Below are 288,358 nucleotides of genomic sequence, written 5' to 3' on the forward strand. Positions count from 1 at the left end.
GCAGGGACCTGGGGTCAGTGGCAGTGGGCACACGGTTCAGTGGACAGAGGCACAGGACAACAGGGAAGCTGGGAGGACTGCTGTGGGACTGCTGTGGGACTGCTGTGGGACAGGGGGAGGACGGACCTAGGGAACTGACTCTCCAGGAGGCACTTACCAACATCCTGGGAGCATATCACCATTCCCAGGAGACGATAGGCCAGATACTGGACAAGTTGCAGAAGACCCAGCGGCTGCAGGAGGGACAGTACCTGAGGATCAGGGAGGACTTGAAGTCCATAAACACCACTCTGGTCACCATTGAAGGGGTGTTGGCTGACATAGCCAACACCATGAGGGAGGCAGTGGCAGACCATCAGGCCCCTGACACTAGCCAAACCAAGCAACAGCCTTCCACCTCCGCCAGCGCTAGTGGACAGGAGGCCCCGCCGCACAAATATCAGGCCACCAGTACCCCACCCCATGCAGAAGGAGAACCACCCCGCAAATGGTCCCTGCGATCCAGGCAGAAGACAGGAACATTGCCAAGACCCCCACCAGGCAATAGGACCCTCTTGATTGTCACCCTTCTGTCCCATTCTGTTACCCTGTCCACCTTGAACTGCCATGGCTCCACTTCCTATGCCCCCTTGGACAATGCACCTGTGATGCCATGAAACTGGAATCTACCACGGACCTTCCTCCACCATCACCTCAGCCCCTTGCATATACCCCTATACTTATTAGCACCTAAATACGCACCCTTGAATCAAATACCAATCTGGAGTCAGTCTGATAATTCACAAATGTATTAGTCTAACATTAGCAAAGCATTGCAAGGTATATGTTCATTTACTCATACCAATGTATGACAGTTGTTGGGCAGCAGTACACATAGCAGAAGCCAGAATGGGGTACACAGATCTGAAAAAAGGAAATCCAAAGGGAACAGTCTGTGTCCATAGACAGAGGTTAAAAGGCTGCCATGTACAATGTCCTAAAGTAAACTGAAATGTCAAGAGAGTTACAGTGTCTTACCTGTGTGTCACTGGAAGTAGTGCAAGATAATGGTTGTTCTGTTGTTGTTTGAGGCTGGCCTGGCTTATAGTGGGTACCTGATGGTACTTACAACTTGTGCCAGGTCCAGTTATCCCTTACTAGTATTTTAGTAGTGTTCTAGCAACTTAGGCTGATAGAGGTAGCTATAGCAGAGCAGCTTAGGCTGAACTAGGAGACACACTAAGCTCCTACTATACCACTTATATCATGTAGTACTATATCATAAGAATCACAATACTCAGAGTTACAAACAATAAATGTACTTTATTTTAATTACAATGTGCCAAAAGTATCTCAGAGGATATGTTCCCTTAGGAGGTAAGTAAAATACACAAAATATACACACAAACCAAAATCAGGTAAGTAAACAGTTAGAAAAGTAGTGCAAAGAGGATGCAATAGGCCTGGCGGCAACACAACCATATACTGAGAAATTGGAATGCAAACCACTTAGGGACCCCAGACCTTGTGTAGTGTGTAGAGGGTCGCTGGGAGTGTAAGAAAACAGTAAGGGTGTCCAAGATACCCCACCCCAAGACCCTAAAAAGTAGAAGTAAAGCTACTCTACTTCCCCAGAAACACACTAAAGTCGTGATAGGAGATTCTGCAAAGACCACAACTGGCTGCAAAGCACTGGAGACGGATTTCTGGACCTGAGGACCTGCAAAGGAGGGCCCAAGTCCAAGAGTCACGAAAGTGTCCAGGGGGGGCAGGAGCCCACTAAACCCCGGATGAAGGTGCAAAATGGCTCCCTCTGAGTGGAAGAAGCTGAAGATTCTGTAACAACGGAAGATGTCAGGACCTTCTCTTTTGCACAGAAGATGTCCCACGGCATGCTGGAGGATGCAGAGTTGTTTCCACACAGAAATACAGCAAACAAGCCTTGCTAGCTGCAAAGGTCACGGTTGAAGTAAATAGGTGCTGCCCGGGCCCAGGAAGGACCAGGAGGTCGCCCCTTAAAGGAGGAGACAGAGAGGGCATGCAGCAACACAGAGAGCCCATGCAGAAGCAGGCAGCACCCACAGACGTACTTGAACACGAGTTCACGAAAATTGAGCACAGCAGTCATTTCAACACTACAAAGAAGGGTCCCACAAAGCCAGCGGTCAACCCAGTGAGTTGAGCAATGCAAGACAGAGTGCTGGGGACCTGGACTGTGCTGTGCACAAAGGATTCCTTGGAAAAGTGCACAGAAGCCCTAGCAGCTGCAGTTCACGCAGTACACAGGATTACTGTCTGGCGTGAGGAGGCAAGGACATACCTCCACCAAATTTGGACAGATGGACCACTGGACTGTCAGGGTAACTTGGATCCAGCTCCTATGTTCCAGGGACCATGCTCGTCAGGATAAGAGGGGACCCAGAGGACCAGTGAAGCAGAAGGTTGTTGCCTGCGTTAGCAGGGGGAAGATTCAGTAGACCCACGGGAGATTTCTTCTTGGCTTACAGTGCAGGGTGAAGGCAGACAGCCCCCAGAGCATGCACCACCAGGAAACAGTAGAGAAAGCCAGCAGGATGAGGTGCTACAATGTTGCTGGTGGTCTTCTTACTACTTTGTTGCGGTTTTGCAGGCGTCCTGGAGCAGTCAGCGGTCGATCCTTGGCAGAAGTCAAAGAGGGAGATGCAGAGGAACTCTGGTGAGCTCTTGCATTCGTTATCTGAAGAATTCCCCAGAGGAGAGACCCTAAATAGCCAGAAAAGGAGGTTTGGCTACCAAGAAAGGAGGATTGGCTACCAAGAAAGGTAAGAGCCTATCAGAGGGGGTCTCTGATGTCACCTTCTGGCACTGGCCACTCAGAGCAATCCAGTGTGCCCCGAACACCTCTGTTTCCAAGATGGCAGAGGTCTGGGACACACAGGAGGACCTCTGGGCACCTCCCCTGGGAGGTACTGGTCAGGGTAGTGGTCACTCCCCTTTCCTTTGTCCAGTTTCCAGCCAGAGCAGGGCTAGGGGATCCCTGAACCGGTGTAGACTGGCTTATGCAGAGATGGGCACCATCTGTGCCCATCAAAGCATTTCCAGAGCCTGGGGGAGGCTACTCCTCCCCAGCCCTTCACACCTATTTCCAAAGAGAGAGGGTGTAACACCCTCTCTCAGAGGAAATCCTTTGTTCTGCCTTCATGGGCCAGGGCTGCCTGGACCCCAGGAGGGCAGAATCCTGCCTGAGAGGTTGGCAGCAGCTGCAGTGGAAACCCCGGAAAGGCAGTTTGGCAGTACCCGGGTTCTGTGCTAGAGAACCAGGGGATCATGGAATTGTCCCGCCAATACCAGAATGGTATTGGGGTGACAATTCCATGATCTTAGACATGTTACGTGGCTATGTTCAGATTTACCATTGTGACGCTATACATAGGTAGTGACCTATGTATAGTGCACACGTGTAATGGTGTCCCCGCACTCACAAAGTCTGGGGAATTTGCCCTGAACGATGTGGGGGCACCTTGGCTAGTGCTAGGGTGCCCACACACTAAGTAACTTGGCACCCAACCTTCACCAGGTGAAGGTTAGACATATAGGTGACTTATAAGTTACTTATGTGCAGTGAAAAATGGCTGTAAAATAACGTGGACGTAATTTTGCTCAGGCTGCTGTGGCAGGCCTGTGTAAGAATTGTCTGAGCTCCCTATGGGTGGCAAAAGAAATGCTGCAACCCATAGGGATCTCCTGGAACCCCAATACCCGGGGTACCTAAGTACCATATACAAGGGAATTATATGGGTGTACCAGTGTGCCAATGAGAATTGGTAAATTTAGTCACTAGCCTGCAGTGACAAATTTAGAAAGCAGAGAGAGCATAAACACTGAGGTTCTGGTTAGCAGAGCCTCAGTGATACAGTTAGGCACCACACAGGGAACACATACAGGGCACATACTATGAGCACTGGGGTCCTGCCTAGCATACATACATACAGTGAAAATGGGGGTAACATGCCAGGCAAGATGGTACTTTCCTACACTGCCACCCCACCTACCAGCACTGCCCTCCCAGCAGCCCCTCAGCGTGTTTCCTGCACCTGCTCACCCAGGAGGGTGGGCATCTCCTTCGCCCCAGGCACCTCAGGCCCTGCCAAGTCAGCCCTGCTGCCCTCAGTGAGGAGACTATTGAACTCCTGAGATCCCTCACTGTTGGGCAGTCAACCATTCTGAATGCCATCCAAGGCAACAAACAAATGCATACCTGGAGGGCATTCATTCTAGCGTGGCAGCCCAACAGAGAGCCTTTCCGGCTTTGGCCTCAGCGCTGATGGCAGCCAATGTCCCTGTGTCCAGCCTCCCCGCTCCAACTTCCACTACCCAGACCCAATCCCCACTACCTCAGCCTATCCCAAGCACACCTTCAGACCAGCATGCACACATATCAACACACAAAAGTGGCTCAGGAAAACATAAGCACCACACATCATCCCACAGGCACTCACACAAGCACCATACCCATGCACACATACCAACATCCACTGCCTCCACTGTGTCCCCCTCCTCCTCGTCCTCCACCTCCCTCCCAGTATCGTCTCCACTCACACCTGCATGCACTACATCATCAGCCACTGCCTCCATCACCAGCACGCCTATCATAACACACCGCTCACAAGCAATCACCACCCCACAACCATTCACACATCCCCTGTGTCCTCTCCTAGTGTATCTTTGAGCGCTCCTCCTAAAGTACACAAATGCAGGCACACACCCACACAACAGCCACCCACCTCACAACAGCCAGTGTGTCAAAAAACGTTTCCTAGCTAACATTAACCTCTTCCCTACACCTCTACCCTAGGGCCGGGATGTCTAGATCCCTGCCACCTCAGCCACCTCAGCCACCAAATCTGTGTCCGCTGTAGTCCCTGCAAGTCTGGGAGGATCGAAGGGGGCACCCGTCAGAGCTGCCAGTGTGCCACCTACAGGACCACCCGATTCCGCCACCTGCCAAGGTCAAAAAGGGGCCGGTATGCAGCAGGAGAAAATCGCACCACCCACCCAGCAAGCCCTCAGCAAAACGCAAAGAGGAAAGTGCTAATGTCCCAGCAGCGACTACCAAGGTAGGGAAGGGACACAAGAGCATAGCCAAATCACCTCAGGGCACGAAACCTCCTGGTGAGGGGCTGGTGACCACCATTTCCCCAGACATGCAGCGGCATGTACCACGGTCACCACCGCCGCAACGACCGCCACCTGCACCGCCGCTCCCACAGCGTCAGTTATCAGCATCCCCCCCAGTGATCAGCCATCCGAGGCTGCCTGAGATGGTCTAGTGTCTCCCTCCACCACTACAGACACCTGCACCACTGGCAGCAGCAGCAGCATCTCTGCCACAGCCACCGCCACCTGAACCGCCATCTGCACCGCCACGTGCCCAGCCGGTGCCACTACATCGGACGGCTGCAGCATCCCCAGTGGGCAGCCGTCCGAGGCTGCAGGTCATGTCCTGGACCCTGGACACACCATATAAGGCACCAGCACTGGCACTACCAGCAGTTTGCAGCCTCAGTCGCCGCAGGATGGAGTGTGGCTCTGCCTCCTTGGAGTATCAAGCTAACTGTTCCCTGCACATCTCGTGGCTCAGACACCTAGGTGAGAGAATGTGAACTGCGACACCCCTGGTGCAGCATCACTGGGCACAATGCCCCCTCCAGAACCAGTGGAGAGATGCATCCACTCCCCCAATCCTTGGCAGGATGAAGCAGACTGGGCACAATGCCCCGTCCAGAACCAGTGGAGACATGCATCCACTTCCCTAATCTTTGGCAGGATGAAGCAGACTAGGCACAAGGCCCCCTCCAGAACCAGTGGAGAGATGCATCCACTCCCCCAATCCTTGGCAGGATGAAGCATACTGGGCCCAATGCCCCCTGCAGAACGTATGGAGAGATGCATCCACTCCCCAATCCTTGGCAGGATGAAGCAGACTGGGCACAATGCCCCCTCCAGAACCAGTGGAGAGATGCATCCACTCACCCTATCCTTGCCAGAATGAAGCACACTGGGCACAAAGCCCCCTCCAGAACCAGTGGAGAAAGGCATCGACTTGAGAGACTGTGGCTTTGCACTCCCCAGGACCAAGCAGTGGGCAAACCACCCACTTGAGAGACTTGAGAGACTGTGGCTTTGCACTCCCCAGGACCAAGCAATGGGCAAGCCACCCATGTGAGAGACTGTGGCTTTGAACTCCCCAGGACATCACTGTGGCATGTTGCCCCCTCCAGGAGTGGTGGCGTAGTACCATCTTCCGGCTGAGGGGCCCCATCTCACCTTCCCCCTGAGGTGCCTGTGTTTTTTCGACCTGATGCCCCTACTGTGTTCTCTCTGTTTTGAGGCAGGTGTCATGTGTGGGCGTCGCCCATGATTTTTGGGACCACTGGTCGACGGACATTTACAATGGACAGTGTACGACCTTCTTTACATAATGTAAATATTTGTATATACTGATTATTTTAAATTCGATTGCTATATCTGACTGTTCCAGTATATCACTGGTTAAACTCATTTTCTTTTGTCCTTGGGTTCTTCCAGGGGGCGACAGGGTGTATCTGTAATGTTGTTGGATGTGTTAGTGTGTATGGTGTTGTGCGTGAGGGTGGGGGTGTTGCATGCATCGCATGTGTGTCACTCTCTTTTACCTCCCCTGTGTGCAAAGTGCAGTACTCACCGTCGTCATCGCCTCCGCCTTCTTTCTACTTCCTGGTTTATGAGAAGATACACCAACATGGAGAGGATCTGCAATTCGGGCTCCATGGTGTCCTGGTTCTTCGTGGAGTGTCGGAAGGTGAGCGGTTCCCCTTCGGTGTACTGTTTCTGCCATGCTTTTGATGTCGTTGGTACCACCCCAGAAAAACTGGTGGATTGGCCTCTCATGATAGGGTGGGCAGTAGATTGTCTTCCACCTGTATGTTGGCGTTGACCGCCGCGGTGTTTGTTGCTAACGTCGTGGCGGTCAGAGTGTTAAGACGGCTGGCTATGTTGGCGGTTTCTGCCGTGTTCGTAATCCCTTTTTTTTTCCGCCAGCCTTTTGGCGGTGTTACTGCCGCTTTAACACCGACCACCAGGGTTGTAATGTGGGCCAGAGTGTCTTTGTGGGTCTGTCAGTGGGTCTATGACATGTTTTAGTCTGTGTGTGAGTGTCTGATTGGGTCTATGAGTGAGGGTGTGAGTTTCTTTCTGAATCTTTGAGTGGGTCTGTGAGTAGGTATATGAGTGTCTCTCTAAGTCTGTGAGTATTTGTTTTAAACGCACAGTGTAATCCGCAGATTGGTCACAGATTCACATGGGGGGCTACACTGATCCCAGCGGTGGATCCAGAGATTCTTGCACATGAAAAAAAAAACATTTGGGGGCATTTTTTAACCCAACAAAGACCCCTCACAAACTTGTGTTACACCCTTGGGTTGTGAAAAATGCCTTGTTTGCCATGGTAGACCGCTACTTTTTGCCTGTGAGATGATGTGGTTTCAAACTGTAAGTGCCCTCGGCCCCTGCTAAACAGGTTTCCAGGGTCAGATTTATTTCTCAAAACTGTACTGTGTTTGGAACTTCAGCCATCCTTGTAAATCCCTAGTAAATAGTACTCCTGGCACCTAAGGCATGGGTACTGAAGAGTACTAAATGTTGCAAACTCGACATGGCACTTACCAAGAGTGTCCTGTCCACCAACACTGCATACAGAATAGGTAAGCCACTCCTCTGGCAGGCATTACAGCCTTAAGGCAGGGTGCACTATAATGCATGTGAGCGCATATGTGTGCATGAGCAAATATGCCCCTACTGTGTCGTTGCAAAACCTTAAGACATAGTAAGTGTACAGGAAAGCCATAGCAAATACATGTGCTGGACACTGGTCATGATGAGTTACCTCATGGCCTCCCTGAATACAGGGTTGTTTGGTATCAAACAACTCCGAAAAATAAAACCACACTGATGCCTGTTTTGTATTTATTATAAACTGTTCCCAGAGGGCACGTGAGAGGTGCCCCTGAAAATGCTGACAGCCCTAGCATGGTTGCTGCCTGGTCTTAGCCAGCCTGTCACCACCAGACAGAGGTATGGACTCCGGGGGTGAGAGCCTCTGCTTTCAGGAGCCTAAACACAAAGCATTTTCCTGGGTTGAGGTGTTACATCTCCTCCCCCAGGAAGGCATCCTTCAGCAGAGGTCAGCTTCAGAGGCCTTACCAGCTTTGAAATCTGACCCCACCTCTGCTGCTAGGAGCAGAAGGCTCCCTAATGTTTTTTTTTTCCCCACTTTGGGTGGGAAAACCTGTGGAAATACTTAGCCAAAGTAAAGGAGTGCCCCCCCCTCAGCCTGTACCACTCCCGTGGCAGGGGAGGTGACCACTCCATTGCATTTTCCTCCATCTTGGATGGCAGGAAAATAGCCAATCAGGGTTAGGGATGTGACTTCTTCCCACAGTAAGTGGTCACATAGTAGGTGTAGCCACCCTAAGGTAGGTGGCCCATTGGCCACTACCAGGTACTCCCCCTAACACTCACCAAATGCAGTATTTATAAGGTATCCCTAGACCTACAGATCAGATTTGACAGACATAAGAAGATCAGGAACAGATGTCCTGCTGCAAGAAGAAAAAGTCACCAGACCCTGCCTTCTGCTCCTAGGACTAGACAATCATCAATGATGGAATCCTGAATGACTCTAAAAGCCCCAAGACCATGTCCAACCTTCTGAAAATCACCAAGAACCTCAATCAGAGTGAAGGTATCACTCTCCTGCAACCTGCAAGCAAGGAACTAGTGAAGTCCAGTTCACTGACCGACTGCTGACCAGCGAAACAGACCCTACAGCCAAATAAAAATCCACACAACAGACCCAAATGACAAAACCTACCAGTTCGTCACGTTTGGTGCCACTGCATGTTTGAGGGCCTGAGATGTCCCATTGACTGGGTTACTGGAACCCGACATCAGACACTCAGAATAAAGTCCACTCCAGACCCTCCAAGAACCAGAAGTAAGCACCAGTAGAGGAACTTCAGGACACTCAAGGACTACCCCACAGAGTGGCACTGCTGACCTGCAAACTGCCCTCCAAATGACTTGCACCTGGCTCCAAGGAATCCCTGACGCACAACTTTTGGCTGACCCATCAGCACTGCACCTGGCATCCCCGGCCTCCCTGGCCTCCACAACACCAAACAAGATGTGCTCTAGTCGTCCCTAACCCCTTACAACTTCTACATTCCAAGGGGGCCCACAAGACGTGCATTTAAGGTCACCTGGGCAGTGTGTTTCCAAGTGGTCCTCTTCTCCATTGTTTACTAGTGCCAAAACCTTCAGCCGCTGCTCCCCCTTGAACCAGGAACTGCCCAAACTCCTCCAGATGGCCCACAGGACATCTCAACAACCTCATCCTAAAAACAGAAGGTGACACTTGCGAGAGCATTGCCCAATTTTATATGCAATTTTAAAGATTTTCCAGTTCATTCTTATGATGTGTAATTACGCACAAAACGCTCATATTTTTGAACCTTTTAAAAATCATAACAAAATAAGTACTTACTGTATATTGATGAGCTTGATCCTAAAATGTTTATAAAAATCCAAAGTATTTTTATAAATTGGTCTTGAGTTATTCTTCTGAGTGTGTGTTTACATTTATTGATACTGTGAGTCCAATAAATGCTTAGCCCATCTCCAAGATAAGCATAACTGCTCTCCCACACTACCACAAAAACAGAGCATTAGATGGTCTGCTTTTTATCAATGGATACCAAAGTGGGTTTGCTTGGACTCTGCACAGTGTATATAATTTTTATATACTACATAGAGAGCCAGCCTCCTACAATTGCAGCCACTGCTTTCCAGTCAGGTTGTGGCCAGCCAATTTGCGAGTGGTGTTTGCATTTGCTGGTGGCGAGAGAATTTGTGGCTCCATTATGGGAGATCCACTATTGATCCGCATCCCTAGATATCCAAATTTTTCTTTCTTTAATATTTAAAAAAATACTGAAAGGATTCACACCAAAACACAAAAAGAGATCTTTCTGGATTAAGACTTAGCTTTTTGAGAAAGTTGGTGCATTTCAGTTATGCAGTTTGGGCTGTAGTTGTCTCCGAAATCCCTATGGAAAATTGCTTGGGTAAAACACGTTTTTGGCCTATGTGTTTCTCAGCCCCTGCTTCATGGATCACCCTGAAACTTTCAGGAAAGTAGCTGAATGAATTAGTGTATGAGCTTTAACAATTTCATGAAGATTCGTCAAACTGCGCCAAAGTTATTTTCACAACAAAAAATGCTTTGTCTATGGGACTTAGGCCCTAACTATAACTACCTACTCTCATAAATATATCAGAAAAATGTAATACTGAATTTGAAGACTTCAGCCCATCTTTATGAACTTTATAGCGCAGGGAAATGCAGCAAATGACCTTGCTGTACTGCCCTGCGTCACAGGAAAGGGGCAGGAATGCACTATATGAATCTAATACATTGAATTCCTGTCCTTCCTCCCTGTGCTATCACCCTTTTGGCTGCCTTGTGAGAACGCAGACAACCTTGCACCAGGATTCTTTATCATTCTATGTGTGCTGCAGAATGCAGCATGCATAGCAAGAGGAAAAAATAAGGAGAACAAATATATTTCTCCTCATTTGGCCTCTCCTTGGGAGGTGTATCTTTTTGTCACATTTCCAGGTTTACAAGTTCTTGCAAATCTGAGTATGCATCAAAATCCATGGATGTTGAATGAGAACATAGATGCAAAACACATGGAAATACCTCCCTGGCACAGAGTAATGTAACACAGTGATTTGCGCTGCATTACATAACTCGAGATTTATGAAGCCGTTCAGGGCTGCTCAAAGTGGCTTCATAAATCTCACTTGAAGTTTGCGTTACTCTTGCATCACAAACCAGGCCATAAATAGGGCCCTTATTCCCCTGTCATTAATGTAAAAAATCATATAAAAGGGGCAAGGTGGGGATACCTTGCCCTCCTAGGCCCCATTGGTGGTCTCCCTGGAACCAAAATAAAAAAATCTAAGATAAAATCCTTGCCCGCGACTGCATTGTTTAATTATGCAGAATGGTGGCAGCTCCCAACGCTGAGCTGTATTCAGCAGAGGGGCCCTAGCCTCTCAGCCACCCTCTCCAAGACTTTAAATGACCCTGGAAACCCCCATTCCCAAAGGATGTCACTTTTTCATAAAAGGAGGGGCTTTGTGGCAGAGCCTTTAATGTCCAAAGGACCCCATAAAACCAGTATCATTATGATCTTTATTGCATTAGTTTGCCCTCAGGTGGGTATATTTAGTACTTGGTGTCTGTGGTACATATGTATCTTAAGTTGACTGCTTGTTTGACTTTCTTACGTATGTACTGTGTAAACACTGGAAAATATATAATCTAGCATTGTTTCCCAAAAATTTATATATACAAAACAAATCCTGTATTCAACACATTGAATCAATGACATATGAAGTAGTTTCTATGTCACCTCCTACATAAAATGGATTTTGCACATTCCTGTCATTACATTGTAATTCAAACATTCTAAAGACAAATTTACATAGCTGCAACCCACTGTGATCATGGTCACATAGAAGTGATCTCAGCTACCTTTATGTAACACAGGTCCAACTAAATAAAATCCCACTGTATGAGAGAATTAATGATGGTCTCACTGTGAGTGCTTCCTCACAAAATATGCAAAACCTGTGATAAAATTCTAAGGTATTGATTATGTGATGTAGAGTGATATCTACTACTTATTTGCTCTCCGTATGTTAACAGAGGCCTCCTAGTTGACATTGATCCCAAGTTCAATGAATTTGCACCACTTTGGAAAGAATGATGTTTGCTACATTTACTTTTACAAACAAGATAATCCTCATTCCATCCTATTGGAATTGGAAGGGAGCTCCAATGTCTCAATCCTCCATAAACGATGCTGAATCTCCTAGCCATAATCTCTTTGATTGGACCATTATAATTATGTTGCCAATTGCGGTGCTTCTGCAGGCTACTATATATGGACCCTAATAGACAGAATGGAAGACTTCTCATTCCAGAGGTCTCTCTGAAAACCGGAACAGTGTCTTTCATGGATAACTTTCAGAGCAATGCTCAACCTTTTTTTTTAGTTTTGAAACATTTCTGAAAATTCTTTCAGATGACTGACAATCTCCTGCATCCTTTTCAACTTCAAAAAGCTCTGCAAAGCATGTAACTACACATTCCTCAATGCAAAGTAAAATGATATTCATGATAATAAACACACCTTAAATTCATGAATGGCAATTTGATGGTGTGCACTTTAGTGTATATGTGAAAGCTAATTTGTGCTTCCTATGAACTGGTGGTGTTACACCAAAACATGCATGGGAAATATTATGTTGTGAAAATGGGCACTGCTGCATTCCATTGTCCTCTATTAAGTGCTAAATAAAACTTAATATTAATAAGTCAATCAAAGAATGTCTCTAGCCTCAAATAACCTACAGGTGGCTAGATGACACTAAAATGATGTGTAGATATTACTCAAACCAGCATGCTTTGAAGTCCCTATGGATAGTGTTGCTTATTATGCCTAAGAGTGCCCCGAATCTAATTCCCTAAGAAGTAGACTATGCTAGAGAAAGTTTTGCCACCAGATTTCTTTCTAAAATTTCTTGGTGTGAGTTCCTAAAGGAAGAAAAAACAACAATGCTTCTTCAAATGTCTAGGACTCATTAAGAGACCTTTAGATGGTTTGTACTGTTTTAAACTGAATAATGGCTACCACCAGAAGCAGCGAAGCTTCTTTAAAATGAGTGAAATGTGTTTAGACTTGAGGAGGTAATAAACAACTTCTTAATATTTCATAATGAACTACTTCCCTTGAGAACTTTACTGTTCTGGTAAAAGAGATGTCGGGCTACTAAAGCCATGCCATCTTCCTTAAAGCATGAATGCTGGTCTGATGGATTATTGTCAGGAACTGTCGGGGTGCTGGCTAGGACTGATGGCACGGAAGGCAAGTAGATAGAATACTGGGAACAGAGCTGTCCAAGATCACACAGAGTCAGAAGAGAGAGGGTATCCAAAGGGGTAGCTCTCCGAGGGAATAAGAGAGTTAAGACTAAAGAACAGGCAGCGTGGCACCAAGACTAACTAACACCCCAGGACGAATGTGCAAGACATATATATATATACATATATATAACACCATAAACAATAAAGGGACTGTGTGCTAATGCACTCGTGAGCTCCATACGGTAAGACTGAAGCTTAGTAAGTTCCTCACCCACATTTGCTGATACAGATTCTGGCTGCTAATACTTACATATTGGACATACATGCGAAGGCATGGTCTGTAGATCTGACCCCCTATGGTGATGTTATAAAAGTCACTGAAAGACAATACTCACAGTGGACAAGAAACAACACCTAGGTTGTCAGCTGAGCCTGTGGATACTAGTGATCAAAGAGGAACATGCAAGGCGGTAACAGCAAGTGTGTAGAACTAAACACAAGCATGATATACACAGAGCTAGCAAGAAGGAGTGCTTAACAGGAAAGAAGGGGAAACAAATCACACACTTGGCAGAAAGCAAGTAACAACTGGAAACTAGAAGAAAGACAGAAGGAAAACAGTGAACGAGGAACCGGAACAAAGAAATGGAAAGAAGGGCAATGACTGGGAAAGGAAAGTACAGGAGAGGCTTCAAGGGAGCACAAGGAGTACTGGTGCAGGAATCAAGGAAACAAGGAGACCAGGAATCAATGCAGGCAGAAAGAGAACAAGGAGCAAGGAATAGCTGTGGCTCAGGAGTCAAGTAGAACTGCAGAAAGTGCTAATTCCAGAACAAGCATTTTCTAAGGATCAAAATACAAGGTAGAACTGCGGGGATTGCTAGTTCAGGGACAACGATGTGATACAGCTCAGGAACAAGGATAGCTACGGCTTAGGAACTATGGCCCAGGAACTGAGGAAATAAGAATAACAAAAGCTCTGGAAACAAGCGAGGAGTGACTAGGGCCCATCAGGCATAAAGCTTTATTTGATTCCATTGAATCATAAAAGCACAGAAAGTTTTTTAACATAAAAGCAGCAATCATGATACACAATACAAATATTTAATTCATAAAAAGCTAAAAAAATGACCCAATTATAAATTAATATTCTACTAAATCAAAATCATGTGTCAAACTCAGGGTGGTGGATTACCTAAAAGAGAGGTGACCCCTTATAAGGTTATTAACGGCCAGATAAAATTCCTTGGAGCCAAGCGAAAGCAAAAGGCTAAGGCCCTCTTCAAAAAAGTGACAGGCCTAGCCTGTCTTCATAATGAGAGCAAACAGGTTGACCTTAAATAGCGATACAAAGGGTAGAACAATATAAAATGGGTAGTTGATTGTGTTGAAACATTATCGCAAGGGCAAGGGGGGAATTTATCTAACCATCCACCCTGAGTTAGAAAAGCCACTAAAAAGTGAACTGTGCCCAGACGAGATCTCGACAGATAACATCTATACTTGGGAATTAAAACAAATTAGAGAAAAAACTGACCTTTTAAAACAGAAGGAGCAAGATTTAAATCATTCATAAGGGAAAAACCTGTGAGCTTTTGTTGCCAGGTAGCCAAAGATCTTTCCGCATAAGCCCCTTTTAGCAGAAATTTAGCAGAAGGGGGGATGTAGGTTGGATTGTCAAAAAACTTAATGTAACCCAAGGAGGCAAAGGTGCAGTTAACGTTTCCTATCCAAGGGATTTTTCCATAGCGATCCAATGACAGACAGTTGAGGATAGTGTGCCTAGAGAGTTCTAATTCTGGAGTAGACCATATGTTAGACCATAAGAGTAAAGGATCAATACCTATGGCATCTGAGTGACAAAAGGAGGCAGAGGCCCCGTGCGAAACCATTGACAATCTCCTGCGGAAGGTGGTAAGGTGGTCTCAACAATCTGTAATTTTGAACATTCGTTGTAACCCCAAACTCCACTCCCATCAGTAGCTACTGGCAAACATTTTGCTTTGTACATTACTACCAATTGTTTAACAGGTTTCTGCCCAAGTCTGGCTGCAAAGCTAAAAAGCATATTTATAATTCTATTAAGATGTTTCACCCTTGTTATAGCCAAGGCCCCCAATTCATCTGATTGCTAAAAAGAATCCCCAAATATTAAAAAATAGGAACTCTGGCCAACTGCTTACCTTGCAGGTAGAAAGTCTTGGTCTTAGTTGCTTTCGGGCCACAGATTTTAATATATATTTTTTTTCTATTCACCTTTAGGTCCAATGAAGAAATAAATTCCATAAAAGTATCTAGTACCTTCTGTAGGCTATTTGCAGCTCTTGCAAGAAGGACTGTGACATCATTGTAAAGCAGCGGTGCAATAAAATTGCTACCAACGTTTGGGTAATCTCAGTTCTTCTGTAACAAAAAACCTCTAGGCATTTATGTAGACAAGTAACAGAAACTGAGCCGAAATGCACCCCTGACGAACCCCCTCAGTAGTAACAATAGGGTGAGTAGTATGACCTCCCAGGGCATATCTTATTCTCACAGTGGTTTTCCAAAGGAGCCTCTGGAGTAGTGTTACAAGTGGCTGTTCCACCCGCATATCCACCATCATGCTCCATAATTTTTCACGATTGACAGTGTCAAAAGCACTCAACAAGTCCATGAAGGCCAGAAGTATTGAGCTCTTCATGGACTTGGTATATTTACCAATAATTCAAGCTAAATCAAGACATTGTTCAACTGGTCCATGGCCCTGTCTGAATCCATATTGGGGTTTTCAATATTATTGTTGCTTGCCCACGCCTACAATTGGGCAAGCAGCACTCTGCCCAAGACCTTAGCAGTGGAGTCAATCAGGGAAATTGGTCTTTAAAATACCAGATCGTTCTATCCACTTTTTTAAAAATTGGAACCACAATGAATTCCTTCCAAGTGACTGGAAGTGGGTCAAGAATGGCTGCTGTGAAAACATTTGTGAGTATTGGAGCCCAAAGGTCAGGATTGTTTTTGAAGACATCCAAAGAAATGTCATCCGGTCCTGGGGCTTTCTGATAAGTGCCCTAGTTGATGGCTGTCTCTACCTCCTTTATGGTAATAGATTTACTAAACAGGATGGCATGATGGAGATCGCTGTTTGCAAAACAAATCCTTTCCTCATCTACATTCCTTTTATCTAGGGGGTTAAAATAAGGGTAAATGAGCAGCCACTCGTTCCAGAAATCAAACAATCTATTTTAGCATTGGGGCCTTTGGTAAACAAGGTGCAGGTAACAACCTCCCAAAATTTCTTTGAGTCCCTAAGATGACTGGCTGCCTCTAAATCGAACCAGTTTCCATCTCTCTATTATTTCTTTCTAGTTTCAAGGATAGCCTTGTAGTTCTTCCAGGCAGCTCTACCAAGATCATTATCTCTCGGGGTAGCATGGAAGACAGCCTTCAGATGTTCATGGGCTCATGTGCAAGCATTATCAAACCACCAATGGGGCTTTGTAAAACAAGGAAGCCATTTAAAACCAACTCAGTAGATATAGTTTGACACAAAACTTAAAGCCCCTAATCAAAACATGAAACGTAGATGCAGTTGACAAACAGCTGTTAGTTAAACATAAATTAGCCCTAACAATTTTGGCCTCAAAGGCTGTTGCATCACTTTGCTCCCATTTAGTCTAGGTCCATAAGTGGCACTATACAAAATAGGGACTGGGTGCATTGCCTGAACAGAGCTCCACTTGTAAATAACTATACAATTTACTAGTGGGTCATGGTCACTAGCACAATGTGGAAAAACCTGAAAGTCCTTGACCCAGTGGTTTTAATTATTAGAGATCACATAAAGTTGACTGTATTAAGTGTGTTTCCCCCAAAAAGGAGAAAATAGGAAGGTTTATTCTACCACAGACAGAAAAATTAAATAATTAATAATGACAATGTTATTTAAAGCTTCCCCATATTGAGAATGTTTAAAATGTGTCATTGACTGACCCCTCTCATTTTCTAAGGCACAGACCCTAGAGTTACTAAGTTGCTAAATTCGCAAAGTGTCCACTTAAAGTCTCCAGCCCACAGGGTACACAGAGGGTGGGAAGAAGATTTTGTCTCCCCAGTTGCCTCGGTCAACATATCTGCAACACTAGAATTCCACTGATCAAAAAAATTGTGTTAAAAATTAACCACCATAAAGTTCACCAACTCCAGTTCCCGTTATTAAAAGCAGCTGAAACTAAGTTGAAAAATTCAGAAGCTTCTCCTTTACAAGACGGCAATTATGTGATATTAGGCAGGTCAACCCCCACTTTAGCCATGCTGGATGTGGTGGGTAAGGTGGGTGACTGATATGAAAATCAGTCACTTACCAAGTCTCCGGCAGGCAGATCAACTCATAAACTCCAACAAAGTCCTGCCAATCTTCACTGCCTAATTTGGACTGAATCCCTGCAACATTCCAAGACAATAAAATAATAGGGAAATCCACAGCAGTATAGGCCATATGACTTCCTTCCCTTGTCCTGGGATGTCAAGGCTTTCCATTGATACAGAGGAAGGGAGAACTCCCACTATGGAGTGACCAAGATCTACCAGTGAACTTATAATGGGGTCAACAGGGTCTAAAGTATGTGGGAGTCAATCATTCTCTTCTGGATTACTCAAGGGAGAAAAATGATTATTTAAATGCAATTGGGGAAACTTACAATGGGGGGCGGAAATTAATTTAACTCATGGCTAGCCATTGAGCCCCTTTGTGGGGACAGCCAAGGTGCATAAAAATAACCTAAGGGTAAAATCCTTCTGCGGTGATAAGAATCCATTGGGAATTTTAAGGAACATAATAACTGCCTCACCAGCCCAGAAAATCAAAAATTTACAACCACACAATCCATTGCAGGAAAGGCTTGGTGAAACCCAATGCACGCCATCTGCCTGACTATCAATATTTCAGAAGATAGATCTAATAGCCTCCCCACTTTGATGCTGAACCAAAGTATCACTTACCGTTTCAAATCCTCATCCCTGTTAATTTCCCCACCTACCAAGACCTGGACTTGGTCCAGAGCAATAACATATGGAGATGACCCAGGGGTGGGAGATGGAGATATAAGTGTGGTTTATGCGAGGAAATGATCAAAAGCAAGAGAGCCATTGCTTCAGAATAATTAAGTGCCCTTGCCTGCACGCCAACCTGGTTTAAATTTAAGGACTCAGAATAGGACAAAGGGCACACCTCCATTGTCTTATTCAACCATTTCTGTCCAACAGTGAGGTTAAGATGTGAATTCCCCAAAGATGACGGTGAGAAGCCAACTGGATATTGGTTTTCACAGGACTATCCTCCTGGCCTTGAGCACTTATATCTACAATATTCCACTGGCTTTGTTCCAACTTGGTAAGCAGCTCCTTCTTCAAATCAACCATTAGTGAGACAATCCTATTAAAAAGATCATCACAACAAGATATAACAAGAGCACAAATATAGTCAGTATCAGCTGTTTGTGCGCCATGACTTGCAATCAATTTGAGTGGTACTGTTAGAACATTCTGAGCAGCCGGCTGACTATGAGGATTCTTTTTAGCTGACTGCTGTTTGTTTCAACAAAGGCATTTGGATGGTGGGAAGTCATGGTAGTAACAGCATGCAAGTCCCCAGCATGAGTCAGACCATCCCCCAGCATTTCCACCACCAAGGCTTTTAGGTCAGGAGTTACACAGCAGACCCAGCCTGCTCGCCTACAACATCTAAATTCAAACCAGAAATTAACTGAGCCTGGGCCTCGTTATTACTCAGCAGATTAATCATCAAGCCTATTGAGTCACCAATAGAATCCACTGACGGGGAGTTACAGCTTTTGGATCAGTCACTGGCAGGGAGGATCTCCTCAGAGCCTTAATCCGCTCTTTGACCTGCCCAATTTCGGAGTCGAGGACACCATTACTGTTGTTAAATAATTGGTTATGGGAGGTATAGGCCTTCTAACATATATATCTGAATCCTCCATATCAGCAGCCCCTGGGCCTTTCAATTTCCTTTTACACCATGATTTATACAAATGTAAATGTGATTAAAAGTCTCCTCTGTATTATGTTATTACATGCTTGAGACCAAATGAACGAGGGGTTGCCCAGCCCAACCTTGTCCGGCCCTGGATGAGTACAGACTGGCCTGGTCTTGGCCTGGGAACAGCCCGGGGCACTGCAGTTTTGCGTATCACACTTAATAGTGCTCACACCTTCTCAGGTTCACAGAGTCAACTGGGCCACCTCCTGGGACCCAATGCTTTCTGGGTGATGATGTCCACAGCCTCCAAGGTATACTGATTGCAGCCCATGCTGCTGGGACTCACATCCTGCTTCACAGCACTTCCATCCTCCTCAGGTGCGCAGAGTCAATTGGGCCGCGTCCTGGGACCCAATGCTTTCTGGGCAATGATGTCCACAGCCCCCAAGGAACCATGACAGCAGCCTGCACTGCAGGGATGGGTATCACGCTTAATACCTCTCAGACCTCCTCAGATGCATAAAGTCAATTGGGCTGCCTCTTATGACCCAATGCTTTCTGGAGGATGATGTCCAGAGCCCCCAAGGTACACTGACAGCAGCCCGCACTGGAACAAGGAATAACTATGGCTCAGGAACTTCAGGAAAACAAGGGTTGGTCTCACCAGAAAACTGCTACAATGATCAATATTGGCCTGAAGGGATCTGAGGCTTAAAAGGGCTCACAGTAATCACATGCATCAGCTGTGAGCAGGCTAGCAGCAGCCAGCCACAGGTGTGTTGAATTCCTCCACTCATCCTTGGCCTGCAGGGGTGGAGTTAAAGCAATGAGCAGGGGATTATAGATTTTGAAGTTCCAAGCATGAGCAGACCGGCTTGCGCAAAAACCCGGCATGGATAGGAAATGGATGGCAGATTGCAAAGAGGTTCCAAATGGCTGGAAGTCAAGATATGCATGTAGGCAAAGGTCTGGATGCTTTTAACAGCATTGGAAAGTCCCAAAATTCAGCCCCTTGGTAGTCGGCTTGAGAGCACAGGGAGCGAATCATGAAAATTAAACCTCACTACATTGTGTCGGCCTGTCTCTGGAACACTTGTATAAGGATTACTTTCCTTCCAAGCAAATGTATAGAAATATTTATGGATTGCAGACTCTGTGATGCATGTATTTGACCTAGATGGCACATCTGGTTACACTTGCAGGGGGCATCCAGAAATTCTTTTTTAATATGGACCCACAACTGGTTCAGGTAATTATTTTTGCATATCACTAGAATGATGGCATTTAGATTAAAATGCCACTAGTTCAATACTATAAGTTCAGAAATGGTTTCACTTTTTTAGGGGATGAGTGACAAAAGTCATTTTTTACATTTTTGATTCATACTCTTTGTTGTTAATAATTCCTTTTTTCATCCCCATTGCTTTATGAAGCATATTTGCTTGCAAGCTCTTCCTAACTATAAGGTTATTTTGTGGTATTTTCTAGTGTTGAAGTTTTGCATCTTCTATTTTTCGACCGTTAGATCATACACCGATTTTATAAATGGACATTTCCAAATTGATACGATCAAGTTAACTGCTCCATAATGGGAAGTGAATGTCAAATCTTAAAAGACATCATACAAAGCCATTTTAGTTAGTATAATTTCCTACTGAAAGTTTACACAGCAGAGGTGTGAAACAGTGAAAAAACTAATATGCAAAACTAACTGAATTAGTATGCATGGGATAAAAAAAATGTGCATTAAAAACAAAGTCCATTTGCATAGATCGTGCTTTCTATAGACTGCAATTGTTTAAACCCCCAAAGGTTTAAGGGTGTGATATGTCTATGTAGCCCTACAGTAGCCCGGCTTTCAAAATCCAATGACATGCAGTCATTCAGTTCACAGCATTGCCTCATGATGCAGGCCTGTCTGCCATTAATAGAATTGGTGAAAGAACTGTGTGGGGAGACCATTACATGTTTAGTGATCCTGGTTCTGATACTGTGTGATGCCAATGCTGTAATAAGAAAATACAATAGATACCACGTTATTTGTCTTTTTAGCACATGCTGTAACTCATACCCTCAACGATCAGCATTCTTAAGTGATATAAAGTCCCTGCAGTCGGTCTCCATCCTAGCTAAGCCCGACTCTATCTTATCTCCTGGACATCACCATGTTCCCTGTTTCTGCAGAATCATTGTGATGTCTGTATGATAACACCATTGTTACCAGACCTTTTCTTTCCTAAGAAACATGACGTCATTCAGTTCTTTGATCAGTGACAGATACAAACTCTATTGCTAGGTCAAGTGTTGATTCCTCCTTAAGTCAAGGATGCATAACAAATGATACAGATATTTGATCAAAAGAGTTTAGTCTTAATTGAGGTATTTTTCCTTAATATGTCCATAACATCAACATCATAAGTGTATACTTTTATGTCCATAATCTTGCTTGCACATTTCAATCCCTTTATAAAGATTTAGGATATAAGGACTGTCATTTGCCCATTAGAGAGAGAGGTCCTTCGCCCAAATCATCACCCGAGATTCTGACAGAGATTCATCTAGCACAGCGCACTTCACACTTTGCAGAAGCCTTCAGTTGATGTAGCCCAGTTAATGAAGAAGACCGCTTGACTATCACCACAGTGGGTGTTTACCCTTCGCGGGGAACACTGTCTTCACGCCTCCAACGATAACAACAGTCTTGGCTGTCAACCAGGAATGCAGTGCCTTTCATGCTGTCAGGGTATTGTGTGTAGGAATAGGTGATAGGGGGTTAGGAGCTACACAATTTGTTAATGATGTTTTAGCAATGCTCGACATTTTGTATTCTTGTTTCTTTTAATGTGTCTCTGTTTTTATAATAATCTATGTGGTTGTTTTAGCTGTACTGAGAACAGATTCTTTCTGTAGTAATAAACACTTATAGCATTAAACCATTTCATTCTTCTTAGGATGTTGTGTGTTGTAATATGAATCACAAAATTAGGTTGCTGCTGTTTCCACACTGCCCCTGATCCCTTTGTGGGATTGTTAGTAACCTAAAAGCAATCCTTCTATGTCAATCACACATTGAATAGTGTCTTGCGCAGCTACAATGATTTGTCCTTTACACTCAGCGCAGGTGTGTTGAACTGAGGTCACTAGTATCACCCATGGGTGTGAAGGATCCACCTTGTACAGTTATGCCAAAGTCGTAACTTACGCAACAGTTGGTGCCCAAAGTGGGCTGTGTATCTTAAGGCTACACCTTGAGCAGTTCTTCCATTCCACACACATTTCAAAACATTATTACATCATTATGGATACTTTCATAGTAATCATGGTCACCTCCTATTGGGACTAAGGGAACACTTATTTCAGTAGGTTTGTCAAGTTTGACTCATGAAAGGTAATTCCCCGTCCTGTGGGTTTTCTAGTTCTTTGATTCCTATCACAAATTAATCCATTCAACATGGTAAATCCTATTGTGATAGGTACCAGTTGCAGGGAAGCAGTTACTCAACACCTCGAGAGGCGAAGTGTCCCTGACGAAGCAGGGGACAGTTACTTTTGTAATAGCTGCACAAGCATGTTATGACTTTGAGACTTTTACACCTTGGTGCATTATGACCTCATCGATGCTGCCTCAAGCAGTTTCAGGATTACACAGTGGTAGGTCTAACTGAACAATATAGGGCATACAAGAATTGGACGTTCCTCCAACCTATAAAGAGCACCATGGTTTGGTGTTCATTTGCCACATATGCACAGACATGCTTGTTTGGGGCTCTCAGCAATGAAGGAGGTATGTGGCCAGTATTGGGTGGCTATATTCCTTCTCCTCACCCTGATACTCTGTCTCATGCAGTAGGTAGTAGGGACTTTAAACTACACAGTCACCTTCTATAGGAGACCGGTACAATTTGTGCAATGCTACAGTAGCAGGGCCTGGGACCCCGCACAAATACAACCCATTAATCTGCAGACTATCAACGCTAACATTAGCAAAGCGCCCACAAAGCATGATGAAATGACTTTCTGGATTGCTCACAAGATGAACCAGTTAGAAGCAGTGTATCCATACACTACCCCCCCCTCCAAATCCCCCATGACAAACACAGAATACTTACTATGTGCTTATCTCTTGTTTTGGTGCCTCCCATAGAGGAGTGTAACTCCTGGGGAAGCATCTTTGCATGCATCTATACTAGTACGCATGATACCCCTTCATTAACCTTCTGACTGATGTACTTCAAGAAGTAAAAAAAATGAGCATGGACCTGCACCAACTATGGATTTAGGAATAAAATTAATGGGACACTTTTCTACAGATTCCTCTTTCATTCTAAACAACATAAAGGGAGAAGCTTCCATTCTGGCTGTGTCAGAGACTGGAAGTAGTTCCAATTCAGGATCACAAACCGGAACCATCAAAATATTTGCAGAAATTTCCACCGCTGTAAGAAGAGATGCCTTAGGTACTTGACCTGTTAAGTCACACTTAAAACCTAAAAATGAAAAAGAGGGTTGCATTAAGGAGAAATCCATAATGGAAGGGAAGAAAAAACATAAACAGAAAGAAAGAATCGCCTGCCACTCAGGAATCTACCAGGGATGGTTATAACTTAAGAGACCACAAAAAATGTAAAAAGCCTAATCAGTATCAGCTGTCTCATAGTTAGTCTTTACATTATTCCCAGGATTCTAAAACTAAAAGGGCAGAAAGGGTGAGCCAATCCAAGTACTGAAGAAAGGAGGACTACAGTTGAAAAGGTGGAGTGGGATGCAAGACTAACATCAGCATAAAGAATGAAGAGAAAGGATTGGATTCTAAAACCCTGATGAAAAAGAAGAAAGTTGCAGGACTGTCTAAAAAACATGCCAGCACATCTATGGGTCCTAATGAAAAGCAGGACTTGGGCAAGAGCGCTTCTAGACTACACCACAGACATCACAATAGTGCATCAGACGCTTCTGAAATTTCTGAATGTGAATCAAAGTGATGATTTTATACAAATCAAGACTCCAGATCAATATTTAAACCCTCCTAGTAGGGTTCATAATTTAAAAAGACAAAATGAAATGGACAGACCATGTTCAATTAATGCAGTCTTCTGGAATCAATTATCGGATGATTATGTACCCCGGTGGGGGGGGCGGGGGGGGAGGAGTCATAAACTTCTCCCATAGTTCTTGAAGACATCTGGGACATTTATGCTGGTGAATTGGCTGTAAAACAGGCCCCAGCTCTATGTAAAAATGAACCTATGCAGTGAACCACAACTTCCAGCGCAGTACCCATTAAAACCAAAAGCAAAACATGACATTAAAGTACTATTAGAGCAATGGCAGTACACAAGCATAATACAACCTTGCCTTTCAACCATGAACATGCCATTTTTTCCCATCTCTAAACCAGACAGATCTTATAGAATAAGTTTAGACTATAGAAACATGAACTCACATCCTCTTGTGTACACAGTACACAATGCACATTGCACAGGTCTAATGGCGAACCTTGTGTGGAAAAAATACAAAACAACCCTGTATATTTCCAATGGATTTGTCAGTCAAAACATAGTGCCTGAAATCAGTCTCTAACCACGTTCAGTTTTGATTTAGTACAAATCGCATTCCAACAATTGCCATTGGGCTATAAGAATAATCGTGGCTTGTTCTCGGGGTAAATAATAGAGATCTTACAACTGGATCCTGAAGTATTGTCATATATTGATTTCTTTTTGCTTGATGTTGACTTTGATCTACACCTTTGTAGGATAGACAGAGTTGTGACTATGTTAACATCCCATATTATAGTGACTTTCTTTGTATATGAGTTATTCAGAGAGGGCAAAGGTTTAGCGCAAGACTTCCTCCTGAAGTGCTCTACTTTGCAACCTCCTGATGCACTGAAAAAGTTACAATCCCTGCTGGGGTATCTAAAATTTGGACATACCTATTTGCCTCACTAGAGAGAGAGAGCGAAGCCTTTGTATGACTTTATTTATCCCATGATTTCTTCTAAACAGTGGCTAAGGTCCCATACTGATATCTTATATGCTCAACAAGCAGACATACTTGAGATAAAATATTTACAAACTAGGGAAAATAAAACTAACCTAATAGTAGAGTCATATCCAGTCACTATGGTTACACCTACATGACCAACAATGAAGGACAAACTGTCCCCATTGCTTACAAAGCACACTTGTATTTGCTTCAATTGAGAGAATACTAACATCTGTACAGACAGATATTTTAAAAAAGCACCCTTTGGCACAGGGAAAACTAACCATTTTGTTTTTCTTAGACCAACACTAGAAGCAGCCACTAAAGGCTGTTTGGGCTGCCATCACTCTACCTGTTGAGTCTTACCAGGGCATCTTATACAGAGCTGGATCTGCCCAGCTTCCGGTAGTAACCAAACATAGGTACTCTGCAGCCTGTGCAGGAGTATTAGGTATAATGAAAAATGGTGACCTCATTCCACAGTGCACCCAAACAAAACCTTTGGTTGATAGCACTGCTAGGTATAATGAACAACAGTGAGTTTGTTCCATAATGCACCCAAACAAATCTTTTTGGTGATAGAACTGGACAGCATGTAGAATTAAATGCCCTGCTACTTCATTTACAAAAGGCTGACTCATCAGTCCCCACACTCATTGTGTCGGACTGAGATTTCTGTGTGCAAGGGTACAATATTTATTTACCACATGGTTATTGAATTGATTCAAGGACTCAAAAGCCTGTAAAAAATAAACTGCTTTGGGGAAAGGTGGCTGTCTTAAAAAAAGAGTTTCCATTGGTCCCTGTGAGCCACACTGTGGGCCATCAGGATAGTGATAGACATGCTAAAAGGAACTGTGCAGCTAACCAAGCAGCAAAAGCTGCAATCTAGACAACAAATGTAGCAGTTCATCCCAATCTGAAACAAAGATCCACATAGAAATATTAACAGCCATAAATGCAACAAAGCAAGCTGAAAAACATCCAGGAGTATTTCCTTCTAGCTACTCTTGCACCCTTAATTCAGAAAACATCCCAGTAGTTACCATACCAGGAGCAGAATACAGAATATTAGCCAATAATTGGTCCAGAATATAATTAACCAGGGAAGCACATGAGGGACTGGCTTCTGCACACACAGGAATCAATGCAACCAAATCAGTGCTACAGCAGCCTTACTGGTGGCCTAATGTATACAAACAGACTGGGGATTATGTTAAAAAGTATGACGTTTGTCAGCAGATGAAGTCCCCCACAGTCAAAAGACATTCACCAGCTTTCCTCAGGATCTCAAACACCTCTATCTGCATCATCTAACTGGACCATGTTGGTCTTCTTATTTCAGCTAACCAATATAAATATACATTGGTAGCTGTTGCTTGATGTTCTTGATTCCTATGGGTTTGGCCACAGAGAAATGAAAATGCTTCAGCAGTCATTAAAGAATTGCAGTGCCTTCTGTCAATGGGAGCTGTACATTCATTTCACTCAGATAACAATCTTTTGTTTGCCTTTAAGACATAAAGGGATTCAATGTAGAGTAGATTAGAGTATTTTTTTGTACAGTTAATTTAAATCTTAACAAACAAGCCGAACAATATTAAATGATCAGAGCAGTAATTTAAACCACCAAAAAACATCGTAAAAACAAAGAGTACAATATAAAAAGCCCGAAACAGAACAGCATCTTTTTTTTAAACAAGACAAGTATATTGTAGAAAATTTATTTGGCACCCGAAAAGGAGAGCAATGCGCAGAGGGGAATAATGGGTTATCCCGTGAGTGATTCAGATATATATATATATATATATATATTATATTATATATATTTATACAAAATGCTTCAACTAGGCATATCCCAATAGCGTCTATTATATATATATTTTTTGTTTGTTTGTTTGTTTCCTTTAAAACAAAGAAAGGTTACTAAGGTTACAGGATCATTATATAGTTAGGTTCTGAATGTACTCACACAAAACCATAGAAATTCTGCAGTTATATTTATGGTAATCTCAAGTAGCTATAATTTGCCCCTAAGGTAACTTTAAACTGCCTCAAATAGCAACACCCTACGTGCGGAAGCAATAATTTAATCTCTTTCCCTGAAGAGAAAAAAGACTAAGGCGGTCATTTCGAACATGGCGATTCGGCCCGCCATGCCGGCAGTGGCGGGCCGAACCGCCATATAAAGAACAGGGTGACGCCGCCAGCGGCAGCCATCACAAACCGCCATGCTGCGCTACCCTGCGGATAATGTTTCAAATGCCGCCAGCGTTTTCCTGGTGGGATATCCCGCCAGGAAAAGGCTGGCGGAGGGGGTGCCCCGGGGCACGTCTTTTTCTGCATCACCATATTTGGCTTGAATGTTATAGAGATGATTGAACACTGCACACTAAGGAATCATATGTGGCCTAGTGGTGAAGGTCCCACAGAAGGTTAAGGGTTTCAGTCTAGGTGTGAAAGTTGTCATTTCTCAGCTTTAAATTCTCTTCAACTTCAAACATTTGAGGTAAATACAGAAAGGTGATCATACTCTTTTTACTGGCCAAATATTTTTGTTGTCTCTTTGTCAGAAGAGTTTTCATTGTAAGTGGTGCAGCGCTGGGTGCTTATAGCAGGTTGGCTGCAAGGTCTGGGTGCAGGCCAGGCCCTGCAGCCAAACCCTGCAGCACACCGGGTAAGGCTGTGTGTAGCGCCGGTATAGATGGCTATAGTGGCTTGGCCACCAGGCCTGGTCGCAGGTCAGGTCCTGCAGCCAACCACAGGTGCACACAGCTGGAGGTCTTATGCAGAGGTAGTTGGATTAATTTATAGTAATCAAAATGACTTTATGTTTAAAAAAAACTGAGAAATTCGCTGAAAATACCAAAGGTTACAGGGATGTTATAGTTAGGAAATAGAATTAAAGAAACCATAGAAATTCACTTTAAAAACCTTAAACATAGAAAAAGGTTACAGGAACGTTATAGTTAGGTTCTCAGTTTACTTGCACAAAACCATAATCAGCAGTCATAGTTAGAGTTATTTTAAATTACTATAACTTGCGCCCTAAGGTAAATATAACTCTCACCCTCACCATCCACTACTTATTACCCCAGATATTACAGCACTCATGACAACTGTCCAATGTTATGCTATGGGAGAGATAGGCCATGTAGTAGTGAAAAATGAAAGCAAGAGTTGTTCACTAACGGGACATGTACAACTGATAAGTACATGGAAAACCTTTTAAATGCAATGCACCCTGCCCTTTGGACTGTTTGGGGTCTACATGAAGGGTGACTTTTATGTACTACAAAGGAAGGTTCGGCAAATAGGTTCATTTTGCCAGGTTGAAATGGGGTTTGTTAAAAACTGCACACACAGGCTACACAATGGCAGGCCTGAGACAAGTTTAAAGGACTATCTAAGTGGGTGGCACAATCAGTGCTACAGCCCCACTAGTAGCATTTAATTTGCAGGCCCTGGGTACAGATAGTAACACTTTACTGAGGGGTTATAAGTAAATTAAATATGCCAATTGAGTGTACACCAATTGTAACATGTTTACAAGAGAGAACACCGGCACTTAAGTACTGGGTAGCAGTGGGAAAGTGCACAGAGTCCCAAAACCTAAGAAAAATGGGTTCTAAAAACAGAATAGGTAAAGGCAAAAGGTTTTGGGGTGCCCTGCATAGAGGGCCATTTCCAACATGACCCCCTCTGGCTTAAAGCCAGGGTAGGCAGATTAATACCTTGATGGGCTTCCCTGCTCAAGCAATAGAGTGTTGACAATGTCCCTCCACTGCAGAGGCACCTGTCAGTTCTTTGACACTCTGAATCATTTGGGTTCCTCTAACTATACCTTCCTGAACCACTATTTTGACCAATGGGGAACCCTTCTCCTTGCTTGTGGATGCCAACTGTAAAGCTCCTAAACTTAACTTGCTCACAGATGCATCCCATTAGGCAGACGGTACCATCAAACAACAACAAAGTGATGTGGCTCATTTCACCCCTTGGATAAAACATCTGTCCCCAACCCAAGGAGAACTGTGCCTCTCAGGACAGCAACAAACAGAGGTCCCTGAAAGCTTGCAATGTAAAAAGCTGGGTCCCAGGCCATCCATAGTTCTCTAAGCTCTGGTGTTTATCAGAGTGTTAGCCACCCTTCGTCTGCTCTGCTTCCCACCATTTGAGGGGTTGTAGCCTGAACCTGGCCTCTCAGCCCAGGGACTGTACCCCGAGGCTAATCAGGAGTCAGACATAATGCTTTCCTCCCCCTGCTACTCCTACTCAGCCTTTGTACTCACTATTCAGGAGTGGTACCCCCAGAAACCTGAACTCTTGTGGCAGCCTGGGTGACCACCCCTCCTAACTCTTCAAATACCGGTGGCTACTCATTTCACACAGTGCAGTCAATGGGCATCTTGGGACTAACTATGACCCTTCTCTGGGTCACTACACCACTTCTTTCCAGGCATGTCATAGCCATGGGGTGGATAAAGCCCTACCACTGGGCCTCAGTTGCCCTACACTTCTGTCAGGTATACTGATCAGGGGAAAACAGACCATCAACTACCATGGTCTTGCTGGCATTGTGTCCCTCAGAGTAGTGACAGTGATCCCATTCAGTATTACCTGGTGGAATTGATGACTTCACCCTCAAGCTTCACAAGTCTACCTCTGACTTGATCTCCCAACTAAGAGAAACCGGGGCACACCCTATCACCTGGCCCCATGGACTATTTCTCCCTAAGGCCACATTGGCCACTCCTGTAGAATTTCTACAAGTGAGTGGTTTCTTAAGAAGGACAGAGCCCCCTTGCTTGTGTCCTAACAGGGAACACTCAAAGCAGCGGGCCTGTAAATGCGGTGCCCTGGACCACAGTCCACCTGAGCCCCCCTCCTGTTTTCTGAAAGGGGCATGGGCATTATTTTCCTCCACTATCCACAGGATCCTGTCAGCACCTCCCTTGACCTTCCCCTCACTCTGCTGAGGGAAGGCTTAATCATCCTTCTTGAGGTCACTCCCAGGTACCTTCATGCGGACGCTGGTGCTGGGCCAATGGTCCACTTTCTTAGCAAGCCCGCTGTGGCTAGTGAGCTTACGATCTACTAGATGTTGTACAGCTTTGTAAAACTATTTCTGAACATGAGTTGCCTCACAAATAAATTGTACAGTCCTTGGTAATCCTTCACATTACTGCCCTTCACCCAATCATACTGTGCCTTGCAAAAGTACTCCATATAATCCACCTCGGACTGCTGAAGCAAAATCTGTCTTTCCCTAAATTTCTGCCTATACTTCTCTGTGGTAAGTTCATACTTCCTAATAGGAGTATCCTTCATGGTAGGGCGGGGGACCTAATCCTCTCTCTCTTTCCTAGAGCCAGCCTGGTATCCATCCCGTCACCTGGGTACTGGCCTCCAGAGACTGCCCCCCCTTAGTTGTCTTCTGGGATTCTGTGAAACCTCAACGGCTTGAGCCGCTTATTTATGTTGTTTCCTACAATAATGTTAGGCACCAGATCCTTTAAAATGTGGACCCTCTTATCTCTAATGGACACTGAAGGTGTGCTGCCACTATTGTTTTTAGACTGTACTTGTCTAGCCCAGATGTCCAGCTTTCTAAAACTTAGCTCATGGGCCACTCTCCTTTACTTTGTGTTCAATGTCTTTTCCTCCAGAACCCTGGCAGCTTCCTCTGCTTCCCTCTTGGCAGCAGCCTCCTCATTGGCCTGCCACTCCTCTAGGGCCAATTTCCTGTCCTAAGGGTCTCTCTTGGCACCAGCCTTCTCCTTTGCTGCTTCTAATTTTAACTTGGCCAGCTGCAGCTAGAATTCTCTCTCTGCCCTTCTGTCCACCAGCGCCTCTGTGGACAGACAATTGTAAGGCACAACATTCCCTGGTGTAACAAGGAACTCCTCACCCCAGGCTGCTGCACCTCACAACCTGTGCCCAGGTACTTCTCTTGCTCCCCCATAGCTTCCTCCTCATCTTCTGTTGTGTCTAATACCTGGTGGGTCCCCTCAAAGTCTTAGAGCCTTTTGAAGCTCCTGCTTCTTGGAGCTCCTTTTGGCTGGAAGCCCCCTCTATTTGCAGAATCCTCTGAGCTCAGTTGCAGATGTAACAGTCCACATTGTTGCACTTAAGCACCATACTTGCAGGCAGAGCTACTTGCATAAACAGGTAGAATGGAGGTGAATTTGGAAAAACCTAAATCAAGGAGAATATAAAAAGAGGTAAACATGGTATCAAATTATTTATAATGGGATTTTTGTGTTACAAGAGTCACTGTATGGCACTGCACATACACAAGTATTGGATCCCACTACTGAATATTAATGTTAGAAATTTGGTTGTTGGTGAAGGGGAGTTGTGAACGTATTCAAGCAACATCCAAAATCCTTGTCAGGGTGAACCGCAAAAAGTAACTAAATTACCTGTGCTGAACCCTCTGGCAGCTTGGCACAAAGCCAGTCAGGCGTAATGTAGAGGCAATGTGTAAACTATTTGTGCAACACTCAGTAACAAAACAAAAACAGAAGGCAAGAAAAATCCAATATCAATTTAGAAAAATTGAGTAAAATCTAATAAATTATTTGACATAAAAACAACAAAAATCCAATCAGTCAAACTTGCGATATGGAGTTTTAAAGCTTTCACACCTAAAAGAACAAAACGCCACCCATGGTTATCTGTTCATGCAAGACCAGGTAAAAGTCATAAGTTCAGGCTGACCATGATAGAGCACAGATTGGATACAGAGATCAGGTTTGTCCCACTGAAAAAGCTGCTTTCTGCAGGAAGAGCATCACGGATGGTCGTCGTTGTAGCCCAAAGAGCATGTCGGGCACTGTGGATGACCATTCATGGAAATTCACATTGTCCGTCATTGTGGACTGTTGATCCTGTGGCACGAAGTGCAGATCTTGCGTTGGCGTTCCCCACCAGTGGTCGCTGTATCATGAAGAGTCAGGTTCACCAGAGCTTTGTGTGGGCGGCGCAACTGTAAGATCTTGTCATGAACGGGCCTGTTCATGGTCACTGAGAGCCTGGAACTTCAGGACTTCTCCTTTTCTTCGAGGATGAGCACAGCGGATGACACACCAAGGGACCTGGACTTCTGAGGCACCTCTTCAGGATCAGGAACTCACTCCAGCGGAGGCCAGCAGTGCTCAGACAGGTTCCGTTGCAGGTCTGGATAGGTCAGATGCAGCAGGTCAGCTGGGCAGTTTACAGAGCTGCCTGTGGAGCTTGTTGTGTCTCAGTAGTTCAGAACAGGAGATCAGTCAGCTGACCCTAGGAGTCACTTCAGCCTGGGATGAAGGGTGCAAGTCCAGTCTTCCTTCTCAACAAGCAGGGTAGGTCTCAAGCAACAGGTCACTAAATCATTCATCCTGCTTAGTATTCACATGTCCAGGAGTATACTGAAGAGTGGGTTTGTGGTCTCATTTTCATACCTGGTACCCACTTTAAAGTGGGAGAAACTTTTCCCCCTACAGTGATATCTCGAATTTCCTGCCTGCCTTAGTCCCAGTCTGTCTGGGGGCGGAATAAACAAGTGTGAAGTAATTTGTGAATATGCTGGGCTAGTGTATTTGAAGTGCAAGTGTGGTAGACCACAGATTCATCCCCAAAAAGCTTTTTAAAACATGTACAAGCCCTTCCATGCATTCTGTGTGTGTGCAGTTTTAAGCTGCCTTGTTGACCTGACAAAATAAATATTTTGCATGGTCGAAGCCTTACTCATTAAGACATACATCACCCCTATGGTAGGCTCCTAAAAGCCCAAAGGGAATAGTGCATCGTATTTCAAACATTTGGATGTGTACTTCTACATTTTACATGACCTGGCATTGAAAAGCTCTCAAATTTGCCAGGCCCACATTTCCTATAGGATAATGTTGTTTTCCCTTATTACATTTAATAAGTGATAGCCTTTGGTTGAGAGTAGGTAGGAAGGCATGTATGGTTCTGAGGATTTGTAATTAGAACCTATCTTTAATTGTAAGCTTGGATTTTGAGTCACAATTCTGAAAATGCCACTTTTAGAAAGTTTACATTTTCTTGCCTAACCATTTGGTGCCTGCAGCTGTTTCCTTGGTCACATGACTAGGTGTAGGTGGCAGCTGGCCTCTTTGTATTCCTCCAAAGGCAGTATCACAAAAGAGTGTCTGATGTTTGCAGGATAGGCCACCCTGACTTAATGGGGGTAGAAGCTGTTACCCACCTCACCTAGGGCCAGATGTAGCAAATTTAAAATTTGCGAGGTGCAAAGTGCGAGTCCATGCGACTCGCACTTTGCACCTCGCAAATTGGTATGCAGTACGGTGTCTCAGACACCGACTGCAACTCGCTATGGGGTCGCAATGACCCACCTCATGAATATTCATGAGGTGGGTCGCAAATTGCGGCCCCATAGCGAGTATAGGCACTCGCAAACATGGAGGCCTGCTGTAGTCAGCAGACCTCCGTGTTCGTGACTGCTTTAAATAAAGCAGTTTTTTTTTTTTAAGTGTAGCCCGTTTTCCTTAAAGGAAAACGAGCTGCACTTAAAAAAAAAAAACGAAACCTTTAGTTTCGGTATTTTTTCAGGGCAGGGAGTGGTCCGTTGGACCACTCCCTGCCCTGAAAAAATATTTTTGGGTCCATTCACAAAGTGGAAGGGGTCCCATGGGGACCCCTTCCAATTTGCGAGTGGGTTACCATCCACTTGAAGTGGATGGTAACTGCGAGTCCATTTGCGACCGCGTACGCGGTCGCAAATGGAATTGCATCCCACTGCGAGTCGCAAATAGGAAGGGAACACCCCTTCCTATTTGCGAGTCGGAAAAGCATTTTGCGAGTCGGAGCCGACTCGCAAAATGCATTTCTGAATAGCAAAGTGGCTTTTGCGCCTCGCAAACGGCGATTTTCGCCATTTGCGAGGCGCAAACACTTTGCTACATCTGGTGTCTTGTATAATTTAGAATGGAACCTTTCTGGTTCACAGAGTACTCTGTATCAGTGTGACGTAATCAATAGAATAAAATGTATGAAAGCTTGGTTTAGAATTTTGCCTTTCACAGGTACATATAAATAAAGATGTGTAATTTACAGCTCTGTATTCGCCGTAGTTACTCAGCGGGTTCCAAGCAGGGGAGGACACTTAAACTGGCAATGAGATAGGGAATAAGTGACCTGAAGAAGAAGGTGCTCTCCTGGAGAGTTTGCCTTGGTCCAAGCAAACTGCTTGTGCATGCCATGTGCGCCTTAGTTGATGTGCAGAGTCGATGGTTGGGTATGTGGAGTGAAAACACAACTCCAGCCGATGTGAAGCATGTGAATGAAAAGAGAGCTTCACAGAAAAGTCGATGCATCTTTAGTCACAAAACTACAACCAAGATCCTACAAAGAGATACCCCGCTGCCACACAAAATAAAGTTATGTAATATACCAGACTGAAGGCAGATTCAACCAGGTTTGGTGCTACCAGTTTACATTTCAAGTTTAATATATAGGCTTTTCCCTGGAACAGTATGTGGCAATGTGACAATGTGTGTTTTTCAAAACAAACAGGCATTTGCAAGGCCAGTCATTGTGATTTTTTGTTAGAGGACGTGTTTGGTAATAGTTGGGTGACTTTGTGTTTGTTGCCACTAGCTGTGCTAGGAATATCATGGTAAACAACAATATGAAAGCTGGGAGTATAGTCATTTTCCTGAACAGACTGCATTAGCAGAGCTAAGCTGCACTTTCAGAGAAGAGTGTTATGGAAAGCTTGCATTATAAGTGATAACAACAGAAACACAACAAAATATTTTGTGATATAATTCTGATCCTGACACATTTCTGGTGCATTTTGACATGTGGGTAGCACCCCCAGCAAAATGCTGACCCTGAAATGTCAGTGACATTTCATGGCATACAGAGAGAATCTATGCCACTATTGGTAATAGTCAGAAGACGCATACTAAATCAAATTGGAATCCTATGAAGCCCATCAAGGATGGCACCAAGGCTGGTCCGTTGATGGGCCAGGGCTGAGGCATGAATGGAATTGATCCTGATTTCCAGGCAGAGTGGGCAGGAAAAGCACTACTCTCAACATTAGTGAGTTCCACACTGGTTTACAATGTTGTCGGCTTTCTTAAACCATTCAGCACTGTCAAAAAGCAAAATATTGGCGATAGATAGACTGCATGGACAGGGATATTTGAAGATTTCAAAGATGCATTTGAAGAAGTTGATAACAGGAAAATGATCAAATATCTCAAAACTCTTGCTGGCAATGGTGTGAAAGAAGTCATTTAAAAATGCCTGGAATTGATGAAGAAGTCACACACCATCAGATTAACACTGCGTTGAATCTCAAGTTTAATCTAGAACCAAATGTTGATTATGAACAATTTGTTTTCAGTCAAGAACATCAAAGTATTGGTGAAACAATCAATGAATTTCTGAAAAGACTTGACACACCCATCATACACTGTAAGTTCAATGAATTTAATGATCAAGAAGCCATGAGTCTTAGATCGATCGATTGATTCTTTTCTGATTGATTCAGATGACGAATGCTGAGAGAAACTCTTAGTTACAAAAGAGTGTTGATGATTGCCGTAGCTGAGGAATGGGCTGAGAGAGATGCTGCCGACATGAAGGCTGGAGGTGCCCAGAGCAAGTCATTCATGAGAGCAAAAAGTTATTTGAAAGAGAAGACTGAAGGATACAATGTGAAGTCTACATGCAAAAAAGAAATTGTGCTTCAGGTGTAGATTTGCATTTCCACACTAAGGAACATGTCCCACCATTGTTCAGATATGCAAAGATTGTGGGAAAGAGAACCATTTTGTTATGATGTGCAGAGCAAAGGAAAATGTAAGTGCACTATAGCATGAACAGATACCAACGGAAGCACTCAGGTCCCTATAATAATATTAGTAAACCAAATTCAAAGTCCATAATTCGTCTTTAGAATGTTCATCATCTTCTTTATTATTTCTTTTCAACAGCTAAAGCCAAGCCAACACGTGTTTCATCTGGGTAAATATCTCCCCACAGACTTCATCAGGGCTTCTCTCGACTGTTAACAACAATTTATATCCAATTAGTTTTGTATTCAAAATCTCATTTTCAAGCTCCAATTCCTAGTAAATTCACACAAATTTTTCTTTTAAAAACACCCAGTGACATACAATTGTCTATTATGTGGTGGAAATCTTATTAAATTCATTGATAGTCTATTATAGTAACTAATCCCCTGTATTAATTAGTGTTTGGTCATATTTAAATATTGGTGATATTTATATAGACAACCTCACGTGCACCAACGAGTGCCGCACCCCATATCAGAAACACCAATGAGTGTCCATCCAATTAAAATTTGAATAAATAAAAGTATTAGTTTTACCCGGTATAGTGTACTCCGTTTATATCTATATATCTCAACCTAAATCCAGTGTATCTGTAAACATAAATAATTCGAAAAATGTTTAAAATTCAAACACTTTCTCCTATATTATTGCTAGAGCATGCTGCACAGTGTATATTATCTGTGTCTGCTGTTATACTTACGCTACGTTGCTTGAGTCTAATTCTAAATATTGTTATTAATTGTATCTCTTTCTTCTCTCTGTAAAGAGAAAGAGACACTATTTTAAATAACCATAATTACGTGCCACCGCGGTGCCCTGGGTCAGATTGGCCTAATACAATTAGGCCGATCTGCCCCCGGGGGGGCAGAAATTCCCACTAGACACCAGGGATTTTTTTTATTTGTGTTTTCTGATAAAGGGAGCGGCCCCTTGGACAAGGGTCGCTCCCTAGGGGGGCAAATAATTTATAGGTCATTTCTGACCCCCTGGGGGCAGAAATGCCCACTAGACACCAGGGATTTATTTTTTCTTTTATGTGTATGGAGCGACCCCTTAGACAAGGGCTGCTCCCTTGGGGGCCAAATTGTGCTTAGGCCATCTCTGCCCCCCCACATGGGCACATCGGCCTGATATAATTAGACCGATCTGCTCCCGGGGGGGGGGCAGAAATGCCCACTAGACACCAGGGATTTTTTTCTTTGTGTTTTCTAATAAAGGGAGCGGCCCCTTGGGCAAGGGTTGCTCCCTAGAGGGCCATATTATTTTTAGCCCTTTTCTGGACCCCCCTGAGGGTAGAAATGCCCACTAGACACATGGAATTTTTTTTCTTTTATGTGCAGGGAGCAACCCCTTAGCAAGGGTCGCTTCGTGGGGGGCCAAATTGTGCTTAGGCCATTTCTGCCCCCAGGGGGGGCAGAAAAGCCCACGAGACACCAGGGATTTTTTTTCTTTGTGTTTTCTAATAAAGGGAGCGCCCCCTTAGGCAAGGGTTGCTCCCTAGAGGGGCATATTATTTTTAGGCCCTTTCTGCCCCCCCTGGGGGCAGATTGGCCTAATAAAATTAGGCCGATCTACCTCCAGTAGGGATATATTTATATTTGTATTTACTTTATGTTTTTATGTATGGGGAGCGACCCCTTAGGCAAGGGTCGCTCCCCTGGGGGGGCAAATTGTATTTAGGCCATTTCTGCCCCCCTTGGGGGCAGATTGGCCTATTTTTGTTAGGCCAATTCTCCCCCCTAAGGGGGGCAGAAACCGCTCGACACGAGCGATTGGTGTGTGTGTATGTGTGTGTTTTGTTTGGGGGGGGCAGCCCCTTGGGCAAGGGTCGCTCCCCATGGGGTCACATTACTGTTGGCCATATCTGCCCCTGTTGGGGGCAGATTGGCCTATTTTTGGATGCCCATCTGCCCCCAAGGGGGGGCAGAAAGCTCACCAGAGACCGGGGAAGATTTTGTTTTCAAAATGAGATGGTGGGGTTATGGCCATACCCCCACCCCAAATAAATGGGGCCAAACTTGTTCTGCCCACCAGTGGGCAGATGGGGCAATTACCCAGATCCACACCCCAGGGGCCAGAAAGTCTACTAGATGCCATGAAATAAAAAATAAAAAAATAGTGGAGTGGTGACTACCAACCGGTATGGGCCTGGTTATGCCCTCACCCAAACTGAAGGGGCTAACAGTCATTCATCTCTCCCCTGCACACTAAAACATCTTATCCCATGGCAAGCAAGAGAACATTTGATTTTTTTTGGTTTTAATTTTACATTTGAGCCATGAGAGCTTGGTAACTCTGAAAATCGTCCCACTTGGAATGGTGAGGGCTGCACTTTTTTATACTTTGGGAGTCTGCCATGTAGAAAAATCCACAAGACCTAGACACATCTGAAAACTAAACATCTAGTTGATTCCAGGGTGGTGTGCTTCACATGCATCCTGTGCCGTTTCCTTACCCACAATGCAAACCTGCAACTTTGCTGGAAAGCACACATTTTTCCCACATTTTTGTGATGGAACCTTCCGGAATCTGCAGGAATCCACAAAATTCCTACTACCCAGCATTGTCTCATCTATACCGATAAAATTTCTGCTGCACTTGTCAGCCTAAAAATGTTTTCTTTCAAACTGCCCTTTTGGACCCACTTTGGTTCCCTCTCAATTTCAACGTGTTTTTGGCTCTTTCCTGTCACAAATACTTGGCCCACCTACACAAGTGAGGTACCATTTTTACCAGGAGACTAAGGGGAACATTGGGTGGTAGGACATTTGTCCCGGTACGGTGATCCCACACAGAAATGTGGGAAAAATTGATTTTGTAGCTATATTTGAGGTTTGCTGAGGATTTTGGGTAAGAAAACATTGGGGGATCCACGCAGGTCACACCTCCCTTGAATCCCTCTGGTGTCTACTTTTCAGAAATGTCTGGTTTTGGTAGGTTTCCCTAGATGGTTGCTGAGCCCAGGACCAAAAACGCAGGTTCCCCCCGCAAAAACAGGTAGTTTTCCATTTGATAATTTTGATGTGTCCAGATAGCGTTTTGGGGTATTTCCCGTCGAGGGCAATTGGCCTACCCACACAAGTGTGGTACCACTTTTATTGGGAGACTTGGGGGAACACTGGGTGGAAGGAAATTTGTGGCTCCTCTCAGATTCCAGAACTTTCTGTCACCGAAATATGAGGAAAAAGTGTTTTCTTAGCCACAGTTTGAGGTTTGCAAAGGATTCTGGGTAACAGAACCTGGTGAGAGCCCCACAAGTCACCCCGTCTTGGATTCCCCTAGGTCTCTGGTTTTAAAAAATGCACAGGATTGGTAGGTTTCCCTAGGTGCCGGCTGAGCTAGAGGCCAAAATCCACAGGTAGGCACTTTGCAAAAAACACCTCTGTTTTCTTTGTGAAAATTTGATGTGCCCACTTTGTGTTTTGGGGCACTTCCTGTCTCGGGCACAAGGCCTACCCACACAAGTGAGGTACCATTTTTATCGGGAGACTTGTGGGAACATAGAATAGCAAAACAAGTGTTATTGCCCCTTGTCTTTCCCTACATTTTGTCCTTCCAAATATAAGACAGTGTGTAAAAAAGACGTCTATTTGAGAAATGCCCTGTAATTCACATGCTAGTATGGGCACCCCAGAATTCAGAGATGTGCAAATAACCACTGCTCCTCAACACCTAATCTTGTGCCCATTTTGAAAATACAAATGTTTTCTTGATACCTATTTTTCACTCTTTATATTTCAGCAAATGAATTGCTGTATACCCGGTATAGAATGAAAACCCACTGCAAGGTGCAGCTCATTTATTTGCTCTGGGTACCTAGGGTTCTTGATGAACCTACAAGCCCTATATATCCCCCCAACCAGAAGAGTCTAGCAGATGAAACGGTATATGGCTTTCAAAAATCTGACATTGCAGGAAAAAGTTACAGAGTAAAACGTAGAGTAAAATGGCTGTATTTTTCACCTCAATTTCAATATTTTTTTATTTCAGTTGTTATTTTCTGTAGAAAACCCTTGAAGGATCAACGCAAATTACCCATTGCTGAATTCAGAATTTTGTCTACTTTTCAGAAATGTTTAGGTTTCTGGGATCCAGGATTGGTTTCATACCCATTTCCATCACTGACTGGAAGGGGGCTGACAGCACAAACATTTTAAAAAATGGGCTATGTCCCAGTAAAGTGGCAAAATGTGTTGAAAAATTGTGTTTTCTGATTCAAGTCTGCCTGTTCCTGAAAGCTGGGAAGCTGGTGATTTTAGCACTGCAAACCCTTTGTTGATGCCAATTTCAGAGGGAAAAAACACAAGCCTTCTCCTGCAGCCCTTTTTTCCAATTTGTTTTAAATAAATGAAATTGTTACTGTATTTTGGCTAATTTATTGGTCTGCTTCAGGGGAACCCACAAAGTCTGGGTACCTCTAGAATCCCTCGGATGTTGGAAAAAAAGGACACAAATTTGGCGAGGGTAGCTTATGTGGACAAAAGGTTATGAGGGCCTAAGCACACCCTGCCCCAAATAGCCCAAAAAAAGTCCTGGCACCTGAGGGGGAAAAGGCCTGGCAGCGAAGGGGTTAAGCATGCTATTATTGAGCGTACCATGGTACAATGCCATGGGTTTCTCCCACAGTAGTAGTGCTTAAAAAAGACCATAAAGGAGCTGTGTGCATATGCGCTGACATGCGCAAGGTGAACAATATGATTGAACAAGAGCGTTATCCAGGGTCACACTTTGCTGACGTGATAATGCAATTAAAAGGTGTCAAACTCTTCTCTTCTCTTGATTTGAATAAAGGTTTTCATCAGTTAGAAGTAGAAGAAAGCTGCAGATACATTACAACCATTGTTACACATGTTGGTTTGTTTAGATACAAGAGAATTAGTTTTGGTGTGTCATTAGCTACAGAACTTTCAGACTTCATAAGACTCATCATACAACCTGTTGTGAATGCATTGAACTATAGCGATAACATACTGGTTTTCTGAGCTACACAGGTGGAGCAAATGCTGGCCCCAACAAGAAGTTTCAATGGTATGTTATTTTCTTGGAATGGCCAGCTACGGATCACCAAACATAAATGTTTTTGTCACTGTCCCATTACAAGCAAGAGTTAACAAATTAAAATGTTTTCTTCACATGGTCACAAGAATGTGAAAAGAGTTTCACAAGAATCAAACATGCCATCACAACACACAGAAATGGTGTATTTCAGTCCTAAGCTCCACACCGAGATTGTGACAGATGCTAGCTCATTTTGGTTCGGCGCTATACTTACACAGCATAGTGGACCCCCAAATGCAAGGCGACATATTGTGGCCTGTGCTAGAACAAGTTTGTCTCAAACAGAACAAGTTTACTCCCAGCCTTGAAAGGAAAGTTTGGCTGTAGTATGAGTGTGCGAGAATTTCCATGTATTCCTGTACAGAATACCTTTTACACTGGTGACTGATCATCAAGCTTTGCTGATCATTTTCAGCAGTCCAAACGTGAAGATGCTTCCTCAATTTGAACTATGTGGACTACGATTGCAAGAGTGTGATTATACAACTGTGCATCGACCAGGAAAGGATACAAGTCCTGCTTAGTACTTTTCAAGAGTACCCATTCAGGATCATGGCACTCCTTCCAAAATGACTGAGACCTATGCCAATTTAATTGTCATGTACACCAGTTGCTATATCATTTGATCAGATTGTGACTGCTATGAGTCAGGATAGTGACATGTTAAAGTTAAATGACACCACTACACATCAGTTGTGGAATAAACATGATTGACCTCTCAGTGATGATGGCGAATATCAAAAGTACAAGAATGTTAAGGATGAATTGTCAATAACTCAGGAAGGAATTATTCTGCAAGGATGGATGATCCAGATTCCAGAGAGTCTAACACAGAAAGTGATAGAAGTGGCTCACGAAGGACATCATGGTATGCTGCTAACAAAAGAACATTTAGAGTCCAAGTTTGGTTTACATACCCAGTTGAAAGAGTTAAAAAGGAACTCAAGTCCAGTAACATATGTAATTGCCTGTTAAACAAAGTCATTCAACATCAGCTAAACATGTCAGAACTCCCCACTCCCCAAACATGCCTGAGAGAAAGTAGCCATCGACTTCTTTGGTCCACTTGACAATAGGCATCATTTAATGGTGATAACAGATAAAAATTCAAATTTTCCATTGTTTGACGATCTCTTGTCTATGACCCATGAGTGTATAATCGAAGAATGTGATGGCATATTTCAACATGGGGCTTACTAGCCATTGTGAAGATGGACAATGGCCACTCTTTAATAGCAAAGAGTTTAAAGAATTTATGGCGCATATGAATGTAAAAGATCAAAAGATCACACCTTTGTGGCCACAGGCCAATAGACTTGTTGAGCATTTTATGGGTACGCTAAAGAAAGCAGTGTGGTGTGTAACTCTTGAGAAGCTCAATTTAATAGCAGTACTGAACTCTACTCAACAAGCTTATCGTTGGACACCCCACTCATCCACAGGTGAGAGTGCTGTGACTTTGATGTTTGGGAGAACAATGATAATCAAGATACCCAAATAGACCACAGAAAGAGATACTAATGAAAACTTGATTTGAACGAGGTGCTTGGTTCAAAAACAGAAAATGAAAATGTGAACAGACAACAGGCACCATGCAAAAGATTTCTCATTCCTGAAGGGAGGTTTTGGTGATCGTTCGGCAGCTGCGGAAAAGAAAATCGGCTTTCTTTATGTTGCTGAACCTCTGCAAGTAGTGTCTACCAAAGGACCACTTCTACTGATTGGATTTTTGTTGTTTTGATGTCAAACAATGTATTACATTTTACTTTATTTTTCTAGATTGGTGTGTGATTTTGTTTTGTGTTGTAATTTCACTTTATCACTGATTGAGTATTGCATAAATACTTTACACATTGCCACTAGGTTAAGCCAGACTGCTTTTGTTCCAAGCTACAAAAGGGTTAAGCACAGGTTAATATAGTGACTTTTTTGTGGTTGACCCTCACAAGGATTGTGGCTGTTGCTTGAGTAGGGTTTCACCACCTCTCCCAACGACCAGCCCATTTTCCCACAACTTACCTTCCCCTTCCCTTGTTTTCCTTCACCTGGAGCACAGCCTCTTTATGATACTTTCATCTGACTTCCTTGTATCCTTCCACTGCTCACTTTTGGGGAACTAAATTTTTTCATTTTAATGCAGCACTCCATGAGAGCACATGCGTTTTCTGGTGTTTTCTAGTGCTATCTCTCATATGCTGATTCCTTCCTCAAACAACACCTCTCTACTGTGTTGCTCCTTGACTCTCCTACCTTGTCTGTTAAAGCCAGCAACATGATTATTTTTCTGTTGGGTGCCTGAAGAGCAGACATTAAGGTTTGTTTTTGTTTAAGCTGCTGCTTTCCCCTTATTATGTGAAAGAACAAGCTTCAGCATACAAAGTATTTTATGGAGCTATAGGAAGGGCCATCTACTGCACTCACTCAGCTTGTGACTGAGACAGAAGGTTTACTTAGCATGACATTTCTCCTAGAGGCCCATACATCTACACCTTGGGAGAATATAGAGGACCAAATCGTTTTATCCTGTGGTCCATTAGGTCTTAGCAAGCATTTCCCTTTAGATTCTGACACTTGTTATTTTAAAATTCTGTCCAGAGTTTCCTGAGTGAAAAGTATGTGAAAAATATAACATTTGCCATTTATAAAGATTGAAAATATAATAAGCAATGTATAGTTTTGAGACACCAGTGGGTATGTGTTGCTTTTCCTCCGTAATTTTGGAATATTTTTTTCTTTTAATTTTTTAAAACAAAACCTTACAGACAAACATTGGCAAAACCAATAGCGCCTATTGTAAAGGTGAGACCTTGTTGGAGTGTAGTTTTATAATCAAAATTAACATGAAAAGTTTGGGAATTAATGCATAATGATGCCACATAGAGATTATGTTAATGTGCTTTTACTAAACGTGTGTTTGAAATGTGCCCACAGGGAGTGGCCACCAACGTATACAATGATAATTGAAACTGACTAATAATGAAATATTAATGTACTAACGTATGATTTTGTATTAGTATTAAGAGTTATATGCAAAGGTTTTGCTAATTAATCACTAAGCCTTAGTTAGCATGAGTCGGGGCCTAGCTGTCCGGTTTCATATTAAATGTGTTTTTTCTAACGTGCAATGTTCTGACTTGTTGAAGGACATGTAGTCGTACGTTTCCAGAAGCTAGAAGATGTGTGTAATCATAGTAAATTATTTCTCATGAGACCAGACTTGCTCAAGGAGACATTCTTGCCGGATGCAACAGTGTAAACTTGCAGCAGGTACAAGGTCGCCTGAACGGGTAAAGACAATGGAACTACTGACTGAGCCTGAGAGAATAAAAATTTGTACCTGACATTCAACCCGTTGGAGACGTCAATTACAGAAGCCAATAAACTACTTGAGAACTGTTAAGAGGTGACAATCTTAATGAGGCGATAAGTAACACATTGGATGGAGATAATGGTGCACCAAAACTTTCCCAATTGGAGATTAGGGGACTGTACAACAAGTTTAATATAATCTTTTGACAACAGGAGAAATCAGCCAATATATGCCATTCTTTTGCCATAGCCATTACGTGCCTTTGCTATTGCCTAGACACTTTGTCACTCTGTCTTAAAGACTTTGCGGTTTATCTCTTCGAACCATCCGTATTCTGCCTTGCCCGATTCATACTATTCCTCCTTAAGAGGGAAGTGTCCCGTATTTCCCATCTTGCTGACCTTTGCTGTGTTTCCTGGCTGATGGCAAACCAACTGATGTCCTGAGGACGAAGACTGACTCTGTATGCTGACCCATTACAGAGGGTAACTATATGATGATGAAAATTGTAATTGTTCATTTGCTTTTTCTTTCTAGGTACCAACTGCTTCCTTTTGATAGAGACCATAGTTAGATGTTTTATAAATTGGTGTTGCTAAATTGTTTTGCATGAAGCCCAACATGCCAATGCTAATTCGAGGATAGTTAAGGAATTCACTAAACGGACGCAAATAGACAACTGACTGAATCTATGCTTTGTTGAATAATGCGCTAATGATACTCTGCTGAGATTAACCCATGTTGACGTCGTGCTTTGTTCTAATGTTTATGATTTTTGCATTGATGAAGTCTTATTCGTGATGCCATATTATTACTGTGTTGATGTGTTTCCTGGTACTGAGGCTAACAAACGTACTCGTAGAGGTGTAATCAATAGGGAATAAAAATCACAAATCATACTAAATCCGTGGGGTTATTCACGACTGAAATGTCTTGGTGTGATTTGATTTTTACTTATGCCATTATCCAAATTTAATCGATTTGTTATGGTGAATATTGATGATGTTATTGATCTATTGATTGCTATGTTGATTAATTGTCTCATCTGAGGTGTCTTCAATCAGGGTCAAAAGATTCATTGGCCTAAAACGAGTCCCAGACTAATTAAATTATCTAAGACGGGATACGTTATCAGTTCTGGTAGGAGAGGACGGTTTAGGCCCTTTGGGGCCCTAGGATGAGGGACCATTGTTTTAGAATTGCTTTTGAAATAATGCAAATTGGAAAGATGTTGTGCCCCTAAGTCCCAAATGACTTTCCCGAAATCTCGGAGCTTGCAGAAGTGAGTTGGGTATGTTCTTGGCGTTCTAGTATGAATGAAGTAGAATTTGCGCTTGCTCAGCTTATGCATATCGCAGGTGAATTGTGAGGTTTGTGAGAATTTAGGCCAGGTAATGTTTTAGTAGGAGTGGGCGTACTCTGCAGTATGAGAGTAGGGAAGTCAGCGAACTTCACATGAGTGTGGCGCTTGGTGCTCAAAATTGTCCACGTGGTTGTTGGTGATGTACGGACCCGGAGTGGTCTAAGACTCCGGAGTATATTGATAAGTGTATGAGACACTTGGTTTATGTTGTAATTTGCGCGGTTTAATAGGTCAATTGGGCGTGGTTGACGAGTCAAGTTTGAGTCAAAGTGTGTGAGTGGAACCTTCGATGGAGATTTGGTAAGTTCTAAAGTGCACTAGGACTAACCATTGATAAGTCGAGAGTAGAATTTGCGGGTCGAATTCTGCTTGCGAATGCAGGAACTGAGAGGTAGAGAGTGGCGGCCGAGGCTTCAAGTGAAATCTCTGTAAAGTTCTGAAGCGATTGTGTTACCTTTCCTAGTAAACCGGCAAATTTGGGTTTTGTTGTTAATGTGCTCTCAATATATTGCATTAGTTTTTGTGTGGATAGAGAGTGAGGAAGACAAGCCGCAAGACTTTGTCAGCTGCAGTGTGTGAGTGTGACATCATTGAAGCCGCTCTGGGATAGGTTAGTTGCCAAGAGGGGCCGCGCACGGATTGGCAGCCGTCCGTGAGAGGCAATTGGTTGAGAAGGTAGGCGGAGCGTGTTCTGGGAATTAAAGTCACTTCCTGATTCAATTATAAACCTAAATAACAGATGCAAAAATTAAGTTTTTCAAGGCTTTAAAGAGTGCTTTGAGGGGAGATACCGATATTACAGCGAGTGTGGGGGAGCCTACACCGCCAGAGGATACTCCGGATTATGCCGTAATGGAAGAGAAGGAAGTCGCGCCATGTCTTTGGCTAAAGCATTGGTGCAAATTAACAGAGAAAGATGGGTGTTTGGCGTTTCCAGAGAATGGAACCTTTAACATAGGGGTCCTAGAAAATTTGCGAAAAGCGCTAAATGAGCAGAAACCGCCTCCAAGACCAGCCCAGTTTGAGGCGTTAGCGATTTGGGAATTAATGGCCATACGACAGAGGCAACAGAAATTCGAGAGGAGAATGAGAAAAGCAGAAAAGACTCTAGCAGAAGCCAGATGGGATAGTGAGACCAGGATGTGGAGAAGGGAAATAATAGACGGAGTTAGGATGTTTCCGGCAATAACTCGAGAAGCTGAAACACAGAGAAGAAAGGCCACTTGTAAAACAGACAAGGGCTCTAGCAAGCTGAAGGAGACTCAGAAGTCTTGGACAGATGCAGATGATTCGGATGATGATTAATTTTTCAATCAGTTCTTACATGATCGACTGCCACCATATGCCATGAATGACAATAGACCGAGTACTAGGGCAGATCCTGTAAATCCGACACAAAATCAGGGAGCCACAAGCGCAGCACAGGCAAATAATGTTATCACATCAGCTCCGATACAGAATGGTGCTAGTGTATCCACTGCATCAGACACACAGATACAGTGGCAGCCACCACCAGTTCAGAGGCTCTACCCTAATGTCCCAGTATTAGAGACGACTATGAGTTTGATGGTACTGCCTGATCCAGTATGCACGAGATCAAAGTTAATGCAGATTGAGCCAACTCCACAATTGCTGCCCCAGCCACAACAACAGGTGGTCCCGAATTAAACTTCGGTTGCAGGATCGCAGTCAGTTACAGCACCTATGATGAATCAAGCTATGGGAGTTAAGGCTCCACCGGGATTGGGAAACGGACAGGCACCAGCCGCTATATCATTGCCAATTACCGTTGGTCTGCCAGTACTCCTATATGCGCAGGCAAAACCTAGTGTGTGTGATCAAGGAGTAATGACTCAAGAGGCGATAAGAGGAGGGTTCGCGGGAAGTTCCCAAGGGACCACACCGGGAGAACAGACAGTCGAGAGGTCTAGGTCCTTGTTGGACTTCAGTCCGATTGGGGTTCCTTTAGAGACCATGAGACAAGCAAGTTTAGGTCTACTGACACCACAGGTATTGGGTGCAAATACGTCACAGACACCAATGATGCAGGCTGGAAATATCTTGTTGCAAGGCTTAATGGCGCAACAGTTGACTGAGTGGTTAGACAAGCTTAACACTCCGCAGACTACTCCTGCGACAGCAGAGTGGTCAGAGAGAGAGGAATAACTAAATTTTGTGAGGTTGGGTGTGGAAGCAGTGGAGCTAGTTGAAGGGACTATTGGAGTGAACAGATTAGAATCATACACTGAGGCAGAACTGAGATACCTGTACCCGAAAATAACCAAAGAAGTGAGTAAGGTGCACCAGAGGTTAGCAAACGTGGCAGATAAATACGGCATTGACTTAGACAATACTAAGCATCTGAAGAGGAGTTATAGATTAGACTTCGAACCTAAAGATTTTGATCACATGAGATCCACTGGAATGAAGGCACACCTCAAGGAGATACTACAGAGTACGCAGGTTTTGGGAGCTTTAGAGAAGTGGGAAGGCAGGTGGGCAAAGAAGAGAGATAAGAGGAAAAGTGACTGCCTGGAACCGCAGCAGACGAAGGCTGCGCCAGACACGGGGACAATAAAGATGTTACCAATGAGAGAAACAGCTGGAGGGGTCCTAGTCCATGTACCGTGGTCTAGAGATGACATTTTGTCATTGACAAATGATTATCCCAGGTTGAGGGAGAAGCCAATAGAGTGGTATCAGCAAACAGATAGGTTTGTGAAGCTTGCAAAGTGACTCTGGGAAGACTTGAATACATTGTTTGAGATTATAGTTCCAGCTGATTTGTGGCTAGAGTGCAATAGGACTGTGGATTGGCCGACGACGGAACCGGCGAGGGACAGGGCTACAGGAGCCCCGTCTCCCGAGATGATGAAATACTACTATAAAGTGATTGAGTTTTTGAAGCAGAAGGTGTCACCACAGAATATTGATTGGCAGAAAATTTATCAAACGGCACAAGAAGGCAAAGAGTCGATGCATGCTTACTATCAGAGGTTGTTAAAGGCACTCAAACACTATAGTGGCACGGAGGTCATAGAACCAAAGGACATGAACCACCTTGTGTTCAGGTTCGTTGAAGGATTGAGACCAGAGATTAGCCAGATGATTAAGAATCATTTGATCTGTTGGCAAGCGAAACCAATTGATGAAGTGTTGCAGTATGCGAAATACTGTAGTGTTGAGATTGAATTGAAGCAGAGAAAGCTGAAGGAGACGGTGATGGTGATGCAAATTAAGGCAGCTCAGGCAGGGATGCAGGGAAATGGAGTACAGCAGATGGTACAGCAGTAGCCTACGGGGAACGGAATGTTCCAGCCGCAAACAAGAGGCAGAGGTCGGGGAGGTTTTGTGAACCGTGGTCCAGGTTTGAATACTGTTGTGGTTCAAAATGACGTGCAAGGTACGAAAAAGAAGTCGCCATGCCATGCGTGTGGGGGCGTGGGACACTGGAAGCGGGAATGCCCAATGATGGTGCAGGATGGTGTTGTTCAACAAAGCAATGATGTCTGTACATTTCAAAATGTGAGGGGTCCAAGAATGAGGGGTCCAAATCCGAACTTCCAGAATAGTATGGTTCAGCTGCAGGGTCTCCAGCCTATGCTACAAATGCAAATGCCACATGTTCAGCCAGCGCAGTTGCAGCAAATACAACAGCAGATTCCCACGGTACCTAGACAGCAAATGCAGTTGCCTTTAGCTCTGATGGAACAGCAACAGGTGATGCTTCCTCAACAGGTCACAGGCCAAACAATGAGTCAAAATAATACAGTACAACAGTTCCCATTGCGTGGTGAGAATGGAATAAACAATGAATGGTCAGATGATTGTTCAGATAGTGAGCAATGCAGGCTTGCAGTGTCCCTAGAAGTAGATCAGAGAGGACCTTATGTTCAGGGAAAGGTGATGGGTCACAAGGTTTCATTCCTGGTTGACACAGGAGCTACACGCTCCACAGTTAGAAGTGCAGAGGTTCCAAAATTGCAGCTTTTGGGGCGTACCATAAAGGTGGTAAGAGCAGCAAATCAGCTCTTGACTAATCCGAATACAGATCCGGTTCAGGTTGAGATTGGTACCTTTCAGGGATTGCACAGGTTTGTAGTCTGTGATTCAAGTCCCGTATCCCTACTGGGAAGAGACTTGCTGTGTAAGACAAGGTGTTCAATCACCTGTTCCAATGAAGGGATTGAGGTGCAGACAAACAGTGATGATGAAGAAGGCGATGGTCAGATCTCAGAGCCAGAGATGGAGACCACAGATGAGGAGTACCCTTTAATTAGCTTTGTCCCGATGTTCACAGTGACCGATTTGCCAACAGAATTACAGGGAACGGTGACAGAGAAGGAAGTGGGATTGATCAAAGGAGCAGAACCAGTCAAAGTAGACGTGAAGCCAAATGCCGTGTTTCCTCAGGTACCACAGTACCACATGGCACAAGATGTCCTCATACAAGTGACGCAGATAATTGCAGACTTTGTGAAGCAAGGGGTCTTAAAAGAAGTGATGAACAGCCCATGTAATTCACCAATAATGGGACTAAGAAAGCCTTGTGGGAAAGTTCGAATTGTCCAAGACCTGAGGAAAATTTACGAGATAGTGGTAAAATGTTGCCTAATAGTGCCAAATCCAGCTGTGATCATGTTTCAGGTCCCATGTGATGCAGAGTGGTTCACAGTTGTGGACTTGTCTCAAGCGTTCTTTTCTGTGCCTCTTCATGAGGACAGCCAATTTCTCTTCAGTTTCAAATTCTTGGACAAGGTTTACAGTTGGTGTCGAATTCCTCAAGAGTTTTCAGAATCACCTTCCATCTTCAATCAGATATTGAAGAAGGATTTGGAGTCATTGGAACTGCCTTTTAATTCGACTCTAGTACAGTACATTGATGACTTGTTGATTGCATCCAAAATGAAAGATGACTGCAGGTATGATACTATTGCTTTACTGAGTCATTTGGGAAAGAACGGACATAAAGTGTCCCCAAAGAAGCTACAGTACTGTCAGAAAGAGGTGAAGTACTTAGGCCACCTGATTGAGAAGCGGTCAAGGCGAATTTCCAAAGAAAGAGTGACAGCCATATTACAGATGAGTCCCGCGACATCCAAAAGAGACGTGAGGATGTTTTTGGGAATGGTGGGCTACTGTCGCCAGTGGATTCCCAACTTCTCAATGATCTCTAAGCCCTTGGTGAGGTTGACTGTCAAGGAGGTTAAGGATGGCCCGGATACCCTAACTATGTCCGAGAAAGAAATGAGGGCATTCATTGAACTGAGAGAGTGCATGTGCAGGTCTCCAGCTTTAGGTAAGCCTGACTACACAAAGCCTTTTTTTACTGTTTTGTCCTGAACGTGATGCTTGTTCTCTGTCTTTCCTGACACAGGTCCATGGAGGTGCAAACTGCCCTGTAGCATATTTTTAAGCTACTTTAGACCCAGTCGCAGCAGCCTTACCGGGTTGTCTGCGTGCAGTTGCAGCAGTTGGTCAAAGCCTCACTCAGTGTGAAGGCATAGTGATGGGACATCCCTTAACAGTAATGGTCCCACACTCGGTCGAGATACTGCTTACCCGAACAAAGACCCAGCACATGACAAATGCTAGGTTCACCAAGTATGAGACAATTATACTGGGGTCTCCAAATGTGTCGCTCAAACGATGTACTGTATTGAACCCTGCAACTTTGCTTCCCAACGAGAATACAAATGTTGATGATGCTGAGGAAATAGAACATGATTGTCTTGAGGTAACAGAACTGTGCACCAAACCAAGACCTGACATTAAAGATACCCAGTTGGAAGAAAATGATTACATTATCTTTTTTGATGGTTCATGCCTGAGGAACTCAGTGGGAGTACTAAGAGCCGGATACGCTGTGTGTCCAATCACCGGTATCTTGGAAGCATCTTGGCTCGAGAGAGTGTATTCTGCTCAAGTGGCTGAATTGGTTGCTCTTACTAGGGCATGCCATGCCGCCGACAAACTAAAAGTGACTATCTATACTGATAGCCGATACGGATTTGGAATTGTAAATGATTTTGGCCAGCTATGGTCACAGAGGAGTTTAATGACCTCTTCCGGTTCCCTAGTGAAAAATAGTGATAAAATTGAGGAGTTGTTGCACGCGATTCAGTTACCACTTGAAATTGCAGTGGTGAAATGCAGCGCTCATGTTAAATCACAAGACTTTGTGTCAATGGGAAACGGATACGCAGAGCAAGTCGCAAGGTTTTGTGCATTGAACTGTATATTGTTCAAAGATCAGTGGGAATTGCTACCGGAAACTGAAAATGAAACATTTACAGGTTATGCATTGAGGGTGGTTGACACCATGGAAGAGTTAAAATTGTTGCTGGGACGTGCCAGCAGAGAAGAGAAACGTTCTTGGCTTAAAATGCAATGTGTACAAAGACCTGATGATTTGTGGGTTTCAGATGAGGGGAAAATGGTCCTGCCAAACAGTCTCTTATCACAGTTTGCAAGGTTTTACCATGGTCAAGCACATATTGGGAGAGATGCCATGATCAGGTTGTTCAAAGTCGATTGGTTCAATCCAAAATTCAGACAAGCTGCAGAAGTAATCTGTCACAGGTGCATCGTCTGTCAACAGATGAATGCGGGAAAAGGGACCGTGGTGAATTTGAGCCACATTGGGAGAGCTGGAGGTCCATTAAGCAGGATGCAGATGGATTTTATTGAGATGCCTGTGTGTGGAGGTCTGAGGTACGTGTTGGTGATTGTGTGTATCTTTAGTCACTGGATTGAAGCTTACCCTACACATAGGAATGACAATCTCACAGTAGCGAAGTTGCTGCTTAGGAAGTTGATACCACTTTTTGGGTTTACGATCTCTTTAGAATCAGACAGAGGAAGTCACTTCAACAATGAGGTGGTTAAACTCTTGTGTGCCGCACTGAACTTTGAACAGAAGTTGCATTGTAGCTACCGTCCCGAAGCCTCAGGACTAGTGGAACAGATAAATGGTACCTTGAAGTCGAGAATGGCAAAAATTTGTGCAGCTACCAATTTGAAATGGTCAGATGCATTGCCCTTAGTGCTAATGTCAATGAGAAACACACCCAGCAAGAAAACAGGACTGTCTCCTCATGAAATTCTCATGGGCCGAGCTATGAGATTGCCCGCGGTGCCTGCAAAGGCTCTTGTGAATATCACGGATGATATGGTGTTGGACTACTGCAAGGGTCTGGCTGATGTAGTCCGTTCTTTCTCTCGCCAGGTGGAAGCCACCACCCTACCACCAATAACTGATCCAGGTCACAATCTGAAAGCCGGTGACTGGGATGTTGTCAAGAAACACGTGAGGAAGTCGTGTTTGGAGCCACGTTGGAAGGGGCCGTATCAAGTGATACTGACAACTACTACTGCTGTGAAATGTGCTGGAATTCCAAACTGGATCCATGCCAGTCACACAAAGGAGGTGACGTGTCCAACTGAGGAAGAACTTGAGTTGTCGAAAATAACAGCTACAGGAAGGGAAGTCTCAGGGCCGGAGAGTAATCAAAGGGGAACTGAGACTAAAAGAGAGCCCTTTGAGGACGGCCTGGTCACTCAAACAGCAAACAAGATCCAGAAGGGTGATGGTGAGCCTGTCTCAAATGAGGCACCAGGGGAACCGACACAAAGAGAGGTTCTCCCAGAAACAGACGGTTACAGGTTTGACGTTGAACCCCTGACAGACCCGAAGGCGAAGGAGGTGAAACAGAGGGAAGTCAAGGTGTTCAGACTCCTCCTGAGCCACTTGCAGATCCATCAAGAGAAAACACCATAGCACAAGACGAGGGCATTGAACAGCACCCTGAAAAGCCAAACATCAAAACGATACTGAAAGGAGATAAGTGGCCAGAATTGCAAACTGAAAAAGGGAAAGTAGTCATCACCGGAACAATAGAGGAAGAGGTCGATACCACAAGGAAGGAAGATTTGAGCGAAGGAGAATTTCAGGGTGACCGCAAACTGAAAAGAAAGAGAATTGCAAACAGAAGATACGCGGGTCCTGAATGGGCTTATGCAATGACAGCCGAGTGGCAACAAGAGTTCTTGGCTTTCTGTTTTGATCGTGAAATCCCAGGTCAATATTATGGTACCTGAAGTCGGCTACTAATAAAAGAGACTGTGTTAAGCTGAAATGGAATAAAGGGAATAGTGAAAACCTGAGAAAAGAGACTGATAAATTACCGGATGTGACACTGTTAACCTGAATTGACTTGGAAACCTGATTGTGAGAAGCTGCTAACCTGATTCGACTAAGACCCTGGAGTGAATGGGAGAGCTGTAAATACTTGCTGAAAAAAGACTTTGCTTAGCTTCGCAGAAAATAATTTTCTAACCATCCTCGTATTAGTTGATTATGTTTGTAGTACTTTACTCTCTGATTCTTTACAGATCATTCCTAGGTCAGGAGATGATGTTGAGGGAAATAAGCGTTGTAAATATTTGGGTGTTCCTTTGGCTGTTGCGTGTGTGATATTCATTATAGCTATATTTGTGGAAATGCGACTGGTAGATGAAAGTGAAGCTAACAATGCTACAGTTTCTGAAACTACTACATTAACTCCGTGGGACAGGTTTGAGCAGGATGCGAAGTATTGGCATGGCAAGAGTAATGCTAAAGGGGAGCTGTCTACTAATGTTTTCTATTGCATGCTGAGTGAGTATGTTGACACTATGGATGCAAAGGCTTGTTATATGTGTACACAAATTCCTCTTTCAGTCCAGGAGGGGGTTACCTATCACAGCTTGCCATTAGCGTACAGGATTAGTTGTAGTCTGCTAATAACGCGTTTCTATAATCAAGAAGAAGTGCAATATTTGTATTCAAATTATGATTTCGTGTTCTCGTATGTGCCTATCATAGAAGATTTGAATAGTGTAGCTAAATATTATGCCATAAAGCTGGTTAAGGGTTTCTTCGAACCTAGAATCACAATTAGTACATCATATGCGCAGCACAATAATTTGACATGCTTACTTACACCTGTGGAAAAGAGCTTTTTAGATCACACTGAAGATAGAAGGAGAGTTTTAAAGGGGAAAAAGAAAAGGGCTTGCAACAACTGTCATTCCTTGGTAATAGCAATAATGGGGTTAGGGAACAAGGGAAGCTAGCTTTAGATGCGAAACATGTAGGTAGGCTTTGCATTACGCGACCAAAGTCATATTATGACACTGCATTTGTGGGAACGAGTGATTGTAAGCATGTGTTTTTGTTTCAGAATAAATGGACTTTTATGCTAAATAGAATGGATCAAGCGATCCCAGGGGTCTATTATATTTGTGGACTTATTGCTTATTACCATCTTCCAAAGGGATGGTATGGGACATGTTATTTGGGATTAGTTTTTCCAAAGATCTATCAACTAGACGATTTAAAGAAATTTCCAAAAGTTACAGAACTACTTCGTGCTAGACAAAAGAGAGAAACTTCTGCTGGTGTAGTAGGAGACATATTTGGAGCAATAATTCCTTCAGTGGGAATTATTTTGAACTCCGTAAAGATTCAAAAGTTGTCTACTATTGTGGATAACATGCTGACAAACTTCACAGGGGCTATACTCCTGATGGATACTGAACTTGATGCGGAGAGAGCTATGACTCTTCAAAACAGGCTTGCTTTAGACATTCTTTTAGCAAAACATGGCACAGTCTGTAAGATGCTTAATGAGCCGCACCGTTGTGCTTATATTCCGGATAATAGTAATGAGATTAGAAGTGGGCTTACTAACCTAACAAGAGATAGTGCATATTTAAAGGAACTGAAAGAACCAGGAGTCTGGACAAAAGGTTGGAGAGGGATTTGCGCATGTGGGAAGCTGGTTTAGTGGTCTTTGGCGTGGGTTTTTAGGAACATTAGTACAGGGAATAGTAATTGTCTTGGCTTGCTTATTCGGACTATGGTTATTAAGTAAATGAAGTAAAAGGGTTAAAACAAAATGGGCAAAACATAAGGAAAGGAGGGAAGACAAGAAAAGGGAGAAAATGTTCAGAGCAAAATATGAAAAGGCAAAACGAAAAGAAGAAATTGAAATGAGGGAAATGAACAAATGAAAGAAAAGTAAAGAGTGGATTTGTGTGATGACAAGTGTCATCAGAGAAGGGATTGTTGGAGTGTAGTTTTATAATCAAAATTAACATGAAAAGTTTGCGAATTAATGCATAATGATGCCGCATAGAGATTATATTAATGTGCTTTTACTAGGCCTTAGTTAGCATGAGTCGGGACCTAGCTGTCCGGTTTCATATTAAATGTGTTTTTTCTAACCTGCAATGTGTTGACTTGCTGAAGGACATGTAGTCGTACTTTTCCAGAAGCTAGAAGATGTGTGTAATCGTAGTAAATTCTTTCTCATGAGACTCGACTTGCTCAAGGAGACATTCTTGCCGAATGCAACAGTGTAAACTTGCAACAGGTACAAGGTCGCCTGAACGGCTAAAGACAATGGAACTACTGACTGAGCCTGAGAGAATAAAAATGTGGAACTGACATCCTACCCGTTGGAGACGTCAATTACAGAAGCCAATAAACTATGTGAGAACTGTTATGAGGTGACAGTCTTAATGAGACGACAAGTAATCTATTGGATGGAGATAATGGTGCAGCCAATATATGCCATTCTTTTGCCATAGCCATTACGTGCCTTTGCTATTGCCTATACACTTTGTAACTCTGTCTTAAAGACTTTGCGGTTTATCTCTTCGAACCATCCTTATTCTGCCTTGCCCGATTCATGCTATTCCTCCTTAAAAGGGAAGTGTCCCTTATTGCCCGTCTTGCTGAACTTTGCTGTGTTTCCTGGCTGATGGCAAACCAACTGATGTCCTGAGGACGAAGACTGACTCTGTATGCTGACCCATTACGGAGGGTAACTATATGATGATGAAAATTGTAATTGTCTATTTGCCTTTTCTTTCTAGGTACCAACTGCTTCCTTTTGATAGAGACTATAGGGCCAGATGTAGGAAAGGAATTGCAACTCGCAAACGGCAAAAACTGCAGTTTGCGAGTTGCAAATCACATTTTCCTATGCAGAAATGCATTCTGCGAGTCGGACCGACTCGCAAAATGCATTTCAGAATCGCAAATAGGAAGGGGTGTTCCCTTCCTATTTGCGATTCCTAGTGGTATGCAACACCATTTGCGACCGCATATGCGGTCGCAAATGGTGTTGCAGTTACCATCCACTTCAAGTGGATGGTAACCCACTCGCAAATTGGAAGGGGTCCCCATGGGACCCCTTCCAGTTTGTGACTGGACCCAGAAACATTTTTTCAGGGCAGGGAGTGGTCCAACGGACCACTCCCTGCCCTGAAAAAATACCGAAACTAAAGGTTTCGCTTTTTTTTTTAAGTGCAGCTCGTTTTCCTTTAAGGAAAACGGGCTACACTTAAAAAAAAAAAAACTGCTTTATTTAAAGCAGTCACGAACACGGAGGTCTGCTGACTACAGCAGGCCTCCATGTTTGCGAGTGCCCATAGTCGGTATGGGGCCGCAATTTGCGACCCACCTCATGAATATTCATGAGGTGGGTCATTGCGACCCCATACCGACTTGCAGACGGTGTCTTAGACACCGTTCTGCATAACATTTTGCGACTTGCAAACAGCGAGTCGCAATGACTCGCTATTTGCAAGTCGCAAAATGTTATTTTGCTACATCTGGCCCATAGTTGTATGTTTTCTAAATTGGTGTTGCTAAATTGTTTTGCATGAAGCCCAACATGCCAGTGCTAATTCGAGGATAGTTAAGGAATTCACTAAACGGACGCAAATAGACAACTGACTGAATCTATGCTTTGTTGAATAATGCGGTAATGATACTCTGCTAAGATTAACCCATGTTGACGTCGTGCTTTGTTCTAATGTTTATGATTTTTGCATTGATGAAGTCTTATCCGAGTTGCCATATTATTACTGTGTTGATGTGTTTCCTGGTACTGAGACTAATAAACGTACTCGTAGAGGTATAATCAATAGGGAATAAATATCACAATTCATACTAAATCCGTGTGGTCATTCACGACTGAAAGGTCTTGGTGTGATTTGATTCTTATTTATGCCATTATCCAAATTGAATTTGTTGTGGTGAATATTGATGACGTTATTGATCTATTGATTGCTATGTTGATTAATTGTCTCGTCCTGAGGTGCCTTCAATCAGGGTCAAAAGATTCATTGGCCTAAAATGAGTCCCAGACTAATTAAATTATCTAAGACAGGACGCGTTATCAACCTTTTGGATTTGCTAATGGGCATGATACTGATGCACTCCTTTTCTATGTTTGATAGAAAGTTTTAGTCAGTCCCTGAATCATTGTAGATGTTCCCATTGATAAATAAGACTTATACTAGCCACTGTAGTATGAATACAGTGAAAACTTGTAAACCGAGGGCTATTTTCTGTGAACCTTGTGCATTTTAAAGGCTACAACTTTAGGATACAATTGCACAGAAAGCGAGCCAAGATAGAGCATGAAGTCATGTTTTGAATGTTCAGATTTGATGGACAACTTGCAATACTAAAGGAGCCGCGTGGGCAAACTTTGCGTCAGTGTGAGGGTTCGCCAAGGCGGGCATGCTTTTTGCCACACTGCCAGCAGCCCCACGTTTTCAACCAGCGTAAAGGCAGCCCTGCTAATTGGATTTGCCAGTGAAGCCCCAAACCTGGCGATGTTATAGGTGAACAACCACGTGACAAATCGACCCATGTCCGCTAACACTCACAAACGTGATATTCACAATATAAAAAACATCGCAAATATATTTATCCCTGATTTCATTCAGAGAGTCCATCTGGCAGCCTGCTATGCGATTTACGTTTGTTAGATCGCAGCCTTAATTAAATCCGTCGTTTTACCCCTGGTGGAAGTCGGAAATTAGTTTGGTTGCTGGTACCTTTGACACTTTTCTACACCCTAGAGCGGCCACATGGCCACTTAATTTAAGGAAAATCTTCCCACTGCCTAACGAGCTCTTCCGCTCTCCAACCAGTGGTTACTTTTTCCCACAGTGCCGTGCCAAGGTGCCGGAATAGGAAGACCGCATAATAATGCAGAAATAGTGCGAAATAACAGCAGATGTTCAATGGGGGATTAGATTGCTCGACTGCCAAGTGGTAAGAGCACGCACTGTACACAGATGAGGAAAAGAGACAAGCGCAAACACGAGATGCTAACTATGATTTTAGCAAAGACAATGACATTGAGTAAAAACACGCATGGAAAAAGTTCCCATAAAGCATCAAACACAAATGTTGATTATAATTTACCTTTTAATAGTGCCAGGCAACAGCAGTGAAACAGTTTTTATGACCACGAAGCCTCAGCATTTCCCAAGTACCATTATTTAATCAAGTGTCAGCCTCTTAAAGCAGAGGAAATAGTACATTTAATCAGAACTCCGCGCTGATTAAAATAATGTATTGAAGTACACGTAGGCCAATAGAAACTCTGCCAGAAATACTCCGCAAAGACCCTAAAGATGTCACTAAATAAAATTTTACATCGGGAGGCAAAGATCAACCATAACACGCTAAACATCTTTGCTCCACTGAAAATCTTTCATGTGGTGTAACCAGATGTCTGCGCATACATACTCTATTGGGTATTTAATCTTCGAAGCACTATCAAATGTCATACATTTGTACTGTTATTGCTAGCAGTAAGATTCTTCAGATGCTGTTGGTTTATAGGGGTATGACTGGTTGAAACCCCCTGTTTGCAGTGTTATAAAACAGCAAGAGGCAGTCCTGGCCACCGCCATGTCCTAAAGCTGGATCTAGGTTTATGAGCGGTTTCCTCAGGACAGCATTATTTGCCCAATATTTCTACTTTTTATATTAATATTAGCTAATAAGAGCCAGCGCAGAGTTTGTTATCATTATTTTAGAGACAATTGTTTCATTTATTAGCAGCCTGGAAAATGAAACCGTGTCACTTAGGCCCATATTTATACTTTTTTAGTGCTGCATTTGCGTCATTTTTTGATGCAAAAGCGGCGCTAACTTACAAAATACAGGGCCATATTTATACATTTTGACGCAAAACTGCGCCGATGTAGTTTTGCGTAAAAAATATTACTGCCGGCTAACGCCATTTCTTGGCACCGTGCGGGCATCAAATTTATACTTTGTGTGTGTACTCACAGGTGTGAGTAATTTTTTTTTACTCAAACCAATGCGCCACATCGTAAAGGAAAATTATGTTAACACAGCGAAAATGACTGTGAGCTGGTTTATGACGTCGCAAACCGGATATGCGCCATTTTTTGACGCATTGCGCCAAAAACCGGCGCAAACACTGCAAAATGTGCTAAGGAGAGCCTAAATGGGCCCAGATGCTTGCACAGACCCCAGGATGATGACAATAGACCAGGAACCAGCCAGGAGGACCCACAGAAGACCCAGGACAAGTAGAAGAAGAAAAGAAAGTGTCGCTTCAATACAGAGGAGCAGGAAATTCTGGTTAAAGAGGTGGTGGAACACCAGCACCAACTGTTTGTGACCTCACAGTTGCCAATCAGTAGGAGAGAGGCAATATGGTAACAAATTGTTGACAAAATCAACAGTGTGGCAGAAGTACGGAGAACAGTCATCGAGTGCAAGAAACGCTGGCATGACTGCAAGCGCAGGACCTAGGAAAAGATGGCCAGGAACAGGAAGGCAGCACTGCAGACTGGAGGTGGGAGTCCAGCACCGCAGGAGGCCCTGGACCACATGGAAGAGATGTCGCAGCCGTCATCCCTGAGGAGATCGTCACAGGGATTCAAGGACAGGACAGCGCAGACTACCAGGAGGCAACACACATGCAGGGTAAGTCGCATGGGGAATTAAAATGCACAAATGTTAACTGTAAGCAGGGAGGGTGGACATACCTACTACACAATGCATGTAAGTCATGATATTCAGGGAGTGGAATGGGTAAAGGGGCACAGCACGGGGGCATGGCCCGTTCAGAGGAAACCTGGGCACACTAGTACACAACACCAACAACTTTTGCTTGGGGGTGTGCTGCCATGCAAAGGATATTGCAAAGATAAAGCCAGGCCAGGAGGGCAGGGTACAATGTAAAACTGGCAGCCCGTCACACGTCAGCCAGTATTCTCCCTACATTAACTAGGGCCCAATTAACAACCTCTGGCCATATCTGTAAGTGGAATGTAACATTGACAACAGTTGCCACTACCACCTCTGCTGTGTGTGCCGGGTCAAGTAGCTAATGACAGTAACGTCCCCCTGGATCAAACACACCCAAATTAGAGGGTTCAGGATGACAACATTATCAATCCCCTGAAATCAATACAAATGTTCCAATCCTGTCAAATGTGATTGTCCAAAGTTGCTACAAACATCAGCCATTGTCATAAACATTAAGAGGTACACAGCACTAATGCCATACCCATGCTGCATATGTCAGGGTCCACCCTGTGCCTGGTTCACAATAGCTCCAATGACACCATGCAACATCCCAAATGTCATACTGCTCAGACAACAGCATTGAGGGGGAGGACACATGTAACTGGTTACAGAAATACACCTGCACAGTCAGAGGAGGAAATGGAACACTGCTAGGACTATCAGTGCAATCCAATGTACCACACATTCCCCAACATCAGCAGTACACATTACCAATGCTGATATCCATATTGTGCCATAAAAATGCTATACATAGTATATGCTAGATCTCAACAACAAGGGGCAGTTCCAGATTTTTAAGTGTGGTGCTAGTGCCATCAGAGCACCCACAGCCAGTGAAAGGCCTCACCATGAGAATGGAAGTAGACGGAGGGTTGAGTAGGACAAGAAGGTGGCAATTCACAATTTGGCCTGAACCAACACCTAGAGGATGTGATGCTGACAAGTCCACAAACTGACCACAATACATGTGACATAGAAGTGGGGCATAGGCCTGGGAGAATGCTTATATTATAGACATGAACAATGAACAGGACCCACGATCACAATGTGAAAATAATCGGAAGGCAGGCATGTCACATTACAAATCTCACAACACCGACACACTAATTGTACCATATCTCATTGCAGAGGACGATGGCTCTCCTGCGGATATGCCTGTCCAGGACTACCCTGATGACATGGATGACGAGCTGACAAACATCAGCCAGCAGACCCTCCAAGATGTCCATGGAACCCTCCATATCCCACCTTCAGTCTCAAGGAGGAGCACAGAACTAACAGCCATCACAGAGGACCCACCCACCACCCCAATTGTACGACCTGCCAGCTCCAACACCGCTGAGGACTCTGAAGACCCTGGCACCAGCTTTGAGCGAACTGTAGTTGGAGTACAGCGGGAGCTGGCCAAAGAGGTGCGGGTGGGGATGCAAACTATGGCAGCCAGCCTAGAGGGGGTGCGTTCATGCATGATGTCAACTGACGAAGAGGCAGCAGCTATGCAAGGGTGAACAACAATCCTGTAGGAACTAGAAAAAAGGTTGAAGGAAATCAGCACATCTGTAATAGAGTTGAACCAACACCTACAACAACAATCCTGTCAAGGCATGCACAAATGCAATATTGAACCCCTCAGGGCCAACCTGGCTGCCTACCACCGTGATGTGGCTGCTATCTCAAGTTCCAGCAGCTCCTCCTTGCTGCAGTACTGCCCTTAAGAGCCCCACAGTTGGCAGCTACCAGGACGTCTGACTTCACGTCTTCAAACACTGAGGTTTGTGTGTTGCCCTTCACAACCATCACCACCAAGGGCAGAGGAGACAAGACACACATCAGAAGATGAAGACGTGGAACAGATCACCTTCACTTGTAAGAGTGCCCGGTAGCACTAGTCCCTGCCACATGGCCACCTATTACCAAGGTCCTGTGCTTGGTAACATGCCAGTCTTGCAACAACTGGACTCAACCACTGTTCTTCATCCCACTGTTTATCATGTCACCCTGCCCTGTGATTGTCTCTCACTACCTCATTGGCAAATCCTGTCACTCTGCACTGTCTGACACTTCACCCCAGCATGTCCAATGACATGTCCTTTTGCACTTGTGTGGGATCACAATGGAAGATGTCACCCTAATGGACTCACAATCATGGACAATGTACATATAGCACTACAGCACTTTTGAATAAATCACACTTACACAACAACTTTGTCTCTGTGGAATGTGACACATCAACCGTGATGGCCATCAGTGATGTTTACCTCAGGTCAATGATTATTGATTGTCAATACTCCTGACCTGAACAAATCTTGGCTGATAACTATGCACAGTGGTCTGGATTGTACCATCATCTGCCCTCCCTGAGGGTTATTTCCTAGGAATATATCAACTATATACCATAATGCAGTGTTGGACAGAATAACACTTCCTCAAGAGATGTCTAAGCCTTCAATTTTTACTGAAAGTCAAAACTTACGTATGTGACATTTGCCCCAATTGTTAGCTAATACACACCAAACAGCATGACTGGATGTGTATGAGTTTCCATTCAAATAAGTCACCGGGCTGAACATCTTAACAAATGACAGGTTGTGAGTTATGTATACCATACTACATGGAGCATACTACCACTCACCTTATAAGGATTCGCTTGGACATCAGGTTGCAGGCAGACTTAACACAGTGTCCCCAATACCAAATCTGTTAGAAAAGTATGTGACATTGAAAACATACATCACAAAATAACCACACTTTGGGATCCAGAGTAACCGTGAGTGGTGGGTGCAATGGATGGCCGAATCTTAGCTAAGTAGCTTTGGTGTTGCTGCCAATGTAATAGCTCAGTTGGGATATGGTTGCAGCATGGGACACAAAAGCTAATACAAAAGAGACACTGATCACTCATGGCAAGGCCCTGATCTACAAGCATTTGACAGATATTGTAAAGAGTTACCTAGATATTTATTAAACAGTAAAAACAGAAGCTAAAACCAGGGGAAACACCTTACCTAACCTAAACTACTCTAACTACACATTACCCACAACTAACCCTAACTAACCTAAGATAAACTTAGTTATCACATTTAACGAAACAATCTAAACTTCAACCCTCCACCACCCTTATAAGACGGGACACATGGAGGACAACATATACTAACCTAAACACATACTATCTTATACTGAACAAATATATATATATATATATATATTTTTTTTTTATAATTTTTTTTTTTTTTTTTTATAAAACACCAAGACCTCAATATCGTCCCCTACCCACCCACACACATAATAAAAAACAGTTTTAAAAAGTATGATACCCCACCTCCCACCCACTACTACTAACTAAACTAACAGCCTATACTAACCTAACACTAAGCCCCATAAACCCACTAAATTAAATAACCAGGAAAGAGGAGGGGGGAGGGAATCATGGCTGAGTATAAGCCTACAAGTTGGCCCTCCGCAGGGTCTTTTTGATGGCACGCACCCTCCGATTCACTTGTGCCACCTCCTGCTGCAGTCTGGTCATTTCACGTAACACACGGTCCAAGTTCCGTTGCATCTGGTTAAAAGCTGCAGGGATTATGACTGCAGCAGGGGTGGTTTGTGTGCCAGTGGAGGAAGTATGGGCCCTTTTCGGTGCCATGTCTGTAGGCTGAGGTGCAGGTAGTGCTGTGACAGGTCCTAGAGCTGTCGATGTTGATGGTCCAGCAAAGGTCCCTGCTACTGTTGGTGCCACCTGGGTGGTAGTGGTGGTGCTGGTGGTGGTGGCTGTGGTGGACACGGAAGGGCCCCCTTGGGCAAATGCCCTCCACACTCCGGAGGCTCTTTCATGGTGATAACGCCTTGCCATGTTGTGGAACCCAAACTCCACATCCAGAATGTAACGCATTACCCTGCGCTGAAACTCTTGAATCTGGATGGGAGTCATATTGGCAGCTGTTAAGACAATTAGAAAACCAGACATTAGGTACTTCATTGTGTGAAATGGCTCAAGAAGTAAATCAGACAATACATCTAATGTACATGAAACAGCCCATATCATCATACGGATCACTGACTGTCCCTGAGGCAGTACATGCCAAGCCAGCCTACACATGTCCTATCATCAAACAGCACATCAATACCTTAAAAGATGGGTAACAACTGGAATTACTTTGGCATCATTGTTCAGCCACTTGTCAGGTAAAAATCATGCTGCAAATCCTCCACCACTGACAGGCCAACAAATTACTATGTTCTTGATGACAATCTAGGGCCACAAGATCTGCGAGTTGTAAATGGAATTGCCAGTATAGAATGCAGGTGCTAATCATGAGTGGGTGACCTAGGTTTGGACAAGTGATTGACAGATTTACATGTCTGTGTACTAAACATGGATCATCAGTCCTAGGTACACTATTCACAACCCTACGCCTGTGCCTGAGGGAGGGTGGACAAGCAACTAATAATTTCTAACAACAAGGACACCCAGGAACCTTTGGAAAGATGTACATGGGTTTGGCCAGCACACCACAGTTAAGGAGCAAGTCCAAATAGGATACACCCAACCCTTGGACAATCCCATCAACACTTATCTTTGGAAATGCAGACCATTGTCAACATCATTTCCTACCAGTAACCCATTACTTACAACAAACAGATAGTTGCAAGCACACCTCTGGCCATGAGCTGCATGCACACCTAGGCCATTGTACTCAAGTGCCTCATACTTGTAGAACAACATGTGGAGCTACGTGATGCTAGGAAGTTAAACATACAGTCAAACATGTTCATTAGTGAATAGGGAAGCTGAAGTCTGTGGGTAAGACTTTGGCATCCCTATTCTGAGAGAATCAGGGTCTGACTGGCTGACTTTGGGCCAGATGTAGGTAGGTATAAAATTGCGACTTGCAATTTGCGAGTCATAGCGACTCGCAAATTGCAACTCGCAATATGAAATGCAGAAAGGTGTCTCAGACACCTTCTGCGAATCGCTATGGGGTCGCAAAGACCCACCTCATGAATATTAATGAGGTGGGTCGCAGTTTGCGAGTCCAGGCACTCACAGGGATGGTGGCCTGCTGGAGACAGCAGACCACCATGTCCGTGACTGCTTTTTGAATAAAGCAGTTTTTTTATTTTCTTTTTGCAGCCCGTTTTCCTTTAAGGAAAACGAGCTGCAAAACAAAAAACTTCCGAAACCATTTAGTTTCGTTTTTTTCAGAGCAGGCAGTGGTCCATAGGACCACTGCCTGCTCTGAAAAAATATTTTTTGGGGCATTCACAAAGGGGAAAGGGTCCCATGGGGACCCCTTCCCTTTTGCGAATGTGTTACCATCCACTTCAAGTGGATGGTAACTGCGAGTTGGTTTGCGACCGCATTCGCGGTCCCAAACCAACTCAGCATGGCAATGCGGTCGCAAATAGGAAGGGAACACCCCTTCCTATTTGCGAGTCACAGCCTCAAATTGCGAGTCGGTACCGACTCGCAATTTGCGGTTGTGCACCGCGTTTGGCCTTTTGCGCCTCGCAAACTGCGTTTTTCGCCGTTTCCGAGGCGCAAAAGGATTCCTACATCTGGCCCTGTATCACTCATATGGTCCATTGCTATATTTTCTGATTTCAAGTTTTATCCACATAACTCATCCCTATTCACATTGCTGTGCCTACAGGACTGACCTACAATCCCAAATTATGATACTACTATAAGGATTGGCCAACTCAAAGATGGGGAAAAAATGATACTCCACTCAAGGAACAAAACAGATCATTGACCAGCGCATCACACCTTGCTATGTGTCCAACACACAGGAGTCAATCACACATCATAAGCAAACACAACACAGAACAGAAATATCAATACTTACTGGAGATGTCTGGGTCCGCAAATCGAGCCACCTCTCCAATAGTGTACGGTGCAGGCCCACCTGTAAGGCATGGAAGGGAGAAATGTGCTTAATGTGTGTGCACTGTACAACACTTCCAAATACAAATACTATGTGTAATATTAACTCAGAAAGTCAAGACTCTCAGACATTAAGATACTGCATCCTACATACCACTGCAAACATGTACAGACCCAGGCACTCCAGTGAGCGAGACACATATATCTGCACACATGCAGTGGCCCCAACTATCATATGGTGGCAAACATGCTCCTTCATTAGTTAGCAGACAAATTCATGGAGTGTATTCCTCTCATCATGTGCATCCATGAGAGACATGCAAATCCACTTTCCGTGAGGACTGCAATACCAGTCGCCCAGACATTGTGACTAAGACCAATTTTAGACACACAGGTACAACGTACAGAGGGCCAGGGACAGTTGTTACCCCTCAATTTGTATCATTTTCTGTATTTGATGTGCCACACCTATGGTAAGTTGCACCACCCATAGAGATATGAACCCGTGTGCATACCTTTTGCCATTCATTCCTAATGTAAGTGTGGCACTACAAACTCAAAATATCAGTCTAAGATATTACCTGAGGTAAGCTATGACTTGTTACGTATGTGTCAGAATCCAGTTCAGACATGTACCCGAAAACAATAGAGGGACACATTGGGCCTGATTCTGACCCTGGCGGCCGGTGACCGCCAGGGTCACCGGCCACGGGAGCACTGCCGACAGACCGGCGGTGCTCCGAAGGGCATTCTGACCGCGGGGGTTCAGCCGCGGTCAGAAAGGGTAAACCGGCGGTCACCCGCCGGTTTACCGCTGCCCTTCTGAATCCTCCATGGCGGCGGAGCGCGCTCCGCCGCCATGGGGATTCAGACACCCCCTACCGCCATCCTGTTCATGGCGGGAAACCCGCCATGAACAGGATGGCGGTAGGGGGTGCTGCGGGGCCCCTGGGGGCCCCTGCAGTGCCCATGCCAGTGGCATGGGCACTGCAGGGGCCCCCGTAAGAGGGCCCCGCAAAGTATTTCAGTGTCTGCTATGCAGACACTGAAATACGCGACGGGTGCCACTGCACCCGTCGCACCTTCCCACTACGCCGGCTCAATTCTGAGCCGGCGTCCTCGTGGGAAGGTTGATTTGCCCTGGGCTGGCGGGCGGCCTTTTGGCGGCCGCCTGCCAGCCCAGGGCAAATCACAGAATCACCGCAGCGGTCTTTCGACCGCGGTGCGGTGTTCTGACGGGGTTACTTTGGCGGGCGGCCTCCGCCGCCCGCCAAAGTAAGAATGACCCCCATTATTTCTTGAAAAAATCTGGATTTCAAGCATATGTTTCCTGATACACTCACAGACCACACATGAAACCTATGTTAAAGCCACATTGGCATCATCAATTGACGTGAAGGCAGCACTAATTTACAGACTCAGTTGTGTTTTGAAAGTTAGTCTAGCTGTTGCATCAACAAATGACGGTAATGTATAGGAAATATTGTATACCTTACAGGCAACTGTGGCCCATATTTATACAAATTTTGCACCGCATTTGTGCTGCTTTTTGACACAAAGGCGGCACAAACGTACAAAATACAATTTTATTTTGTACGTTTGCGCTGCTCTTGCTTCAAAACAGGTCGCAATTGCGGTGCTAACAAAGTAGAAATATGGCCCTGTATGTTTAACTAGCAGTCCACATGTTCAAACACATTGCCGGCAGCATATGAACAAATCAGCTGCTGTCACTACAGAGCATTTAAACGTGCACATTACTCTGATTTGTACTCACCAACAGGGCCACCAATCACAATCCCCAGGTGGTCCAGCAGGTCTTGCTCCCTGGCAACAAGGTCAGCCCAGCGGTGCTTCAGCTGGTGGTCATTGCATGGTGTGTTGTAGATTCTCTGGAGATGGTACAACACCTTTGCCCACTGGAGCCTCCTTGCCTCTGTGTGATAGCCTTGGATCATACGACCACCTACCTCTATCATTAAGGGTAGGAAGTGGCACACCAGCCAAATAAACCCACCCAGCTCCTCCTCTCCCATCCTGCCAAGACGAGGCCTACCCAACATTCTTGCACACAAAAAAAACAGGGAATAAAGGGGTAGAGAGGAGAATAGAGGGAAAGTAGGACAGGGAAAGGCAAAATAACTAAGAACACAGCCCAACTATACCCAAACTACCACTATCCACAACAGACTCCCAACACAACAAAGACAAATGTTGACAGCACAAATGACCAAAAAAACACTAAGGCAGGATACCACAGACAATTATGAAACACAAAAAGACAATTTAAAGACCACACTGGAAACAAAATCACAAAATGTACAGAGAGACAAGTCTAAACACAGCCACACAGTCAGTAAATATCACAGACTGCAAAGTGAAAGTGAAAGTACACCCACTGTACCAATTCTGTAAACAGGATATCCTATTACATCACTTCCTGCCTCATTATGCGGTGTGTTTTTATTGTTATGCGTCAAAATATTATGACGCTTAGAGTCTGTGTGTCATTTTTTTTTACGCACATAATGAGAAATAACCTGCATCCATATTGTGAAATATGTTTCATACTTAACCAATTTCCGGGGGTACAGTGTGGGACTTACCGCTCAGGGCCAATGGATGTTTCATGGCAATGTGCGTCAAAATATCTGTCTTTTACTGGGTTTGGGTCATTTCTCATTTATAATGGTACATGACAGTTGTGGCAATACAGAGGTAGGCTGATTGCACCCACATTGGGGATTATGGTGTATGGGCACATGTGACAGATCATACTACTGTGGACCATGGCCCTCTACTTGTTGTACCGGATTTGCACTCTTCACTGACGCAATAGATGGCCAAACATGTGGGATAAATTTAGGTATTACCCAGTTTGGGCATGTTTTGCATCAAGAGAGGCTGGCAAGGTGACCCATCTCAATACAGTAACTCAATTCCTATGGGTCAATGTGTGTGATTTGGCTACTACTATTGTTGTTGTCCCACTGTGTGACCATCACAAGATGCATTTTTGCAAATCTGCTTGTATGCATGTGGAGTCAATGTGTCCAACCCTCAGATGCAAGTCAGTGTGGAAATGAGCAAGACGTGTTATTCATACACATAGCAACAACTGCTGTGTACACTTCCTAGGTTTTTTGGAACATAAGCACCACCAATGACAAAGCATGCACAGGATAGATAGCAGACGTTTGTTCATGGCAATGTTCCAAAACTTACCCATCACATATTCTGGAATGTCGGATACTACTTCCTAGGCACTTGTTTGTTTACCCACCATGAGTCAGGCATGGGATACTATTTGGGTACCATGTTTGTGACACAGAGTCCCAAATATAATACACAATTGTAATGTTACGCCACAATTGGAGTCATATAACTGAGCCATGTCTCTCCTGTGGCAGTGGAGAACCAGCAGACCGAGCAGCATGTGTTCACATATTTCCAGTGGTAAAATGCACAAAGGTGTCTGGTCCATGTGTGTGGGCCAATGTTTAGCCTGTATCATTATTGGGGTCTATGTTGTCACAGTTGCATGCAGGTCTAGTCGTGAGTCTGTGGAGCCATTTCCTGTATCTACAAAGTATCCCCCGCAGATCAATAGAAGGAAAGACAAAGAGGAATTGAGAACACACATGGGAATGGTCCAGCTCTGTCACTGCAGACTTGTTATGAGACTGTCAACCGGGCAACCTTGGTGTGCTGACAAAGTTAATGTCTCAGGATTCTTATACAGGCAGGTGTCCTCACAACATTTGTATACAGGTTGGCCTCTAAAATTCCCACTGCATCTGGGAACATCAGTGCCTCTGTGCTGATTAATCTCACAGCTATTCACCACACAAGCCCTATCAAGAGGTTGGGAGCAATGTGAATCAGCGTGTGGACTGTCAGGGTCCTAACATGTGTAGCCATTTCATGCACATTATCTGATGTTGTTTGTTGTGCTGGAGGCACCATACCCAATCCCTGCATACAGCCATGGTATATTTGTCACTCATGCATACATGAAACCCAGACAAGGGATAGGCCATGATTCGGCTATTTGGAGACAAGTTCCCCCAATGGTACGATAAATAAACTGATTATGCTATACAATGTATTTGAGTACGCATTGTAGACCCACCTGACACAATACCCCAGGAGGAATGTGAGGGATGGGAAAGCAACTATGATACAAATGTAGGCACAATGAACCTTTAGGGTAATGCAAAGACAGGAGCCAGTCAGGCTAACAGGATGCAGGGTCAATCAGGATCCGAACATTTAACAAGGTAAATACACAGTGGTCAGACTGAGACTGATAAAAGGTGGAGCAACACTGTGGAAACTGAAAACTGTGTTTCTCCTGTGTGTTGGAATGTAACACATTAACCCAAGGGCTGTGTTACACAGCAGATTTGTACGGCAATTCATAACAGTGTTATTGATAAAATGCCAGCTTCTAAGCTGTTCCAGGCAGATGCAAGGGCAGTGCATGTTCAAATGGCTGGTCTCCATGGAGGTGCTCACAGGTGTGTGCAGCATCAGTCTCTCACAAGTCCTGTAGGTGAGATTCAAGTTCAAAGGACCAACAGTACCTTTCACATGGGAAGCAATGTACAGGTGATTACAGGTCCTACAGACTACAAGGCAGTGCATTATTTAGCCTGACGTCCATGCAGACAGAAGTACAATGACTATGGCATACCATACTAAAGTGGGAAGCACACTGGATTAACATTGTGAGTCTGGGTGTGTGTGTAGAGGAGGGATTATCTGGGGACACATTTTCCCATTCCAGGGACCTCCGAAGAAGGGTGGGCTGAGACAGGGAACATGGGTGTGACTGGACTTAGGACATGGGCTGCCATGTGCAGGGGATGTCATGTGAGCAATGCTAGTCATACCTGGGGCACTTGTGCTATCAATTTGCTGCTTATATGGAAATCTTGTCACACACAGTCCTTGCAAAGACAGGTGATGTAAGACTTACTGCTGTCAAGGGTCTGGTCATACATTTCTGTTACCAATGCAATAGCACATCCACTGCCTCAGGTATGAGGCATTTTGTACCCTTATTGACTGATGGTGTCTTAGTTGTGTGCCATATGCTGCGATGAACCATGTTGCCAACATGTATGTGTTAAATAGGTGTGGTCCTCAGCTATTGCCCTTCAAATGTGAAATGTACAGGATATATGTCATTTACAGTGTGTGTGAATGTGGCTGTACATTCATACGCATCAAAATAGATTTGGAATTTTCTGTGTCCTAATCTGTATTTCAGCAATGCTCCATGAGGCTACACTCTGATTCTGATAGTTAGAGATTATGTTATGCAAAAATGATTATCCAGACCATTATATAGTGTAAAGTATAGGTGTTTATTGACACATGGTAAGACAGTGGTGATGGATGAGTAGAGTTAAAAGAAATTTTGGACAATATGTTGTCTCCGACGCAATCCTGCAGCTGTGTTTGGATGGTCCCCCTCATGTTGATGGACAGCATCCTCCTCTTTCTCCTCTTCAGGCATTTGTGGGTCGGGTTCATATAAGGGAATGTTCCTTTTTACACATATGTTGTGCAGGATGGCAGAGGTCAACATTATTTTGCACACAATTTTCAGGTGAGTATAGGAGGCTGCCTCTGGTGATGTCGAGGCACCTGAATCTTGACTTCAGGATGCCAAAGGTCCTCTCGACTTTGCTGCAGTGCTTGGGTTTGCAAATGGGGTCATGATCCATGGCTGGATCCCATACCCCTGATCAGCTGAAAGAGAAAATGAGTGAGAACATTTTGATGTACCTTGCACCATAAATATCACTTTGCATGGCAGTTGTTCTCTTGTGTTGTCTGTGACTCATTGGTGTTTGTGTTATTGTGTGGAATCCTAGGCTTCTAGGATGTAGCATCAGCATTGGGTTGTTTCCTTATCTGAACGGGTGTTTGGCTGTTGACCGGATGTCAGCAGTATTTTTGTAGAGTTGCAGTACAGTGTGTACTCCCTTGAATTGTGTCATGTGAAATAGGTGTCCCTGTTTCTTAACTGGGGGTGACATGATACTTCCATACACAGAATCAATTCCACAGTGGTGGTAACACGGTTACATCTATATACCCTGGACATCCCATCCAATTTCACATATGCCATAGAATTATTTAACCATCAGTGAGACCCTTAGATTTGGCAAGGTGACAATATGCAACACATCTCCGTACGTTGTGAGCACTAACTTCTAATTTCACATGTGTGACAAGTTCACTGCAGACTTATTTCTCTGCCCTGGCCAATTTAACTCAGGTTGTAACATGACCTATACTACTGAACATGTTCTAGTTCAGATGGCTAACTTGGTTGTGAGGTTGTCATTTAGAGTTTCAGAAGGTCCATATGCCTGTACATCTGTTGTGTGTGTGTTAATTTGTTGTATCAAGATGTGTTGTGCGCACAGTCCACTTGCTTATTGGCAGTGGGCAACGTGAGAGCAGGAGTGATGTGAGATATTGGTGCAGCCTCCATGATTGCATGTGACCTTCATTGGAGTCATCATCATGCTATGTGTGTCATGGTGTTTGACCTGAACCAAAAAACATTACACACCCCTTACACAGCACGTATTGGTTTGAAGGGTGTTGGATTGAGTGTTATTGATGTGACATTGAAAGATTAATCTTCCAAATTGTACTGCCAGTTGGGGCCATGCCTTTGTCATTGTGTTGTTTTAAATTGTCCCCTTGTGGCTTGGGAGTGGCATCTGTTGTTATTTGGAACTGTCATTTGTCCCGAGGTGTGTATACCACTGGGTGAGGATATCAAACATGCCTAGCGGTGTCACAACCTCAGTGTGTTCCTGTCCACGTGTCAATGTCGTGGTGTATGTGTTGTGTGTCCTAGAAGGTTGCTGTGCAGTGTATATATAACTGGGTTTCTGTACTTACCAACAAGTAGGCCATTTCCATATCGTCTATCCTGGAAGTGTTGATTGATGGTGCAGTAACCGAAGATGAATGAATCATGTACACTCCCAGGATATTTTGCTACGATGTTGGTGATCAAACCCCGACAATGGCCTTTACATTGCTGGAGTGTGTGTGCTTCCTGTTGCTGTATAGATGTTCGGATGCAGCAGGTGGTACAATGCGGACATGTGTGCAGTCAATGGCACCAAGGATGTGTGGGAAGCTATTAATTTGGTAAAGCCCCTGTTTTGTCTCCTGCTGCTTCGCCTGTGTGTTGGGGAAGCTGATGTGGTGGGGTATGAGGGAGATGATAGCATCCAGTACCTTGGGTAGGAAGGCGGAGAATGATGGCTGTGAGATCCCAGCAACCAGGGCACCAGTGGTTTGAAAGGAGCCACTTGCCAACATGTGGAGTACAGCTAGCAGCTTGGTTTCTGGTGGAATGGTGTGGGGTGTCTGCAAGCTGGGTGCCAACTGTGGCTCAATGTTGCACAGCAGCTGCTGAATGGCTTGCCAGTTAAGCCTGTACCTCTGAATGATGTCTTGTTGGCGGAGACCCAGAAGGGTTGTCCTGGTGCGGAATATCCTCTCCTGCCTTCTGCATTGCCTTTGGGGTCCCTGCTGGTGTTGTGGAAGCTGCTATTGTTGGTCCTGTGCTCTGCGTCTGCGTGCATGCTGGATGAAAAGCACCTCCATGTCTTCCTTTTGGAGCTCTGCTGTTGCTTCTGTGTGTTTCAGTGAAGTACAGGTGTGCTTGGCCCACTTTTTCACGCCTGCCCTGACTCAGGTGTTATTTTTTTACGCAAATCGGGCGTCATTTTCCGACTCCGCCTCCCGGCCATGCATCATTTTTGCGCCGTAGCATAAATAAGGCGCACAGGAGTTTAAGTCATTTTTTGGCTGGGAACGCCTACCTTGCATGCCATTAATGCAAGGCGGTTTCCCGCATCCAGAAAATGATGCACACGGTGGAATTTTGGCGTTGGCGAGCTCGGGCGTCAAAGTTTAAATATGGTGCACGGTTTGCACCGATTGTGCATCAAAATTTTTGACGCACATTCAGCGCAGACAGAGTATAAATATGCCCCACAATTGTATTTTGTAAGTTTGCGCTGCTTTTGCATCCAAAAGTGACGCTAATGCGGCGCTAAAAAAGTATAAATATGGGCCTTATTACTTTTCCTAAACTCATATACAGTTTTGTGTCGTACTTTGATTTTGGAAAAGCTCCCACATAACCCTGGAGTAATTGGCTCAAATTAAGGAGAAAATGTTTACATTTTATTGAGGGGAGAAAAAAATCCCTTCCCATTCTTTTTACAATGTTATTTGAGATGATGAGTCTCAGAGAACCAGCAAGTTACATTGAAAGCACAATATTTATCTTCACTTCACAGCTAGTAGGTGCAGTGCACTTTAAATCCATTGATTGCACTCATGGAATGACTACCGGCACTTCAAATGAGCCCTCACACCCTCGACTAAGGACAACAAATCAAGGTTTATAAGGTTTCATCTTTGAGAGACGTGTTAGATTTGCCCACATATCAGTACTGAAAACTTGAGCCTTTGCGGTAGTTGAGTAAAGAAATCTGATGGAAGGGTTAGTATGCAAATCTGAATTTTCATTTGACCAACTTCTTGCACCAATAACATCGGGCATAGTTTCTAATCTGACACTCTCCTCCTCACGTTCTGAACTATCCATCCTCTTCTAAGTGTCTCCAATCCAATGTCTTGTGTGTCTATCACCATGCAAAGCTTGGGATCCATGCTGAAACATCTATGATTGAATGTCCACCGCAAAATACAATGTTAGCCTTAATTAAACATTCTCATTAAAAACTCTGATACATTAACCACTTTCACTGGCATACATGAGAATTTCCTAAAGAAGCTTGCTAGGGGCACTATGCAGATAATGCAGAAAGTAGGTGCTAGCGCACCTGGGGCCAGATGTAGCAACCCGTTTGCGAGTCGCAAACGGCGAAAATCGCCGTTTGCGACTCGCAAACGTGGGTTTGCTATGCAGAAATGCATTTTGCGAGTCGGATCCGACTCGCAAAATGCATTTCAGACTCGCTAATAGGAAGGGGTGTTCCCTTCCTATTAGCGACTCGCACTGGTATGCAATTCCATTTGCGGCCGCGAAAGCGGCCGCAAATGGACTCGCAGTTACCATCCACTTGAAGTGGATGGTAACCCAGTCGCAAACGGGAAGGGGTCCCCATGGGACCCCTTCCCCTTTGTGACTGGACCAGATATTAATTTTTCAGGGCAGGGAGTGGTCCAAGGGACCACTCCCTGCCCTGAAAAACCGAAACTAAAGGTTTCGGATTTTTTTAAAGTGCAGCTCGTTTTCCCTTAGGGAAAACGGGCTACACTTAAAAAAAAAAAAAACCTGCTTTATTGACAAGCAGGTCGCTAACATGGAGGCCTGCTGACGTCAGCAGGCCTCCATGTTAGCAAGTGCCTATACTCGCAATGGGGCCGCAATTTGCGACCCACCTCATGAATATTCATGAGGTGGGTCATTGCGACCCCATTGCGAGTTGCAGTCGGTGTCTGAGACACCGTACTGCATAGCAATTTGCGAGTTGCAAATTGCGAGTCGCAGGGACTCGCAATTTGCAAGTCGCAAATTGCTTTTTTCGTACATCTGGCCCCTGGTCCTTAGTGAGTAAACTTACAAGGGGACGCGTATAGGCCAATGAAACCTTTGGATCGCATGGAGTAAACTAGCCATGTGTTGACCAATGACATCAATAATCAATGTAATCAATCAATAACCACTAGGAGAATCCTTAAACATTAGACAATGTATCAACATTTCATGAATAACCACAACTCAATTATACGTTTTTAGCAATTTCTATTTCCCTATTAGTTACAATACTAGTCCATTGGTTAGTTGAACTTTATTCAATCAGCTCAGAATTAGTTCATTAATGACCACCAATAACATAATCTAATCAGAGCTTGAGAAAACATATGCTCGAATGCTTCAGTATAAGCCAACAAAGATGAATATAAAACATTAATAGCAGAGTTCAGCAATCATTTGTCACTGTCAGCGTTACCCAAAGGAACCTTACCTAACCCAGATTAGCATTAGCATGTGGGACTTCAAGCGAAAACAATTTAGAACACGAATTTAGAAAACATCTAGTTAAAAGAAAAACTATTCAAACAGCGCAGTTGGCACCTGAAAAGAAAAGCACAAAAAGTTAACAGTCACATTGTCATACCTACCTATCCACAGAATGGATCAGCAACAAAGTCAGTCTTCGTCTTCAGGTCATCAATCGATCAGCAATGCATCAGGCTCTCAAGAGCATGAGCCCAATGACAGATTTTCGAATTGCGTCTTCTGGCATCAGCATTTCACTCTCACATCTGACGTTTTTGCACTTTGTCATGACTTTTTATTAAGGTTTCCAGGTCCATCCCCCTAATTCCTAATTGGTGAGTCAATCACCAGTTATTACTCTACCCAATAATATTAATTTTGCAAATCTATGAATTCTAATATTACCGTTCTCAGTTCTTTTTATTGGTTCACTGTACAATGTCCTCATCCGGCTCATCAGTTATCGAAAAAGTTGCATCTTCTTCTCCAGTCAGTGCCTCTATTGTTCGAGTCCTGGGAAAGTACATTGAGTCTGTCTTACACCAAATTTGTTACATGTCTAGTTCCATCATCTCCTTTCCGTTGGTACATTGCAGAAAATTCTAGCTAAGCAGGCTTTAACAGCGAATGGTTCACGGGCAGTTCAATACATCAGCTTCTCTATAGTGCTAGTAATTCAGCTTCTGCATGAGGCCTGGCAAAACTCGGCCACAACTTTGGCTAAGGTAGCTCTACAATGTAATGCAAAACACAGGTTCTACATCTTAATATGACATTCTACTACATTATTATTATGCATTTACAATATTTTATGCATTTTGAATAATTTTAGTACAAATTTGTATAAACTGACTGTCACTCTTCCTGGACACATTTTCAAACATGCACATTCATTATTCTACATTTAATTTTTCTATCAACTTCTTGTTAATCAAAACACATAAACATTCATTAATAATTTCTAATTAGCATATCTGCTTCAACATAGGTGACAAGGCTGAGTACTGCGGCACTCTTCAAAGCATGGTGATTGTGAGGGACAGACTGAATTCTAATTTCACAATGTGAAGCAAAATATTTCAAGCAGTTCATCTCACACGAGTGGTTCCTCAGAGCCAGTTGAAAAGTAAGAAGTCCCCACTTACAACCTCCTATGGAGGGACTTACTGCTCCTGTTTGACAAACATATTCTTGTGTTGACTGCTGCCTGCTATTACAGAGAATAGCATCCTAATGAGAGACTTGCCCCCTGTTGAAGTCTTAGTTGGCTGGGCTTAATAAAACTTACAAATCATGACTATTCCAACTTCAATGAAAAATTACCTCGTCTTCTTGCTGACCTCTGTTTTGTAGTCCCTATCATATCAAGACCTGACTGTTCTAATGTTCTCCTAACTCACTTGCCTACGGGCTCACAATCACCTGTGACACCTCTGTTCCAGGCCTAAGCCGCCTCACCAGCAGCCCCAGGAAATTTGAGCATATTTAGTGAATGCCATTGGCAACTTACACTGTCTTCAAAATCTCTTGCATGGTTTTCAATCCATTAGATCTCACGGGCACTCGTAAAGAGCATCCAAACACCCTGTCTCTCGTGATTCTCTATCGGAAACAACAAATGATTTTGGGCCAGATGTAGCAAAGGGTTTGCGCCTCGCAAACGGCGAAAAACGCCGTTTGCGAGGCGCAAAAGCCTCTCTGCTATGCAGAAATGCATTTTGCGAGTCGGATCCGACTCACAAAATGCATTTCCGACTCGCAAATAGGAAGGGGTGTTCCCTTCCTATTTGCGACTCGCAATGCTATGCAATTTCATTTGCGCCCGCGAAAGCGGTCGCAAATGAAATCGCTGTTACCATCCTCTTGAAGTGGATGGTAACCCATTCGCAAACGGGAAGGGGTCCCCATGGGACCCCTTCCCCTTTGTGAATGATCACAAAAACTATTTTTCAGAGCAGGTAGTGGTCCTATGGACTACTGCCTGCTCTGAAAAATACCGAAACAAAAAGTTTCGGGTTTTTTTCTAAGTGCAGCTCGTTTTCCTTTAAGGAAAACGGGCTGCAGATAGAAAAAAAAAAACTGCTTTATTAAAAAGCAGTCACGGACTTGGTGGTCTGCTGTCTCCAGCAGGCCACCATCCCCGTGAGTGCCCATACTCGCAATGGGGTCGCAAACTGCGACCCACCTCATAAATATTTATGAGGTGGGTCTTTGCGACCCCATTGCGAGTTGCAGAAGGTGTCTGAGACACCTTTCTGCATAGCAAATTGCGACTTGCAATTTGCGAGTCGCACAGACTCGCAAATTGCAAGTCGCAATTTGCTTTTTTCCTACATCTGGCCCTTTGTTCCTTCCATCAACTATTTCAGAAATCCCCAAATTCCTTACACATGATTTCAGAAGCCCAGTTTAGAAGCCCAACAAACATCAAGCTGGCACCAGCAATCTTCTCCTTCTGATGTCTACACAAAACCGATCCATATTCTACAATCAAACCCACTTCTTCTCTCTGACTAATCAATCATTAGCCTTATTTACCTCGTTTATTTAATACATCACGTTCCTTTACTTTCCCTACATTGTTCATTCTCTTTTTCTTCCTTATAAATAATTGAGGTCCAGATGTAGCAAGCATTTTTCATGGTGCAAACTGCGAAAATCGCAGTTTGCGCCATGCAAAATGCCCATCGCGATGCACATTCACAATTTGCAAGTCGGTACTGACTCGCAAATTGTGAATGCGACATACAAATAGGAAGGGGTGTCCTCTTCCTATTTGCGACTCGCATCACACTGGTGGTAACCCATTCGCAAAAGAGAAGGGGTCCCCATGGGACCCCTTCCCCTTTGTGAATGTTGCCCAAAAAGTTTTATCAGAGCAGGCAATGGTCCAATGGACCACTGCCTGCTCTGAAAAAACGAAACCAAATGGTTTCGGTATTTTCTTTATTTTTAAACTCGTTTTCCTTTAAGGAAAACGGGCTGCAAAAAAAAAAAAAATGCTTTATTTAAAAAGCAGTCACAGACATGGAGGTCTGCTGTCTTCAGCAGGTCACCATCCCTGTGAGTGCAGGGACTCTCTATGGGGTCGCAAAATGCGACCCACCTCATTAATATTAATGAGGTGGGTCTTTGCGACCCCATAATGAATCGCAGACGGTGTCTGAGACACCGTTCTGCATCCGATTTTACGAATCGTAAATTGCGAGTCGCACCGACTTGCAATTTCCGATTTGCAAAATCGGAACTACCTACATCTGGCCCTGAATGTCTAATTCCTTCTTTCCAAATAGTTCAATTTTAAGGGAATGCCATGATTTACTCTACTTAGGCAGACATATAGGAAAATTAAGTACTAAGAACCAATTAAGTTTCCGTTTGATCCAATAGTTTTTATGGTGGTGCACACAATCATCTCTGTTTACTAAGGACGCCACCCCTTCCGCATTTGAAAAGCCACAGCCAGTCAGGTTAGGCCAAAGTACTGGTTCGTAACACTGCCAGCACTTGTTCTGAAGCTGTGCACAGACAATATTACTAATAGAGCGGCTACCATGGTGCACTTCGGGTCGGCATTTTCCAAAAAAGGTAGATTAGATATGAAAATTAGAGAGCAACCTTATAATTATTTATTTCTATGTTGCCTTGTGAAAATCATAACTATTAAGAATATTTCAATGTGAATGAAAAATTAACAGAGCTCTGAAATGTGATATATGCATAATTGTTGCATGTCTCCACAGTGCCCAGTACGGATGCGTCAGCGCTAGATTTAAAGCGCAATCTATATTAATGTATTTATCTGTTTATTTATAGTTTTATAAATCATGGACTTAAATGATGGTCTACGTAAAACTATACATTTAACAATGTGAAACGAACTACGACTGGGCGTATGAAAATTATGCTATGCAGAAAAGCTGGGTGAGGCCTTTAATGATTGCCATTGTGTTGGGCCGTTTATGCTTTTGCATCGTAGTACAATTCGTTTGGGAGTAAATCAAGCCATTCTTTCCAGGTTTTGGACTGGGAGCTGGGTGTACCCTCATGTAACATCGAGTATTTTGCTTTACCCTTTTGTAGCAAAATTCGTGAGGTAACACCATCAAGTGAAGTAATTTAATATAGGAAATTGTGTCACTGGGACAGCAATTACAACATAATCAGCACCTGACTATTTGTAGACACTTTTATGTCTCCACTGAGCACTGATGAATGAGCTATGCTAAGTTTGAGTCAATTTGTGGTGTAGAAGCACTATTTACATAACGTTTTAGAGGTCATTTATTTATTTTTACAAGGAAAGTGCCATAATGAGTAAGACTACTGTACATACTCTTCTTTATTGATTCCTTGGTCTTTTTGGATTGAAAACCTGAAACGTTACTCATCCTTTGCCTGCATTAACGAACACATAATTCACCTTCGAATTTTTTGGGAAAACATAGTGAGTTCTTTTAGGGTTTGCAAAATAATTCTTTTGGATGGGCTGATGTTTAATACAGATTCCCAGGTCTCATTAAACATTGGGGTATCTTAAAGAAAGTCAGTGGTTGTATATCAATCAAACCAAACAGTCAACAGCCTTTATATATGAAATCGTAGAAAGCGATCACTCAAACACAAGAATATACAGGATCTATAGCAGACAAGGATGCTTTGTGAGAAAGGTTATCACACAGTGCTAATAAGTGAACTAGTGAAATGTGCGCCTATGTTTTACATGTCCTGGCAGTTTAAACCTCCCTAAGTCATTTTCACTGCAGCAAAGCTAACTCCCCTGTAGAAAAACCCTGGGTTACATTATTATATTTAATAAATGCTTTCAGCTTGGGAGAACATGGAGAAATACTTCTACTCATTTTAATTGTAAGTTAAAATCCTTTTTAATGGTAAGATTGGACATCAAATTACTATTCTGAAAATGTCACTTTCTAAAGTTGGCAGTTTTCTACCTAACTCACGTATTCCTCTCTGTCAGTGTCCTGGGTCATATAACTGTAAATCGCTCTCCTCTGGTGTGATGTTTATTCCTTTCAGGCAGGGTACTGAAGGCCTTGGGAGTAGGGAAGGGTGTTCAGTTCCTGAGCCAGATGGTCTGCGGGAATGTACCCAGCCCTTTCTGTGCTTCAAAGGGCAGCCTGGGGTTGTACCATGCCCCTTTGTGACTGCAGAAGAGACCTGCCGTGCCACTGGCAAATGCAGCCCACACTTGAGCCTGGCTGTCCTTTGTTTCTCTAAACAGATTGGAGCTAAATTCAGAGAAAGGAGAAGGTTAGACAAAGGTGAATTCCCCTCACACAGTCCAGCACTTAGTATAAAACCTCTCATCAGAAAAGTCCTGGACCTGTGGAGACTAAGAAGAAAGACTGCCCTGCTGTCTGAGGCCTAAAGGATGACTGGACCTGCTTGCCTTGAGCCCAGGATCCCAGAATGTTCATTTGACTGACCTCCTTTTTGAGCTACAGGGACACAATGACTCTGCTGATGGCCTTTGTGTTAGTGTGTCTTAACCCCCAAAGGGCACCCCTCTAGATGTTGGACCCTTGGCTGGTGTTAGAGTGTGCATCTCCCAACCTTAAAACTGCAAGAACTGAAATACAGGTGAAAAATCAAAAGTCCCGGGCTCGTTGCAACAAAAAGAATCATCCCTGGTCTCCCTCTAAATGCAAGCAGACTTCACTGAGGCCAAAGCGAGACCTCTGTCTGACTGCCAATTAGACTTTCCCAGACATAGACCCAAGACTTCACTGTGAGCAGCTCTTCCCATAAACAACATCCACCCCCATTTCCTGCCAACCCCCAAGTTCCAATTGTCAAACAGTTCTTCATGCTGACAACAAATGCATTACCAATGTAAAGTTGTGACCAAGATTTGAGACTTCAATAATTCCCCATCGACAAGCCCCTCTCTATCTCCAGCTTACAGCCCTACAGCTGATGACCTCATTTACCAGTGCTTCTTGTACAAAAAGTGGACCAAGGTAGAAGGTAAACTTTCCACCAGGGTGCACCTGGTCAATGTATCTGACCTATGCTCCATTGCGGGTTGGCCTGAACTATTGAACGTTTGACCTTGACCTGGGTCAACGGACCAGATGACCACAATTAGCACTCTGTGCTTCTTGGCCCTATTTTTACTTAATGCCCTTTTTTATGTAGAACCTTTAACATTTATAATCCCAGTACCACTTATTGGATTTTTCGAATTTTGGTGTTTTATTAATTACAATTTTCTCTAATTTTCTAAATTGTTTTTTCTGGGTAGTGTTTTCACTTTATTTGTTTGAGTGCTGCATAAATACTTTACACATTGCCTCTAAGCTAAACCTGACCTCTTTTGTGCCAAACCACCAGAAGGTTAATTGCAGGTATATTTAGTATTTTTGTAGTTTACCCTGAGGAGTATTGTGTTTATTATTTGAGGGGGGCTCTCATCCTCTCAACTATTAAACACTCCTTGCTTGTTGGATGCAGAGGGAGGGAGGCTGTTAAGAGGAACAGTTCCAAAGAAGATATTCATTTTATTTTTGCCCTCTGTGCCCCTCCTTCATTGCCATATGCTTGTTTGCCATTGTGTTAAACCAGCGCATATGCTAGTAAGCATTCCTTTTTCTCCGTATGCCTTCCCCTTTCTTGCTCAGTCATGTACCTATTTGTCATTTTAAGTTGACCTTTTCATTTTGTTCTCTACACCTTCTCCTTCTTTCCAAAGCCATGTGCTCGTCCACCATTATGTGAAACTAATGTTTTATGTGATGAGTGAATATTAACCCTTCATGCCACTTATCAAAGCATACTGTTAGGGCCTTTCTGAGAGCCCACAGTTATTGTTGTTCTTTTTTCTGTTCTTTTTGTCAAACGTTTTGTTACTGTGCTTGTGGGCTATTTGTAGTATTTAGGCAATGGATCTTATTTTAATTAATTTAACCCATTTTTGACAGCTTCACTTGATATCAGTCTCCTGGGCCCTAAAGAGACAGCAGATATTATTACTAATTTTATAAAATTAGTATAACATGTTCACCTAAAGTGATAGGCCTAGATGAGCAATTGAGATTCTTGTAAATTAATTCAGTTGATTTCTCTCTTTCTCTTTTCCTTACATTAGGCCTCTATGGGTGTTGTTGGGGTATGTTATCTGACTTGTTGTATCAGTATGGAGGCAAAGTTCTTAGTAATGATATTTTTAAAATATTTCTGTAACATATCGGGACGAAGTGGACAATCTTATTGATATCTCCCCAAATTTGGTGCCTGCGGTTGCAGGGGGAAGATTCCGTCGATCCACAGGAGATTTCCCTGGTGCAAGAAGGAGGCAGGCTACCCCCAGAGCATGCACCACCAGGAAACAGGCGAGAAAGCCGGCCGGATGAAGCGATACAAGGTTGCAGTTGTCGTCTTGGCTACTTTGTTGCGGTTTTTCAGGCGTCCTGTGCAGTCAGCGGTCGATCCTTTGGCAGAAGGTGAAGAGGGAGATGCTGAGTAACTCTGGTGAGCTCTTGCATTCAGTATCTGAAGAATTCCCCAAAGAGACCCTAAATAGCCAGAAAAGGAGGTTTGGCTACCTAGGAAGGAGGATAGGCTAGTAAGAAATGTAAGAGCCTATCAGAAGGAGTCTCTGATGTCACCTGCTGGCCCTGGCCACTCAGAGCAGTCTAGTGTGCCAGCACACCTCTGAATCCAAGATGGCAGAGGTCTGGGGCACGCTGGAGGAGCTCTGGGCACCTTCCCTGGGAGGTGCAGGTCAGGGGATTGGTCATTCCCCTTTTCTTTGTACAGTTTTGCACCAGAGAAGGGCTGGGGGATCCCTGAACCGGTGTAGACTGGCTTATGCAGAGATGGGCACCATCTGTGCCCATCAAAGCATTTCCAGAGGCTGGGGGAGGCTACTCCTCCCCAGCCCTGACACCTATTTCCAAAGGGAGAGGGTGTAACACCCTCTCTCTGAGGAAGTCCTTTGTTCTACCTTCCTGGGCCAGGCCTGGCTGGACCCCAGGAGGGCAGAAACCTGTCTGAGGGGTTGGCAGCAGCAGCAGCTGCAGTGCAAACCCTGAAAAGGCAGTTTGGCAGTACCCAGGTTCTGTGCTAGAGACCCGGGGGATCATGGAATTGTCCCCCCAATGCCAGAATGGCATTGGGGTGACAATTCCATGATCCTAGACATATTACATGGCCATGTTCGGAGTTACCATTGAGACGCTATACATAGGTAGTGACCTATGTATAGTGCACACGTGTAATGGTGTCCCCGCACTCACAAAGTCCGGGGAATTTGCCTTGAACGATGTGGGGGCACCTTGGCTAGTGCCAGGGTGCCCTCACGCTAAGTAACTTTGCACCCAACCTTCACCAGGTGAAGGTTAGACATATAGGTGACTTATAAGTTACTTAAGTGCAGTGGTAAATGGCTGTGAAATAACGTGGACGTTATTTCACTCAGGCTGCACTGGCAGGCCTGTGTAAGAATTGTCAGATCTCCCTATGGGTGGTAAAAGAAATGCTGCAGCCCATAGGGATCTCCTGGAACCCCAATTCCCTGGGTACCTCAGTACCATATACTAGGGAATTATAAGGGTGTTCCAGTATGCCAATGTGAATTGGTGAAATTGGTCACCAGCCTGTTAGTGACAATTTGGAAAGCAGAGAGAGCATAACCACTGAGGTTCTGGTTAGCAAAGCCTCAGTGAGACAATTAGTCATAACACAGGCAACACATACAGGGCACATACTTATGAGCACTGGGGCCCTGCCTGGCACATAGACTAAAACAACATATATACAGTGAAATATGGGGGTAACATGCCAGGCAAGATGGTACTTTCCTACACTATAGTGGCATACATGCGAGTGGCATAGATTGGAATAGCATACAGTGGAGCGGCACAAAGCACAGTGCCATACAGTGGAGTGTAGTACAGTGGAGTACCAGACAGCGGAATAGTAAATAGTGGAGGTGGGTAGAGTATAGTGGAGAGGGGTGGAGTCTGAAGAGTTGAATAGCTCAGAGTTCAATGGCATAGAGTGCAGTTGCATGCAGTGGAATACTGTATAGTTGACTGGGGTACAGTGGAGTTGCGCAGAGTGATCTGACCGAGTAGAGTGGCGTAGAGTGAAATAGCGTACAGTGAAGTTTTGTAGAGTGTAGTGGTGTGTAGTGTACTGGCACACAGTGGAGTGGCGAAGAGTGTTGGAATGTAGAATAGAGTGTGGCAGCTTGTAATGGTGAAGTAGCATAGTAGTAGTAAAGTTACAAGTTTTAGAAAACATAGTTATAAATTTTGCCCCGTGTTGCTGTAAGTTTATGGTACACCGTGGTACATACGGATGAGAAATCCGTATGTGATTGGCTAAGAGCTGTGTTTCCCAAAGGTAAAAGGCAACCATGTAATGTTTAACAGTTTGGCTGCATTCTGCATTTCACAGCATTCTGGGTTACGGTCCTAGAAATAGAGAAGTAGTAGGTTTTATTGCAGTTTTTTACCAATTACCACTTTAGTAAAAAAAAAGTGTTAATAGGTAGAAAAATTAAGTTATACATTTCTATATATTTTTACAGCAGTTTAGGGAGAAATTTGCATTTGTAATTATTATTTTATGTAGCGCAGTAATTTGCAAATATTACTGAGCTACTTCGTGGACATTTTTTATGCATATTTAAGTATGTTAAAAATAGAAGATAGTAGTGCACTATGCAGGGTGTTACAATATATTTACATTTTGTTTTGTATTGTAAATACTGTGAAACTCCCAAGGCTGCATCATGATACTCCATCCTATCACCCATTTAATGATATGGTAATAGGTAGGGGAAATATATAATATTAAACCTAATACTTACCTATATCTGAATGCATAAAGCAAAACACAGCCAACGGGTAGCTAAAAACAACATGGCTTCCATTTACCTTTTGTAAAGGCAGTCATTAGCCAATCTCATAATGACTTGTTACAGCTCTGTACAGTGACACTGTCACAAAATACTGCACAATTTTGCAAAAGTACAATGACTACAGATATCACCAAGTTAAAATGCCTTATAACTTAAAAATGTTTACCCTAGTTATCTGTGGTATCCAAAACGATCACCGCACACCAAATTGTATAATCCTGCTGAATTTCATTCAAATCTTTACATCCTTTTTTGCGCTAGGCCTGAGTAGAAAGTCTATGGGAAATGCCTCAGTGCCCAAACACATTATGGGATTGAGCTGTTTTCTTTGCACCTCCGTGACAAATCTCCATGAAACTTTGCATACCCGATAAATGTAAAAAGAGGAATAGATCTGCAAAGTGTTGTTAAATGGCCGCAAATATACTAGCGACCAAAATTCTGAGTAATGTCTATAGCTTGGATAAGTTATATATATATATATATATATATACATATATATATATATATATATTCACTTAAAAAACAAATTTACAGGGGCATTATAGTTAGGTTCTGAATTTACTTGTGCAAAACCTCAGATATTCACCAGTTATAGTAATTTCAAGTAACTATCACTCATGCCCTAAAGTAACTATAACTCTTCCCCCCACCATGCACAGTTTTTTAATGAATATTTTTACAACAAATGTTACAGGTCCTGCAACCAATCCTCTATAATCACCCAACCCTGAGAAAGAGAGAGAGAGAGAGAGTGTGACTTTGAGAGAGAGAGACATTTAGGGAATGATTTGACAGAGAGAAATTGAGAGAAAGAGTCTTTTTGGCTTTGATGAATGATATACTTAGAATTAGATAATACCAGTCAAATTGAAAAGAAAAATGTTTTTGCCAATTAAAAAGAGTGAGATCACCTTTCAGCATGTAACTTAAAGATTTATAGTTGAAAAGAAACTAAAGCAAGAAATGACCACATACTCGCCTAGACTGGAACCTTTAACCTTCAGTGATCATGTGTGAGACCTTAACCACTAGGCCAGAGTTGAGTCCTTACTGTGAAGTCTCCAGACTTAGCTTTGACATTCAACCCAGAGATTTTGAGGGGAAAATACTTCAATGTTCACTAAGAAAGTTGTTGAACAGTTAAAACACTAGAAAGTAAACTGACACACTGTCATAAGTTACTGGGATTTGAACCTTCATCCTACTGAAAGTCTAAGGGGGTCATTCTGACCCCCACGGGCGGCGGAAGCTGCCCGCCTGGCGGGAACCGCCAGAAGACCGTACCGCGGTCAAAAGACCACGGCGGTCATTCTGACTTTCCCGCTGGGCTGGCGGGCGACCGCCAAAAGGCCGCCCGCCCGCCCAGCGGGAAAGCCCCAGCAACAAGGAAGCCGGCTCCGAAAGGAGCCGGCGGAGTTGCTGGTGTGCGACGGGTGCAGTTGCACCTGTCGCGATTTTCAGTGTCTGCCAAGCAGACACTGAAAATCTTAATGGGGCCCTGTTAGGGGGCCCCTGCAGTGCCCATGCCACTGGCCCAGGGGCCCCACGACACCCGTTCCCGCCATCCTGTTTCTGGCAGTGAAAACCGCCAGAAACGGGATGGCGGGAAGGGGGTCGGAATCCCCATGGCGGCGCTGCTTGCAGCGCCGCCGTGGAGGATTCCCTGGGGCTGCGGGAAACCGGCGGGAAACCGCCGGTTTCCCTTTTCTGACCGCGGCTGTACCGCCGCGGTCAGAATGGCCCCAGAAGCACCGCCAGCCTGTTGGCGGTGCTTCCGCGGTCGTTGGCCCTGGCGGTCCATGACCGCAAGGGTCAGAATGACCCCCTAAGACCTTTACAATTAGGCCAAAAGTGACCCTAGTCTGCTGTCCATCAAAATGCCACTATAATATTGGTACCAAACATCTTACTACTGTGACACTCTGAAGTCACTGTATGGAGTGACCATTGCAATAACATTATGGGATGGAAGTGAGAGAGCGAGTGACAGGACCACAGGGGAAGCCTCAAGGCCCCATGGTCCTAGCTGACTCCTCACATCCTGCGTGTGCCGGCATTGCTCCCACAAGTGGGCAGAAGCTTTAAAAAGCAGCTCCCTGCTTGCTGGAGCAATGTTTTCATCTGTTTCCCAGCATGCAGGAAAACAGATGAAAACTCTGTCAAATAGCGCCTGCTTTCAGAAAGCAGAGTTTGTTTGCTTTTCCATGGTGGAAGCTGTTGGATCCTACCAAACAAAAGCAAACATCTATGTCCCGGGGGTTGGCACCACAGGAGATAGCAGGAGCAAGCCTTGGGGAGTGGCAGTCCCCAGGGCCAACATTGGCTCCTCAAAGGGGGTACGCAGCCACTGTCCAATTATTCAAGTAGCCCAGGGGTGGTAGTGGTGGTCGCTGGTGGCCGGGATCTGAAACGGACCCCCTAGTTTATTTAAATTTAGCCTCAGGGATGTGGCAGTCCAAGAGCTCTGGGGGAAGCAAGCAGCCCCCTGCATTCAGTTAGTTAATAGCCCTGGGGAGATGGCAGTCCCTAGGAGAGTGGGAGGGCCGGGTGACCCCCACATTTAAGTACTTTTGAACCCCGTGGAAGTGGTGGTCCCCGTGCTATGGTGGGGTCAGGCAGCCCCAGCATTTAATTTGTTATTAGCCCTGTCGAGGTGGGGGTCTCCTGGCCTACAGGGGACTGGACTGCCCCCATGTTCAATTACTTCTTTGCTCCAGGGAGGTGGTGGTCCCCGGGGCTGCAGGTGTGAGGGGGCTGGGTGGCCTCCGTACATTGTATTATTAATTGAACCACAGGGAAAGTGGCGGCCTCAGGGCTAGTGGGGCAATGCAGCCCCCCAATCATTATAACTAAGGCATTGGGTAGGTTGAAGTCCCCGGGGCTGTGGGGGAGCTGAGTGGCCCCCCTCATTGCATTTCAAATTGTGCCCCAGGGAGATAACAATCCCTGGGGCTAAAGGGGCCTCAGGCCCCCCCTCACGACATTTTATTGTATGTTTGACTTGGGGAGGTGCTAGTCCCTAGTACTTAAGCAGCCCCAGGAGGGGGCCCCATGTGTCTCTTCCTTATTTTGGAAATGCCTCAACACCTGGCCCACACTTGTTTATTTTTTTTGCATTTTAGATGCAGATTCATCGATCTACCATGAATTCACAGCAAAAAAAAATAAAAAATGCTTTTTTACCCAGCACCAGAGCTAAGGAGTCAGGGTGTCCCTACCCCAGCCCCTTTATCATCTTTTATCTTTTTTGTGGGGCTTGGCTGAAGTCGATTCACAAGATGGCTGCCAACACTTCCTGGTGGAAATGTTGGTAGCCAATCAAAGCTCTGCATTTCCCTGCACAAGCTCGTTATTATTCACGAACCCTTCGCACCTCTAGATACTATATATACTTTTCCTTCAATATCTCAAAAACTACTGAACGGATTTACACCAAATACCAAAAAGTACTCTTTCTGGACAAAGAGCAACCCTTCTGCCAAATTTGGTGTAATTCCATCCAGCGGTTCGGGCTGTGGTCGTGTCTAAAATCCATATGGAATTTATATTGGGAAACCCACTTTTGTTGACCCCCCTTTTTCTCTTTCCCGACTTGAGAGATGACCCCAAAAGTTCCCATGTACAACAACATTCTCTGGAACACTTTTTTTTAGAAAATTCTGTGAAGATTTGGCAAACGGCGCCAAAGATTTAGACAAGTCAAAAAACAAAAAAACACTTTGGGAAGCATGGTCCTCACTATAACTACCCACTGGCAACTGCAAGTAGTTGTGTTTTATATATATATATATATATATATATATATATATATATATATATATATATATATACATCCACAACCAAATAATAAACTAAAGGGTACAAGGAAGTTATAGTTAGGTTCTGAATTTACTTGCACAAAAACTTAGAAATATAGTTATAGTTATTTAAGGTAAATATAATTTGCACCCTAAGGTAACTATGGATTTCTTAATGTAAAGGAATTTTAACTACTAAATATTAATCGAACCACTGGCGCACACGGCCTTTGGCCATGCGCAATGGGGGTTGGGTGGCCAACACCCATATGACCTCCCAACGCAGCGCCACACACGGCCAAAGACCATGCACAACAGTGGTTGGCCACAGAGTCTCGTATGTGGCCAGTCCCTGCATCCAACCCCTATAACCACCCAACCCTGTGCCGCACACAGCCAAAGGGATTGGCCTCAGAGACAGCCCCTCTGGGTGTGCGAACAGGTGAGAGAGGGTGTACCCCTCCTCCATTTGTTTATGGGCAGGACCTAGGGGATGGGGTCTCCTGGGCCGGAATCGGGATGGGGTCTCCTGGGCCGATATCGGGCTGGGGAGGGGAAACCATGCAGTCCCCCTCCCGTGAAGTCCATGGTTCTCTCTTTAAATTGCCACAAGTATTCAAATGTGCAAATCACCGTGAAGATGTGCCCACCTGGCCACGCACTGTCCATGTAAAGGTCTTCCCACCTGGATGATGTGCAGCTTACCAAGAGTCCTCTTAGTGTGTTTCCACCGATTTTGGTGGCACTTTCTTGATGCTGAGGATTATGAGGGCTTCCTCATAAAACAAAGAAGCACTTACACCAAATTGATAAGAGGAAGGACCCTGATTTGGTGGAGATTTATGTCTTTGTAGTCTTGTTGGCCTCTCTATAGGATGATTCATGTTATCACAGAATACTAGAGAAAGAAGCAGCAGGAACAATCATGTTACCAAAATGCACACAAGGATGCTGGTGACATTTCCTTGTGCTACATCACACACCTGTAGTGTGGAACACATACTGGGCATTTACCAAAGAATGCAGAAAGGACTCTACTTAGGTAGATAATTTGTGAAAGGCTGTGAACTCTTGTTAGATAAAAAGACAAATTAGGTTCCTTTGTCGCTCAGTTACTCACACAGCTACTGACACACCCACACAGACAATCACATGCCCACTCACAGAGATTCTCAGACACTAACTCCAACACTCATGCACCCAGTCACAGACTCACTCAGAGATTCATGCACACACTCACAGACCTACTTAGGCACTCATGCACCCACGTGCAGATCCACTCACACATTCACACACACACACACAGAGCCATTCAGACACTCATGCACCCGCTCACAGAGACACTCTCACACCCAGACAGACACTCTCACACCCACGCTTATACCCAGAGGCACCCTCTCACACCTATTCTCACACCCAGAGAGACAGGCCCTGCTACCAACCTCTGCCTCACACAGCTGAAGGCTATGCGAGGTGGGGGTTGCGGGTTATGCCACAGGGTTTGGACACAAGGCATGCCCTGTGGCCAACCCCCGCCACACACGGATTAAGGGGCTGATTGGATTAACATATCTTAATGAAATAAACTTTGGGGGTCATTATGAACATGGCGGTCGAGACCGCCATGCCAGTGGTGGCTGAAAATACCACCACCAGCATGGCGGTCTGGACCTCCATATTACGAACACACAGGGACCGCCACAGGCGGCCCTCCACCACTGCCAGGCATCCGCCGCCAGGCAGCCTGACGATGGCGAAGTACTCTATCCGACAGGGCAGCGCTGCGCTCCAGATAAAGAACACGCATTCCACCAGCCTTTCACTGGCGGCATTGACGACGGCTTCATGTGGAGCCATTGGCAATGACCAGGCCCACCATTCCGCTGGGCTGGCGGAATGTTGTTTATACAGCCGGCGGGGTCTCCAACGGGCTGGCAGTCTGTGTTTAGACCACCAGCATGAACACGGCGGGTTCATAATGACCCCCTTTATGTTAAAATACACAGAAATTCACTGAAAAAAACAAAGGTTACAAGGCCGTTATAGTAAGGAAATAGAATTTTTTTTAAACATAGAAGTTCACTTAAAGAAACAAAGGTTACAGGGATGTTATAGTTAGTTTCTGAATTTACTCATACGAGAGCCTAAGGTAATTATAACACACCCTCACCATGTACTACTAATTGCCGCAGATATTACAGAACTCATGGCAACTTTTATAACATCAATAAAAATATCAATGAAACAGTAGAAGTCAAATTATTGAAGAAAGAACGGTGCAAAGCACCTCCCAGGGGCTCCTCCTTTAATCTTCACCTGCCGGCCCTGGGGAGGTGGCGGCCTCCCCCGGCTGTATATGGCCCAGGGAGAGGAGGCACACTTCCTATTATTTATTAAAGGTTTTGGGCCCTGGGGAGGTAGTGGGTGGTGGTCCGTGAAGCCTCCCACATCTCATTTTAATTATTGCCCCAGGGAGCTGGTGGGGGAGCTGGTGGTCCCTGGGACACAGGAGGGTCTGCACGGCCCACCTGCTTTTTTAAAATATTTGTAGCCCTGGGGAGGTGGTGGTCTTTGGAGCCTCATGGGGCTGAGGGGTGTCCATGCAGCCCCCTGCAACATTTGTTTTTGCCCTTTGGAGATGGTGGTTTCTTGGAAGGGGCCCCTCCGTTATTTTTTATGTAGACCCACATGCACAGCAATACCCAACTGAACACTTTGTTTGGAAAATGTTGTGAAGATTTGTCAAACAGCACCAAAGATATAGGCAAGTCAATAACATCGTTTCTATGCAAACTAGGCCCTAACTACATATCTTTGGCACCATTTGATGAATCTTAATGACATACTCCAAAAATAGTGTCCTCCGTGGTCTTGTGCATGCAAAGTTGTGGTGTGATCTGACAATTCAGAGCTGAGAAAAAGGAGTTTAAAAAAAATGTTTTTCCCATGGCATTTCCATAGAGGTTTTAGACACATCTGCAGCCTGAACTGCTGAACAGAATTACACCAAGTTTGGCAGAAAGGTAGCGCTTGGTCCTGAAAGCACACTTTTTGTTATTTGGTATTTTAAGATTTAAAAAAGTAAAAGTAAATGTGGATTACTGGGCGGAGCCTAAGCACAGATCTCATCTTCAACCAGAAAGTGTTGGAAGCCATCTTGGGACCGGGCCATTTGCCACCAAGAAAAAGCTATGTACATCTGGCCCAAGTCCCCTATCCTGAAATTGTAAAAAAAGATACATGGGGACATGGTAGGGAAACCCTGACCCCCTAGGCCCCATCAGGGACAATTCTGCCTACCTGGCATGGCATATTTACCTTCCATCATTCAAGTATATGCCATTATCCCCTCCCTTCTGCCCTCCATGGTCCTTTGTGCATGTCCCAGCTCCCTCCCTCATGCCCACCATTGTCCTTTGTGCTGCCTCTAACCCTCCTGCTTTACATACATGGACTGTTGTACAACTACTGCCCTCCCACCTGCACTGAATTGTCACTTTGCTGCCTCTGCCTTTGCCTCACTCCCTATTTCTGTCTTCCATTGCATGAGTCCGTGCCCCTTCCCTTTCGCTCCCCATAGTCTTCTAACAACAACTAGAATGTTAACATTCTGTATTGATGACAAATGTGTGGCAACCCTGAAGACATCTGAATGGAATCAAAACTTTAAGACCCAAGGAATTTTGTTAAAAAAAGGACAAAACTAGGTTTTTCTAACAGAAATTGTGGTTTGTTCTTCAGAAAGCTAAAATGAGGACACATTTTAAGAGTTTTCAATTAGCGAGAAAGGGTTGGTAAGCCTGTGGTTATTTTTAGATTTTTATTCAATTGATCACTTGATTGTTTGTTGCACAAGTTACATAAGCCTTTGCACACTTCTATCACTGGGATATATTTGGGCTATATTTAGGTGATTATAGAGCAACATTTGTGCTCCTTTTTCTGGTGCAGCCATCTTGAGGCAGTTTTATGTTATCAAGCTCCCTTGTTTCATCATTTACTGCAGTATACTATTTAGGAAATTGTTTTAGATTTTGATCTTTGATTCCATCAAAATAGCTTTCAGGTGTGTCACACTTTGGTGAACAATACAGAGAACCTGATTCACAAAAGTATTTATGTGTAGTAAAGTTAGGAGTTGAGAGTCTTCTCTGTACTCAGGGGTAGAGGGTGTTGGGAGGTGGGAGGGGGACTTTGCATTGTAGTTCATAGTGCATAGATTTTGTCCAGAGTGCAGAGACTGCACACTCGTAACTCTGCTGAACATAAATATCTTTGTGAATCTGGCACACAAATGTTACAACTCTAGTTGCTCATTAGAACACTGTTGAAAAATATAAAATTTGCTAAGTTTCCCTGCAAGAATATTTTCAATTTTAATAGAGACAGAGAGGTGAGGGTTTTACTTCTCTTTCTTTGCTGACTATAGATACAGTTGTTTCTCCATGCACTGGTTATACCCTGGCTTGATATAGAACTTATAGCATGGGAAATTATATCAGTTGCAATAAGACTTATGGCGTCTGATATGACATCATTTCTCAGAACACAAGGCACAGTAGAGTGCTGAGGTATAGTTAACGTTGTGTGGAAATTGTGAGAAGAATGTGTAAAGAGGTGTGTGATATATAGTAAATTGAAAATGGTATGTAAATATAAACATAAGTCAAAACTAGTGGTGCGTAAATTAGAAATTCAAGTTTGAACTATAACTTTATAATCTCTCCAGTTTCAATAGTCTATATGGGCTTTGTAAAAAAAAAAAAAAACGATTTCCTAACTATACCTGTGCTTTAACCTTTGATTTTTTGATTAAATGTAAGTGTTTTTGTTTTATGTTTTGATAGTAATGTGTGCTCAAATCATTGTGTCTAATGTAATTGAACTGAGTGTTGTTAAGGGCAGTGTCTCAGAGCATAGTAAAGGGCAACGTCATACAGTTTGGTGTCATGGAGTTTAGAGTTGTGGAGTGGAATACAGTGGAGTGGAGTAGAGTGGAGTGGTGTCACATATAGTGGATTAAAGTGTTATATAGTGGAGTGGTGTAGTGTTGTGTAGTAAAGTGAAGTGTAGTGGTATAGGGGAGTGTTATACAGTGGAGTGGCATGTTGTCCAGTACAGTTGAGTGTCATAAAACAGAGTATCATTGATTCTAGTATTGTGGAGTTGAGTGTTCTAGAGTTGAATGGAGTGTTATTGAGTGGCATAAAGTTGAGTAGAGTGCAATATAATGTCATAGAGTAGAGTTGCACAGTGTAGGGTAGGGGCATACAGTTTAGTATGATGTTATGCTGTGGCATTTAGTGTACATGAGTGTACAGTAGATTGTTGTAGAGTGGAACAGTGTACGTTGGAGTGGAACAGAATGGCTTACAGTAGACTAATCTGTCAGACAGTGTAGTAGAGTGGAGTGACGTAGCATCAAAATGACTAAATTGTTACATAGTGGAGTGATGTCTTGTATAGTATACCATAGTGGCACGGCATACAGTGCAGTAATGTGTTAAAGAGTATAGTGGCATGTTGTATAGTGGAGTGGTATGCCATGTTTTAGAATTTGTGTGAAACTGTGGTAAAGTGGAGTACAGTGTAGTGGCTTAGAGTGGAGTATAGTGTTGTACAGTGAAGTAAGGTAGAGTAGACTAGATTGTGGTACAGTTTGCTATAGTAGAGTAGGATATAGTGTTGTAGAGTATACTGGCATTCTGCGCCGTTGAGTGGAGCTGGGTACAGTGGAGTGGCACACAGTGGAATAGTGTAGGGTGAAGTGTTGTTGAATTAAGTGGCATTAAATCGATTAGTGCGTACTGTGGAGTGGGAGACACTGGGGACACAGAATGGAGTAGCATACAGTGGAGTTTCGCAGAGTAGAGTGTAATTGACTGGACTGGCATACATTGAAGTGAGGTAGAGTGAAATAGTATACAGTAGAGGGGGATAAAGAAGACTACCATACAGTGAAGTGCCATAAAGTGTCATGTAGTGGAGCGACAATAAAGTGGTGTGGCATATAGTGCAATAGAATAGATTGGAGTGGTGTACAGTGCACTGCTGTAGCGTGGAACAGCATACAGTGTAATAGCGTACACTCGAATGGTGTACGCTGTTGTGGTAAACACTGTTGTGACATACACTGGAGTGCCATACTGTACAGTAGGGTACAGTGAAATAGCATAGACTGAAGTTGAATACAGTGTAATAGCCTAGAGTAGACTGGGGTAGAATGGACTATTGTACTGTGAAATGATGTAGAGTGGATTGACATACACTGAAATAGCATAATGTTGAGTGACATACCGGGGAGTAGCATAGAGTGAAGTGGCATAGAGTAGAGTGAGATACAGTGTACTGGAGTAGTGTATAGAGGGAGTGGAATAGAGTGGAGTGGCATGCAGTGGAATAGAGTACAGTGAACTAGCATACAGTGAAGTAGTATATGGTGGTTGTGGTCTAGCTTCCAGCTGCTTTTGCCTATGGCATCGTTGATGCAGGTGTACAATTCTGGCAGTGACAGCGGTTTGCTGATAGACTTTCATTTATGGGTCCACTAGCATCTAAATACAGCAGGTGGACTGCCTAGTCAGTGGAAAGATCAATCAAGGGAAAAATAACCTTGGTTCCAGATCTGCCAATATCTAAATCAGGCCCATAGTATCATTCTCCTGGATGTGCCCAGTAGGCAAAGGGAGACCGATTTCACTCGTCAAAAGGGGGAGGAGAAGCAAAGTTCATTGCTTGTAATGCATAAATAGGTACAAATGCTATGGTTTAAGGTTTAGGATTATGAAACAGGGACTAGGCTATCTGATTCAAAAGGTACAATGATGTTGTGTGTTTGAAAAGACTACCACCAATCATAATTTTTTTATCTTCTTTCATAAGCACCCAAGGGCATCAGTTCAGGCTACTACCAGCAATACGGCAGGTATGATTACCACCCCCACCACCAGCACCACGGCCGATGGTTCTGCTGCCCCCTCTAAGTCAGTTTTATACCCCACTACCTGTAAAATTATGCCCTTCTGTATACTTACTATGTTTTAATGGTGGATGTTGTTTGCTATCCCTGCATTTTCCTGTGTTTTTCAATATTTGTGTTTCCACAGCTGACTTTCTCCTGTCTGTAACTTAATTGTACTCTTTTTTCTTAAGCTTCGCCTTGCCCCTCTTTTACTCAGCATTTCCAGAATCAATGCACCTCTCTCCAGTCCACAGGGCTGAGTAGGTCTCTTAGAGTAATCAAGTTGGTTTCCCTTTGTAGCAAATAACTTCTTTCTTCTGGCTGTGTGTTGAGGTAATCCCGCACTGAGACATGACTCCGAATAATGAAACAGTCTGAGCCTCAGCTTGAGCGAGATAAACCTTTTAGTGTACTAATGTTGATGAACAAGAAGAGCAAAAGACTTTGAGGATTTTGTGTAGATTTGTATTTGTTAACTAAACTGTCTGGTCTGGCCTCTGAAGAACCAGGAAAAAAATAACAGCATGGAGTGGGCCATGCAACTAAATCTAGCTAAGTTTGAATGTGCCAATCACCTTCAGGCAAAATCACCCATCTGGCCCAGACATCGCAAATCATTTAAATCACGTTTCCAAATTAGTGGAACACACTCACTGTCTGCCACCACGACTCAGCATCAGTAACGCTCACTCAATACAAATCACGCATTGGTGCAATAATTACGTGTACAAATCCAAGCACTGTGTACACAATTGTTGTAAAAGGCACAGGACAGAGGCAGGGATAGTTTACATTGTCTCAGAGCCATTGATCAGTGGATGACATGGAGCCATCTCAATGTGAATGCTTCCAAAACTGAAATACTCACATGTGGTAATTGGAAAAATTATCACCCACTCTGAGCCTAGCCTGATGATCTGGGACTACCTCCTAAAATATCTAAAGAAACCTTGGAACTATCATGGACTCAAAGTTATTAATGGTTGCCCAAGGGGAAAATTAGCAAGATCAAACTTCATTGCTATGAAAACTCTGCAGCACATCTTCCCCCACCTGGGATTTCCACACCAGGTCCAGGCTACTAGGTCTCTTGTACTGTCTAAACTTGATTATGCCAATGGCCTCTATCATGGATAATCTTTATCAGCTATGAAAAGACTACAATGGATTCAGAATTCTGCTGCTAGACTACTCATTCATGTAAAGCCACACATTGGTTCCCGGATGATCTACCTTCAAGCTTCTTCATAGCACTGTTAGAAATGGGGTTTCTGTTTGACTAGAATATGCACCTAAGCCTGGCAGAACCCGCCACTCTAGTCAGGGCAAGATGGTTACACAGCAAAGATAACCTGTGCTCACATCCTGGTAGCTTGGCACAAAGCAGTCAGGCTTATCCCCAGAGGTCATGTATAAACTGTTTGTTTAACACCCTCACACTAGCAACACAATAAATACACCACAAAAGAGACTCCACACAGGATTATGCAAAAATTGTCTTCTTATATTATACGTACATATCTTAGACCAAACATGAGCTCAATCATAAAAACTGTGCACAAGATACCAATTCTGTGACAATACTCATCATCCTGGCAAGGCAGGGTAAAATGACATGTATTATAGTATCAGTTCATGGAATGCAGGAGTAAAGCTTGTGAATGGTAATAATGGTGCCTCATAAACCATTGTTGACAACAGTACTCCTGATAATGGACAATGAAGGCAAAAACACATAGGCTTTATCATCAGGCATGAAATGCAGATTATGCCAGCTCTGAAGTATTACTGGTTATCCTGACTGTTAGAAATAGGGTCTTTGGTTGGCAGTCAGGTTACCCCCTGTCCAAGCAAGGACCCTCAATCTAGGGAGAGCAAAGGAGAAATACACCTGGTTCACCCCCACTCACCTACTTGGTACGAGCAGAAAGGCTTAACCCAGAGACAATGTGTTAAGTATTTGTACTAACACACACAGTAATGCAGCAAAAACAATACCAAAATGACACAATACCAAGTTAGACAAAATAGCCAATATTTATCTGAGCAAAACAAGACCAAATTGACAAACATCTAACATACACAGGCAAGATTATGAATTTTTAAAGATTAAACTTCAATATAGCACTTAGAAACACAAATGCTTCGATGAGGTGATATTGCGGCATTATAATTGGTTGTTCCCAATAATCGGATGCCAAAAGCACCTGTCATGAAGTCAGATGAACAGTACCTTGAAAAATGAGGAAACAAGCCAGTGCACAGAGTTGGAGATTGGGGCATCACTGGATCTGAGGTGGTGTTGGTTCCGGTGCTGTGGAGCGAAGGAGTGGAGGTATCACGAAGAGGAGTTGGGTCCTTGCTGTAGAGTGGTGTAGGTGAGGTAGTGTTGGTGCGGAGCGTGGGATCCGTGCACTTCCAGTGGAGTCAACATCCTGTGGTCACGACGTGGTGTGGCAACTTCCACGGAGGCTGCAGTGGTGTCGGGCCTGCGTGGTTGTCGCACTCCAGCGAGGATCAAGGCTTTGTTTGCAGGTGGCATCACAGGCTTCATCAGCAACGTAAGTATGGAGTCGTCTGAAGTCGGTTTACTTGGTTTTTCTCGGTCTTTCTACCAGCTTGTCCTTTCAAGGGCGCAGGGACTAAATTAGGCATCACTTGGCAGGAGTCTCAGCAGAGAGACAAGGTTTTGGCAGAGGAAGTCTTTGATGGCCCTGATACTTCAGAACAGGGGGCAAGCTCAGTCCCAGTCCTTGGAGATTCTTCTCAAGCTGGAATATACCACAAAGCCCAGTCTTTGACCCCTTTGACAGGCAGAAACAGCAACTTCAGGATAGTCCAACAGAGCACAGGCAGAGGCAGGGGCACCACTTCTCCTTGACAGAGGTTACTTTTGGTTCCAGAAGCACATCTTGAAGAAATCTAAAATCTGGGGTTTTCAGGTCCAATACTTATATCTCTTTCTGCCTTTGAAGTTACTGAACTTCAAAGAAAAGTTTTTTACAGTATCCTACCTTGCCCAGGCCAGGCCACAGACACTCACCAGGGGATTGGAGACTGCATTGTGTGAGGGCAAGCACAGCCCATTCAGGTGTAAATGACCACTCCCCCCTCCACTTTAGCCCAGATGGCTCATCAGGATATGCAGGCTACACCCCAGCTCCCTTTGTATCACTGTCTCTAGGAGATTCACAAACAGCCCAACTATCAGTCTGACCACAGACAGGCAGAATCACAGAATGGTTTAAGCAAGCGAGTGACACACAAGTAGGCTCCCATTTTTTAACATTGATGATTGTGATAATTACTGTTTGTTGAATTTGACTGCTTTTTAAAAAAAAATACGATTTTTAAATAATTACTGTTTGTTGAATTTGACTGCTTTTTTAAAAAGAATTACGATTTTTAAATAATTACTTTTTATTCATGGGTCTTTCACTCTGGGCCTTTTAAACTTACCTTTGACTTCTGTTTCTTTATTCACGCCGTGTTTGAGCACCGGAGCCTGTGGTTAGTGGCTACCGGGTGCTCAGCTTTCTTTTACCCTTCTTCCTGTCTGGGACATTTCTATACCGCCATTTTGTTAGGTTGACGGTATAGTCTTTTTCTCTCCCCTAAGCCGGCTCAGGCTGCCTCTCGTCAGTATTTAATGACAGAGGGGAGCCGGCCGTGCAGCGAGTGACACACAAGTAGGCTCCCATTTTTTAACATTGATGATTGTGATAATTACTGTTTGTTAAATTTGACTGCTTTTTAAAAAAAATTAAGATTTTTAAATAATTACTGTTTGTTGAATTTGACTGCTTTTTAAAAAAGAATTAAGATTTTTAAATAATTACTTTTTATTCATGGGTCTTTCACTCTGGGCCTTTTAAACTTACCTTTGACTTCTGTTTCTTTATTCACGCCGTGTTTGAGCACCGGAGCCCGTGGTTAGTGGCTACCGGGTGCTCAGCTTTCTTTTACGCTTCTTCCTGTCTGGGACATTTCTATACCGCCATTTTGTTAGGTTGACGGTATAGTCTTTTTCTCTCCCCTAAGCCGGCTCAGGCTGCCTCTCGTCAGTATTTAATGACAGAGGGGAGCCGGCCGCGAAGCGGCCGCGCACAGCGGGCACGCCGCTGGCGCACCAAAGACGCGCCAAAGGCAAGCCCATCTGCGCCCGTCCGCACCCTGGAGAGTCCTGAGCATTCTGAGCCCAGAGATGCTGTTCTTTTTTCCCCAATGAGTTTAGTCTACTCTTCTTTGCAGCTATTGGCTTGTAGGACCTCTAATTCCTGTCTCACCCATTCAAGCGACCTTCATTTCCCCTTCCTCCTTTCCTGCCCACGCTGTGGTTGGACCGCCCTGCCCTCCATGTCCTCTGAAATTCCTTCTCCCCACCCAGCAAGAATGATGCTGCTTAACTGCCGATCCCTCCCCGCTCATTCTCTACACATCTATAATCTCCTTGAAGATCTTTTGCCTGATGTACTGTTTCTTACTGAAACCTGGCTCGATGAAGATTCTACAGGACACATCTGTAACTCTCTGCTCTCCATTTATTCCATGATTCATCTAGATAGGCCCTCCACCAGAGGTGGTGGAATAGCTATCATTCATAAAACTACTATTAAATGCACCACTTTACCCTTAGATATTCCTGATTGTGAGAGCCTAATGTTCTCACTATGTTTGTCCCCCACTTTCACCTTTTCAGGAATTCTGTCCTATCGACCACCTGGACCTGTGCTACGTTTCCTGGATTCTCTTCCGGAGGTTGCAGCCAGTCATATCTGCAATCTCTCCAACTTAACTATTTTAGGAGATTTTAATATTCATCTCGACAACTCTGACTGCCCTTCGGCTAAATTACTGGCAACCTCTCTCGCAGAACTCCAACTAATTCAGCATGTATCTGGCCCTACCCACCAGAAGGGTCACACGTTGGATCTTATATTCAGCAATATTGCCAACTTGCTGACGGCCCCTCCCCTGCCATTACTCTGGACCGATCACTCCCTTCTCACTTTCACTTTCCCGTATGATGCCACCCAAGGGCACCTCCCGAGCACAACCACATCTGGATGCATTTGGTCAAAACTGGACCCGGAAGAATGGCGTAAGGCCCTCTTGACTTATGGCAAAACCGGTCACTCATCTGCCCCAGAAACTGCAGACTCTTTTGATAAATGGATCTCATCCTCCTTGGATGTTGTTCTACCCATCAGAACCAGAGTGGTTCCCTCACCCCACAAATCTAAACCCTGGTTCTCCCCTTACCTGCTTGAACTCAAAAAGAACTGTAAAAAACTTGAGAGACTGTGGTGTAAAAACTACAGTCTCTCTAACAGAGAGATCTACAAGCAATCAGTCAGAACCTATCACCACAATATTAAAACTACCCAGTCTACCTTTTATGGTGGAAAAATAGAATGTTCTTCATGTCCTCAGAAATAAATTTTTCAAATTTTTAGAGACCTTACCTCCCCTCCCATTTCTACCCCTATGACAGAAGCCTCCGTCTCCCACAGTGATCGACTGGCATCCTTTTTTCAGGACAAAGTCATCAGTATATACTCTGGGTTTCCCGTCTATATGAATGATCCCTCTATTTGTAATGACACTGACTCCCTTCCTGTAGGAGTCTCTCTAACCTCCTTCCCCCCTCTCACCGAGGAGGTGACCATTAATTTCCTGATCAAAATTAAATCCGGCTCCCCTCTGGACCCCGCCCCTCCCTCTGCTCTCTTGCAGGTAGCAGGCACTATTGCTCCTCCTCTCACTAAAATTCTTAACAGCTCCTTATCCTCGGGCTCCCTTCCCCAGTCATTTAAACATGCTGTGGTTAAGCCCCTTCTGAAGAAACCCAAACTTGAACCCACTTTATTGGAAAATTTCAGACCTATTGCCCTCCTCCTTATCGCCGCAAAAATCCTTGAGAAACATGTCAACACTGAACTAACCAACTATCTCGAAAGCAATGAACTTCTTCATCCCACCCAAATGGGCTTTAGAGCCTTGCACAGTACTGAGTCAGCTCTCCTTTCAGTAACTGAGACGGCCAGCCAGCTCTTAGACCTAGGGTCTCACGTAGCCATCATCCTGCTTGACCTAAGTGCAGCTTTCGACACTGTCGACCATGATCTTCTCTGTCGGAGACTATCGGATGTAGAAGTCGGAGGTTCCGCCCTCTCTTAGTTTTCCTCCTTCCTTAGAGACAGATCTTTCCAAGTCTTGGACCGGACCTTCTTTTCTGGCCTTTTCCCCTTGGCATGTGGAGTCCCCCAGAGCTCGTCCCTTAGCCCCACTCTTTTTAACGTTTACTTGTCACCTTTAGCTAGAGTAGTTGCCCCTCATAATCTGTCCTTGGTCACCTATGCAGATGACACCCAGTTAGTGGTATCCCTCTCCAGCTCTGGAGACTCGTAGGTGACCAATCTCTCCCGCTGTATGAGTGACATTGCCAAATGGATGACCAAGTCCAAACTCAAATTTAACGATGGAAAATTGGAAGTCCTGGTTTTGGGCAACAGTCCCCCCCTCTTCCCCTTCCCTCGCTCTCAGATGCCTTCGGTACTCTTCCTCCCCCCAAATCTCAGGTTAAAACTCTAGGTGTGATGCTTGACCCCAGACTTACTATGGACTCTCAAGCCAGTAAAGTTTCTTCTACCTGCTTTGGTCTTATGCGCATGTTCAGAAAGATTCTCTCTCTTCTTCCTCCTACAGCCAGAAGAATTCTCATCCAAGCCTTAATTCTTTCCCGTCTGTATTACAGAAACTCTCTGTTCCTTAGCTCCCCTTTTTATGTTATAAAGAAGCTGCAAAGAGTACAAAATGCAGCTGCCAGGCTTCTTACTCACTCCTCAAAATATTCATCCGCCAAATTGGCTATCTCCACCCTCCACTGGCTCCCCATCAAAGAACGGATCCATTTTAAATCTCTCTGCATTGTCCATAGGGCCCTACATGGTAAAGGTCCCATCTCTCTAAGGAAACGTATCTCCCTGCATACTCCTTCTAGGAACTTACGTTCCTCCTCTCTTAGGTATGCACACATTTCTCGATCTAAGAGAGCCTGGGGTAACAATTCTTTTTCCAGTAAGGCCTCCCACCTTTGGAATACCCTTCCTTTGGAGCTCCGTAATGAATCCTCCGAGCACCTCTTTAGGAAAAAGCTCAACACTTTTTTATTCTGTAATTAGCATTCATCCCCCCTCCTATTTGTGCGTTGCTGCTTTTAGCGCAGTGATGCCTTTGGGTCGCCATGCGCTTTACAAATCTTATAAACTAAACTAAACAAAAATACCTACATTCTAAAAGTGGCATTTTCAATCTAACAATCTAAAAACCAACTTAGCTAAAAGATGTATTTTAAATTGTGAATTCAGAGACCCAAAACTTATTATTTCTATCTGCTCTCAAAGGGAAACTGCACTTTAAGGAAATTTAAAGGCAGCCCCCAGGTTAACCTATTAGAGAAACAACCCTTGCAAGAGTGAAAAATGAATTTGGCAGTATTTAACTGTTAGGACATGTCTAACACATCAGTACATGTCCCACCTTTAGCATACGCTGCAACCTGCCCATGGGGCTACCTAGGGTCTACCTTAGGTGCACCTTACATGTATAGAAAGGGAATGTTTAGCCTTAGCAAGTGGGTACATTTGCCAAGTCGAATTGGCTGTTTATTAAAACTGCACACACAGACACCTCAGTGCCAGGTCTGAGCCATGTTTACAGGGCTACTCATGTGGGTGGTACAATCACTGCCTCAGGCCCACTAGTAGTATTTGATTTACAGGCCCTGGACACCTCTAGTGAACTTTACTAGGGATTTACTAGTAAATCAATTATGCCAATCAGGAAAAAGCCAATTACACATACAATTTTACATAGGGAGTCCAGCACACAGAAACAACCTGGGAAGCAGAGGCAGAAAGTTAGGGGAGACTATGCCAAGGATGCCAGGTCTAACACTGACAAAGCAAGAACCACCATCCCCAAATACCTGCACCCAAAACCGCGTAGACCCAGAAACCCCTACACACTTGTTAGTGAGGTCACGATAGTCCCTATAGCATGGTTGAAATGCGTGCATTCAAGAAATGGAGTCAGGTGCTGGAGCACTTGCATGCCTACTACGGAGATTACAGTAGTTTCCTTTAGAACCTCAGGGTACTGATTTGGTGTAGGCTTAGCAATGTAGCTGTCAGGAGCACCTGTGGGCCTACTACAAGAAATATGATAATTTGTTAACTGCTCTCATGTAGGCAACCACTCACCTGACTTGGGGCTCACTAAAGCATCTCAATCTTCAGCAAACATGCCATCAGCCCTTCCCCAGGTAAGGAGTGAGGGGAGGGGCACAGGTCTGATAAGGTATCACGGGGAGACCCTCCTTCAGCCCCCTCCTGCATGCAGAATCCTGAAGGTAGCAACCACTTGCACAGCTGCTACAAGGGCAACTGTCAGGAGCCATTCCTGGTGAAAGGAGTCCCTCTTGGTTCCCAAAGTACCTTTTCTGGATGGTTGACACAGTGGGCTGACTGGCGGACCGTGCTGGTTTATCCTCGCTTAGCCAAATCAGTCTCAGCTGCCCGGGGGGCTCGTGGACAAATCCAGCAGCGGGGATTGGACTCCTGGCTGGCTTTTCACTTGAAGTGGCAGTGGAAGTATGTCTTTGGGCTTCCTCTGTCCCATGAAGTGGGGCGGACATCATCAAGGTGATCCACTCTATCTCAGCAATGCACCTCACAAAGAATGCTGCTCAGAGCCTCGGTGTGCCTGACCAGGGAAGCGTGAGCTTGACAAGGAGCATAGATCACCATTGCCCACTGTACCCTATAGGGCCCAATATTAACCAATGAAGAATTGCACGGTGGTTCACAACTGCCTACAGCCACGGTATACAACGTCATTGGCATTACCTCACTTCCACCTGTCCCTACACACAGAACAGGTGGTCGACATTTCAGGAAGGGTGAACAGGCCTATCGATTACTGATGCGTCACAGGATCAATAGGCACATACTTCACTAATTACACTGTCCTATAACGTGTTTGCACATTGTGGACTGCTGTTGTGGCTCCATTGTTCAGTTTGTGACAGTCTATTCACTCTTGTGTCCCTTACATGCCTACTGCGGATGAATAGGAGATGGAGAAATACCCCGTTCACAGAGCCCTGGTGGACTTGACTACACTGAAGGACAGGCACATAATACTCACCTATAGACTGGACACTGAGATGTGTGCCCAATTGGAGCCTGACCTGATATCTGCTATCAGTCACCCCACTGGGATCCCCCCTCTTGTGCAAGTGCTATCGGTTTTCCATTTCCTGGCAACTCATTCTTTCCAAGTGGCAGTGGGCTTGGCAGCAGGAATGTCACAGCCAATATTGTCAAACGTGCTAACAAGAGTGTTGTCTGCCCTGATTAGGCACATGTGCAGCTACATTGCTTTCCCCCAGGTTGAGGATTTGGCCACTGTAAAGGCCGGATTCTATGCAATGGGACATATTCCCAAAATAATTGGTGCGATTGATGGAACATATATTGCATTTGTGCCCCCCCTGCCAGAATGAACAGGTGTTCAGGAATCGTAAGAGTTTCCACTCCATGAATGTGCAGATGGTGTGCTTGGCTGACCAGTACATCTCCCACGTAAATGCTAAGTATCCAGGGTCGGTGCATGATGCCTTTGTCCTGAGGAATAGCAGCATCCCAAATGTGATGTCTCATCTAGAGAGGCACAGGGTATGGCTAATATGTGAGCCCTGGTTCCCACCCAGTATATGTTGGTGTATGTGTATAGAGTTGGCCATATAGGATAGTGTGTGGCTAAATGTTGTCCCTCAATATTTGCAGGTGACTCGGGTTACCAAAACCTATCATGGCTGCTGATACCTGTGAGGAATGCCAGGACAAGGGCAGAAGAACGTTATAATGAGGCACATGGGTGAACCAGAAGGATCATTGAAAGGACCTTCGGCCTCCTTAAGTTTAGGTGCTGCCATCTGACAGGTGGCCTGTGCTACTCATCCAAGAAGGTCTGCCAGATAGTAGAGGCATTCTTCATGTTGCACAACCTGACCCTCATACGCCATGTAACTTTTCTGCAGGAGGAAGAGACTGGAGATGCCCCTGTGGCATCAGTGGACCCTGAGGATGAGGAGGCAGAGGAGGAGGACGTGGAAAACAGAACATCTATGATACTTCAGTACTTCCACTGACACACAGGTGAAACAGTGCAACTTTTTATTTCTATGACTATTGTTGTATTCTGTGTGGCATTGCCATGCTGGCATTACCCACTTCTTTGCCCACTTACCTCTGGATATTCATTTTGCAGATGTTGGTGATATCACACATTCTCCTGGTCTGATAACAACAGCCAGCTACAGGTCATTAATTCTATGTGCAATTCATTTGCAATGGTTGTAGCTGTTTCAATCACTATAAATTTGCAATACATGAAATAGTAGTAGTCGATTTTTATCCAAGGGTGTTTATTGTAGTGCTAAAATATAGAGGGGAAAGTGCAATGGAATGGGGTGATTATGAAGGAAAGTCCAGGGTATTGTTCCAGTCTGTTTGTAGCACAGGAGCATTGTCCATGGGGACATAGGGAGGGGAGCAATGGCAGTTCAAGGTGGACAAGGTGACTGAGTGGGACACAAGGGGGACAATCAGGAGCATCTAAGTTCCTGGTGATGGTCTTGGAAAGTGTCTCTGACTTCTGTCTGGTTCATAGGTGAATGTTTGTGGCCTGGTTCACCTTCTGCAGGGCGAGGGGTGCTGGTGACCTCTTGGTCCTGTGGCGGAGCCTCCTGGCCACCAGATGCCACGGAAGTGGAGTGCTGTTCAGATAACTGGCTAGTGGTAGGGGCCCGATGGTATGACACTGCCTCCCTCATAATGTTGCCCATGTCTGCAGCACCCCTGCTTTGGAGATCTGATCCCCTGATACTGTCCCTCCTGCAGCCGCCTGTCTCCTGCACGTTGTCCAGGATCTGGCCCATCGTGTCCTGGGAATGTTGGTAGGCTCCCAGGATCTCAAAGAGTGCCTCCTGGAGAGTCGGTTCCCTGGTCCAGTCCTTCCCATGGCGAACAGCAGTCCTCCCAGTGTCCCTGTTGTCCTGTGCCTCTGTCCCCTGAACAGTGTGCCAATTGCTACTGACCCCAGGTCCCTGATTGTCTGTGTACGAGGTATGGCCTGGGGTCCCTCTACATGTAGGCACACTACTCATTGACGTGTCCTGGGAACAGAGGTGTGGGTATGCTGGGTGGGTGCTGTGGTGTTGGTTCCTGATGGGGGGGGCTCTGTTGTGGTCTGTGACTGGGATTAGGTGACCGACTGTCCAATGGTCCCTGATGGGCCAGGTAGATCATCCAGATCCAGAAGTCCAGAGTTACTGTCATCATTGTTGGCCTCTTCTGTTGGGGGACTGGATAGTGGTTGCACCTCCTCTCCCTGACATTGGCTGGAGTACCTGTGGGGATGTAAATGATGGATTCTGCTTCAGGTGACTGACATTTGTACTTCTGTAGCTTCCTCTCTATGGTTGTTGTTCCCCTGCCAGCTTTTGTTTGTGTCTGTTGGTGTATTGTGGTTATGTTAGTTTCCCTATGCTGTGCATGCTTTGGTGATGAGTATCCATGCAGGGCTGGGAGGGGTGTCCATGCACTGGTACAGCAGCCAGGCCTTGGCATTGGGATTAGTGTGATGTGATGGTGGAGTGTGCAGGATGGAGTGGGTGATGGGAGTGAGGGTCAGGGTGTGTGATGGCATGCAGGTTTGGGGGGTGAGTAAAAAAACATATAGAGCCTTGTTACAAGGCTGAGGTCAGTAGACCGCCAGACTCGTGGATGGCAGTCTGACTGTCGCCAATGCGGCGGCCCGAGCATCACATTACAACCCTGGCAGTCGGGCCACCATGGAACCGCCAGGATTGGAGATCCTGGGAGTCTGGAGTGGGTGACTGTCCTAATCTGCAAGGGCAGCACTGCAAGCAGCTCTGCACTGGAGATTACGACCCCCTTCTCCGACAGCAGTTTCATTGTGGTACCACTGCCATGTAAAGGCTGGCAAAGAACAGGTGCAGGCACTGCCCATGCACTTGGCATGGGCAGTGCAGGCCCCCCCGGCCAGCACCCTTGCAATGTTCAGGCCCCCTTGGCCAGCACCCTTGCAATGCTGGTGCATCCTGATGGCTACAGCATTGCCGCCAGCTCAATTATGAACTGGAGACAATGCTGTAGACTGTTTCCCACTAGGCCAGCGGGTGGAAACTTAGGTTTCTGGCCGCTGACCCAGCGGGAAACTCATAATGGGTCCTGTGGGGAGGTAGACTGTGTGGCAACAACCTCCCCATTGGAAGTTTGGCAGACGGTGAATCCATCCGCCAAACTCATAATGACCCCCATAATGTGGAGATTGTGGACAAGAAAAAAAAAAAAGCTAATTGGAGCAGAAAGGACGTTCTAAAAAAGTATGTTGAAAATTGCAAACTGAAAAATATTTGTCCAGTAAAAAGAGGAGTTGCAAATCAAATGATAAAGAGGAAGCTCTACATAATTTTAAAATAAGAGAAAAATTGTTTCAGAAGATAAGAGTTAAAACGTTTAGAACTGGACTGATAGAAAAATTTGCTAAAAAAAGATGAAGAAGTACAAGAGGAGAAGTGCTATAGTTAGGCAAAAGCAACTTATTGAGAGTATACTGGACAAAGAAAACGTTTTATCTTAATTTTGAACAGAATGAAGGCACTCGAGAAAACCGTACTATACATGAGGAAAAGAACAAAAAGGAAGAGGCTTATTAACAAAAGTAATTTTGTAAAGTATTGAATTGACGCACACATCTAGCATAGAACCGTTTTAATGAAGAGAGCTACTTGCAAGAGAACACATTATCGCATGCAGTTCACACAAGTGGTTGTGCTATGAAGTAAAGGATGGTACCCCCATAGATAAAGGAGAGATACTTCCTAGGAATGTGGAACAAGTGACACATAAACCTCTTTTGCGATGTCCAGATAGTCTTGGACAATCCTCTGAATGGTCATTGGGGCTGCCACTTGCTCAATCTCTGTTGCCTTTGTTCTTTCCTCCTCTATCCCTCCATTGTCATATTCAATCTGACTAACAGACTTGCATGCCCACTACTCAAATTAACTCATACTTCCTTATGCTAATCCACCAAAAATCCTTTTTGGGTTCTTGAGTAGTGTGCTACTCACCGAAAAGCGCTTTGACACCTTGTCAGGGGTAGTGAGTGCTATATAAGTAAAGTTACAATTACATGGTGGGATACTAATAGCATCACTGATACAGTGAGAGAAGTAGAGTTCATCCTCAAACTCTTGGTGCTCACCCAGAAGTTGTTCAGCTAACGCACTTGAGTCTGACAAATCACCTACATTCTCCTCCTGTAGTGTTTCAGGAACAGTGCAATCATGTGGTATGAAGTGTTGGTTCATTTTAATCATGATAAATCTCTCAATATTTTGAGGAAAGAGACTGGTTCTTCTAACTATGACAAATGCACCAGCTGCACCGATCACATGCTCAGCAGACATGCTAACTACTGGACAAGCCAGACACTCTATTGCCAGCCTTCTTAGCTCTAGCCATTGATGCATCTTCCCATGCAAATAGACCAATGGTTTTTGGTCACATAAAACTCTTTTGGGACATCTAGATAGTCTTGGACAATCCTCTGAATGGTCATTGGGGCTGCAACTTGCTCAATCTCTGTTGTCTTTGCATCTTCACTCAGAATAAGCCCTGACTTTTGAAACCAAGCCATTGCAGCAATTTGGTCTGACTATTCTGCTGCTGGTGTAGTTTCTGGTGCTGTTGCTGGTGTTGGCTGCTCAGAGAAAGAAGCACTACCCTCTCTGGAGGTTGAACGCTGCACGCCAGAACTTCCACCTGGGACTCTAACTTTCAGCTGTTCTCCTTCCAGGTCTCTTGCTTGCTCCACAATCCACGTCTTGTATAGTGAAACACCCCCTTTTGACAAATGAATGAAAGTGGCCAGTTTTTGTTTATACCATGGATCACATATTGTGGAACAGATGTACTCTTTGGAGGACACAATCTCTCTTTGGAGTCTCATATTAACAGCCCAGCAAAGGATTAAGCTCTCAACTAATTCATACGCTTCTTCGTTCACACCAGAAAACTTTTGTGGCACCTTTTTTAACTGGTCTTGTAGCAGATGCAAGAATGGGACAGCTTGGCTCTTCGTACTGTCCTGCTTTCTGACTTCCTGTGTGAAAAGCTTAGAAGGAAGTAGCATTTGTGTCAGGCATTTGACTAGGCTTCATTTGTCCATCTCCATGTTCATGCTTTTCCCAGTTACATCCCCCCCTCTATGAAGGACATAGTCAGTGATCAGTCTGCACAGCTTGACAGATGTTGCAACATGTAGTACGTAGAGTGTAGGAAAGTAGCACCTTTATGGCATAATTACTCCCACTTTTTGCATGGTGTCAGTATGTTTATACTACAGTACACTGGGATCCTGCTAACCAGGACCACAGTGTCAGTGCTCTCTCCCCTAAATTTAGTTGTAAGGTAACTTTTATACCCCACCATTAGCATACTGGTGCACCCATTTAAGTCCCTTGTTTACGGTACTTAGGTACCCATGGCATTGGTACACTAGGGAGGAGTGACCACTCCGTGTCCAGCTCCTCTGCTAGAGAGGTGCACAGAGCTTGGCCAGGTTGCCACTCAAGTTTGCTATCTTGGAAATAAGATGATCAGAGGCCCCTGGGAGCATCTGATTGGTTATTCTAGCTGAGTGACGTTCCTGACCTTCTCAAAAAGGTGGGTCATTGCAGTTAGTGTTCAACCCCCTTCATTGAGGACTCCCCTAAGGATGGGGCCCAAGATTCATCTGCAAGACGTCAGGAACCATCTGCAAGTATCCTCTGCAAGACACTTCTGCAACTTGGACACCAGAACCACTGCTGCTCTTTGCTGGAACCAGAAGTAAGACAGTAACCAGTAGGAGGGCTCCTACTGCAACTTTGTTTCCAAGTTCTGCCAAGATGTCATCAAATCCATTGAGGTGCATCCTCCAGAGTAACTGTGACTCTACCTGCACTAGGAAAACAATAAAGAATCTACCTTGAGGTGAAGGAGTCACTCTCTTACATCCGCAGGCACCTCATTGTCAACGACCAGCTTGTGGATCCTGCTGTCCCATGGACTCTTCAAGGCTCTGCACCACAGGTGGCAGTTCCGTTGCTCTCCAGAGGTCTTACCTATCTTCTGTGCAACTGGGAGGTTTGTGGTCCCTTGCTGGAACTGGTTGGCCAAAACCCCTATCCACCACGTCTGTTTGTTGTTGCCAAGGATTAGTGGCTCTTCAGTCTGAAGACCTCCTAGCTCCAAGAAGCCCCAGCTTCCAGCACTCTCCAGCTCCAGGAACAAAGTCCTCTTTGCAACTTCTGTGACATGGAAATCCCTCTTTGTTTTGCTACTGAGGACTCCCTGCGACTCCCGGGGGCCTGCTGCCACAGGGTCCTGCTGGGGGCTCCAACAATTCCTTCTGTCTCTTCTGCTTACTGAGGGCTGGCCATCACCTACCTGCCAAAGTTGGGTCACCTGGACCTTGCTGGTCCCCACAAATTCTGCAAACTCCTTTCAAAGCTTCTCCACATTTGCCAAGGTTTGTGGTGGTCCCACTGACCCCTCAGCAATTCGATGACTGACATGGGACAGCTCGTAGATGGCTCCTGGGATCCTCCTGCATCACCTGGATTCCACAGCTGTACTTCTTTGTCCACAGTCCTACAGAAGCATCACCGAGAAGGGTAGGCATTGCCCTCCTGCACCACCTGGGCACCTCTTCTTCTGGAATCCTGGCTTCCACCGACCTGGTCCACGAGTTGTGACAGAAGCTGGACAACCGAGATCCCCATTGACTTCAATGGGAGGTTTCAACCCAAATTCACCCCTATGCACCTGGGATACCTGGTGTAGGTACTCCACTGTTCTGGGTATCCACAGGTGGGGGCACTATCCAACCTCCCTTGTCCCAACGGCTTTCCTCGGGGTCCTCTGGGAAGGGTCCTTAAATGCGAAAACTCCAACTGCGATTTCCCTATTTTAGCTGATGGACATTGATCTGAAATTTCTACTCTGCACACAGGCACCTGGGGAATCCTACCTACTTACCTTTGGGGCTTTAGTACTTCCCCAGTCCTAAGGGTCCTTGGGTGGTAGTGTGGGTTATGAGTGATTTTTGCATTCCATTTTTTTAGTAAATAGTTTGCCCCCCCCCCATATGGGCCCATGTCATTTACTTCCCTGTTGCTAAGTATATTTTTGTAAGTTCATATCTCTTGGTAGGAGATATACCAAAGTTAGTTTTAGAAGACTGTGTATTATAATAAATATTACATACTTTTCTAGCACTGGTGTGGTACTTTCCTGTGTGTACTTCACTGACTGACCTGTGTGGTATTTGCAGCTGCTTTGCAGCCTCCGGGATAAGCCTCCGCTGTTTCTCCATGGCTACCCTTATGAGAACTCTGGTTATCTGGAGCCACCTACACTATCACTGAGGGTTGCATGGACTCAGTACAGGGTTTCTCACCTATTGGTGTACACCATATATTGAGCCAGTTTTCTATATTTGGTGGTGCAGCAGTAGGATAAAGACTTTACCACTTTGTCATAAGTGAGTTTCCACTGCTGACTTAGGTTTATATTGTATTTTTTGCAAACTGGTATTTTTCTACATTTCTTTTAGATTAGGATATTTAGGGTCTTGCATAGCCTTTCTTTGGGAAAAGGTTTAGACCACTAGGTTAGGGTAGATGCACATACACTACACTAGTACCAGGATCTACTGGGAAAATGGTCTCCTTTACTCTGAGGCTAGAGACCCCAAGCTGGGGCAACCCCTCTGATATGGTGGATGAGCATCACCCTTCTGCTGAAATCAAAAAAATAAAGGGATAATAAAAGTATTTTATATCCTTTTTTTCCGCTTTCATAGGCGGGAAGGGGCCACCATCCTCCACATCAACAGGAGGAGTGATGGTGCACTTCTAAATACGCATGTCAGTTTAGCCAGCCATACACAATTAGAACTCTCCACCCGGCTGTATCCTGGAACTTCTTTTATGCGGTGTAAGAGCATGAGGGAAGTGTCAGGATTGGTTCGAGAGCGGCGAAAAAGATGAGATGGCGGCTGGAGCGGGAGTGGCAGAACATGGAGGCAGTAGGAATGGTTTTTTTTTACTGCCCCCCACACTCCTTGCTCCACCCCTTCCTGACAGAAGCCACAACTGCAAGCCTGGTGTTACCAGGAGGTTGGTCATACCACAGAAGTTTAGGAAGTTCTTATTGACCCTGGCACATGACTTTCCCCTTTCAGGACATCTTGAGCAAAGCAAGACGTGGGCCAGACTTATCCCACGCTTTCATGGGTCCTACACATCTTAAGACACCAAGGAGTTTTGACACTCCTGTGTCACTTCCTGTGTCACCTGCTGGCAAGTCAGGCGGCACTACAAAGGCCCCCTTATTTCCACTACCAGTGGTTGGGGTTCCCATTGAGAGGGTAGGGATTGACATTGTTGGCCCCCTTGACCATCTTATAGCCGCTTAGAACATATTTATTCTGGTCGTGGTAGACCATGAAACCAGGTACCCAGAAGCCATTCCCCTTAGCACCACTACATCACCTTCGGTGGCCAAAGCCCTTCTAGGAATATTTTCCAGGGTGGGTTTCCATAAGGAGGTGGTGTCAGATAGAGGTACAAACTTCTTGTCTGGCTGTCTAAAAGCAATGTGGAAGAAGTGCAGTGTAACTTATAAATTCACCACTCCGTATCATCCACAAGGAAATTGGTTAGATGGGAGATTCAGCAAAACCCTTGAAAGTTTGACCATGGGACTCTCTGAAAAACTCAGGAGGAGATGGAATGTCCTACTACCTTGCATTCTTTTTGCCTACAAAGAGTTTCCACAGAAGGGAGTGGGTTACAGCACATTTGAGCTTTCTGTCTGGGCAACCAGTTAGGGGACCTCCTTGTCTTGTGAAAGAGGGATGGGAGCAACCTCTCAAACTCCCCCAAAATGGACATTGTGGATTATGTACTAGGCCTATGGTCACATATGGCTGAGTATATAAAGAAGGCCACTAAAAACCTTGAGACCAGCCAGGAGCTGCAAAAGAAATGGCATGACCAAAAGGCTATGGTGATTGTTTACCAGCCAGGGCAGAAAGTATGGGTTTTGGAGCCTGTGACTCCAAGAGCACTCCTAGACAAGTGGAGTGGCCCTCACGCAATTGTGGAGAAGAACGGTGAGGTCAGTTCCAGCATGTGGCACCTCCTGTATGAGGGCTTTAACTGGTACTCTATTAGCACGCTGAAGGACCCTCACTTGCTTCCTTGCTTTAAAAGAAAGACTGAAATAAATGCAGATTCTTCTGAAAATGGCCAGTATGTTGCTGACTATGTCTTCTTTTGAGAGAAAGTCCTGCGCAATCAGGTTGCTGTAGTGCACAAAACAGAGGACTATGAGATATCTACCATCTGCCATGGCCTTCACTGTACCATGAGAAATCCATTGGGAGGCAAGAATGTGCAGGGAAAAATGCATATACTAATATAAACACTGTTCATACATATACTATAATGATCCTCAAGCATATTAAACTGATATCAGGGAAAAAAGGAAAAAAATAACAAAATATTGTATAGACCTCTTCTACCAATGTCCCTAGACAATAGCTTTGAAAACTGAAACAAAAAGTATTAATACACTAGATGACTGGCTGAAAATGGCCACCAGCCACATGGTCCAACAATGACAGTAAGCAGGGAGGCAAGGAGAACAAAGAACACATGCAGGCCTACGGCCAAAGAACACTGACTGGCTGCACAAAATAGCCATCGGCCACATGGTAAAACAACAAGCAAAGTTGCATGGAGAACAAAGAACACATGCAGGCCTATGACAAAAGCACCTGACTTTCTACACAAAATGGCCACCGGCTACATGGTCAAACAACAACAGCAAGCAAGGATGCATGGGCAACAAAGAACACCTGCAGAGCTATGGCAGCATGCACACTGACTGGCAGCACAAAATGGCCACTGGTCACATGGTCCAGGAACAATAACAAACAAGAAGGTATGGACAACAAGAACACATGCAGGCCTTGGATGGACGCTGACAACATAAAATGGCCACTGACCATATGGCATGGACAACAAAGACAAACTGGTGACAAACAAGCACACACTAGCCATCCAAAGAAGGTGTGGTAACAATGAAGAAAACACTACCATTAATTCAGCAATGCCAAAAATAAAAATTAAGTGAGCTAAGACAATTTTTACAACAACACACATCCTCCCAAAGCATGATATTATCCCATCAAAATATACTTTTTGCAGGAAAAAGCGACATACAAAAAGAAGATTTTTCATTTAATCCAGTGCCATCTTTGGCCAAAATCATAGATGTTTTAAAACAACCTATACTATTGAAACAGTAGTTTTATATACCCAATGATTAGTACTGGCTGGATGGCGCATGGGCAGATAATAAATGAGTAGTGATAATTTATTAACAAACATGGATGAAATGCACTTGACTGTACACCCTTTTTCCCTTACAAATTAAAACAAAATGCAAAAAAATACTATCTCCCACTGCAATTCTGTGCCACCCGCCACAAACGCAATCAAATGTAAAACAGAATAAAGGTACAAATAAAAATACTGGTGCATGCCCTCTATCAATCAAAATCCTTATCCAAAGGTTTTTAAATGTGTTTGATGTGATGTCACAAAATGTATATAAAAGTCAAAAGTATATATAGCAGGAATTGCAGAAACATACAAAGAGAGTGATCCTTTCACCTTGAAATCCAAATGAAAATTGACCAGGAGATGGACAAAGAACCGAGAGGAGCCTTCTGGACACAAACACGAAGTTGGAGTCTCTGGGGTACTCACTTCCTGTTCGAAAAAAAGTAGGATGAAAAATGCTTTTTGTACTACAAAACAGCCCAAAACATCTGTTGAGCAGAATATCAACTCAAAATGTTATTTTTGGATTGCTTTAGCTACTTCTGCTGTAGAAATTGTACTTGAGAAATACCCGTGGACACTCACAATCACTAGTGTAACAAAATGGCGCTGGAAGGCTTTGTGGCAACCGGACATTGCGCTAGCTGGCATGAAATTTTGTTCGCACTTGTGAGCATGCATTTACAGAGCTCTGCATGGGCCAGTGGGAATACAATTCCACCACAAGCTGGGTGGCAGAATTTGACAGGCACTCAGCATTGCATGTGTATATCAGAGTTACCCAAATTCTGCCAACTCTGCGAGAGTAATAATATTACACAAATATGTGTGTGTATACATATATAAATAGGTCTATCTATTCTATGAAAAAAACAGAGATTACAGGGATGTTTTAGTTAGGTTCAGAATGTTCTCATACAAAACCATAGAAATTCAGCCGTTATAGTTTTATTTCAAGTAACTATAACTCGCACCCTAAGGTAACTATAACTCATGAACTTGCCATGCACGGTTTTCTCATCAATAATTTTATTGCAAATGTTGCAGTGATAATATCAAAGATGCCATAGAAGGTGTCATCAATGATATATTATGTGGAGTAATGAGCTGTGCATGACAAAAGCATGAGTTATAGTTACTTTATGTTGCAAGCGTAGCGTGGGGTAGGGTGATTACGGGGGTCGGCCACAGGGACTGGGCACAGGCCTTGCACGTGATTTGACCTGCAGGGACAGGGCTTCAGCAGTGCGTGGCAGGGGTGGCTCCAGGACCAACCCCCTATAATCACTTCGGGCCATACTTGCGCAGCAGGAGTTGGCCGCAGGGCCTGTCGCTCTATGTGTGACCCCATCCCCTGGGGCCAGGTCTTAACACACATTTTTTGGGGGGGTGAGATGGGCTGCAAGCTCCCCACTGCTCAGGCTAATTTCAGCCCCGGGTACCCCATCCCCCAGGGCCCGGACATCTCTCCTGGCCTCATGGCCCCTCCCCCTGTAGTCCCAGCTGGCTCCCCAAAAAATGTGTGTTAAGGCCTGTCACAGACAGGGATATGCTAAACATGCAGCTCCCTGTCTGTGAGAGCAATTGTTTCCTCTGGTTCCCTGTCCGCATGTCTGCGAGCTGGGAAACAGAGGAAACCTCCACTCCCAGCAAGCGAGAACTGTTTGACATCTCTCGCTTATTGAGGGCAGAGTGTTTGCGCTGACTTGGTGGGAGCTGTCAAAGCAGGCGTAAAACGTCTTGATCAAATGGCTGAATCCTTTATGAGGATTGGGTAATGATTAAGGCTTTGGGAAGCCAATTCCAAGTAAGATCGCTATTGTTTGAACTTGGTCCTTGCACCGCTCAAGGTTGATTTAGCAGCCTGTGCTAATGCACTTGACTTCAGGGACTGACCTAATCATTGTAAAAATGGATAGGGTTTCTTAGATACTGTGACAGGATATTTCAGTTGTTATTGTCTTGTTCTGTATGTTTTGCAACACAAGGTAGGTCATCTCCTATTTAAGTCTCTGACTTTTGTCATCTTATTTTCCCTCCTTAGCATTGGGCGTGGTGGAGACAATGCCAGCCCTGATCCCGTACCTGTCTCAGCCACGTCCCTCCTGGGACATGGCGGGAGTTATTGAGGTGTCTCCAATCTTTAGGGTCTCCTCCTGGCAGGTCCGATATCTCTGCGACGCCTTTCCAGTCCTTCCGTTCTTTTCTCTGTTTGTTCTCTTTTTCCTCTGTCCATCTCTTGCCGCTCGAGTTTCCTGCTTTCTTCTCCTCTCCGTCTCTCTCTCTGTCTGTCCACCGTCCTCCCCTAGCGTTTTTGACCTTTCCACATCAACTGATGGTCGCAGAGTATTTCCGGGTGAAAGACGGCTCTGTTCGGTGTCCTCGGGGCACTCCGTTGTAGCCTCTGGGACTCAATTGGAGAAGCGCTCACCGCATCATTGTTCTCCTATCCACAGACATATAGGGTCTTTGTTAAACTTGTCATCCTTGGCGTGGTCTCCCTTAACGTTTTGCCTCTGTTCCCCAGGTTGTTGATGTGTGCTGGACCCTGATTTGACTGTTTTTGTTACTCTGGGCACTTTACCACTGCTAACCAGTGCTAAAGTGCAAGTGTTCCTTTACAAAATGTGTATGTAATTGGCTTATCCATGATTGGCATATTTGATTTATTAGTAAGTCCCTAGTACAGTGCACTAGAGGTGCCCAGGGCCTATAAATGCTACTAGTGTGCTTGCATCACTGGTTGTGCCACCCACATAATTAGCTCTGTAATCATGTCTCAGACCTGCCACTGCAGTGTCTGTGTGTGCAGTTTTAACTGTAAATTTGACTTGGCAAGTGTACCCACTTGCCAGGCCTAAACCTTCCCTTTTCTTACATGTCAGACACCCCTAAGGTAGGCCCTAGGTAGCCCCAAGGGCAGGGTGCAGTGTATGGTTAAGGTAGGACATATAGTAATGTGGTTTATATGTCCTAACAGTGAAATATTGCGAAATTCGTTTTTCACTGTTGCAAGGCCTGTCCCTCTCATAGGTTAACATGGGGGCTACCTTTAAATCTGATTAAAGTGTAGATTCCCTTTGGGAGCAGATGGACATGTGGAGTTTGGGGTCTCTGAGCTCACAATTTAAAAATACATCTTTTAGTAAAGTTGATTTTAAGATTGTGTGTTTGAAAATGCCACTTTTAGAAAGTGGGTATTTTCTTGATTATACCATTTCTGTGACTCTGCCTGTTTGTGAATTCCCTGTCTGTGTCAGTTTGACAGTTGGGCTGGTTGCACCTCACACTAGACAGTGACAGAAAGGGAGCTGGGGTGTAGCCTGCATATCCTGATGAGCCATCTGTGCTAGGAGGGAGGGGAGGAGTGGTCACTCACACCTGAAATGGCTGTGCCTGCCCTCACACAATCCAGTCTCCAATCCCCTGGTGAGTGTCTGGGGCCTGGCCTCTGCAAGGTTGGATTTCACATTCAAAAGAGACTTTACTTTGAAGTAGGCCTACTTCAAAGCATAAATTGGGTATAAGAGGGGCACCCAAAACTACAGACTTTAGATCAATTCTGGACATCAAGAGGAACCTCTGCCTGGAGAAGAGCTGAAGAGCTGAGGAGAAGTGCTGCCCTGCCTGTGACTGTGCTTTGTGGAGCTATCCTGCAGTTGCTGCTTCTGCCAGAGTAAGAGGGCAAAGACTGGACTTTGTGTGCCTTCCATCTTGTGAAGAAATCTCCAAGGGCTTGATTTAGAGCTTGCCTCCTGTTGTTTGAAGTCTCAGGGACAGCAAAGACTTCTCTCTGCCAGCACCTGGAGTCTCTGGAGAGACTCCTACTCTGCCCTGTGGTGCCCATCCAGTTCCTGGGACCCTGAAAGGAGAAGCTGGCAGCGCAAAGACAAGGAAATCCACGCACAGAGCGTCATGCGGGAAAAAGATTGACGCAACTCCGATCTGCGGCTGAAGAAACGACGCACCGCCGGCTCCACAGCTGAGAAATGACGCTCGCAGGAAATGCGACCGAAGAATCAACACATGGAGCAGGAGAAACGGCGTGCAGCATCGCTGATGGAGGCTGAGAGATCACAACCCGCGCTGTGTGCTTTTCGGATCATCGTGCGGCTGGATTTCCGACTCGAGTACCGCTGTGTGTGGAAAAACAATGCAACGCCTGCCTGGACCCGAGGGTGCTGACCGGATCGACGCATCACTCTCCCACAGAGAGAAGAAACGACGCGCCCCGACCCGGCGAAAGGAGAAATGACGCACGGTCCCGCTCGTGAGTGAAATCAATGCCTCGCAAGCCCTTTTTGACGCACACTCACCTGTGCAGGGTTATTTTTTACGTGCACCAGGTACATTTTCACGCTAGCAGCACTAGTTTGTGTTTAAAACTACTTAAAGACTCTTTTTACATTTTCTATTGATAACTTGACTTGTGTATTGTGGATTTGTGTCATTTTGATCTTGTTTTGTTTAGATAAATATTTCCTATGTTTCTAAGCTGGTGTTGTGTCATTTTGTTGTGTTTTCCGTAAGTTACTGTGTGTGTTGGTACAAATACTTTACACCTAGCACTCTGAAGTTAAGTCTACTGCACTGCCAAGCTACCAAGGGGGTAAGCAGGGGTTAGCTGAGGGAGATTCTCTTTTACCCTGACTAGAGTAAGGGTCCTTGCTTGAACAGGGGGTATCCTGACTGTCAACCAAAGAGCCCATTTCTAACATGGGTCTTTTCAGGGAGATTCCCCAATTTTCAAACATCAAAGTGAATGAATAAATCAGATTTGCAAATTCCAGTTGATTTCCAAGTTGTGAGGGTTGGTTCAGTGTGATAATGATTGCCTCAGAATTCTACAGCTGACAGATCTGATGATGTTATGCCACTTAGTTCTGGGATCTCTTTAAACAATCTTGAAATATTTCCCATGTTAAGGGTATCTTGTATGCCCCGAGTGTGATACTCTGCTTTAAATGGGAGTTTAGATTGACTACCCTTGTTTTAACTGAGGCTTTCTGTGAAGTAGGGGAAATTAAACAGGGTCAACTTTGTACCTTTTCTACTAGTTCCAGGTGTAATGACACTTGTTGTTCTAGTGGATTTTCCTGTTGTCTTGATTTCCAAGGTTTGTGCTTCCGTGCTGGGTGTGAAACAGTTTGCTTGATAGCTTTTGTCAATTAGGATCTCTATTGTTTCTGCTCTCACTCCTTTCACTTACCATTATAGGAGACTGATTTTCTTTATTATCATTTGGATCACTTTCAGTGACATGGTACACATTGCTTCTTGAATGACGAAAGATGTCGTACATGTTGCTTGATCGGACAAGGCGATGGACCTTTCCACTAGACTCCATATTTACTGCACTACTTGCGGACTTCCCTTTGTGTCTATTCTGTTGAACGCCAAATTATTGCTCCTGGATCACTTCCACTGACTGCATAACAGACATCTGAGAGTGATTCCTGCCTTGCACTGGCTCTGCTTGTGGCTAATCAAAGGTGATTTTGTGAAACTTCCTTCTTGATTTTGCTTTTCTCTGGAAAGCTGGGTTTGGAAGACCTCATTTTCCTGCATTCTATTGCTAGGAGGCACTGGATAATGTGGGGTTGATATCCCCTGATCACTTGTATGGCTAAGGGCTGTAGATGTAGCTGACATGTCTTTTATCTTTTGGCCATGCTGTGTGAATATTGGATAATTTTGCTTATGGTCCTACTTCACGAATTACAAGTACTTGCTTTTCTTGCATGCTTTTGTTGTCGTTTACTTGGCTTACTGGTTGGGGAACTTGAGTTGGCCCTACTTAGTATTGAATACTGTGTTTCTTCTTTGAAGCTTCCCTCCTCTCTGCCCAATTTATTAGTTGAAAGCCACACATCTTGGATGAGTTTCTGTGGTAATGGGGATGCATCCTGAATGTCCTGACTCAGAGTTTAGATGCTATCCTCTTCTTTAATGCCTGCTTTGTCTATATGTGTTCTTTGTAATTCTTGAGTTGGACTGTTTAATCATTTACTAAATTCATCATTGCTCAAGCTGACTCAAACAGAATGTAAAATGGCTGACAGAATTTCTGGAAGCCAGGACAATTTATCTGCAATCGGGACACAGGAGTAATTTCCTAGAAAAGGTGGATGATTGACTTGCACCCTTTTGACTAAAGCTGTTAAGGACTCCTGTTTCAGATTTATGCCCTAGATGTAAGATGCGTTCTAGTTCATTAGATAAATCTACTCAACAAGCAGAAGATAAGTGCCTCAGTTGATGGTTGCAGTGTTCTTAACAATATTTCCCACCAGTGGAGAGAAGGTTGCGATCGTTTGGCTGCTTCTGATGGAGATTCTGTTTTGCTGGAAAATGGAACCAAGTGGGGTATTGTGGGAGCTTGCTGTATAATAGATGGAAGTACAACCTCTCCACCAGCTAGTGAGGGAGTAGCTGATAAAAGGTTGGAACTATTCATTGGAGTTTCTCTATACAAGGATGTTATACGTGCATTGTTCACTGGTGCATTAGCCTGTTGACTACTCACTGTATAGGCTGACAATGTTTCCACTCGGTTGCACTTTTCTGTGAGTTGACAGTCAGTAACCAGAGAAGTTAAAACAGTTGAGCCTTGGAATTGCCCTGAAGGTTGATCGTCATCTAAAAATATTGTTTTGATTCTGAATGCCTGTGCAAAGTCTACATTGCTTGATATCGAAAGGCAGCAGGACCATAAATCATTTCTTTAATTATCCATCCCCTGGACATTCATGGGTGAATTACTGCTCGTGACGCAATCATTTACAATTGTTACATCACTTGCAGTTGCCACCTTGTTTAAGGAGGAAGGTGGCCTACACTCATGGACTTGGGCAGTTACCTGGAAAGATTTACCATAAGAGCTTGGGCCCTGTTGATGAAGCACCTCTGGTCTGACTTGAAATGGCGTCACCTGATTTTTATCTTTTATACTGCTAGACAAGTCTGAAGTGGTATCTTTTCCTCTTTTTTTGAGGCCTTATTGGGCAGGAAAGCCCTGGGACTTCTGCCAGAGTGACATATATTGTAGGCATTAGGGGGGTTATTCCAACTTTGGAGGAGGTGGTAATCTGTCCCAAATGTGACGGATTTACCACCAGCCGTATTACGAGTTCCATAGGATATAATGGACTCGTAATACGGCTGGAGGTATATCCGTCACTTTACCGTCACTTTTGGGACAGATTACCACTTCCTCCAAAGTTGGAATAACCCCCTAGGTCTTTCAGGAAGCTGAACTTTTGTGATAAATTTGGCTTCCCGAAGTATGACACTATTGTTTCCAGTGGCAATGTTACTCCTAGTTGGCCTTTCAGGGGGTTAAGCTAACCTCCTTAGGCAAGGGTTGTGCTCGAGGCTTATGGGGTAATGGTCGGTGAGTTTTTCCTGATCTCATGATTTTTGTTTCCTGAAGAGCTTACTTTCAGATAAGTTAAGCACTTGTTTGAGTGAGTTGTTGTTGTTATACTTTATAGTGTGTCATTGGTGATTCTAACGTTTGAAGGGCTTAACACAATTTTTTCTCAAAGTGGTTATTGGTCATTGTTGGATCTCTGTAAACAACCTCTCAGTTAACCTTAGTGGCCCATGCACTGGTATGGTTGTTGTTCCGTTAACTTTCTGATTGTTTCACTAATGAGCTTTGGTATGGAGTGACTTCAACCTTGTTTCCTGGGTGTTTAATTGATGCTATCAAGACTGTCCTGCCACACCACATACCATTTAGGGCAACAAGAGGGGCATGAGCATGCTGTTAGAATACTATGGGGTAGTAAGTCTCCCACACTCAGCCGAATGTCATTGTGTCGCTGCGATTTATAGGCAAAATGCTGAGTTTTTTGTCTGGAGGTCTGGAAGTCTCCTGTGACTTTTGCGGTGTGTCCAGTGTGCACTGTATCAAGGTTTCTGTTAGGCCCGTGCCTGTTGGAGGCTCTTTGTGGCAGAGTCTTGGCTGAGGGCAGAGGTATGGGGGTTTGGTGAAGGATGTGGGGTGTGGGTTTAACCTTATCCACACCCAGACTCAGTTATGCATCTTCTTAATTCAAGGGGCTCCACCAGAGTAGTGCAGTGGCTCTAACGCTGCTGCTTCCCCTAATATCCAAAACTTCACATGCACTTAGACCCCCACTTGGACCCTCCACTGCTTCCTCCCCTCCGCTCGCTCAACTCTGGCAATCGGCTCTTCCGTTTCTTGTTTCAGCTCATCACTGTCCACGTAGAACCCAGGTGGCTGAAAGCTACAGCCAGGGCCAAGAGCCATGAGCTAGGGGGCAAGTGGCAAGAATATCCAGGTGCTATAGAGGAGTAGAATGAGACAGCACAGACTGGCTGCTGCGAGCCGTTGAGAGTAGCAAACCGGCGGGCTGGCCAGGGCAAAAAATCCTCTGGAGTGTAGCAATAATGCACACACAAGCAGTAAGTGGTATTGGGCTAAGTTGGTAAAAAAAATGAAAGCCACACCTCACACTGACCCCAATCTCGCCTCGGCCCAAAGGCGTGACCAGCAAGCCAAGACTGCACACAAGGGACAGAGGGCACCTTTTAGATACTTTCTGATTCTCAGGTTTTCTGCCACCCCAGGCTACGGCTGCAGCTGCAGCTACTTCACTGCTCCCATAGCTCTATGGTCCGTACTCTGCACCACTAGGCCAGGTCTCTCCTCTCTTGCATCTCTCTTGGGGAATAGCTTTCAGTGTACAATGTAGGCATGCGTACGCTGGAAATCTTCTCCTTTCTGAGCTGATTATCAGCTACAGACTTGTTGAAAAACAAGCCGGGAACCTACCTGCAGGTAATTAACTGAACTGAGTTCATGCACCCTCCTCTCTGAAACTGTCTACTCATGCCAAAGGTGGTCACTTAAAGGTGAGTAGGCATTATGTGAAGTTTATTCCTTGCAGGGCCTGACATCCCTGCTTCAAAATCTATATATGGTTATATATATAGTAAAGTTGTCATCTTTTATTATTAATGTTAAGGCAGCTAATATGGCAATGCCACTAGGAGGAGCCAGATGTTGTGAAAGTAACTAGAAATACCTTTTCTCTTCCGTAGGTGGCATTACTTTGTGGTTTCAATCATGTGTTCATGCCACCTGGTAGAAAAAGAAGGTGGCTCAGATGTAATTTGTTTACCTGGGCTCACAAACAACTTCTGATATTCCTTCTCACACTCTCCTACTCATTCAGCCTCCATTCTCCTCCTATCTCCACGTTTTTCATTGTCAAACACCAGCCTCTAACATACACACACACCCACACACTCACACACACACACAAACAAATACACTACATATGGAGAGTAGAGAGTTTCTTCAAAAAGATCCAGAATCCAGTCCTTCTTGCCACGTAGGTTAACAATGGAAATCTAACACATGTGGAAAAGTACAATATACAGGGCCTCATTCTGAGTTTGGTGGGCAGCAGAGGCTGCCCGCCACACTCTTCCCATCTGTGTGGCCTGCACCCCACCACAGGGCCTTCACATTGCAACCAGCTCCTAATGGAGCTGGCTGCAATGTGGCGGTGCAGTGGGTGCAGCAACACCTGTCGCGCATTCCACTGCCCGTAATTCGGCCAGTGAAATGCGTGATGGGGCTGTGCATGAGGGCTCCTGCACTGCCCATGCCAAGTGCATGGCCAGTGCAGACCCCCCCCCCCCCGAATCCCCCATTCCGCAAGCCTTTTTTCATTGTGATGTAAACTGCCATGGACAGATGGCGGATGGAGACTCATAATCCCCAGGACAGCGCTGCTTGCAGTGCTGTCCCAGCGGATTACAACAGCTGGGACCGCCAGGCTGTAGGTTGGCAGAAGCAAAGCAAAACACAAACGCTGTGGGATAGCGTAACTGAAGCCTGGCGGTGTCGGCGGTTGAACAGCAGCGGCTCCGCCACGGTCATAGTATCGCGGTTGGAACGCCACTTTGCCGGCGGTCCGACCACAACCATGGCCCTAGCTGGCCGTGTCGCCACCAGGGTAATAATGAGACCCACAGTCTTGTCAATAGACAACCGTTAATAAAACATGTCTCTATTGAGCTGGTGTTAAAGACAGACAGTCACTCTAAATCCAAGAATGATATCTCTGTTCTTGTAATTGCACAGTGCTTGGCATACAATGCATTTGTGATTTGTCCACCATTTTAAGACGAGTCCTTGGCACTTAGTCCCGCTGCAGATGACAGTGAGATGTGCTACATTGGTTTACCAGTATATAGTCCTAAGTATACAATCATTATGTTGTTACATTCAGTTGAGATTTTCTTGGAAACTACCTTTCATATGTCAAAGATTCTGCTGGGGCAGTGGCTGCTGGTAATTAAAGCAAGGTGGGGCGGGCGGGCCACACAAGCACACTCACTGACACCCATGCAGTTACTCACATGCACACATTCACCCATTATTCACAAGCACATACACACCGACATTCACATCACCCCTGAAAGGTCACTAAAGAAGGTGCCTTTCTGACATTATTTTGACAAATATTTTGTACAAATAGGACACCACACAAATCAACTGCATGACCTTGTGGAAAAGACGACAGCTGAAGATTTTGTTTCCAGAGGGAAAAACTGTTGCAAGTGTCACAATAGATGCATCACTTGTAAATGGACTGAAAAACACAGTCACTTGGAAAATAGTAAGAAGGATTTGCATGAGTGTGTGAGCACCGTCGATTGCTTGAAAATACATGAAGGGCATTTTCACTGAAAAAATCTACAATTTCTAATTACGCCAATAATCACTGCTGTAGTTCACATTGGTTGTTAAATTATCACGATATTAGAGAAAGTATATGATGACACACCTAATTCTAAGCTGTACTTCAATTCAAGATGAAAAGAAAATGTTCCAAGGTAAAGCAGAGGAGAAAAAGTGAGCTTGTGTCATAAATTATTGCTGTCTGCAAATAAAGACAATCCATTTAATACTGTAAATATGGTGGCCATTTCTGTGCATTTGTATTGTCTTCCTAGCAGAAACAAAACACAGTCTTAAGGTCCCAAGTACAATAAAAAAAGAACATTCTCTAAACAATTGGCATTTACTGCTAAGAAAAATTCCAGATGTTTAATGGGGCACAGATGGGATAATTCACACATGGGTTTGCAATGTAGTTTATGGAAGGGAGAGATGGTGAACATTTATATCCCCCACCCTTATGTCTATCCACAAAGTCTTAATTCCACTTGATGTAATCCTTTAAGGGTGGGTCTTGGCATAAAGATAAATAGCAACAATAAATCTGAAATGAGTGAGACTTGACGTGCTATGATCACGCTAGCTCTTGCTTCTTTAAAAAACACACTTGTAGGAGTTGCATAATTTTAATAAAGATACAGGGGGTCATTCTGACCCTGGCGGTAAATACCGCCAGGGCCGGGGTCGGCGGTAGCACCACCAACAGGCTGGCGGTGCACCGCCGGGCATTCTGACCGCGGCGGTACAGCCGCGGCCAGAAGCGGAAAGCTGGCGGTGTACCGCCGACTTTCCGCTGCCCATGGGAATCCGCCATGGCGGCGCAGCTTGCTGCGCCGCCATGGGGATTCTGGCACCCCATACCGCCATCCAGTTCCTGGCGGTTCACCCGCCAGGAACAGGATGGTGGTATGGGGTGTCGTGGGGCCCCTGGGGGCCCCCGCAGTGCCCATGCCAATGGCATGGGCACTGCAGGGGCCCCCGTAAGAGGGCCCCATAAAGAATTTCAGTGTCTGCTTTGCAGACACTGAAATTCGCGACGGGTGCAACTGCACCCGTCGCACCTTCCCACTCCGCCGGCTCCATTCTGAGCCGGCTTCCTCGTGGGAAGGGTGTTTCCCGCTGGGCTGGCGGGCGGCCTTTTGGCGGTCGCCCGCCAGCCCAGTGGGAAACCCAGAATGACCGCCGCAGTCTTTTGACCGCGGTACGGTCTTCTGGCGGTTCCCGCTTGGCGGGCGGCGGGTAGAATCAGGGCCACAGTCTTGCTGGTGTTGAATCCACATTTCAGCCTCTGAGGTTAAACCAATGGGTCACAAGTTTAATGACGTTTATGATATTTGATGGTTTATGTATGCATATTTCTAAAATAAATAATGGTTCTGCCACTTTCTTATCCACACAAAAAGATAAACCCACAGAGTCTTTCAGTCAGCCCTGTTCATTCACTAGTCTTTTGTGTTGTTCCATTGTTTTCTCCACCCACCACAGCATACAGTCAGTACTTATGGCCTCATTATGAGTTTGGCAGTCCCAACACGGGACCGCCTAACTCGCAGAGAGGATGCCACTGCCATGGTGGTGGCATCCCCCTCGCCCTATCACAATTTTCCTGCCAGTCTGACCAGCAGGAACACTGTGATAGAGCATTCTTGCCGGCCAATCTGGCGGGAGCAGTGTTACTAGATAGCACTCACCTCCTTTAAAGGAGCTGCGTGCTATCTCGTACGATGGGGGGCCAACCAGCACCCTCGGAATGCGCACTGTCTGCGTTGCAGATGGTGTGCATTCCAATGGTGCTGGGCGGGAAGGGGCTGCACTGCCTCCTGTTACACCCTACACTTGTTCTCTGCCAGCATTTTCATGATGGGGAAAGTGCCATAAAAAAGGCTGGCAGAAAACAAGGCTGTAACCACCCAAGCAGAGTTCACTCCGCTGATGTCACTCAGTGTCATCACAACACTGCGAAGTCGACACATCACATCCTGACACACCGGAACCAGCGACCCGCAGGGTCACCAGGAATCGATGCATCGCAGACGATGCTGCATAATCTTCCCTTGCTTCCAGACGGAACTGATGCCTCACCTTCACCTCCGTCGCAGCACAGAACCAACGCCTCTTTCCTCGGACGCTACATCGACTCCAACAACGCCTCTTTCCAACACCATGCGACATCCTAGTTCTTCGTTTTCAAAAGATACTGTTCCTGTGTGACCCTGTGACCGGCACCTGTGGTGTTGGATTGTTGGGAAGAACTCCATCAACCACGATGTAATAGCCCCAGTTGGAGCTATTGTATGAATATACAATAGCTCCAACTGGGGCTATTACATTGTGCTTTAGCTGAATTTAACCTTTAAAAATTCATAACTTTGTTTGTGTACATTAGCATTTCATTATTTCAACAGTATTTTATTCATACAAATATTCTCTATTTTTCTAAACCTGTGTGGTGTCTTTTCAGTGGTGTTTTCTTTGGTATTCAGGAATCACCCAAGGCAGGAACTCAAGTAGATACAGCAGGATTGAGATTTAATGCAGGTTTATTTCCAGTTTAATCCAACAAAGGAAACTTCATCCACCATAAAGATACAGAGCATCCACTCCACTCCAAGGCTCTTCTCAGACTCCCAAACTCTACATTCCGAAGAGTCTAAGAGGACAGGAGAATGTAGGGAGAGACGTGGGAGAAACCAACTAAGCAAAACACATAACTAAGAGAAACACGATAAAAGTAAAGAAGAACATAACCTGTGATAAACATAGGAAATAATTACAATAGAGAAATAGTATGACACACCACACTATCTTCCCCCTCAAAATTACAAAAGAGGAGATGAGATTTTTTTTCATTTACACTTTGATAACTGTTCAAATTCCAAATGCGCCCATCATCCACTTTGATAGCCCCTTTAAACACCTTGATAACTTTAAAGGTTTCACTGTAGTGAGAGAAGCTTGTACAATTTCTTTTCGGTAGCTTAATCTTGACAGAATCACCAACTGCAACAACAAGAGGTTTGACTGCTTTACGAAGGTCATATGTCAACTTCCTCTTCTCCTACAAAGTCTTCTCTTTGGCTACAGCTAGTTCTTTAATTTTTTCGTGATTCAACTCCTTTCCAATATACTTATTCACCCAGGGAGGACTTATATTGGTGTTGGGCACTCTTTTCTAGAACAATACAAATGGGGACTGACCAGTACTGGTATGTGGTGTGTACCTATAGCTTTCAATTTTAGATTTGACAGCTTCTATCCAACTATGCCATGTCAATTTTGCTACTTGAATAGTTTCCTTTAACGTCCTGTTAAAGCGATCAACCATTCCATTGGTTTCAGGATGGTAAAGAGCACTTCTCTTATGTATGATGCCTCTAGACGTTAAGAACTCACACATGTGTTTAGAGTTAAATTGAACTCCATTGTCTGTTATGATGCACTTGGGGTATCTTTCCCTAGAAAATACCCCTGCAAGAAAATGTATTATAGACTGAGATGTTATGTCAGAGGTAACCACAAACCACAGGCCCCATAATGTCTAACGCAACATCCTCCCACACTTCCTTAGGAATTTTCCTAATTTCCAAGGGACGTGACCTACACTTAAGCGTTTTATCTGCAAATTTGCATTCAACACAGTCGCGAACAGCTCTCTCTAACGCTAAATCCATTCTCGGCCACCAATAAAATTCTCTCAAACGTTCTTTTGTCTTGCAAATACCATGGTGACCCAAATGTGCCAAACGTAGCAACCTATCTCGTAAACCAGATGGAGACACTAATCTCCCACTCCTAAAGACCAAACCATTCTCGACAGATAGCTCATTCCAAACTTTTTTATACACAAACTCCTCGTCACAATCAGCTGGAATGAGATTAGATTCAATCAAATCTTTCACCCGCCTTAAACTGGGATCATTACTTAAATCCATTAACCACTCATCTTCAGTGATGCAACCATCAGTCAACGTGCACACTTTAACATTCTAATCAACCCACCATGTACTGCAATCTGTATCTTGGTCCCAACCTAGTGATCTTAGTCTTGACAAACAGTCCGCTGTACGATTCTCACACCCTGGGACATATCTGAGAGAAAATTGGAAATCTTGGAGACCAACAATCCAGTTGCAAACGCGTGAGGAAATACAATCTAGCCCCTTCTTATCAAAAGCTTCTTGTAGGGGCTTATGATCGGATTGCACAACAAACTGAGATCCCCAAAGGAATTGTTTAAATTTCTTTATAGCCCAATAAATAGCCAGTGCCTCTTTTTCAATGGTGGAATTCCTGGAGTCCGCCCCCCTCAACGCTCTGGAAGCAAATGCAATCGTGACATCCTTACCGTCGTACCTTTGCTTAAGAACACTTCCTAAATCCTTATCTGAGGCATCTGTTATAACACAACATGGAAACCCTGGACAAAAGCTGCTGAGGCATTGAGCAGAAGATAACGCATTCTTTAAATTCTCAAATTCTTTCTTGCACTCTTCTGACCATACAAACTCAACACCCTTCTTCAGTAACTCTCTAATGCAGCAAGATCTACTGCCAAACTTTGGAACGTACTTAGAATAAAACTCCGCCATACCTAAGAACACTTGCACGTCTTCTCTTCTTACAGGATCAGCTAAGTCAACAATAGTTTTAACTATATCTTCCTTTGGCTTCACACCTTCAGCAGAAATTACGTGACCTAAATAAGTGATATCTGAACATGCAAACTTGCATTTCTCTCCCTTTAATGTAATTCCCTTACTACGGAAAGTTTGTAAAACTTCCCTAACTTTAGTAAGATGTTGTTCAAGAGTGTCAGAGAAAATGAGAACATCATCTTGAAAAAAACTAACGCCTTTAGTCTTACCAAGAATATGGTACATAAGCCTTTGGAACACAGAAGCGGCAGAGCACAACCCAAAGGGCATCCTATTAAACTTAAACACACCAAAAGGAGTGATGAACGATGTCAGCAATTTGGATTCTTCACACAATTGAACCTGGTGGTAGGCTGAACTCAAATCTAATGTTGTGAAATACTTAGCATCTCTAAGAAGACTGACTATTTCATTGATGTTGGGTAATGGAAATTTGTCTTCAATCACAGCTTTGTTGAGATGTCTAAGGTCCACGCAAAGCCTGATATCGCCTGATTTTTTCACAGCAACTACAATGGGGGCAACCCATTGTGCAGCTTCGACCTACTCAATTGTTCCTTTTGATTGTAACCTTTGCAACTCAGACTTTACTTTGTCCTGCAAAGTGAAAGGGATTTTCCTGACCTTGCACGCTACTGGTTGGACACCTTCCTTAAGACAAATACGATGTTTGTACCCTGTAATGCATCCAACTTTGGAGGTGAATACGTCAGGAAATTCACCCATGATGTCGTCTTTGATGTTGCACACATTCTGAACCAACACCTGAGGAATAGAATTGGGATTCAATATAATGCCCAGCATTTTCTGATGTGGCCAACTTAGAATTGTGTCTCCAACCGCTGGAACATATATTTTCCCAGTAATTGTGTTCCCTCTGAAAGTTATGGTGGCTTCAAAGTAGCCTTTCAGCTCAATAGGTTTGCCACCATAACTGTAAGGGATGATGTCAGGATCCAGTAGACAAACTTTCCCCTTAAAGTGCTTCGTAAAATCTGAAACTGAAACCAGAGAAAGTTTCGTGCCTGAATCCATCATCATGGATATAGATGTTCCGTTAATCTGCACATTGTCAGAAGGATACTGACAACTATTGTTAGCGACACAATTAACATCATTAATAATCTGAAGAACAAAATATCGATCGTCATCACATTCAACTTCCTGAACCTTGACTTTAGACTTAGTTGACGATTTACAATATTTAGCAAAATGACCTTTCTTGAAACATTTGTTACAAGTGGCGTGAATTGCAGGACAGTCTTTACTATTAGCAAGATGAGTTGTAGAACCAAATCGAAAACATGTCAGTCTTGCTCTGTTGCTTGCTTGAAATTTGCTTTTTTGTTTTGGTATCTAGCACCTGGACGTCCATAGAAACATTTCTCGATTTCCTTACATTTTCAATGCAGGCCATAGAGTGTTCAACCTGCTTAGCAATAATTAACACTTCATCCAATGTTGGGTAATTCTTAGCCCATAACGCTTCTCTTACTTTGTCGCATTTGCATTCAAGCATGAATTGGTCTCTAATACGTTCTTCTAGATTCTCTCCGAAATTACAAGATGAAGCTAATTTGCATAATGCTGTCACAAAGTCCTCAATGGATTCATCATCATTCTGCTTGCGTTTCCCAAAGTAGTAGCGTTGTAAAATGATTGAAACCTTAGGTAGAAAGTGCTTGTCCAGTCTAAGTAAAGTGGATTAAAATTCATTCAGTGAGTTGTCACCTTCAGTACCATCAGAAGTTGTTTTGACAGTCAGAGTTTCCAAGATTTCCTGACCCTCAGCACCAAGACAATGTTGTAAAACAGAAGTCTTTCTTTCAGCCGGCAAATTGCTGCCACAGATGCGCATGTAAGTCAGGAACACTTTTTAAAATTTTTGCCATGGTATCAGTGGTTCTCCAGTAAGAGCAAGAAAAAATGGTGGAGGTGTAATATTCTGCATTTTATTTTCTTATTACAGAGCCATAAGAAGCGAAAAAAATTGAATCTTAACAGAGAAATTATAACACATAAACTTGAAAAGCAAAGTAAAAAGGAATCCAGGAAATATTAAACAGTAACAGTGCCAAGCGTAGTGCAGGGTGACATTGTTTTAAATGGCTTGAAACAATAAAAGTTATGCAAGGGTAGAGTATTGATAGTCAATGTTTGATTGCCTTCCTATGTTGTTAATTCTATTATACTGTTTCTGATACACAATAAACACTTGTTAAAAGAAAAATAGCTTCTTGAGCGCACACAGCTTTCGGGACTGCACGTGGAAGTGCGAAGCGAGGCTGGGAAGACGAGCGTCTCCAAATTATGTCAGGAGGCTTAAACGTGCCCTGGAGTCGGAACAGTTGTTGTGGCAACAGTAGTCAGGCAAGTCTCGAAGCAGAGCGTGCGGCCAGACGGTGAAGGCGCGCGTAGAAGATGTTGTGGCAACAGTAATCAGGCAAGTCTCGAAGCAGAGCGCGCGGCCAGACGGTGAAGGCGCACGTAGAAGTTGTTGTGGCAACAGTAGTCAGACAAGTCTCGAAGCAGAGCGCGCGGCCAGACGGTGAAGGCGCACGTAGAAGTTGTTGTGGCAACAGTAGTCAGACAAGGCGTGAAGCAGGGCGCGAGTCTCCAGGGAACGTGAATCGGCACGAGCAAAAGGAGACAGTTGCCGCACGCGTCCCAGTAATTATAAACAAACAAAAGACGCGTAACAAAGTGGCTCAAGGAAAAAGATGAGAAAAATATGAGCCAAATAAAAAAAACTTTACAGTGCCTTTTTTTTTCCATAATCGCTTGGGACTGAACGAATAAAGGTGTTGAAGTTTACAAGTGAAGACAGTCTTAGAGGTCTCGAAAATTAGGGCTATCCCATCCTCTTCACCAAAAATGTTGTATTCAGGAATCACCCAAGGCAGGAACTCAAGTAGATACAGCAGGATTGAGATTTAATGCAGGTTTATTTCCAGTTTAATCCAACAAAGGAAACTTCATCCACCATAAAGATACAGATCATCCACTCCACTCCCAGGCTCTTCTCAGACTCCCAAACTCTACATTCCGAAGAGTATAAGAGGACAGAAGAATGTAGGGAAAGAAGTGGGAGAAACCAACTAAGCAAAACACATAACTAAGAGAAACACAATAAAAGTAAAGAAGAACAAAACCTGTGATAAACATAGGAAATAATTGCAATAGAGAAATAGTATGACACACCACACTATCACTGTGTTATTGTATAAGTTCTGCACAAATACTTTACACAGTGCCTTCCCGGTTAAGCCTGACTCCTCAGTTCCAAGCTACCGGAGGGTGGGCACAGGATAATTTGGATTGTGTTGTGACTTACCTTGACTAGGATTGTGGTCCCTACTTGGACAAGGCTGTATACCCCTGCCAACTAAAGATCCCATTTCGAACAACTGGCAATTCCATCGGGTAGCATTTCAAACCATTGTTTGTAGCCATTTTCCTCTCTAGACAGAGCGCCTGATTTAGGATTTAGCAGATGGATTAAAGGTAGACAGGATGGCAGATGCCTTTACTCCAAATGAGAAATATAGTGGTGTCTGGGAGCTGCCAGAGAGACAGTGAGCAAGATGGCTGCACTCGGATGAAGCTTCTGCAGTCTAAGGACAATATCCACCATCATCCTGCCTCATTTGGATTCCAGTCACCTTATCAGGGGCCTGAGTTCTTTTTAGATGTGCTGGTGAACGTAAATGGGCACTGCTTGCCCTCATAGCCCCCTGCCTCAAGGTCTAACTTAACCCACAGAGGTCACTCATTGTGGAATCACTGCCACTTGGGGCAACCATTATCCATCTGTGTTGGAGGGCCCACCTCAGTTTTGGGGGAACTCCAATCTTCATTCCACATAGCCACCTGTCATAAGACTCTTGCATTACTGGAGGTGAAACCTGCTGACTCAATGTTAACTGAAGACAGCGCTGGATCCTGTTTTTTGTCACTTATCAATCAGCTCACTAGAAAATATTGACACATCCTGTATCTGTGGATTTGGTGGGTTTGAGGGGCAGCTGAGATCGGTCCCCTCTGCTGTACCCAGGCAACACACCGGCACAAACTTTACCCTTACACTGATAAAGCCAAATGCCTCAGCATAGCCAATAATCATGGGCAAATCCAATGGCTGAGGAGCCAAATTACAATTTGACTCAAGCACCCAGGAGAGTGGGTCTGAATCCACTGATGACTCACCTGACTCAATAGACATGAAGATGCTGCCAGTTGACATGCAGCAAAGCTTAACATCTATTGAGTCTAAAGTCACAGGATGGATTGGATCATACATAAACCTAAGAAGCATGAGGGCCGACTGCAAGACATAGACCAGCTGCTCTCCATGATGCAAGACATTGCCGCATCCAGGAGAGACACAACGCTTAGTATGGACAAAGTTTTGAAACTCATTGAGGCAAAGAATGAGGATCCAGGTGAAACAACCTTTGTATCTTCAGCATGCCAGGATCTGCAAATATAGACAAGATGGAAGGCTATTTTGAGTAACTTATTATCACATTTATTGTAGCAGACTTAGGCCCTCATTCTGACCCTGGCGGTCTTTGACCGCCAGGGCGGAGGACCGCGGGAGCACCGCCGACAGGCCGGCGGTGCTCCAATGGGGATTCCGACCGCGGCGGTAAAGCCGCGGTCGGACCGGCACCACTGGCGGGCTCCCGCCAGTGTACCGCCGCCCCATTGAATCCTCCACGGCGGCACAGCTTGCTGCACCGCCGCGGGGATTCCGACCCCCCCTACCGCCGTCCAGATCCCGGCGGTCCGACCTCAGGGATCCGGATGGCGGTAGGGGGGGTCGCGGGGCCCCTGGGGGCCCCTGCAGTGCCCATGCCACTGGCATGGGCATTGCAGGGGCCCCCGTAAGAGGGCCCCTACATGTATTTCACTGTCTGCTGCGCAGACAGTGAAATACGCGACGGGTGCAACTGCACCCGTCGCACAGCTTCCACTCCGCCGGCTCGATTCCGAGCCGGCTTCATCGTGGAAGCCTCTTTCCCGCTGGGCTGGCGGGCAGTCTGAAGGCGACCGCCCGCCAGCCCAGCGGGAAAGTCAGAATTACCGCCGCGGTCTTTCGACCGCGGAACAGTAATCTGACGGCGGGACTTTGGCGGGCGGCCTCTGCCGCCCGCCAAGGTCAGAATGAGGGCCTTATTTTCCAAACTCTCCAGAGTTGAACAAGCACATCAGGCCTTGATGAGCCATCCACCCCCTGGTGGCCCTGCTCACCCAGTTATCACAAGACTACTAAATTATAGGGATCATAACACAGCCTTGCAACTGGCTAGAGAAAAGTAAACTCTGTAATTTGATTGAAACAAAATAACCATCTATCCTGATTTAAACACGGCCATTCAGGAAGCACAATGAAAATTCAGTCTGGTCAAACAGAAGCTGCAACAAGGGTCCATCCCTTATGCCAGGATATACCTGGCTCACCTCTGCATCTCCTCTTTTTAAGGCAAGGAAAGAATTTTCAACAACCCCGTAATGGTGACTGTCTTTCATGCTTTCATGCTATCCATGAGACAGCAACTTACAGTCTAGCTCACCGAGGACCTCCTTTCCAGCTTCGGATCTGGGCAGATATTGCACCACTCTCAGTCGACCTCTGGGCTTATGCCCAGCCCAATCTTTCATCTACGCCCATTCTTCCCTTCCTCACCACATGATCCCCTTCAATTACGCCTTTAATGGGTCACTGAGGCCCTCATTCCAACCGCGGCGGTCAATGACCGCCGGGTTGGTGGACCGCGGGAGCACCGCCGACAAGCCGGCGGTGCTCCAATGGGCATTCCGACCGCGGCGGTAAAGCCGCGGTCGGACCGGCAACACTGGCGGTCTCCCGCCAGTGTACCGCCGCCCATTGGAATCCTCCAAGGCGGCGCAGCTAGCTGCGCCGCCGAGGGGATTCCGACCCCCCCTACCGCCATCCAGTTCCCGGCGGTTCTCCCGCCGGGAACCGGATGGCGGTAGGGGGGGTCGCGGGGCCCCTGGGGGCCCCTGCAGTGCCCATGCCAATGGCATGGGCACTGCAGGGCCCCCGTAAGAGGGCCCCTAAATGTATTTCACTGTCTGCTGCGCAGACAGTGAAATACGCGACGGGTGCAACTGCACCCGTCGCACAGCTTCCACTCCGCCGGCTCGATTCCGAGCCGGCTTCATCGTGGAAGCCTCTTTCCCGCTGGGCTGGCGGGCAGCCTGAAGGCGGCCGCCCGCCAGCCCAGCGGGAAAGTCAGAATTACCGCCGCGGTCTTTCGACCGCGGAACGGTATTCTGGCGGCTCCCGCCGGCCGCGCGGTGACCGCGGCGGGCGGGAGTCGGAATGACCCCCTGAGTCTCTTATCTCAAAGTCAACTTACTGCGAACGAGTCCACACTAAAGTTCACCGGATTACCCCTGCTGCCTCTCTGGATGGCCCCTGCAGGTTACCTCTGATATTGGTTGGTTGAATAGTTACTTGAGGCCAGTCATGACACATTTTGAGCCTCAGCCTTTGGAAAACTATGTTTAGGAAGAGAACACATTCCTGATGGGATTGAGCCACCAGTGTGAGAGGGGGGAGGCAGGGAGAATGCTTGTTATTCTTCTATGTCCTGATTGTTGATTGTCTATTATTGCCATGCACTGCTTCTTTCTCATTCCTTCTAGCTACACAGCCATTAAATGTTGTATCCATTCCTTACCCTCACCCTCATTGCATAGCATAACTGAGTCAATGCCATTCCTCCCCAGAGAACATATAGAACATTAGTGGACTTGGCAACCCACTCAAACGAAAGCACATATTGCCCTATTAGGATAGACGTGACATATACATTGCTCTATTACAAGAGACCCATTTGAGTGACTCCACTGGTAAAATGTTTGCATCCAAATGGGCCTACTACAGACAATAGTCCACATATTCTTTAAACTTCTGAGGCACAGTTATGCTCATATGCAGGGGGGCACAAGCCTCCCTAAGTAATGTGCAAGGCTGCCACACTATTATATGAAGAAGACAGCAATCTCATTTTGTAACCATTGTAAAGTGGTATGGGCCCAACGGGTGGCAGCTTTCCCTGCCGTAGCAGCTTTCCTAGATGCCACCAAAGCTTTCACTTCTATTGAGTGGGATTTTTGAATGGTAGTTTTGCGTGGGATGGGACTTCTGCTATTTTATGGCCTGGATTGTGCTCTTTTTTTCACATCCTGTCACCAGAGTTTGGATTAATGGGGTGAGTTCCTCTCTTTTTGTCATTATTAGAGGCACACAACAGGACTGCCCACTCTCACCCTTAATTTTTGTTTTCGCAGTAGAGCCCCTAGCCGCTTTGCTGCGCCAGTGTCACCGTGAGTATAGGCTTCACTACCCCACCAGACATCTATTGATCTCTCAATATGCAGATGATATGACCCTGTTATTGCATAACCCACATATTAGTCTCAATATCATTCTTCCAGAGCTCATCCACTGTGCAGGGTTTTCAGGTGTGCAGATAATCTGGGAGAGTTTGCAACTCTTTCAGCTAGTGCCAGCCAACCAGCCATTTGTCTTGGACTTCCCCCTCCAGTGGTGCCAGTCAGGCCTCAAATATTTGTAGATCAAGATATCCAGGGACTGGGAGGAAGTCATACCCTCTAACTATGGTTGAGCATTGTCAGAATGTACGAACTTTCTCTCCCTCTATCATTAGTCGGCCGCATCACCTTAATGAAAATGGAGATACTGCTTACATTATTATATTTATTTCTAAACATATCCGTCCCTCTCAACTGCTCCTTTTTCAAAGTGTTAAAGATTGAGATGATAAGGTGAGCATGGTCTAGCAAGCAGCCCTACATACAATGGGATATCTTGAACTTGCCATTGTTCTAGGCGTCGTTTTGAAACCTCAGACATGGAGTAGTACTATTTCTGTGCTCAGGCTCACTAAGCTATACCCTGGAACAAACAAACCCCATTCTTCCCCTATTTGGTGGCGGAACAGGAGTACAAGGCCCCTATTTTCCTTCTTTAGTTTATGGATTCCTCCTCTGGCGCGTCATCATTTGCTGATTCTTCGGTCACATGCACCTTGACTGCCTAGCACAGACTAAGCTGAAAACGGACTAAACCACTCCTTTACTCTCCCTTTATTCCACTCCCATACCATCAGTTGCTCCCTGTTACGCATGAGTCATCATACAGGCTCTTGTTTCAGAGGCTTGGATACCGGTAATGGGTGGATCTTTATTAAATGGGTCTTTTCAATTTTTGGACTGATTTCTTTGGTAATGAGCTTGTGTCATCCCTGAATACTTTCCTGTGTGTTCATTTGCAAGACAATTTTAGGGCAGTCACCTCTGAGTACTCGGACGAACCTCCCACTATGGACACCTTCCACATTTTGCTCCAAAGGGATAATCCATGCCATATAGTCTCTCTATTATACCGCTCAGCGCTCCTGTGTACTCGTGTGCCCGGGTACACGCAATGGGAATCAGACCTGGAAGCCCTTCTCACAGATGACCAATGGTCTTATTGCTGTGCAAAAAGCCGGTGAGTATCTCCAAGTAGTCAACTCCAAATTATTAATTTTAAATTCCTTCATAGGCTATGCTACATGCCGGCTGGACTAAATCGCTACTGATCGAAGATGATAAGTGTGACAGGTGTGGACTGGCCGGAGTAGATTTCCTCTAGCTAGCGTGGTCATGTGGGCCTATACAGTCTCACTGGGGTGAGGTGAACACTGCTTTTACTGAAATGATTGGGCAGGCCTTGACATTCACCATGCTATCTGCACTCCTGGGATACACAAGAAAGATTGAGGCTGGTTTCTGGAAGTATGTGGCCTTAGACTTTCTCTTAGTGAAATGCAAAGTAGTTTGTCCTTGGGGACATGGGAGAGCACAGACATTCAAGGAATAGCTTTCTGATCTTATTGTAATGAAAAATTGTCCATATATGCTGAGTTGCTGCCTTCCTTGTCTAGACCGTGAGACATTTGGTATCTGCTACGTAACTATTGCTTCTGCACCACTCATGTACAGACACAGAGGCTGAAGCACCTGAAGTCCTGTAGAGTGTACCCCCTGAGAGACTTGAGGACTTGAACGAGTGACTGCCCCCCTAGAAATGTTCATACACCTTGTGCCCTATCATCACCAAAGGAACCTGTACCTATTTTCAGTGAGGCTTTTAGACTTTTAAATTGTAATGATCGATTTATTTCATGTAGCTACCATCTGAGCGTAAGGCAAGACGTCCCCTTTTATTCATCTAGTAGAAATGTGGGTGATGGAGGGCGGGGAAGACATTTTGGCACTGTATGAATTCACAACACTCTTGTTGTTGATTTTGTACTTTGGTTATTGTCTTTCATGAAAATTCAATAAATAAAGAATAAAAAAAAATGGTTAAGTCTGCTAGCCTTGTGGACATTTATGCACATTGGTGGAATTGCTGTCATGTCAGTTCCTGTCAATGTAGGAAATATTTGACAGACAGCTCTATCAAACATGATGGCTGGAGATCAAACTTTTGAAAAGTTTATTATTTTTCAAAAGTAAACTCCCAAAGCACAAGCTTGTTTTTGAAAATTAAAAATAAAGAATGATTCCCACACCAGGAAAGTTTTATCCCAGAGTGTGGGAATAATTTCCCTTATTTTCACTTTCCCTTATTTTGAAGACCTCCCTGGAGGTGATGGACTGTAAAGAAAAAGGCATCTGGTGGCAACTACACTGTCAAGCTTTCTGAGAATGGTCTAAACTAATGGAGAAGACTTTACTCAATTGGTGTAAAACCTTCAGTTTATCTGAGTCAAAATCAGGCATGTGATGTGGGTTCATTTCAGTGCCTTGCTTGTCCACATTTATTTTAGCTTAGGCCTGTGGCCTGTGCCCTTTTACCTATTCATTTCATTTATTCATTTTATTTCATTTTAGCATAGCTTGCTTTAGGTGAGGATACTTTATTTTCTAATCAGCTTCTTTTCTATGAAAGCATTGTTGTTAGTTCCTTTGAGCGACATTTCTCCGTGTACCACTGCTCAAGACAGTACATGATAGTTTATCTAATATTACCGCTACAAGAGTGCGGAGCCAGCCTTCGACACCTAGACACATTACCATGTTAGATCTGCTCTCTGAACATAACACTTTTTGTTATAAAAACACCACAAGGGCCAAAAAAGGTTAGAGTGGTTATTCCAGTCATCCTGTGTCTCTACAGCCAACCGAGGAGAAAGCCAGCAGACCCCTGTTTTCAGATATGAAGGCGGGAACTCCTTCCATGGACTGGTATGGGCAGAAAGGGCTATGTTACTTGCTCTCACATAGATGCTAGGGGTGTAGGTAGGAAGTCTTAGTCATATTTATTGCTGGATTTGGGGATTGCTAAATCTGTTTCTCGCTAATGGTCACAATTCTAACTGTGATATGTTTTATCCTCCTAAGAATCACAGTTTGTGTCTTTTATCAGAGAATGTAGTCTGTTCAATAAATGCATTGAAAACTGTCCTACACCTCACACATCTTTGCCTGTCTTTGATTGATTGAGACTTGTGCAAATGAGAGAAAGGGGCAGGATCTGCCACCTGCGACTTCATTGAGGAGTCAGAGTGTCATGATTTCTAGGCTGACACAAATCACCTTTACTTAAAGGTTTTGGTGAGGTGCTGCTTGCTGGCCGAAATGGTTAGGCCGGCAGTCTCCAACCAAGGAGGGAATAACTTAGTCACCCACACATGGTTGTTCTGCCACCCAAAAGGCAGCGGTTTTACCATCATGGTAAGAGTCCTACGACACAGGCTGACCTTATGTTTGGGGGTGTCAGACCTATGAACCACTACCTTTTTATAGGAGTGAAAGGGGCACAAAGAAGTTGCCCCCTTCCCTGTGAATCAAGCAGACCACAGCTATGATCAAGCCTGACCCACTGGGATGAAGAAACAAAGCCAGATTTGAGGTGGACACCAGCCTCCCACTTGATGATAAAAGGATTGTCTTCCAGCTTCTATAATAAATATACAATTATGAGACTTTACAATTTACAGCGCTTAATATATAGTTTTTTTCCCAATTCTTGTGAATCCCTCCAGTCTTACCTAATGTCCCTTCCCCCTAGAAAGTTGACGTTTTTCCCTCGGATAGAAGTTTCTATTCATAGATCTAAGAAAAACATGAGACCCTATAGATGCATACACAATAATGTAGAAATATAAGTACAAGTCGTAAACTCCTATTACTCACTTAAAGGTTAAGTTTTGAATTTCTACCCAGACGATTACTGCCTCAACCACAATCCTAATGAAAATATTTATCACAAAGTCCTAAATACATGTATAAACCTAAATCAGAGTTCATCTCCTAATAGAAATGTTTCACAGTTCAACTTAAACACATAGGGGGTGATTCTAACCCTGGCGGTCGGTGATAAAGCGGCGGCCAACCCGCCAACAGGCCGGCGGTCCAGAAAATGGAATTCTGACCCTGGCGGGAACCGCCAACACAGCCCGCCACATTAACACTCCGACCGCCACGGCGGGACCGACAGACAGCGCGGCGGTCACCGCCAACAGCCAGACGGCAGACAATGTTCCGCCCACACTATCATGACCGGCCAATCCGCCACTTTTCCGGGGCGGGAGCACCGCCGATAAAAACACGGCGGAAACAGACTACGAACGGGAAAACGCGCACCTCTACGCACTCCACGAGGAAGGAGGACAGCATGGAACCCGAATTAAACATCCTACCTGCTCTCGTCTACCTGCTCATCTACCACGAGTACGAACGCCGGCGCAGACGACAACGGTGAGTACTGCACCTACGACACAGGGGAGGGGGGAGGACGAAAGGTCACGTGCACACACATACGCGATACACCCACCCCCCCAAACCATGTACACACCAATGCAGAGCAACAAGTCACAGTGAAACCACCCAAACCCCCGTAAAGAAAACAAGGACATAATTAAATAGTGACTCGAAATTTATGAGAAAATAAAAACCACTGATAAGTCACGGTCAAATAGCAATAACAACTCAAAAATCCAAATTCAATATCCAGTGCAAACGAAAAACCGAGGCAATAAGTCCTGCACAACTGACGAGATTCGAAGTGTCCGTGGGCCAAAGTGTAGCAACACAAGGGCAAAGCCCACACAGGAGACCTGAGTCCTTTGGAGAGAACACTGCAGGGGCATCTGATGTAAAAACTACAGGCACCTCAGGGGGAAGGGAAGGGGGGGGCACCACAGCCACATGAGTCCACGACGCCAGATCCACGAAGGGGCCACCATGCCCACTCGGCCATCCTGGGGAGTGCAAAGCCACAGTCTCTCAAGTCTCTACAGTGGGTGGCTTGGCCACTCGGCCATCCCGGGGAGTGCAAAGCCACAGTCTCTCAAGTCTCTACAGTGGGTGGCTTGGCCACTCGGCCATCCTGGGGAGTGCAAAGCCACAGTCCATCAGGTGGAATACAGTCTCCACTGGTCAAGGAGGAGGCATGGTGGGCACAGTGAACCGTTAACAGTGCTTGACAGGAAGGGCCCAGCGGAGCGGTGCTTGAGATGGCGGGGCCCAGCGGAGCGGTGCTTGGGATGGAGGGCCCAGCGGAGCGGTGCTTGGGATGGAGGGCCCAGCGGGGCGGTGCTTGAGATGAAGGGCCCAGCGGAGCGGTGCTTGATATGGCGGGGCCCAGCGGAGCGGTGCTTGAGATGAAGGGCCCAGCGGAGCGGTGCTTGAGATGAAGGGCCCAGCGGAGCGGTGCTTGAGACGGTGGTGCCCAGCGGAGCGGTGCTTGAGACGGCGGTGCCCAGCGGAGCGGTGCTTGAGACGGCGGGGCCCAGCGGAGCGGTGCTTGAGATGGCGGGGCCCAGCGGAGCGGGGCTTGGGATGGAGGGCCCAGCGGAGCGGTGCTTGAGATGAAGGGCCCAGCGGAGCGGTGCTTGAGATGAAGGGCCCAGCGGAGCGGTGCTTGAGACGGCGGGGCCCAGCGGAGCGGTGCTTGAGACGGCGGGGCCCAGCGGAGCGGTGCTTGGGATGGAGGGCCCAGCGGAGCGGTGCTTGGGATGGAGGGCCCAGCAGAGCGGTGCTTGAGATGGCGGTGCCCAGCGGAGCGGTGCTTGAGACGGCGGGGCCCAGCAGAGCGGTGCTTGAGATGGCGGGGCCCAGCGGAGCGGTGCTTGGGATGGAGGGCCCAGCGGAGCGGTGCTTGAGATGGCGGTGCCCAGCGGAGCGGTGCTTGAGACGGCGGTGCCCAGCGGAGCGGTGCTTGAGACGGCGGGGCCCAGCGGAGCGGTGCTTGGGATGGAGGGCCCAGCGGAGCGGTGCTTGAGATGGCGGTGCCCAGCGGAGCGGTGCTTGAGACGGCGGGGCTCAGCGGAGCGGTGATTGAGACGGCGGGGCCCAGCGGAGCGGTGCTTGGGATGGAGGGCCCAGCGGAGCGGTGCTTGAGATGGCGGTGCCCAGCAGAGCGGTGCTTGAGACGGCGGTGCCCAGCGGAGCGGTGCTTGAGACGGCGGGGCCCAGCGGAGCGGTGCTTGAGATGAAGGGCCCAGCGGAGCGGTGCTTGAGATGAAGGGCCCAGCGGAGCGGTGCTTGATATGGCGGTGCCCAGCAGAGCGGTGCTTGAGACGGCGGGGCCCAGCGGAGCGGTGCTTGAGCTGGCGGGGCCCAGCGGAGTGGTGCTTGGGATGGAGGGCCCAGCGGAGCGGTGCTTGAGACGGCGGGGCCCAGCGGAGCGGTGCTTGGGATGGAGGGCCCAGCAGAGCGGTGCTTGAGATGGCGGTGCCCAGCGGAGCGGTGCTTGAGACGGCGGGGCCCAGCGGAGCGGTGCTTGAGATGGCGGGGCCCAGCAGAGCGGTGCTTGGGATGGAGGGCCCAGCGGAGCGGTGCTTGACAGGAAGGGCCCAGCGGAGCGGTGCTTGAGACGGCGGTGCCCAGCGGAGCGGTGCTTGGGATGGAGGGCCCAGCGGAGCGGTGCTTGAGATGGCGGGGCCCAGCGGAGCGGTGCTTGACAGGAAGGGCCCAGCGGAGCGATGCTTGACAGGAAGGGCCCAGCGGAGCCGTACTTGACAGGAAGGGCCCAGCGGAGCGGTGCTTGAGACGGCGGTGCCCAGCGGAGCGGTGCTTGAGACGGCGGGGCCCTCTTTAGCGGTGCTCTTCTGCACGGCGGGGCCCTCTTCAGCGGTGCTCATCCAGTAGGTCAAGGGAGCCAGACCTGGCCTGGACTCCCTGCTCAGTCGCCCTCCGACCGTGCTGTTGCTGGACCCTTCGGTGACGGAGTCCTGGGCCCTTTGGTGTCCTTCCTAACACCCGGGATGGGGCTTGTGGGCCCCTCCTGCTCCGCGCTCCTGCTGGCTGACTTTTCCGCCCTGCTGCCCTTTCGCTCCTTAGATGGGGCTCTCGGGCCCTTGCCTCCCCTAGCTGTTGTGGCTGGTGAAGTGGGAGAACTTGGCTCCTTGGGGGCAGCCGTGTCAGTCCTCTCACGGCGGCCCTTTAGCTTCCTGGTCTTCTTACCTGGTGGGGGGCTGGCTGTCCCCTTGCTGCTGATTGAGGTGTCACTGCTGGCAAAGGGTGGGCTCCAGAACCCATGCACCACAGTGACACTCGAAGCTGGGCTGGTGGTGGCTGAGGTGCTCTTGGGACTCTTTGCAGATGGAGGGGGTGGGTCAGTGGAGGGAAAGAGGTCAAGATTAGCAAGGAAAACTTTCTTAGGACCAAGGTAAAAGGTAGGAGAAGTGGAGATGGAAGTGGAGGAAGAGGATGTGGTTGTAGGAGAGTCAGGTGTGCTGTCTTTGGGTGCAGGTGCATGTGCTGGAGGCTGCCGTGAGGTGGATGGCTGTTGGGTGGGTGGCTGCCTGCGTTTGTGTGTCTTGGAAGAGGGGGTGACAGACACAGTGGGAGAGGACACAGGGGACGTGTAAATGGTAGTGGGGGTGGTGACTGCACGTGTGCGGACTGGACTGGAGGGTGTGCTGGTGATGGAAGCACTTGCTGATGGTGGTGTGCATGCAGGTGTGAGTGTAGACATCACAGGGAGGGAGGAGGGAGACGAGGAGGAGGGGGACACAGAGGTGGTAGTGACTGTTGGAATGTCTGCATCTGGGTGTTGCTTGCGTGAATGCCTGTGGGTTCTGTGGTGCTTGTGTCTGGATGAGCTGCCCTTGATCCCCTATTGAGTGGGATTTTTGAATGGTAGTTTTGCGCGGGATGGGACTTCTGCTATTTTATGGCCTGGATTGTGCTCTTTTTTTCACATCCTGTCACCAGAGTTTGGATTAATGGGGTGAGTTCCTCTCTTTTTGTCATTATTAGAGGCACACAACAGGACTGCCCACTCTCACCCTTAATTTTTGTTTTCGCAGTAGAGCCCCTAGCCGCTTTGCTGCGCCAGTGTCACCGTGAGTATAGGCTTCACTACCCCACCAGACATCTATTGATCTCTCAATATGCAGATGATATGACCCTGTTATTGCATAACCCACATATTAGTCTCAATATCATTCTCCCAGAGCTCATCCACTTTGCAGGGTTTTCAGGTGTGCCGATAATCTGGGAGATTTTGCAACTCTTTCAGCTAGTGCCAGCCAACCAGCCATTTGTCTTTGACTTCCCCCTCCAGTGGTGCCAGTCAGGCCTCAAATATTTGTAGATCAAGATATCCAGGGACTGGGAGGAAGTCATACCCTCTAACTATGGTTGAGCATTGTCAGAATGTACGAACTTTCTCTCCCTCTATCATTAGTCGGCCGCTTCACCTTAATGAAAATGGAGATACTGCTTACATTATTATATTTATTTCTAAACATATCCGTCCCTCTCAACTGCTCCTTTTTCAAAGTGTTAAAGATTGAGATGATAAGGTGAGCATGGTCTAGCAAGCAGCCCTACATACAATGGGATATCTTGAACTTGCCATTGTTCTAGGGGTCGTTTTGAAACCTCAGACATGGAGTAGTACTATTTCTGTGCTCAGGCTCACTAAGCTATACCCTGGAACAAACAAACCCCATTCTTCCCCTATTTGGTGGCGGAACAGGAGTACAAGGCCCCTATTTTCCTTCTTTAGTTTATGGATTCCTCCTCTGGCGCGTCATCATTTGCTGATTCTTCGGTCACATGCACCTTGACTGCCTAGCACAGACTAAGCTGAAAACGGACTAAACCACTCCTTTACTCTCCCTTTATTCCACTCCCATACCATCAGTTGCTCCCTGTTACGCATGAGTCATCATACAGGCTCTTGTTTCACAGGCTTGGATACCGGTAATGGGTGGATCTTTATTAAATGGGTCTTTTCAATTTTTGGACTGATTTCTTTGGTAATGAGCTTGTATCATCCCTGAATACTTTCCTGTGTGTTCATTTGCAAGACAATTTTAGGGCAGTCACCTCTGAGTACTCGGACGAACCTCCCACTATGGACACCTTCCACATTTTGCTCCAAAGGGATAATCCATGCCATATAGTCTCTCTATTATACCGCTCAGCGCTCCTGTGTACTCGTGTGCCCGGGTACACGCAATGGGAATCAGACCTGGAAGCCCTTCTCACAGATGACCAATGGTCTTATTGCTGTGCAAAAAGCCGGTGAGTATCTCCAAGTAGTCAACTCCAAATTATTAATTTTAAATTCCTTCATAGGCTATGCTACATGCCGGCTGGACTAAATCGCTACCGATCGAAGATGATAAGTGTGACAGGTGTGGACTGGCCGGAGTAGATTTCCTCTAGCTAGCGTGGTCATGTGGGCCTATACAGTCTCACTGGGGTGAGGTGAACACTGCTTTTACTGAAATGATTGGGCAGGCCTTGACATTCACCATGCTATCTGCACTCCTGGGATACACAAGAAAGATTGAGGCTGGTTTCTGGAAGTATGTGGCCTTAGACTTTCTCTTAGTGAAATGCAAAGTAGTTTGTCCTTGGGGACATGGGAGAGCACAGACATTCAAGGAATAGCTTTCTGATCTTATTGTAATGAAAAATTGTCCATAGATGCTGAGTTGCTGCCTTCCTTGTCTAGACCATGAGACATTTGGTATCTGCTACGTAACTATTGCTTCTGCACCACTCATGTACAGACCCAGAGGCTGAAGCACCTGAAGTCCTGTAGAGTGTACCCCCTGAGAGACTTGAGGACTTGAACGAGTGACTGCCCCCCTAGAAATGTTCATACACATTGTGCCCTATCATCACCAAAGGAACCTGTACCTATTTTCAGTGAGGCTTTTAGACTTTTAAATTGCAATGATCGATTTATTTCATGTAGCTACCATCTGAGTGTAAGGCAAGACGTCCCCTTTTATTCATCTAGTAGAAATGTGGGTGATGGAGGGCGGGGAAGACATTTTGGCACTGTATGTAATGAATTCACAACACTCTTGTTGTTGATTTTGTACTTTGGTTATTGTCTTTCATGAAAATTCAATAAATAAAGAATACAAAAAAATGGTTAAGTCTGCTAGCCTTGTGGACATTTATGCACATTGGTGGAATTGCTGTCATGTCAGTTCCTGTCAATGTAGGAAATATTTGACAGACAGCTCTATCAAACATGATGGCTGGAGATCAAACTTTTGAAAAGTTTATTATTTTTCAAAAGTAAACTCCCAAAGCACAAGCTTGTTTTTGAAAATTAAAAATAGAGAATGATTCCCACACCAGGAAAGTTTTATCCCAGAGTGTGGGAATAATTTCCCTTATTTTCACTGTCCCTTATTTTGAAGACCTCCCTGGAGGTGATGGACTGTAATGAAAAAGGCATCTGGTGGCAACTACACTGTCAAGCTTTCTGAGAATGGTCTAAACTAATGGAGAAGACTTTACTCAATTGGTGTAAAACCTTCAGTTTATCTGAGTCAAAATCAGGCATGTGATGTGGGTTCATTTCAGTGCCTTGCTTGTCCACATTTATTTTAGCTTAGGCCTGTGGCCTGTGCCCTTTTACCTATTCATTTCATTTATTCATTTTATTTCATTTTAGCATAGCTTGCTTTAGGTGAGGATGCTTTATTTTCTAATCAGCTTCTTTTCTACGAAAGCATTGTTGTTAGTTCCTTTGAGCGACATTTCTCCGTGTACCACTGCTCAAGCCAGTACATGATGGTTTATCTAATATTACCGCTACAAGAGTGTGGAGCCAGCCTTCGACACCTAGACACATTACCATGTTAGATCTGCTCTCTGAACATAACACTTTTTGTTATAAAAACACCACAAGGGCCAAAAAAGGTTAGAGTGGTTATTCCAGTCATCCTGTGTCTCTACAGCCAACCGAGGAGAAAGCCAGCAGACCCCTGTTTTCAGATATGAAGGCGGGAACTCCTTCCATGGACTGGTATGGGCAGAAAGGGCTATGTTACTTGCTCTCACATAGATGCTAGGGGTGTAGGTAGGAAGTCTTAGTCATATTTATTGCAGGATTTGGGGATTGCTAAATCTGTTTTTCGCTAATGGTCACAATTCTAACTGTGATATGTTTTATCCTCCTAAGAATCACAGCTTGTGTCTTTTATCATAGAATGTAGTCTGTTCAATAAATGCATTGAAAACTGTCCTACACCTCACACCTCTTTGCCTGTCTTTGATTGATTGAGACTTGTGCAAATGAGAGAAAGGGGCAGGATCTGCCACCTGCGACTTCATTGAGGAGTTAGAGTGTCATGATTTCTAGGCTGACACAAATCACCTTTACTTAAAGGTATTGGTGAGGTGCTGCTTGCTAGCCGAAATGGTTAGGCCGGCAGTCTCCAACCAAGGAGGGAATAACTTAGTCACCCACACATGGTTGTTCTGCCACCCAAAAGGCAGCGGTTTTACCATCATGGTAAGAGTCCTACGACACAGGCTGACCTTATGTTTGGGGGTGTCAGACCTATGAACCACTACCTTTTTATAGGAGTGAAAGGGGCACAAAGTAGTTGCCTCCTTCCCTGTGAATCAAGCAGACCACAGCTATGATCAAGCCTGACCCACTGGGATGAAGAAACAAAGCCAGATTTGAGGTGGACACCAGCCTCCCACTTGATGATAAAAGGATTGTCTTCCAGCTTCTATAATAAATATACAATTATGAGACTTTACAATTTACAGCGCTTAATATATAGTTTTTTTCCCAATTCTTGTGAATCCCTCCAGTCTTACCTAATGTCCCTTCCCCCTAGAAAGTTGACGTTTTTCCCTCGGATAGAAGTTTCTATTCATAGATCTAAGAAAAACATGAGACCCTATAGATGCATACACAATAATGTAGAAATATAAGTACAAGTCGTAAACTCCTATTTCTCACTTAAAGGTTAAGTTTTGAATTTCTACCCAGACGATTACTGCCTCAACCACAATCCTAATGAAAATATTTATCACAAAGTCCTAAATACATGTATAAACCTAAATCAGAGTTCATCTCCTAATAGAAATGTTTCACAGTTCAACTTAAACACATAGGGGGTGATTCTAACCCTGGCGGTCGGTGATAAAGCGGCGGCCAACCCGCCAACAGGCCGGCGGTCCAAAAAATGGAATTCTGACCCTGGCGGGAACCGCCAACACAGCCCGCCACATTAACACTCCGACCATCACGGCGGGACCGACAGACAGCGCGGCGGTCACCGCCAACAGCCAGGTGGCAGACAATGTTCCGCCCACACTATCATGACCGGCCAATCCGCCACCTTTTCCGGGGCGGGAGCACCGCCGATAAAAACACAGCGGAAACAGACTACGAACGGGAAAACGCGCACCTCTACGCACTCCACGAGGAAGGAGGACAGCATGGAACCCGAATTAAACATCCTACCTGCTCTCGTCTACCTGCTCATCTACCACGAGTACGAACGCCGGCGCAGACGACCACGGTGAGTACTGCACCTACGACACAGGGGAGGGGGGGACAAAAGGTCACGTGCACATACATACACGATACACCCACCCCCCCAAACCATGTACACACCAATGCAGAGCAACAAGTCACAGTGAAACCACCCAAACCCCCGTAAAGAAAACAAGGACATAATTAAATAGTGACTCGAAATTTATGGGAAATAAAAACCACTGATAAGTCACGGTCAAATAGCAATAACAACTCAAAAATCCAAATTCAATATCCAGTGCAAACGAAAAACCGAGGCAATAAGTCCTGCACAACTGACGAGATTCGAAGTGTCCGTGGGCCAAAGTGTAGCAACACAAGGGCAATGCCCACACAGGAGACCTGAGTCCTTTGGAGAGAACACTGCAGGGGCATCTGATGTAAAAACTACAGGCACCTCAGGGGGAAGGGAAGGGGGGGCACCACAGCCACATGAGTACACGACGCCAGATCCACGAAGGGGCCACCATGCCCACTCGGCCATCCTGGGGAGTGCAAAGCCACAGTCTCTCAAGTCTCTACAGTGGGTGGCTTGGCCACTCGGCCATCCTGGGGAGTGCAAAGCCACAGTCTCTCAAGTCTCTATAGTGGGTGGCTTGGCCACTCGGCCATCCTGGGGAGTGCAAAGCCACAGTCCATCAGGTGGAATACAGTCTCCACTGGTCAAGGAGGAGGCATGGTGGGCACAGTGAACCGTTAACAGTGCTTGACAGGAAGGGCCCAGCGGAGCGGTGCTTGAGATGGCGGGGCCCAGCGGAGCGGTGCTTGGGATGGAGGGCCCAGCGCAGCGGTGCTTGGGATGGAGGGCCCAGCGGGGCGGTGCTTGAGATGAAGGGCCCAGCGGAGCGGTGCTTGAGATGGCGGGGCCCAGCGGAGCGGTGCTTGAGATGAATGGCCCAGCGGAGCGGTGCTTGAGATGAAGGGCCCAGCGGAGCGGTGCTTGAGATGGCGGTGCCCAGCGGAGCGGTGCTTGAGACGGCGGGGCCCAGCGGAGCGGTGCTTGAGATGGCGGGGCCCAGCGGAGCGGGGCTTGACAGGAAGGGCCCAGCGGAGCGGTGCTTGACAGGAAGGGCCCAGCGGAGCGGTGCTTGAGACGGCGGTGCCCAGCGGAGCGGTGCTTGAGACGGAGGGGCCCTCTTCAGCGGTGCTCTTCTGCACGGCGGGGCCCTCTTCAGCGGTGCTCGTCCAGTAGGTCAAGGGAGCCAGACCTGGCCTGGACTCCCTGCTCAGTCGCCCTCCGACCGTGCTGTTGCTGGACCCTTCGGTGACGGAGTCCTGGGCCCTTTGGTGTCCTTCCTAACACCCGGGATGGGGCTTGTGGGCCCCTCCTGCTCCGCGCTCCTGCTGGCTGACTTTTCCGCCCTGCTGCCCTTTCGCTCCTTAGATGGGGCTCTCGGGCCCTTGCCTCCCCTAGCTGTTGTGGCTGGTGAAGTGGGAGAACTTGGCTCCTTGGGGGCAGCCATGTCAGTCCTCTCACGGCGGCCCTTTAGCTTCCTGGTCTTCTTGCCTGGTGGGGGGCTGGCTGTCCCCTTGCTGCTGATTGAGGTGTCACTGCTGGCAAAGGGTGGGCTCCAGAACCCATGCACCACAGTGACACTCGAAGCTGGGCTGGTGGTGGCTGAGGTGCTCTTGGGACTCTTTGCAGATGGAGGGGGTGGGTCAGTGGAGGGAAAGAGGTCAAGATTAGCAAGGAAAACTTTCTTAGGACCAAGGTAAAAGGTAGGAGAAGTGGAGATGGAAGTGGAGGAAGAGGATGTGGTTGTAGGAGAGTCAGGTGTGCTGTCTTTGGGTGCAGGTGCATGTGCTGGAGGCTGTCGTGAGGTGGATGGCTGTTGGGTGGGTGGCTGCCTGCATTTGTGTGTCTTGGAAGAGGGGGTGACAGACACAGTGGGAGAGGACACAGGGGATGTGTAAATGGTAGTGGGGGTGGTGACTGCACGTGTGCAGACTGGACTGGAGGGTGTGCTGGTGATGGAAGCACTGGCTGATGGTGGTGTGCATGCAGGTGTGAGTGTAGACGTCACAGGGAGGGAGGAGGGAGACGAGGAGGAGGGGGACACAGAGGTGGTAGTGACTGTTGGAATGTCTGCATCTGGGTGTTGCTTGCGTGAATGCTTGTGGGTTCTGTGGTGCTTGTGTCTGGATGAGCTGCCCTTGGGTGTTGAGGTGTGTGCAGGCTGGTCTGATGGTGTGGATGGGATAGGCTGAGGAACAGGAGACAGAGATAGGCTGGAGGCAGTCAGAAGAGGGAGGCTGGAAACAGGGACAATGGCTGCCGTCAGTGCTGAGGCCAGAGCATTGAACGATCGTTGATGGGCAGCCTGACCTGAATGAATGCCCTCCAGGTAGGCATTGCTCCGATGCACCTCCCTTTCTACCCCCTGGATGGCATTCAAAAGGGTAGTCTTCCCAACAATGAGTGTCCTGAGGAGATCAATGACCTCCTCACTGAGGGCAGCAGGGGTAACAGGGGCAGGGGCTGAGGTGCCTGGGGCGAAGGAGACGCCCGCCTTCCTGGGCGAGCGGGCACGGAGCATAGGCTGAGGAGCTGCTGGGAGGGTGGGGCTGGTGCGCTGGGTGGCGGCTGTACCTGTAGAGGCGGGGGGCCCGGATGTTGCTGCCACCGCTAGGGAGCTCCCATCCGAGGACGTGTCGCTGTCGCTGGTGTCACCACCGTCCCCGTTGTGGTGCTCCCCTCGCCCTCCGGATCACTGGTGCCCTTGGTGTCTGTTCCTGGTCCCACCGGGGCCTTGTGACTTGCAGCTCCCTCGTGCTCCGATGCCAATTCTCCTCCGCCTGATGATGCTAATGCACAGATGCACAAGAAGACGAAGAAGAAGGGTGGGGGGAGAAAAACGAAGACCAGGTTGAGTGCATGCAATGTCAACACCGTTGGCGGAGAGGACAGACACAGGAGCCTCATGCACTAAGCCGCGCATTCGGGGTACACTACTCAGTACTTCTGACTAGGACTACAGGTCTAGAGACGACAAAGGCGCACATGTGTGATGCTGGACCATCGATAGCTGTACTTGTCACCCTACAGAGGTGGGGACCGGGAGCACAGGGCCATGCCTAAAGGAGAGGACTACACTACAGAAAGCGCCCTGGCCTAATGTCACCCCCAACCCTCCTCCCCCACCCAGACGCCTCCACTGCGCAGAGAGATAGCAGAATGTGCTGATACTCACCACCTTGTGTCTGCTGTGATGTCTTCAAACGCCCATCCAAATCAGGGTAGGCCACCGCCAGGATCCGGGACATCAGGGGGGTCAGGGTACGACTGGCACCCCTCCTACGTTGGGAGGCCATCCCCAGCAGTGACTCAGCGGTCTTCCTGATCCCGCGGCGGATGTCCTCCCACCTCTTGCGGCAGTGGGTGCCCCGTCTGACGTGGACCCCCAGGGCCCAGACTTCCTTGGCGATGGCACGCCATATGTCCACTTTCCGATGGGCGCTGACCTATTTGACATGTACAGGGTGGGAAGGAGAAATCATCATATTCCTGCATGTTAGATGCGATTGGCCCCCCCTCCCCAACCTTGCCATATGGCACATGCTCTCATCTGTCGTGCGTTGCACTCCTCATTCGCCCCCCACCCCACCAACTTAGCATCCAACCCACTCCACACAGGCATAGCCCATTCAATGTGCACCCAGTGTACTTACCTGTTGGTCTGGAGGACCGTAGAGTAACGCATACTGGGGGAGGACCCCGTCTACGAGCTTCTCCAACTCTTCGGAACTGAAGGCGGGGGCCCTTTCCCCAGTCGCAGCAGCCATTGTCACTTCCAGACCGAGGTCACAGCAGCACTTGCAGTATAGGTCCTCTCCTGTGGAAGATCAGGTCTCGAGTGATTAAGCAGATAGAAAATGGCGGTCACGCCCGCGGCGGTGCGTACCGCGGCGGTGCGTACCGCGACCGCCGGCGCACCTCGTCATTGGCTCCTGAAACCCATAGGCCTCAATGTTAGCCAATGCTGGGGGAGGACCCCGTCCACGAGCTTCTCCAACTCTTCGGAACTGAAGGCGGGGGCCCTTTCCCCAGTCGCAGCAGCCATTGTCACTTCCAGACCGAGGTCACAGCAGCACTTGCAGTATAGGTCCTCTCCTGTGGAAGATCAGGTCTTGAGTGATTAAGCAGATAGAAAATGGCGGTCACGCCCGCGGCGGTGCGTACCGCGGCGGTGCGTACCGCGACCGCCGGCGCACCTCGTCATTGGCTCCTGAAACCCATAGGCCTCAATGTTAGCCAATGCGGCTTCGTATAGCGGTCTTTGACCGCCTACCGCCACGGTGTGCCACGCCAGCGCATTGACCTCACATCCCATTGTCCCACTTCACAGGTCAGGCAGCCGCCATTTCAAGGGCCCACATGGCATAATTTGTACTGCGTCACACAGGCCTAGGCCTTGCATTGCCACACATACACGCCTTTCAAGACATAGATAATCGTGTGCTATGCATGCAGTGGTGAACGTACCTGTGACTTGCTTGACTCTGTGCTCCATGTTGTCCTTCCTAGGCACCGTCCGCTGGGACTTGCGAGGAGAAGGATGAATCCTCGCGTGTACCGACCGCTGTTGGACCTGTCGACAATGGAAGAACGCCACATCATACTACGATACCGACTTGACCGAGCCACTATACATGAACTGTGTGCCCAGCTGGAGCCAGCCCTGATGTCCCCCATCCGCTAACCCACAGGAATTCCCCCTCTAGTGCAGGTTCTGTCAGTCCTCCATTTTCTGGCAAGTGGCTCATTCCAGACAACAGTGGCCATGTCATCTGGAATGTCTCAACCTATGTTTTCAAAAATCTTGTCTAGAGTGTTGTCTGCCCTGACGAAACACATGCGGCGCAACATTGTATTCCCTGAGGAGGTAGATTTGGCCACTGTGAAGGGTGATTTTTATGCCCTTGGACATATCCCCAACATAATTGGTGCCATTGATGGGACCCATGTGGCTTTAGTACCCCCAAAAGATGATGAGCAGGTGTACAGAAACAGGAAAAGTTACCATTCGATGAACGTCCAGGTGGTCTGTTTGGCTGACCAGTACATCTCCCATGTGAATGCCATGTTCCCTGGGTCAGTGCATGACGCGTATGTGATGCGAAATAGCAGCATCCCTTATGTAATGGAACAGCTACAGAGACAACGTGTGTGGCTAATTGGTGACTCTGGTTACCCCAACCTGCCTTGGCTGTTGACCCCAGTGAGGAATCCCCGGACCAGGGCAGAGGAACGGTACAATGAGGCCCATGGGCGAACTAGGAGGGTCATTGAAAGAACCTTTGGCCTCCTGAAGGCCAGGTTTAGGTGCCTACATATGACAGGGGGATCCCTGATGTACTCACCAAAGAAGGTGTGCCAGATCATCGTGGCCTGCTGTATGCTTCACAATCTGGCATTGCGACGTCAGGTGCCCTTCCTGCAGGAGGATGGTCCAGATGGTGGGGTTGAAGTAGCTGTGGAGCCTGCGGAGAGTGAAGAGGAGGAAGACGAAGAGGACGACCCAGACAACAGGGACAGAGTTATCCAACAGTATTTTCAGTAGCACACAGGTAGGAATCACCCACGCCATTTAACATTTACTGAATGCCCCCTGCATCTGTACTTTGTGTATTTCCCCCCAGTTCTTTTAAACTGAAGTTTACTTTTCCCTTCCCTTTTCAGTGCTGTATGACCCACTGCGTGACTTCTGCTTGGTTAGCCCATGGACTAATGCATATTGACATCGGTATGTTGTCCACACATAAATAACAGAACATTATTGATAAGTAATGTGTTATACATTTGTAATTAATACAGGCTGACTCCAGAATGATTTATGTGCAATGAGTGATTTATTTTTAGTGCTATATTTTGGTACATGATATTAAAACGGTGAAGGGTGAGGGTGGAGTTATGTCCATGGCAGAGTCCAGTTCTCGGTCGCACAGGTGCATTGTTCATATGGCTGTGGAAGGATGGAGCAGGGGCAGTTCAAGGTTGGACAGGGTGACACTGTGGGACAGTGGAATGACATCCGGGGGGAAATTAGGCTGGTGGGGGTCTTGGCATCCTACTCTGTCTTCCTTTGAGATCTCAGGTTCCTCTTGCGGGGTGGTTGTTCTTCAGCAGGAGGTGGGGTTCTGGTGGCCCGTCGTTCTGTGGGGGCCTCCTGACCACTAGCGCCGGCGGAGGTGGTAGGCTGTTCCTGGCTAGTGACAGGGGCCCTTTGCTGTGCCACATGGTCCCGCAATGTGGTTTCTATCCGGTTGAGGGCCTGGACTATGGTCCCCATTGCGGTAGCGATGTCCCGGAGTTCATTGCTGAACCCCACGTACCGTTCCTCCTGCTGTGCCTGGATCTCGGTGAACCTGGCCAGTACCGTCGCCATCGTCTCCTGGGAGTGATGGTATGCTCCCATGATGGTGGTGAGGGCCTCTTGGAGAGTCGGTTCCCTGGACCTGTCCTCCCCCCCCTGTCGCACAGCAGCCCTCCCAGTTGCCCTGTTTCCCCGGGCCTCTGTCCCCTGCCCCCAGGTCCCTGTTGTTGTTGGGGTGTTGGGTCAGCCTGGGTGCCCTGTAGTGGCGGACACACCGCGAGACAGAGGCATGGGCCCGCTGGGTGGGAGCTGTGCTGGTGTTCCCAGAGGGGTTTGGGTCTGCTGTGGCCTGGGTCTGTGTGTGGGGAACCGACTGTCCAGAGGTCCCCGATGATCCGGGCTGGTCGTCAGGTTCTAGGTCGACAGAGCTGCTGTCCTCGCTGGGGGCCTGTTCTGGGGGTGGGATGGACATCTCTGGACCCTCCGTGGCGGTGTGTTGCCGTTCGGGCCCTGCAGGGGTGAAGGAGTATGGTTATTGTTTCTGTGTGTGCCATGGCGTGCATTTTGAGTGCCCTTGTCCCCCAGTGCTGGCATTCCCTTGTGGGAGGTGTTGTGAGGGTTTGGGGGGGGTGTATGGGTATGTGCAATGGTCATGCTTTGGTGGTGGCTGTCTATGGTTTGTGTTGGCATTCAGGGGTTGGTGTTGTTTAGGGTGGGTTGTGCTGGTGAGACATTGGCAGGGAGGTTATGTGCTGGGGGGTGATATTGGGGGTGAGGGGTGGGGGTTGGCATGCTGGTGGTTGGGGGGTGAAGTAGTTGAGATTCGACTTACCAGAGTCCATTCGTCCGTGTACTCCAGCGAGGTCATCAGGATGCAGGATGTTTACCACCTCTTGCTCCCATGCTGTGAATTGGGGTGGGGTGGGTGGGGGTCCGCCGCCAGTCTTCTGCACAGCGATGTTGTGCCTGGAGATCATCGAGCGCACCTTCCCCCGTAGGTCGTTCCATTGCTTTCTGATATCTTCCCGATTTCTGGGATGCTGTCCCACAGCGTTGACCCTGTCTACGATCCTTTGCCATAGCTCAGCCTTCCTTGCTATGGTGGTGTGCTGCACCTGTGTGCCGAAGAGCTGGGGCTCAACCCTCATGATTTCCTCCACCATGACCCGGAGTTCTTGGTCCGTAAACCTTGGGTGTCTTTGGGGTGCCATGGGGTGGTGTGGATGAGGTGTGGGGTGGTGTTTGTGGTGATGTGCGTGGTGATATGTGGTGATGTGTGCGTAGATGTGGTGTGGGTGATGAAGTTGTGTTCCTGTGTGTGTTGGGGTTTTCTATTGCTGTGCTCGCTATCTCTATCTCTCTCGCTCTCGCCTTCGCTCTGATTTCCAACTAGTGGGGGTTTGTGGGTGATGTGGGTGTGTGTTTTATAGTTGATTGGATGTGCGGGAGCGTTGTTTGTATGTGTCTCAGGTGTGCGTATTTCAAAATGTCCAATGTGGCAGTGTTTTGGAGCTGTGTGTGTATTTTGACCGCGGCGGTGTGTACCGCCAATGGAATACCGCGGTTGAAAGACCGCCTCGTGGATTCGTGGGTCAGAATGGCATGGGCGTGTTTGTGTTGGCGTGACGGTGGAGGTTTGGTCATCTCCAGTTTTCCGCGGCCCGCTGATGTGGCGGCCTTCCTTGGATGTCGGATTTTTGGCAGTTTCACAGTTGGTGGTCAGAATGACCGTGGCGGTCTACCGCGGCGGTAGAATGGCGGACTTCTGACCGGCGGTAAGGGCCTTTTACCGCCGAGGTCAGAATGACCCCGATAATGCATTAAATCTGTGTATGCAAGTTCATCAAATCTTAGAAATAATTATATGTCTCTCCTTTGGTGAAGAAAATAAACAATGGTTGTAATCACCACCTTCTTATATTCATAACATATTGTATACGTTCATCAAGCCTTTCTGAAATACTAAATTGTCTCTTTTTCTTGTAGGAAACAACAGCAGTTAGAATCACCACTCCCTTCAAACAATGTTGATAAGATAAATATACTTATGCTTTAAATGTAGCTTGTATCGGTTTTACCAGCTAGTAGAGATTGCCACTTTTTGAAACAGTTTTTTCTGTTTGTTTCACCAGAATGCCAGGAAGACCAGAAGGTGTGTCATCAGAAGAGACGAAGACACAGAGGACACGACGCAGGGATGTACCCGTCAGGATCCCAAGGGAGAGGGAAGGCTCTGAGTGTTCAGGCCGAGGACAGGAGAGGACACCAATGAAAAATCCACAAGACACCAGCACGGAAGTCCAGCAGGTGAGTACTGTGTGAAGGAACTCGGATGACGAACGTTCTTCATGGTGCAGCACGCAACCTTAAAGGCTACATGTTTCATCTTAAAGGAACCGCACATTAGGAAGGATACTGTTTTGCCATTGCAAATGAGTACCTGTCCACTAAACTATACATTAGGCCTGGAGACCACCTAGTACAAATCAGAAGTAATCCCGCTCCTCATGGGAACAGTCTATCCAAAACTGTAGTTGCCTCACATATTTAACCTGCTGCCTAACGCCTTTTTTAATTGGAAAATTTGAGATTCACCCCCTTCGTGCAAACGCCTGTCACCGCTTAAAGTAGTTCTTGAGCCAGGTCCTTCTTCATTTCCATCCTTTGTTGTTGAAGCCTTTCTGCATTATCCTGCACCCTGGTCAGCTTCCCCCAGTCATGACCAGCAGATTATTGCACAGATGTCCAGCTACAATATTCAATTATCTGCACTCCCAACCTTTTTTCTAAGGTGGACCTTTGACACAATGGAACAAGGCAACACCACTGGGTTTAAAATTTAGTTTCTCCCCAGAAAAAGAAAAACAATCTTACTCACCTAGTGTCAGTGATTGTTACCGTAAATATGCATATTCTGTGATCTCCTTGTTTCCAGGTCAATTCTTGCCCGTTATCAGGCCAAACAAAAGGCGTCCAAAATCTGTAAAATGTTTAGAGTGGGTGCGAGTGGTACTGCCATGAATGGTTGGGAGTACTGCCAAACTCCTCTTCCTTTATGTCACAGCACATCTTGTTGTTGTCCCAAAGCTACAACTGCTGAGAAACCAGACAGTCCCACAGAAAGTCCCACAGAAAGAGTACAACGTTCTCTGCTGATTCTCCTGCACACTCGAGATACTCCTGCTGTTGTGACAAAAAATGCCCAGATTGAGACACGGGTGCAATGCAGTCCCCTACAGTCCTTCTGGTGCAAGAGGGTTATCTCCCTTCAGGCGGATCCATTCAGTCTAAAGCCTATGGTGAGATGTAGGAGTCTCAGGTCAGTTTATTACCTTCTGTAGGGGGGGGATAATTTTGTGTTATGCCATGGGAATCGGGAGCAGTACTGAACATGCTTGTAGTAGATTCGTAGTTTTCCCAGTAATCCGCTCATAAATAGCTAGACAGTAGCACTGTATTCATTGGGAGGTGAAACTATACAGAGGGTCATCTAGATGGCAGGTGGAAACTCCAGTCGCCATCTTTTCTTCAAGGAAGGATTAGAAGGTTTAATACTAATCTTATATAAAGTTAAATTTGAAAAACTCCTTCTTCATGTCCACCGTGATGCAAGTCTGTCCAGCATTTTGTTGGGAGCAAAGGAGACCACGTATTATTTTTAAATATGTTATTGAGCACGGTAGTATGGAAGAAAAGTACAGGTTTGGCAGGCAACAATACTAAAACATGCTGTATAGAAAACCGAAATAAATCTTCGAAGTTCCAAGGAATTAACATTTGCTATCTATGCATCTATTCTCAAATCCATAAAATCTGATTGTCTTTTTATTCCTAAAAATCACACTCAATCATATTACAGAGACAGTTTGGCTTATGCCACTATAAAATTCTGGAAAAATGTTGCACAGTAGGCTATACACTACAATGTTTAGGCGTTTTTCATACTGAATCAAATTAATTTAGATGATTTGCCATAGCTGTCTGGATTATTCAAATCTTCCGGTCAATTTACAATTTGGAACCTACGTGTTACTTTCATTTTCATAAAATTACTGTCTTAGCCAGCCAGGACATTCTAATAGCACTATTGATGCAGTCTAGGACTGAGACATGGGATTGAATGTTGCTGCTCTCCAGTAGGTTGACGAGCTAGAAGAGATTCTCAAAAAGAAGGCGAGTCATTCCGAGTATAATGCAGCATTACCGCTGGTTGGACTTCCCTCCGCCTTCTCTACAACCCATCACCTCTCCCCCTGGACTGAAGACGGAATAATGATGGTTATAGATTGTTACTCAAATGGAATGAATATATCTCTGGAGACATTTATTGTCAACTATAGGTTGTCCCTGGGGCAGTTCATCATCCACGGGTCTCTGATATGGATTTTTGAGGGCTCATGGGATGGGGAGTTCAAATGATAATAGGTGCAAGTCGACACTTGGAGATGTAGGGCCAGATGAATCAGTAGTTAGCATAGCAATTACCTAATTGCGATTTTCTCCAAATCGCAATTAGGTAATCGCTATTCAAATGTATGAAACTCCAGGAGTTTCATCTAGCGTTTCCTAATGACTCGCAAATCGGCCTACCTCATTAATATTCATGAGTTAGGTCACAATTTGCGACCCATTAGGAAACGCTAAAATTGCAGGCACCACCATGTCTGTGACTGCTTTTAAATACAGTAATTTTTTTTTAAACGCAGACCGTTTTCCTTAAAGGATGTTCATTTATTGAGAGTAGTCAGTGGTCTGTCAGACCACTTCTTGCTCTTAAAAAAAGTTTTTGCATGCATTCACAAAGGGGAAGAGGTCCCTAGGGGAACGCTGCCTGTTTGCGAATGAGTTACCACCTATTTGAAGTAGGTGGTAAAATGTGAATATTTTGTGACCGCATTTTGGTCACAAAACATTCCTACGTACTGCTGCGATTTGGTATTCCCTTCTTAATCCCAAATCGGTATGTATGCGTGTTGGACTTTTTTGCTTATGCAGGGTCATCCCCAATCTTTTTGCCTCCTGCCTCCTATTTTTTCTGACCTATTGCTGTTGGTTTTTGAACTCTGAGCACTTTACAACTGCTAACCAGTGCTAAAGTGCATATGCTCTCTGTGTAAATTGTATTGTTGATTGGTTTATCCATGATTGGCATATTTGTTTTACTAGTAAGTCCCTAGTAAAGTGCACTAGAGGTGCCCAGGGCCTGTAAATCAAATGCTACTAGTGGCCCTGCAGCACTGGTTGTGGCACCCACATAAGTAGCTCTGTAATCATGTCTCAGAACTACCACTGCAGTGTCTGTGTGTGCAGTTTTAACTGTGAATTCGACTTGGCAAGTGTACCCACTTGCCAGGCCTAAACCTTCCCTTTTCTTACATGTAAGGCACCCCTAAGGTAGGCCCTAGGTAGCCCCAAGGGCAGGGTACAGTGTATGGTTAAGGTAGGACATATAGGGGGTCATTCTAAGTCTGGCGGGCGGCGGAGGCCGCCCGCCAGACTTCCCCCACCAAAATACCGCTCCGCGGTCGAAAGACCGCTGAGGGTATTTTGGGATTTGCCCTGGGCTGGCGGGCGACCGCCAAAAGGCCGCCCGCCAGCCCAGGGCAAATCATCCTTCCCACGAGGACGCCGGCTCAGAATTGAGCCGGCGGAGTGGGAAGGTGCGACGGGTGCAGTGGCACCCGTCGCGTATTTCAGTGTCTGCATAGCAGACACTGAAATACAAAGTGGGGCCCTCTTACGGGGGCCCCTGCAGTGCCCATGCCATTGGCATGGGCACTGCAGGGGCCCCCAGGGGCCCCGCGGCACCCCCTACCGCCATCCTGTTCCTGGCGGGAGACCCGCCAGGAACAGGATGGCGGTAGGGGGTGTCAGAATCCGCCATGGAGGATTCACATGGGCAGCGGAAAACCGGCGGGAGACCGCCGGTTTTCCGCATCTGACTGCGGCTGAACCGCCGCGGTCAGAATGCCCTGCGGGGCACCGCCGGCCTGTCGGCGGTGCTCCCGCCGACCCTGGCCCCGGCGGTCTCTGACCGCCGGGGTCAGAATCACCCCCATAGTGATCTGTTTTATATGTCCAGACAGTGAAATAGTGCTAAATTCGTTTTTCACTGTTGCAAGGCCTGTCCCTCTCATAGGTTAACATGGGGGCTACCTTTAAATCTGATTAAAGTGTAGATTCCCTTTGGGAGCGGATGGACATGTGGAGTTTGGGGTCTCTGAGCTCACAATTTAAAAATACATCTTTTAGTAAAGTTGATTTTAAGATTGTGTGTTTGAAAATGCCACTTTTAGAAAGTGAGCATTTTCTTGCTTATACCATTTCTGTTACTCTGCCTGTTTGTGGATTCCCTGCCTGTGTCCGTTTGACAGTTGGGCTGGTTGCACATCACACTAGACAGTGACACAAAGGGAGCTGGGGTGAAGCCTGCATATCCTGATGAGCCATCTGTACTAGGAGTTAGGGGAGGAGTGGTCACTCACACCTGAAAGGGCTGTGCCTGCCCTCACACAATGCAGTCTCCAACCCCCTGGTGAGTGTCTGGGGCCTGGCCTGGGAAAGGCAGGATTTCACATTCCAAAGAGACTTTACTTTGAAGTAGGCCTACTTCAAAGGAGAAATTGGGTATAAAAAGGGCAACCAAAACCACAGACTTTAGAAACACTTCTGGAACCAAGAGGAACCTCTGCCTGGAGAAGAGCTGAATAGCTGAGGAAGAAGAGCTGCCCTGCCTGTGCTTTGTGGAGCTATCCTGCAGTTGCTGCTTCTGCCAGAGTGAGAGGGCAAAAACTGGACTTTGTGTGCCTTCCATCTTGAGAAGAAATCTCCAAGGGCTTGATCTAGAGCTTGCCTTCTGTTGTTTGAAGTCTCAGGGACAGCAAAGACTTCTCTTTGCCAGCACCTGGAGTCTCTGGATACTCCTACTCTGCCCTGTGGTGCCCATCCAGTTCCTGGTACCCTGAAAGGAGAAGCTGGCAGCTTAAAGACAAGAAAATCCACGCACAGAGCGCTGTGTGGGAAAAGATTGACGCGACTCCGATCTGCGGCTGAAAAAACGACACGCCGCTGGCTCCGCAGCTGAGAAAACGAGGCTCGCAGGAAACGCGACCGAAGAATCAACGCACGGAGCAGGAGAAACGACGCACAGCTTCGCTGACCGAGGCTGGGAGATCACAACCTGCGCTGCAGGGATTTCAGATCATCGTGCGGAGTTATTTTTGATGCACACCCGCCCATGCAGGGTTATTTTTGACGTGTACCAGGTACTTTTTCACGCTAGCAGCGCTAGTGTGTGTTTAAAACTACTTTAAGACTCTTTTTGCATTTTTATTGATAACTTTACTTGTGTATTGTGGATTTTTGTCGTTTTGGTCTTGTTTTGTTTAGATAAATATTTCCTATTTTTCTAAACTGGTATTGTGTCATTTTGTAGTGTTTTCATTAAGTTACTGTGTGTGTTGGTACAAATACTTTACACCTAGCACTCTGAAGTTAAGCCTACTGCTCTGCCAAGCTACCAAGGGGGTAAGCAGGGGTTAGCTGAGGGTGATTCTCTTTTACCCTGACTAGAGTAACCTGACTGTCAACCAAAGACCCCATTTCTAACATTGGTGATCAGCGGTTGGGATTTGGACTTGTATTTGTACTTGACATACAGTGATTAAGTGTACACTACTGTTTTGATCTCAGACCACTATGTAACCACATACTACTTGTTTGGTGATCGTTTGCTTTTTCTCTTAAGGACTCCTTTTTGGCTCTACTTCCATGATTTTGCTGATCCCTTGAATGATTCTTTTTAATTCATTGGGAACTTATTTTCTGCCTTTTGAACTTTGCACTTGTGACCATCATGTCTCAATCTGGGAATGCAACAGCTGCAGCTGTGTTTGAAATAGAGAAACGTAAGGAGTACTCGGTTGCTCAATTGTAACAGTTCCTTAAAGATATGGACTGTCTCACTGAGAGCTCCACCAGGGAGGGGGAGCTGCAAAAGGCACAGAGGGCCTGGGTGACAGTCAAGAAGGCTGGGGGGCACACAGAGGAGGAGAATGTGGGTGGGGAAGTGCAGAGGATACACAGTGGTGTAGTGGAGGTACCTGTTACGCCTGGGGGGAGGGTCCCCAGGAGGGGTAGCAGGGTGTCACCCAAGGGTCTTACTCCTGAAGAGTTACAGGACAGACAGGCAGAGAAGGCTCACCGGTTGAGGTTCAAGGAGTTGAGGATGCAAAGGGAGAAGGAGTTGGAAGAAAGGAGGAGGGACTTAGAGATCAAAAAGAGGATTTGGGCTTATGAGCTCAAACTGGAAACTGGAAGTCATAAGGGCTGAGTCCAGCTGGAATGGTGGCAGCAACAATTTTATATCCAGTGCTACTGAAGAAGTGCACATGCCAAGAGATCTGGTGCCCTACTTGAAGGAGGGAATTAACACACACCAGGAGGTTCAGGGGTATGAGGTAGCTCCAGTGATGCACAGGGTTCCTGAGGTGAATTGGGGAACTGGCATAGGGAGTCATATTCCTACTGGTGGGAGGGACACTCTACTGACTCTAGGTGAGAGTGACAGGGAGAGGGGTTCTGCCCAGGTAGAGGTCCTGGTTATGGAGTGTGAAGACATCCCAGAAGAGTGTGGGTTGAGTGTCAGGGACAGTCAGGTACTGTCTCACCAGACACAGGAGGGTGATGTGGGGTGCTTTTTCAAAGCAGAGTCACTGGATGGTTGGGTGATGGGTACTTTGGTTAATTCATATGAGGGGCTGAGTGATGTAATTGCTGGAGAGCATATGTCTAGTCCTTATTTTCCAGAGCTACGCCAACACCAGGTGGAATGTGAGTTCTCTGACCCCAGGGAACTTACACTGGAGGCAGACCTTTGAGTGAGTACCAGAGAGTCTGAAGACGCATTTGGGGGTGCTCCTGAGAGGAGTGGTCTAGGTAGTTCCCAACCAGGTGAGGTAGGGGAGGATTGTAGTGTCCCAGGTAGGTCCCAGTGTAGTGGGATGGGTGAGGGACCCCATGTCCAGTCTCAAAGGAAAGGGAATGGGGATGGGTTGAGGCCAAATGTGTCCGAGATCCGGTCCCAGTGTCGCGTTGGCTCTCATTATCCTAATGAGACTACTAGATTTTTGGGTAGCAGGGTCGTTCTCAGTGTGGGGGACTAAGTCTAACCCACAGAGAAGGACCCTTGTCGCCCTCAATCCGGTTTTGCTCCGGCTAACTAGCAGTGCCTCATCTCTCCCAAAGGGAAGGGATGATTGGACAGCCGAGCGCATGACATCTTAGAGCTTCTCAGGGAAGTCGTGGTCACTCAGATCCCAACCAGTTCTCTCATACCAAGTGTGGTCTCATATACAAATGACAATGGCTACACTATACCCTCCCCTTGTCGGTAGAAAGTGGTTCTAATCGAAATTTAAAAAGTGCCCTATGTTAAAAAAAAACTACTAAAACCTTATAGAATTTCAACAAGTCAAGAGGATACTAAAGCACAATAATCCGAAATTTTAAAATAAGCATGCAGCTAAGGGCCATATTCTTATAACAGTGTCAATTTAAACCAAATCCAATTCAAACTGTGGTCATTGAAAGCAGGAGGTTCTCCACTTCGGCAGATGACAAGACAGGAAAATCCACACCAAAGACTATTAAGGAGCAGGTGTGTTCTAGAGCCTCAGAATCAACCAAGGCGGCATCCCGTGCAAGGCCTATGAACTTATTAATATCAACTTCCTCCAGGAAGGGTATTTCGTAATTAGCCTCTCGAAGCAAATGCAGCCGCAGCGTGCATGTCTGGGAATGAGCCCTCATCGGGAACGTCAACAAATCAGCATCAACCACTGGGGGGCGTTGCCGTGAGAGATAGATGACTAGTGCATGTTCAAACGAGCACCAACGGCACCGAAACACAGGCTGCACACAATCCAAAACTGGTCTGAATGACAGAGACCAGTCACACTCCAAATGTTCCAGGAGTGTTGCTCCAAAGTGCTGCATCATGCGTTCACGACACAGCTGCGCTGTTGGGAGCGCCCACATTCGTTCTTTTTGCGGCGGGACAGCCATTGCGGAAAAACAACAGCAAAACGCTGGCTAAAAAAGCCAAAGTGATCGGAAACCCCCCAAAAATGCTTCCGAAAATTGAATGAATTGCCAAAGGTATCAAACCGAATATGGAAGAGAAGGTGTGAACAAAACCAGCACCCACGGCTTTAAAGAAATGTGCCAATCCAGCTGTGCTGGGCGCATTAAATACACGTCCCACGAGTTCACCAAAGTGATTCGGAAAGTTGGTATTCAACAGGGACTGTATTTCCGCTGATGACCTTGCCACCTGAAGTGCGTAGGTCTTGTGCGCAGATGTAAGGTCAACATGCTTTTGAAACAATAAAGCCTTTAGTCTACTTAACTTGTCGAAATTCACCTTGGAAGTAGCAATGTGAGGTCAGATATCCGCTACCTCCCTTAATTTAGTGGGGGGAAACAACACATTCCCTCAGCAAGTAACGACCTTGGTGACCGAAACAACATAAACTATTCCGGCCCGCATGCCACAACAGTCTTTACTATTGAGGAGGACGTAGCTGCTGTTTGAAAGCACCTGGAATGTGCGTTTAATCAAGGGGACCGGAACTCCCTTCAGATAGCAAGCCAAATTCGCAACCGAGGCATTACATGCCCCATGCAAGGACAGCTGCTTACAAATCATCGAATGGCTGACTGAAGTCTCACATTCACTACCGCTAAGAAAAACCTCTTTCATGCCATTAAGACATTTGTACTAGAAGGGAAGTTCCCACACCTCATGTATATAACTGTCTCCCAGCTTTTCATATCTGCCTACCGGAACATGTTTTAAACAAGAAGTGAATTGTAGTGTAGAAATAGGCAGATTAATAACCCTGTGTATCAACCACTCAGCTGAGGGAATCACGGCCACAGTAAAAGGCAATCTTATCTATCTGCCTTAATCGGGCCGCAGCCTCTTGTTGGGAATGTTTCCATATTTCATTGTACACTTCGTACAAAAAACGTTTCCTACGTGGTGTCTTCAGGCCTGACAAAAAATCTTGCAAGTCAGTGTTATTAGACAGGAGAGTGAGATGTGTCTTAACTGCATCTAGCGTAGATGATTTTAACCATTGTCGACACAATTTTCCCACGCTATATGTAGTTATAATTTCAGCATGTTCAGGTGATATGTAGCAAGGGTCTGCCCTACCCGTCCTGAAACCCCCTGAGGACGTGACAATGAAGTGTTAAATGTACCATTCTGTATCCAGTCTGTAAGTTCACTAAAGGTGGCATTGATATCTATCTGCCAATCCTTCATTTTGGTAGGGACAGGTATACCAGGCATATTCAATTCTCTAATCGTTGCTAAGCCCAAACATCTAGGGGGGTTATTCTAACTTTGGAGGAGGTGTTAATCCGTCCCAAAAGTGACGGAAAAGTGACGGATTTACCACCAGACGTATTACGAGTCCATTATATCCTATGGAACTCGTAATACGGCTGGTGGTATATCCGTCACTTTACCGTCACTTTTGGGACGGATTAACACTCCTCCAAAGTTAGAATAACCCCCCTAGTCTGTTGCACAGTTTCATTTAAAAAAATCATCTGGACAGGAATGAGACATGCTCTAAATAATGTTTCTCTACCCCGTGTCTACCAATGTTTTGTTCCCCAAACACTTTTCAAATCAACATTTTTTGACCAATATTCATAGCCTTCAATTGATAGTCGAGAAACAAAAGAATCTGAGTATATGAATTTCGTATTAGTCAACAACATCTGCTTATCTTTATACGGAGTTAACTTAAAATAATCTGACTTAGCATTCATTTGATGATGCCCAGAAAAATACGCAAATTTGTCAGAATATGTTTTAGAACTCCCTCGCGGGGGAGTTGGGCAATGCTCCCATTGCGTGTAGTCAAATATTGTTTTTGGACTACTGGCTTTATGTATAAAGTGGTGCCCATAATAATTATAACAAAACATGTCACCATAATTGTCTTTAAACTGGTAAACATCTTCATTCTGATAGACAGTATAATATTGTAACTCAGTCATCATGGAATCAACTGTCTTCACGTCCCAATCATCAGATACAATGCCTGGTACTACGATATCATTCATGGATAACTTTAGAACGTATGGTATTTAAATTATCTCAGTGGGACCGTATATATCAAACATCACTTTATCCCACACAATCCCATCCGGAATTGGCACTGCAGAAATGTTTACAAAGGACAAGTCTCTTCGAACCTTATGTGATGAAAAATGCGGCTTCAAAACCTCCTCCACCTGTTCAACCGCTGATCTCTCAGGAAGAAAATGACCATGTATCAACGGAAAAAAGGTAATGACAAACCCCATCCACAGAAGAAATGCTATCATAGTCAGTAAGAGCCACAGATAGTTCCAAGGAAAAACAAAATACGTAACTTTAAGCCAATACATCAGCTTACGTGGACCTGGGTCAGGTGTTGAAGAGGCAAATGAGTCCGACAGATCATCGTCGTTGTTGGCAAAGTACCCAGAAGCAGTTCTTGCAAAAGGTGCCGCCGTATACAATGGAGGAGTAGGTGTTTCTCGCTGTTATACACTGTAGATAACACCACCCGCAACATCAGTAGTCATTGTGACTTGATCAAATGTTTCCAAATTATTTGTTGTCAGTGGAACTATCGCAAGATCATCTTCCACCATCCCCAAGCTCGGAGAGGCAACAGTGTTGGTGTAAATGACTTGGAGCGGAACATCTTCCCCAGTAGTGAGAGGGATTCGGGAACTACTGGACGTTCCTCTTGGTCTGCTGTGCAGAATCGTCCACATGTTGTAACTTGACATTGTCGATGGAGACATCTTGTTCCGTGTATCCCCAACAAAGGGACTGGTGCTCGATAGGAAGGGCCAAATTCTTTTTTCACTGCGACCTTTTCACGCACAAGATCCCCAACTCTGGAAATCCAACCAGTAGACGTTACTGACACATCCTTAATTCCTGTGGAGGCAGCACTTTTAGAAGAGTTATCTTCACGGAACTGTTGTAATTCCTGCAAAACAGTGACATGATCATTTATGTCAAAAAGTGTTTCCGCAGCCTCCACACCAGGACCATCTAGATCCGGAACAAACATTTGTGTTCCGAACAGGCAGGCAGGAAGTATGACCCCCCAGGGACCTTCTAGGCAAGTTATTCAGTGCTCACTGTACTCCCTACATGTGGGTTAGCCAACTACGACCCGTACCTAAGACTCTAGCCATTAAGGATTGCGTTAAATCGCGATTTAAACACTCCACAACAGAATTTCCCTCAGGATGAAATGGAGACGAAAACTGGAGCTGGACCCCCAACGAAGCCATGGTGTCCCTGAATGCCCTTGAGGCAAAAGCAGGGCCCTGGTCCGAATGGAACGCCGCAACTGCATATATACTGACAAAGACACGCAAATCTTTAATAACAGTTCGAGCATCAGCCGAGCATTGTGGCCATACCCACACAAATCTGGAGCAAGAATCTACAGCCACCAGGATATATTTGTATGCACTGTCCGGTGTCAATGGACCGCAATGATCCAAGTACACACATTGTAATGGTCTGTTTGATATTAGGAGGGGCGTCTGCGGCGGGCGCTTAGCCGTTGAAACTTTAATTTGTTGACAGATGTCGCAACAAAGGACATACTGCTTAGCCTCCTTATAGAGACCAGGCCACCAGTAATGGGCCTGTAATAGCGAAATTGTGGCCGCCACGCCAGCATGTGCAGATGCCACCCCCTCATGCACTGCATTAATCAATTGAGGTCTTACAACTTTATTGGGGATCTCGCGTACACCTACGCCTGGAATTTTTACCTCAGCATTCAGCATACTTCCCATAAAGTATTGATATTTGGTAGGAAATCCTTTAGGATAAGGCGTGCCATCAACCGTTGCTTCGATGGCAGCCAGAATATCTGTGTCTGGTTTGGAACTCGAACGAGTAACTGCGGCCACAGTGGCAACTGCCACTGCTGACTTTGCGGCTTCATCAGCTAAAGTATTCCCAGCAACGTGTATTCCAACGCGCTGGTGTCCAAGAGTATGTACAACATGGACTTTAGGTAGCGTCTCTTTCAGGTCTGCTACCTTCACCCACAGTAGTCTGTGTTTTATGGTGTTGCCCTTTGAATCTCTGAACCCATTCAATCGCCAGTAATGTAGGTATTCATTAAAAGACTGGACACAGTAATATGAATCACAAACAATTAGTGTAAACTGTGCTGGATCCGTATGTTCTAGTGCCAGCAATAGAGCTTTCAGCTCAGCCAACTGTGCCGTACAGTCCCCTAATGTTTGTGTATAAGTATGTTGGGGGCAGAATTTCTCCCCCTCCATATGTCCGCCCACTACTGCACATGCAGCTGAATATTGGTGTTTTGTCCCCACCGCCGGTTGAGCAGAGCCATCGGTGTACATGACTACTTGATAGTGATCAATAGGCAACGTGTCAGCGGGGACTGGATATTCAATCTCATATTGCAGAAATTCCTGTGTCTGTAACTTTCGGTCAAAAATGTAATCTACATCAGTGGCTGTTAAAGACGTAGCCCATTGTATCCATCGCGGGTGTAATGCTTTCGCGTTAGGAACACTCGCTTTCGTAACAGCCTCTAGGGCCGGAATAGGGGAAACGACTATAATGCGTTTGCCCTGGGCAAGAGGTCGTTCTTTAATAACAGCAATCTGTACAGCAGTGAGAATTTTCTCTGTTGGTGCGAATCGTTGTTCAGCAGTCGAATACAAGTGAGACTTGTATCCTATCTGGACTGTCTCACCTTCATTAAAGGTGACATACGTAAACCCAATGGCCCCAGCTATTACCCTGATGACCAAATGTGTCTTATTGTCCCGTGTATGTAGATGTTTTGCAGCTAGAAGATCTGCTTGCAACTCCCGAAGAGTATGTGTATTCTCAATCGTCCAAAATTTGCTTGAAAAATCAGGACGTATTAATTCATATAATGGTTTAATGCGTGTAGCATAATCAGGAATGTACGTTCTGCCAAAATTTAGAAATCCAAACAATGATTGGAGTTTCTTAATCGTATTAGGAAGTTGCAATTGTGCACATTTTTCTAAAAATTGTGGCGCTAGGCTCTTACCTTCGTTTGACAGCTCATATCCCAGAAATATGACACTGAGGAAGGCAATTTTTGACTTTTTGAAGTTAAATTTGTAGCCAATTTTGACAAACCCTACAACAATGCGGGCTACACGTCTTAAATGTTGCAGCAACTCGTCATTTGTAAGATATATATCATCTACATATGACAATGCTTCAGGGTCCAACTCGTGCAATATTTCAGTCACACAAGCCGAAAACAGTCCTGGGCTATTCTTATACCCCTGAGGCAAACAACAGAATTTTTTCTGGGAGCCTAACGCACTAAAACTTGTAAGGTCCCTACTTTCGGGTGCTATATTCTGGCAGAAGAAACCATTCGAGATATCTAAGGTCGTTTTGTACTTTTTCCGCACAATGTTGTTCATTAGTGCCGCGCTATGTGAATTTTGTATAGCATATGTACGTGTATGTCCGTTCAAATGTCTGTAGTCTAAGACTATTCTATATGAATGGTCCGGTTTAGCTACAGGGAATAAGGGATTATTCAGCGGTGAGACACAGGGTTCAATTACTCCCTGGTACTCTAATTGTGTAAGTATTTCTCTCACCGGTGCCCTTGCTTCATGTTTTATTGGATATTGCGATTGTGGCTGAGGTTAGCCTGTAATCGGAATTACATGATATGGAGAATCCCTATACCACCCTACGTGATTTCTATATGAGGCAGGTGCTTGTGCTAGAGCCCATTTGATGCCATATGACTCTGCGAGTTCCTCTGGAACAAGTGGTGAGAACGAAGGTTTAATAACCTCCTCCCCAACTGGGCATGTGCAAACAAAGTCAGGCGGCCAATCCTGTTCAGCCAGCAAAATGTCATATATCTTGACTACACGATCCCAAAAGATTGCGTTTATAGTGTGTTCAATGTCTCTTTCCAATTGTAAAGTCACTGTATATACCCTATCGGGATCAGAGACACGCATATCTGCTGTTTCAACTTGTATGAAGTCATCAGTTGCTTTCACCTCCAGATGCTCTAGAAGATTCCGGCGAACTATTGTGACCTCTGCCGCGCTGTCTAACAGTGCTAGCGCCCACGTCTTGTTCTTCAAGAGAAATCTCTTCCTGTGTGGCATGTCTAATAGAGACGTCCGCCACCTTCTTCTTTTTAAACTGTTGTTTTTGTTGTATCGGTTTCTCTTCCTTCTTGACAGAAACCTCTGAAGAGCATTGTGATTCCTGTCTTGGTTTCACGTACTCAGCTCTTCGCTCTGACCTCCCACCTCTCTCATTTCTCTTTTCCGATGAGTCCTGAAAGGAACGAGATTGGCGTGTATCAGTGTATTGATATCTATCAGGCGTTTTCAAGCTATCCCTATTTCTGAGATTATAGCTAGTCTGCTGGGTCTCCGCTCTCGGAGATTCTCCCCTTTCTTTTTTAGGTGTTTGTTGTTTCTTTTCCCAGCGCTTCTTATTACCCTCAGGTTGCTGTTTAGTATTATCTTTACTCATTTTTCCTTGAAACTGTGGTTTCTGTGGTCTAGCCCCTAGGCTATCTCGACCGATACTGGAATATGTTTCTGCTATTATTTTGGGCAGTTCCTGCTCCTGATCTAGTTGCGGGACGTCGCGGAGGCGCATGCGCACCGCTAATGCTACTGCCTCCCCTTTAAGATTACTTAGTATTATTGAAGAAACCGTGGCAAAATTGCCCATCAGTTGCATTCCCAAATCTAAGACTGGGGCAGCCTCATATTCATCCTGAATCTGTTTAAGCACTTCCGGTAGGTTTGCCAATGTTGGTGTACTGTGTGCTGTTGTGTAGAGCGCGGCAAACACCGTGCCCCATGTATTACAATGTTCCACTGTGGGAACCATTCCAAATGGTAAACACATTGTTAATATCCTATGTTTTCCTGAGGTCCCGTATGGGGAAATACCGCCAGCCAAAATGGAGTCTCTTCCCGTTTGGCTGGAACCTTACCCATGATAGAGTGTACAGTCGCCAGGTTTATACCTGGAGCTACTGCATGTGATTGAGCTGGAGCAGCACGCGCTGGGTTTGTGTTTAATGTCTGCATCACAAATTGTACTAAGCGTCTATATGTAGCCGTTAAGTCTGTATATAAACAACGAACTTCAGCCACCGGCATATTTGCAACTGCAGGGTGTGGTGGATATGTGGCCAATAAAGGCCAGGTCGGACCATCATTACTCAGTGGACCTAATCTTACCGGTAATATTGTGTGGGGTAGGGTGCCATCAAGCCAATTATTATGTTCTTGATAAGATAGAGGTATCTCTAAATATGCGTACGCTCTGTATTGGCCAGGCGCGTTCGCAATCGTATATGTATGAAATGCATTTGTATTCCCATCAACTGCTGGAAATGTGACCCAAGAGTAAAAAAGTTCTGTTCTATAGGCTGCATCGGCGGCCACCACAAACGTGACTGGACCCCCCTGGTTCGTAAGACCATGTGCAAGCAAATGCGCTGTGAGTGGTTGTCTCATATTAAGAGCTATTTGTATTACCTGGGGATTCGTCATAAAAAATAAAAAAAAACAGCGATGGTTCTTTCCTTTTAAGGTTCAAGCTTGAACAACCATCCGCTATATCTGGGATTACCTATATCGCGGTGGTGGAAATCCTCAGAGCCACGGACGTCTCCGTTAAAGGAACCGAGGGATCATTATAATATATGAGACCGAGAGGGACTGGTGGACCCGAAAATTAGAGCCAGACCAATCGTTGGGCGCCATGTCGTGTTGGCTCTCATTATCCTAATGAGACTACTGCATTTTTGGGTAGCAGGGTCGTTCTCAGTGTGGGGGACTAAGTCTAACCCACGGAGAAGGACCCTTGTCGCCCTCAATCCGGTTTTGCTCCGGCTAACTAGCAGTGCCTCATCTCTCCCAAAGGGAAGGGATGATTGGACAGCCGAGCGCATGACATCTTAGAGCTTCTCAGGGAAGTCGTGGTCTCTCAGATCCCAACCAGTTCTCTCATACCAAGTGTGGTCTCATATACAAATGACAGAGGCAGTTTAAGTTTTACAGATTGATGCAATAAAACGACTGCATTTTAGATAACAAGGCGTGAGCCGCAATAACCAGAACCATACAACACAGTAGGACTGAAATAGTAACGAGGACAGTAAAACATAGGAATAACGCTATCATAGTGCTACCAAATTACGTTCTCTCTTCTAAGTTCTATTTCGAGCACAGCATGTTAAGCTCTAAGCTTGCCTTTCAGGTTCCCCGGGAGGACATCAACCCTCATACCTGAGTAAAGGCCTGTGATCTGGATCAGCATCTGCAACAGGGCAGTCAGCGTCTGGTTGTGGTTCCCTGGTCGGAATCTCCCTCTTACGTGTACTAGGACTAGGAAGTGTTTTTATAATCAACACGCCGGTGTTCTAAGAAACGTCCCTACGTAAGAATGTGTACTTTCTACGAACCCTAAAGACTAAACTCCTACCACGTCTATCGGCAATGTACCAGACTGTATCCTTGACTGAAGCACAGAGCGAGCAAGAATGTATTGTTTGAGAACTCCGGTGCTGAAGTAAGCTAAACAGTGTGATAGAAGAAAATAACAAGACCGTGAAACTGGTTATTGAAAAATAACAGTACGAGGCTGAATAAAATGCATCTAGAACAAAGTGCACAGAGGCCTAATGCTTTAAGCAAACGCGCAAAGGCTATATTAAAAATGGCTACACTACACCAGGTCCTGGAGGGTTCCATGAGGGAACACCAGGAGGGGAGCCTAGCCTGTACTATAGTGCCATCTGTTGAGGGAGACCCCACAGTGTCAGGAGAGCTTGGGGGGGCAACTGTAGCCAGCGTACCACCAGTTCTGGTGTCTGGCGGTAGCACTCCAAGTGAGGGGGTGCAGAAGTCCAGACAGAGGGTTGAGAGGGGGTTGCGGACAACAGTGGAGAACCTGGAGGGTCAGGAGTCAGCTCTGAGAGCGGAGCCCCCCAGGAATGACCTTGGTGAGACCATTTCTGGGTTGGGGGGAATCCAGACTCTGTCAGATGGGCAGAGGTCAGGAGACCTGCGCCAGCCAGACTCTTGTGTGGCCCTTGGGGACAGTGTGTCCCTTAAGGGGGGTAAGTGTGCCTCCCTAGAAGTCCTGGTGTGCCAGGCAATGGTTTAACCGCAGGGTGGTGACACTTGGTTGAATGATCAGGTTCAGGGGGTAAACTCTGATCTGATGGGAGGTAGTTGTCCTCCCAAGGAGGTCCTGGTGTGCCAGGCAATGGTTCAACCGCAGGGTGGTGACTCTGGGTTGAATGATCAGGTTCAAGGGGTAAACTCTGACCTGATGGGGGGGTAGGTGTGCTCCCAGGGAAGTCCTGGTGTGCCAGGCGGTGGTCCAGTCTGTGGGTACAACTGGAGGATCAGGTTCAGGGTGTCCCCCCTGACCTGGAGGAAGGGGCTACTGCTAACAGTGCCCATCCCATGTTGTCTTCTGAGGGGGCCACTCTTAGTTGGGGGGTGCAGGACCCCAGAAGGGAGGGTAGGGGGAGGGAAGCCTCACCCCTGGCCCTAGTCCAACCTGAAGGTATAAACCCCAGGTTGGAGGACCACTTGCACTGGTGGAAGAATTGTGCAGGACTGCTTCTACAAACACCCTTACCATTTTGGACTCTGGGGGTGCCGCTCCGGCAGGGAGGGTACAGAGCCCCAGAGGGGTGGACCAGGGTCAGGTTGTTATCCCTGACCTGTTGGAAGGGAAAGTGTTCGAAGGGTGCCAAGCACCTGGGGCTACCGCCCCCCACTCTCCACAGTCCCAGTGGTTGGAGAGGCCTGAGGTCGGGCTCTCATCCCTGACAGTTGTCACCGGTCACCGTGGCTTGCTGTCCTGGTGGACAGAGTTGCCCCTGGGGGGGAACAAGAGTCACACCCTGGGGGGGGGAGTGGGCAACACCACTGTGTTGGCCCTGGTGGTGCTATCTGCCCATTGTGATACATCTGTGAGCAAAGTAAAGTTTGGTGCTGCACAGATGGTATCTGCAGATGTAGAGAAGGGTTCCCCATGGGTTAGCTTAGTGGGCCCTGAGAGTATGGACAGAGGGATCCAACTGGAGTCAGGAGGGCGTAGAACTGGAACATGCCCCTGCTGTTGTGGGCCTGGTTCCTTGTTCTATCACCCCAATCAGGGAAGTACATCAAGGTATTGATTGTTCTCCCCTGGCTTTAGGCTGGTGGGGGTTGTGTTGGACTTTTTTGCTTATGCAGGGTCATCCCCAATCAAAACTGCGATTGAGTAACATGTTACCAAATCGCAAATTGAAATTCATACATACCAAAATGCATTTTTGCACAAAAATGCATGATACATATGTCCCAAGGTTTTATAAGGCTCAGTAAAGTACGCTGGATAGCCTCAAGGTGAAATGGGATACAAATATTGGACTGGAATTGGATGTTGGCAAATGGGAGAGAAATTTGACATAACCCAAATAGTGTCTAGGAGTACTACTCAAATTCACCCAATTTAAATTCCATTACCAGACATATCTTTTACCCAGCAAGAAAGGTGCGATTTACGGGGGCAAGCTGAGACCTTGCCACCAGTGTGCATCACCATCGTTGGATTATTTCCATATGTTATTGACTTGCCCCATAGTATTATGCGCAAGTCACTAGGCATTTGAGAAGAACCCTAGATAGAGAATAAGTCTGATAAAGGTTTGCTGGGAGACTTCCCTACACCTACACCTAAAAAAGGGGGTAAAAGGTTTCTTGACCTGGCACTGCAGCTTGCTAAAAGATTAACAAGATTTACAAGAAATGATCAACATTTCTAACACCGCGGTACGACAAATCCTAACGCCATGCTTGCACCAAATTTACAAAACAATGCACCTTGGCGTTAGGATCTTGGCTGCGTCAAAAAAATGACGCTAGCCTTTGCGCTGTATTGGAATAAAAAATAATACTATTGCTGCAAAAGCGACTTGAGGCTGAATTGCGGCACGTAATGTGACTCAAGCCTTCCTGGCATCACTTTTGAGCACCAAAAGCATCCAAACAATTGAGAAATGCTGTATTTGAAAAACAAAACACAACAGGACACACTCCAGAAGTGTACATGCAGAACACAGGAGACTAAAGGCCCCAGGACAACACCAACAACCCAAGTACCAGCCAGCATGTCCAGACAGATAGAAGAAGAAGAGGAAGTGTAAGTTTAGTGAGGAGAATAACATCTTGAACACTGAGGTGACGGAGCACCAACACCAGATATTCATCACCTCTAAATTTGCCATTGGGGAGGAAAGAGGCTATCTGGCAGTCCATTGTGGACAGAGTCAACAGTATGGTGGAAGTCAAAAGAATAATGATTGGCTATAAAACAAAATGCCTGCACGATTGCAAGCGCAGGACAAAGGAGAAACTGGCTAGCTACCGCAAAGGCAGAATAGCAGACTAGAGGTGGAAGTCCAGGACCCAGTAGCAGCTGGATGACTTGGAGGAGATGGTGATAGCTGTCATCCCTGATGAGTTAATGATAGGAGTCCCAGGACATAAAAATGCAGCATATCACGAACAACAAGAACCACAAGGTAAGTTGTAGTGAGGGACAATGTCATAAGGTGCAGCAGGTTTCTCTCTCAGCTCTAAAACGTACTGTCTGTAGGCTAAAGGGTAGTATGATGGTGAGTCTGTAGTTAAACAGCAAAGACGTGTAATTCACACTGACCATACTGAATTTGCACAGCATAGTCCAGAACAGTCAATTTACTCCCTTAATTGTGTGAAGTGCAGCATCAGTCCATGTTTACCTTACTTTTATTTTTGGCACTTGCAGTGCCATGTACAACAATACCCATCACAACCAGACCTCCCAGAACACACAGCAAAAAATATGAACTATAACAATACACCAAGCAAGCACATTGCCACCTTGCACAGCCTGACTGTTACAATGCAGGACACCTCGCACCATGTAGATGCTCGGTCTCACTTGGGCCTATGCACACTAATATAGAATTTAAATTCTCAGAATGGAATGGCTGTGTCACAGGAGAAAATTAATCAGGTGTGGGCAATGGTAGATATCCACAAATAGGGACATGGCAAGATGTCTAGTACCCTGCATGAAACTAAATTGCACCCAGCTGACCTGGTGTGCAGGGTTGGTGCACACAAGTGTCAGCAGTGATTGACGGGACCACAGGAACTCCTTGCAAATAATCAATTGGAGGGGAGGGGAATGTAAGAGATGCACACCACAGGAACATGTGTGTACATACTAATGATGATGTGTGGGCATGGAGGGCCACTGCTGCTGCTGTGCAATGTAGGTGCTGACTGTGCATGTCAAAATGACATTCCGTATGAATGGGGAGACTGCATACTGGTGAGGTGGGAATGTACATGTGTACTGTATTGTAGATACCCAAATGCGCATGCACTGCTGCGTCTGACTGTGCAACCCTTGCGGCACACCTGGGGAGGGATGGCAGAAAAGTGCCTTCTGGGGAACTACAACTTACATGTCATGTGTACCAGGTGGGACATGTAGAATGTGCCAGGAGGGAATCTGAAGCAACTTTGTCTCATGGTGCCACATGTAAAAGATTTAGGGCATCAAACAGGGACTTGTCAAGGGATACCAGGAACTACTTAGTCATTACAAATTTCAGGACTCATGTAAGAACCAAGGCTGAAGTTGGTGGGCCTACTGATGTGGGAATCAAATGTAGGTACTTTCCACTATTCACACCACTACTACCATGTGGGGTGAGGACTTACCAATAGCTTTTTATAACAAATCAACATGTAGCACCATTGGATATGGTCACTCATAATCCACGTGTCATAGGCATGTGAGAAGTAAAGTATGATCTTGGTAGACACAGTGTGAGGCACTTTCCAGTGTACCAGGGCCCAAAAGTGGGTAATCTGTGGAGGCATGAACACATACAATGGCATGGTTCTGAGTTACATGACGTAGTACAGTCTGCAGATAAACAACTCTAATTGTGATGAAACGGGGGGATGTCAGTGAACTATAACTACCCAGTAGGACAGGGCCATCCCCTCAGAGTAAGTACACAGTGCTTGTGAGAACAATGCAGAGGTACTACCATTTGTAATTGAATTGCTGTGAAACTGCACATCAATAGCCATGCCTAACCAGTTCACTACACATCACTATTGAACTGAGGTCCTCATTTATGAGGAAATGATGCAGCCTGGTGCAGCAGGACATCTTGCTGTGTAGCGCACAGTCATTTTTAAAGTGCAGGAAGGTGTCATATTCACAGAAACACAAACCATCCCTGTACTTTCCTTAGCGCAGGTACACAAACTGATACCTAGTGTCCACACAGGCACCCATGCACCTTGCTGCAAAGGTGCCTTCGCTGCAGGGATGGTTGCTTATGTGCAGGAAGGAGCACCTTCCTGCACATAAGCAATCATTAATGGCATTTTCCTCTTTCTGCAGCACACATAGAATGAGGAAAAAACTGACATAAAAATGTTACTTCTCTCTGTCGCACCATTTTTTAATGCCACCCCTGAGGTGGTGTAGGAATTTGACTCATTCCCAGACTTGTAAATCTTGGAATGTGCCAGATTACTTTGGATTGCATGAGTGTTCTGTGGGAACAACCACAGCAGCACCCATGGAACGCACTTTATACACAGTGTTATGTGTGAAAGAGGACCACAATTTCAAGGCCATGAAAAGCATGCAAGGTGGCTTTGGGAAGGCTTGTAAATATAGGCAAGCACACTGTGCCACTGAAGCATAAAACAAATGACACTCTGGTTGCATAGTGTGTTAGTAGGGCCTCTTAAATGAGGCACTGAAAGTGCTACATCTGAAACCTTGAATGTCAACCTGATTACTCATGTCAATAGCTATCAGAGATCACCATTATCATATTTCCATCTCATTGAAGAGGAGGAACCCATACTTCCGGGCCTCCTAACTGTCCTGGACCTTTCCAATGTTGTGGATGACCAGCTGCAAACCATACAACCTGACACGCTCCAGCAAATCCTGGGTGCCATCTAGACACTATCTCCAGTCACGGGGAAGGTTGACAGGGCTATGGAGTCTCCAGATGATCCGCCAAACATCTAATATTTACCACCTGCTAGCCCACCCAAAGCTCTGGACCCAAAAAGTACATTCCAAAAGACTGTGGTAGGAGTCCAACAGGAGCTGGCTGATCAGGTGAAGATAGGGATGTAGGCCATGGCTTATCTAGAGGCAGTCCATAGGTGCCTCTATCTGAATAAGAACAACTCAGCCTCCATACGAGGTATCTACTCCCCGCTCAATGACCTCAGACTGTTACTGGCTGACATTGCTTGTGTCATGATGCAGAGGCATGAGCAAATACCCTGCCAAAGTGCCCTCAACAAGGTTGCCAACAGGCTGGGGGCTATCCAAAATGCCTTAGAGTCCATGGAGCGGAAGCATGGGTGCCTACCACTGTGACGCTGCTGCTGTGTTGCAAAACTAGCAGATCCTTCTTGCTGTAAAGCTGCCTTATGTGTTGCCACAGATAAGAGCTGATACGGACAAAGGTTCCACATCTTCTGTTCCTGATGTTTGTGTGCCTCCTGCTACTTCAACACCTACAACATCCCTGTCATGGGAAGCACTGAATACATGAAAGGAGAAAGATGTGGAATGCACATCTTTCATCACAAAAATTGCCTGGTGGCAATTCTTTGTAGCACATACCCACTTTCTCCTGTGCTTACTATCATGCCAGTGTGCAGACAACTGGCACTATCCTCAATTTGACTCTCCATCTGTTAACCTCTCACATTTGTGGACTGTCATTGTGGCCAAACTAGTTGAATGGCAATGTGGTCCTACTCCTCACTGGAGCACTCCTCTCCTACACATGTCCCATGATATGTTCCCCCATGGACTCTATCTAGACATCCAGTGGTTTAATACATCTGTTGGGGTTGTTTTCATCAGTACAGCACATAATTTTGCACCTGTAAATAAAACCACTAACTACAACCTGTGTGTTGTATGTGTGTCTGAAGCAGGACCATTTTGATCATATTGCATTGTGTGAAGAAAATATACTGACTACTTATCAAAGGAGATGTGTGTATTTTAGCCAGAGACAAAGCCACACAGCCTGAGTGAAACACATTTGATAAATATATGTATGTTGACTAGCAAGCAGTTTCTGGAGCTCCCCAGCATGTAGTGCAACAGGTATCATGCAGTCATTTTGAAAGCTGATGTCATTCACACCCCAGGCGGCTGGTCTAACCATAGATAGTTGCAACGAACAACATTTCAGTGACAACCAAATGATGCAAGTGTAAGGCTGTAAGGGGCAGGCATCAGTGTGTGAGTAAAAAGCCCTTGAATTAGGGTGAATGCAATAACAACATCCCACCAATGCATGCCACATGACTTACTTACACAGTTCAATTGTACATGAATACCTGTGTTGGGATGTGTATCCATTCACATCCAGATTGTTATCTGCACTGCTCAACAATATTTGTAGATAGCTTATGTGATTCCATGGCCAACCTGACAGGTACCTGGCAATATAGAATTCACCTAGTCACACATGTAGACAAATACTGCTAGCAAAGCCAAATACATGCATCAAGCATTGCCTGACCAGACATGCTAAATCCTACACCATAAATCATGATGGACATTCATGTAGCATACAACAACATTTAATAAAACCTTAAATGCATGTCACTAAAAATACCTAAACTTCAAATACTAACTATCCTATCCTACACTACCTCATAATAATTCTTACTTTCAACTATTAATCTAACTTATCCTATACATGTAACACCACATTATAAACATCCAATTCCTATCTCTCTTAAAACAAATCTTCAGACAAGGACAATAACTATAGCCATACATAGACTAACTAAACAACTGGGCATAAACAAATATATTTTTTGCATTTATTATAAACTTTTCTTTGTTTTTTCTATTTTTCAAAAACACATACCTTACACGTCAATCCCCACCCACTAAAAACTCCTAATAAAACCAAACCCTTAAAAATGTACCCACCCCTGCTAAAAACTACAAAGTACTTAAACTAACCTACACTACACTAACTCACTTAAACTAAGCTATCTAAAACACTTACAATAAAATCAACAATCTATAAGGGGAAGGGAAGAAAGGGTCCATTTGGCTCATCCTTCCCCTCAGTGTCTCTGCATAGCCTGTTTGAGTTCCCAGAGCAGGATTTGCATGCTGTCCAGTTTGTGCTCCAGGCTGGAGAAACTAAACTTTAAGTCCACAAATTCCTTGCCCAAGTTCTGCTTGAAGTCATGGGACATTACATGTGGTGGAGCATGGGAGACCTTCTCGACGATCTTTCCCATCTTCTTGAAGACCTTGTGCACTTGCTTAATGCGCCTATAACATTACTCCCTCAGATGGGGCTGTTTCATCTGGGCTTGGGTCATGTTCACTGTATAGTCATAAAGAAAACATGTCATACAAAGGTTAACTTGGTAAATGAACATCAACCATGCCATTTAAATACTATCTTCAGCGATCACATGTTGCACTTTACACATCCTAGAGGTATCTTAAAGGTCAAAGTGCTTCTACATCTGCACAAATCCATCATCTCACAATTTACCATGATCAAAGTACCAATCCTAAGCTAATGTTGCATAATATCAATGCACCATCTTAAAACATCTAGGCATGACCATGTCAGCATTGGGTATGATTAGGAACAATGATGTTTTATGACCATAGTGAGGTTCAATCTTCATGTTTAATTGATCATCAGTGTCATTTCTGCATCCTGCAATATCCTTGATTCCATTGGCAATAGCCAAAGTAAGTTGAACAAGGACTGCAAGTTGTATGTATTGTGTCACAACATTGGGTGCCTGAAATGGCAAGGACACATATCTGGACACATTGCTACATAGATTCTACCTGTCCCAGGTATCATATGTGATAATGGAGGGTGATTAGCTCACTCACATCACATAGAGATGTATGAAACAACTCCTACATTAACTTCTGTTAGTACATTGAGGGCTATTGTTAGACTTGGCATCCTTGGCGTTGTCTCCCCTAACTTTTTGCCTCTGTTTCCCCGGTTGTTGATGTATGCTGGACTCTGTTGTTGCTGTTTTCGATACTCTGGGCACTTTACCACTGCTATGCAGTGCTAAAGTGCAAGTGTTCCATGTAAAATGTGTGTGTAATTGCCTTTCCTTGATTGGCATATTTGATTTACTAGTATGTCTCTAGTACAGTGCACTAGAGGTGCCCAGGGCCTGAAAATCAAATGCTACCAGTGGGCCTGCAGCACTGGTTGTACCACCCACAAGAGTATCCCTGTAAACATGGCTCAGACCTGTCACTGCAGTATCTGTGTTTGCAGTTTTTAAACTGCCACTTAGACTTGGCAAGTGTACCCACTTGCCAGGCCTAAACCTTCCCTTTTCTTACATGTAAGGCACCCCAAAGGTAGGCCCTAGATAGCCCCATGGGCAGGGTGCAGTGTATATTTAAGGTAGGACATATATTAATGTGTTTTATATGTCCTCACAGTGAAATACTGCCAAATTCCGTTTTCACTGTGCAAGGCCTATCTCTCTCATAGGTTAATATGGGGGTTGCCTTTAAATATTCTTAAAGTGCAGATTCCCTTTGCAAGCAGATAGAAATGTGGAGTTTAGGGTCTCTGAACTCACAATTTAAAAATACATCTTTTGGTAAAGTTTACTTTTAAATTGTGTGTTTGAAAATGCCACTTTTAGAAAGTAGGCATTTTCTTGATTAAACCATTCTGTGACTCCCTCTCTGGGTCAGGTGGACAGTTGAGCTGTTTGCACCTCTTCTCTAGACAGTGACACAAAGGGAGCTGGGGTGTAGCCTACATATCCTGATGAGCCATCTGTGCTGAGAGGAAGGGGAGGAGTGGTCAATCACACCTGAAAGGGTTGTGCCTGCCCTCACACAATGCAGTCTCCATACCCCTGGTGTGTGTCTGGGACCTGGCCTGGGCAGGGCAGGATCTTACAAACAAGAGAGACTTTCATTTGAAGTTTGCCTACTTTAAAGGCAGAAAGGGGTATAAGTAGTGGACCCCAAGCCCCCCCAAAATTAGATCACTTCTGGAATTAAGAGGAGCCTCTGCCAAGGAGAAGAGCGGAAGAGCTGAGGAGAAGTGCTGCCCGTGATGGTGCTTTGTTGGGCTATCCTGCAGTTGCTGCTTCTGCCTGTGAAAGGGGACAAAGACTGGGCTTTGTTGTGCGTTCCTGCTTGAGAAGAATCTCTGAGGGCTTGAGCTGAGCTTGCCTCCTGTTGTTGAAGTCTCAGAGCTATCAAAGACTACCCCTGCCAGCACCTGGACTCTCTGCTGAGACCCCTGCCATGTGAAATGGTGTCCTATCCAGTCCCTGGGCCCGTGAGAGGTGAAGCTGGCAGACAAGAACTGAAAGTCCAGGCACAGAATCCGTGCAGGGAAATTTATGACACACCTTCCGCAACGTGGCTGATAAACGACACGCCACTGGCTTCACGGCTGAAATCGACACTCCACCTGCATCATGGTTCGGAGATCGACACAACGCGGCTGGAGAAATAACACGTAACATGCATTACAGAGGCTGATAACGGTGCAGCATATTTTTCTAACACCGTGCGATCGGATTGTCCATGCATCGTACCTGCGCGGATCCAAGATGCCCCGTCTGGAAATCAACGCGTCACTCTCTTTTGAGGGAGAAAAAAGACTTAAGTAAGGAATCAACACATCACTACCCTTTTCTGATGCATTTTCGGCCTTGCAGCTTTATTTCTGAAGCTAACCAGGTACTTTGTGTAGCAACAGCATTCTCACTGTTTTCTAAGGATTATGACTCATTGTTTTGAAAATTAATATCTTGACTTGTATATGTTGGATTTTTGTCATTTTGGTCTTGTTTTGTTTAGATAAATAAATACCTATTTGTCTAAACCTGTGATGTGTCATTTTATAGTAATTCACTAAATTACTGTGTGTGTTGGTGCAAATACTTTACACATTGCTTCTGAAGTTAAGCCTGCCTGCTTGTGCCAAGCTACCAAGGGGGCAAGTGGGGGCTCACTGAGGGTGATTCTCTTTTACCATGACTAGAGTAAGGGTGCTTGCTTGGACAGGGGGTAACCTGACTGTCAACCAAAGACCCCATTTCTAAAAGCTATGCCATGGCTTCTTGAATATTCCTCAAGTAACTGCATGTGTCCTACTATGAGCCCATTGCCTATACATATGTGTCAGATATTCATGTCACCTTGCTGCACATCAGCACTCAGTACAACCATTTGATATGTGTGTGTGCATGCATGCCCTAATTCTCATCTGCACAGGCGTCTTGGGGTGGCAATGACTAACCTGTTCCCAGTATGATTCTGTTTGTGGTATATTTTGGAGACTATAATGGCTATGAATGATGATAGATGACAGGGGATGGCAATGTTGATCCATCCAACATGGAGTAAGGGGCATCACACCACAAGAGTGGGCACTTCAACTGCAGCCCCAAGTGTGGAATGTTGAGCTCTGTTCTGCTACACTTAGAGCCTTATTCACAAGTCCCTCAGTCCTGAAAGAACACACTTTTCTGTGATGTCCTGTGGCACACACAGCAGGAACATAATTTGAAAACTACATGATGCCACCGTACATGGCTTGTTGGGACTCTGCAGTTCTGGCACATGTCCTTACTGTCATTACAGTGTTGCGACTCATCCTCCCTGTTTTGGCTAGCCATACACACAGGACATAGATTGCACAGTGAGTAACAACATTATAGGTGTACATCTCAAATGCATTTGTAAGGATTACCATCCCCTGCCATGTTCTCCTTCACCACATATGTTCACTGATCCTGGCACTATGAGTATTGCTCTTTGGTCATACCATTAAACAGGTGCCCACTCAGTGATAACAATCAGATCCTCCTTGATATTAGCCAGAGGCAACTGCACATCCAGAACACAACATCTACCTTCATGTCTAGATTCGTATGTAACATATGGAGTTTGATTTCAATCAATCAATCACAACATTTCTAAAGTGCGCTACTCACCTGTTAGGGTCTCAAGGCGCTCGGGGAGTGAGCTACTGGTCGAATAGCCATGTTTTGAGGCATTTCCTGAAAGTCAGGAGGTCCTGGGTCTGGCGCAGGTGGAGCTGTAGGGAGTTCCAGGTCTTGGCAGCGAGGTGAGAGAAGGATTTTCCTCGGCGGTGGTGTGGCGAATGCGGGGGACGGAGGCGAGGGTGAGGCTGGCGGAGCGGAGCTGTCGGACGGGAGTGTGGAAGGTGAGTCTGTCGTTGAGGTAGGCCGGGCCTGTGTTGTGGAGGGCTTTGTGTGCGTGGGTGAGTAGTTTGAAGGTAATCCTCTTCAATATGGGTAGCCAGTGTAGGTCTCTGAGGTGGGCAGAGATGTGGCCGCGGCGTGGGACTTCGAGGATGAGTTGGGCGGAGGCGTTTTGGATGCGTTGCATTTTCATTTGTAGTTTGCCCATGGTTCCTGCATAGAGTGCGTTGCCGTAGTCCAATCGGCTGCTGACCAGGGCGTGGGTGACAGTCTTTCTGGTTTTGATGGGAATCCACTTGAAAATCTTGCGGAGCATGCGAAGGGTGTTGTAGCAGGTAGAGAAGACTGCGTTGACCTGCTGAGTCATGCTGAGTGCTGAGTCCAAGATGATTCCTAGGTTTCATACTTGGGTGGTGGGTGTGGGTGTGGCTCCTAGGGAGGTAGGCCAACAGGAATCGTTCCAAGTGGAGAGGTTGCTGCCGAAGATGAGGATCTCTGCTTTGTCTGTGTTTAACTTGGGGCGGCTTGATTCCATCCAGTTGGCGATGGCGTGTAGTCCATTGTGGAGGTTGTTTCTTGCTGTTGTGGGGTCTTTCGTGATGGAGATGATTAGCTGAGTGTCGTCTGCATAGGAGGATCCCTGGGGACGCCACAGATGGTTTTGGAGGATTTGGACAGGTAAGGCGGGAGGCGGACTCTGCATTCTGCCAGAGAGGAAAGAGGAGATCCATTCGAGGGCCTTGCCGTGGATCCCGGCGTTGTGGAGGCATGTTCGGAGGGTGTGGTGACAAACGGTGTCGAAAGCTGCAGAGAGGTCCAGGAGGATGAGCGCTACTGTTTCGCCTTTGTCGAGCATGGTCCTGATGTAACCTGTAGCAGCAATGAGTGTGGTCTCAGTGCTGTGGTTCTGGCAAAACCCGGATTGGAGGTATCAAGCGCTTTGCTGTCTTCCAGGAAGTGGGATAGTTGGCTGTTCACGATTTTCTCAATGACCTTCACTGGGAAGGGGAGGAGGGAGATGGGCCGGTATTTTTTGGGGTCATCTGGGTCGGCCTTGGGTTTCTTCAGCAGGACATTGACGTTGGCATGTTTCCAACTCTCCAGGAAGGTGGATGTCTCGAAGGAGCTGTTGATGATGGTGCGGAGATGGGGGGCGATGATGTCGCTGGCTTTGTTGAAGATCTGGTGTGGGCAGGGGTGCAAGGGGGAGCCGGAGTGGATGGAGGCCATGGTGTTGATGGTGTCTTCATTGTTGATGTGGGTCCAGGCACATAGAGGGTTAACGTTGCTTGGTGCGTTGGGTTCATGGGTGTCTGTGGTTGGCTGGTGGGTCTGGGGTTTGAAGCTGTTGTGCATGTCTTCGATCTTCCGACGGAAGTAAGTGGCGAGGGAGTTGCAGAGCTCCTGTGACGGCAGGGGGTCGTAGGAGCAAGGCCTGAGGTTGGAGAGTTCTTTGATGATGCTGAAGAGCTCTCTGCTGTTGTGAGAGTTGGTGTCTATGCGGCTTTTGTAGTAGGTTCTTTTGGTGGTGCGGATCAGCTGGTGATGCGTGTGGTTGGCAGTCTTGAGGGCGATGTGGTTGGATTTGGTAGGTACCAGGAGCCAGGTCTTCTCCATTTTTCGGCATTCCCGTTTGGAGGCCTATAGGTCGGGGGTGAACCAACTGGCCTTGGATCTATGGTGGATGCCCGAGGGTTGTTTGAGTGGATTGAGGGTGTTGGCGCAGTCGTCTATCCATTGATGCAGGTTGGTGGCGGCTGAGTTGGGGTCCCGGGTCCTAGGAGGAGGTGCCTGTTCTAGGGTGGAGATTAGCGTTCTGTTGAAATTCTGTTAAAATAGCGGTGGGGTGTTGAGTGGTGAGGTGGTGAGTGACCGGCTTCTGAAAGGAGAAATGGATGCAGCGATGGTCGGTCCAGTGGAGTTCGGTGGTGTGGCTGAAGGAGACGTGGTTGCTGGCGGAGAAGATGGGGTTGAGTGTGTGTCCTGAGGTGTGGGTGGGCGACGTGATGAGTTGCTTGAGGCCGAGGTTATCAAGGTTGTCGAGTAGGTTGGTGGTGTTGATATCGTTGTTGTTTTCTAGGTGGAAGTTCAGGTCGCCGAGGAGGATGTAGTTAGTTGAGGTGAGGGCTTGGGCACTGATGATGTCTGCGATGTCGTCGCAGAAGTGGGGTCGGGGCCCGGCAGTCTGTAGACCAGTGTTCCTCTGAGGGTGGTGTTGGCATTGACGTGAATTTTGAAATGGAGGTACTCGCCGGAATTGATGGTGTTGCAGGAGCTGGTGGAGACTCTGATGGTGCTTTTGTGGACTATGGCGATTCCTCCTCCTGGTTTGTTGGTGCGGTCTCTTCTATTGATCTTGTTGCCTTCAAGTATGGCTATGGCTATGTCTGGTTCCGAGGCCGAATTCATCCAGGTTTCAGTGAGGAATGCAACGTCGGATGATGATGAGGTCAGTGGGTCCCATAGTTTGATTGCGTGCTTGTGGACGGAGCGGGTGTTGAGCAGAATGCAGCTGAGGTGGTTGTCTGTGGCTCTGTGTCGGAGCTTGGTGGTTAGGGTGCAGATGAAGTTGCAGGCTCTGCAGGAGAAGGGTCCTTTAGTGTGCTTTGGAGTGGACTGGAAGCAGGTAGTGGAGCGTCCTGGATTGAGGGCATAGAGGTCATTGGCTTTGTAGCGGTGTTTCGTGGTGCGGAGGGTGCGAGGGCCAGGGGGACTGGTGCTGGGCGTGGTCTGGGTGCGGACGGGTGCAGACGGGCTTGCCTTAGGCGCACCTTCCGCGTGCCAGCGGCGCACCAGCTGCGCGCATCCGTGCCGCGGCTGCCATATGAGGGGAAGTCGAAGGGAGTGGCAGCAGGGAGGAGGGAGGGGAGGCAGCGAATGGGAGAGCAGGGGGGTGGGGCCACAGGGACGCAGCGGCAGGAAACGCATAAAAAACTGAAATGGAAGGAGGGGGGTGGGGCCGCGAGGACGCAGCGGCAAGGGCCAGGAACAACGAAAGAAAATTTCAAGCAAAACCTGGGCACCTGGAGTCGATGCAGCGGTGAAAGGGGAGCGACCTCCCTGGAGCAGGGTCAAGGGTCGCTCTCACTACCGCGCCGTGGCTGCCATATGAGGGGAGGTGGGAGGGAGTAGCAGCAGGGAGGAGGGAGGGGAGGCAGTGAATGGGAGAGCCAGGGGGCGGGGCCACAGGGAGGCAGCTGCGGAAAACTGATAAAAAACTGAAGTGGAGGGAGGGGGGCAGTGCTGCGGGGACACAGAAGCAAGGGCAGGGAACAACCAAAGGAAATTTCAAGCAAAAAAGCAAAACCTGGGCACCTGGAGTCGATGCAGCGGTGAAAGGGATTTGGAGTAGATGCACATTACACATGTCATTGCACAAAGCATCCACATCACACAAAATCCTTGCACTACCCATTAGACATACAGGATGACACTCTCAAGTGGTGTAAGGCTCAGGTCCACCTACAAGACATAACATGAGACTTGGCACTGTGAATGTTGAAACAAATCACTGTGATTAGCTATTGAACATTATACATGACTTGCAAATGGCTATAGAAACCTTCTGCTTCGTATGACTCAGTACCCCAGGATTTTTCAATGGTAGATGAGTTTAATAGCACTCTGCACCTAAATGATTTACAGAACACACTCAGCCACAACTAGCAATGCCCCTGTATTACTATTTTCATCACATATACATGACTACGCTACATACCTCAAGAGTAAGACATCCTTGGACCCTCATTTAACAGACATCAGTAGCTGTCATTGCTGCCTTGTCATAGACGCCAAATGTACATTTCTTGTATGTATGACATGTATGAGATATATTCAGATGTATGCCAGTCCACATGTCAGAACTTTGTACAGAGTCAAATACATCATGCCTCATTTAAATTAGATATTATCAACTTGAATGTCACAAAATAGGACAGTTCCTGCAAAAGCACATACCCCAGGGCAGCAAAAGTGACCAAATGTCCTGGCAGCAGGCCATGTGTTATAAAGGTGCACAATTCCTCATGTTGCAAATAGCACATCTGTTAACATGTGCACCATGGTGCTAACAGAGAAAGTTGCCCCCATGTATGCTATGGTCACTGCTCAGTGTGGGCGCATGAAAGCACAATAATCTGAAGCCTCTGTGTCATGCTTTGTCAACAAAAAAAGTGTCTTGTGGTGTGATGGCACCGGTTTCTCTTCCTTCTTGATGGAAACCTCCGAAGGGTGTTGTGATTCCTGTCTCGGTTTCACATACTCTGTTGTCTGCTCTGATCGCCCACCTCTCTCATTTCTCTTTTCCGATGAGTCCTGAAAGGAACGAGATTGGCGTGTATCAGTATATTGATATCTATCAGGCGTTTTTATATTCTCTCTATTTCTGAGATTATGCCTATTCTGCGGGGTCTCCGTAGGTGGATGTTCTCCCCTTTCTTTTTTTGGTGTTTGTTGTTTTTTCTCCCAGCGCTTCTTATTACCCTTAGGTTGTTGTTTAGTATTGTCTTTATTGATTTTTTCCCTGAAATTGAGGTTTTTGTGGTCTAGCCCCCAGGCTATCTCGACCGATACTGGAATATGTTTCCGCTATTATTTTAGGCAGTTCCCACTCCTGATCTTGTTGCGGAACGTCACAAAGACACATGCGCACTGCTAGTGCAACTGCTTCCCCTTTAAGATTGCTTAGGATTATTGAAGAAACCGTGGCAAAATTGCCCATCAGTTGCATTCCTAAATCTAAGGCCGGAGCAGCCTCGTATTCGTCTTGAATTTGTTTCAGCACTTCCGGTAGGTTTGCCAGGGTCGGTGTACTGTGTGCCGTTGTATAGAGCGCGGCAAATACCGTGCCCCATGTATTACAATGTTCCGCTGTGGGAACCATAAGGACACAAAAAGCCAGGCAAAGTGTAGATATGGGCCTGCAACCTGTGCCACTGGTGCAACCACTAAAAGTGACGCACCGGCGGTGCAAGCCACTTGTAAATAAGCCCCTATACATCTACAATGAGAAATTTGTTGTGCCTTTTTCCCCTCACCAGACCCCATCAAACATCTTTTGAAATGTCTGTGTTTATAGTTAGATGGCACTGCACCACTGGGGCACCTAGGGGAGACCTTAGGGGTGAACATTATGTAAAACATAAGTTAGAAAAACACTTTGGAAGTACAATGTCCTCCAAAGTCGATTTGGTGCACATTCCACTTTTTGAAGACAGTCTGCAAGGCAGGGCTGCCTTCAAAAAGGACAGCAGGCAACACAGCGGTGCACAGCAGGAAATCTACTGGGCCTCTAAACTTTCTTGCCCTATTATATACTAGGGACTTAGAGGTAGTTTAAATCCCCCTTGCTCTATTGTCTACTACGGACTTACAAGAGTCTGTCATCTATTGTCTACTAGGGACTTACAAGAGTCTGTCATTAGCAATTGTAATTGTACCATTTTATCATATACCTTTTATTCAGAGGATTTGACCTGTGCCTGGTTAGCAGACTTTCTCAAGCTGTGACTGAGAAGGTAAGTTGCCTACACACTGCTTGTGTTATGTGTGTGTTTTTTACATAGGTACAATGATTTATTTTGTCTGAATCTTGCGACATTGCGAAAGTCATTCATGCATGTGCCACACACATTTTCTAGTACATATTGATGGTACATTTTGAGTAGGGTTGGGCGGAGCTCGCAGAGTTGTACTCCGCGGAATTTTGCAGAATTGTAAAAAAACTCAGTGAAATTCCACAGAGTTCTGCTCATCTGTAGTGTGTATGTTTCCTGGAACAGATTAACATTTCTTCGGGTGTCGGGGATCAGGTTGTGGCATCAGAAAGGTGTGAATGGTAAACGCTGTACTTCCAAGCCCTAGGTAACGAGACGTAACAAAACAACTCTATTTCGCATTCAGGTGTAAAATGGGGTTCAAATGTGTCAGAAGATAAACAATATACTTTGAAAAGAGTAGAGCTCTGTTACTTACAGCTCTGTCATTTGAGTGGCATACCACCCTCGTAACTCCACCTAACCAGTACCAATATTTTATTGCTGTAAATACAGATAGTTCAAATCTCATCCAGCAATACCAGACTATGAGCACCATTCCTTTCATTACTGCGGATACCATCACTTAGGCAAATCTCACAAATTCAGCAAATATCACCCCTATAAACAACCCTCGGTATGGGCCAAATATTCTCACTGCTTGAAACCAAACATACATTTGTCACAATGCACCCAGCCCCTGTAACAGCTCTCAGTCTGCAAAACACACTACTTAATTCCACACCATAAACACCCCTCACCTCTGTAACAACCCAAAGCAGCCTCACAAAAAATATCTTAAATGCAACAAACACTTCCCAGTGCACCAAATCTTAATTTGTGCGAAATATTTATTTGCATAAGAACTTTCAGCATAGCCTTTTTTTTGGAAATTTTCATCCCACACCTAATGCCGCCAGGGCAAACCTCACCCTCCGGCATTAAATCACTTATCTATGTTGTAACTTTTGCGATCAGTGACAGCTGTGAATTTGCATGGAAAAATATAATCCCCTATTTTGAGTTGTCAGAAGGTGCAACGTTTCTACACCATGTGTGTTTTAAGGGCCCTATGGAACTGCAATGCAGATTGAGGCTCTTCATGGAGCCCTTATCTCTCCAGTGCACATAGCTAACATGGGCTGTGAATACTGCCATTAGGCAAATAGGTCCCTCTATAGTTCATTCGAATTTTGTTTGTAAGCACAGTCACCAGGATATCTCTTCCCAGGTACTGCAAAGGAAATTAGTTCCTCCTCTCCCAGACCTTGCCCTGCTTGCTGTAATCACCTTCCCATACTGGGAGCAAGGTGCGCTTCAGCCTAGTTGGTGCCAGTGGTGCCTGCACTCACTGCATTCCTCAGGATCACATGACCTCCATCTACAATCGCTCTCAGCACTTCCAGCCACCCAAAGGAAGCTGTTAAACAGCTTAAAGGCAAAGCACAGTTGCCCACTATGCAACCTGTAACACACTAAAGAACTAGAGTGCTTACAGACCTCCTTCCCATCTCCGTCACTTGAGCGGTGCAGAGGATTGCAGAAAGGCAGCAGCGTGAGGCAATGCCCATGCCTGGCTGTGCTCACTCACTCCTAGGAGTGAACAATGTTCAAATGTTTAATTTTGGGCAGTAAACTCTGCTATGCGGCTGGCCTAACAGAGTTGTTGCTGAACCCTGCACTCCTAGCAAAGTGCAAAGTGGGCAAAACTTAGTGAACTCTGCGGGTGGAGGGGAGTTTACCACCCACCACTAGTTTTGAGCTTGCTCCTCATCTTCCTCATTGTCCAGTTCTTCACCAACCACCTGGACCGCCTAAGCAACATCAGACTCAAAAAACTTTTCTCCAGCCCCACACACACTGTGGGATATATCCTGGACCCCATCTTTACAGCCAGTGGTAAAATCACGTTCTCACACACCACCCAGTACATTTTTCCATAACAAGCAGATTGGAGCCATCCACCACATCACTACCTCCCCCTCTCCACAGATGGGAAGAATCACAGAGCCCCAATGGACCGCTGCCCTCCATTCCAGCAAACCAATCCTCTCCAGCAACCTCGACAATGACGCCTGCAATCCAACCGAATGGATCCTCAATGATGCCAACAAAGTCACCCCTGTAAGGAACTCCACCTCCAGAATATCCAGCAAACCCGCAAGGTGGGTCACCCCTGAAATCTGCACACTCAAAAGAGAATGCAAATGGCAAGAAAGACGGTGGCACAGTAGCAGGGACCACATAGACTGCACCACCTTCATCTTCACCTTAGAGAAGCAAAAAAGGTCACCCTACTCAGCAGCATCGAGGAAAGCACCAACCACCCGAAGCAACTCTTCAAGATCATCAGCATTCTCCTGCCCAGCAGCGACCAAAAACACAATCTAACCCACTCAGACTCTCCACGACTCACTTGTTGATTACTTCCATGACAAAATCACAGTCATCTACAGAAGCTTTCAGCCCCAACCCACCAGCATTGAGCACCTACTGACTCCATCTGGTGACTCTCGCAGCTACCTGATCACCAACTGGAAGCCACTATCCATCCCTGAAACAGCAGTTTGACGCACTCTGACTCACCCAGCGACCTACGCTCATGTTACATCTTCAACCTGGCCAAGAAGGAAATCAGCAGCATCCTCACTTGCATCCTCAACACTTCCATCAGGACTGCCATCTTCCCCAAAGCATGGAAGCAAGTAGAGGTCAAGCCACTCCTGAAGAAATCAACTGCCGACCCCCGCAAAATAAAAAATGATGGCCCCATTTCACTGCTCCACCTTCCCAGCTGAGGTCCTGGAAAAAGCCATCAACAAACAGCTCTCCAAACACCTGGAAAGACCGAAGCCACCCTTGTTGCCACAATTGACAGCATCAAGTCCCTCTGCCATGGAGAGAAGGCGGCCTTGATCCTCCTTGACCTCTCTGGCACGTTCAACACCATCTCCTACACACCCTCACCTTCAGAGTCCACCAGATTGGGATTCAAAGCAACACCCTCAAATGGATCCAAGCCTTCCTCACAGGCAGAACCCAGAGAGTCCGCCTCCCGCCTTTTACCTTGAAATCTAAGAGCTCTATATGGGGCAGTCCTGACTCAGCCCCACCCTTTTAAACAATTAGATGATGCCGTTGGCTGAGATTGTTCATTCCCATGGACGCAACATCATCCAATACGCCGATGACACCCAACTCATGCTCTCCCTCTCCAAAGACCACACCACCCCCAAAGACAACTTCAGCAAAGCCATGACACACTCCGCCAAATGAATGAAATCAAACTGCTTGAATCTGAACACGGACAAGACAGAGATGATCATCTTCGGAAGCAACTCCTCCCCTTGAGATGGCTCCTGGTGGCCCTTCATGCTCAGGCAGCCTAGGACCCAAGTGACCACATCTGCAATCTCACCTTTAAACAACATATAAACGCAGTGGCCTCCTCCAGCTTCAACAATCTCCATATATTACGGTAGATCTTCAGATGGATCCCCCTTGAAACCAGAAAGACAGTCACCCAAGCCATCATCACCAGGAGACTAGATTATGGAAACGCCCTTTACATCGGACTCCTGCCCCAGCTATCCAGACCATTCAGAATGCTGCGGTGAGACTCGTACTGAACCTCCACAGGAGGAACCGCTGTGTGTGAATCATGCATGTGTCATGATGTTTACAGGGGGCTGTTCAATCAAACCATGTGATGTCAAATACAATACATCATACATCATACAATTCCTTCATCCTGACTGTCATATTTTTGCAGCAGATTTTGGTGGTGGCTATTTCCTATTACTCCACTCCACTTGATGTTATGTGTTCACACTACATGCATGGAGAGGTGGCACAGTGTACCACTGGATCATCATTTTTTTGATGCTCCGGTGGCCCAGTGTGCCAGACTAATTTACAAGGCCACGCAAAACTACCTTGCCTGGCTTTTCATGACCATGTAAATATGGACCCATTTCACGCATAACACTGAGTGAAAGGAGCGTTCCATGGGTGTTGCTGTAGGTGTCACCACGCAACACCCTTAGAATCTGATGAAATGCGATGCATTCCAACACTTGCAGGACACATATAAAGACGGAACACTGCTAATTATTGTTTTTGTGCAGGAAGGTGTACCTTCTTCCACATAAACAATTATCCCTGCAATGTGTGCACCCTTGCACCATGATGCAAGGGTATCTGCGTTGACGCTAGGCAGCAATTTGTGCACCAGTGCAGGGGACAAGGACAGGAATGCGCCGTATCTTGTAGATACGTTGCATTCCTGCCCTTCTGTTTTGATGAAGGGCAGTGCAGCAACATGGTTTGCAGCGCTGCCCTGCACCAAAACTTAGTAAATGAGGCCCAGAATGTGGATGTGATTCTATTTTGTAGGTCCTGCGTAGGTAGGTGGTAACATAACGGACATGGCTGACACAGACACATGCATGGGTATGCATGGGTGGGTCCATGGTTATCCCCAGATTTTAGTGTTGGCCTACATTACATTGGCCCAGGCCTTTGATTGCCCAGTATTATCCCAGGCAGTTGACATGATGCCACCCAAGCAGTATGCACGCCCACATACTGAGTGACATAGGGGGTGATTCTAAGTCTGGCGGGCGGCAGAGGCCGCCCGCCAGACTTCCCCCTCCAAAATACCGCTCCGCGGTCAGAAGAGCGCTGAGGGTATTCTGGGTTTTGCACTGGGCTGGCGGGCGACCGCCAAAAGGCCGCCAGCCAGCCCAGTGCAAAACTACCTTCCCACGAGGACGCCGGCTCCGAATGGAGCCGGCGGAGTGGGAAGGTGCGACGGGTGCAGTGGCACCCGTCGCAAATTTCACTGTCTGCAATGCAGACAGTGAAATTCTTTGTGGGGCCCTCTTACGGGGGCCCCTGCAGTGCCCATGCCATTGGCATGGGCACTGCAGGGGCCCCCAGGGGCCCCACGACAACCCATACCGCCATCCTGTTCCTGGCGGGCGAACCGCCAGGAACAGGATGGCGGTATGGGCTGTCAGAATCCCCATGGCGGCGCAGCGAGCTGCGCCGCCATGGAGGATTCAAATGGGCAGCGGAAAACCGGCGGGAGACCGGCGGGAGACCGCCGGTTTTCCACTTCTGACCGCGGTCAAACCGCCGCGGTCAGAATGCCCAGCGGGGCACCGCCAGCCTATTGGCGGTGCCCCCGTCATTTTAGCCCTGGCGGTCTTGGACCGCCAGGGTTAGAATGACCCCCTTAGTGTCATAACTGCCATTTCCCGATCCATGGTAGCATGAACATTGTGTACATGTGACGGCATTGTACCCAATTTGTGCACACAACACATGGATCTTGAAGATCTGTGAGTGGTCCTCTGTAGTCCAGCTACACAACTTCATGCACTGTAGAACATCTCTGAGAAAGGGAATTGGTACACACTATTTGGGGCCTCCTGCACTTTATAGTTCCTTCCAACTAGACTTATACACATGTTACCTGGCAAGTACACATTCACACTTGCATTAGGGACTGTAGGGGTTCTTTGCTTGAAGGATTGTAGTTGTGTGTGCAAGTGCACCTTCCAGCCAAGTCTGCTGCCTCAGAGGCATTACATATCACACATGTGAGATGTGAGTGATTTTGAAGATTATTATATATTTGTACAGTAATATGTTGCCTGTCCACAAGCCATACTTTGTCACTGTGAACCTATTGCCAAGTGTGGGAGCCATAACATAGATGATAGCCAATTTGTATTACATGTGAACACACCCCATTGGACAGTGAACATGGTACAACTCCCTTACACAAGGTGATGTTCACCAGATTTCCTGCCTGCCATGCATGGCTGTGTGCCTTTAGATTATGCAACTTCTGCAAAACTGTCTTGTGATGTATTTACATGTATGTCAGGATGTTAGAAATGGGGTCCCTGGTTGGCAGTCAGTTGGCACTCTGTCCAAGCAGGGGCCCTCACTCTAGTCAGGGCAAGCGACATACTTAAGATAAACCTTGCTCACATCCTTGGTGTCTTGGCACAATCAACCAGATTTATCTCAAAGACAATGTGTAAAGTATGTGTACCAACACACACAGTAATACAGTGAAAACACTACAAAATGGAAACCACACCAGTTTAGAAAAACAGACAATATTTATCTAAATCAAACAAGACCAAAACGACAAAAAATCAAAAGTTATGCATTTTCACAATAATAGAATCTTACTCCATAGAAAACAAAGGAAACTTTGCTGTTACACAAAGTACCTGGTTTGTGTAAAAAATAAAGCTGCACGGGCTAGCATGTATCGGAAAAGTCAGTGATGCCTTGATTCCTTAATCGCAAGTGAGGGTGTGTGCCGTTTCTTCTCCGATCGGGTAAGGCGATGCATCGTTTTTCTCTCCTGAAAGAGAGTGATGCGTCGCTTTTCGGATGGGGCATCTTGTATCCGCAAAGGTTCACAATGATTTTGATGCCCAGTGGTGATGCGTGAGAAATCCGGCATCACAGTGATGGAAAACCACGCTGTGTGGGGTTTGCGTCACTTTCAGCAGCCGCAAGCGGGTGTTGTGTCGTTTCTGCAGCCATGATGCAAGTGATGCGTCAATTTCCCAGCCTCAATGCAGGGGTGCGCCAATTTCAGCCACGAGGTGGGTGGCATGTCATTTTTACAGCCACGTTGCAGGTGGTGCATGAAAAATTGTCCCCACATGGATTGCTGTGCATGGATTTCCGTCCTTGTTCTACCAGCTTCACCTTTAAAGGGCTGAGGGACTGGATAAGGCACCACTTGGTAGGGCAGGAGTCTCAGTGGAGGGTCCAAGTGCTGGCAGAGGAAGTCTTTGATGGTTCTGAGACTTCACAACAGGAGGCAAGCTCAGTCCAAGCCCTTTCAGACACTTCACAAGTAAGAATATACCACAAGGTCCAGTCTTTTTCCTCTTTCACGCAGAAGTAGCAACTGCAGGCCAACCCAGCAAAGTAGTCACAGGCAAAGGGGCAGCACTCTTCCTCCAGTTCTTCAGCTCTTCTCTGGCAGAGACTCCTTTTGATTCCAGAAGTAATTTGAAATTATGGGGTTTTGGGTCTGAAAATATGGGGTTATGGGGTTTTGGGTATACTCCTTTCTGCCTTTGAAGAAAGCAAATTTCAAAGGAAAGTATCTGTTGTTCACAAGATCCTGCCTGGCCCAGTCCTGGCTCCAGGCTCACACCAGGGGGGTTGGAGACTGTGTTGTGTAAGGGCTGGAACAGGCCATTCAGGTGGAAATGACCACTCCTTCTTTAACTCTAGCCCAGATGGCCCATCAGGATATACAGGCTACATCCCAGTTCCATTTGTGTCACTCTCTAGAGGGATTCACAAACAGCCAAACTGTCAGTCTGACCCAGACAGGGAATGCACAAGCAGTCACAGAATGGATTAGCAAAACAATGCTCACCTTTTTAAAGTGGCATTTTGAAACTACAGTTTAAAAGCCAACTTTACCAAAAGATGAATGTTTAAGTTGTTCGTTCGGAGACCCCAAACTCCACAGCTCTATCTGCTCCCAAAGGGAAACTGTACATAAAAGATATTTAAAGGCACCCCCCATGAGAGAGATAGGCCTTGCAACAGTGAAAACCGAAATTGGCAGAATTTCACTGTGAGGACATGTAAAACACACTAGGACATGTCCCACCTTTAACATAGAATGTGCCCTGCCCCTGGGGCTACCTAAGGCCTACCATATAGGTGTCTTACATGTGCAAAAAGGGAAGATTTGGGTCTGGCAAGTGGTTACATGTGCCAGGTCAAATTGGAAGTTTAAAACTGCACATACAGACACTGCAATGGCAAGTCTGAGCCATGTTTACAGGGCTACTCATGTGGGTGGCACAATCAGTGCTGCAGACCCACTATTATCATTTGATTACAGGCCTTTGGCACCTCTAGTGCACTTTACTAGGGACCTACTAGTAAATCAAACATGCCAATCATGAAAAAGCCAATTACACATACATTATACATTGGCAGCACTTGCACTTTAGCACTGGTCAGCAGTGGTAAAGTGCCCAGAGTACCAAAAACACCAAAAACAGACTCCAGCACACAGTCAAAACATGGGAACCAGAGGCAAAAAAGACATGGGAGACCACACCAAGGATGCCAGGTCTACCACATGACCCCCCAGATGAAAGTGGGGAGAACTACCCAACCTTATGGGAGCTCTCTTCACTAAAGCAGAAGAATCTGGACAGATGCATTGGCATGTTCTTTTCCAGGGCGGTGTTCCAACATAAAATCCATTCCCTGTAGGGAGATAGACCACCTCAACAGTTTTGGGTTCTCACCCCTCATCTGCATTAACAATCTGAGGGGTCTGTGGTCTGTCTGAACCCGGACATGAGTCCCAGACAAGTAGGGTCATAGTGTCTTCAGTGCCCAGACCACAGCAAAAGCTTCACGCTCAATTGCACTCCACCTATGTTCCCGGGGAAGTAACCTCCTACTAATGAAAGCTGCAGGCTGGTCTAGGCCCTCTTGATTTAGCTGTGACAACACTGCTCCCACACCATGCTCTGAAGCATCAGCCTGCACGACAAATTCTTTAGAGAAGTCAGGTGCCTTCAGCATAAGTGCTGTGCACATGGCTGCCTTCAGGACATCAAAAGCTGTCTGGCAAGCCTCGGTTGAGATCACCTTTTTCAATTGCTTCTGGGACATTAACTTGGTCAAGGGAGCAACAATAGTTCCATACCGCATGAGAAACCTCCTATGATAACCTGTGAGACCTAAAAAGGTTCTCACCTCAGTCTGGGTCTTGGGAGGCTCCCAAGCCAGAATGGTATCAATTTTTGGCTATAGGGGTGCCTCCTGGCAACTCCCCACCTGGTGTCCCAAGTACACCACAGAACCCTGCCCTATTTGGCACTTGCTAGCCTTAATAGTGAGGCCTGCATTCTGCAGTGCCTCTAACAATTCACAGACGTGCTTCTAGTGTTCCTCCCAAGTGGAACTGAACACAGCAATGTCATCCAATCCAGCCAACACCTGGTTAACCTGCCTCTGAAAGGTGGCAGGGGCTTTTTTCATTCCAAAGGGCATCACCCTAAACTGGTCGTGCCCATCTGGGGTAGAGAATGCAAACCTCTCCTTAGCCCCCTCAGTCAGAGCAATCTGCCAATATCCAAATGTTAAATCAAGTGTGCTGAGATATTTGGCCGCCCCTAACCGATCTATGAGCTCACCAGCTCGGGGGATGGGGTGCGCGTCAGTCTTTGTGACTGCATTAAGTCCCTGGTAATCCACACAGAACCTGAGTTCTAGAGAGGCATCAGGAGCAGCAGCCTTTGGGACGAAGACCACAGGACTGGCCCATGGGCTACTGAAGACCTCAATAACCCCAAGAGCTAACATTTTGGATCCCTCATCCTTAATCCTTGCTCTAATCTTATCAGTCACCCTGTAAACTTTATTTCACAGGTGGACTGTCCCCAGTGTCCACATCATGTGTGTGCAAGTGTGTGACCTCTGGGAGTAAGTAAAAGAGAGAAGAAAACTTTCCCAACACTTGGCAACAGTCCCTCTGTTGTTCTAGAGTCAGTAAGGGGGAGAGGTTTACATCCTCCACCGAACCATATTTCTCTTTGGCAGATAGGAGGTCAGCAAGAGGCTCACTCTCTTTCTTCACCCATTCATCTGTTGCCAAGAGCATAGTCACCTCTGTCCTCTCAAACTGAGGCTTGAGGCGGTTCACATGTGGGACCCTCAAAGGTTTCCTAGGAGTCTGCAGGTTCACCAGATAGGTGATATCACTCTTTTGCTCCACCACCTCAAAAGGCCCAGTATACTTATCCTGGAAAGAACCGGGCTCCACTGGGGCTATCACCCACACTTTTTGTCCAGGGTGAAACTCAGCCAGAGTGGCATTCTGGTCATACCACTGTTTCATATTTTCCTAGCTTGCTTCCAGGTTCTCTTGAGTTAACTTCCTGAAGCCTTGTTCCTAAAAGACAGCATGTAACTGAATACATCCTGGTGGGGGGCTTACTGGAGGCTTTCTCCAAGCCTTCCCTACCCAGACTCAGAGGTCCCCTGACAGGGTGTCCAGACAGCAACTCAAAAGAGCTAAATCCAAATCAATTTTGTGGCACCTCCCTGTAAGTGAACAGAAGGCATGGCAAGAGGATGTCACACTTATGCCTCAAGTGCTCTGACAGGCCCATGATCATGCCCTTCCAGGTGCGGTTGAATCTCTCAACCATACCGCTTCATTGGGGGTGGAAAGGAGTGGTATACTTGTAGGTTACCCCACACTCCTTCCATAAAGACTTCATATATGTAGATATGAAGTTGGTCCCCCATCAGATACCCCCTCCTTGGGAAACCCCATGTGGGTAAAAAACCCCATCAATGCACGTTCCACCACAGGGGCAGTGATTGATCTCAAAGGAATGACTTCTGGATACCTGGTGGCATGGTGCACCAACACTAGGATAAACCTGTTGCCATGGCTGTCTTGGGATCCAGAGGCCCCACAATGTCAATACCAACCCTTCCAAAGGGGGTGCTGACAACAGGAACAGGTTGGAGGGGAGCTTTACATTCCCCCCCACTCTTACCACTTGCCTGACAAGTTTGGCAAGACCTACAGTGCGCACGCATTTGGGGCCAGTAAAAGTGGGTGGAAAGCCTCTCCAAGATTTTGTCCTGCACCAAATGTCCAGCTAAAGACACATCATGAGCCAAGCCCAGTAGGAAGGCTCTGAAGCACTGGGGTACCACCAGCACATAGGCTGCCCCAGGTTCATCAACCATGGGCTCACTATATAGGAGTCCATCCTCCTAATATATCAGGGGTGAACCAGACTGCTTGCAAGACGCCTCGTCTGCAGCCTGCTGCCAGAAACCCTCCAGAGTATGGCACATTTTCTGTGCCTCACAGAATGCTTCCCGGGTGGGTTTTTCTTCTTGTCGCCACTGAGTCAGCTCACGGACCTCTCCCAGTTCATCCACCTGTGCCCCTGTAGGTTCTGAGGCGTACCCCTGAGGTTTACCATCCTCTCGGACTGTGGGAACTTCTGGGGTGGGTTTCCCAGGCCCCTTGCCCTTCCTCCTTCTGAAGACACCTGGGCCACTCTTTCAGGCTCCAGGGCCTCCGGATCACCATGATGGGCTCCCCTGGAGGGGGTGGACACACACACTCACCCAGGCAGACCCAACATCTCCAAGTGAGACCTGAGTTTCTCCTACTTCCAAGGGGGATCCTCCAAGCAGACAATCTACAGGCATGGTTCGACTCACAGCTACTCTCAAGAAAACTGAGACCCCCCTCCACTCAAAGGGAACGTGCACAACTTTGCACAGTTGATCAGAGTTGCCTACTGCAACTACTTGGTGAAGTGCATGGGGAACTACCTGCTCCTCAGACACCAGACACCTGGTGACTTCTCACAAAAGTCACACTGGCTCCTGTGTCTCTCAGAGTCTCCACTGATGGTCACCCACTGCCTGTAAATTTTTTGTGTTCTCAGGCACAAGGGTCCTCTGGACCATCTCACTGTCCCCTATTGAGACCAGGGTCACCTCAACTGGCCCCCACCCACCTGGAACCAACTCCTGCCGAAGAACTAAACCAGCCAAACCATGTGACTGAAAACCAGTGGGTGCCTGTGTCTCCTTGGGACATTTGGGATCCCCCCTCATGTGACCCACCTGATCACATGCAAAGCTCTTGTGACGACCGCGCTCTGCAGGTTTCCCTAGTGAGACCCATGGTTTCTTTTCAACTGGGAACTTGGAATCTTTACCCTGGGAACTAAGTTGGGGCCCTTTAAAGCACTCCCCCTGTTTACCCTTACCCCTCCCCCCAGCTTGCCGCTGCTGAAAACAACACACACCCCATGCAGTGCAGATTTCCATTCCTTTGCGGCTGGATTTCTCATGCATCGTTGCTGGGCATCCAATTCATTGTGAACCTACGCGAATCCGAGGTGCCCATCCGGAAATCGAAGCATCGCTCTCTTGCAGAAGAGAAAATTGATGCATCGCCTACCCGACTGGAGAAGAAACGATGCACGGCCTCATTTGCAAGTAAGGAATCGATGCATCGCTGACTTTTCAATTGCAGCTTACCCGTGCGGCTTTATTTTTGATGCAAACCATGTACTTTGTGTAACAGCAACGTTTCCATTGTTTTCTATGGAGCAAGATTCTATTATTTTGAAAATTCATAGCTTTGCTTGTGTATGTTGGATTTTTGTCATTTTGGTCTTGTTTTATTTAGATAAATATTGGCTATTATTCTAAACTGGTGTGGTGTCCATTTTGTAATGTTTTCACTGTACAGTATTACTGTGTGTTTGGTGCAAATACTTTCCACATGGCCTCTGAGATGAGCCTGACTGCTTCTGCCAAGCTACCAAGGGGGTGAGCAGGGGATGTTTTAAGTGATTATCTGCCTTCCCCAGACTAGAGTGAGGGGCCCTGCTTGGTCAGAGTGCCAACTGACTTGCAACCAGAGACCCCATTTCTGACACAGGGTGATATGCATTGCATGTGTAGACTGGACCACGTTGCATGTCTGTGAAACGGCCCTCATTCTGCAGTCCCTTTGTGTGTAGGCAGACAGTGAGCTGTGTATTGTGTCCCCCATATCTATTTGTTATTGTGTCAGTTAGGTACTTGCTGCTTGCTTACCTACAAGTAGGCCATTCCCATATTGTCCATCCTGGAATTGTTGGTTGATGATGGAGTGCTGGAATATGAATGTGCCATGCACACTGCCGGAGCATTTTGCCACCACAATTGTGAATCAACCTATGATGGTCACCAATGGCCTGGATGTTGATGGGGTAGGTGTGTTTCTGGTTCCTGTACAGATGGTCAGTTGCAGCAGGAGGAATGAGTTGCACATGTGTGCAATCCATGGAACCCAGCACATGTGGGAACCTAGTGATGGCATAGAATCCTTGCTTGATCGCCTGCTGCATTTGCTGAGTTTGGGGGAAGAGGATGTGCGGGGGTGTGAACTGAATGATGGCATTCAGGACAGAAGGTAGGAATGATGGGTGTGAGATTCCAGCAACATGGGCTGAATTTGTCTGGGATGACCCCAAGGCAGCATGTGTCGCACGACCAGGAGCTTTGTCTGTGATGTTGATGACCTTGTCAATTGTTGCATGTAGTCTTGGCGCAATGAGGTGTAACAGCTGTATGATGGACTCACTCCTCAGATGGTAATAGGTGATTACCTCTTCCCTCCTGAGTCCAATTAGTTAGGTACGCTGCCGATATATGCACTTCTTTCCCCTACACTGCCTCTGTGGTGCAGTTGGTGGTAATTGTGGTGGTGATGGTGGAGGTGGTGGGGATGGTGGTGGTGGTTGTGGTCTTCTTGGTGCTCCAGGCTGAAGTAGGAGTAGGGCAATGGTGTCCTAGAGCTTGTCAGGATGATTTGGGTATGTTCTCCTTAAGTGCCTGTGCCAATGCATCATTTTTATGCCTGGTCTGACCAGGACATTTTTTTTTACGCATTGGAGTCTCTGGGCGACTTCTGCCTCATTGTCCAAGAAGCTCGTAGATAAAGGTGTGTCAGTCCTGTGTGATTTTTTTAAGGGAGAATGCCTACCTTACATATTTTTCGTTATCTGATGCAGCCAGATCCAACACTTTGGAAAAGAGACGCATGGGGGGGAAAAGTGACAGTAGAGACTGGAGTTGTTATAGCGCCCCTGCTGCATAAAACAAAAAAATGATGCAGCAGTCACGCAAAGGCCTTGTAAATAAGACCCTAATTGCTATAGCTTGGAAGGCAGCTAGTGGTCCCGTGTATGTCAGCTGGAGGAAAGACAGATATACTGGGCAAGAGCTGAGGAGGAGGCACTGCGGCAAGAGTACTCATGTGGATTGCATAGGTGGCCTATGGGCACTTTGTTGGGGAAGGTGGCCCAGATGTTTAAGGTATTTGGTACAGGACATGGAATAATGAGACGGATTCCGGAAGAAGGATCGGATCACAAAGGAACACAGGAGGATTGTACTTTAGTGGAATGAAGCTGTAATTCAACCTTACAATAAATATGGTAACGGTGGTGTCTGTGTCATGATGTGACCCCAAGCCCGAAATTATTCAAAGGGATGTTATTATTATTTGGCTGATGTTAGTGTCACAAGGCCTTGTTTTATTTACCTCTAGTGAGCTAATGGCTGTTATGTACATCGCCATAGAATGATTAGTAACTACGTATGTCTGTAAATCTGTATTATTATGTCACAAAAAGGGTTACTGGTGTATCCTGTATATGTCTAAATTTATTGGATTCATATTAACTATCATAAGCAGTTTAAAAAAAATCAAGACTTTTAAATTGTATGCCATTAGTGCCAGATAGTCTCCAATATCAACTGTAGTCTCCAAAATACCGCACTCTATATATTATCAGTCAATTGGATGGCCAAACATGTTCATCAATTTACACTCGTATCTCCCACAATTCCAACAACGATCCTTATCAGCTAACCCCATTTTTGAATGAAATTGTGGAGCGCCACATTAGAAAATAGGCTTCTCTTGAGTCAGCCTGGGTGGAGGTTCTATCATTGAATTAAAATTAACAGCCTGGATATTCCACCCGCACAATTGAGAAAAAGTGTTATAGCAATGTAAAGTGAGACACCGCCAATGCTACACTTTTTGCTAATTTTTCAATACATCATAACAAGGCAGGTGTAAGCCGCAAAATATGTTTTCAGAGGAAAATGGTGGGCTACAGAAATGGCAACAGATTTGACAAACGATGTCCACTAAAGGTGATGGGGCCAGGGCACGAAACAACAAGTTTTAGTAATAGCCGGGCTTCAGGGAGATACAGCAAGCTGATTTTCTGTTTGCTTCTTTGAAGGTACTACCATGTTGCAACTTGGCATGTAGTTCACTTAATACTGGACAAATGTTTATTGTTTCCAATATGTATACATTATGTACGTATGTATGTATGTATATATGTATGTATGCATGTATCTGTATGACCATTTAACAGTGCGATCCTAGTTACAAAACATCGGAGTGCTAATAACTGTAAACCTTTTGCTTAACATTTCGAGACATAACATTGGATTGGGAAATAGAAACACCACTCACTGTCCAAAAATACCCAAACAATGTAAACAGAAAATCTGGGCAGAAGAGCCTCAGCTTCAGAAAAGAAAATAAACCTTTCACTTTTTCCAGTATCTACGGTTAATTGATGCATGAACTGAAGGAAAGAAACATGTTTGATTTCAGGTTAAAAGCTACTGTTGAAATACCCCCTCCCCCTTCCAACTCCCCCCTCTTCGCCCCCCGAAAACCGGTTGCTTTAGACGTGAGTCATTATGACTTGGCGAGTGGAACATAACAAATATGCCTGGCCTTGAAGCCAAATAAAGCATCAACACTGAGAAGAGAAAGGATGCCAAAATATTTAGCCTGCAATTTCTCGGAAGAAATAGGCATGAGTTTATTATACAATATTAAAAAGCCTTATTCTCGGTCCAAGAATCCCAGTGAGATCGCAGTGTGCACAGCTTTATTGTATTTGCTAGCGCAATGTTAGCAATGATGCGATGGAGCAGCTTTTTCAAATCATGTTTAACTTTGGAGTAACAATTACTGGCGAAGCTGAAGCCACAGTACTGTTATAGGAGCATATTGTATCATTGATAATATATGGGATAAAGTAGCGTAGGACACTACAAGTCACTGAGAAGTTCTATCAACATATGTGGGGCGAGGCCGAACTCTGCGTTCTCTTATAAAAAGTCATCGAACAAGTAAACATTGAGTAATAAATACCCATTGAAACACGGCTGACAATATTAGAGACGAACGTGCGCATCCTTAAGTGTTCACAAACTATTTTGTTTTGAGCATCCTTTTTCCATCTTCACAAACATTATTCTTAAACGTAAAACATTACTGATTGTACGATTTTGGAAAAGAGAAGTGAGGTGGTATCCTAAACAGTTGTGCTATCTGGGAGCAGAATTGAGCACCTGTTGTGTGTGGGTGCACAATTTGCAGAATTTCTCTGACAGACAGCAATCACAGTTCATGCATCAATTCTCAGAAATTTCGAGCTATGTGTGTGCACTTTAGACAGTGCAAACACGTAAAACTGCTGCAGGGCTCAGCGCTCAGAGTTAGCACAGCTGTTCATATATGGTTCTTGTCATATATTGTTTGCATGAACAATATTATTTTTAGAGACACTATCAACCCTGGTGATCTAAACACTTGAAGCGGCACATTGAGGGTTCTCAGCCTTATTTAGAGAAAAGCTAATAAACGTGTTCCCATTTTTCAAAATAAATAGTTCACACATTCACGGGGAGAGGAGTACAACTCTTACATCAGCTATATAGCTTATGGCCTAACATCACGGAGCTGAGAAGTTTCAACAACCAACCAATGGCCTAACATCACGGTGCTGAGAAGTTTCAACAACCAACCAAAAAAGATTTTTGGGGTCATTTTGACCTTGGCGGTCTTTTTTGAAGACCGCCGAGGGACCGCCGTGCGGAAGACCGCCAATGGTGGCGGTTTTCCGCTCGGCCTATTATGACCGTTGGCAACTCTCCGTCCTTTTACCAACGGAGAGCCGCCAACAGCCATACTGGCGGGCGCCGGGGAAGTGGAGGTTGCTCCACCTCCACCGCCACGCCAACAGAACACCGCCCAGCGAATCATGTCATGTTCTGTTGGCGGTGTGGTGTCGGCGGAGCTGCCCCCATAGCTCCCGTCCCCTCCCGGAGGATCGTCGGACTAGGTAAGTTGATCGTCCGTGAGGGGGGTGGGGGGTGTTGTGTGTTGTGTGGGTGCATAGGGGTGTGCATGTGTGTATGTAGAGGGGGTGTGTGAGTGCGCGTATGCTTGCGGGGGTGTTGTGTGTATGGGAATGAGTGCGTGTATGTCTGTGGGTATGTCTGTATGGATGTGTGAGTGTATGTTTGAATGTGGGTGTGCGTGTCTGACTGTGTGTGTGGATGTAGGCATGTATGTCGGCGTGTGTGCGTGTAAGTGTGTAGGTGGTGCCTGCCTGCGTGTCGTGTGGGTATGGGTGATGTGATGTTGGGGGTCGGGGTGGGGAGGGGGGCCCTGTCACCATTGGGGGGTGGCAGGGGTGGTGGGGGGTGTAGGGGAGGGAGTTGGGGTGTGGGTGGGGGGTGGGGGAGACCCCTATTAGTGCCAGGGAAGGAATTCCCTGGCACTGATAGTGCTCACTGCCATGAATTTCATGGCGGTTCAAACCGCTGGAAATCCACGGCGGTACGCCGGGTCCAAATACCGCCGGCGGTCTAGTGGCAGTCGCCGGGCTGGAGACCCAGGTCTACAGCCCAGCGGTAGTCTCCGCCCTGGCGGGCAGAACGGAGAACCGGCGGATGACCATGGCGGTAACCGCCATGGTCATAATTCCACAAAGTAAGACCGCCGGCCTGTTGGCGGTCTTACTGCGGCGGTCTTACCGCTGGTTTAACACCGACCGCCAGGGTTGTAATGACCCCCTTTATCTTAAATACACTAAGAATTCTCTCAGTTCTATGGACCTTTCTTCCACTCCTTTGTACTGTTTATCAGAACGTTTCCCTTATAAACATTTGTTTTTGCCTCAGTTAGATATTACGCATAAATATATTGCTGTAAAAACTGCCTCATAACCTTTTCACCTTTGTTCTTTGCAAATATTTACTCCTTTCGCGGCATATATATATTTTTTACACCCAATACGAGTTATTAATTCTTATGAATATAGTTGCCATGGAATTAGATTCATTTCTGGCACTGGCTGTACTATCTATAAAAACCTACACAACTCAATACTATTCTCTCGATGCTGAAAACGTGGTGCAGGGCGAACAACTGTGGGTTGTATTTGAGACATGCACACCTTCAATATGCATTTATTTCTTCAGTTATTTATTTATTCAAGTGATTTGCAAAGTGAAATGCTCTTTTCTATAACTGACTGCTTAAAGGAGGTGCAACTTAATGATTAGAAAGAGTTCGGTTTCAAAAGTGTCCTGGATCTTTTGTGATCAGGTACAGTTTAAGAGCTTTCAGAGGTTTTTGTAAGGGTTCAGACTGATCAGGTGCACAACTTTTGAGAAAAAGGTCTACGGTTTGGGTGTAATGAGGGAGAATAGCGTTCCACTCAGAGTGATGTGCAAGCAGTTCATAAGGCTTTAAATCTGATATACCATTTACTGGAAGCCAAAGACTCCTTTAAGAGCATGTTTGTCCAGGCCTCGCCCACAAGCCTCAGGGGGCATTCTGGCTGCCTGGTCCAGGAGCACTATGAGCCTGGCGAGGAGTTTCTTGGAGACCAGGCTAGATGATATGTCAGTAATCGAGGTATGTAACAATAGCTTTTTTCAGCCTCAATTCTGCAGACAGGAACATTGTTCGGAGGAGAGAAAGCTGCATGTTCATGTAAATTCTACTGCATTTACATGTGGAAGAAAAGTTAGTTCAGCATAAAATAAAAGCCCCAGGTTCCTTGCGAGTGATGATGATGGAAGGGTTTACCGGATTGCAGGCAGGCTTAAGAGTAATGATTTTTGATGACAGTCTCCACTGCCAGAATGTCAGTCTTCCATGGAGTTCCTTCATGCACAAGAATACCTACTTTTTCCTTTGTCTGCATGCAAACCCATATATTTGTTTATTTCCTTTGGTGCACCAGATCGGGAGCAATGTAGTCATAACCGGTGCTCTCTGCTGCGTCTGTCCCTTCCATTTAGCTGAAATAGCAGAGTGCAGCAAGCAAGAGAAAAGCATTTCTCTTAAGGATGACAGACAAGAGTGTTGGTTTAAACCTTTCCTGAATTCATTCAAATATAAGTTTAGAAAACTGAGCCACAAAAGCAAACATTTAATCAACAGGCATATAACTCAGTAAGAGTCAGATATAAATCTAGCGTGGAATTGCCTTCATTGAGTGGGGAAGGTGGTCTCCTCCTTTTGTGACAAAATCACTCTTATGAAGTAATTCTGACAAAGACTTCACACATCTATTTCACTAGTATATAGTTCTCTGTCTTATACCCAGTAGAAATCAACTTAGAAGAAACAGTTGCAAGGAAGTGCATTCAACGATATTTTCATGCCTCAAGTACATGGGGTTCCAGTGTTCTCAGCTTTGTTCTCAGCAGACAAAAGGTTAAATAGTATATCGTATAATGTGAGACAACCTCTTTCATCCTTGAATAGTTACACTCTGCTTACACAGCTACTGCAGTTTATTTCTCCATCCAGTGAGGTTTACAAGCCTTTATTGTAACACAGAATAAACAGAAACTCTGCTCACGTGCTAGACTGAGACATCATTGTAAAGACTGATGCAAGACCCAATTTGTCCTGAGCCGGCAAAACACAGGTTAAAATGCAAAGCATTTAAATCATAGCAATTCACAACCACACGTTCATCTAGTAGAAAGCACAGTCTGACCATAAGGTAAAGTTAATAGGATTGTTCTCTCTTTTTAACATGTAGAAGTGTATTTAAGTGCTGTTGGAGAACATTTTGAAATTATTTTGACTCCTAGAGGTATTTCAGATGTCAAATGGTGTATGTGCACGTGTGTAGCTCTTAGGAAGTACTGTAATGAAATAATGTATGCAAAAGAGGTTCTTGGCAGAATTAGTGTTTGCAAAATGGTGTGTGACTTGTTATCTTAGCGTATGTTTCCACATTTAACCCCTTCACTGCCAGGCCTTTTCCCTCTCAGGTGCCAGGCCTTTTTTTGGCTATTTGGAGCAGTTCATACTTAGGCTCTCATAACTTTTTGCCCACATAAGCTACCCACGCCCAGTTTGTGTCCTTTTTTTCCAACATCCTAGGGATTCTAGAGGTACCCAGAGTTTGTAGGTCCCCCTGAAGGAGACCAAGAACTTTGCCAAAATACTGTAAAGAATTTGTTTTTTTTAAAACAATGGGAAAAAAGGGCTGCAGAAGAAGGCTTGTGTTTTTATTTCCCCTGAAAATGGCATTAACAAAGGGTTTGCAGTGCTAAAATCACCAGCTTCCCAGCTTTCAGGAACAGGCAGACTTGAATCAGAAAACCCAATTTTTCAACACAATTTTGGCATTTTACTGGGACAAACCCCATTTTTACAATTGTTTGTGCTTTCAGCCTCCTTCAAGTTAGTGACAGAAATGGGTGTGAAACCAATGCTGGATTCCAGAAAGCTAAACATTTCTGAAAAGTAGACACAATTCTGAATTCAGCAAGGGGTAATTTGTGTAGATCCTTCAAGGTTTTCCCACAGAAATTAACAGCTGAAATAAAACAATATTGAAATTGAGATTAAAAAACAGCCATTTTTCTCACTGTTTTACTCTGTAACCTTTTTCTGCAATGTCAAATTTTTGAAAGCAATATACTGTTACGTCTGCTGGACTCTTCTGGTTGCGGGGATATATAGGGCTTGTAGGTTCATCAAGAACCCTAGACACGCAGAGCCAATAAATGAGCTGCACTTTCGTTGCAATGGGTTTTCATTCTATACCGGGTATAAAGCAATTCATTTGCTGAAATATAAAGAGTGAAAAATAGGTATCAAGAAAACCTTTGCATTTCCAAAATGGGCACAAGATAAGGTGCTGAGAAGCAGTGGTTATTTGCACATCCCTGAATTCCGAAGTGCCCATACTAGCATGTCAATTACAGGCCTTTTCTCAAATAGACGTCTTTTTTACACACTGTCTTACATTTGGAATGAAAAAACTGTAGAGAAAGACAAGGGGCAGTAACACTTGTTTTGCTATTCTGTGTTCCCCCAAGTCTCCCAATAAAAATGGTACCTCACTTGCGTGGGTAGGCCTATTGCTCGTGACAGGAAACGCAACATGGACACATCACATTTTTACATTGAAATCTGACGTCTTTTTTGTAAAGTGCCTAGCTGTAGATTTTGGTCTTTAGCTCAGCCGGCAACTAGGAAAACCTACCACACCTGTGCATTTTTTTAAACTAGACACCTAATGAAATCCAAGATGGGGTGACTTGTAGGGCTCTCACCAGGTTCTGTTACCCAGAGTCCTTTGCAAACCTAAAATTTGGCAAAAAAAACACTTTTTCCTCATATTTTGGTGACAGAAAGTTCTGGAATCTGAGAGGAGCCACAAATTTCCTTTCACCCAGTGTTCTCCCAGGTCTCCCGATAAAAATGGTACCTCACTTGTGCGGATAGGCCTAGCGCTTGTGACAGGAAATGCCCCAAAACACAACATGGACACATCACATTTTCCCAAAGAAAACAGAGCTGTTTTTTGCAAAGTGCCTAGCTGTGGATTGTATCCTCTAGCTCAGCCGGCACCTAGGGAAACCTACCAACCCTGTGCATTTTTTAAAACTAGACACCTAGGGGAATCCAAGATGGGGTGACATGTGGGGCTCTGACCAGGTTCTGTTACCCAGAATCCTTTGAAACCTCAAAATTTGGCCAAAATCTCATTTTTTTCTCACATTTCGGTGACAGAAAGTTCTGGAATCTGAGAGGAGCCACAAATTTCCTTCCACGCAGCATTCCACCAAATCCCCGATAAAAATGGTACCTCACTTAGGTGGGTAGGCCAAGCACACGTGAAAAGAAATGCCCCAAAACACAACGTTGACACATCACATTTTCCCAAAGAAAACAGAGCTGTTTTTTGCAAAGTGCCAAGCCGTGGATTTTGGCCTGTAGCTCAGCTGGCAGCTAGGGAAACCTACCAAACCTGCACATTTTTTAAAACTAGACACCTAGGGGAATTCAAGATGGGGTGACTAGTGGGGCTCTCAACAGGTTCTGTTACCCAGAATCCTTTGCAAACCTCAAAAAGAGGCCAAAAAACCACTTTATCCTCATATTTTGGTGATAGAAAGTTCTGGAATCTGAGAGGAGCCACACATTTCCTTCCACCCAGCATTCCCCCAAGTCTCCCAATAAAAATGGTACCTTACTTGTGTGGGTAGGCCTAGTGCCCCCGAAAGGAAATGCCCCAAAACACTATGTGGACACATCAAAATGATCAAATACTAAACTACCTGTTATGGCGGGGGGTACTTGCGTTTTTGGTCCTGAACTCAGTAGCCATATAGGGAAACCTACCAAACTCTAACATTTCTGAAATGTAGGCACCCGAGGGAATCCAGGGAGGTGTGAATTGCGAGGATCCCCCAAAGTTTTCTTACCCAGAATCCTCAGCAAAACTCAAATTTAGCTTAAAAAAATCTAATTTTTCCCACATCTCTGTCGGGGATTACAGCACCAGGACACATTTCCTACCACCCAATGTTCCCCTTAGTCTCCCTGCAAAAATGATACCTCACTTGTGTGGGTGGGCCAAGTGCCTGTGACAGGGAAGAGCCAAAAACATGTCCAAATTGAGGGGGAACCAAAGCGGGTCGAAAAGGGCAGTTTGAAAAAAAAACATTTTTTAGGCTGACAAGTGCAGCAGAATTTTAATCAGTATAAAAGAGACAATGCTGGGTGGTAGGAATTTTGTGGATTCCTGCAGATTCTGGAAGGTTTCATTTAAAAAATGTGGGAAAATGTGTGATTTCCAGCAAAGTTGGAGGTTTACAAGGCATAGTGGGTAAGAAAATGGTGCAGGTGAATGTGAAGCACACCACCCTGGACTCACCCACATACAGGTTGGTAGCCACCACCACACTATTTTACATTTTGTTTAATTCCCTGGCATCTAGTAGACTTTCTGCTCCCCCCCCAAAGTGTGGATCGGGGGTAATTGCCCCATCAGCCCACTGGTGGGCAGCACAACTTTGGCCCCCATTTATTTGGAGTGGGGATGTGGCCGTACCCTCACCGTCTTATTTTGAAAATGAAAATCTTCCCTGGTCTCTGGTGGGCTTTCTGCCCCCCTTGAGGGCAGATGAGCCTTCCAAAAATAGGCCGATCTGCCCCCCAGTGGGGGCAGATGTGGCCAACATTAATGTGCCCCCATGGGGAGCGACCCTTGCTCAAGGGCCTGCCACCCCAAAGCACACACATACACACAGGCCAATCCCTGGTGCCTAAGTGGTTTCTGCCACCCAGGGGCAGATTGGTCTAATAGAAATAGGCCAATCTGCCCCCAAGGGAGCAGAAATGGCCTAAAATAAAATGTGCCCCTTCAGGGGAGCGACCCTTGCCTAAGGCATCACTCGTCACATAGAAAAATATATATATAAACAAAAAAAATATATATCCCTGGTGTCTAGGGGTTTCTGACCCCCCCCCCCCCCCCCGGGGGCAGATCGGCCTAATGATAATAGGCCGATCTGCCCTCAGACGGGACAGAAAAGACTTACAAATATTTTGCCCCCCTTGGGAGCGGCCCTTGTCCGAGGGGCCACTCCCCATGTGTATACATATAAAAAAAAGAAGAAAAAATCCCTGGTGTCTAGTGGCATTTTTGCCCCCCTTGGGGGCAAGTTGGCCTAATAAAAATTGGCCCATCTGTCCACAAGGGGGGAAGAAATGTCCTAAAGACAATTTGCCCCCCAGGGGAGCGACCCGTGCCTAAGGGGTCACTCCCCCCGATGGCCAAGCACCCCCATCCCCTGGGCAGGGATAGAGAGGGAATCACTTTCCCTTCCACCCCTGGTCCCACCTGACCGCCCCGTGGCGTCTGATGACATCAGCACATGATCACGCGCTGACCACATCAGAGGACTACCTCTCTGCGCTGAAAGCTCAGCTTCCAGCACATATCAGAGGAGAAATGCCTTTGCATTTCTCCTCCGATCACGTGGAGGGGGCGAGAGAGGCATGAAAGGAGTGGAAAGGACTTTCCTCTCCTTTCATGTCTCTCTCAGCATTTCTGCTGCATGATCGGGTGAGATCGGGCAGCAGAAATACCCACTAGACATTTTTATGCATGGCAAGGGCCACTACTCAGGAGGGCAAACTATTTAATGGCCATTTCTGCCCCCCCAGGGGTAGATCGGCCTCATCTAATTAGGCCGATCTTCCCCCAGGGGGGCAGAAACCCCTAGACACCAGGGATATATATTTTTTTGTTTATAGATATTTTTTTTATATGTGGGGATTGACCCCTTAGGCAAGGGTCACTCCCCTGGGGCCCATAGCAGGGTGAGATGGTCTCGTCTTCGGCACCAGGCATCCGTTGCCGAGGGTGAGACCAGCTCGTCCTGGGCACCCAAGGGGTTAAAACTGTAAGGAGCAGCAATTGAATTTATCCAGAAGAGCCTGTCCTAATGCTAGTTGTTTGGAAAGGTCCCAGGTGTTTGGGATCCTGCCCACATCCAGAGAAACACCCTTGCTTTCGTACAGCACAAAGATGTGAGAGTGAGTCATAAATATCATAGAATAAACAAAGCATTCCCAGTACCCTTGCAGTAACAGCCACTGAGGGAAGATATACTCATCTTTTGACATCCATTGTGCAGTCCAAAGGTAGGAATGAAGGGCTACAAAGAATTAAGGCCACATTTTGTGGTCACAGAGTTAGTGTAGGGAGAGAACATTTTCTTCTACAGAAGTTGAGAATTTTCAGTTCATTAATAATTTCCCCAAAGAGGACGATGTAATCTCTCCGGGGACCTTTCGAATATTGAAATACTGAATCATTTAGGCGTCAAAATCCATAGAAAGTTCAAGTCAATTACTAGGCAATTAAAGAAAGTTATTCAAACAGAATGAGAAATTAATGTTATTTGTGATGTTTTTGAATGTCTGACCAAGGCACTCATTAACAAACCTCATATTAACTAAAATATAATTAGTGTTGGTGGCAAAATCTTAACTCTTTCAGAAAGAGGGAATCAGTTTATCATGAGGTACTGGGTTTTTCAGAACCGGTACTGATCCGGTAACCCAGCGGTGCCAGGGTACACCCAAAGACCTCGGGTACTTTCCTGATTCAGACTACAGAAACTCAGAGTCTTCTATGTGAAGTCAAAGATCGAATTTATTGGCTGCAACCAATTGACAAGTGTCCTAGAAGTACAACAGCACGATTTGTATGTTCTCAGGAGACTGTGTGTCAATGCAAAATCAGGTTTCCTTATATACAGTTTTTTAAGCTTCAGGCAAACATTCTTGACATTTTGGTTGGTCATTCACATGTTTTCACTACAAAGGAAAAACCAGTGTCATGATGAAACCTCATATTTCATGTCATCCAGCCCATAATAAATTACCCGGCAAGGCCTAGACTTTCACATCAGATAAGTGTGGACCCCCAATAAAAACGGGCACCTCCCCCTCGTATAGTAAGAAGAAGAAGAAAAGAGCAGGTGCAGGTGTGAGCAAGTTAGGCAGGGTGTGTGAGCGATAATAAGGGTTTTATGGCCTGGTGTGCCTTGATGCTATCTGATTCGGCCACTGGGAGAGGGACTGACCAAACAGGTTTGGCCTGAGGCAATGGTTCCAGCTTGCCCAGGTCAGAGAAAAGTCAATCAAGGTGTACGTGTCCTTGGAATCAAATCTGACTGTATTATAAGCCTATGTGAGGGCAACTTTTAAAAATGGCTGCCGTGTATAAAATGGGAGCCACGAGTGCAGGACGAAAATGGCGATTTCGAGGTGAAAACGCTGCTGGAATTGAGCGAAAATGCTCATGCTTAGTGTACTAGTCATTATCGGTCTTTTGATACTAAAATCGTACTGCTGTGGCAAAGTAAATTACATGGGTCCAGAATTTTTAGAACCACAAACCCTCCTTTTGCCCTTACATAGGCAATAAACCTATTCTCATGCTAATCTGAGTCCAGGTCTATGTTTATAAGGCCATGGAGATGTTGCTGGAGCAAAATTCTAGTACTTGGTAACTTTCTCTGGACAGGTCTCCTTGAACATGAAGTAGCACAAAAGGCCACATATGGCAGGACAAAATAAGGAATACCTCTATCTGCAGTAGGTGGCATAAGATCACACACCCAACAATTAGTGATGTTCACTACTAACTAGTGTTGATGCAGAAGCTGTACAAAAGAATTGCTTACGAATTCTGATCTTCTAACCTGCTCATGTTCAGGAAAAGGGTGAAAAGAGTGCAAAGAAACAATAGTAGGAAAAGACATAGGTTGGGAAGTGGGTGCAGAAGTCAATTGAGTAGAGAAAAACAATCCTACCCATAAATGACAACGTCATGTTTAAAAGACACTAGAAAACACGTTATTAAGAACATATAGACAACGGGAGAAAGTAGTGACCACTATGAAATAATAATTTTTCACAACCCTAACCAAAAAGCAAATCCTAAAATTATCTAGTAACATTTTTAGGGCTCCTCTGCATTTCAGTAATTTTTGTATGTTCAGGTGGAACAGTGGTGACTCTCATCAATGCTCTAAGGTGAAAAGGGGGTACTCTTTCCACAGAAAATGGACTTTATTCTGCTTTTACTAAACAGAATAGTACTTTAAAACAATGCCAGCAAAACAATCAGTCTCCTAACACCTAGTCTATACAATCATACGGAAACCTCTTGTGAAACCAACTATGCCCAGAGTCCGTTCAAAAAGCCTCTCTGGCAGGCTTCTATTGTCCATCAAATTCTCTTTTGTTGTTTTCTTTCGCATGGGCCTCTCAATTCAGGCCTCTTCGTGAGAAAAGTACTGCTTAGTTGGAGTGCCCTCCTGGCAAACACCCACAGCTCACTCGAAAGTCTCAATGTCTTAAAGCAATGCACCAGTGTCTCTCCTCTGTGGCAGATACTACAAACAATGTGCTCTTCATTGATCAAGGGCACAAATCATCTCGTGCAGACCCAAGCACCATTAATTGGGAAATAGCTCAAGCTCAGCAGCACTTTCAGACTCCAACACTCATTATTTAGTGTCAGAGGACGCTCAAGCTGCTCTTTCATGGGCACCAAAATATAGTGCCTTTTTCCAAACTTGAAATCTCCGGTGCACTGCCCTTCTTCCGTTGGAGCAAAGAAAAGGGGGGGGGTGGCCAAAACTCAGGCCAAGGGGCTCAAGGGATTGCACACTGTCAGAGGTTACCAGCACATGACAGGTAGAGAAATGAAACCTCAAAACAGCTCTGCCATCAACAACAGGAATCCTTCTCTTTAGCTCTTTTACACTGAAACTTTGGTTTTGTGATGTCCAACGCCGTCTGATGGAGCAAGTACAATACCATGCGCTGGCGATCGCTGTCCAGCTTTGCTACTTTCTGGGTGCTGAGACTGTAGGGCCAAGACGTTCATCTTTCATCTGTAGCTGTCACTGATGGGAATTAGGCTTAAATCAATGTCCTGCAGGTTATTATGACTTGATACCCGCAGAATCTAGTGACGTAGGAAATGTGCCACAGTTGTTAGTTTCCTTCAATTTAGTAAAAAAAAACAGTTCATGGTTTTTAACAAGGGGACTGCAAGCAGGTGGTCTGCAATCTTCAAAGGAGTAGCCATACACCATGGGCATAAAATACAAAGACAAAGGCAGAAGGGCAAAACAGGGTCTCTAGCATCTTTAATTGGGTTCTCTCCATTATTCTCTGCCATCTATAGCTACATGAGAATTCTATCTGAATGGATTTCCTCACACAGTGGCATTGTCTAATGGGGTAAACACATATTTGCCTCAATGATTAAGTCTAGGTGTTCCTCCTTACCTTAGAACATCTCAATAGAGAAATCACATGATACCGATTATCAGGGACATGTAGAAACCTTCCTTTAAAAACTGTGCATCAGGTGCACTATGCAATACACAGGCTAATAGTCAAATGTGCAAACAAAAAGACAAGAACTAGAGGGTCCTGATATTTGCATGATTAGGACACATCTGATCCCACCAAAAATTAAAGTAGCAGGAACAGAAGGGAACCGAAAACCAAATTAAAATAGACATTGAAAATTCGTCATGTTAAAAAAGGTAAACATAAGATATCTCCTATTGAGATGGAAAACTTGTCTTACTATAATATTGAGTCAGTTAACCAGTCTATCGCTACCCTGACAGTCAGGCTGGAAAACATTGAAGCAGGCCTAAGGCAAATTCTTGAAAACCAGTCTGGTCATACCAAAGGGAATTATACATAACATGGGGGTCCCTGGTACATCACTGCAGTCTGGAAATGTGAACCTGAACAATACATCAATAATAATAAAAGGGCTGACTGGTGAAAGGAATTCGAAAAAGAGAAATGGGACTAGGACATAGCTAAAATCTCAATAACTAAGCATGATGCGACATTGGTCAGGGGAAGTAACAAAAGAAAAAATCTATAGGAAGAACAAAAAAAAATATTTGGGTGATAGTCAGGCATGTGACACAACACCGAGAGTACGGGTGATACACAAAGGCCAAAGTTACACAAATTTTAACTCTACCGTTGGCGACTACAACATATACGGTACTCCTAGCTAATGTTTCAGTTCCTTCTTCAGGAAAAAATGAAAACCTGGTTTTCTTTTAAGGAACGAAAGCCATATGCTACTTAGGAAACACAACATCATTAACTAATGTAATATAGAAATTAGGCCACCTTGAGTCACAGATCTATAATTTCATCCTTATGTCCAATCAAGGATACATAAATGTAGGGCTGCCTGTTCCTTTAAGGGAAGGGGCAGTAACGTGACTAACTGCAGGTGACACACTTTGATCCTGTATATCTCTTTTTATTTTCCTTCAATACCATTATAGCCAAATAGACATTCACTGGTGAAGTGTTGTCTTTTATGTTCACAGCATGAAATATCATTATCTGTGGAATTTAGTAACCAGAACAAGTTCAACCAACTGTTGCGTAGCGATGGGCATCGTCATGACCATCCCCTCACAACACAGGGGAGCTTGTAATAGTATCAAAAGCAGCAACAAACATGCAAAAAACAAATAAAAAATAATAAAAACGCACAAAACGTCAAGCCATCAGATATACTTGCTGTGTATCAAGCACAAAAAGCATAGACAAAACAATAGCATGTGTGAATAAGCGGTGGCACACAACACCATGTCATGTACTTTATGCACTGTAAACCTGCAGCCCAAAACCCAATATTAGGGCCTGTTTAATTTGTCAGGTTTAAAATCCTTACCCTCCTTTTGACAGTAGATCACCAGGCAATGGAAATCTGCTGTCAAATATAACTTTACTGTTTCTCGTCTAACATACAGGACCAGCAAGAACAATTCATGATAGGACCAAATACATGAAAATAAATTTCCATTACTTAACTGTTACCCTCTTGTCAGTTACTTCGCAACATCAAGCCACCTTAGTTTTACCTTTCTAAAAGTAAAAATTGTTACACTGACACTCCATATTAATTTGGCACCTACAATTTCCACTGTAAAAAAAAAAATCATCTCTATTTCCAGATTATTAAACTACATTTACTGTGAATAATTCACACATCTTAATAACACACATACCAGTTGTTAGAATAAATGCTTGTTGCAATCCCATGCAATGGTACATATTTCATCAACCTCGAATGAATGAACGTCTCAGTAGGCCCAGCTGAAGTTAGAACCTTCAACCTTGATATTAAAACAAGCCTTTGTACTGGCACATTGACTCATTGAATCATAAGAAGGCACAACCTGCAAATATATATCAAACCTAAATGTATGCATTTACTGAAGCCTGAGACACTTTAAAAAGTACTCTGAATGAAAGAAAATGCAGTTTAAACAGTGCTTTTGCCCAAAATTGACTTTGATATTTTAGGCATTAAAAAATCAATATCCTACAATTTTCTTGCATAATATGCATTACCAGAATGTCTATTACACAATCCATGAGTCAGCCATTGAAAATATTAACTTATACTTTATAGAAATGAGCTTGTTTGCTCCTGCGCCAAGGGAAAATTGCACATACAAATGTCATTTTAGTGGTGCAACATAACTTGAATTACATTTTAATGTTAGGAGGTCATAGTATAGGTATTAAGCTTTATAAATATTAAAAAACGATTTTGAAAGGCACTTATTTTTTTTAATAATTTTTCCATAATTAATAATTTTCTACAAAAAAAAATAAAAACCCATTTTTTTTTTTTTTGTGTGATAATTCCACATATAAAAGCAAGCTGCATCCCTTGCCTATTATTTGGGATACATTAACTCACAAGCCTAAGCGCATAAGCCTAACTTGAAATGCGTCACATTTTTGCGCCACTTTCATTTAAAAGGAAGGTTATGCAAAATTCCACCCATGTTTAACTGGGAAAGTGCTGGCTGAATTGAAAATAGATAATTTCGTTTTTTTTTTTTTTTTGGGGGGGGCCCTATTTATATCTATTGAATGTGTTTTCTAATTTATTAAGCATTTAACAGCAGTTTTGTATATGTGCACAATTGCTCATTCTATAAATTAAAGAGCAACATATAGCTATGTTAGCACATCACATGGTTCATTTCAGGATTTTTTCTAAGTTTCTACTTAATATTAATTAACCAACATTTTACTTAACAAACTGTAAACATCAAGAAGACCCACAAACACACATTGAGCTCATTTCAGATATAAACAGAAAACATTCAGTACACATAGGCCCTCATTCTGACCTTGGCGGGCGGCGGAGGCCGCCCGCCAAAGTCCCGCCGTCAGGTTACCGTTCCGCGGTCGAAAGACCGCGGCGGTAATTCTGACTTTCCCGCTGGGCTGGCGGGCGGTCGCCTTCAGACCGCCAGCCAGCCCAGCGGGAAAGAGGCTTCCACGATGAAGCCGGCTCGGAATCGAGCCGGCGGAGTGGAAGCTGTGCGACGGGTGCAGTTGCACCCGTCGCGTATTTCACTGTCTGCGCAGCAGACAGTGAAATACATGTAGGGGCCCTCTTACGGGGGCCCCTGCAATGCCCATGCCAGTGGCATGGGCACTGCAGGGGCCCCCAGGGGCCCCGCGACCCCCCCTACCGCCATCCGGAACCCGGCGGTCGGACCGCCGGGATCTGGATGGCGGTAGGGGGGGTCGGAATCCCCGCGGCGGTGCAGCAAGCTGCGCCGGCGTGGAGGATTCAATGGGGCGGCGGTACACTGGCGGGAGCCCGCCAGTGGTGCCGGTCCGACCGCGGCTTTACCGCCGCGGTCGGAATCCCCATTGGAGCACCGCCGGCCTGTCGGCGGTGCTCCCGCGGTCCTCCGCCCTGGCGGTCTTTGACCGCCAGGGTCAGAATGAGGGCCATAATACCGCGCGCTTTAGCCATTTTTCATAAATAGCGCCGTCGCAATTTACTTACAGAACCGTTTGCAGATCCTAGTTGTAAGTCATATTTACAAGAAAAAAAAAAAGAAAACTTTTCTCAATTATTTCCAAGAATAGCGGACCCATACTTTATTAAACGTGATGGGGCCCACTCCGTGCTTCACATATAGTTCATAGGTTGGAGTTCCAATCGGAGGAACCGGACATGAGTCCTCCAACCGGGAGTCCCTTTTACAACCAAGACAAAACAAATTTCCAAGTCTGCTAAGACCAGGCATCTTCGCTCACTAGTCTAGCTTCAAACTTCAAAGGATTATCGTTTACGATAGTCTCGTGAATACACGAGTCCTTCGGCTTTGGTACTTGCAAGTTCCAAATCAAAGTGATCCCAAAGGGATACCAAACCAAGTGTCCAACTAAGGACCAAACCAAGTGTCCAACTAAGGACCAAACCAAGTGTCCAACTAAGGACTGGGAGACGCTCCACTTATACTTAACTGAAAATATCAATGACGTCACCAGAAGACTCGTCTTATCGTTTCGCTCTACCAAAAATCAAGGGTCCAAATCAGGGCGATAGCCAGGGCAGCAGTCCTTCATAGCCGTCGGGAAGCGGGGAACCTCGCAACAAAGACTTTCGGACCACGTCGACATGCAGGGGTCGATGAAGTGGCGGCCTTCCTCCAGAATTTTCACACGAAGCTCCCCACGGACCTCAGGCTTGGACCGGTACCGCTGGTATCGCCCCACGTTTGGGCGCCAACTGAGGTACTGGGTTTTTCAGAACCGGTACTGATCCGGTAACCCAGCGGTGCCAGGGTACACCCAAAGACCTCGGGTACTTTCCTGATTCAGACTACAGAAACTCAGAGTCTTCTAGGTGAAGTCAAAGATCGAATTTATTGGCTGCAACCAATTGACAAGTGTCCTAGAAGTACAACAGCACGATTTGTATGTTCTCAGGAGACTGTGTGTCAATGCAAAATCAGGTTTCCTTATATACAGTTTTTTAAGCTTCAGGCAAACATTCTTGACATTTTGGTTGGTCATTCACATGTTTTCACTACAAAGGAAAAACCAGTGTCATGATGAAACCTCATATTTCATGTCATCCAGCCCATAATAAATTACCCGGCAAGGCCTAGAATTTCACATCAGATAAGTGTGGACCCCCAATAAAAACGGGCACCTCCCCCTCGTAAAGTAAGAAGAAGAAGAAAAGAGCAGGTGCAGGTGTGAGCAAGTTAGGCAGGGTGTGTGAGCGATAATAAGGGTTTTATGGCCTGGTGTGCCTTGATGCTATCTGATTCGGCCACTGGGAGAGGGACTGACCAAACAGGTTTGGCCTGAGGCAATGGTTCCAGCTTGCCCAGGTCAGAGAAAAGTCAATCAAGGTGTACGTGTCCTTGGAATCAAATCTGACTGTATTATAAGCCTATGTGAGGGCAACTTTTAAAAATGGCTGCCGTGTATAAAATGGGAGCCACGAGTGCAGGACGAAAATGGCGATTTCGAGGTGAAAACGCTGCTGGAATTGAGCGAAAATGCTCATGCTTAGTGTACTAGTCGTTATCGGTCTTTTGATACTAAAATCGTACTGCTGTGGCAAAGTAAATTACATGGGTCCAGAATTTTTAGAACCACAATCATCCTATAATCCATAAAGACTTATGCTTTGTTAATGCAAATGGGATCTACATGCACAATTTGAGATCACTAATAAAAATTCAGGACTTGTTGGGACTTGTCATGCAGTAACATATGATGATATGTCATGTTCGCACAGGCTGTAGTACACTAAAATGGACGATGCATTAATGTCTTCAGTTGTTGCCAAATGGTTTCCTGTTTCTGTGTTCAAAGTGCAGTACTTATGAACTGTCACATGCAAAGTGATCTTGTTTGGTAAACTTACATAACTTTAAATACTATACAACTAATTTTGTTCAAATTCTAAAGAAGAAAATATATGTATGTTTGAAAATTATAAACAATTGCTCAGGTAAACGTAGGGCCAGATGTAGGAAAGGATTTGCAACTCGCAAACGGCAAAAACTGCCGTTTGCGAGTTGCAAATCGCATTTTCCTATGCAGAAATGCATTCTGTGAGTCGGACCGACTCGCAAAATGCATTTCAGAATCGCAAATAGGAAGGGGTGTTCCCTTCCTATTTGCGATTCCTAGTGGTATGCAATACCATTTGCGACTGCATATGCGGTCGCAAATGGTGTTGCAGTTACCATCCACTTCAAGTGGATGGTAACCGGGGACCCCTTCCAGTTTATGACTGGACCCAAAAACATTTTTTCAGGGCAGGGAGTGGTCCAAGGGACCACTCCCTGCCCTGAAAAAATACCGAAACTAAAGGTTTCGTTTTTCTTTTTAAGTGCAGCTCGTTTTCCTTAAAGGAAAACGGGCTACACTTAAAAAAAAAAAAACTGCTTTATTTAAAGCAGTCACGAACACGGAGGTCTTCTGACTACAGCAGGCCTCCATGTTTGCGAGTGCCCATAGTCGGTATGGGGCCGCAATTTGCGACCCACCTCATTAATATTAATGAGGTGTGTCATTGCGACCCCATACCGACTCGCAGACGGTGTCTGAGACACCGTTCTGCATAACATTTTGCGAGTTGCAAATAGCGAGTCGCTAAGACTCGCTATTTGCAACTCGCAAAATGCTTCTTTACTACATCTTGCCCGTAGTCTTGTACCTACCAAAATAGTCAGTGTTAGAAATGGGATCTCTGGTTGACAGTCAGTTTGCACCCTGTCCAAGCATGGACCCTCACTCTAGTCAGGGTAAGGGAGTTACACTCCTAAGACAAGCCTTACTCACCCCCTTGGTAGTTTGGCAAAAGCAGTCAGGCTTATCTTAAAGGCAATGTGTAAAGTATGTGTAACTGGATGGTGCACCTCAGGACCGTGCAGGTTTACGTAGATTTTTTACACTGTTAGACTTTTCATCCTTGGCGTGGTGTCCCTTAACTTTTTGCCTCTGTATCCCAGGTAGTTGATGTGTGCTGGACTCTGATTTTGCAGTTATTGTTACTCTGGGCACTTTACCACTGCTAACCAGTGCTAAAGTACAAGTGCTCCTTTACAAAATGTGTATATAATTGGCTTATCCATGATTGGCATATTTGATTTATTAGTAACTCCCTAGTACAGTGCACTAGAGGTGCCCAGGGCTTGTAAATCAAATGCTACTAGTGGGCCTGCAGCACTGGTTGTGCCACCCACATAAGTAGCTCTATAATCATGTCTCAGACCTGCCACTGCAGTGTCTGTGTGTGCAGTTTTAACTGTAAATTCGACTTGGCAAGTGTACCCTCTTGTCAGGCCTAAGCCTTCCCTTTTCTTACATGTCAGACACCCCTAAGGTAGGCCCTAGGTATCCCCAAGTGCAGGGTGCAGTGTATGGTTAAGTTAGGACATATAGTAATGTGTTTTATATGTCCTGACAGTGAAATATTGCTAAATTTGTTTTTTACTGTTGCAAGGCCTGTCCCTCTCATACTAACATGGGGCTACCTTAATTCATATTAAAGTGAAGATTCCCTTTGGGAGCGGATGGACATGTGGAGTTTGGGGTCTCTGAGCTCACAATTTGAAAATACATCTTTTAGTAAAGTTGATTTTGAGATTGTGTGTTTGAAAATGCCACTTTTAGAAAGTGAGCATTTTGTTGCTTATACCATTTCTGTGACTCTGCCTGTTTGTGGATTCCCTGGCTGGGTCAGTTTGACAGTTGGGCTGGTTGCACCTCACACTAGACAGTGACACAAAAGGAGCTGAGGTGTAGTCTGCATTTCCTGATGAGCCATCTGTGCTAGGAGGGAGAGGAGGCGTGGTCACTTACACCTGAAAGGGCTGTGCATGTCCTCACACAATGCAGTCTCCAACCCCCTGGTGAGTGTGTGGGGCCTGGCCTGGGCAAGGCAGGATTTCACATTCAAAAGAGACTTTACTTTGAAATAGGCCTACTTCAAAGGAGAAAATGGGTATAAGAAGGGCACTCAAAACCACACACTTTAGAACACTTCTGGAAACCAAGAGGATCCTCTACCTGGAGAAGAGGTGAGGAAGAAGAGCTGCCGTGCCTGTGACTGTGCTTTGTGGAGCTATCCTACAGTTGCTGCTTCTGCCAGAGTGTGAGGGCAAAGACTGGACTTTGTGTGCCTTCCATCTTGTGAAGATCTCCAAGTGCTTGATTTAGAGCTTGCCTCCTGTTGTTTGAAGTCTCAGGGACAGAAAAGACTTCTCTCTGCCAGCACCTGGAGTCTCTGAAGAGACTCCTACTCTGCCCTGTGGTGCCCATCCAGTTCCTGGGACCCTGAAAGGAGAAGCTGGCAGCCTAAGAAGAAGAAATCCACGCACAGATCGTTGTGCGGGGAAAAGATTGATTCGACTCCGATCTGTGGCTGAAAAATCGACGCGCCACCGGCTTCGCGGGTGAAAATCGACACTCGCCTGAAACGCGACCGAAGAATTTACGCACGGAGCTGGAGAAATGATGCGCAGCATCACTGACAGAGGCTGGGAGATCGCAACCCGCGCTGCCTGGTTTTTGGATCATTGTGCGGCTGGATTTCTGACACAAACACTGCTAGGCATGTAAAAACAACGCAAGGCCTGCCCGGACTCGAGAGTGCTGACCGAATCAACACATCGCTCTCCTGCAGAAAGATGAAACGACGCGCCCCAACCCGATGAAAGGAGAAACGATGCGAGGTCCTGCTCATGAGTGGAATCAACGCATCGCACACTCACCCGTGCGGGGTTATTTTTGATGCACCCAAGGTACACTTTCACACTAACAGTGTTAGTGTGTGTTTCAAAACTGCATGAAGAGTCTTTTAGCTTTTTAATTGATAACTTGGCTTGTGTATTGTGGATTTTTGTTGTTTTGGTCTTGTTTTGTTTAGATAAATATTTTCTATTTTTCTAAACCACTGTTCTGTCATTTTATAGTGTTTTCATTAAGTTAGTGAGTGTGTTGGTACAAATATTTAACACCTAGCACTCTAGCGTTAAGCCTACTGCTCTGCCAAGCCACCAAGAGGGTAAGAAGGAGTTAGCTGAGGGTGATTCTCTTTTACCCTGACTAGAGTGAGGGTCCTTGCTTGAACAGGGGGTAACCTGACTGTCAACCAAAGACCCCATTTCTAACAGGCACCTAGTGATGATGCATGAGAAATCCTTCTGCACGGTGTTGGAAATCCACACTGCATGGGGGTTGCGTCATTATCAGCAGCTGCAAGCGAGTGTTGCATAGTTTCTCCAGCCGCGATGCAGGTGATGCATCGATTTCCCAGCAGCGATGCGGGTCATGCGCTGATTTCAGACGCAAAGTGGGTGGCGCATCGTTGTTCAGCTACATTGCAGATGATGCATCAAAATGTTCCCCGCACGGTGTCTTGTGCATGGATTTCAGTCCTTGGTCTGCCAACTTCACCTCTCAAGGGCCCAGAGACTGGATTGGGCACCATTTGGAAGGGCAGGAGTATCAGCAGATAGTCCAGGTGCTGGCAGAGGAAGTCTTTGATGGCCCTTAGAGTTCAAAACAGGAGGCAAGCTCAATCCAAGCCCTTGGAGATTCTTCTCAAGCAGGAATAAACCGCAAAGTCCAGTCTTTGTCCCCTTCCTCAGACTGAAGCAGCAACTGCAGAATAGCCCAACAAAGCACAGTCACTGTCAGGGGCGCATTTCTCCTCAACTCTTCAGCTCTTCTCCTTGGCCAAGGTTCCTCTTGGTTCCAGATGCAAATCTTGGGTCCACTACTTATACCCCTTTCTGCCTCTGAAATAGGCAAACTTCAAAGGAAAATCTCTGTTGTTCACAAGATCCTGCCTTGTCCAGGCCTGGCCACAGACACACACCAGGGGTTTGGGGAATGCATTGAGTGAGGACAGGCACAGCCCATTCAGGAGTAAGTGACCACTTCTCCCTCCACTGTAGCCGAGATGGCTTATCAGGATATACAAGCTATACCCCAGCTCCCTCTGTGTCACTGTCTTGTGGGGATTCACAAACAGCACAACTATCATTCTGACCCAGACAGCGAATACACAAGCAGGCAGAGTCACAGAATGGTTTCAGCAAGACAATGCCCACTTTCTAAAAGTTGCATTTTCAAACAGACAATTTAAAAAACAACTTTATCAAAAGGTATACTTTTAAATTGTGAGTTCAGGAACCCCAAACTCCACATCTCTATCTGCTCTCAAAGGGAAACTGCACTTAAAAGTTATTTAAAGTCAGCCCCCTTGGTAACCTATGAGAGAGATGCCTTACAACAGTGAAAACTGAATTTGGCAGTATTTCACTGTTAGGACATGTAAAACACATCAGTACATGTCTCACCTTTAACATAAACATCACCCTGCCCATGGGGCTACCCAGGGCCTACCTTAGGGGTACCTTACATGTATAAAAAGCCAAGGTTTGGGCTTGGCAAGTGGGTACACTTGCCAAGTCGAATGATCAGTTTCCAACTGCACACACAGACACTGCAGTGTCAGGTATGTGCCATGTAACAGGGCTACTCATGTGGGTGGCATGATCAGTGCTGCAAACTCACTAGTAGCATTTGATTTACTGACCCTCTGCATCTCTAGTGCACTTTACAAGTGACTTACTAGTAAGTCAAATATGCCAATCATTGAAAAGCCAATTACGCATACAATTTACACAGAGAGCATATGCACTTTAGCCCTGGTTAGCAGTGGTAAAGTGCCCAGAGTCCTAAAGCCAACAAAATTGGTCAGAAAAATAGGAGGAAGGAGGCAAAATGTTTGGTGATGACCCTGCAACAAGACCAGGTCCAACAGTCAGAGCCTGTCTTCTGTTTTTTTAAAGGTTACTTTGTTATAGGAAACAAAAAAAAGGAATTTCTACCAAATATTTGACAGATTGAGTAGAAGCAACATGTGAATCATTCAATAGGTTCGATTCTGCCATTCTGGCAGTTGTTGATTATGAGTGATGACTAACTCAATTGCAGGCTGGTCTGGATGTCGTGGCCAGTGCTCAAGTCTTTCAAGTAGTATAGAGTGGCCGAACGTGATGGAGGCAATAAAAAGATGAAGTACTAGTAGGGCAGTTTTTTGGTCCTCATGCAAGGAAAGAATGAGCTCTTCTCTCATATTGGCCATGGAGGTGCAGAGATCACTAGCAGCTAGGAAGCCAGACTGATGGATTTGAAGAGCGTGATCTTCAAATAATCTTGAAGAAATGTCCCTTTCCATACTTTTTCTGAGAAAGGTTGGTTCGGAAATAGTCTGATAATTAGTCAGACACAGTTCCCTCTTGCCAGCTTCAATATGTACTTACGCTCTTTACTTGATGCTTTTAATATTTCCAATGCTTTTGAAAGCTAAAGCATTTATAATTATGTGTGGTAAATGTGATGAAAAACAAATATAACATCCGTTTTTAAATTTCTAAGCTATGCCTCAACAAATAACATTTCTTAAACTTTCAAAAATGTTTCCAACCAAAAACATGTTAAGTGTTTGCAAACAGAAGTCAATGTGCACATAAGAAGGGCATTTGTCACTAAACAGAAGGGCTCATTTACAAGCCCTTGCACCGCCGGAGCATAATTTGTGTTCACTCTACAGTGGCGCAAAACATTCCCCCACCCTGCACTGTTTTTACACACTGGCACAATATCACCATTGCACCAAATTGTAAACCCTTGAGCCACATTATACCTGTGACAGATATAATGTTAAGAGGCCCAAAACAATGACACAGTGAAATCTACAAGATTTCACTGTGCCAGTCTAGCATCATTTTTTAATGCCTGCCCAGGGCAGGCGTTAAACTGATGCTAGACTCTTTTCAATGGGCCTCCCCGAGCTTTGTACGACTAGCGTCAAAATTCTTGACATTAGTCCAGCAAAGCGCCACAACTGCGTCAATAATGTTGATGCAGTTGTGCAAACGAGTGCAATGGTGCACTATATTATAAATACCACACTTCCATGGTGTTGTTAGGGGGTGCAGGGCAATGCAAGGAGACTGGCATTTCAGAGCTGATGTGCCAGTTCTTTGTAAATGAGGCCCAGAAGTCCTTGTTAACTATGCAAACAGCACATCCTGTTTGTGACATGTTTGTTGCGAGCTATACAATGTGTGGCTTAATCAAGATGAGTCTTTCAGGTATGGCAAAAATTGTATTTGTGTTTTTGGCTTTACGACACAATATTGAGGTAAACAATACCATCTGCACAAATAACGTGTCAAAAATATAAATTACAAATGATGTCGCTATACTTATAATGGTAAGTAGTGTATATATATGTATATATATATATATATATATATATATATATATATATATATATATATATATATATTACGTGGGGGTAGCCAGTAGGTAGGTAGTTATAGTTAGGACCAACTTTTTCTCTAGAGAGAAGCACTGATTACGACCTTGGCGTAGGGGATTGCTCCATCCCAAATGTGACGGATATCCCGCCTGCCGCATTACAAGTTCCATTATATTCTATGGATCTTGTAAAACAGCAGACGAGATATCTGTGATTTTTGGGACGTGGCAATCCCCTCTGCCAAGGTTTTAACCAGGCCCAGAGTGTTTTCTGTTTTGACAATAACTTTGGCACCGCTGGACGATTTTTCATGAAATTTTCACAATTAGTACGGAAGTCAGTTCAGCTGCTGTGTTGACAAGTTTAGGGTGATTTGCCAAGCAGGGACTGAGAAAAAGGGAGGGTCCCAAAACTAATTTTCCCCATTCTGTGCCTATGAGATTTTTTGAATTTTTGAACATTACTGCAGCCTCAACCGCTGAACGGATTTACACCAAATTTAGAAGGAAGCTAGATCTTGGTTCCAGAAAGAGTGATTTTTATGATTTTGTGTCAATCCATTCAGTATTTTTTTAGTTATTTAGGGATAAAAAAATATAGAATTCTTGGGACGTGGATTCTCCATGGATCCACCCGCGGAGGATTAGTAGATTTGGAGGAAAAGCTAGGCCCTGATTGGCTAGCCACAACCTGAAAGGAAAGATGTGGCCACCATTTTGTTCCTCGCATCAGCCCTGAGGAGGTGAAAATATAGTGTAAAAACATTCTTGACCCCATAGGACGGATGAAGGGGTCTCTTAAGGATCCCTCGTGGGGAAAAAATTGCCCAGTTTTTTTATTTATTTTTGTCTAATCCATGTATCTGCAGATCCACAGTGGGGCTCAGCACGGCCACCCTTTGTAAACTCACAAAGGATCCTCGGATTCAAGGAAAAATTGAAAAAAAAGACACCCACTGCATTCAATCTCATGCTGTGCTCAGCTTCAGTTTGGGTGCTTGCAGGAGGGTTAGCTGCAGGGCCTTGCCGTACGCCAGGCCCTGCACCCATCGTCCGCCGTGCACAGCCTTTGTTATATTAACGTGGGTTAAAAAAATCATGGAAATTCACTGGAAAAAACATACAAAACCAAATAAATTTAGCAGTTATAGGTATACTTATCTGAAGAAACTATAACTCATGCTGGGAAATAAGATTAGGCAATGAGTTACAGTTTCTTAACATAAGTATAACCATATGTATAACTTTAAGTGCTGAATTTCTATGGTTTTGTACTGGTAAAACATCAACCTAACTATAACAACACTGTAACCTTTGTTTTTTTCAGTGTATATCTAGGGCCACAAATTTTTTGTGATGATTTGCAAAAGAAGACAGGTTTGTGCAGGGAAATGCACAGGTCTGATTGGCTGCCAAGACTCCAAACCAGGAAGTTTTGCTAGCCATCTTGGGACTTCAGCCAAGTCCAAGTAAAAAAGTGTAAAAAAATGAAAAGGGGCCAGGTTAGAGAGACACTGACCCCTTAGCTCTGGTGGTGGTGTCACAGAGGGGCCCTGCCAGAGTCAAAAAGCATTTTTTTAACTGTAGCTGCAATTCACAAACTGTGTGAATTTGTGGCAAAAAAGTTTTTAAAAAACAAGTGTGGGCTCCTGCACTTGTTTTTTTAAAAGCCCCGGGTGGGCCAGGCCCCGGGATCATTGTGAAAAATAAGGAGGGAGAACACTTGACCCCCCTACTGGCCTTCTTGAAGCCCCGGGGACCGCCACCTCCACCCGGGGCAAAATGCTTTAATTAATGTAGGGAAGGGTCCTGCCAACCCTAATGCCCGAGGGACCGCCACCTCCTGGGGCCAACTTTCAATAATATGTGGGTGGCTACTCGACCCCCAAGCACCCTCAGGGACTGCCATCTCCCTAGGGCTCAAATGAAATAGCCAAGGGGTCTTCATGCCCCACCCACAGACACAGAAACCTCCACCTCCCCAGGACCGAAAATAGAATGATGTGTGGTGGGGCCTCGTGGCCCCCCAAAATCCCTGGGATACCACCACCTCCCTGGGGCAAATTTTAAAACATATAGGGGGCCCATTTTGGACACCCATAGCCCTGAGGACCACCACCTCACAGGGCTTTTTTCGTGGGAGGGGGGCCACGTGGCCCTCAAGGAGCCACAGATGGTCCTAGGAGCCACCACCCCCCAGGGCTGGCTCCTGCTATGTCCCCGGGTGCTGTTTCCTGTGGCTTGGTGGCAGCTTTGACAAAATTAAATATTTAGGCTGGGTCCCGTGGAATGGGGTCTATAGGGCCAAGATCAGCATTTATTAAGTTGTTTACTAGAGCTATCATGTGTAAAACATTTCCCCAGTACTTGCAAAGTTCTGATTTTCTTCACATTCTTGGACAAACTCTTCGAACTTGGGGGGCGGATTTATGAAAAGTGGCCTTGCACCTAGTGCAAAACCACTTTTCTTGCGCCCCTTAGTGCCCCCTAACCCCACCATGAGCGTGCCATATCAGAGATACAGTGCATCCATGGTTGGCAGTTAGGGAACTAGCATCAAAAATGTTGACGCTAGTTCAGCGCTTTGCAGAATTAGCGTAAATTTTTTTATGCTAATCCTGCAAAGCACCCAGAGACCCATTGAAACCAATGGGAGCCTACTTTTAGTGCCTGCTCTGAGCAGGCGTTAAAAGTGCCCAAACAATGGCGCAAAGAAATCTGTTAGATTTCTTTGCACCAGTCTAACAGCCCCCCTAATGGGGGAACGCCCCCTATGCATTCATTATGCCTGGCACAGGCATAATGTAGTGCAAGGGGTTACAAAGTGGCGCAATGGATGCATTGCGCCACTTAGTAAATATGGCATTGGGAAAAAGCCACTTTAGCGCCACTTTACCATAAAAGAAATTACACTATGGTGGCGCTAAAGTGGCGCTACGGGCTCTTAGATTTGCCCTTTATTTTTAATTTCAATTTATTCCCAGTAGTTATTTATCATAAAACACATCAGTAATATCTAATGCAAGAGTGAAATCGTGTTGCCCATCCAGTAGGAATCAGGTGTAGATGGAAGATGTTTGTTGGTCACAGCTCTTTAAGTTTCTACTCTGTACAACAGACACCTCTGCCTTAGATTTAGAGGAGGGTACCAAAGGGTGGCTCTCCTGCCCACCCTTCTTTGTGGGAGGAGGATGTCAGTGTTCAGGATGTCAAAGCCACTGATGGCTCTGCCACTGGGAACGCTCAGTTGGTATGGGATGAGCCACTCAGTTTAGGGTAGATTGTCAGAAGCCTTTTCTGATGTTGTCTCTTCTATGATGGACCACGTTTAAAATCTGCCAGTCCCACATAGAAACCACTGAAAATGTACCCAATGCATTGGAGAAGCCTTAAAAATATGTGTGCGGCTATTTGTTTTCATGAATTTTATGATAATGATGCAAAAACACATGAATGGTGTGTAAAGACTCTGCTGGCGTCTCGCAGGAAAAGTTCATGTCAGATTCCAGGCAGGTATGAGTTGAAGCAGAACATGTTTTCCCACAATATACTTTTCGCTTGATTCAGTTTTACATTAGCACAAAAATATGTGAAAATCATTAATGGGAAATTTTGTGGATTTCGCCTGAAGCAAAATTTGCAGGTTTTGTAAGTATAGCTTAAATTCCTCATGCACTTACATATCTTATGTCAGTGCGGAGGGTATGTTTTCAGGATACACATATTTGATGGCACAAATTATAGTTAAAAATGTTGACGCTATTATCCTAATGACCACCATGGTGCACTGTATTATAAATATGGCACAACCATGGTGTGCTAGGTGCCCGTAGGAGGGCACAGAAGAAGTGATACATAAGCTCTGATGCTTCACTTTAGTGTTAGCTCTCTATTACTGATTGCTTTACTGAGATGAATAGTTTTGTGGTGTATTTTAAAGCTGCATTACAGCTTTGCACGTTTTAGGCACTAGAATGGTGGCTGTAACTAAAGATGAACAAGGTACTTCAAGAGTGTATGAATAACCTGTGCCCAGTGATTAATTTGTAAATAAAAACGTGCTGGTACCCAAGAGGCTGCTGCAATTAAATGTGCCAACACGGAATACTGAGGCAGCGTAATCCTTAAACCATCTCGGGCCTCTTCAATCCATTTAAAGCCACTCCCTGCCCCTTCAGCTCACTTCAGCAGCTTTCTACTTTCGCCCTTTATGATACTTTCTTGTTTTCCCCTGCCTCCGTCTTTCCCATATGTGTCTTTTAGTCGCAGCAAATGCTTGAGGCAGAAGAATAAGCCCCGGCCCGCAAAAATAAGTGCCGGTGCTCAGCACCGGAAACAACAAGCACAAATTAAGCACTGCCTGTGCCGAGGTAGAATGGAAGCTCGATATAGCACATTGAGCCTTTCTCTCGTGTATAAATTTAGCAGTCTAGTGAATGTTAAATAAGGGCTACGGTAAGGACATATTGATCCCTATATAAAAAAGAAGGTACAGGTTTACAAACGTGAATTCCTATTACCAAACAATAAGTACTTTTGAGAAAATTCCTTTGAGAAAACATTTATTCCACGGGAAAAAAAGCATTTTTTTAACGTAAACTTCCCATTTCAAAGTTTACCCAAGTGTAAGCAATAAGTATTTTGAAAGAAGTTTCATGAAAGCAGAAAAAGTGATGTTCATCTTAAAAATCACTTGCCACTAACATAACTTCCTAACTGGAGGAGAATAAATACAACTTGAAGCATCAGAGGTCCCTGAGTGGATTTGTTGAACCGCGCGCATACTTGACGCGGGCGGATTGTATATTCCGACATACTTTCCAAGGTTAAAAGCCAAAAAAACTTCTGTTAAATGAATAGAACCATTCATTTCAAAGAGAGCGAGTTTTTGGTCAGGTGGTAAGCTATCATAACGTCTGTAGAGACACACATCCGTTCATAGGTCTTTTTGAAAACAACCTTGTGTTCTCTTGGTAAGTAAATTTTGTGACCACTTTCTTGAACATGTCCACTACATAATGTGGATTATGTCTTACATTATATGCCGAGTGCTTACCCATCACAGGAGATTCGCTTTAAACTTTACATTTTTAATGTTTGTATCCATAAAGGCGTTCTATCTTAACTACAAAGGCGTGTCTTTGAATCAATGAACCTGTGGAGAAGTGAATTACCTGACAGTTATCAGTTAACATTAAAAAGCAAACTACTCGAAAAGCTGTAGGTAATGTAAATATACGGTTGTAAATCTGAAAAACAAATCTCGCGACATTTAAAAATAGGGTAAAATGCGAACGTATTTTAAAAACGTTCAACTTACGTTGTGTACGTAGATTCGTCACAATTGCAGAGGTATCAGAAGTGACATCATTAACCTTTGCCCCAGTACCATCATAGGAAGTGGCATCGTATGATTTTTGAAACCCAATTTTCTACCACGATGTTTTGTACATAAAATTGATGACATCGCAGTGATTGATACTGTTGAAGTTAATAGCCCCTAGTGCACAGAATTATCCACCCATGCAGCATGCAAATCACAGAGGTGATGTTTTTTATTCAAACACATAATTGTATATATTGTTACAGTAAAGAATCTTGGCAACATGTTATTTAAATCAAAGCTCATTTTTTAATGTTCAGTAAAGTGCCCATTGCACTGGTGAATGTATTTATTTAAATTAATTAAAAGTTTAATGTTCCACGTCGTGGAGGTCGCAGAAAGTAAAACGTGCTCATCTGGGCATGTTTACTGTTGGAAAGTGGATTATTAGTTAGGGCAGGCAGGTACCTACACTTAGAAACAGGTCACAATCCCACACTAGGTCCAGTCAAGGTCTCAGGAAATTAATCCTTGCTCAACCCTTGTGAGCTTGGCCCACGAGCCGTTAGGTTTAACTTAGGAGGCAGGCGTGTAAAGCATTTAATATCAACAAAACAGTAAATAAGTTGAACACAACGCACAATAACTAATACCGATTTCTAAAAATAGAAAATATCTTGATCTTTAGAATGATTGACAAAAATCCAATGTAACAAACAGCAGATAGGAAATTTAAAGATTAAATGTAAAAAGGTGGTTTCTAGTGCCTAAAAGTTAAAAGGCCAATTAGGGACATCGGGTCATGCTTGACCGGGGCAAAGTCAAAGTTTGAGGCCGATCACAATGGAGCCCAGGTCAGATGCACTGAGTGATAGGCCTTGGTCAAAGTTTTTGTTTTCTGACTTAAGGCCTCTTTAGGAGTGTGGCCACCTGCGGTGGCGGTGGGACCGACACACTCCAGGCAGTCCCACCACCATATCACTACTCTGCTGGGTGGGACTGCCTAAAGACCGCTGTCATCACCAGGAACATTATTCCCAATGGGCTGACAGCAGGTGAACTAAGCTTTGCCGTGCTGATTACAACTAAGCTTTCCACCAGCCTTTCCAAGGCAGTCACCCCACAATGGAAAGGCTGGCAGAAAGTTAGTGCTGAGGGCCACGGAGGGGGGCCCTGCCCAGCACCATTGGAATGCACACTCTCTGCTTTGCTTGTGCATTCCAATGGTGCTGTTGTGCTGCGGTATTAACCTTGGATCCCATAAGGGAGATGAGATCAATACTGTAGCACGGTTTCCGCCGGTCGGCTCGGTGGGAATGTCGTAATACAATGTTCAGTCCTGTCAGCCTGCCAGGAACATTGTAATATGACTTGAGGGGGGGTGTCACTGGCATGCTGGTAGTCTCCTCCCCACAGCATTGGCGGTCTCATGGTGGGACCACCAATGTCGTAATTAGGCCCTGAGACTCTTTTTTGGAGCTTTTTCTCTTGTTATGGGTAGAGTCTCCTCTTCAGGCTGACTTGCAATGTAACGTTGTTGGCTTGGCTCATTGCGAGGTCCCTGTTAACTCTGAGAAGTCTTGTTAATGGGGGGGGAAGCTCTGGAGCTTCAAAGGGATGAACCTGAAATTCAGAACTGGTCATAGTTTGACGTCACAGTCTTGACTCTCGTTGATGGGTCGCTCAACGTATGGAGCTTTTTTACAAAGCTGCACAAAACGTCTCCAAACTTCTGGATCTTTTTCCAGAAGTCCTTTTTGGGTTCTTAGAGTGTCCACAAACTTGATCCAAGGTTCCAGAACCTCTGAGTTGCTCCTTGGAAGTTGGGGCTACAGTTCTCACAATGCTCCTGATCAGAATCCTTAAATGGCCACTGGAAGCTGGTCAGCTGGGGTCTTATTGTAGGACTTGATGCAGTAGATTCTGGTTAGCTCCTTTTTGCCTTTTGCTTACAGGGATTCCACTGCTTGTGCTGTAGAAACAAGGTAAGGTCTTCTTTCTTGGTGAAGCCCAGAGTGTGCAGCTGGTGCAGTCCTTGTGGGTTCAGTCCTTCAGTTACAGACAAGGGGTTCAACGGGGCAGTCCTTCTTCTCCAGTATGTTCTTCCAGTAAGGATCTGAATTCCTGGGCAGCTCTGCCATATTTATCCTTGCTCCTGGGCTGGCAAGCAGGAGGTCACCTGTGACCAATAGGGTGCAGGGTGTCACACTCTGGGGTGACCACTCCCTGGGAAGCTCAGCAAAAATTAATCCCAGAAAGCAACATTCTTCAAAAATCTAGGATGGAGAAAATATCTCCTTGGAGAGCACATCTGGCTGGGCCCACCAACTGGTGTGGTCAAGTTTCCTTAAAACACCCCTTTAAGCCCCTCTCCTAATCTAATTACTGGGCTCCCATCTGGCTGGGGGAGAAGGAAATGGGGGAGGTGTGATATCTGTCCTAGGTGGCTTCAAAACCAGTTTGGCTACTTTACCCCACTTTCTGCTCTGCCATCTGCTGCAGCAGTTCTCGTCTCACCAGATGCCTCCTTTGTTTCAGCCTAGGCCACTTCACACCTCATTTAGATAGCTTGGCTCGGGCTACCAAAGACTGACCAATCAGGAAAGGGCACTAACGGGCTGTTTTTGGTAACTTTCAGAAATAATTCTAAAGCTTTTTCTCTGTACTAGCTATAATAATTAAATTCAACATTGTCAAGTTGTTGGATTTATTCTAACTTTTAATTTGATATCAAACATGATATACTTAGCTCTTTACTAGCAGAAATTAGACTTTATTATTTTTAAATAAAGCCCCCAATGTTAACTTATGGAGCTAATGTACTCCAATGGGAAAAACAAATGTGACTGTTTTTCCAGGGTGTATAAAACATCTGTGCTGCTTAGATTTAGACTGCATCCAACCCTTGGGGCACCTATAGCAGGCCTCAGGGATGACCTATATGTAAAAAGTAAGTGGTTTAGGACTTTGGAAGTATTTTCCCAAAGTTGAATTTGGGGTTAATTTTATTTTAAAGGCAGCCAGCAAGGTAGGCCTGACTTTAAGATGACACCAAACACCACAATAGTGCACCCATGGGTGCCTTACCACCACTGAGGTCCCTAAACCTACATGCCCTACCATATACTAAGGCCTGTAGGTAGGTTGTCATAGCCGTTTATAATTATACGTAATTTGCATACACCATTTTAAACAGAGCACTGGCTCTGGGACTGGTTAGCAGCGCCCAGGGCACAGTCAGAGTCAGTAACTACCAATATCAGTCAAAAAGTTTGGGGGGTGCTGCATAGACACTTGTAATTGGAGGTGGTGGAGTTCCACTCTGAATTATCACTCCTTATAGATTTCTGTCACTCATAATAAGGGTCTCATGCATGATTCATAAGCCCTTCTCATTTCTGGAATATCATATAGAATAAGTGAGGTCCATACTCCAGAGTATGTGCCCAATCCTGTACTTTCTGCACTCTAACAAGCCACATTAAAATAAACAGTGTGTACAACAAATGCACAGTATATTTTATTAGCACCACCCTACATGCATATTACGTGTGAACAAGCGAGCATATGGTGACAATGTGGTATTTTTCATTTGGGATATCGTTTGGGAAGTCTGGTAGCAAGTACAGAGGGATTTGTTAATCATTAATATTTTCAAAATTATTTTCTTGCAGGAACGTTGGTGTAGTGGTACCAAACTGAAGGAAAATAAGTAGGGAGTGCAAAAGTTGGTAAACACTGTTTTATACAATAGTCCTTTATTTTCATAGGGCAATGCAGATAAGGTGAAATATAAATTTTAAGTATTTTAGTTTTCAGTTTCTTTGTTCTAAGTGCCTCAATGATGTATTAAACATGCACACTTTAATTCTGCTGACTCGGAATGCTTTCATAGAAAAGGTAGAATTTTCAGGAAAAAACATCCCAGAAAATATAATGACTTTCCAGGGAAATTCACCTCCAATAGAGAGATTTTGAAAAATCAGCAGCAATGCTGTTTTTTGGGACATTGTGGGCCTGATTATGACCTTGTCGGAGGGGATTACTCCGCACCGAATGTGACGGATATCCAGTTCGCAGTGTTAGAAGTTCCAAAGGATATAAGTGGATTTGTCATACAGCGGGTGGGATATCGGTTCCATTTGGGACAAAGTAATCCCCTCCACCAAGGTTGTAATCAGGCCCTTTGTCATCAGATGAAGTTGTACAAACCTTGGCAAAAGGACAAACTTAATGAAGTTGCAAAGTTGTTAGTTTTAAACTATTTTTCTTTTCTTCCTAAAATTATTTCTGTTACACAGCACACACATTTGAGTGGAGCTGTGTCTCTGTACCATTTTAGTGCTGAGTTAGTCTTCTTTTTGGTAAATGGAGGCACTCACCAATGTTATATAGCAGAATAATTTTAGCAGTATTAAGATGCTCCCATTTTAGCATGTATTGATGAAACATTCTTTAATTAATTAAAAACATTTAGAATCACAAACAATAGTGGAGCACATCTGGGAGCTGAGCAAATGTATGATTCTCAACTTCTCAAATATTTTTGTTGACACACACATTTATTTTATTGCAGGCCTGTTGCTGAGTTAATTAGAGGGGCCAATCTCAGGCTTACTTACTTAATGTACAACTGTACAAAGGCTATTTGAGGAACGATTTGTTTGTCGCAGAAACTCAATAGCGTAAAGCATCATGCTACTGCTAACCCTTTACAATGTGTTCCTGCACCACCAGTGCTGGCTGAAGAAGAGAGGCATTAGGCTGCAGTCAATGAAGAGATAGACAGTGAAGATGGTCAACAGCAGCACCAAATAGTACACTGTCTTCACCCCATGGGATAAAATCAGGTTTTAAGTGACAAATACATTGGTGATGATTATCAAAACAATGATTATTAGGAGTATTCGCTTACGTGTCCCAAGGGAGCAAGAGACAGAACAACACCAGTGCAATAATGTGGTGAGAATTGCATCTCTTTATTTGTATGGTTCTGGGATATAGCCAACATATAGTGAAATGAATCAACTGCTGTCTATATTAAGGGAACTCTACGTACTAGATACTCAACATTTCCTGTGTAAGCAACTACCAAAAACCTTGCACTGTCCCCTCTTGTTTAGGTTGTAATCCATTATACACTCTCCTCATCTCGAAATCTATTAGGATTGCAGCCCATGTCAAAGAATTGACTGAGCTGGACTTTTATCCATTAATTTACAACTCTAGATGTTTCTCATTGAAGGAATCATTTAACAAGGCTGCAAGATCACAGCATGTCTCTTAAAATGGTTCAGTCATATACTGTTCTGCCCTAGCCATCCTCCTTCATGGGTCCATTAGGATGGTGAAATACCTACACCCAGTGCTGAAAATGGTGGGTTCCATAAGTGGATGTAAGAGACTGTATTTATTAAACAGCTGTGTACACTCATCTCAGTTGGGACTGCTTCGTTATGGCCCATTTGCTCTCATTGAAATACTCTTTATAGAAATGGTGTTTCTAATTAGGTTTGGGCTGCATGACATGATATTTCCTACACTCAACAGTGATCAGATATATCCCACATGCCTCTAGCTTTACGGTTTTCTAATTGAATCTAGTATTCTTTTGTTTATGATCATCTCTGACATTTTCTTACCCAGGATTGGTTGTACTCCTGACTATATTTGTTATCCAGAAGTTAGTCTACGCTATTCTAATACCCAAACAGAAACAGTTCCTCTGTCTATAGTATTTCATCGGATACAAAGTATATACTTTCAGGCCTTTAGGCACATATAGGAGGCATATATCGTTTAACCCTCTGCAGAATAAATCAATCCCTTAATAGAGGGAAAATGGGTTGCTTGGTATCTACAAAAGTCAAGGGAAGAGGAATTTTGATTATGCAGGCAACCTATATATGACTGGAAGAAGTAAAATGCAAATTAAGTGAATCTGCTTTTCATATTATTAGCTTGTTCAAGTAAATAGTGTTGTCCTGATTTCAGGACTTGTGGAGGCAGCTATTTGAATCATGCAAAACAAATGATTCATACATTCACAAACTCTACTTTTCAGATTTGTCAGGATGAACATGTCTCTGAATTTCAATGTTTTTCAATTAATGTTTATTTGAACCAAAATATTAAAATTGTGCATTGGCACTGGAAATACAATTTGTATGAACTAATAAGTTGGATCTTTCTTTTTGGTTATAAGCATCATTTTTAAAATAAGTGGGTATTTCCATATGCACACACCCCTTACCATCTACACTGAACCATAGCCTGTCCCTTCTCTTTGGCACTGTGATGATCCCATCAGCTATTAGGGTCTTGCTTTTAAAATTACTCAACCAGACATTTAAAAATACTTTGAACAATTGGCTCCCTACCAATTAATTTTTTTCAAATGCATTTTCCACAACTACTTGAATAAAAAATAACTGTACATCTCACTGTAGAGGAACACAAAACAAGAAGAATCAAAACATAGGGGGTCATTCTGACCGCCAGGGTCGGCGGGAGCACCGCCGACAGGCCGGCGGTGCCCTGCAGGTCATTCTGACCGCGGCGGTTCAGCCGCGGTCAGAAGAGGCAAACCGGCGGTCTCCCGCCGGTTTACCGCTGCCCTTAGAATCCCCATGGGGGATTCTGACACCCCCTACCGCCATCCTGTTCCTGGCGGTTCGCCCGCCAGGAACAGGATGGCGGTAGGGGGTGCCGCGGGGCCCCTGGGGGCCCCTGCCGTGCCCATGCCAATGGCATGGGCACGGCAGGGGCCCCCGTAAGAGGGCCCCGCAAAGTATTTCAGTGTCTGCTAAGCAGACACTGAAATACGCGACGGGTGCAAACTGCACCCGTCGCACCCCTGCAACTACGCAGGCTCAATTCTGAGCCGGCGTCCTCGTTGCAGGGGCATTTCCTCTGGGCCGGCGGGCGCTCTTTTGGAGAGCGCCCGCCGGCCCAGAGGAAATGTCTAAATGGCCGCCGCGGTCTTTTGACCGCGGTGCGGTCATTCAGCGGCGGTACCTTGGCGGACGGCCTCCGCCGTCCGCCAGCGTCAAAATCAGGCCCATAGTGTATAATGTAATAAATATAAAGACACCTAAATGACAAAGATTGCACCAGTAGAATAGAAGTTAGGATTTTTAAAGTGTCAGGGAAAACTAGCGCCATAAAACAAAGTGCCACTGGTGGGCATTTGGTCGTCTGGACCAGGTCAATGTCACAAACCGCAATGGAGCTTGTATCGGAACAGGCACCAGGTTCATACTAGTTTAGGGTTTACCTTCTCAGTGTCAGTGTCCACCTGAGAACCCTCAGCAGGAGCTTCACATTAGCAGGGGCAATTGTTGGTGCGGGGAGGAGTCGGCACTGGAGCTTTCCATTGACAGGAGACAAAGGCAGTCACTATTTGGTGTAAAGAGCAGTCCACCTTCATAACTTTGCATTGGCAAGAGATGCTGTGACCTTTGCTGAGCAAGGAGTTTGCTCACCATCACAAAGAGCCCCAAAACTGGTAAGCAGATTTTGAAGATTTGAAGCAGGAGGAGTACACACTGATGCTGGCCAGTAGTCCAGGACCTGGGGGCACCTCTTGGGGTTCAGCATTCAGTCCAGCAGAGGCCAGCAGGAGGAGTCAGGCAAGTGTAGGTGGTGCTGGTCAGCTGGGCAGTTGCAGGGAGGCCTCTTAAAGCTTGTTGTGTCCATGTAGCTTAAACAGGAAGTCAGCCAAATAACCTTTGAAGTCACTTCTAGGCATCCTGGCTTGAAGGTAAGCAGGTCCAGTCTTTCTTCTTCAGACACCAAGACATTCCTTTTTCTGAATTTTTCACAGGTCCACGAGTGTTCTGGTGAGAGGTTTCGAAGCTGCTATACTTATACCCAGGCCCTCATTTTGAGTTTGGTGGGCGGTGGGGGCCGCCCGCCAAACTCTTTAGGATGGAAAACCGCCACTTCGACTTTCTGCCCGTTGGCCTTATTCTTAGTGTCCACTGGGCCACTGGGCAGAAACAGCATTCCGCCACAACATTGATGCTGGCTTGAGCTGGCAGCAATGTTGCGGTACGTTTGGTGCGATAGCACCCATCGCGCTTTTCACTGCCTGAATTACAGGCACTGAAAAGCGTGACGGGGTTGTCCATGGGGGCCCCTGCACTGCCCATGTCAAGTGCATGGGAAGTTCAGAGGCCCCCATGGGGCCTCCGGCACCCCGTTTCTGCCAGCCTTTGCATGGTGGTAGAACCACCATGCAAAAGCCAGCGGAGAGAGGACTCGTAATCCCCAGGGCAGTGCTGCTTGAGGCACATCCCTGGTGGATTAAGTCCAGCGGCACCGCCAGGTTGTCGACTGGCGGCAACCTGGAGGTGCTGGCAGTCAGACCATGGTGACTCCACCATGGTCATATTGTGGAGGCCAGACTGCTGCTTTGGCGGCGGTCTGACCACCACCGTGAGTGTGGCAGTTTTAAGACCGCCACACTCGTAATGAGGGCCTCAGTGTCAGCCTGAGGGCGGGGAGGCTCCTTTGTTTAACCTTCATGGGTTTGACTCCAAACTGTCTAGGGTAACAAATGGAAGATAAACTTAGATGTGAGCTGCATTTGTCAGTGGTAGGTCAGGCAGCCTCAGAAAGGGCAGGCAGTCTCAGTAGTCAGGAAGTAGGTAGACATAGCCCTCAGGCTACCTTTTGAAGTTCAGGAAGACAGACTGTACCCCAGGCATCCTGCTCAGGAGAGGAACACACTGCCCCACACTCAAGGCCCTTTTGTACCTATATCTAGAAGTAATACACAAGTCATGTGACCCTGGCAGAAAATTTCATTTAGTTTAGGTAGAGAAGTGCAAACTTTCTGAAAGTGGGACATCAGAAATAAAGTGAAAGATGAAATGCTTGAATTGTCAGCTATGGCAATAGCTCAAGCCACATCCCAATCCATTATTTTTCACCCACCATCCCACCTCAGTTTGGGCCCACTCATATGCATATCAGTCTTGACCATGTTCCAATGGAAGCAGTCCAGACTTAACTGCCAGGTCAGGCCAGAGCTAATGAGCTTTGATCAGTGCAAAACTGCTCTTAGGTTGCTTGTTTTTCTGTGCAGTTTATTCCACAGTAGATGTGTTTAACAGCAAATCCACAAGAGCTTCTGCATGGTTTTGTGTGATAGTTCTTTGTTGTTTTGTGATTTACCAAAGTTGTTCTTGTATCAGTGGTTTGCTGGTTTAGGTAGTGAACAGGATTAACGCCTTCTTTGGGGTCAATATATATTCAAAATATTTCTTGGTGATATGGATAAGTACTGTTCCCCATGCATCTGCACCAAAAATACTACATTGAGATCTATTTAAATATGCATGCTATCATGTTTGTCTAATGAGAGTTTAACCCTCTACACAGATTTCAATATTCCTGCTCAGATGTTAGCACTTAATTACTATTCAAAAGAGCTTTGTATGACATGGTAGTGCAGTGATATTTTCTCTTAAACTAATGATGCAATTTTTCCTTAGGGAGCAACGCAAATCCACTTATCTCCTAGGGGGTGGATTATATAAAATGGCCATTTGTAGTTTATTTGTCTTATGGTTCTATTTAGCAATGTCTTACACATTGTGGGGACAAGCTATGTTGCTCTATGTTTTCGACTAGTAAATTCTGCTTCAATAATGTCGGATCTGGTACAGTAAATATCAGTTTCATATTTTATTTCCTTAGATGACGATCGAATATTCTTTTTTTATTTTTTTGCATAACAGCAGTGTCCTTAACCTATGTAAAATTGTGCTAAACAGCTGTTCTTACAGTCTGCATGGTACATCAAGCAGCATTTAGCTTATGAATCACAAAAAAGCCTGGAAAACACTGTTGATCACTCCTCCAATCTATTCTGTTCTCAGATTAAAAGTTGCATTTTTTAATGCTTTTATTTGGCTACCTTCTCCTCCCCAGTATGTGTCTCGTGTCTCATACATACACGGAATTTTTACAGCTGTAACTGTATCCTGGATTTGCCTGTGGCTATTCCTCATTTCTTATTTGAATTCTGCTTACCCATTCCTCCAAGCAATTTGCTGTTGTTGGTCAGGACAGCTGACTCCTCTAGTATTGCCTTTGCTAATAAACCCTCATTCACAGACTAGATCTACGTTTTGGGTGTTCCTTCGAATTAAAAACATTCATATGCATTTTGAAACTTCATCTAAGCACATCTCTTAATTCAAACTTCAGCATTGCATTCTAATCCCACACACTTGTCTATTGATAGTTGTCTGCAAAGCTCAAACATGGCTCTAGGGTTCACTCCCATGATCTAGAATCTCCTACATCAAAGTTGCACTACATCAGCAAAATAACTTTGAAATTACCACAATTTGGTGTCATTTTGTAATGCTCCCCATACTGTTTTCCTTTTGGTTATGTAAGAATGTATCAGTCCTCTGTGCACCACGACATTGCTACTCACTGTCACAGCATGTGCTTTTTCCATAACCATGTATTGTGAAGATAGATACTCTCAACTGACTCACTTAGCCTACAATTAAGGCCATGGTAAGTAAGAAAATGCACCGGAGCAATGCAAGTTACATGTCATGTGTGTAGTACAGTGTATATTTGCACCTCTCACCCCCACATATGACAAAAGTGTATGACTTTGATAAGGTCATTGCCTCTTGACTACATTACAATTTTAAAATTACTGCAGTAAAACATGGCAAGGAAAAGTGTTATTCATGGAGGATTTTTATACATTAGGTAATTCAAAACTATGGCCCTGATTATGACCTTGGCGGAGGGGATTACTCTGTCACAAACGTGTCGGATATTCGGCCCGCCATATTACAAGTTCTATTATATCCTATGGATCCTGTAGTATGGCAGATGGGATATCTGTCACATTTGTGACGGAGTAATCCTCTCTGCTAAGGTCATAAGCAGGTCTTTAATGTGCCGCGTAAGCCCACATGGCTCAGTGCTTAATGTAGAAAAGTGCGACATACTAAATAATAAAGAAATATGTGGTCCCACAATGAAAACTTGGCAAAATCTGTACAGGATAACTTCTATTTTTCTCGAGTTGGCCTAATTGTAAAGAACATTGATATGTACAGTTAGCATGGGTAAATCATAAACAATTGCACAGAAAATATTTGTCATTTAAAGAAAAAATTCTAAATTAAAAGTAATATTTTGATACATGCAGAGGAAGAGTACTTTAACATGTATATTTTGGGATGCCTTACAAAACTGAGATTACAACCCATTCTAACTGCCTTTCACCGAAATGTCAAAAGCATCCAAATTGGAGGGCGGGAGCAAAAAGATACTCCGAAACATAGTCATCCCAAAATTTACCTAAAGCAAAGTACCCAAATTTCATTGTATCAGAGATCAGAGGTGTTAAACCTTAATTTCAAGAGGCAATATGGCCTGTTAGAAAACACTTCCCAATACAATCAATCAGTGTAATAAATGATTTGGGCCCACTCAATAGCTGTGTTCTAGATCAATGAAAGGTTAAAAAGTTTTATTAGAGATTTAGAAAAAAACGCAATACAGAGTCAGTAACCCTGAATGCTCGCAATGCGGAATTATACAGAAAATATAAACCCTAGGAATTATTCTAAGTCCCAAGTGGGCAGCAAAATAGGGAGAGTAGTCAACACCATCTCTAGCAGAACAGCAAAGTCTTCTTTGGCTCTCCCGTATAAAGGAGGATTTTTATACATTATTTTCACATATGAAATTACAGAAATCTGAGGACTCACTGTGGTGTGAGCAAATCTAGCATTTTATCAGCAGATCAGAGCACATGAAAAATAAACGCGCCTTTGCCTTAACACCTAACCACTATCCCACCACATGAATAATTATTCAGCACCCTCTATGCTAATATCATCCGGAGATGTTAGAAAACAACTAAATCATTAACTATAATTTGTTATATGAATGAATAGACACAGCAAACCAGCAGAAATACATTGGTACTGTATCAGGTTTTGAATGAAAATTCATCTGAGAGCAGAAAAACAACTATGGAAATAAGCCAGTACATCTCAATTTGACTGCTTCCTGCAGAGTTTGTGAGTAGAGAAGGTATGCAGCGAGAAAGTGACAAGAGTGGCTTCCATCTTGGAGAAAATGTCTAATTTGAGGCCTAGTTAACATATGTTAAAAAAATAAATTTCTACACATCATAGATAATTTGTTTCAAAAGCAAAAGCAATATATGAGTATATAAATGTAAAATCAAGAGTGGAAAACATTTTGCTCATTGTTATTTATGCACAAAATTATAAACACATAAAAATCTTCCACAGGAGTGAAGTGCTGGTTGGAACTGTATGCAATCACATTTAAAAAACGAAGGCGTTTGTAGTATTATGACTGAATACTAAGACCCTGATTCTGAGTTGCACACTTTTGGATTGATAGTAATATTGGATATGAGTTTGTTGCTACCACCCAGTCAAATAACCTCAAAGCTGTGGAATCATGAGTTGAACAATATGGAATGCGGAATTTCCACTCTGGACCGATTTTCCAATCAAGCAACAACACTGAATTGACCATTCCTTGGGGTTTTAGTACATTTATTTATCACTTGCTCTGAGCACATGGCAACCATATATGCAGTCCTGTGGGTGGAGAGTAAAGTGAGGGTGAGAGCTAGAAGTAAGGTGAGGGAAAAGGAGGCTTTTTTCTAGCAGGGGGAATCATTGTGTAAGTCAATAAATAATGAATGAGGCTTGACTACTTCTACAGCAAAAGTTTAATCTTATTTTTCTAAAACAATACAAGTTGAGAAAATGGAGTCAGGTGCTCCCACACTTAGTAGAAATGGATGCAGTAAAATCTGACCAATCATAATAGACAGAACAAAATAAAGACATGCATTAATTTTGATCCACCTAACTTCTAATTATGCCCTTTGTTCAGATGAGACATTTCAGAGGGGGCAGGAACAAATGGAAAGATATAGGACTGCCACAACAACATTTCCTTTCACAAGAAAATACCAAATGGGGCCCAAGTAACCAAAACCTAATCAGCTCCACACATCTCCAAGACAGTTATCTTAGTCCAGATCATGAGGAGGGCACAGCATGAAGAAAAGCTATTCCCATGACAAGGTGTAGGAGTGAGCCTCTATCTTCATTGGGCTGGACCTGAGAGTAAACACCAAAATCCTCAAAGAAGAACCTGGCTAGGGCCTCATAAATGAGGAATCTTGGGAAAGTTTACATCAAAGTTTAAGAGAAAGTACAAGAAAAATAAGTGAGAATTTTGCTGCAAGTCTGTCAGATCTGGGTATAAGGAGTTATTCAATAACTGGTTGCTGCACAGCATAACAATTACACCTTACCACCAACCTGGAAGAGCATCTGAAAAACAGAAGAAGATTTTGCCTCTCTGCTGTGAAAAGAACACTTAATTACATCTCATCTCAACTCGCACTCCAGTATCTGAAACTCCATATGAACTATTACCTTGATGGCTTCCTTTTCTTAATGCTTCATCATATTGGCGACAATTGTGATAAAGAACCTGAACTAGCTGAATAAATACAATCTCTACTCTGTCTCCTTGTGGAACGGAAAGAAGAAGCCATTTTTATCAGGTAACCCCTGAAGGAAACGCCTCAACAATTATTTATAGGGGACCAATGGAATTCACAGTTACAAAGTTTGCCAGCGCAGATCACCTTCACAATGTACTGTGACACACATTTATTGCATGACATTTTTTCTTTGAGAACAGCCATTTCCTACTTGCTCTCATGCCTGACCTCGCGCCCCAGTTTGCCCGGCTGGCTGTCTCCATGCTTTGTCTCGTGCAGTGACTTCCTCGCGCCCTTGCATCTTTGCTTCGAGCCCCTGGCATCAGGTCTTCATTATAGCACGGCACGCTTTACTTAATCCACTGGTTATCAGGATATCACTTCCCCTCATGCCCTTGTAGCATTGCTTTGAGTCTCACCTGATCATTATAGCGTGGCACGTGTTACGTAACTAACTGATTTCCAGGATACCTTTTCTCTGGTCTGATGCTGCAGACCTTCAGCTCAGGGCACGTGCCTTAGTTGTCAAGATTCCTCTCAACAATATGATGCCCCCCCAAAAAAAAAAAATTGTGTTTACTTCTCTTTGGCTACAGTCCTCCTGCGCCACAAAGTGTACTTTGCTTGTTCGACATGTGCTACTTTACCATACATACAAATTCAGCCTTTTAATGAACCAAGAAAACCGGGGTAGCACGCACATTATTTATTCACTTAACATACACTATTCCTGCTGATTTAAAGGCATCAGTGACACACACACCACTTGTATTTGTTAATTTGTATATATAATACATTTCATCCACTTCGTAGGACAATATTGACACACACAGATGTCGACAGTGGCTATTATTTCACTTGTTCTGAAGAAGGTGTTTTAGAGAACTTAAAGGGAAGGTCAAATTACTAAAACCAGACATTAAACCCTTGGCCAACAGTGGTCAACCAATAAAACTGTTAGGCTATTTTTGGGTGATACAGGGTATAAAGGTTGCTTCACAGCAGGAAAGGTTTACATCACATGTAAGGGAGACAGTACCATAAGGTGGGTTGATCAAGGGGATCACAAGATAATGTTTGACCCAAGTGGTGAATCCAGCATCATACTGAAGGTGAGGCAGATGCCCGACAAAGAAGTCAGTACTTTGGGGAACAGTCATGATGATGTGAGTAGCAAACCCAGCACTGAGCGCAGCAAACCCAGCATTATATCCGAATTAAAGACTCTCAGCTGCAAGGCAAAACAGAAATCTGATCTAGAAGTATGTACTGGAAAACATATTATGACAATGTGAATAGGTGCTTGAGTGGAGAGTTTGAAAGTGTTTATAGTGACAAGTTGGGTTGCCTCAGTGACGATACTCACAAGATTGTACTCAAAGATGGAGCTGTATCAGTTTCTTGCTAAGTGCATGGAGTGCCTTTAGCTCTGCATGCTCTCTGAACTCAACAAATTTAAGAGTGAAGACATCATTATTGAGACAGAAGTGACTGAGTGACTGGCACCAGTTGTTCTCATGTGCAAGGCTTCAGGAGAAATCGGATGTTGTGTAGACCTGAGAGGTCTTATTAAAAATGTGGTGCTCAGATACTTACGTTACTGCAGTGGTTCCCAAACTTTTCACCAGCAGCTCCCTTGACCTATTGGCAGTTGGCCGTGGCTCGCCATTAATTTACTTTTTTGGGCAGGTTGGAGGATGTAAGCCAGGCATTGGGAGTACTTCCATTTTCCTCCCTGAAAATAATTGCGATGAAGGTATTATAATCATAGTTGTGATCTACTTTGTCACTGAACTGATGCAGTAATCAAGCACTTTATCAGCAACAAATACTCACTCTACCACCTCTCCTTTTCACTCCGGGCCTTGAAGCCTTAAACCACACGTTCCTGCCATGAAAGCATCTTCTTCAGTGGCAGCAGCTTGCATCATATTCTGCATGTCACATAACTAAATAGAATGCATATCTCTAACAATCCTTAGCAAAAAATATGACACAACCACTGAGCAGCTAATTTAAACATTTATTTTCTTGGGAATTCTGGCATTAACATCAGCAATCTGAAAAGGGCAGTGTTGGCTACATTCATAGAAGGACCTTTGATAGAAAAGTCTGTTGCAGATGGCATCCGAATGCCATATATAGCTGAATGCAATGGGAGTAAGTTCCTATTCAAACTGTCTCAGTGCCAGGACACTAAGAAGATGATATACCCTCAGACATGAACCTGATGCTGAGGAAGCCAACCTTCCTCCAGCTGCAGGCAGGTCACTGTTTTCCTTAAAGGAAAAGAAGGGCAGCGCGAACCTCTGAGCACCCTTTAAGATGGCTATCCAAACCCTGCGCTCATCCCTGCATTTCTCACACATGCAAAGCTGTAGCAGTTGAGGCACCCATCTCTCTCTTGGCTGAAATGCAGGTTAGAACAGGAACTGCTGCTGCAGGTGGGAGGGACTCAGTAGGAGTAAGAATAGGAGTATTCAGAGTAAGAAGGAAGAAGTAGAGGTAATAGTAGGAAAATCTAGCAGAGTAACCAACAGTGAATAGCTGCAAGAGTAAGAAGGAATAGCATTTGGAGGAAGCAGAAGCTTTGTTGCTAGTAAAGTGATGAAAGTAAGAATGACAGAATGAGATAAAGATTATAAGAGAACAAATCCTTTCATTTACTTCTAACAAAGAATCTGTGCTAGTAAAGCTGGATGTGCTCTCCAATTCATGCACAGATCACATTGAAGTAAGGGACTTTAATTAAGCACTATCGCAACTTGCTTCAGTTGGTTAAATATCACATGTTCGCAGCTGAAATAGGTCATATTTACACGTTTTAAGGCGATCAGACATTGCTGCCATGCACTACCTGGCATTTATAAGCACGTTATTGCTGTTTCACTGGCTTGCTAAGGTACAATGTCTATCTGTACAATAGTTTACAACTCTACCTGTCTCTGTGGCATATTTTATATGGAAGAAGAGTGCAGTGGAAGGTGGGCTGTGGTGCACTAGCAGGCATCCAGCCAAGGTCTGACTACAGTCACAAGGCTGAGTATCCTATGATCTTTGTCTTATAGACAAGTGTTAGCTGTGTAATAAACAGTCTATCTGTGGGGCCCTGCTGATAAGAAAAACAAAGTGCACAAGACAATAAAGGTACCTACATTCAGAAAATGCATCTGTACTGCACACATTTTTCAAAAGTGTTTGTCTTAGAGTGGCTTATTCCGAGTGAAGTGTTTGTGACCTATGGTTGAAGGGACAGAATTAGTTGTCTATGACAGCAGGTCTTCCATGAAGGCCTGAGTATGCGTTATGTGCTGAGCAGGAGAAATGCCCTTTACAGGGCTTTACTGCATATTTCTTTACCGTTTATTTTATTTTTGGAGCTTGTGAATTAAATCAAAGTTATTCACATTCACCCTTAATGACCTTTATAAAGCAGTCTTCCTTGCCTCTTTACCTAGGTTATAAGAATTAGCATGTATATTTTAATTATACTGCACAAAAGGTTTTGTTAAATTGCATGAAGGGATTTCTAAAATTCACTCGAGCAACACTTCTGAACTGTTTAGCTCAGGGTCAGGACCTGTTAAATAACTCGGAGTTGAGCGATGGTTTTATGTTTCAGTGTCATCCATTAACACTGCAGTTAGCAGGAGGGCAGGGCAAGTAGTGACAGCAGATATTTATAGCTACTCCTCATTCCCAAACTGAGTACTTGGTGCGCGGCGCCCCTGGCTTGTTTTGATGGCGCACCTTGGTGCCACGGCGCACAGATTGGGAACCACTGCATTACTGAATGAGGCTGTGTTTGTTTTCAATGCTAGACCTCTGAGGGCTAGATTCGGTGCTGAAACAAGTGAAAGAAAGGAGAGAAGAAACTACAATGGGCCTCATTGCAAGTTTGGCAGGTGACGGATGCCGCCCACCAAACTCGTTCCTCCATCAGGCCGCCTGTGTGGCCTGAACAACGCCGGCCCTATTAAGAGTTCAGCATTTCCACCCACCGGCTAATGTAGCAGGCACCAATGTGGCAGTGCGGTAGGTGCAATAACACCTGTCATGCATTCCACTGCCCATCATTCAAGCAGTGGAATGTACAACAGGGCTGTGCATGGGGGCCCCTGCACTGCCCATGCCAAGTGCATGGGCAGTGCAGAAGACCCCCGACACCCACATCCCACCAGCCTGTCCATGGCGCTATAACGACCATCGAAAGGCTGGCGGTATAGGGACTTGTAATCCCCTGGTGGATTACAACCACTGGGACCGCCAGGCTGCAGGCTGGCAGCAGCCTGGCGGTGTTGGTGGTCGGACCGTGGCAGATCTGCCACGGTCGTAATGTGGCAGTCAGACTGCCATGACCGCGGCGGTCAGACTTCCACCGTGGGTATGGTGGTCTGAAGACCTCCACACTCATCATGAGGTACAAAGTGTCTGTCCAGGGTGAGGTGGGGCCTGAAATACACTACTCCGTAATTGAAAAAAGAAGTCATTTGTATATATGTGGCGTTTAAGAAGCATCAAGGAGGTTTTTTTGGGGTGGAACCTTCGTAGTCAGGTCAGATCATAAATATGCTCAGTAAAAAGGGTTTAGAAATAATTTCCTCTCGCATTTGTAAACGAGTTGTTGCATTGCAGGATTACAACTTCATAGATGAGTATATTTCTGGGACAGAGAAAAGAGTGGATGACTGTTTGTCATGGCTGGTTTCAAAACAAGCTAAGAGTGAGAGTGAGAGTGATTCTATTGAGGACCAGTGGGACTTCGAAGACTATAGTGTGTGTGAAATCTTTAAAAGAGTGAGTGCTGAAGAAGCTTGGAGAGATTTCTAACCAAAGGATGTATTGGTGGAAGAAGTAATTAAACTAATCTCGGGTGGTTTGCGTCGTAAGGATGATGTGTTTGGTGAAGTCAAGAAATATTGGAATGTTAGTAATTAACTTTCTGTCAAGGTTGTTCTACTCTAGAGAGGCACACAATTGGTGTCTCCCAGGCAAGTCTTCAATAAAATTGTTCAGTTTGGATGGCAAGGGCATCAAAGGATTTCCAAAACAAAAGAAAGAATTGGGTTATACTTTGTGCGGCCTGTGGTTGATGTACAGTTTGAGAGAGTCATGTGAGACTGTTTAGAGTGTGTCTCTAGTTAGAAAGTTTGGAAGACCAGGGTTCAACCAATGGTTATAAGGGAGAAACCTAGTAAGTCCTGGCAATAGGTGGCTTTGGACATCTTAGGACCTGTGACCACCAAAACTAGACTCTCTTGTCCTACTCTTGATTGAATTATTTTCCAGATGGCCAGAAATTTGCATCACACAAGGTATTGAAACGAGAAAAGTCATTGAGTTCCTCATTGGTGTGTTCAGTCGGAAGGGTTTTCCTGAAAGTATCATAACTTATAATGGTGTTCAATTAGTCTCCAAGGCGATGGAAGCGTGTTTGTCTGAACATCATATAAAAAATAAGAAGTGTTATCTATATCATCCTGGCACCAACTGAATGGTCAAGATATGTATTAGGGTCTTGAAGGAGCCTTTACAGATTGCAAAACCTCAGAACAGGGACTGGAACATGGAACTAATGGAAAGGGTGAACATGTACAGACTAACTCCCCATTTGGTCACTAGCAAATTGCTGATTAAATTGTGCAGGAGTCAGAATCCCAGTTTGTCCTAGGTGGATGAGGTGCAGAGGGCTAGGTAATTTTCCAACCTCAGAGAAGTGGATTTTGACTCAAAATGTGAAAGTGGAAAAAAGAAAGCTCAATTTTGATGTGAGCCTTGCAGCCTTTCCAATGAAAGTGAAGGTGGGGAATATGGTGAGGGTGATAGAACCCTTGAGAGGCAGGACTTCCACATTTTCTGCACCTTTGGAGGTTGAAAATTGTTCCATAATAATGTCATATTAAGTGACGATTGTATTTGGCATTTGGGAAGAGTGGTGGTTGTGCCGCCAAGTGCTAAAAGTGATCGGGATACTGCAAATAAGAAACAGGTCTCCTTTTAGTTAAGGTATGAGCGGAAAGTAGTTTGTTCCACACATTTAAAATACTTTGCCCCATATTTATGAAAAACTGTGCAAAACTGCACAAACGCAGTTTTGCATCATTTTTCTTAACGCCTTCTAGTGTCATTCCTTAGCGCCATCCTAGCACCATATGTTTGAAATGATGTAGGATGGTGTTAAGAAATGGATAGCGCCAAAAAAAGAAGGTGCTCCACTGCACAATGTCATAAGTAAAAATGACCTAAATGCTGCAGAAATGGTGCAACACCATTTTGCAGCACGTAAATATGTTGCAAAAGGGTTAGTGCCATCTTAACACTGCATTAGCATCAAAATAAAATGCAAAAGCAGGAAACAGTACAATTGCAACAGAAGATGGAATCAACAGGCCAGTAGAGACCCCAGGGAGACACCCAACACCCAAGTACCAGCAAGGAGGATACAGAAAAATCCCAGGAGAAGGAGAAGAGAAAGCGCAAGTGTTGCTTTAGTGAGGAAGAGCCCCACATCCTGGTCAGAGAGGTGATGGAGCACCAACATCAGCTATTCGTTACCTCCAAATTGCCAGTCGGGAAGAGAGACACAATATGGCAGCAAATAGTGGACAAAATAAACAGTGTAGCAGAAGTGAAGAGAACTGTCACTGAGGTCAAGAAGCGCTAGCATGACTTCAAGCGCAGAACTAAGGAGAAACTTGCCAGGAACCATAAGGCACCACTGCAGATTGGAGGTGGATGTCCTGCACCACAGGAGGACCTGGATGAGCTGGAGTAGATGGTTGCAGCGGTAATCCCGGAGGAACTGGTCACTGGAATCGCAGGACAGGACAGCGCAGACTATACCAGGAACCACCACAAATGCAGGGTAAATTGTAGGGGGGGATTTCTGGAACTCCACTAATAGCAGAAGGTGGAATCACATAAGACACACTCATTGCATGCTAAAGGGTTGCATCTGGACACAAAAGCTCTGAGTAAAGACGTACCATCCTCACCCAAGCCACATATGTGCTGACGTTGTGGCTGTGATATGCACACCAACATATATACAATGTAAACATAGGCTAAAGACTATGGCCTCACCATGTATATGCACCACATTGCCTGGTAGGCACGTGCAAATAGTGTGGCTGTGGCTGTGCCATCACAACAACCATAGCATATAGTGTAAGCCCCTGTACCAACACAACGTAGACAGCAGCGACTAGAATGGGAGACAATAACACCCCAGGAGGGGTGTCCGGGTTGGTGCATCAGGCCAAAATGGTTCCTTAACTCAATGTTGTATTACCTAAACTCATGCTCTGCATCTTGCAGCACACATTAAAATGCCATCTCCCCAAAATAGCTTGTTCATGTGCAGGAAAGGACACCTCCCTGCATTTCAAGACAGTCACCCTATCATCACGCTGCAGCAGTGCCAATGTTGGTGCAGTGAGCACTACTCTGAGCAGGCGCAGAGGGAATTGCAGGGCTGTACTATTTACAGGAAAATATGGCACATCACTTCTTATGAAAACTGCTGCAGTGTACTGCAAACACATCTTGGAGCTGCCCTGCCATGTCAAATGAGTAAATATCTGCCTTAAAGCTTGCAACCTGTGGAACACAAACCATACAGGCTGAACCCACAACAACTCACACACAACAATATGCATCACATGGGAATGGCCACAGAATAAATGCATACAACACATTGTGCATGTATAGGAACATCATCTGAGAAGCTGTACAAGTGGCTGCAATCTCACTATTTGACAAGTTAGAGGACTGGATCAAATAGAAAATGATGGTGTGTGCTGCTGTGCAAAATTAGTCAGCATCACACATCATCATATTAAAAAAGGCAGGGAAGCACCATAAACATTATAATGCACCATTCCCCTGCATACCTCCCTGCGCAAGTGGTAATCAGATGTTGCGCGCAAGTGCAGCCACCCTTGCACCATATTGTAAGGATGGCTGCGTTGAGGGGGATAATGTGTCTGTGCTGAAAGTAACTCTGTCATGCACAATAACAGCCTGAAAGTGTGATTTGCTCTTACTCTGTGTGCTGCATAATGCAGCACACATAGTAAAAGCAAGAAATGCAGTACAAATATAAGCATCACTCCTAGATCATGACATGGAAAACCCACCCCTGACTGGTGTCAGATATTGGGCCAGCGTCTGGAATACAAATAGTAAACAAATCTGAGGCGGTGTCAAAATGCATTGAGTGTTTCCACGGTACGCCCACTGCAACACTCATTGTACTTGGACACTGCCTCAGATTTATGAGTTTCAGTGAACATGCGGCAGCGCCAAAAATCAAAGGCCATCCCAGGGGTGGTACCAGCAAGGCCCAATGAGGAGGCATACATGTATTTCCCCTTGTTTATATGTTTCTATGTGTGCTGCATTCTGCAGCACACACAGAGGAGCCAAATTACCATGAGTGTTTGTGTATGTGTTGCGATGAGTGTTTGTGTATGTGCCTGTATGGGCACACATCCCACACATAAAAAATAAAACTTTACAACTCAGACATCTTTGCACAATGGTTCAAGGATGCCTGTGTTGCAGCTAGACAGCTCTATATAGTGCCCGCGGAGGGGACAACACAGGGGTGCGCTGTATGCAAATGAATATGGCGCATCCCTGCATTGTGCAATTGGCGCAGCGCGGTGCTTCCACTCTGAATGCAGCTTTGTGCTCCGTCATATTCCATTACTAGTGAGCTTGACTCATGTGTGTTGCACAATGCTACATATAAGTGCAAACACAATTTTGTGTCAATGACATGTCAGTGAGCCTCCAGTGGCAAATACATGATATCCCATGTCTACAGCCGATGCAATACAATATTGATTTTACACTATCTCATTGCAGAGGATGATGACTTACCTCCTGTCGACCTGCCTGGATTTCCCTGAGGACATGGATGACCGACTGCCAAGCTTCAATGAACAGACCCTCCATGATGTCCTAGGAGCACTCCATACACCCTCTTCAGTTGCAGGGAGGACACACAGCATTCCAGGGTCTCCAGAGGAACCACCCAGCCAATAACACATGCCACCAGCCAGTACTCACACTTTCAGATGATAATGGGAGGATTCCAGTGGGAGCTGGCAAAGCAGGTTTGGGTGGGGATGGAGACCATGGCAAGGAGCCTAGAGTGAGTGCAAACATGGCTCAGTCCAAATAAGGACAACTCAGATGCCATCAGAGGCACCCACTACCCGCAACGTGGAGTCCAGCAGTCTCTGGCGGACATAACTGCTGTCATGATGGAGATACTATGACAAATGCCCTCCCAAACTGCCAGCAGCATTCAGAATACCGTGGACTCCATGCAGCAGGAAGTGGCCTCCCTTAAGGGGAACTAGGCTGCCTACAACCCTGATGTTGCAGCAGTCTTGAAGATTCAGCAGTTCCTCCTTGCAGCAGTGATGCCTTATGTGTTGCCACAAATGGCAGTTGCCGGGTTCTTTGACACCACATCTCTATCCCCTGAAGTGCATGCGGCCCTCTCTACCCCTACAACAGCATCAGCTTTGGCACAGGAGGCACCACACACATCAGAGGATGAAGATGTATAAGGAATAACATTCTCAAGGAAAAATACCCGGTAGTACCAGTCTGTGCCACATCAACAGTTCTCCTTAGTTCTGGGCTTAAGATCATTCCATTGTTGTGACAGTTTGAAACGTGGCCTCTTCACCTGTAAATAAAACACCTTGCACACATGTAGCATTTCTGTGTTTACTGTGATTGATCTACTCAGCTAAATGTTTGCATTTTGTCAATCCATGTCAATGTGTACATAATATCAGTACATGAGTTCAAGACTGTCAGACACTGAGCCACATACTAGGAAGCTGAATGATGGTGTTGCGGGCAACAACCAACAAACTGTGTTCACTGAATGCTTTGAAACCCAAATCCTTTGAAGTAGACATACGGTATGCATAGCTCATTACCCAATCATTTATATTTAACCCAGATGGAAGTACCAGTACAACTAACCTAATCAGTGATGGCCAACTGTCAGTGTTGCAGAATACAGTTCCAAAATTGGGTGTTGTCAGATGTACCACACTTACCAACATTGAAATAGGTGTACACCCCCAATTACAGGTGAATTACCATGTTTTCTTGTCCAAGATAAAGACTACTTACACATTGTGAATGGCTGGAACCAAGGATGGCAAATGTATGCACTAGTACACAGTATGTAGCTCCTATTCTGACAGCTCCTTGGTCATGGGAATGCATATGGGAAATCTTGGAAATCAAGACAGTAAGCATACACTAGACCATTCCCCCAACTTGGCCAGTGCACTCATGACAAGCCCCAGACCCAATCAATTACAAAACTAATTAGGCTAACATGAACATTATTTAATATCAAAAACATCAAGCAAATTGAAACCTAAAACCTACCCTAATCTGAACTAACCTATATCCTTAACTTATTACGACACCTATCTAACCTATTCTAAACATATGTAACACATGTAACACCACACTCTAAACATTGGACCCTACCCCTCCCCTTAAGAGATGAGATGCAAGTAGGACAAAATAAACTACTAACCTAACCTATGGCCTAAACAAATATATATTTTTTAGTTGGTTATTTTTTTATTTGTATTTTTATGTGTATGTTTGTATACATAAATCCCACAAATTAACCCCCCTCAACCCCTCAACAATGAAAACATGTAGAAAAAACCCACTGCGCTATACTTAAGCTAACCTATGCCTACCCTACACTAACTTAACACTACAATATAAATCATACAAAACTATAAAAGGGAGGGGAATGAACTGGGATGTTGTACCACAAGTTAATTGTTAATGTCTTGCTTTTTTCAACCTTTTCTTGAAGTACTTCAATAATTTGTGGTCCTCCACAGCATCCTGCTCCAATTTGGTGAGTCTCTCCAAAATCTGGCAATGTCCCTCCTCATGTCCTGCTCAAATTGACTGGGCAATACTGCTGCAGGTGGCTGTGGTGGCTGCGTTGCCACTGGTGCAGCTGATGTTGAGGGCTGTGGTCCAGTTGTTCGCCCCCTGCACCCCTGATGTCTTTTCTCCAGTGTCCTGTTGTGGCTGTGTTGGTGGTCCCCCATGGGGAAAGGCACGCCATTCCCCTGATGCTTTTTCGCTATGGAATTTCCTGCCCATTTGGCAGTAGGCATCATCAACCTCCATTATGTGGTGGTATCGTTCGGCCTTCTTCTGGAAGCATCACCTCTGCATCTCAGTCATGTTGACAGCTGAAACATGAGAAGAAGCAAGCATCAGTATCAGCATTGGGTGGAGGTTGCACAGACATATAGGCCCTCATTACAACCCTGGCGGTCAGTGATGAAGTGGCAGTAACACCGCAAACAGGCTGGTGGTAACTACCACCAAATTATGACCATGGCGGTGAGAACTCAGGTAGACAGCCACTTTACCACACCGACTGCCAGGGCGGAAACAGCAACCACCACAGCGGTATCTGCCTACAGCCAGGCGGAAGTCACTGTTCGGCCCCCCATATTATGAACCCTGAAACCGCCACCTTTTCTGGGGCGGTACCAACGAAATCAAAAGCCTGGTGGAAACAGACCTCCGAAGGGAAAGGACTCACCTTTGGAGATACAGGGAAGAACCATGACACCATGGAGCCTGAGCTGCAAATATTTCCAGTGATATTTTACATCCTGCTCCACCACGAACACCAACGACAGCGAAGATGACCACGCCTAGCACACAGGGGAGGGGGGAGGAAAACAAGAGTGACACACACACGCACAACACACATCCCCACCACCAACACCATACACACAATCAGATGCAGTACGACAACATATTTACCCCGTACCCCTCAGGAATAATACAAGGACAACAGGAATAGAGGAAAGTGGGTGTAATAATATAAATACAGTAAAAATACGAACATTCAATCCAAAAGTATATACATATGTGTTGGACCTGGCCCTTTTACAGGGTCATTCCCCAGACCTTTTGCTTTTGCCTCTTTATTTTTCTGACCTTTGTTGGCTGACGTTTTGACTCTGAGCACCTTTTCCCTGCTAACAAGTGCTAAAGTGCATGTGCTCTCTCTTACAAATTTTATATGAGTGGATTATACATGATTGGCATATTTAATTTACCTATAAGTCCCTTGTAAAGTGGTATCCCTATACCCAGGGCCTGTAAATTAAATGCTACTAGTGGGCCTGCAGCACTGCTTGCGCCACCCACTGAAGTAGCCTGTCAAACCTATCTAAGGCCTGCTAGTGCAGAGCCTGTGTGCGCAGTTTCCTGCCACAGGGACCTGGCATCTAAATTTACTTGCCAGGCCCAGAACTCCCCTTTTACTACATGTAAGTCACCCCTGAGGTACGCCCTAGCTAGCCCTTTGGGCAGGGTGCCATGTATGTAGAAGGCAGGACATGTGCCATGTTGCGTGGCCTGTCCTGGTAGTGACAAACAGCCTAACTTGGTGTCTCACTGCTGTGAGTGCTGCCCTCTCATAGGATTGCATTGGAAATGCCCTGCCTTATGTGTAAGGGGTATTGTCTGATTTATGAGGGGTAGCGTAGGCATGTTTGGTAGGGGTGTGACAGTGGTAAGAAATGCTACTTACTGGTGTAGGTGTATTTTTTATTACTATCACAGAAATGCCACTTCTAGAAAGTGCGCATTTATCTGTGCTTATAAATTTAGTGTTTTGCAGCTTGTCTCCAATCAACGTCTGGGCAGACTGACAGTTGGGGCTTTGTGTATACTTCTCAGACAGCCTGAACACAGGGAGGGTGCAGGTGACACAGAGGTGCATCTACATATTGTAAAGCCTTCCTGGGCTGAGAGAAGGGAGAGGTGGGGCACACCTGCATTTGTAAAGACTGTGCCGTGGCCTCACACAATAGGGTCGTTAACCCCCCACTGATGTTTGGAGCCTGTGCTGAAAGGAGAGAGAGGGTACTCCCAGAACCAGTTGTAACTGGCTGGAACCTCCTCTCCCTACCGTTGTGAAAAACTGTAAAAACTGACTATAAGTACAGGGGAATTTTCCCCACAATTTGAACATTTTTGGAACTTGAAACTACACAGAACGCTGATGAATGGACTCACCAGGAAACCACCATGGACTGCTGCTGTTGTGCTGACCTGTGACCTACCTGGTCACTAGGAGGAACTGCCACCATCTGCACCCCTTATGCTGGCCTGTAGCTGGGCCCACCAGCCCTGTGCACCTTCTTGTTTTGGTTTGCTCCCAGGGACAGGGTGCTGTGGCCTCTCACCCCGGCAAACCCTCTCTACAACTTTTCCCACAGCTTGGTTCCAAAGTTGCACTCTTTATTTACCAAGGAAAATCACTGCTGCCACCCAGGCTGCAGGCCTGGCTCTAGCGCTGTGAGAAACGCGCTTATTTTGCCTCCCGGATCACTGCCACAGCCGGGTTCACTGGTTACCTTGGAGCGCGGGGATCGCGCTCCTCTCTGTGCCCCCGGGGCACAGCAACAAAGGAATCGGAGCAAGCGTGCTCCTCGCGGCACCCCCAAGGCACCTCCCGCTTCCGGGAGCACCCCCTGGGCACCAGCCACCTTCCATTTTAGAGGAACCCTCCTGGCGGCTCGGGAGAGGCTTCCTTCACTCGCGCACCACATCAGGTGCGGGCGAGTGTTCCCTCGGGCCCCCGGAGGGGTCCGAGAGTCATCCCTTACAGGAGGCAGGACTCGGGGAAGGCACAGGGAGCGCCCCTTCCCCGGGCTCTGCACCAGGAGCAGGACGTTCCTTTTTCTTTGATGGGGACACTTCGTGGCAGCACAAGTTGAGGAGGGAGACCTCGACAGAGGTCCCTTCCCCGTTTTTGGCCCCAACATTGGTTAGTGGGCAGCGCCCGGCCCCCACCCCATGGACAGGGTGTGCGAAGGCCGAGGCAGGCCCCCACCCCGAACGGAGGCCCCCGGAGGGGCCCGTTCATGAGGAGAGGGTGCCAACCTCCCGTCTTCACCCCAAAACGTTGTGTGGCTCCCTGTTTTGCACACCGGAGCGCCGGGGGCCCCCCACACTCACCTTTAGGCACTGGAAGTGCCTCTTTAGCCAGAAAACAGGTCCTTTCTAGGGAATCTAGGCTCTAGGAGCCTAGTACAGACTTTTGGTTGTTTAGATTTCCTACCTGTTGACTGTACCTACATATATGTGCTAATGTTCCTTTTCTAGGCATGTCTAGCTGATATGTGTGTATATGACTTGTGGTATATTCGCTAATGTTCCTTTCATGGGTATTTAGGAATTGTTCATGGCAAGTGCATATACCTTTTTACTATACTTCCTGACTACTGCTTATGTTGCAGAATCCTGAGTACTTACGTGTTCTAATGTGACAACTGCCTATTCTTGCATGGTATTAGTAACTTGTGTAACATTCTGACAACTGCTAAGGTAGCAGGGTATTACTTACGTATAATGTTGGTCTAATTATGTTTTGTGCAATACAGATTATTTTTACATAGCTCAGTGTTGTGTTTACTTTGGGGTGTATATTTTGCGTCACATGTGTTGTGTGTTGTGCAAACGCTTTACACATTGCCTCCAGGTTAAGCCTGACTGCTCGTGCCAAGCTACCAAGGGGGGGAGCAGGGGTTATCTTGGACGTGTAACTCCCAAACTCCCAAACCCTGACTAGAGTGGGTAAGTTCTGCCTGGCTGAGGTGCATACCCTAGCCAACCAGAAGCTCCATTTCTAACAATATGTACATTACAAGGGACACTGCCCAGTCCTCAATGTGCGTGGGCCACAGGGCCACATGACAAGGTCCAAGGCCCCACCTGTCTCCTGCACCAACATTGAGAGAACACTGCAGGGGCATTAGTTGGAAAATAGGCAGGCACCTCAGGGGGACGGGGAATGAGGGAGCACCTCAGCCAGCAGATGGAACAAATCCACTAGTTCTGGAGGGGGCAAAATGTCCTGCGCTTGGTCATGGGGAGTGCAAGGCCACATTCTCTCAAGTGGGTGACTTGCCCACATGCTCTGGAGGAGGCAACATGCCCTGTGCTTGGTCCTGGGGAGTGCAAGGCCACAGACTCTCAAGTGGGTGACTTGCCCACCTGCTCTGTAGGGGGCATCGCACCCTGTGCTTCTGATCCTGGGTATGATGGGGTGAGTGGGTGGCATACCCACTGGTTCTGGAGGGGGCATTGCGCCCTGTGCTTCTCATCCTGGGAGTGCAAGGTCACAGTTTCTCAGCTGGGTGTCATACCAGTGGTAACGGCTGCTCAGTGGCTGTAGTGGTGCTGCTTCAGCTGCTGGTGGGGGAAGCTCCAGACCATCCCCTGCAGCCTCAGATGGCTGCCCACTAGTAGTGGTGGTGCTGCTGATGCTGCTGGTGGTTGGAGGCTCCAGCCCATCCCCTGCAGCCTCGGATGGCTACCCACTGGTGGTGGCAGTTGTGGGGGGAAGCTCCAGCCCATTCCCTGCAGCTTGGGTGGCTGCACAACCGTGGTTGGTGGTGGGGGCTCTGACTGAGTCCCAGAACCAGGCCCCTTGTCCTTCCTGCCTGCTGGTGCAGGCCCCTTGCCCTTCCTGGTAGCAGCTTGGGATTGCTCCCTGCCCTTCCTGTCAGCGGCTGGGGATGGAACCTTGCTCTTCCTGGCAGCAGCTGGGGCAGGCTCCTTGCCATTCCTCTCAGCAGCTGGGGATGGCACCTTGCCCTTCTTTGCAGCACTTGGGACAGGCTCCTTGCCCTGCTGGGCAGTACTTGTGGATGGCACCCCTTTCTTGAGGCTGCTAGGTGCCCTGGATCCTTTCCCACCACAAGTGGGTGTGGAGACTACTTTGCCCATGGACTGGGTGGCTGAGGTGCTTGCCTGGGTTTTTGCCACCCTGGCCAGACGTGAAGGATGGGGCGAGGGGTAGGGAAGGGGTCAATGGTGGAGAGGAAAATCTTCTTAGGGACACTGGGGCGGGAAGACGGAGAGGGTTTGGGAGTGGAGGAAGAGGGAGTGGTTGTAGGAGATGTCTGTCTGCTGTGTTTGGGTGCAAGTGCATGGGCTGGATGCTGTTATGAGGTGGATGGCTGTTGGGTGTCTGAGTGCTTGCGTTTATGTACCTTGGGAGGGGGGGCAGACACAGTGGGAGAGGACACAGGGGACGTGTGCATGGCTGTTGTAGTGGTGTCTGCAAGTGAAGTGTGTGTTCTGCTAGGTATGGTGGTGATGCTGGTAGTGGATGATGGTGTAGCGCATGCAGGTGTGTGTGTAGACAATACTGGGATGGAGGTGGAGGAGGAGGGGGGCACAGTGGAGACAGCGGATGTTAGTATGTCTGAATCTGAATGGTGTTTGTGTGAGTGCCTGTGGGATGATGTGTGGTGCTTGTGTTTGCCATGTCAACTCTTGTGTGTTGTCCTGTGTGCATGCTCGCCTGCCTGTGTGCTTGGGATAGGTTGGAGTTGAGGGGAATGGGATTGGGAAGAGGAAGTAGGAAGGGGGAGGGTGGAAGCAGGGACAATGACTGCCATCAGAGAGGAGGCCAGAGCCTGGATTGATCTCTGTTGGGCCACCAAGCCAGTGTGAATGCCCTCCAGAAATGCATTTCTCTGTTGCATTTGGGCTGTCAAAATGGTTGACTGCCCTACAGAGATGGATCGCGGGAGGTCTATAGCCTCCTCACTGAGGGCAGCAGGGCTAACTGGGGCAGGGCCTGAGGTGCCTGGGGTGAAGGAGATGCCCACCCTCCTGGGTGAGCTGGCATGGGCAACTCGATGAGGGGCTGCTGGGAGGGCGTGCTGGTATGAGGGGTGGCGGATGTACCTGTTGCTGGGGTGGTCACAGAAGTGTCTGCCACCACCAGGGAGCTTCCATCGGAGGATATATCTGTGTCTGAACTGTCCCCTCCTGTCTCCGCCATGGTGCTCCCCTCGCCCTCTATCCCACTTGTGGCCTCAGCATCTGTGGACTCTGCCTCCTGGGTCCTGTGGGATTCAGCTCCCTCCATCACCGGTGCCTCTGCTCCTCCACCAGATGATGCTAATGCACATAAGGACAGGATGACAAAACTAAGGGAGGGGGGATAGACAAAGGATACACATGGTCAATGGCTGCACCAACACCACCGTTGGCGTACATACCACACTCACACACATGGAACAGGCCTACGCACTATACAATTAACTAACAGTACCTATGCTGGCCTCCAGGGCATGGGGAGGGACACATCCCACCAATTGCAGCATACCTGGGGCCCACACAGCCCTGCCCAGTAGAGGATACCTACAAGCTAGGTAGGAGGAATATCACTTCACAACTCTGCCCAACATGGCACCTACTCTATAATGTCAGGCCTGGCCTAGGGGCATCCACTCACACACAACCACCACCCGGATACCACCCTACCAGGCGTAAGTTGTAATGACGGGCACTGTACTCAACCCCTTGTGGCTGCTGTAATGCCTTCAAGCGCCCATTCAGCTCAGGATAGGCCACCACCAGTATACGGGCCATCAGGGGGTTCAGGGTTCGATGGGCACCCGTTCCTCTTTGGGAGGCAATCCCCAGCTGGGCCTCCACGGCCTTCCGTGCCCAGTGTCTCAGGTCCTCCCACCATTTCTGACAGTGGGTGCTCCGCCTGCCATAGACCCGAAGGGTCCACAAGTCCTTGATGATGCCATGCCATATACCCTTCTTTTGATGGGCGCCGACCTGCAGAGAAATACACACAGGGAAAGCCATTAGTCAGACCGTCCTGGCTGTTACACTTTTGGCCCACCATACCCCTTCACATCGCCATTGCACACAAAGGGCCCAGCCCACAAGCTGTACGCTGCCCAGGGGACATCCACCAACCCCCCCACACAAGCCCTTCACACACACCACTCAAGTGCATTCATGCCCCATGCATTGTACTCAGCAGTGTACTCACCTGTTAGTCTGGAGGCCCATACAAGCGTCCGAACTGGGTAGAACCCCATCCACCAGTCTCTCCAACTCCTCTGAGGTAAAGGCAGGGGCCCTTTCCCCAGTCAAATGCGCCATGGTAGGTCCCAGACACAGGTCACAGCAGCACATGCAGTGTAGGTCCTCTCCTGTTGAAGGTCGGGTAGCAAGTGAGAAAAAACATGAAAAATGGCAGTGATATCTACAATGGTGCATACCGTCACCGCCGGAGTACATCACCAACGCCCACTGTATCCCATAGGGCCCAATGTTATCTAATGAGGAGTTGCACTATAGTTCTCGACCGCCTCCAGCAACGGCGCACAATGTCAGCGGAATTACCTCACTTCCACCTGTCCCTCCACACAGGACAGGCAGGCACCATTTCAAAGGGGGGGCAGGTCATAGATTATAACTGCGTCACAGTTCAAAATTGGACATACAAGACAAATGCCACTTATACATTTAAAATGTACATCATGCATTGTACTGTTGTGGCTCCAATATTCAGTTTGTGACCGGCTCCTCACTCCTTTGTCCCTTAGACTGCAACTGCTGTGGATGAATAGGAGATGGAGACATACCCCCGTGTACAGACCCCTTGTGGACTTGGCAACAATGGAGGACAGGCACATTATTCTCACCTATAGACTTGACAGGACTACTATAATGGTCTGTGTGCCCAACTGGAGCCTGACCTTCTATCTGCTATCCATCACCACACTGAGATTCTCCCTCTTGTGCAAGTGCTATCAGTGCTCCATTTCTTGGCAACTGGTTCTTTCCAAGTGAGAGTGGGCTTGGTAGCAGGAATGTCACAGCCAATGTTCTCAGTAGTGCTGACCAGAGTGTTGTCTGCCCTGATTAAACACATGTGCAGCTACATTGTTTTCCCACAAGTGGAGGATTTGGCCACAGTGAAGGGTGACTTCTATGCAATGGGACATATCCCAGACATAATTGGGGCAATTGATGGAACACATATTGCATTTGCCCCCCCCAGATGAACCCCCCAGCACATCCGTAGACATCTGCCATATCCTCCCCTTTCCAGATATATTGCAATTGCAGTTCACCCTAAACAAAAAATTTAAGTAAATCTAACCGCTAACCCAACTACTGCATCAACTATTCTACCCCAGACAAACACCCCACATTACAGAGACAAAATACAGTACAATTACACTACAAAACACAGGTTTGTAGACAACTAAGGACAACACCTTCACTACACACCACAAGAAACATGACAAACACTCCAAAAAGCACCAATCCAACTCCAACAACACCTCCACACACCCTCACTTAGTCACAAACAATAAGACTGTGAAGTGAAAGGGAATGTACCATGTTTGGAGGCAGGATGTCCTGTTTCATCACTTCCTGGGCGTATGCATGTCATTTCCAGCCATGCATCGTTTTTCTCACCATTACCTTGAAAAGGCCTGTGGACATGCGATAGCGACTCAGGGACTAGGCGTCTTTTAGCTTAGGGGTAATGTATGGTATATGCGTGTGCGGGAAAAAAAATTACGCATGTTTGTCATGCATGGATTATACACCATGGTGCGTTCTGATGCCTGTGTACATGTGATTGCTGCTCAGGGCCCAGGTATCATTTCACAAATGTTGCAATGTGTGGTTTATGCGTTTACATAAAAAAATGTGGACACCTGACGCATTTGCGTGGATTTTTGCATTGTAGGCCTTGAGTGCACCCTGATTAACTTAACATGTTACATGGGCTGTGCAAGAATGTTGTATACAAGTTATGGCAACATGTGCATGTATGTCCAGTACTGTCAATGCAGTGACAATGGTATGTATTACCCTCAGGTTTGTTTATGAGTCTGCTGAATGCAACAACTCATACCTTGTGCATATGTGCATGTCTAGCTACACTGTGTCCACATACACGTGGGTACATGTGTGCTATGTGTGTACAAATGTGTATGTATACTAATTTTGGGGTGGACTTCATTGTTATGTTGGAGATACAAATGTACACATATCTACACCCCAATATATATGGTGGCCTATGTCCAACACATGGTAAAGCATGTGACTGCCATGACAGTTTCCACTCACAGTATTCAGTGGACTTGGACTGCAATGACATCATGTAAACCCTGCCAATTTGCGTGTGCATGTGTGTCCACTCTGAGGTGTGTTGTTCGATTTTACTTCATGTTGCTCTGCTACATGTGTGCCATTTGGTCCCCCATGCATCTTAGATGTACTGTACACATGTGTTGGTGAAGATTGGTATATGCTGTGTTTGTGTATTGACATGAGTTTTGTAATATCTGTAACATATGATAACGGTGGTGTGCTCATGGGATGTGAAACCTCATATTACTATCTTCCTGCATGGACACATGTGGGCATTTGACAAATGCATGCATTGTCACATCAGTGCCACCTATGTTTCTGTATGTCGGAGCACAAGTGAAGGTGATTTCTTACAGTCACTGATCTTGTGACTCCTATGCCCTTAGTATTGTGATAGGTTGCCTTTTGCTCAAAATCCATACACATTGCCATGCCTGAGCCATTACAGTGGTACCTATGTGCTGTGAAATGTGGCAGATGTGTGCACGCAGTCAACTAGGCACTCACATGTGTCCACATCATGTTTGTTATGACAGTCACAAACAATGGCATATCACTGTGTAATAGTTTTGTAGTCTGGCTTAGATGGCAACCTACTCATCATCACAACTGTGTGAGTTTGTATGGCAACACACACCCATGGTTGCATGTGAAGAGGCAAGTTAATGGAGCTCCAGTTTACTAAGCCCCTGTGCCCATGCATCAGGCCCCTGACAATGTAATTAGTTTATGTAGCAAGAGCAGTGGTGTATGTGTTTATTGAGCAGGGACCTAGCCACTTCATGAAGCTACTCAGCAGAACTATGCACACTCCCCAGCAGACAGACACATTCACAATTGTGGTCATACAGACCAGGATATCAAATTTTCCTCTGCAGTACTTGCTGTAAGCTTCCCCCGTCTCATGTACAAAGCTCAGATGCTTGCACATGTGTGACATCTGACATTTTTTGATGTCCTTAGTAGTTTTCTTGGGCAGCTTGTTGGGCTTGTATATATGTTGTGACTTCAATATTGAAAATGTGCAAGGGTACGGATGGTGTTGTCTGTCACAGCCTCCTGTCATGGTGGCACGCAATAGGCAAATACCACAGTATACCACTGCCTAACATGACTGGGCTTTGTACTGACCTGCCCACCCTCTCTGTACATATGTGAAATGTTGACATGTAGACATTGATGTGTTGTACAGTTAGTGTTGGTCGTTGTGTGTCCCTTCTCCATGTATTCCTGCACTACTGGTAAGGCATGTATTGTCACCTAGATTGTTCCCATTCTTTAACTGCTTGCAATTTGTGCACATCTTCTACAGCAACATTGTCTGGTCATACATGAACAGGATGCAACATGTGACTTGTGTATTTGGAAGATGTACACATCTCCTTCTACTGGCTACTTGATAGTTACAGTTCTATTGACGATATTTATGAGATACCATAAGTTCCACACACACACATTAAATTACTCCTGCCACAGCAGTTGTATTGCCTCCATTTCATCTCCTGTGTTGTATTTGCAAATATCTGTGGGTGTCTCAAAGCTGTCCATCCACAACCTCCAGTGAACATGGGTATGCATTTCTTCCAGCTTACCACAACCTAGGTAACTGTTACCATGACTGAATAATATTGAGGTGTGAAATCATCTCAGTGCTGTACAGTACATTTGCCAATTACTACATATATGACTAGGTCTACTCACACTCAGATTGGTGTTGTGTCTCAGACATTTAAAAAAAATGTAAAACATAGCAGCCCATCTCACACCTGATTGTGATGTTGGAGGCAACAACATGAATAGGATAATTTTTTACTGTTGCACTTGTTCTGTCATGTGAGTGACAATGAATAGTGTATATTGCTTTGTGCTGTGTGATGTATTTATACACAGCATTCTAGGTATACATGCAGACATGTCATGAATTGTTGATACCCGCAAATCTGTTGCTACCTAAAACATACACTCGTACGTCAGTCTTCAAATGTTTGCTTGGATTTGCTCTAGGCATGTGTCAAGACAGCAGATTTGTGTGCCAAGTGTGCACTTCATGTACATAGTGAAATGTAGACACTGCCTACAGTTGACCCAGATAAAACTTTGATGGTGAATTGTCCCAATAACTCCATGGATCGTGACTGTGGGTCATGTGTTTGGATAGTGATTCTGTACCCATTGCTGATAATTTAGTCAGGCAACCCACTGCGCACTGCACAGCCAACATGTGTGCGCCATGGATACACTGTGCAGGCTCAGCAGCGGACATTGTTTACAATCCCTGGACATTTACTGAAGGACCACAGTTAGCAATGATGTCCCACCCTTGTCACACATGTACCATGCAGGCAAAGCTACTGTCACCATGAGTTGTGAAAGTGTTCAGTTCCTACGTAACTTTGTTAACAGCCCCTACCTTATGTGTGTCCCCCTTGCATGCATCCTATTATGCATGTTGTTGTTGTGATGAATGGGCTTGGCATTTGTACCTTGCCCACTTGACAGAACAAGATATGTAGTGGTGCAGGGATCTAGACCTTAAGGAGTCACATGGCCCCAAATTGCTTGTCACTGATATGTAAGATGGTTGCAGTAGACCCTCTTATGTCACAAACAATGTTGCTACCATACTGGTCACCTTTGTGTTACTTATCTGCTCACTGAGGTTTGAGTCACATTCCAATAGTGCATATAGTGGAGAATGAGTAAACCAAGGAGATTCAGGGGCAAAGTGATTTAATCGGGCTATTTACAATGTGATGTTTATGGTATAGTGATTATGTGTGGAAATTCCCCACAATATGGAATCTCCTACAAACTCCTGCAGAAGTGTTCATTTGTTTCCCCTCCACATGATCTGTTCCATCATCGTCCTCCTCCTTGCTGGGAACATCAACCTGTTCATCCCAGGGGATATTGGTCCGGACACAAATGCTGTGCAGGATTGCACAGGCTAGAATGATCTTGCAACCAAGTGGTGGAGCATACAAGAGGCTTCCTCCTGCCAAGGCCAGGCACCTGGATTTCAGGAGCCCAAATGTCCTCTCCACCACATTGTGAGTTTTCCTGTGTCCTTCGTTGTAGGCCTGTCTTGTGGGATTGGCAAATGGGGTCATCACCCACAGCTGTCTGCTGTATGCTTGATCAGCTGCAAAGCATAGAGAAGATGTGTTGTTAAGTGTTGATAGTAGTTTGGAACATACCTTGGCAGTTGTACTTTTTAGTTAGAGTGGTGACATAGACTTGCTTGTGCTGTAGTGTATGTTCCTGTTCTTGTGAAATGGATTCATTTGACTGTGTTGATGGACATGACAATCTTGGGTAGTGGCTCAAGGGCCTGCGTAATTTGATGTTGATCCCAAAATGATGGTAATGATTTAGGTAAATGTGTTGTGTGGGCCATATTTGAAGTGGTGTTCTATTTTTAGATTGAAACTACCACCTCCTATCACCCCAATGATGTCAGATAATGAAACCCCATAGTTGCCCTACAAAGCCAGATTGTGCCGCCCATGTTATCAGGTGTCAGTACCCACGCAGTGTGACACTTTGTGACTCTTTCTTGCAAATGATGGTTGTGCCAGCCATCAAGTGTATGAGGGTGTGTATCACATGTTCGTAGGATGATGTAATTTGATGCAGTAGTATCTCCTAGCTTCCAATACATGATTTCTGGCAGACACTTTCTACACATGCACAGTGCAGGCTTTGGAAGGGGGCATAGCTATTTTTAACATCGGTCCCTTGGTACGGTGCATTTAAGGTCAGGTATGCCCTCTCTACTTCCAACGAGTCCTAATATGACATCCGTGATTGTTAGTCTTGATTTTACAGACTCAGCACAACGATAGACCATGTCTGGTATTTGCAACTGAAGATGATGTTATGAGGCTGCCCCATTTCTCATGATTCAGCCCCATGGTCTTTAATGGCAGGTAATTTTGAATTTATATGTGTGCAACACAATGCAGCAGACAGGTGTATATGCACACTACAGGTATGGCAGGTATGTGTAGCTGACACATATATTTGATTATGGCACTACTTGGGTGACATTTGATTTAAGTTCTGCCAGAGGCTTGCACACCATGGTTCATGTGGGACTGTGTCTATCTGTGACTTCCTCAAAATGACCATAGCCTATGACATTGACATGCCTGTGCGCTTCTTTGTGTAATGTGTGTGTGTGTAAGATCTGTATGCATTTGTCAACCTGTGGACACTTGTAGTGGTTTGTGAGCAGCTTGTGTATGCAAAGGGAGCTTGGCTCCACCTGTCCACATGTGGTGTGCCAGTCAGAGTGTAGTTGTGCTATGAACATTTCGATGTATGTGTTTCTGACATGCAATGTATGAAATGTAGTGTTGCTGCCTGAACATCTCTGTGGCCCTGCCCATGTGTATTTAGTGTGGTGTTTGTCTTGTGTGTCCTAGATTGTGTTGTGTTTAATGATTAGTATGGTGGCTTACCTATGAGTAGCCCATTGCCATATTGGCCATCCTGCAACCGCTGGTTAATGTGCAACTACAAAAGATGTATGCGTCATAATGGACGCTGCCAGGATATTTTTCCAGGATGTTGCTGAACAGCCCATGGTGGTCCACGATGGCCTGCAGATTGATGTGTAATGTGTGTGCTTTTGGTTTCTATAGAGGTGTTCTGTTGCTGCAGGTGGCACCAGTTGGACATGGGTACAGTCCATTGCATCCAGCACATGCAGAAACCCAGCAATTTGATATAAACCTTGCTTGGTCTCCTGCTGCAGATGCTGGGTGTGTGGTACATCAGGACCACATCTTGTTCCCTCATTTCAAGGATGGTTTTCCTCTGTCTAAATATCCTCTCCTTCCTTCAGCACTGTCTTTATGGCTGCTGTGGTGGTGTTTTGGGTTGATGGAGTGGTGGAGGAAGGATCTGATGTCTTTGCAGACGTCTGTGGCATGTACTCAGCCTGAGCAGTACGACTTCCATGTTGTTATGGACGTTTCCAAAGCTCATTCTGTGTTATTTCCTTGAGGGGTGGTGTGTGAGCCTCTTTTTAATGCCTGGTCTGACCAGGCATTAAATTCCGGTGCTTATCGGACTTAGCGCCATTTTTGGAGTCGCCATCCTTAGTTAGCATCATTTTTGCATCAGGAGTTAAATATGGCACTAGGGGATTAGCTTTGTGTTTAGGACAGGAACGACTATCTTTCATCTCATTGATGCAAGGTGGTTTTGCTCACCCTAGAAATGGCCCCAATATTTTGAAGCTAGACGGGTCTAGCATCAAAATATAAATATGGAGTTAGGTTAGCGCCGTTTCATCGCCAAAATAAATGGCCCTAAGGTGACGCTAATCATCAATAAATATGGGCCTTTGAGTGAATTGCTCCACCTTATCTTTGCATGCACTCTGACTTAGCCTGTGTTTTCTTTGGTTTGCAAGAAAACTAATATTGTAATATTTATCTATCTTGCATGATACTTTTATATATGTTATGTTGGGCACTTTCATAGTTTTTTGGTGTTGGGGGAGGTGTGTGGTTTCTTACTGTGATATTTAGATAGAATGTAGAACTCAGCAGTGAAAGTGATAAAGTAATGGAAGCTTGCTGTTCATTTGCCTGCAGACAGACATTGTGTTTGGAACATTTCCTGTATGTAGCAATACTTAAATAATTACTTTAAATCATCTTTGCCTGAATGTTAGAAATGGGGTCTTTGGTTGGCAGTCAGGTTACCCCCTGTCTAAGCAAGAACCCTCTCTCTTGTCAAGGTAAGTCACACACAATCCTAATTATCCTGTGCCCACCCTCTGGTAGCTTGGCACAGAGTAGTCAGGCTTAACTTAGAAGGCAATGTGTAAAGTATTTGTGCAATAAATCATACAATAACACAATATAGCACCACAAAAATACACCACACAGTGTTTAGAAACATATATAATATTTATCTGGATAAATGCAGGACAAAACGATGAAAGTGCAACAAGTATTTGTTGAGACATCACTGAAAAGTGATATAAAGGGGGTCATTACAACATTTGCGGTAAAAGCCGCTTACCGCCGTGCAGAAGACTGCCAACACACCGCTGCGGCCGCAGAAATCCACCACAGCTATTATGACCCACAGCACGGAATCTGCCAAAATTCAGACACCCAAACAAGTCCGCCACACCAAAGGTCAGTGAAAAACTGGCGAAAACAAATCCTCCACCATCACGGCAACAGAAATACTCTCACACTATCACGACACACGAATCCACGTGGCGGTCTTTCAACCGCAGTATTCCATTGGCGGTACACACCGCCGCGCTCAAAATACACACACATTTACCAAACACAGCCACATTGGACAATTCAAAATACACACACCTGATACACATACACACACCACATAATATAAAACACACACCCACATCACCCTCAAACCCCTACGACAAAAATACCAAAGAAGGTCAGAGAGAGACACTACAAACTACTACCAAGCATCCACAGGCACACCAGACCATCACCCACATAACTTCCACGCACCTCACACAACACACAACTACATATCAGCACACTTATCACCACACACACCACCCCACACATCACCCACACCACCCCATGGCACAGCAAAGACACCCCAGGTTCTCGGAGGAGGAGCTTAGGGTCATGGTGGAGGAAATCGTCCAGGTAGAGCCACAACTATTCGGAGCACAGGTGCAGCACACCTCCATAGCTAGGAAGATGGAGCTATGGCGAAGAATAGTGGACAGGGTCAACGCAGTGGGACAGCACCCAAGAAATCGGGATGACATCAGGAAGAGGTGGAATGACCTACGTGGGAAGGTGTGTTCCGTGGTTTCAAGACACCACCTTGTGGTTCAGCGGACTGGCGGCGGACCCCCACCTCTTCCCCCACAACTAACAACATGGGAGGAGCAGGTCTTGGCGATTCTGCATCCTGAGGGCCTTGCAGGAGTAGATGGAGGAATGGACTCTGGTAAGTCAAATCTTAACTATTACATCCCCCACCCTACCTGCATGCCATCACATGCCCACACCCTCACCCCCACCACTCCAACTCCTCACAAATGTCCCAATTTCACAAAACACCCATCCCAACACCAAGCCCTGCATGCAACACCAAAGCATGGACACCCATCACCAAAGCATGCCCACTGCACATACCCATACACCCCCCTAAACCATCATCACACAAGGTCCCAAACAGGAATGCAAGCACTGGGGTACACGGTCACCCACCCATTGTACACCATGGCACACACAGATGTAATACACATCCTTTTATACCCCTGCAGGACCCCTACCCAACGTCACCGGACAGGAGGGTCCACACATGTCCACACCACCAACAGAAGAGGCCCACAGTGATGACAGCAGCTCTGTCCAACTGGATCTAGATGACTAGCCCAGCCCATCGGGGATCTAAGAGGCAGTCGGTTCCCATCACACAGTCACAGGCCACTACAGAGCTTCCACCCTCTGGAAACACCAGCACGGCACCCACCCAGCGGGCCCATACCTCTGTCCCCAGGACACGTCAATCAGCAGTGTGTCCACGACTACAGGGAACCCTGGCTAACCCACCACCCCAACAACAACAGGGAACTGGGGGCAGTGGTAGCGGGCACACGGTACAGGGGACGGAGGCCCAGGAACACAGGGGAACTGAGAGGGCTGCTGTGCGACAGGGGGAGGACAGGTCAAGGGAACCCACTCTCCACGAGGCCCTCTCCTCCATCATGGGAGCCTACCACCACTCCCAGGAGACGATGGCAATGGAACTGGCCAAGTTTCAGGAGACCCAGCGCCTGCAGGAGGAACAGTATTTGGGCTTCAGGGAGGAACTCAGAACCATCAATTCCACCCTGGGCACCATCGTAGGGGTGCTGAAGGAAGTACTCAACACCAGGAGGGACACTGTGGCACAACAAGGGGCTCCGGACACTAGCATGGACGATGAACTGCCCACCACCTCCGCCGGTGCTAGTGGACAGGACGCCCCGCCACAGGACCACCACACCAGCACCCCACCACCTGCAGAGGGAGAACCACCCCGCAAACGGTCCCTGAGATCCAGGACAAAGACAGAGAATGATGCCAAGACCCCCGCCCAAAAATGAGACCACCCTGAATGTCATCTTTCTGTCCCACTTTGTCACCCTGTCCATCCTCAAACTGCCCCAGCTCCACTTCCTATGCCCATTTGGGCACTGCACCTGTGAGACTAATAGACTGGACTCTGCCATGGACATTCCTCCGCCATCACCCATGACCATTTTACAACCCCCTCCAATATTTAGCACTTAAATAAACACCCTTGAAGCACAAAACAATCTGGAGTCAGTCTGTGATTTTGAAATAGTGTATTAGCAACTACAGTGACAAAATGCTCTTACAATTGTAATGTCAACATACCTATGTCACACAGCTCTAGTCCATGAGGAAACAAAGCAGATGTCACACAGTGGGACCCACATCTGTGAAATCGTAGGGGAAAGTGACAACTCAGTGACCATACACTGGGTGAAAACGACAGACAGTAGAGAGGTGGTAGTGTTAAAGTACATGCAGTAGGCAGATCTGTACCCTTACCTGTGTCTCACTAGAAATATTGCAGGATCACCGAGTTCCTGTTGTCCATGTCCTCTTCTTCTGCTTCCTCGTCTTCACTGTCCACATGCTCCACAGCTGCAACAACACCGCCATCTGGACCATCTTCCTGCAGAAAAGGCACCTGTCGTCGCAAAGCTAAGTTGTGAAGCATCCACCTGCCATATGGAGGCACCTGAACCTGGCCTTCAGGAGGCCGGAGGTCCGTTCGATGATCCGCCGCGTTCGCCCATGGGCCTCATTGTTGCATTCCTCTGCCCTTGTCCTGGGATTCCTCACTGGGGTCAGTAGCCATGACAAGTTGGGGTAACCAGAGTCACCTGCAAATGGCGAGGGACAACTGTTAGACACACACTAACCTGTAGGGATATCCCCAGACCCAGACAACCATTCCCACTGTCTTGCTTCCAGGTGCTCACCTAATAGCCACACACGGTGCCTCTGGAGTTGCCCCATCACATAAGGGATGCTGCTATTCCGCAGAATGTAGGTGTCATGCACTGAGCCAGGGAACTTGGCATTCACATGGGAGATGTACTGGTCTGCCAAACATACCATCTGCACATTCATGGAATGATAACTCTTCCGGTTTCTGTACACCTGATCACTCCTGCGGGGGGCACCAAAGCCACATGTGTCCCATCAATGGCACCTATGATGTTGGGGATATGTCCCAGGGCATAGAAATCACCTTTCACTGTAGGCAAATCCGCCACCTGAGGGAAAACGATGTAGCTCCGCATGTGTTTCAGCAGGGCAGACAACACTCTGGACAACACGTTGAAAAACATAGGCTGGGACATCCCTGATGCTATGGCCACTGTTGTTTGAAATGACCCACTTGCAAGGAAATGGAGCACTGACAGCACCTGCACTTGAGGGGGGATATCCTGTGGGATGGCGGATAGCTGACATCAGGTCTGGCTCCAGCTGGGTACACAGTTCATGGATTGTGGCACGGTCAAGCCTGTTGGTGATGATCACATGCCTTTCCTCCATTGTCGACAGGTCCACCAGTGGTCTGTACACCGGAGGATGCCGCCATCTCCTCACATGTCCCAGCGTGAAGGAGAAAAGCGAGCACAGAGTCAACCAACTCAGAGGTAAGTACCCATCGCTTACACAGAACACGGATCCTAATCTGAAAAGTGGCCTGTATGTGTGTTGAGTCTAGGCCTAGGTATGTGTGACACAGTTAAAAATTAAGACATGTGGGCCCCTGAAAAGGTGGCTGCCTGACCTCTAAAGTGGGACAATGTGAGGTAACTGCGCTGGCGTTGTACACCGTCGCGGTAGGCGGTCGAAGACCGCGGCGCAATGCTGCATTGGTTAACATTGGACCCCATGGGTCCCGGGAGCCAATGACGATGTACGCCGGCGGTGACAGTACGCACCGCTGCGGACGTGACCGCCATTTTCTATCTGTTCAATCACTCGATACCTGATCTTTGACAGGAGAGGACCTACACTGCAAGTGCTGCTGTGACCTCGGTCTGGAAGAGACAATGGCTCGAGTGTCTGGGGAAAGGGCCCCTACCTTCACATCGGAGGAGTTGGAGAAACTCGTGGATGGAGTCCTCCCCCAGTACACGCTACTCTACGGTCCTCCAGACAAACAGGTAAGTACACTGGGAGCATGCTGTATGGGCTATGCCTGAGTGGAGTGGGGTGGATGAAAGATGGGGGGGGGGAGATTGAGGCATGTGCCACATGCAAAGGGTAGGGATGGGGGCCAATGACTGTGACGGTGCAGATGGTAATAAAGTTTCTCTTCCCCCTGTACAATTCATGTAGGTCATTGCCCACCAGAAAAAAGATATTTGGGGTGCCATCACCAAGGACGTCCAGACCCTGGGGATCTACCACAGACGGAGCACCCACTGCCGGAAAAAATGGGAGGACCTGCGCCGCTGGAGCAAGAAGACGGCGGAGGCTCAGCTGGGGATGGCCTCCCAACGTGGGAGGGGTGCCCGTCGCACCATGACCCCCCTAATGTTCAGGATCCTGGCGGTGGCGTACCCAGAGTTGGATGGGCGCTTGAGGGCATCACAGCAGCCACAAGGGGGTAAGTACACTCTCAGCCTGCTGATTTTGCAAGTAGTGGAGGTGTCTGGGTGGGGGAGGTGGGCTGTGGGTTTCCCTAGGCCAGGGCGAGTTTAGTAGGCAAGGTCCCTCCGTAAGGCAGGCCATGTGGCACCCCACCCCACCACTGTAGAGTTCCAAGTACACCTAGTCATGCCCTTGTGTCATCCATGTGTGCAGATGTCGTCCATAGCCTTGTAGGCCATTTCCCAGGGATTGAACAGTGGAGCCCAAGAGCGTGGCGTAGTGCAGGGGGCTTCTGTGTCTGTCGTGTCCGCCAACGGTAGCGGTAATGCATGCACTCAACATATCTTTCTTCTGTCGTCCCCCCCTTTTTGTGGTCTCCCTGTTCTTTTGTGCATTAGCATCATCAGGCGGAGGAGCAGTGGTACCAGAGCACGAGGGAGCTGCATCCAACATGGCCCTGGAGGGCGACACTACGGACTCGGAGTTCACCAGTGGGGCGGAGGGCGAGGGGAGCTCCACGGCGGGGACAGGAGCTGACACCAGCGACATGGACTCGTCCTCTGATGGGAGCTCCCTTGTGGTGGCAGCAACATCTGTGTCCCTGCATCTACAGGTACAGCCGCCACCCCCGACCAGCAACGCCCTCCCAGCAGCCCCTCAGCCTTTGCCCCGGGCCCGCTCACCCAGGAGGGTGGGCATCACCTTTGCCCCAGGCACCTCAGCCCCTGCCCCAGTCACCCCTGCTGCCCTCAGTGAGGAGGCCATTGACCTCCTCAGGTCCCTCACTGTTGGGCAGTATACCATTTTGAATGCCATCCAGGGTGTAGAAAGGCAGTTGCAACAAAAAAATGCATTCCTGTAGGGCATTCATTCTGGTCAGGCGGCCCTTCAGCAAGCTTTTCAGACTCTGGCCTCAGCACTGATGGCAGCCATTGTCCCCGTTTCTAGCCTCCCCCCTCCAACTTCCTCCACCCAGACCCAATCCCCTGTACCCCATCCTATCCCAAGCACACCTTCAGACCAACATGCACACACGTCAACACACAAGGGAAGCTCTGGCAAACATAAGCACCACACATCCCACAGGCACTCACGCAAACATCACACACATGCAGACAAACCAACATCCACTGCCTCCACTGTGTCCCCCTCCTCCTCGTCTCCCTCCTCTCTCCCAGTCTCATCTACACTCACACCTGCATGTACTACATCTACAGCCACTACTGCCATCACCAGCACACACACCACCACACCCCACTCACGTGCAGTCACCACCCTCACTACCATTCACACGTCCCCTATGTCCTCTCCCAGTGTGTCTGTGACGCCACCTCCCAAGATACACAAACGCATGCACACACCCACCTAACAGCCATCCACCTCACGACAGCCTCCAGCGCATGCACCTTCACCGAAAGTCACCAAACAAACACCTCCTACAACCACAACCTCTTCCTCCACTCCCAAACCCCCTCCAGCTACCCGTCCCAGTGTCTCTCAAAAACTTTTCCTGTCCAACCTTGACCTCTTTCCCACACCTCCCCCACCCCGTCTGTCTCCTAGGGCCCGACTCTCCAGGTCCTAACCTAGCACCTCAGCCACAACATCTCCGGGACCAGTGGCGCCTGTAGTCACCGGAATCTGGAGTGCACCGGCCGCCAGGGTAGCCAGTGTGGCACGGAGCCACAGCACGAACAGTCCCCCACCTGTCAAGCATCAAAAGTTGGGCAGTGCCCGGCGGAAGAGGGGGAAGACTCCAGCCACCAACGCCGCTCCCAGGGATCCCGTGGGAGTGTGGAGTTAGCTGAGACACCTTCCAAGGTGGGGAAGGGCCACAAGAAACCCGGCAAGTCTGGGAAGAGCAGCACAGCGGAGAAGACCGCCATCATCCCCGCTGCCCAGGAGGCCACCGCCAGCACCTGCCCTGCTGCCCAAGAGGCCACCGCCAGCACCTGCCCTGCTGCACAAGAGGCCACTGCCATAATCCCCGCTGCCCAGGAGGCCACTGCCAGCACTTGCCCTGCTGCTCAGGAGGCCACCGCCATCATCCCCACTGCCCAGGAGGCCACCGCCAGCACCTGCCCTGCTGCCCAAGAGGCCACCACCATCATCCCCGCTGCCCAGCAGGCCACCGCCATCATCCCTGCTGCCCAGAAGGCCACCGCCAGTGCAAGCCCCGCTGGGCTAGAGAGGACCGCCAGCACAAGCCCCGCTGGGCTAGAAAGGACTGCCAGCACAAGCCCCGCTGGGCTAGAGAGGACCGCCAGGACAAGCCCAGCTGGGCTAGAGTGGACTGCCAGCACAAGCCCCGCTGGGCTATAGAGGAGCACCAGCAGCTGAGTCACTGCAAAGGAGCCCGCCGCCTCAAGCACCGCTGAACAGGGCACCGCCACTACAAGCACCGCTGAACAAGGCACCACCGCTACAAGCACCGCTGAACAGGGCACCGCCACCACAAGCACCGCTGAACAGGGCACCGCCGCTACAAGCACCGCCGCTAAAAGCACCGCCGCTACAAGCACCGCTGATCCGGGCACCGCCGCCTTAAGCACCGCTGAACAGGGCACCACCGCTACAAGCACTGCTGAACAGGGCACCGCCGCTACAAGCACCGCTGAACAGGGCACCACCGCTACAAGCACCGCAGAGCAGGGTACCGCCGCTAAGCACTGCTGAACAGGGCGCCACCGCTACAAGCACCGCTCGCCCATGAGCAGCAAGGGCACTGACGCTACTGAGTCTATCACGAGCAGGATGAAGCACTCTGGACACAGAGCCCCCTCCAGAACCAGTGGAGACTGCCATCCACTACCTCTGTCCTTAGCAGAATGAAGCACTCTGGGCACCATGCCCCCTCCAGAACCAGTGGAGACTGTCATCCACTACCTCTGTCCTTAGCAGGATGAAGCACTCTGGGCACCATGCCCCCTCCAGAACCAGTGGAGACTGCCATCCACTACCTCTGTCCTTAGCAGGATGAAGCACTCTGGGCACTATGCCCCCTCCAGAACCAGTGGAGACTGTTATCCACTTGAGAGACTGTGGCTTTGCACTCCCCAGGATTGAACAGTGGGCAACCCACCCACTGTATAGACTTGAGAGACTGTGGCTTTGCACTCCCCAGGATGGAACAGTGGGCAACCCACCCACTGTATAGACTTGAGAGACTGTGGCTTTGCACTCCCCAGGATGGAACAGTGGGCAACCCACCCACTGTATAGACTTGAGAGACTGTTGCTTTGCACTCCCCAGAATTGAACAGCGGGCATGTGGCCCTCTCTTGGATTTGGCGTTGTGCACTCAACCGGCTGAGGTGCCCCCCCTTTCCCTCCCCCTGAGGTGCCTGTTTTCTTGCTCTCTGATGTCCCTGCAGTGTTCTCTCCGTCATGGTCGGGGATCTTGTGTGGGCCTTGCCCATACCGTGTGGGCCCAGTGTTCCACGGACTTCATTGGCGCACTACCTGGATTACTAAGCTTGATGTATATTTTGTTTATGGTGTATATATATATTTTTGTGTACTTGGTTTTAATATATTACAATGGTTACACTCATTTCCTTTTGTCTTTGCATTCTTCCAGGGGGGTTGTAACTGTAATGTATCATGCTGTATTTGTGTGTGTGTTGTCGTAAGTGAGGGTGGGGGTGGGGGTGTTGCGTGTTGCGTGTGTGTGTCCCTGTTTTTTCCCTCCCCCCTCCCCTGTGTCGTAGGTGCAGTACTCACTGTGGACTTCGCCGCCGGCGTTCATGCTCCTGGTAGAGGAGCAAGAAGATAAGGCAGGATGTGCAGCTCTGGTTCCATGGCATCCGGATTCCTCGTGGGGTGTGTAGAGGTGAGCGTTTTCCCTTCGAGATCCTGTTTCCACCGTGTTTTTGTCCGCGGTGAATCCGACCTGGAAAAGGTGGCAGATTGGTAGGTAGTGATACTGTGGGCGGTACTTTGTCTTCCGCCTGTCTGTTGGTTGTGACCGCCAAGCTGTTTGTCTGTACCGCCGTGGCGGTCGGAGTGTTAAAGTGGCTGTCTTTGTTGGCGGTTTCCGCCACAGTTGTAATTCCAATTTTTTTACCGCCGGCCTGTTGGCGGTCTTACCGCCGCTTTAACACCGTCCGCCAGGTTTGTAATGACCGCCAAAGCCTCTTTCACGCACAAAGTACCTGGTTTGTGTGAAAAATCTCCACAAAGAACCGCAGAGGAGGAGATGCGTGGAAAAAACATTCTCGGGCCGCACACGGTGATGCGTCATTTAGTTTTCAGGCAGGGACGGCTGTGCGTCGATTTCCGGTGATCCGTTGTGGATCCTCTTCAGGTTGCGGGGTTTTCAGACACCCTGGGGATGGTGCGTGCATTTCCTGTGCTGGCAGGATGAAGTCACAGGAGCTGCATCGATCTGGTGGGCGGTGCATTGAATTTTCTAGCGCATGGCAGGCGCTGCATCGATTCCTCTCTGAAGTCGTGCTGCATCATTCCGGATCGGTTGTGCATCGATCCAGTGGGCCGTGCATCGAATTTCCACCCACTACGCTGGTGCTGCGTTGATCTTCTCATTGCGAAATTGGGTTGCATCATTCTGGTTTGGCGTGTGGTGAAATTTGTGCGTTGTTTCTGGCAGGCTGTGCGTCGAACTTCACTGCACAAGGTGTCCTTCTTGAAGAGATTAAGGGGGTGATTCTAACTTCGGCGGGCGGCGGAGGCATGGGCACGGCAGGGGCCCCCAGGGGCCCCGCGGCACCCCCTACCGCCATCCTGTTCCTGGCGGGCGAACCGCCAGGAACAGGATGGCGGTAGGGGGTGTCAGAATCCCCCATGGCGGCACAGCAAGCTGCGCCGCCATGGGGGATTCTAAGGGCAGCGGTAAACCGGCGGGAGACCGCCGGTTTACCCTTTCTGACCGCGGCCAAACCGCCGCGGTCAGAATGCCCTGCGGGGCACCGCCGGCCTGTCGGCGGTGCTCCCGCCGACCCTGGCCCCGGCGGTCTGAGACCGCCGGGGTTAGAATGAGGGCCTAAGTATTTTTGGTCCTGAGACTTCAGGGAACAGGAGGCAAGCTCTATCCAAGCCCATGTAGAGCACTTCTTCACCACAGCCAGAGAGCAGCAAGGCAGCAGGGCAACAGCAAGGCAGCAGTCCTTCACAGAAAGCGGTCAGGTGCGTCCTTTGGGTAGCCAGGC

The sequence above is a fragment of the Pleurodeles waltl genome, chromosome 3_1 (genome assembly GCF_031143425.1).
Source record: "Pleurodeles waltl isolate 20211129_DDA chromosome 3_1, aPleWal1.hap1.20221129, whole genome shotgun sequence".
In the NCBI taxonomy this organism is placed as follows: domain Eukaryota; kingdom Metazoa; phylum Chordata; class Amphibia; order Caudata; family Salamandridae; genus Pleurodeles; species Pleurodeles waltl.